Source organism: Polyodon spathula, chromosome 2, assembly GCF_017654505.1.
Source record: "Polyodon spathula isolate WHYD16114869_AA chromosome 2, ASM1765450v1, whole genome shotgun sequence".
In the NCBI taxonomy this organism is placed as follows: domain Eukaryota; kingdom Metazoa; phylum Chordata; class Actinopteri; order Acipenseriformes; family Polyodontidae; genus Polyodon; species Polyodon spathula.
In genome coordinates, this window is record NC_054535.1 from 103,090,228 (window position 1) to 103,378,585 (window position 288,358).

General features: G+C 39.1%; 5 protein-coding genes and 1 pseudogene across 7 annotated transcripts; 3 read left to right on the forward strand and 3 right to left on the reverse strand.

Annotated features, from left to right (window-relative positions):
- Positions 1–27,868: 27,868 nt before the first annotated feature.
- LOC121327374 lies at positions 27,869–172,230 on the reverse strand (annotated as a pseudogene).
- Positions 172,231–191,813: 19,583 nt separating this feature from the next.
- LOC121306067 (lysM and putative peptidoglycan-binding domain-containing protein 3-like) lies at positions 191,814–196,614 on the forward strand. Of its 2 annotated transcripts, none has more exons than XM_041237773.1 (3): positions 191,814–191,900; positions 194,025–194,299; positions 195,479–196,614. In XM_041237773.1, exons 2-3 carry the CDS (start codon positions 194,030–194,032, stop codon positions 196,121–196,123), a joined length of 915 nt encoding a protein of 304 aa, XP_041093707.1. In that variant the 5' UTR covers positions 191,814–191,900; positions 194,025–194,029; the 3' UTR covers positions 196,124–196,614. The 2 variants fall into 2 exon arrangements, with proteins under 2 accessions (XP_041093707.1, XP_041093715.1); XM_041237781.1 differs by having other exon boundaries at positions 191,828–191,900; positions 194,029–194,299.
- Positions 196,615–198,797: 2,183 nt separating this feature from the next.
- On the reverse strand, positions 198,798–202,666 carry LOC121306086 (DNA-directed RNA polymerase III subunit RPC7-like). Of its 2 annotated transcripts, XM_041237792.1 has the most exons (5): positions 202,582–202,666; positions 201,779–201,835; positions 201,281–201,345; positions 200,882–200,992; positions 198,798–200,085 (listed from the first exon to the last, which is right to left on the reverse strand). In XM_041237792.1, the coding sequence occupies exons 2-5, from the start codon at positions 201,807–201,809 to the stop codon at positions 199,810–199,812; spliced, it is 483 nt and encodes a 160-aa protein (XP_041093726.1). In that variant the 5' UTR covers positions 201,810–201,835; positions 202,582–202,666; the 3' UTR covers positions 198,798–199,809. The 2 variants fall into 2 exon arrangements, with proteins under 2 accessions (XP_041093726.1, XP_041093732.1); XM_041237798.1 differs by lacking the exon at positions 202,582–202,666 and having other exon boundaries at positions 201,779–202,368.
- LOC121327377 (DNA-directed RNA polymerase III subunit RPC7-like) lies at positions 201,825–206,978 on the reverse strand. The gene is made up of 5 exons (XM_041271376.1): positions 206,624–206,978; positions 204,904–205,033; positions 204,115–204,152; positions 202,758–202,788; positions 201,825–201,835 (listed from the first exon to the last, which is right to left on the reverse strand). The coding sequence occupies exons 1-5, from the start codon at positions 206,735–206,737 to the stop codon at positions 201,825–201,827; spliced, it is 324 nt and encodes a 107-aa protein (XP_041127310.1). The 5' UTR covers positions 206,738–206,978.
- Positions 206,979–208,758: 1,780 nt separating this feature from the next.
- On the forward strand, positions 208,759–211,899 carry LOC121306102 (metallo-beta-lactamase domain-containing protein 2-like). Its single transcript, XM_041237809.1, has 2 exons — positions 208,759–209,389; positions 210,610–211,899. Exons 1-2 carry the CDS (start codon positions 208,942–208,944, stop codon positions 210,996–210,998), a joined length of 837 nt encoding a protein of 278 aa, XP_041093743.1. The 5' UTR covers positions 208,759–208,941; the 3' UTR covers positions 210,999–211,899.
- Positions 211,900–217,544: 5,645 nt separating this feature from the next.
- Positions 217,545–222,462, forward strand: LOC121306108 (centrin-3). The gene is made up of 5 exons (XM_041237824.1): positions 217,545–217,667; positions 218,599–218,734; positions 219,684–219,798; positions 220,204–220,395; positions 221,826–222,462. The coding sequence occupies exons 1-5, from the start codon at positions 217,651–217,653 to the stop codon at positions 221,867–221,869; spliced, it is 504 nt and encodes a 167-aa protein (XP_041093758.1). The 5' UTR covers positions 217,545–217,650; the 3' UTR covers positions 221,870–222,462.
- Positions 222,463–288,358: the final 65,896 nt, after the last annotated feature.

Genomic DNA, 288,358 nt, shown 5'->3' on the forward strand with positions numbered 1-288,358 from the left:
GTTAAACAGATATCAATCAGGGATTTCTGTGGTTTGGTAAATACATTAACAATCTCTAAGTCTGGAAATCTTATCCGTTAATTTGAACAGTGGCATTTACATTTAATTAAAGAGTAAATAGCTTCAGTTATATTGTATTTATTAATTTAATAATTCAGGTTTTACTATCAAACCCTCGTAAACAGAACAAACACAATCCTCATTAGTGACTGTGGCAGGCTGGCGAGTGGATAGAGGCCCAGAGACAGTCTGAAGTTCAAAAAAATAACTTATTATAAATAACACAAAATAAAAGTGCACAAGGGCAAAATAAAGGGATTTAAACAGAAAAAAAAACAGTACAAAAAACAAACTTACAAAAATAAAGGTTTCCAGGCTGGGCAATGCCTTCACTGAATGTAGAATTCAACAAACCCAAACCCAAACCCAAACCCAAACCCAAACCCAAACCCAAACCTGCTTCCTCAGCTCTCTCCTCCCAAATGGCCTCCTTTTATGTCAGGTGGCTGGGCGCTGATTGACCGTTAATTAACCTAATCAACTAATCAACCCCAGCCACCTGAACATAATAAACCCAGGCAGGTATTATGTTTATATAACAAATACAATGTATGGAAAATACCGGTACAACCCTGTTCAAACCTAAATTAAACAGCTACATGTTTGTTGCTATGCTACCAGGGTGTTTTATAATAAATACAGGAAAAAAGGAGGACCGTAAACTTCAGGACAATGTGAAAATGAGAAACTTCTCAGAACAAGAAATGTGTATACCCTGGCTTAATATTCAAATGCACAATGTTAGACATGTTATATTTCTGAAAATGTTTAGCCAGTAAGGAAGAATCTTTATGTCTTTGTGTCCAAATGAAAGCTCCTGTAATTTAATGGGAATTACTATGGGAACAGAAATCCAGATTCTGTAATGTTATCCCCCTATGCCCCACCCCACCCCACATTAACCTAAGTCTCAGAGTATATATATATATATATATATATATATATATATATATATATATATATATATATATATATATATATATATATATATATATATGTAAAAAAAAAAAATTAAAATAGTTGATTTATGACCCGGGGTAAAGCAAAAGCTTGCAATGGTAAAATTATTCCACTTCCGGCCATGGACGGGAGTTCCTTGGGGCAGCGCTCAATTGGCCAAGCAGGGAGGACTTAGGTCAGCCAGGGTGTCCTCAGCTCACTGCGCACTAGCGAACTCTATAGACTGGCCGGGGGCCTACAGGCCTGCCTTCAAGCGGCCCAGAGCTGCGTGGTCCTCCGACGCTGCAGTTCTGAAGTAGCTGCATGGCAGGCTGCAGAGTGAAAAGACGTGGACGGCTGACGGAACACGTTTCGGAGGACACGTGCGTTCGTCTTCATCTCTCACGAGTCAGCATGGGGTTGCAGAGGTAAGCCAGGCTTACAAATTGGGCATTTCAAATTGGAGAGAAAATGGAGTAAAATACAATTGGAGATTCCAAAAATTAATAATAATAATAATAATAAAACTTAACCTTTTCTGTTTCGGTTCTGCAACCTAAAAAAAGCATTCCCAATTCTTTGTTTCCAAGAAGTGCATTTGTGACACATACAAATTAATTTCATTGGAAACTTTAAAGCTGTATAAAAATAAAACAGTTAAACAACTCTTCCTTATAAAGGATATGATACTGAAAATAGGAACTTTTATATAGTGGAGAGCAAACAGACCAATCACAGGGTTGAAAGAAATGAACAACAGAGAACTGAATCTACCTAGCCCAGAACACAGAAGAGAAATAAGAGACAGCTTAATTGATGTCTTTAAAATCTTACAAAGAATGGACAAAATAAACCCTCGAGAATACTTTAAGCATAACACAAAACCCAGAAACACGACCAAGGTTATTATGTTCCGTTAGTAAATGTGTCATATTTTTGTGGTGTAACTGTACTTTTGGGATGCATTGCTCCTTAAAATTGTTTGCATGTTTCAAAAAATGTAATGATCATCTAAACAGGGCCAGCAAGATATGATATTTTAGAAAGAAGAAAAGAAGGATTGCTTTGTTTGAAAAATATATTCCACACACAATTATAAATCTTGCTTAATTGCTTCACATTTTAGACTGCTAGGTTTTCATAAATCTGAAAAGTAAATGCAGGATTCTTCTTCCCATGTTAATATTTTAGAAACAAATCTTGCAAAGCTCCCAGGTAAGATAACGTTTATTATTTTCATGGAGCAGTATTTTCTAATTCCACCCTGTTGTCTATCTTGCAGCAGTAACAGGATCCTGTCCCCTTTCAATGAGGTAAAAAGATCTAAAACAAGCCTGACTTGTTAACATCCTGGCAACTTTTTACACTTAGAACTTTGAAGTCTGTTTCAAAGCTCTTTTCAAATTGTCCGCTCTAGTGCACTGATAGTGTAAGGATTATTGCCCACATTGTCAAACAGGTAATACAGCAATAAGGATCCATGATGTCATATGGAATAGAAAATCCAGACCACGTTGTTATGTTTTTTTTTTTTTTTTGTTTTTTTAATCGCTCTTCCTTGTGATTTAGAGGGGGGGATCTCAAACCTCAGTGCACTAGAATGGCCATTTTGAAAAGAGCTTTGAAACAGACTTTAAAGTGCTGGTTTAATGAGAATAACTCCAACAGCATGCCAGTAATGTCAGTTATACCCCTGATGTATAGTATATTTTTATGATAGAACATAACATGGGCTCCTGAGTGGCACATACGGTAAAAGCACTCTGCGTGGAGTGCAGGATGTGCCCTATAGCCTGGAGGTCGCCGGTTTGCAGCCAGGCTATTCGACTACCGACCGTGGACGGGAGTTCCTTGGGGGCGGCGCACAATTGGCCAAGTGCTGCCTGGAGTGGGGAGGGCTTAGGTTGGCCAGAGTGCCCCCAGCAAGTGGCCCAGAGCTGCGTGGTCCTCCGACTCTGAGCTCTGCATGGTGGGCTGCAGAGTGAAAAGAAGTGGATGGCTGATGGCACGTGTTTCGGGGGACACGTGTCTTTGTCTCTTCCAAGTCAGCGCAGCGGTGAGCTAGGCATTTCAAACTGGGGAGAAATTTGGGTAAAATACAATTTGCCGATTCCAAATTTTAATAAAAAAGGATAACCTGTTCTCTTTCAGTTCTGCAACCTAAAAAAAAGCATTCCCAGCCTTTGAACCAAATAAAATTAAACTTTGGCCTCAACATAATTGAAAATATTAGCAGACATTAAATCAACACTTGTTTAAAACAACAAATACATGTGTTATTATCAATTTATAATATTTCTGCTTTTAGATCTTTGGAAAATCCCTGGTTTTTTACAAGATGTTGATTTTCCTGAAGGATTCGATTAGAAGATTTTCAAAGTTTTTTTCCTTCCACCCAGTACAAAGCAAAAAGCAAGCATAGCCTAGGTCCGGTAGTACATTTTTATGAAACACTGAGAACTGTGGTTTGTTTATTTGATTGATAGATTTAGAAAGAGCAGAATGTAGGTTGTTTTTCTGGGCATTGGACATTACTCTCCATCAGTTAGCATCTGTGTCAGCTCTAGGCACTTATATCTCCATACACAATTGCTAGAATCCCAAAACTGCAAGGAACAGACTATCTCCATCAACGGATCAGCTGGCAGTTTACCACTGGGGAGGGGTTATGTCACAGATGAGATAAGTGGCTCATTTATAATTTGTGGTGGGCTATGGAAATTCAGCTTTTGCTTTTTGCTTTTTTTTAGAAACCCTTTCAGAAATAATTTTTCAAAGCAGCTCTAACAACAGTCCTAAAAAAAAAAAAAATTGTATCAGAGCTAATTAATACTTGTCTTGTAAGATTTTTTTTTTTTTTTTAAAACTGTGCCACTACCCCACCTCTTGTTCATGCTTTTCTATAGACAGGTGACCTCTGGGTTGAGTAAAGAGGGTTTATATTCCCAGACTGGCTGACATGACTGGGTGGTTAAGAGGATTTTTCTGTCTGGATTTACCCAATGCATTACATTAAACAGTTAACATTTTCCCAATCAAGTCTGTTCACCGCCTATGAAAATGGCGCTCAGCAGCCCAGCCTCAGTCCAATATTAGCTGTAAACACAGACAGTAACCCCATTTCATCTCCAGCTGTATGAAGACACTGAGGTGCTGAAGAGGTCATGATAAGAACACAAATAACAATATCTTTATTTTTATATAGCACCTTTCACAGTGGGCCACCATCACAAAGCGCTTTACAGAGATATGCTGTGAACTGTGCATTATATGCAGAGTCATTTACAATAGGACACTGATTTAACATCTCATCCGCAGGATGGAGCACAAGGAGGTGAAGTGACTTGCTCAGGGTCACACAGTGAGTCAGTCAGTGGCAGAGGTGGGATTTAAACCAGTAACCTTCCGGTTACAAGCACTGGACTTTAACCACTGGACCACACTGCTGATAGTGAGCAACAGCGGGGGAACCACTGTGGGTTTCAGTCCGAGTCCAAGACTGTTACGGTCCAACGTATTTATTTAAAAAATTAGATTTTAGATTTTTTTTTTTTTTTTTTTTTTTTAAGTATTTGTAATACAGACTTCTCTGAGACCCATGCCAAAAAAAATAAATAAATAAAATAAAAAATCAATAGTGTTGAATTATACTAAAAGAAAATAAAATTCAGTGACAAAAGCTGAAAGGACTAGAAGTCTAGAAGTATTGAAAAAAGCTTTGCTTTTAGTTTCTTTTAGTAAATAACATTAAATATAAAACAAAAGCTGAAACTTCCCACCTGTGGGATTATTCAGAGACACTACCAGACAGAGGATTTGATCTGGAAAGTTCTGGGCAGACTATTGTGTTGTTAGGGGCAGTCCTGTCATGCAACCTCTCTGCGAGCAGCGGAGTCTCTGCTCCGGTCTGTCATGTAATCCAGAGGGTGAATCAGCGCTGACTCATGAATTCCCAGGCCATGGGTTTCCCAGAACGGTCAGCTGAGCCAGCCCAGCCAATGGGCTGCGAGTCTGAGGTCACACCCTTAGACTGAGTCTCTCTCCCTTAGCCAGAGCCTCTGTGCGGGATAAACAATAAACACAGATGAGTAATATATTATTATAATCAATTATTTGTAATAAAACAGTGCATCTTTTATATAATGTATTTCAGAATTGCAGTGGAAAGCATTTCCATCAAACAGGTTTTAAAGCAATAAATAAATAAATAAATTAAGACTGAGAATCAAAAAGGTGACACACTGATGAGTTCTTTTGAAGGCTCTTCATATTCACAAGAGATGTACTTTTTAAATGTCCACAGCCCCTTTAAAAGACTCTTTCTAGGAGCAGGACTGTGTGTGCTCTCAGTGGGGATGCAACCCCGGTTCCCTGAAAGAGAAAATGACCATTAACATATAGGAACAGTGTGCCCAAGCCGTCGTGATTCTCGGCAGTAGGACAGACAAGTAATAACGCAACTGCGTAGGCAATACACCTAGGCATATGCGGAGCTGCACCTCAGCATCTATACTCGCAATGACATCCATCCTAAGGTGGGGTATCAGACACTACATTGGCATCCTGAGGTGCCATAGAGTATAGTACAGATGCTCCAAATAATGGAGCAGAGGAATCCAGCACGTTTAATCTGTAAAACCTCATAAAGGTATGCGGTGTAGCCCAACTGGCTGCCACGCAAATATCAGACACTGGCACCCCTCTAAAGAGGGCCCAGGACGTTGCCATACCCCTAGTGGAATGCGTCTTCAACTGCCCTGGCGGTGGAAGGCCTGCAGACTCATAGGCTAATTTAATAACATCCACTATCCAGTAGGAAAGGTGCTGTTTTGACAACGGCTGACCCAACGTCTTAGAACCACGACATATGAACAGTTGTTGTTTGCCTCACGGTCTTTGTGCGGTCAATATAACACCTCAATGCCCGCACAGGGCAGAGCATGCGTAACCATTGTTCCTCTGGAGAGGAAAAGGGAGGAGGATGGAACGCCATCAACTCGACCGGCTGGTTCATGTGGAATGGGGATATAACCTTTGGCAGAAAGGCTGGATTTGTACGCATGGAGACCTTAGAACCGTCTCCTGCGAAGCAAATACATGAAGGGTGCACTGACAGTGCATGTAATTCACTGACGCGTTTTGCTGACACTGCCGACAGCAAAAATGCGTTTTTCATAGACATGAGCTTCATATCCACTGAGTGGAGAGGCTCAAACGGTGCCTTGGTAAGGGCTTCTAGCACCACGTCAAGGCTCGATGACGGTAAGTTGGTCACTCTTGGAAGTCGCAAGCGTCTTGTGCCTTTAAGGAACTGAGATGCCAAAAAATGGCAACCCTGTGATAATCCGTCAATGCGTACATGGCAGGCTGATATGGCGGCTAAATACACTTTAAGTGTAGAGGGAGATTTCCCTTCATCTAACAGTTTCTGCAGAAACTGTAATATTACTGCCATAGGACAAGATATTGGGTCATGGCCCCCAGCCAGACACCAATCTTGGAACAACTGCCATTTGTACGTGTACTGCGACCTGGTAGAGGGCGCTCTGGCGCTCTGAATGGTCGAGATCACTGCTGTTGAAAGCCCTAAGGCTGACAGGCGCTCCCGCTCAGGGGCCAAGCCCATAGCTGCAGAAGCTTTGGGCTCAGGTGCCAAAGACGACCTTCAGCCTGGGACAATAGGTCTGCTCGCAGGGGAAGCTCCCATGGTTGACCATGCAGTAACTGCACCACGCTCGGGAACCATACTCTCCGAGGCCACCGAGGAGCGATCAGAATCACTGTCGCTCGCTCTACCCTGACCTTCTCTAAGGCGGCGGGGAGCATCGGAGTCAGTGGAAAAGCATATAGGAGGACTAGCGGCCAATCGTGAGCCAGTACGTCGACTCCTAGGGGGCTGTCGGGATCCCTCACCGAGAACCATAGGGGGCAGTGCGTGGTCTCTCGCGAAGAGATCTACCTGCGCTCTGCCGAACCATTCCCAGATGCGCTCTACCACCTGAGGGTGGAGACGCCATTCTCCTGCAAGAGGGCCTCCTCTGGATAGGAGGTCCGCTGCGTAATTGACTCTGCCCGGTAGGTGAACCACGCGCAGAGATGTCAAGCACGGCTGTGCCCATAGCAACAGCCATGCTACCATTCAGTGAAGGCGGGGGGATCGCAGGCCGCCCTGGCGGTTGATGTACGCCACAACCGTGGTGTTGTCCGACCACACCAACACGTGCTTGTCTAGAAGCACTGGCAAGAAGTGCCGGAGGGTGAGGTCCACCGCTTTGAGTTCCAGAGCGTTGATGTGGGCTGACCTCCAAGGTCCTGACCACACTCCGTGGGTTCCTGAACCATTCCAGACTGCTCCCCAACCTCGGTTGGAAGCGTCGGTTGTAACCACTTCCCTCCGGAAGATGAGACCCAGGCGAACGCCCTGGCGGATGTTTGCCGGAACTTTCCACCAGCGTAGTGCTTCCCAGCAGGTTCGGGATACCGTCAACCTACGGTGTTTGTCTCTCCGCGGATGTAACGCGAAGGCATTGAACCAGGCCTGTAGAGGTCTCTGGTGTAATAAGCCCAAGGGAAGGGCTTGTGAGGCGGCAGCCATCAGCCCCAACATGTGCTGACACAGCTCCATGCTGATTGTTTCTCTCAACCTGAACAGGGAGACACCGTTCCAGCGAGGCAACTCTTTGTGTCGACTGGGTCACTTCCATGGACAGATGGAGTCCAGATGCAACCCCACGAACCCGGTCTGTTGGCTTGGCACGAGATGGCTCTTCTCTGAATTGACCTTCAGACCCAGCCGCTGAAGATGGTTTGTAACCATCACTGTGTGCTGTGCCAGCTGCTCCTTTGACTACGCGCAGACGAGCCAGTCATCCAGATAGTTCAGCAGTCGGACACCTTGAGCCCGCAAAGGGGCTAAAATGGCGTCCATACATTTTGAAAAGGTTCGAGGAGCTAGAGACAGACCGAATGGGAAGACACAAAACTCGTACACCCTGCTCTGGAATGCGAAACGCAGATACTTCCTGTGACCTGGGCAGATGGGAACGTGAAACTACGCATCTGTCAGGTCCACGGTGGTAAACCAGTCACCGTGTTGGACTGACTGGATGATGTGCCTGTGCGCAAGCATCCTGAATGATAACCGCTGTAGGTATCTGTTCAGTACTCGCAGATCTAAAATAGGGCAGAACCCGCCGTCCTTTTTGGGCGCTAGGAAGTATTTGGAATAGAACCCCAGGTCGATCAGAGCAGGGTCTACTTGTTGAATGGCACGCTTCCTGAGCAGTGCCTGTATCTCTGCATTCAGAGCTGAGGACTGAACCGAGTCCTTTACTGCAGTTACAACCACCCCCCTGAAGGGGGGAGGCTTTAACCGGAACTGAAGGGTGCACCCAGATGTCATTAGCGCACTGTTGCCAGAACTGGAGCTGTGGAATAGTGTAGGGGTGGGCTAATAGCTGCCTGGGTGTCTCAGGGCTGCTTTGGCTGCTCATGCTCACAAGGGGCCTGGCCGGAGCCACGAGGATGTGACCTGCCACCTCCGCTAGGGCGCCATATTACGTGCCATGGTTGTGTAACCCCAAGCTGCACTGATAGACCTGGGGGGGGGGGGGGCTCTTACCACCCCGTGGTCGCACCTGCTGTTGTGGCGGTGCCTTGCGCCAGGGCTGTCCCTGGGGCCGCTTCGGCTGGAACTGTTTGCTTGGCCACATCTTGGCCATTTGCTGCGATGCCTCTCGTGCTTTGACGGAGTGTTGTAGCATCTCCTCTACTGCCGGACCAAACGTGTGTCCGGGAGTGATTGGAGCATCCAGCAAGGGGGCTTTGTCAGGCTCCTGCACTCTCACCTGCGAGAGCCAGAGCTGTCTTCTGGCCACCACCATTGAAGCAATGCTCCTGCCCTGAGCCCGTGTGTTGAGCTGGGCTCCTTACCAGCAGCTGGCTGACCGTGTCTAGCTCGCTTCTGAGGGCCACAAAAGGGCACTCCGGAAGGTCTCTAATTAGTGCCGCCTGGTAGACTGTCAGTAGACTGGCTACGTTAGACAGTCTGACTGCCTCCATGCCCGCAGAATACCCTTTCTTTAGGTGTATCTCTGTGGTCCTGCACTGTTTATTAGGACACGCTGGGTCCTTAGTAAGCCCAGACAGTGTCGGCGTTTTCACCAATGCGGCGAACGCAGCGTCCACCGGTGGGAAGGACGCTAGGCTAGCCTTGCTGGCCCCCTGTATAGTAAAGGCCGAAGCCTTGCGAGACATCGCAGGAGCAGAGGCCGGAGCCCCCCCAAGTAGACTGCACCTCTTTAACAAAGTCCAGGAATGCTGGGAGCATCCTGGACTGACGGGACTGGGCCGAAGACGACTCAGAGATCGCCGTTGAAGCTCTGTCTGGGGCCAATCAATACCCAAGTGGCAGGTTGCTCAACCACAGACCACATAGGGTTGTCAGTGTCCATCGGCTCGGGCTCAGCGTCCTGGTCCGATTGGTGGGAGGCTACCTCAGCCTCTACACTGTCGAAGCGCTAAGCGTCGCAGTGCCGAGCACGTAGCGTCGAGCCAAGGGCCAAGCATGTAGCGTCGAGCATGTGGCGTCGAAGCGTCGAGAGAAGGGCCCAGCACGTGGCGTCGAAGCACCGAGCACATGGCGTCGACCATGTGGCGTTTAAGTGCAGAGCGTATAACGTCGACTTCGATCACCGAGTCCCAAGCGCGGATGCGCTACACCGAGCGCCGAAGCGCTGACACCTCGCAGAGCGAGTACCGAGAGTCGAGATGCTAGCATAAGACGCCTAAGCGTCAGCTGACCTGCAGAGCGGAGACGCTGGTGCTGGTACAGTGTCTTATTTGGTGTTAATACTTACCTAGATGCTAATGGGACTATGTGCTTGGTGGTCATCTTCTTTTTGGTGAAAAGCGTTTTTTTTTTTTGTTTTTTTTTTATCCTGGAACGCTGCAGTGAGTGCTTGGTGTACTGTAGGGCAAGCCATACAGTTACCACATAGTTAACACAGCAGTGGAAGATTCTAGAGGGCTGCAAAGCAGACTCCACACACACACGGTCTAGCCAGGCGAGACCGACTGCAATATGGGCGTGGCAAAGCCAACGACGCGCGCCCTAATATATATATATATAAATCTGAAATAGAAATATATACAACCCAAAAACACACAATATAATAACATTTATAATAATATTATAAATAATAGGAGAAGACAGAGACCACGAGGTTAAACAAAAACGCGATGCCGAAGCAAAGCGTGAAGGATATATATAAAGTAATATATAAAATATATAGCACAATTATATAAACCAATAACTAATAATAAACGTACTGAAATAAACTCGGAGAAGGGGCCAAAACCAGCTTCTCAAGCCTAAGCTTTGTGAGTACAATCAGTACGAGCTCTACTACCTACCGCTACCGATGCTGAAGACAAAAGAGGAAGAGAGTCTCTGCGCGCTGCGTATAGTAAGCTCTCGGGGGGGCGGGCTTACACGACAGCTCGCACAGAGGCCTATCGGCAGCTTCGCTATAAAGCTCAGCCAATCCCTACTGCCTGACGGCAATGTCCCATATGTTAATGGTTGTTTTCAAATTGAAAGGGAACAAAGGGTTTAGCTGCCCAATCTGGGAACAGGATGTCGTGCTATTAACGTTTTTCTGCAGTCAGCAGGTCTCATGCTTGACCTATCTTCTGCCGTTTTCGTGGCCCTGGTAGCTGCCAGCAGTCTGCTTTCATACAAAACCCGTATTTTAAATGTTTTGCCTTGTCTATGAACTGTGTTGGGGAGGCTGACTCGTTTGGTCCCCATCCTTCCACGTGTTTCTTTAAAAAAACATCACCCAAAGTAAGGGGATTCACTGAAGTTTCAGTTTTTTTTCCAGCTGCAAAAGTTGGCATGTGCAAATATGTCATACTACAGCAGCTTTAAGCTATGTAGCTGTACGAATACCATCCCCATACTTAGACATTAATTACATCCATTCATTACAGCATTGGTACAAAAATAAAACCCTCGATAACAGGTGCTGTTAGTAAAAATCCTGCTGCTGTAGCGAAGCAGACTATAAACCTCAGTAAACATCAAACAGATTAAGAAACACTTCCCTTGCTTTTACCATAGGGTCTATGTGGCAGGGCAAACTGGGCTGTGACTGTTGGCAGGGGCAGATGTAACCCTATCCCTGCCAACCTTACATTCCCACACACATTATTTACAGCAGCAGGGCTTCTGTCCTGTCACAGTCTGTTTTAATGATGTACAGCATACAGTGGTGAGTCTATATTTTACTCTATACTGACCCCCTTATTAACGTCTCCAAATGCAATGTAATAAAACATGGTTTTGGGTACCTGCATTAGGATTCACTACCGGTGTGGGAGGAATTACTAGTTGGGGGAATGGTTTAGATTACCTACTGTGCTGACCTGCCTGTCTGGTCTAAACAAACTAAGCTGATTCTTATGTTAATTAAGAATGTCTGTCTGAAAGCTAAAATACAATGTTCGTATTATAAAAGGTTAAGAAGTGTGACCCCTGGTGGATACGAGGTGTCATGACCCCCGTGAAATGATTAAAACAACGATTTCAAATGTAGTTTGACAAAAGAGTGACGATTTAACTGATTAAATTGGGTTTAGAATAATCTTAATAACTCATGTTATTGACGCAAGTTTAATAGTTGTTTTTATGTATGTTTTCAGCCAATGAAAGAACTGATTTCGGTTAGGGATTAGCTTTCTGTATGACCCGGAACTGATTGGATAAAGCGATATATTTAAAGCAAGACAAGGATGAACTCATTCCGCTGGACTCTTTCTCTTCTGTTTCTGAAGCGTCTCGCAGTGAATTGACCACAGAGCTGCCGCTTGAATGGGGCTCCATAAGAACATAAGAACATAAGAAAGTTTACAAACGAGAGGAGGCCATTCGGCCCATCTTGCTCGTTTGGTTGTTAGTAGCTTATTGATCCCAAAATCTCATCAAGCAGCTTCTTGAAGGATCCCAGGGTGTCAGCTTCAACAACATTACTGGGGAGTTGATTCCAGACCCTCACAATTCTCTGTGTAAAAAAGTGTCTCCTATTTTCTGTTCTGAATGCCCCTTTTTCTAAACTCCATTTGTGACCCCTGGTCCTTGTTTCTTTTTTCAGGCTGAAAAAGTCCCTTGGGTCGACACTGTCAATACCTTTTAGAATTTTGAATGCTTGAATTAGGTCGCCACGTAGTCTTCTTTGTTCAAGACTGAACAGATTCAATTCTTTTAGCCTGTCTGCATATGACATGCCTTTTAAGCCCGGAATAATTCTGGTCGCTCTTCTTTGCACTCTTTCTAGAGCAGCAATATCTTTTTTATAGCGAGGTGACCAGAACTGAACACAATATTCAAGATGAGGTCTTACAAGTGCATTGTACAGTTTTAACATTACTTCCCTTGATTTAAATTCAACACTTTTCACAATGTATCCGAGCATCTTGTTAGCCTTTTTTATAGCTTCCCCACATTGTCTAGATGAAGACATTTCTGAGTCAACAAAAACTCCTAGGTCTTTTTCATAGATTCCTTCTCCAATTTCAATATCTCCCATATGATATTTATAATGTACATTTTTATTTCCTGCGTGCAGTACCTTACACTTTTCTCTATTAAATGTCATTTGCCATGTGTCTGCCCAGTTCTGAATCTTGTCTAGATCATTTTGAATGACCTTTGCTGCTGCAACAGTGTTTGCCACTCCTCCTACTTTTGTGTCGTCTGCAAATTTAACAAGTTTGCTTACTATACCAGAATCTAAATCATTAATGTAGATTAGGAATAGCAGAGGACCTAATACTGATCCCTGTGGTACACCGCTGGTTACCACACTCCATTCTGAGGTTTTTCCTCTAATCAGTACTTTCTGTTTTCTACATGTTAACCACTCCCTAATCCATGTACATGTGTTTCCTTGAATCCCAACTGCGTTCAGTTTGAGAATTAATCTTTTGTGCGGGACTTTGTCAAAAGCTTTCTGGAAATCTAAATAAACCATGTCATATGCTTTGCAATTATCCATTATCGATGTTGCATCCTCAAAAAAATCAAGCAAGTTAGTTAGGCACGATCTCCCTTTCCTAAAACCATGTTGACTGTCTCCCAGTACTCTGTTACCATATAGGTAATTTTCCATTTTGGCTCTTATTATAGTTTCCATAAGTTTGCATATAATAGAAGTCAGGCTTACTGGTCTGTAGTTACCTGGTTCAGTTTTGTTTCCCTTTTTGTGGATCGGTATTACGTTTGCAATTTTCCAGTCTGTCGGTACCACCCCTGTGTCAAGAGACTGCTGCATGATCTTGGTTAGCGGTTTGTAAATTACTTCTTTCATTTCTTTGAGTACTACTGGGAGGATCTCATCCGGCCCAGGGGATTTGTTTATTTTAAGAGCTCCTAGTCCCTTTAACACTTCTGCCTCAGTTATGCTAAAGTTATTTAAAACTGGATAGGAACTGGATGACATGTGGGGCATGTTGTCAGTATCCTCCTTTGTAAAAACTTGTGAAAAGTAATCATTTAACATATTTCGAAACACTGCAATGCCGACATCCTACCAAGATGTTGCCTCCACATCCAACTGCAACTTTTCATGTTTCGAAGAACTGCATTCCAACTTTGTTTTTCAATAACGACCACATCTCCAGAATCAGTATTACGTTTCAGAGACTTATTAATATTCTAGTAAAATACTGTGTTCGGATAAGAAATATGTAGATGCGAACCAGAAATAAATTTAAAAAAACCTCTGATGCAGTCTTCATTCAAAAACAGACTATGCCTAACCCGGTTACTGTACATAATAATTCTGGTACCATGATTTCTAACTTTATATTCATCGTTTTGTTAGCTTTAACTTCATGTGAGTTTTTTTTTTTTTTTTTTTTTTTTACCTGTTATGAACTCAATTTCATTAAATACTAACTAAAACTTTAGGAGTTTATATATATATACCTCAAATATATATATATATATATATATATATATATATATATATATATATATATATACTATCTCAAGTCTCTTGATACTGTCTCAAGTCTCTTGATCTTGAAACTGGAAAACCATATTTTTATAACTTAGCCTCATATTGCTTTTTTATTTTGCTCATGGTTCTTTTTGATATATTTGAGAAATTGGAATTGTAAATATAATTTTATAAGAAATATTGAATTTGTGACAGAATAAAACCCTAGTTTTCTGTTTAAATATGAATCACATAATATAGGTGTCACCCTGTATATTTAGAAATGAATGTTAAATATAAATTTATGTATTACCAACATAATGGGTGTTTGCCTAGGATATTGAGGTATGAATTTTAACTTTTATATCTTAAATATGCACTACACCAGTAAGATCGCTAATATAGACCTGGTATTGGCTTGCCAGCTTTACATATTTATTTTCAGACGTGCACCAAATGCTTCATTTGCATTTGAGATTGAGAAACAAATATATTTGTTTTTATAGAGCCAGCTCTGGTGTTTTATTTAAACATCAAGATTTTAGTTTTTTGTTTAGCAAATGAGCATGTTATTTATTTCAAATCAAAGGTGTATGATCTAATTACTTTTGAGGTTTAATAATACCTAATAACTATGTGAGGCAGAGGAAAGAAACCTTCAAAACAGGGCAGTGACACACTGCTGTTACTGTTGTCTAGCCAGAATCCTCCCGGAAACTATCAGCTGTCTAAATAAATAATCTTTACCTGGAAAAATAAAATAAATTAAATAACACAAAGGGCGGGCAACTAACCTTGGTAATTTGGCGCGCGGAAAGCAGTCTGAGTGAGTGCTCGCTGTCCTTCCAGTTTAATGAGGCACATTGATAACTTGCACGGGAAGCAGAGAGAAGCTGGGAAGTCTGCTCCCTCATGTGGCATTTTCCAATTTCCACTTGTTTCCAATATTTAACTGGTTAGAGTGTGAGTCCTTTGCCTGCAACTTTTAAAAGCAATTTGCTCCCATTAACTCTGGTGTTCAAGCTGAAGAAGAATCCCTGGAAATGAAGTCTGCTATAGTTAAACTTACAGTGCAGTAATGCTTTCGCAGCATACTTACCACTTTAATAAAATTGTACCGCTACCATTTTTGCACTATCCTTCTTACACAGTTATAATTTGCAAATACGCATACGCAAATATTGAAGCCTAAAATGTGTGCCCACTTTCTCATTTATTTGAATCCCCCTACTAACCATATAGTTGTAGTGTAGAAAATGAGCCTGCTGCTCCACCTAACTACAATACTACCCTTCTAACACAGAGACTGCAGACCCTACCGCCCTGCTCTGTGGTGGAAGCTTTCTGTTTGCCTGTGCACCTTGGATTACCATTTAGATCCTCTGGTAGATATCTGATATCTGAGAGAACCTATGGAGAATGTATGCTTACGTTGTAGTATCAGCGACCGTGCAAACTTGAACATGGACAACATGTAACATATCTAACCCACAAACCAAACACCTTTTAAGCACCAGCTGGGCACGAAACTGTTCATAGTCAGCAACACCTGCTGAAAACTTAACACTTTACAGAAACCTCTGTGAATTGAAATTCTTAGGGTGGACTCTACTGTTGGGTCCAGAAAGATTCATGTTACCCATTAGAACACATAGCTGTAACAAGCAGAGATGTCAAAGAAAGGGCACCGGGAGAACGGCTGGGTGTAGTCTAGTTCCCATGGTTATAAAATAAGTATGGACAATACTTCAGTATTGGTAACTCCTGTTCATGTAAGGTAGGTAAGAACAGAACTTGCTTATTAATTAAGGTGAATGAAACTTTCAGAGGGACTGTGATATTAATAAAAGATTATTTCCCTCTGCGTTTCTTGGTTATGGTGTAATTACAGACCTGGAAGACCGATATTAGTGCAGTACATTGATGTATGACCGAGCAGGAATTCTGCCTTACGTGACAGGCGAAGGGAGCTATAAATAGTACATGAAGGTAATACGAGGACGACTCCTGCTTTCTAATTCAATCTCATGCTGTAGTTATCAAACGGTTTTATCTGGAAAACACCACATTTCCACATGACTTTTTGACCTATATTCCCAAGTGCTGTTTATGTGTATCTATAGACCCCCATTTGAAGATCAATCTTGTAAAAGTCTTCAGGTTAAGAAACACTAACTCTTCAGAGTTGAGATACAGAACACTTTAAAATGCTAGTACACTGGTTACTTTGTGTAGTTAGCATACTTGTATTTTGAAGTGAATCTGACAGGTTTAACTCTCAGTAACTGAACCCTTGCATCATTTTTGCTAGTTGGTATTAGCAGAAATCAAAAATTAATTTATGATTTTGAACTTAACTTTTACAGATACGTACTAACAAGGATTCACGTGTTGAATTTATATGAATGCAAACATGTTGAAATGTGTATCTGGGATAACACAAGAAAACTTCAAAACTATTTACTTTTGTATTGAACAAAGACTGTCCATTTCAACATACATCCAGTCATCTAAATAGTAGTAGATACTGTAGACTGGACAACAAATCTTTGCAGATACCAATTGAAAAAAACCCAGATATCACTGCTTTGAAGAATAAACACCTGCATCTTGCAATTTAATGTATACAGCAGCATGTGTATTTAAAGCTGCAGTCAATAGCTGATGGCTATATATGGGTTATATAGATGACTCAATAGTTCAGGTGTGAAATGGACAGGTCAGGAATGCTGTTCTCTGTAATTTTCCAATGTCTAAGCTAACCAGCTTCTTTTGAAATATGTGATGCCTTTGTTACTTTGTGCTGAACTGATTGCAAAGCCAAAGAGACGATCAGAGCTTCAGCGCTGATGAGCTTAAAGCAATCCATTGCTGAGTGTAATTTGGTTGGAAATCCACATTTGGGTCAAGTTCTATTTCTTATCTCGTCCTTGGTCCTAGTGTTTTATTTGCCACCTTATCTCTGACTCAAAAATGAGTCTCTTTATCGCTGGCCTTTCAATGGCAGGACCATAAATGACGTATTTCTCACCCTGCTTGATAAAAAATAGATTTTAAAATACTTAAATCAAATATGAAGCGAGATTCAAGATCAGTTAGCCTCAAAAGCTCATGCTTTAAAGAAATGCCATCGGTGAGGATCAGTTCAAACACCTCCCTCTTTTTCACAACTTCTCTTTGGGATAACAACTCCTCATTTTTCTTGTAGATCATTTGAATCAGCAATGTGAAAACAAGCACTCTGGCTCCTAAGTTCTGCTGTACAGAAATCCTCAATATCGTTGTGTGAAAATAAAGTCCAACAGCAAAATGAAAGTTTTTTTTATTATAACATTAAGAATAATTTCTGCACATAAAAACCCCCTCTGATGGTTTCTATAGACAGGTATTTGCTATGGCTCATAAATTTGTTATGTAGAGCTTCTGAGGTATTTATCTTGTGATTTCAATGTAAAGGTTTGAAATGTTGAGATCTGGAGAATTTATCTTGTGAATTTGAATTTTATTTTTTTGTCCTTAGTGAGGCACCGTAGATTAGGAGCAGAAAAGGTGAAACCATTAAGATAAACAGCTATTTTCACCTTTCAATGATATGTCTTTTATCTTAACTTAACCTGGGTTCTCAACAAACATAGTGCATGCACACGTCTTCACTACTCTGAACCAAATCCAAGATTTCAGATTTTAAATATAGAAGTATGTAGCTATAACAGCAGAATATGCACAAGTTTGAACCAAACCAGTTTGCCCCTTTGTGCCCAGGCAAGCTGTACACTCCACATCTTTGCACTTATTGTTCTGCTAACTCAACAAGGGCATGCATTCAACTGTTTTGCATAGCTGTGAAAATTGAATTTCTCTAATGAGTATGTTTTTTGCTGCTGTGTGGTTTGTTCTTATGGTTGCTGATTGGCATGTACAGTAAGTGTGGGCATGTGTAGGTGAAGTGGAGTACTACCTACACAAAATCAATATTTACTACAATAAGACTATGGTTAGGGTTAAGACTGTAGGGTAGGTCATGTAAATTCTCCACAAACATGAGTATGTTTTGGATTTGTTTGTTTAACCCTTTGCAGTCCATTTATTCAGCACTTGTCAGACTCGTCAGGTCCAATTTATCTTAGTAAAACAGGTTTAAAACATCACAACAGGGCAGTGTAAACCAGAATGTAACACTGCAGATCCTCACACAAAGGCAAACATAACCTTGGACTGGTACAGCTACATGCAAATCGTGGTTTGTGGAACATGATCTGGAAACTAAAGAATTATTTACTACAGTAAAAACTTAGAGGGAATGGTCAACTCCAGTGGTGTGCCTAGCGATGATGTTAAGAGTGAAGTTAATGGGTAAAGGTTGTCACTAATGTTAGGGTTACAGCTTCAGTTAGGTTTGGACTCAAGGTTGTAGCAGATTGCATTCTAACAATTAACTGGACTGGGGTCAGTTTGCTCTTTATGTCATGTTGGCTAATTCCAACAGATAAACTGAGCATTCATCCCTTCCCAGTCTATGCACAAATAATGAATTGCCCAACCAAAACACCAAAGCTCACAAAACCATACAAGGGGAAATCTTAACTTGGCATTGTCCCATGACTCCCTTCAGAACAAAGTTCCCTTTTGTATATTTTTTAATTCCTCACACGCTTTCTTGGTTATTATCAAAAACAAAACAAACCTTGTTTTGACTCAAAAATAATTATTGCAATAACCAGCCAAGAAGAAAAAAAACTAAACAAAATAAAACCAAAAAAAAAACCTAAATATCTTTGGTACTTATCACTCCAGAAGACGTCAATCCCAGAAGCACATTTTAGGGTGGACAAGTCTCCTTTGTTTTGAGCCAAGCGCCAGTCTGGAAAATCTATATTCCAGGTACTTTAGAGCCGATTAATTTAAAATCAATCCAAGGTCATATCCCATGACCTCACCTCGCCCATCCAGAGGTAAGCTGTATCTATGACAGCAGTGAGTATCTATAATTGCTCTCTATTACAGATACATGCATGAGAAAGATTGAGTAAGGTCTGCTAAGATACAAAAATCAATTTCCAATCCAGCTTCAGGGGTCTTTTTGACCACATTCAATTCTAAACTCTTCCACTTTTTCAAATTCACCTTGTAATGCACAGCAAAAGCCATTTATTAATTTATTATAGATCTAAATTAAGCAAATTGCAGAAACCTTGTCAGTGCAGGAAAAAAAAAAAAAAAAGTCTTTGCAATGTTGTACACTTTGCATTATAAAGGTCACGTCTGCAATTTAAATTGTTGTTTTTCTTCATAAAGTGGCTTTAAAATTGTGATTTATTTATTTATTTTATTTTTTGGGGATCTGAAAGAGTCATATTTTCATAAATGATTGATGTGTTTAAACAAAGGGTCCTAGTGCATTTGAAAGGCATGCTTTTCTCTAAATCCCTTCAGCTAAATCCACAGGGCCTCGTAATTCAGTGATTCTCTATTAGCCACTTTGAAGACATTTTAATTCCCAGGGACCTTCATGCAAATGAAAGCTGAAACTCTGAAGCTGAAACTCTGAAGCTGAAATGCACAATGTCTGCGTTCTGTTATTGGATTGTTTTTAAAGCATTAGTTTGAGCACTTGATTGGCTTTAGGCCTGGCCAATCTGAATCATGACCTCAAATCATCGAGCAAGTCATTTTGAGCAAGACAGCTGTATATATTCTGGAAATAGTATTTATTCCATGGGAAGTAACTGCTTATTCCAAAACATTCCAGTTCCAAATGTCTCAACTGTAAATGTCTTTTAGGACTGTCACATTTATTTTGTATTTGTGTAGAACACACCTTGAATAATAATGTCCTGATAATATCTGATACAACAATTACCTCAAATATAGCTCCGTGGTTTGACATCACCTCTGGTTCGTTGATTTTTGTTAAAGCTGATAGACACCATAAGCCACATCTATTATCATATTAATGATCTAATACTACCAATCAATTACTCCAAACAAATCTTATTTATTTCCCTTCAAAATCGGGCTACATGCATGTATGGATAAATAAGGTTCTATACAGGAATTGAAAGTTTAATTGCATACTAAGTGCTTGTGAATATAGAGATCCTCAATCCATAAACCAAGTCTCTTTCACATCTGGCTCATTTATCTAAAGGAAAGATAAACAGTACAATAGCTCTGCATACTGTACTGGCTCAATGGGATTATATGTTCTGTACACTGATGTTAACACTTAAGTGTTGCTTAAATGATACAATTCAACATAAGAACATAAGAACATAAGAAAGTTTACAAACGAGAGGAGGCCATTCGGCCCATCTTGCTCGTTTGGTTGTTAGTAGCTTATTGATCCCAAAATCTCATCAAGCAGCTTCTTGAAGGATCCCAGGGTGTCAGCTTCAACAACATTACTGGGGAGTTGATTCCAGACCCTCACAATTCTCTGTGTTAAAAAGTGTCTCCTATTTTCTGTTCTGAATGCCCCTTTTTCTAAACTCCATTTGTGACCCCTGGTCCTTGTTTCTTTTTTCAGGCTGAAAAAGTCCCTTGGGTCGACACTGTCAATACCTTTTAGAATTTTGAATGCTTGAATTAGGTCGCCACGTAGTCTTCTTTGTTCAAGACTGAACAGATTCAATTCTTTTAGCCTGTCTGCATATGACATGCCTTTTAAGCCCGGAATAATTCTGGTCGCTCTTCTTTGCACTCTTTCTAGAGCAGCAATATCTTTTTTATAGCGAGATGACCAGAACTGAACACAATATTCAAGATACTAGTGCATTGTACAGTTTTAACATTACTTCCCTTGATTTAAATTCAACACTTTTCACAATGTATCCGAGCATCTTGTTAGCCTTTTTTATAGCTTCCCCACATTGCCTAGATGAAGACATTTCTGAGTCAACAAAAACTCCTAGGTCTTTTTCATAGATTCCTTCTCCAATTTCAATATCTCCCATATGATATTTATAATGTACATTTTTATTTCCTGCGTGCAGTACCTTACACTTTTCTCTATTAAATGTCATTTGCCATGTGTCTGCCCAGTTCTGAATCTTGTCTAGATCATTTTGAATGACCTTTGCTGCTGCAACAGTGTTTGCCACTCCTCCTACTTTTGTGTCGTCTGCAAATTTAACAAGTTTGCTTACTATACCAGAATCTAAATCATTAATGTAGATTAGGAATAGCAGAGGACCTAATACTGATCCCTGTGGTACACCGCTGGTTACCACACTCCATTCTGAGGTTTTTCCTCTAATCAGTACTTTCTGTTTTCTACATGTTAACCACTCCCTAATCCATGTACATGTGTTTCCTTGAATCCCAACTGCGTTCAGTTTGAGAATTAATCTTTTGTGCGGGACTTTGTCAAAAGCTTTCTGGAAATCTAAATAAACCATGTCATATGCTTTGCAATTATCCATTATCGATGTTGCATCCTCAAAAAAATCAAGCAAGTTAGTTAGGCACGATCTCCCTTTCCTAAAACCATGTTGACTGTCTCCCAGTACCCTGTTACCATATAGGTAATTTTCCATTTTGGATCTTATTATAGTTTCCATAAGTTTGCATATAATAGAAGTCAGGCTTACTGGTCTGTAGTTACCTGGTTCAGTTTTGTTTCCCTTTTTGTGGATCGGTATTACGTTTGCAACTATGAGTGATTGCTGCAGTATACTATCATTCAAACCCATCTTCTGAAGTTTGAAAAAAATTGTCAATAAGTTGTCGATTTCTGCCTCAAAAATGGAGGATTACCATGTTCGTCTTAATAATAACAAGCGTTGATATTTATTTGAGAGCGTTCCTAAGCATTTGAAAGGGCAGCATTCATGGTGTTCCATCACTGGCAGTCTTGTTTTTTTATTTAACTTGCTCGTCATTTTGCCTCAGACGCTTCACAGGCTTGTGATACATGTTTTCCAAAGCAGTCTCCTCAGTGGTTGTTTTCTAGAGCTGGGTTTTGCGTTCCTTTAGGACCTAATTAAAGATAAAGACACATGCTGCAGAAGTTCTCTTGCAGAATTGCATAAGGGCCTGAGTATAATAAAAGACTAAGCAACACTGTTGTGCTCTGGATTGGCTACTCAGCCAGTGTGGGAACCCTATAGGCCTGTGTACTTCATAACAGAGATAGTTGGGAAGCCTGGAATGTTTCTTATGTTTCCATTAACGCTCCACAGAGCTACATGCTACAATTAAAAAAGCAACTAGTTGCTGCCACCAATGCCCAACATATTGTTGCTACTTCTTTTCTATTTTTTTTTTTTTACATAATCACGATTGTTTTGAGAGTTATTCACATGTCTGGGTCATTCATGTACTGTGGCAACATTCCCTGGCTTATGTCCAAGCCCCCAGTATCTGTAACAGCAGATTGGTGGGTGGAGGTCATGTTTCTGGTTTTGATAGACTTGCAAATCCCAATGATGATAAAGCAGCTGTAATCAGCTGCAGGGTTAATAAAAAAGCCAGCTGATATTTATGGACCAGAAGGTGCCTTCACAATTTTTTGTAGTACATCCAAGGTAAAGGTACTCTGTTTGTACTGTAGCCATGGAAAAAAAAAAAAAAAACATTTGAAGTGATTTACTCTTTAAATGAAAGTCACCCTACACAAACTGCAGCTAATGTGCTGTACAGAAACACTAAAGAGGGGCTCCAAAGACAGGATTGTAGTGTGCTGGGCGTCTTCTTAGGGTGCTTAAAATTAACATGTCACAAAGGTTACTCAGTCGTAAAGCATGCCATGAAATCTCTCACCCAGTGTAACTGGATTCAGTCTATTCTGAGACCAATCAAAGAGAAAGCATGATATTTGTGTAGGGGGAGTAAAGTTTTCACACCAGCGTTTCCATTTGCTAACAGGCTGGGCAAATTAGATGATGGTCAGTTGTTAGTTCATTATATATTCCAATGACGCCTGCTATATTCAGACTTCCGAGCCTGGGTTAGGTTACACAGCTGCTCAAGATAGCTAGGGTAGTTTGCGCATTCCAAACATGGCATTTGAGTTATGAGTCTTCTGAATTAGATACGTCTGACCCCTGGCTCAAGGCTGCATGTGTGCAAAAGGTTATGAAACTGGGTCAGCCCAGTGTTTTGTATCAAATGGGATTAGGGGGATGGTGTTGTTTGTTTAAAATACCGTGAAGAATCATTTTCATTGTGATAATATCTGATAATCAGTGAGGCATATGTATTAATTATGTTTTATGTCTAGGGTTAATTGGTCTACCACAGATACACGTATTCAAAGCACACATATAGTTCTTATACAACCAGGACCGAAGCGTCTTAAATAACAGTGAACATATATTGTTTACTTAAAAACACAATGCTATACCAGACTATCTTAAAATTAAAAATAGTTTATTCAGAAGTTACAAAAAACTACTATTTAAGATATGAGCAAGACACCAGAATCTATATCCAGTATCACTTACACATCTTTTGACAAAAATTTAATCACAAGCATTTAAACAACGTTATTTTCCTAGCTAATGCACTGAGACTTCAATACATTGATAGTTACCTTCCTTTCTAATGTGGATGACTATGCAAGAGTTTCTTTTTGAAGAAAGAATTAGCAATCCTGCGACGATATGTTCTGTGACCCCGCCTTTATAATGTTGAAGAAATTTGATTTGAAGAAAAGTGTTTGGTGTCCTTTCTGTTGTGTTGTCCTGCCTTTTAACGAGATGTCTCCAGCAGTACTGTCTTTAAGTTTTCAGTGGTAACAAAAACAGCTTTTTCAAGATGCAGAGTTCAAAGCAGCTGTCATTTAAAAGGTTAGTTGTCTCTTAGCCGCATGAGTCCTATGTTGGAGCTGGAGCGAGACCTTACCATTTACCTACACTGTTACCTCAGGTCTACTGCCACACATACAAACCATTAACTACAAGATAAAGAATCATTGTGCCTTGTTGCTCTGTGAAAGTGTTTTTCTCCTGGTTTTGACAAAAAGTTTTTAAACAAGTTCACAAGAAGAGTTCCAGATGGTTCAAGATAGCTTCATAGTTGCCTTGACAACAGGAAAACAAAAATGGTGAGCTTCCACTAGTGTCCTGTTGGGAGTTTGAGACTGGAACTGGCCTCTCCCCATGTCTGTCTCAAAGTATAAACACAGACCTGCAATATAGCATTTCTTATATTCCTTTGTCTTGTTTGTTAAGAAAGGATTTTTGTTTAACTCCAAATGCATTATGCACCATTTTTCCATTACATATCCGCTGGCTTGGTTCATAGCATGCAAACACAGTCCGATCCTACCCACAGCACACTGCTGACTGGGAATGTTCCAGTAAAGCCCATTTTACCAGCAGGTAGTTAGCCCATTGCTGTTATTTCTGGTGCACTCGGCATACAGCATATTTTTGTTGTTGTTGTTGTTATTTTTGGTAACAAGAGGGGATTTAAAACACATTTCATTGTGGTTTCACAGCTAGTTTTTTTTTTAAAGTCACTGTGATGACTGAAACAGGAAAGGGTACAAAAAAGAGGAACACATTCATTAAGATACCATGATTAGGGCTATATTTTTTCACAGTAAAAAAAATAACTTATTTCACAACATTTTGCGGTCTTAAAATAGGCATTTCAAGATGTTTCACTACTAAACATAACATTTATTACAGCAGAATAAAAAGGCATTGTCACAGTCAAAATGTATAATTTTCTCTAGCATTATTGTACAACAAATGTTCCTAAATATTTAAATACTTCCCTAAAAAACAGTAAATGCTGAATAACTTTTTTTTTAAATAAATAAACTAATAGAGAAAAATGCTTGTTTTTATTGCATTTCATTGTCTTTAACAGGAAAAGTAACACTTTCCCTTACCCTTTGAATTAATTTGGAGTGCTTGTTCTTCATAATTGCTACAGGCTGTACACATCTAGGCCTTAAGGTTCTATACACAAATGTTTCAGTATTGTTTTTTTCAGAATTCAGATTTTAATACAAATTCTGTAGGGTTTTAAATGCCAAGTTCAATTGTAACTGGTTGCTGGTAGATGATTCATTATGTTAGGAATTATTAGGAAATATAGTAAAGTAGGCTTATTATGAGGCATTGAGACAGATTGATCAAAGTCTTTATGATGTACAGCAAAACCCCTTAGCAATGGAGGTTGTTTGCAGTCTGAAATGTCCGTAATCCTGAAAGTCTGTTTTTAATTGTTTTAATACATGTGTGCACCTGCTATCTACAGCTATGACCAAAAGTTTTGCATCACCTAGAATTTTAGGATTGAGACATAATTAACATCATATATCAAAGAAATTACAAAATTATATCTCAAAAGTTTACCAGAAAACATAATGGTAGTACATTATTCATGGTAGATTTTAAAATGGCACATTTTTACATTTTTTAAACTGTACTGTAAACGTGAAATGCCATTGAAATTGTAACTGTTGTAAAAAGATACAGCAGCTTGTTCTGCCATTCAGCCTCTTTTGACTTGAGAAAAAAAAACTGTCCTTTGTTCAAAACTAGATTGTCCCTGGTAAAATTGCTGTACTTGCTTTGAAATCTGCCTCACCTTTGTCTGGATACATGTGTTGGTACTGTAATTTTACATGTATGACCAGCATGTCACTAGTCACAGGAGTGCCAATCTGGTTGCATTGCACACATGTTTGAGTGATTGAATATTTTCAGCTGAAAACAGGGTGCCAGGTAGACCGGTCAGTTCAAAAGTTTGGTGTTCGTAACTCTGAGGTTTTACTGTATTCCAAGAAAAATACAACTTCTAATGTTACAAATCTAGTAGAAGATAACTTTAGCACACTTTTTGAGTTAAATTAACCTCATGCATTGCTTGTTACTCGAATGCAGCTTATTATAAAGAAAGTATATGAAAAAAGGTAATCTGTCTGTCATCCCTCTTTACTGCAAGAAGGTTTATCAAACCACAGTCATGCCAGAATGAAAAGTGCTTATCCCATTTCAGTGCAATTTCATGTGTGATGGCACCTGTGGTGTGAAATTCTTCAGAATACTGCAACGGGATGTTTAAGAGCAAGCTACAATTCTTGTCATTTAATATTTTTCTGAGCGTGCCTGAGACTTCTAACTGCTAGCACATGGCATTTGATGCTACTTGCTCTTTAATGTCCAGCTTTAGGACAACATGTCCAACAGTACAGTGAGACAAGACGTCCAACAGCACAGTGAGTTTTTATTCTATCTGCCTTCTCATAAAGCTGTGCTTTGGGTTCAGCAGGTTGTAATACAAGGGAATGAAAATCAAACGTGTGTGCTCCCCAGGCATATAAAGGAAGGCCTGCAAAGTGCACTTCTCCCTGGGAAGGTGCACATTAACACCCACCCCAGGTTTGATTATGAAAATTCCCTCATGTCCTGCACTTCTGACCAGCAATATAATGTACGTTTTGGCAAGACTGAAGTGGCTGTGAGTTAAATCCATTCTTATTGCTCTGCTTGATTTCTCCGGCATACCACTGCTGGTAAATCAGACTATTGGGTCAACTGCTGTTTTTATAAATCTGACCTCAGAATGTTTTAATATAGTTGCATTTCACAGACAAATACATGTCACACAGCATGCCTTTTAAGTTAGCAATTTTAGGAGCGTTTGTTGTATGTTTTTGTCCATAAAAGGCATACATATTTTCATTGACGGTTTTGTGCAGTTTTACACAAGGAAATTAGGTTAGTGGCTGGCCTGCAATTGAAGAAAAAAAAAAAAACACTCTGGTTTTTGCACCAGGGTGAAGACCCCAACTATAGCAAGATCTTTAACATACACAGAGTGGAGAGGACTTAGGATAATGCTGAGGAAATTAATTTCAACTGTTTTCTCTTAGCCTTCTGACTTGGATTCAGTGGTGACTTATGTTTGAGTAAATACGCGATGTAAAACACAATGTATTCTAACATTTTCCAAGACAAGTAGTCAACTGTAATGTATGACTTGGTTTATATCTCTCTACCACTGTCCCCGGTTTCTCTCTTGTGTACCTCAGTGCTCCATTTTGGTCTTTCAGTCATGTCATACTTTCCCATTCAGTGGTTCTCCATGCTGCTTAGATTTACTTTGCTTTCAAGCAGTCTTGCTGACATCAAGTTCTGGATGTTTCACAACTGCTTGCAACAAAATTCCAGCAAGGCAGGGGTCAGGCTCTTGTGCTCACACTGGCTGTGGGATGCTCCTCTTTCTGACATCCCCTTCAGTCAGCTATTAGAAGGCTTGGCATTCTCTTTAAACTTGATCTGTAATTCCACAGTGTTCCTTTATCAATTTTGATATCTCACCATACTTGATCCTGGAAGCATTATATGATCTCCCGGTGGAGTTTAAGGGGCTTGTGCAGTCATGCCATTGAACCTTGCTATCTTTGTCACTAGGTGTCTGTCTACACTTCAGACTGTACTGAGATCAGCCTGCTGACCTCAAAGTTCAATGTGATTAACTGAGGGGTAGGGCTTTCAAGTTTTATGTCCCTCTTCAATGTTCTGTCAATATATATATATATATATATATATATATATATATATATATATATATATATATATATATATATATAGTCTGACTCACAACTGATATTTAGATATAGAATGAGAAGCTTAACCTAGTCACAGCCACACTTAGAATCACATTACATGCATTATACACAGTGCACAAGACATTTACTGCATTATGTAGCACACACTTTTGTGGGATTGGGCTGCAAAATATGAAATCGCCTTACAGCAAGCCAGTTTCAGTCATGATAGGAACAGCATATATGCCAGACCTGGTGGTCAGGTGATTCTGAGATATCCAAGCCTGTTTCAGGAGGAACAGATTCAGAGAGGGTCCCCCCCCCCGAATAATCTCCGAGAAGACCTTGAGGACTCGTAGCAAGTTTTATTTACAACGTTACATGAACTGATCAGTGTTATTCACCTATTTATTCTACATAATATTTACATCCAGTTAGGGTAAGTCTTTTTTTTGTCTTTAAGCAGTACGTTTTAATTAAGCCCTCTTGTACCAATCTTTCATGGTATCAAACACCTACTGAATTTTTTTAACAGCATTCTATCCAATTACATAATTTGTTTTAGTGCAAAAGCAGTACAAGTACCATATAAAAATAAAGATTTTTTTTTCATTTAAAAGTAAAGAGTTAGAGATGAGTGTCTGTGATGGGAATTCTTCTCAGCTCTACAATCTGTGAGTTTGCAATGCTGCCTCCATCCTGACTAGCGTGACCCGACTCATTGTCGTTCATGTTAAGACTGGAACCTAGAAGACACAGAAAAAACTGACCATGAGACCATTGACTATACACAGTCATAATAAATCACCTCAGCCTCTCCACAATCGAAATACTCCATTCACAAACACTCCATGTAATAAAGCATGTGGGTTTAAAACGGTCTGTTCAATAGACTGAACAAATATTGCTCTTTGGATAATTGGCATGGGGATCTTTGAGAATCGAAGTGTTTGGTGCATTTAATGAAGAGTCCTATTGTAATGATAAATAATGCTATTCAACACAGCAGGCTAGTTAACCCGTCCTGATTTTGGGTATTTCCATAGAAAACCCTGAAACTATTTAATTAGTTACAGCAGGGCTGAGATTTTGCTGAGTTGCTTAGTGCTGAAATAGTTCAACAATGGTGGCAATTATAGACACTGCCATTTAGATCAAACAAATAAAATATCCAGTGGCTGATGAAAAACATTTTGAGAAGCAAATATTTAAGGGAGAAGAGAGCAGAGCAATCCCAACAGCAGACTTATTTGGAGACTTTTTATCATGCTGTGGACCATTTCTCATATGGACGAAACATTATGAACTGAAGAACTTCCTCACATACATACATCCAATGGTGAAGTATGGACGTTTTCCTTTGATTGCCTGAGGAGCTATTTGGAGCACTGTCCAATCGTGATACATTTATGAGACGTGTTTTTTCTACTGCACATGCTACAGTTGTTCAAGTTTGTGTAGGAATGACCATGCAATAATAAACAAGATGCTGTGTCGCTGTCAGCAATAAAGCTTGGTAATGTTCTTAGAAGGGCACAGCACTAGAAAAGCACCCTGATGAAAGAATACTATACTATTCTTTTAAAAAGCCCACACTGTCAAGGACATATATTAAGCAAGACTGTAACAAGATGAAACTGAAGATAAACTCAAGCAGGTCTGAGTGGAGCTGGTGGGGTCAATGGGTTCTGTTTGTGACAGGCATCACAATAGCATGCATGATGAAAATGTAAATATATATATATATATATATATATATATATATATATATATATATATATATATATATATATATATATATATATATATACAGTGGCTCTCAAAAGTATTCACCCCCCTTGGACTTTTCCACATTTTATTGTGTTACAACATGGAATCAAAATTGATCTAATTAGGAGTTTTTGCCACTGATCAACACAAAAAAGTCCAGAATGTCAAAGTGAAAAATGAAATCTACAAATTGTTCTAAATTAATTACAAATAGAAAATAGAAAATAATTGATTGCATAAGTATTCACCCCCTTTGCTATGACACATCTAAATAAGCTCTGGTGCAACCAATTATCTTTAGAAGTTACATAATTAGTTGAATGGAGTCACCTGTGTGCAGTTAAGGTGTTTCACATGATTTCAGGTTAAACACACCTGTCTCTAGGAGTTCCCACATTTGGGTAGTACATTTCCTAACAAAAACTACATCATGAAGATCAAGGAACATTCAAAGCAAATCCGGAATAAGGTTCTTCAAAAGCACCAATCAGAGCACAGTAAAGTCCATTATTAAGAAATGGAGAGGATATGGCACAATTGTGAATCTGTCTAGAAGAGGCTGACCTCAAAAACTGAGTATCCAGGCGAGAAGGGCACTAGTCAGGGAGGCCACCAAGAGGCCTATGGCAACTGTAAAGGAGTTACAGTCTTCCACGGCTCAGCTGGGAGAGACTGTGCACACGGCAACAATAGCCTGGGTGCTTCACAAAACTAGCCTTTATGGGAGAGTGGCAAAAAGAAAGCCATTGTTGAAAAACTTCACATCAAATCTTGGCTAGAGTTTGCCAGAAGGTATGTGGGAGACTCCGAGACCAAATGGAAGAAGATTCTATGGTCTGATGAGACCAAAATATAGCTTTTTGGCCTCAACGCTAAGAGCTATGTTTGGCGCAAATCTAACTTGACGGAGCTTGAGCAATTTTGCAAGGAAGAATGGGCAAAAATTGTAGTGTCTAGATGTGCAAAGCTGGTAGAGACTTATCCAAATAGACTCATGGCTGTAATTGCTGTCAAAGGTGCTGCTACCAAATATTGACTCAAGGGGGTGAATACTTATGCAATCAATTATTTTCTGTTTTGTATTTGTAATTAATTTAGAACAATTTGTAGATTTTATTTTTAACTTTGACAATATGGACTTTTTTGTGTTGATCAGTGGCAAAAACTCCTAATTAAATCCATTTTGATTCCATGTTGTAACACAATAAAATATGGAAAAGTCCAAGGGGGGGTGAATACTTTTGAGAGCCACTGTATTCAAAACCATCAACATAACCTCTGTCACACAATGTAAATAAACATTTGTTAAATAAAAAAATAAAAACCTAGGAGCTTAATTCAATTATCTTTTTAATTAGAGGGAAACATTCCAGAAAATTATAACTGTAAGCAATCAAAAGAGTACATGTGGAGAAATATACATTTAGATTCAATTAACACCTCATGAAACCAAATCGCATTGATCAACTGGTGCTTGAGGGCAAGTATTGGAAACTTACAGATCAACTTTCTGAGTGAACGGTAAAATAATTCAATTCAGAGTTACAATATGAAGAAGCCTGGTTAAAATCATGCTATTAGACACAGTACAACAGTGTTCCAGCAGAGCTGGGTAACTGACTCTAAGCTTGCTCTCTCTGAGGTTACTGGCCGTAACATTCCTTGAAAGAGAAAGTATAGCCTGTCATTACCATATATTAACTTTTTACCTCTCTGGGTCTTAATTTCCACTGTAAACTTAGAGACATGTCAACATATTCCAGTGAGCGAGAAATATCTTTGAGAGAGTCCCTTACATTACTGGCTAGATAGGGGAGTGCAGCTGCAAGCAGGTCCTTCCTTAGAGGTGTGTAAAGTTAAATTGCCCTTTTCTTTCTATATGAAACCCCCTCGGCTTTAAGGTAAATTATCTAGCAGGTACTGACACTGACGGCACATTCATAACTGCTCAACAGAAGGTTAGGAAAAAATTTCCCCTTGGTAGATTGGTTAAAACAGGCATCGCTGTAGAACTGTTTGTTTTAAAAGGGCTTGGTGCAGAATTAAGAGTTGCATTTGCCAGATTGAGAGTTCAGGTAGGAAGCAGTAAGGTTGGGGAGCTTCTGTGGGTTGTGGACTCATTGTTTATCCTGTTTATTACACTGTGCTGACTATAAGGTCTAGAAGACAGGATCTATCCTACACAGGCTTTCTATAAAATGAAATGATATTGGAAAAGAGGAAACAACTTACTATATTGTCTTTGAAAATATATTTTAAAATAACGCCATGTACTGTGGATGTTGTTAGACATCTGTATTTGGGGTTATAGACATGCTCTCCCCTCCTTGATACAAACTGTACTATTTACATCACTTAAGGTCTTGGTTAGCTTTATAGCTTTAAAAAATAATTTATGATATCTAATTTGAATCTCCTTTCTTCTTTGTTCACATGTTGTAAATAAAAAATACAGGGGTTTGAACACAAAATAAATAGAAACACTTGACAGCTGTAGCACACACCTCCCTGTTCGAAGTTAAATTATTTATAACCATATTGGCCATTCAGGAGAAAAGGGATCACTGCGGATTTCAACCCCCATCTTACCTGAAGAAACCAGAGGCCTACATTAGTGAGGCCTGGTCATACAGTACCACACCAGAACAGTTAAAGACTGAATCAGTGCTGTCCTGCCAGCCCACGGTGACCCTATAAGCAATGGTGTTATGACAGCTGTTTCTAAGCGTTTGCCCAAACACTGCATACAGAATACAATGCGATGATTCACTTACCAGTCTTTAAGGCAAATATTAGATCATCAAACTCTTGGGACTCCTCCTCTGCCACCTGCAAGCTGTTAGGAAACCCTCCCTGTGTGGTGTAGGCTTTCCCGTTCTGAGGACTCTGCTTGAAGACACTGCTGGCCTGGCTGGTGGGCCTCAATGACGTTCTCTCCCAGTCTGGAGGCATCTACACAACAACACTCATTATTGAGGAGGAACATGAACATTAAGACCGGCCATTCATAATGACTTGCTTTCAAATAAAACTATACATCTGTTTAAATGTGGGAAAAACAAACAAACATTGCAGTAGATGCATCTTGTTTACCCTTTACACCTGCCCTCTTGTAGTTTCTATATTGCCAACAGACTTTGTTTGGGTATAACAGTACAATCAAACCTACAGGACAGTGCAATACATGGACATGCAGTACATAAGCAGTGGAAACTTTATTCACAGCATACAAATTATAACCAATTTAATACAAACATGTAATTATTAAGTTAGCAAAAAACTACAGTAAGGTATTTAGATTTCACATAATTTGAGTTTCTGGGAGCTGCCTGTATCGTATCGAGAATGCCTGCAAGGTAACGTGATATTGCTTGTTTGAAAAATGGGCAGAGCAAAGTGAAGTGGGGGTGGGAGGTCACTCGGCTTTCCAGGAAAGTTTCCTGCCTGACTTGGTATTTGCTTTACTTTCATTGATATTGTGTGGGAGGGACCTGTCTGCCAGTGTTTGCTATACATTCATTTAGAGGTTAAATGCCAGCTTCAAATATTTACCAAAACACTGCCGTTAATAAAGACACTCACACTGTACACTATGATTTTCATAATTTTGCAGTTTTCAGCTTTGCTTAGCAGTCCTCTCTGCTATATACTTCTCTTATTTAAGAGATGCCCTACACACCATGTATATATTTCTATAATGCTATTCAAAAGTACTACAGCTTGATAATCTCTGAGGAATATGGGACCAATAATAATAAGTATTGCACTTGTAGCATTTCTTTGGTTTACAGCTTGAAAATACTAAGGCTTAACAACTAATTAACAACTACATTAGACACAGCACTGGAGGTACATACTGCTTCGACGAAAGCAGGGATCAGAATCAATCACAAATTAGATACCACTCAAGCGCCATTATTTTCAATTGACCTCATATTATTCAGTCTCACGGATTTGCATGAAAGACGTGCCTTGCTTAGAAGACAGACGCCACACAGCTAGAAAACTAATCCAGTTCACATACTCCTGGAGAGTATCATCTTAATCAAACTCAGATTCTCATCTCAACCAGCCACATGACAAAATAAATAAATAAAAATAAACCACAACAAATTTCGGTTGTCCTGTTTTGTGTAATCATTAACTTCAGTAGTATTGTTTCCTCAAGCCCTTGTCTACTAGATTTTCCACACAAACATCCCCTCATTGCTAAAGAACACACATTCTGTGTTGCTTAACCAACCAAAGCCAGAAATCACGAACAAGCAGGCCATCAGGATGTCATAACTCTTTGGTAAAGAATCCCTTGAATGAGTTTCATCACAATGGGATGCTCAGTTTTCCAGACATATCCAAGAGCGACGTAATGTGCTTTATTCTGGGTTTAAAAGGCATGTCATATGCAGACAGGCTAAAAGAATTGAATCTATTCAGTCTTGAACAAAGAAGACTACGCTGCAACCTAACTCAAGCATTCAAAATTCTAAAAGGTATTGACAATGTCAACCCAAGGGACTTTTTCGACCTGAAAAAAGAAACAAGGATCAGGGGTCACAAATGGAGATTAGACAAAGGGGCATTCAGAACATAAAATAGAAGGCACTTTTTTACACACAGAATAGTGAGGGTCTGGAACTAACTCCCCAGTAATGTTGTTGAAGCTGACCGTGGGATCCTTCAAGAAGCTGCTTGATGAGATTTTGGGATCAAAAAGTTATTAACAATCAAACCCTCCTCTCGTTTGTAAAATTTCTTATGTTCTTATGTTCTTGTGTCCTCCGGGCACATGTCCTAAGTCGTGCCAAATAAATAAACGCTTTTGTTTCTAATTCTCTTTAGTGCATTGCAATCTCCTTCTCCATGACTGTTTCCGCCAAGTAAAAAAGGAAGTTTGTTTTTGCTTTGACAGCTTACACACTGCAATCTGCACTTTCCTGGACAGAAATGATAGATACTGCTATGCAGCCCCCACTCTTCTAGAACAAGCCTTATTGTTTTGTCACAGAACCAATCTGGCATTGAGATTACCCTGCAGGGCTCCGTTGATCAAATCAAAATCCCCTTTGCAATACCGAACAGCCATAATAGCATCAAGAGCCTACCGCTGTAATAGAGGCCTTTCTCATTTCATTCTCACAGGAACATTTCCCTGGCAGTCAGGGCTCTTTGATGGGAGAGAGAAATTTGGTTCAATTGTTGTCGGATCAGTGATTGGTACAAAATGTTTAGTTAGGTAAAATCAGGCACAGCTCTTTGTAACACGTCCACTTTCGAAGTTGAAAAGTTTTTTGGCACCAATAGGCTCCTGATCTGAAAGTGTGAGTTGTAAACCCTAAAATGTGCTTTCATGAATAAAACAGGATTATTGGACTTCAGTGGAATGGGGTCGTGCCAATGCAAACATGCAATCATTCTGCTGTCAGGCCTGGTTTTATACTTTCCCCTGCTGCGGAAAATATGAATCTCAGATCTTGGGGTGGAAGAAATTATAGCGAAATGCCTTTTTAATGTACACTGTATGGGCTTCTAGAAAGAGAAGCGTAATCTCGCTTCCATGACGTTTAATACAAAGTACGTTGTTATCATGCCACAACGACAGCTCATAAAGGCAGTTCTGTTCTAAATGCCTACACACATATACACTGTCTTTGGGTTCGCTAGGAGAATCCTTGTTGTTTTCTCATTGTAAATGCAATTAAGTTAAGTCTCTATTTGTTTTGTTTTTTTACCTGCACAATTATATACAATTTACCTTTAGTGAAATGTGCTTTATTACTACATTATCACTATATTGATTCTCCAGATTATGCCAATTACATTATTATTAGGCCATCATTAAGCAAGTTATAAACAGTAGTGATAACATTGTGGGGTCTCTTCTGATCAAATTTACTGTGAGGTTGTAAATACAGTATTCCTGGGGTCTCTGGACCCCAAAACAGACCCTGAGTACTAACCCATTGGCTGACAATACAGAATCAAAGAATGCTACCTACCTAGAATGCACTCTTATATTCCAATTGTGAGGGGACCGGTTATGAAATCCATGCTTTTTTTTTTCAGAACCAGCATTACACAACACCATTAAAACAAACAAAAGTAGTAATGAAGCAAAAACAAAAAGATTATTTGAGGGTGCACAAACCTTTGCAGCATTGTAAAATAGCAGTCATAGAAAGATTTCAGGGTGGACCAGATCATTATTAAAAACATCTCAAACACTTTTCTAAGTAACGGTTTACTCAGATAGATTCTTCCCTGCATAAAATTCAACATATTTATGTCTGTTTAAGGCCAAATTATTTACAAACTTTATTTTTCATCTAGCAAGTGAGTGGTCGATAAAGCAGCATGATTTACCAGTAGTGTCGGTGCAGCAGTCAAAAAGGATCCTCTACTTACATGTTTTGTGGTCAAAATTAGACAAAATTTAATTTAAATCACATAATAATTATCTTTAACTATAAAAATACTAAACAAAATGAAAAAAAGCCCATCTTAAAGTAAAGTTACCTCCTCCATGGCAGTTATAAGGTTCTGGGTGGACTTGCTGATCTCTCCCCCCACGGAAGGACTTCCACTCCCCTGAAATGCTGATCCTGGGCTCGGGGGTCCACTCATCTCCACACTGTAGCTGGCTTTGACCGGCCAACAGAGCTGACTGTGCAGTATAAAGTACACCATGAAGACATAGACCCCCTGAAATCAAACACACACAACAGGCTTCATGAAGGACTGTAGAAAAAGAAGAGGCTTTCATTTCTGTTTGAGGCAAATTTCATTGCTTGTTGTACATGTAGAATGGCAGGAAATCTAAAGATCAGAGAGAAGCATGTTTCAGTTTTAATTATTTTCCAAATCGTCAAACTTATCGCTGATGTGCACATAAAACCCAGATTCGAATTGGATTAAACAGCTAAGCTGGGCTTTAGGTAACAGATCTACTGCTGAGTCAAATAAATGGACTTCACTGTGCCTGTAGCCAACTCTTTTCCTTATTCCTTTCCTTGAAATGGTAATTCCATTCATCTGAACTGTTGTGCACTTCCAATCACGAGAAAGGGGGTCTCAAAGGTGCTGTTCTGAAAGAAACATGTGTTGTATCAAACACGTAGTTTGATTTTAAACAGAGTTTTCAGCTTGCATGCTTTACTCACAGGAAATCTGTTACATTCAGTCAGTTTACCTCAGCTACAACCACTTTAAGCATCTGAGAGCCTGAAATAACAGAAATTCTACTTCATCAGCCGCTGAAAAAAGGCATAAGCCTCATAAGGAACAAAAGAGAATGCCAGAGAACAACTGAATATTAAACAGGTAAGAAACTGAACCTCCAGTGCATTGAACCATTGCTCTGGTCTTTTGCATTTAGGATGCCATTACCTGCTCAGTCTGAAGAGGTGAAGTACATAATCTTGTGTGGCATGGGACTGTTTGTACTGTAATTAGTCAAATGTAGCAATCCAGAACATGGTGCATACAATATATTGTGACTGTATGCTCTGTCACTGTGACATGTTGATGATGAATGATAGTTGTGTTATCTAGGCTGAACACCATCAGATGGTTGGTCACATCAGGTTTTGTAGTTAACCAACATGGATTCAGGGTACAGTACAGAGGATGATTGATTGGAAAAAATAAACATTGTTCAGATTCCTACAACATCAAGTATAACATAAAACAGACAAGGGTTGGACCGGCCAGAATGAAATAATCAGATATGCGTCACACGTGTTTAACCGTCACTGAAGTCAACATTTCATAGGGTTGGATATGTGAGTGCAGACTGTATACAGCAAATTACAGCACCGCCCTCTTGTGGAAGAATTGAAAACTTACAATCCTGAAAATATAGAAAAAAAAATAGTATCTTCTTGATATAGGGTCATAATTACCAAGGTATTTGTCCAAAATTCAACTTGTTTTTGTGAAAAAAGGAACTGGTAATGTTACATCATTAGTCATACAAAACTAAGCCGTGCTTTTGATTATTGTAGCCCTAAAAGTTGTTTGTTACTTTCAGAAATGAGGTTCAAATTGCATTTTGGTATTAATTAATTGATAAATGTGGCCCCTAGGACCCTATTCACAAAGAGTCGTAAGTTATTTAAATAATGTTTGTATGAATATAATAAAGGTTGATGCTCATGTTGTTAAAGAAACCAGCAACAGCCACAGTTTCAGGAACATCAGTATTTAAACTAAACACAATTACAGTGGGAGGTTTTGTGAATATCAGTATTTAAACTAAACACAATTACAGTGGGAGGTTTCTCCCACTGTAAGGCTGATATCATTCACTGTTATAATTACAGTAAACAGCAACACAAGTCTTTTTATCTTTTATTAATTGATTAGGTACTGTAGGACCTGGTCATCGGCTTCATTGCTGGAACAGAAATCTGGACTGGAGGAGATACATTTTCTTCCCCTGCTTCAGGGCATGCAAAATAAAACAGAGCCTTGTTCAAGGATATACACCCAGCTAAAAGTTCATTGTGTGTGTGCCCAGTAAACAGATTAACTTCAAGTGTAAAAAAGTATCAACTAATGATTAACTGGTTTAGCTTTGCAAATGTTGCCAATTAGCTTCTCTTTTGAAGTGATTTTTTTCTGTCAACACAAAACACACTGGGCCAGATCTTTGAAAGGTTTGCGCACCGCGCAGAGGGGTATGCGCGTCGCAAATGGCCATTGTGTCGAAATTGTGCCAAGTTGCCATATTCGAAATGTCCTTTTGCACGTCACAATCCATTCTGCGCTGTGCAGAAATAAAATGTATGCATCATGCAATATGGGGGGAGTAGCCGACAATACGTGTGATCCTGGTATATTCGAAGGTATGCGCCAAGCACAAAACCAGGTTTGTGACATGCAGAATAAGGATTGTAAAAGGATTGCGTTAACTCCGCGCACACTACCATTCCAGCACTGACTACAAACAGGCAACAATGGGAAACGTGGGTAGCGTGCAGCGTGTCCAACGACATGTGGATATGAATGATGCAAGACACACTCAGCAACAGCAACCCCGACATAGGCGAAGATATGCTGAAAGGATGCACTGGCCTCGGCACACACACGAGGAGCTCAGCAATGAACAAATCGTGTCCAGGTATCATCTCGACTCATCTATGCCACATGCTGCATGATGACCTGGCCAGAACAAACCTGCGCAGTCATGCCTTGTCTGAGCAATTGGTAGTGTCTGTCTTTATGTGTATCTAGCCCTACTAGCCCTTCTAGACTATGCAATATCTTCCTATTTTTATTTTTGGTTGATCAACAGTCAATACCAGGATATATATATATATATTCTCCTTGTAGTCAAATTGAGATTGAAACCTCTTTTACAAGTGAGACATAGCCAAGCAGGCAGCAGCAAGTCAATTGGACAACAAGAAGAAGTACACAATACACAAAAGTATGTAACTCGACTACTTAAAACAAATACAACTCTCAGTCACGAAATCATGAAGTTTACTCTTAAATTGCAATAAAGACATCTGGGTCTGCAACTTTAGTTTGGACTGGAACTCATTGCATGACCATGGGGCATAATAAGCAAAGGATCCTCTACCAGCCTCAGTACGCACATTTGGGATTTTAAAATGCAAAAAAGAATGAGATCTGAAGCTACAGTTACTATGGGAAGCTATAAGGTTTTCGATTAAATAAGTATATTCATATACTTTATATTGAATAGCCTTATATACCAGAATATACCAGAATATACCAGTGCTTCAAGCTGCAAAAGCCAAAGAAGTCCAGCCTACCAAATTATATAATATACAATGATGAGTATTAAATCTTGTATTTGTATTGTACCTCAACACTGCATGATATAGCGAGTCCAGTTTACCTAAAGTTGATGGTGATGCAAACCTATATACTGCATCACTATAGTCAATTTGCAGCAAAAACATACAAGCAATAAGCCTCTTTTTTTGTTTCCATAACATATAAACATGTGCATATCATAGTGACATTTATAGCGTATTCCCATGTCCAACAGACGAGTGTGGAAACATGCACTCACCTCTGTCCAGCACACTGCCTTCCTTCTGTTTCTTTAATGCGGTCCTATTAGTATACGGTAATGTATCTTTAATTAGAAACATGAGATGCAAATGTATTCTAGGTGGACATTCAATATGCACATAATGCAATCAAATTTGAATTGGGCGAAAGCCCTAATTAGTCTGAATATACCAATATCTGCGCGATAATTGCAATGCGCTAGTTCCAATAACTGTGCACCGCTGGCTCAAATAGTGTCAGAGTAACAGTCCACTCTGGAGTTGGGTGCAATAGTACAAATGTACAATAGTGCAGTATCTTTGCTGGGTGTTGTCACACATCTGTAAATTAATTGTATAACTACATCATACACCCAACTTGTGGCCTGTTGCTTTATTAATCTATTCCATAGATTGCTGCGTATTAAGGGTGTAGGGGTGAGCAGCTGCACTTCGGAGAGCCAATCACAGTCAGGGCACTCTTGCTGTGAAAGGCATGCTTATGTTTTCCTAAAGCCAGACGGGTGATATGATCAACCAATCAAAGACCTGCATTTTCTCTGCAGCAGTCCATTCATAAGTTAGCTGAGGTGGGACAAACAGTTCTGTTAACTGTAATTTCTGGCCGTTTATGCAGCTGTCCAGTCTGCTGAATGTCGATGTTGCTAATTGTACAGAGACTGTTCATTTATAGAGAAATCATAGTAGGCTACAATTAACATTTTAGGGGCGTATTTAGAATTAATTATTATTCTTACAGAAAAAAAAAAAAATGTTATAACGAAAAAAATCCATTCTGGCGACACTCAAAACCTTACAAACTGGGCTTAATCATAATGTTCAAATGAGTGAGTAGAATGAATAACATAACGCATTTCTATGTATTGTGTATATAAAAATGCTTGATTGATGTTTACTTTGCAGTTGAATAAACTCTTTACATTTACAAATCAAAGAGTGCTCTACCACAGAAGACTTTGTCATGGCATGATATATATATATGCATAACACTGGCCTGTATGGGAGGGTGGCAAGAAAGAAGCCGTTACTCAAAAAGTACCATCTGAAAGCATGTCTGGAGTTTGCCAGAAAGCATGAGAGTGACCCAGCTGCGATGTGGGACAAGGTTTTGTGGTCAGATGAAACCAAGATAGAGCTTTTTGGCCAAAACTCAAAGCGCTATTTGTGGCGCAAACCTAACACTGCCCATGCCTCAAGACACACCATCCCTACAGTGAAGTATGGTGGTGGCAGCATCATGCTGTGGGGATGCTTCTCATCAGCAGGGACTGGGCATCTTGTTACAATTGAAGGAGGAATGGATGGAACAAAATACAGGAAAATACTGCAAGACAATCTGCTGCAGTCCGCTAAAAAACTGAAGCTTGGGAGGAAATTCACCTTTCAGCAGGACAATGATCCCAAGCACAAGGCCAAAGCAACATTGGAGTGGCTCAAGAACAAAAAGGTTGATGTCCTACAGTGGCCAAGTCAAAGTCCTGATTTCAATCCCATTGAGAATCTGTGGCACTATTTGAAAATTGTGGTCCACAAGAGCCGTCCAACCAACCTGAACAACCTGGAGCAAATCTGCCAAGAAGAATGGGCCAAAATCACTCGGACACTGTGTGCAATGCTTGTAAATACTTACCCCAAAAGACTTAAAGCTGTTATTGCAGCAAAAGGTGGCTCTACCGAGTATTAATGTGTGGGGGTTGAATACTTATGCAAGCAAGATATTTCAGTTTTTTATTTTTCTTAAAAATATTTCCCAACATAAAACCAATGTCACCTTACAATAACTGATTTTGAGTTTTAGTGTTTTAAAATAAAATATCGAACAGAACGAAATTTCAATGTACCATTTGTAATTCTGTAATATGAGAGAATTAGTCAGGGGTCTGAATACTTTTGCAAGGCACTGTATTAAAAAAAAAGAACAGACAGTATCCAAAGCCTTTTTTAAATTTTACTTCAAAAACATACAGCTATGTCGGATCAGGTGGCCTTTAAAGAAACCTATATAGTGTTTCCTCGTGATACAATACTGCCCGTATTCAATAAACAGTGGTGTTATCAGTACATTAATTTGAAAACTCGGTGCCTAGCTGTGGAGCCAATTGTGTATTTGAATGGTCCGTATGTAAGTGTGCACGATGTATTGTGTGGTCTTGTCTGCTGTCATATCGGTACATACTGTGGTGACACCAATGATAGCATCTTGTCAGGGTAATGCCATTACTAAAGGTAACTGTCCCTCATTCTGCATTCTTGCTTGGCTGTTGTGTGCAGTTGCTATATTGGTAGTGAATGCTCAGACAGTTTTGCGAGGCATAAACAGATTTGCGAATTGCTCAAGAAACTGCTATATTCCAATGTCTCGCAACTGCTTTGTGCAGTTTTGGAATATCTCTCATTTTGTGCCAAAGCACTATTTTTTTGCGAGGCACAAATTTAGCTAGGGGATTGGACGAGAAGATTGGGCCCAATTTCTCTTTTTGTTTCCTCTAAAATGTTATTATACCAACAAAAGGAAATCCCCCTTTTCATTTCAGCTTTACTTTCTGCCCTATAAAAGAGTTGTAATATGTAATTTGTACACCTCATACTGCTGTACAGACCAGCAGGAGGGTGGCTATTTGTCTCATGTATGTAGCCAGTCACAACAGCTCAAGTTACAGATGTGGAATTAAACAAACTGGACTGTTAAACAAGTCTGTACTGCAACTATGGAAAATGTAGTAACAAGACACTGATGCTTACAGTCTAGGGTAATATTAAACATAACTGTATGACATGTAAGGTATAAATTGTTCCCTGTGAAGTCCTGGCCATAAAATTCTTCTACTGGTGTATAAGTCATTGCATGATCTGACCCCAACCTATCTGTCCCATCTGATATTCCCTCATTCTCCAAAGTGCACCTTGCGATCATCTACCGGGGGAATGCTACAGATCCCTCGAGCTCAAAACATTCGGCTCGAGAGGGTTCTGAATGTCACAAGTAACGTTGAATCAGCTAGGCTGGTCAGTAAAACATTGAATTCTTTTGTATGAAGAATCTCAGTAGCTAAGGCTCATGGTTCATCAACTGATTCAGATTCAGTTGTATTGTGTCTGCCAACTGATGATGATAAACAAACTACAAGTTAGGTGCCTGCTGATATGAAAAACAGTGAGTTTTGGCCCCCTACTGTATTCTGGATGAATGGCATCCCTTCTAAAATGACCTTGTGTGAGAAGAAAGAAATGTACAGTAACAATGTGTACAGATCCAGAACAATTATACATGGTGCAGAAGTAACCCTGACACATAAAGTAAAACATAATCCTCTTGTTAATTGTGCATGTAATATGTGCCAAAGCAAGTCATCAGTGACTGGGCTCAGACTTTGTCCGGCCTGCAGTCATTTGGCTAAACACTGTAGAATCTTGTTTGAATGCAATGATTCTGTCAGAGTTTCCTTCTCTCATTTAAATGTAAACAAAAAGATATTAAGAGGATTGAATACATGAGTTGTGAAAGGGTCACTTAGTAAAATGGGCACATCTGAGAAAATTAGAATGTGAGGAAGGTGTCCCTACTAAGCATGTACAAGTGTCTTGTAGGTACAAAGTCAAGGCCATGGCAACTCACACCTGTGATGCGAGGCGATGGATTCGAGAGCCTACTGTCGTGTTTGCTGAACCAACCCAAGCTGAACCCGAAACTGAAGTGGAGTCTTGCTGGGAGCGAGCTGAAACCCCGGACATGGATTGGAGGATTTAAAATGAAATGTATCAATGCAATAATATGTGTTATAATCCTTTGTATTGTTTGTATAATCTTTAGTTTGGAAAATTATGTAAGTGTGTAATCAAAAGTAACGCTTAATGCTGTTTTAGTCAGTAATTGTGAAACTTATGTATTTTCTTTATATAAAATCATGCAGTAGAAACTGATATAGTTTGATACAAGTGGCCAGTTTTTAGGCAGTTCCTTATCAAGATGGGCTTGATTCCCAGAATTGAATCCTAAGTCTCTACAGCACCCTTTTTAGCTTAAGAAAATGTTGTTAAATGTTGAAATAAGGTTTAATATGCTTGCTTTTTACTATAAACTATTTGTGCGTGTAAGACCATATGCTTAACACTGCCTGTTATAATAATATACATGAAATTGTTTCTCATCAAGATAAGTTTACATTTAAAATAGTTAGTAATCGTGTGCCATAGGGAATAAACTGTTTGGTTTGACCGAGTTAAAAGATGATGCAACATGAAGAGATGTTATTTGAAATATAAAATAAGAAGCTTAAACAAATAATAAAAAAGTAATTTTAAAAGTAGAGGATAGGTTTTGAAGAAGGTAAAACTTTATATCTTGCTGTGAACCTGTCTTAAAAGTCATGCCTGAAAGGGAAGGGATAGTTGGCACGAAGAGTGGAGTTCTCTTATCAATCACCGTCAAGGTTAGAGTGTCTTCTCACCATAGAAGAATTGGAAAAAACCTTGATTATCGCTGGAAATTGGAAAGCTAAGTGCACAGCTAGCAAACCGGTTTTAGCTGGTTTTTGTGCAGCTAACAAAAATAGGAGGTCGTCCGCAGTTCAGCTGAGTTCATGCTGTTAAGAAACTCATAGGACAGAGACATTACAATCTTACACTTAAATAAAAAACAAATAGATTATCCATGAAGAGAAACTCTATATTAGAAAAACATAAGATGGAAGTTCCCTATAATATCTGTTAAGCACACGCCTGTAAAGAGAGAAGGAAAACTAATTTGAAGAATAGAATGGCATGAGGGAATATATACTTAGATATTAATACATATAATCAATATAATCATAACTAATAGTGTTGTATATATTTTAAACAACACCCATATATTCAAAATAATATTATTCTCTTTGTCTGCACATATGAAATAAAGGAACAGCAAGGGTCCTGTGGGGACAATAAGAGTCCAGTGAACTATGTTTCACCTAGCTTTTTAGATAGAGGAGGGGTCGAGAGATGAGCTGGTGAGATCATGATCGGATGTGTGGACCAGGTGTTACATTTTAATTAATTGTTGGCACAAGGCTGTAAATTTTTAGGCTGTTGTGTGCCAAAGAGATAAGATTGGATTTGATAAAGATTCTCCATGTATTCCTATGGAGACAAATCCTATAAAACCTCACACCTTTCGTAAAGGGGTACCACAATCAAGACAGCTTGGCAGAGTGACGTGGTCCATCATTTGCAGATCTCCACAAGACAATCCTGATTCCTTTGTTCACGCTACTTTTCCTTATAATAGGAGGTAAGCATATTATCTACAATATTATATCTCACATGTATTGGTTGTATTGCTATAAGGTATTGAAACTATGTTTTAGTTTTTGAGAGACTGTTATATTGAATGAACTGAAATATAGAAGTGGGTGCTTTCTTTTTTAGACCGTCTGTATAGCTGGCCCGGTGGCTGCACAAATACGTCTATGAGGTCATTGGCGTGTGTATAGCTGGCCCGGTGGCTGCACAAATACGTCTAAGTGTATGAGGTCATTGGCGTGTGTATAGCTGGCCCGGTGGCTACACTGATACACGGAGATGTATCATGCCAATTGAAGTATTAATGCTGAACTTGCAACTAACTTAGAAACGTTAATTGTTGTTGCATGTTTATGGATTTTGGTGGTATTCACGAACTACCTTTCCAATATTAAAGCATTTTAATAAAGCGAAGGAGCATTGCTCTGATTCGTAAAACTTCAAATGAACGAGTCTTGAGTGTTTTTCTTGATTAAATAGGGGTTATATGGACATACATACAAGCTCGTCCAGTGCTCGAACATAAACCACTAGGAGTTTATAACATCTCTGTCCTCCTAACGTCTCCCCTGAGTTAAGAGTGTGTGCAGAGTGAACAGAAAATAAATAAGACCGAATAAAAAGAGTACGTGAAAATCTGCAAACGCAGCAGACGTGACAGGCTGTTATGCCCCAAAAGCCTGGAATGCCCTCTCAGACGAAATCCGACATGCAACTTTTGGTCGGCTACTGAAATCCCATCTGTTCAGAGCTGCCTTTAACTGTTAGAACTGTCCCATGTTCTTTTTATGTGAAGTGCTCTGTGATGTGAACAGACGAAGGGCACTATACAAATGCTAGATAGATAGGTCACTCTATTGCACTTATGTGCCATGCTGGTCTAGGGAATGAAGAAAGGATCTGCTGCTGAGCTAGTTTCAATCACACTACTCCCACTCCCTACAACAGCGCAATGCTTTCATTCTGCAATATTCTGTTACTATGCAAACATTGTTTTAGCCATTCATTTATTTTGCAGCAGTAAAATCCCAGCCAAGCCATGTAAACATTAGGGTTTAAGCCCACACTTTTTTACCCTAGGCCCCCCTGTTCAGCTGCATTAGGCACTATGGCCCACTATTAGCATGCCATAAGAAAATTGACAGGTGAAAAGCATTTCTTAAGCCTGTAACACTGTAAATAAACTTCATCTAAGCTTTCTATTTTGAATCTTATTTTTGTCTTCATTTGTATTTTATCGTTGTTTTTATTTATTCTTATTTGGGAACCTTTGCTCTAAACCATGCAGCTTTACTGCTAAACTGGTAATTATAGCCATAATATATGTACAGCCTTGGATGCCCTTTTCATTACAACTGAATTAGACGCTACAGACGTCTAACAGTCAGTGCATGTACAGTACCTCCACCAGCAAAGCTCATAACATCGGTCCTTTCTGAAACCACACAGATAGAAGGAACATTAAACAATAATATTACTGCTGGAGATTTAATGCAGTAGACACAATTATTTATTTTTTGTTTGTTTTAATTCCAAAGCTTGAAACAATGTCCTTCAGCTTATGTTTACTACTACTGTCCACATGTAAATAACCACCGTGCTGCTGCTTTACTATTCTCAATTGGCCAGAATCGAAAAAAAACAAAGAAAAGCAAGGTCCAACAAACCTTTGGACCTAGTTGCAATTCAACTTCTATACTGTTCTCTAAGTGTATCTTTCCCCTAAAACAGCTGTACAACAAACAAAAAAGACCATCTGTATGCAGCGCTCCATGTGTGACACTATGTTTATCAATGTTTACATAAATGTACGGTACATGTTAACAGCACCATTAAAACTATGTACTACCATTATCAGGAAGCGTTTAGTTTCCCTGAAATGGCACTGTATCATCTGCACACACTCGTTTTCAATCACAGAGCCCAGAACAGGAAGCACAGTACAGCAATGCCTGACCTTTGGTTTTACAGCAATGTAACAACTAACTTTCTATGGGAAACACAGAGGCAATGCTTCATTTCAAGTATTCACCTATGTGTCCCGGTAATCATCTGGTAATTAGTTTTACAAAAATTAAGGCTGAGACTGAAAAATATACTGGCTGGGTTTAGTCAAGGTAAAACAGAATGCTATTCTGAGGTTCGTTCACTTACTTGGTGTTATGTGATGCACTGCCTGTCCAGATTCTTTTCACTGTTGGTGAGATGAGATGAGGTAAAAGCACTATAAGCACTGTGTTTTTGGATGGTACGGTAGTGTTTTTCATATAGGAATGGATTTACTCTTGCCAAGTTTATTCCAGTAGTTTGTAGGGGGAAGGATTACTGCCAAATAGAAGTCAAAATGAGAATGAAAAGCAGTGGGACCAGTTACTCAAAATTCAAACTGCTGCTTCAAGACCATTTGGTAAAGATGAGTTTTACTAAAGGTCTTTGATCCACAAGAATACGATGCTGGTAAGTTCACTGCACCTTCCAGGTTGAATGCAGTGGTTGTGCTGATGGACACTTTGGTAGCACTTTAGATTACAGAGGCATTATCGTGTAATTACATAGTAATAACACACTAACTACCAATGCCTGATGCTCTTACATGGTAATTACCAATTGAATAGGTGAGTATTATGCGTTACCATGTAATTAAATCCAAAAACAAGATTATATTTAATGTAGTTACAAAGTAGTTATCCTGTAAAGAGACAAGAACCAATGTAGTTACCCAGTTATTACAGTAATTACATTACTATCCACGTGCTACCAAAACTTATTATACCATAGAATATTGCACCATAGTACAGCACAGTATAAACGAAAGGATGCAGAAAGCAATGTTATCATTTTGTTTTTTATAATACAGGATGTGGAAAATCAATTTGCATCAGTAACCTGTTTGTGTTTTTTATTGTTCTCACAGTTTACTGGAAGAAACAAAAACAAAACAAAAGCAGATGTTAATTGTCTGTTACGATAAATAACACTAGACAGTTTGATTATTTCCACATTTGTCACGCAAAATTCAAGATGATAAAATGCAGATGTTGACAGGAAGATTTTGCAGCACTTAGTAAAAAGGTGCGAGCGAATCCTGGTAAATAAGAATTGAGGAACAGATATTACACACCATACAGGCATCTACAGTACAGATAAGATGCACAACATGTAATAATATATGTAAATCCTGCCCTGGTTTTCTATGAACAAAACAATACTGTTCTCTTTAATACTATTCAACTGATTTATGAGTGATGCCAAATCCTTTATGTCCATGAGCAAATGGACCAACCTAATGCTCCTCCTTAGAATGCTAGTCAGGAGCCATAGTTACAAGACTTGTGTTTCGCCTTATAACGAGAATGAATGTAATAGTGGAATGGCATTATGGGGAAATGGGAGCGTAACCATGCCACCTTACAACTGGTTCTGGGGAGGGGGAGGGGGTTACTATCATTTGTAATGCTTTTAAACATAATGTATAAAACACACATTTTTGCCTTCTGATTTAATTGTTTTTGTATTTCTCATTTTTAATCAATTCAATTTAGCTCTACAGTGCCACAGAATGCCACTTAAGATGGGTTTATCTCTGGTCAAGACTTACTGATACTCAAAGGCGGCAGAAGAATGCCGAGTGAATAAGCTGTCTGTTAGGATAATTGCATACTTCATTATCCTGTGACAGACAGCTTTCTCACTCTCTGCAATAGTGAAAATACAAACAAATGCTTTGTCCACTCCTCTACAAAGACTATAGAACTCTTATTTATCTGTTAGTGTGTCTGCATCTCTTGTTTATTACCGCTTAATAACACACCCAGTTGGGTCTTGTTTGCTTATGGGCTTAACTAATGCCACTGACATCTACATCAAAACAGGACCTGAATAGACAGCTGTGGCCATAACTCTTCTGTGTGGACAAATAGCTTACATACTAGGCCAAAGGTGTTTATGTGGCTCTAATTGATAATACAAAATATCCTCTAGAAAGGCAATTGCCTGGAACACAATGAACATTATGTTCTAATATGTTTATGTCTGTCTTGGGGTGTCTGTATAAAAATGGTCCTGTCTTATGGACTCATTTCTGGATTAGTTTAAGCCTGGCCTGTTTCTGAAATGTCTCTGCAGTATGTATTGGCCTTGTAGCTTATTGGGGGGGGATAGCCATTTCCTAACTGGATGATGTAAACAGCTAATTTATTGGGTTATTACGAGAAGCCTGTTATTTATATTTACTGTCTGTTATTAGAATAGTTAAGCAAAGGAACTATATGGAAACCATTGGTTTGTTGTTTTACACTTTACCTTCATTCTTGCAAAGGTAAACAAGAGCAAAATGCATGCTGTTAAGGCTATAGTAAGGCTTTCATTGAATGCATACCCCCCGAATAGCTGCTACAGTGCATGTAAAGTCACCTTGCAAAGACTGAAACTACTACCTGACAATGACAGCCCCCGGCTGATTGAGAATGTTTTTCAGGTAAGTTGGAGTATAACAGCTGTCTAGACAAAGCATCCATTACAAGATAACCTTTCAAGAAAAGGCAAGTCTAGTTTAATAGGATTTTCTTACAACTGGAACCCAGGGTGACTGTTTCCATCAACAGCACCATAACCAAACCATTATGTTACAAAAAAAAAAAAAGTTCTAGAACAGGCCATGCAAAGTGTTTGTGCTTCTGAGGCTCTTCAGTTCATGGATAAACATCAGTAAAAAGTCAGCATCTACATTATACACATATATGCATCTCTATGTATATCAGGTCTGTCGTATCAGGCTCTAGTCACAAAACTTTCGTTTTGATAAACAAAATATTTATGAAACTGTTCTAGGTGGTTGTTCAACAACAGCAGTTTCAAGAATATGATTTATCCTAATCATTTTGATAACAACGAGACTTTGGTTTCCTCCAATTACCCTTGGCACTCTCCCTGAAAACATTCCTCCTGTTCTTTTAGTATAGTGCTGCAGAGTTCCTTTTATCATTGCTACTGCTATCTAGTTGTGTCTAAAAGGCTGTCAAGTGGGAGACATTCTGTTTTTGTCAGTCTATTCTCAGACTCTTTTTCTGGCATGCTGTAACCAAGGATTAGTTGATGATACATAATGCGTTTTTTTCATGTGGGTAGATATGGGGGGGGGGGGGGGGGGGGGGGGGAATACACAGGTCTAGTCAGGTTTGTACAGACACACAGTTCATTTTACAGACACATAACTCTTGAGTGTGGTGTGTCTCTTACAATCACAGTAAAACCTATCAAATTACAGGGTGGCTGTGGAGAGATAGCAGTGGTCCATTTAAAAACAGGAAGCTCAATCAAAGTTGTAGACATTGTTTTTGTTCACAGACACGTTTTCTAGTTTCTTTTGCATGTGTGTGCCTTTAGCTCGTCCCCCTGTCTTGTCTTTTTACAGTGGCTGGGTCTACCTCCTCCGCTTGCTCTTGAATGCCTGCTGCCCTGGCTGTGATACCCCAACGGCTCAAGCTGCATCACACTCTGTTATTACCTCGTCCTTCGTCCCTCCCACTGGGGCGCACTGCTGTTCCCCTGGCACTCATTTCCACCTGTATACATCACAGCTTGAAGAGCACAAGACTTGCTTTGACTCTAATTTTGGTTTCACTTCACTTGTGGCTTCTCGTAATGCCTGTCTGAGGACACTTTGTCTCTTATCATGCCACAGCCTATATGAGAAGGATCCAGCCCAGCAAAAGCTTTTCCTCAAAATAGGAAGCATATGTAATCAGTAGTCTTGCCTGTCATACCTATTAATTGTTGACATTATCAAATAAGGAGATTACAATCAACACACTTTGATATTGTGTATCTTAAATGTGTAATTTGAGCACCAAACACCTCAGAGGTAAAATTACTTATTGTTAGATTCCAAATGTACCAACATTTCCTTCAGTACACACTAATTACCAGGATCCCTCTGTTTTGAATTCTGTTCTGAAAAACCACTGACAGGCATACATAGCCTTGGAGATCTCTCTCCTTCGCTTCAGCTTCTCCCCTCTTGAGTATGACCAAGTTTCCATGGAAACAGGGTTAGGGTCAAAGTACCGACATGTGTAACTCGTATAATTGAACAGGGAGAAAAGGAGGAATATAATACAGCTGTGGCCAAAAGTTTAGCATCACCTAGAATTTTAGGATTGAAAGAATTCTTTTTTATCTAGCCAACCTAGAGTGATGATTTTTGGTTGCCCATTGCCAGTATGTGAATAACATATGCTTAATTAGCAGCGATATAGTTGTGTATTTGAGGCCTCAGCTCATTAACCCTTTGCTGCCCAGTGTCCAATATATTTGAGATTGAGAAACTTGTTATTAAATACTATTGCAACATACCCAGGGCAGTAAATGGTTAATACCACATTGTATCACTTAGTGGTGTTAACTTTCATAGTTAAGCAACTATGTAAAATGGGTTAGAACAGCACCCCTATGGACATTTTTATAGTGCCATTGTGTTCCCCATGGCATGTTCTGTGTCAGGACCAATACTCAGCAATCGACCCCAGCAAGCATGTGTGGATATACCCCAAGTGACTAAGCCAACCCTCCTTTAAATGTTTCACTTGCTTTTCTCCATTTCACCACACCTCCAGCTTGAAGCATAAAGGGTCGTACACACTGGACATGGTGCAGCGCGGGCAGCAAGCAGATTTTTTTTCAGCCCTCGAAAGAGACTGGCTGTTTGTTTAAGGTAATCACACAAAACTTTTTGCAACTTGTAAAAAAAAAGAAAAAAACACACACACCCTAAAGCTAATGAAAAAAAGAAAACTAAAGGAAGACAAAAGTTTTTGTGTTAATCATTTATTAAGAGAATCAAAGGAAGAAAAATATGTGTCAATATTTTGTTTGTTAATAATCTTCGTTGTTTACTGCCTAAGCATGTATTAGTTGCTGTGATTATTTTATTGTTGTTGTGGGGGGGGGGGGGGGTTGTTTTTGCCCCGCAGGGTGACCTGCTGCCTGTCACTGTCAGTGTTGGCCAGTCTCCACTATCCTAGTCATGCTGATCAAGCATCGCAGCAGTGGAAGACAAGAAAGAAAATAAAAAGCACTACTGTTTTTCCAAGAATCGGTCTGGACAATCTTTTTTTGTTTGTTTTTGTGAATGCACGTAAAGCAACTGCTATATTTGGAAAATCTATTGGATGGGCGGTACAGATCATCATCCCATGCAGAGATGGAAGCGACCACTTTTTTTTTTTAATAAGTGCTATTGGTTTATTGTACGGTTGGTACATCATTTTACATGCCTCCTCTCATTTGTAAACGTTCTTATGTTCTTTCTAACACTTAGCTAACTATAATGTGAAAAAAATGAATAAAAAAAAATCGCCCGCTCTGCCCACTCAGTGTGAATGACCCTTAATGGATTTACACTGTAAGTGTCCTCAGTTCAACCTGAGAAACATTTAAGGGCCCTCAAAATGCTGTTTCACAAGACCACAGATACAGTAGATGTTGTCTGGAAGTAATGTTAAATAAGAAAAAAAGCACTTACCAACATGCTGTTGAAGATGACATACATTATCAGCATCCAGAGGAGTCTGTAAGCCATATGTAGGCCTTCCCAGAGCCACACCAGAGAAATCAGGGCAAAGAGATACATCACTAGCGGGACCTCTGAAAAACAAAAACACGCAGGCCACATTTCAACTCATCTGTTATGAAGAAGGTTATCAGCAAACGCTGTCCCCCTGTCACAATGAATTAAAAAATATTGCTAATGGCCACAGAAAACACATTCTTGTTAGGCTTTGATGTGAGTACAATTGAATGGTTAGCAAGGACAGCTTTTAAACTGATTCATCCATCTATGGCTGACTCAGCCAAGACACAAGTTTAAAATGCTGTGGTTTTCTTGGGACGGCTTTGCTAATCCTCTTGATTTATATAGAAAAAGTACTACATACACGTTGTGCCTCATATACGAGATGCCTCGTATACAGGGTGGGCAGTATAATTGGGTTCAGTATTCTTCTACACGATATATTAAGGCATTTTTGATAGCATTAAAAAGGGATAAACACTGGTCCACCATCTGAGTTATACCCAGAGCATGTCTTATATTAAAAAGATGACAGTCCTCTTCATGCAAATACCACAGACAACCAGACAGTGCTCCTTGCTGCCAAATTACTCCTGAATTAATACACTATTCCAAAATCAAAGCACCCCTGAGCCATAGTGAAATACATTAACCAACTGCACCACCTTCCCCACTATACTGTACACTAGCCATCAACATGCACTGGGACTCAATACGGATAAAGTCCTGAAATCAGGTGTCAGTAAACCACAGAGCCATAGGAGCACTGAACGGTGCTTAATAACGCAGGGATATGCGCTGGTGTAATCAGGGAAAGACCATGGTCCCATCACACCAATAGTTACTGTACTTATATTTCTTACTGTATGACAATGGCAATTACTTTGTGAGTTTATTTTTAATCAGATTGTTCACTGAGAACAGCGCCACTCACTTTAACTTTATTCCAACTCCGGGCTTTGTTCCAACCGGGATCTTAGCCTATATAGAGTGAGTTAACTCATTTACAACCTGGTTGAAACAAACTCCTGGACAGTTCAATAAATAATCAGGGACCTAGTTGGAACAAGGCCATGGATTGGAATAGCCACATGTGTGAAAAACCCTGACACAGCTACCAACATCATAACATCATACGGTCACTTTAGGATACCTTTAGGATAGGAATTGTAAGCCTTCCAAATGAAATATCTGCATTCAACCTATGTGCATAATGGAAAACTGCTCTGTTGATCATTTTCCACTTTTTTTTCCATTTAGAGAAGAGCGAATGACTTATTTTTTCCAGACTTCTTAAAATCCTTATTCAATGCAAGCAACTGTTTTATTGCTCCTGGGTAGGCAGCGAAAATACATTTATGAATTCATTAGGATACTGTAATCAGGTTCCATAACTTGGCAACTGCCATTTCCAGTAGCTTTAGGCATTCTGCATGTGCTTAAACTGGAATCAATCCCAGTGACTGAAAAAAAAGTTTTTGGCATACATCACTGAGAGAGGAAGCACTGTTAACCCATTTCTTGGGGATATTAGTTTCTGCAATACCCTTTTTTTAATCTCTATTGGGCCTGTGTTCAGTGCCCAGGTTTATCTGAAAATGTTTTAAACAATGCAGATAAAAAAAATCAACCTAGTTCAAATGCTCCTGTCTGCAACCTCGTCCTTTCTCGCTTTTCTCCTTGTGGGCAAACAATATGAAAACTCTGCCAATTAATTATGTATGACCATTGTTACTTTATCCACAGATGCTGCAAAAGAAAGAGTATGATTTTGTTGTGAGACAGGTTGAGTGATGAGCAAAAACAAATTACGCTGGGCGCAGTTAATCAACGACACAGGACACAAGCAACTTGCAACAGTATAAGATACACAAGAGACAGCAAAAGCACTTGGTGAGACTGTTTTGTATAAGTCAATAAGTAATCAGGGATCTAGTTGGAACAAGGCCATGGATTGGGTGGAATGTAAAATCTCACCTCAAGCCTAAACCACCCAATAAGATAAAAGACATCTGTATGCAATAAGCTTTTGAAGGACTCTACAGCACATGAGCTAGTCATAGGCTGCTGAGGTCTGTCTCTAAGTCAGTAAGTTGACTTGCTCCCAGGTGTACCGAAAATGTCAGCAACCAAAAATCTTTTCACCTGGTCCTCATTCAACTAAAAAGGTTTGACCCAAAACAAAGTTTTGTATCCTTTTAAAATGATTACAGTACATTAGCCAAAGATGTTTGTGTATCTTTTTTTTTAATCTACTTCTGCTTTTGGGTTGTTATAAATAACAAAAATGACACTGAGGGGAGGACATGCACTGTGACATAATACGTTCATTTTTCCAAATAAATATAAGAGAACTGCAGGCAATTCTGCCACCTAGATTACAGTCATGTTAGATCTCAGAGGAGTTGGGTCTAGTCAGTACTGGGAGAACAAAGAACAACGACTCAAAAAGGTGAAACCATAGTCACAGACTGAACCAGTAGACTATTCAGCCTATCAATGCATGTCCAGTTTCTAAGAGCTAACTGTTCCCAGTACCATAACCAAGCGGATATTGAAGGATCCCGATGAACCAGCAGCAACAACATGGTATGGCATCCCATTCTATACACCAATAGTTCTCTGTCCTGAAATTGACTCCGCTCAACCTCTGCATGTCATCTCTGTTCCTGGTCCATATTTTCTAGGCTAATTAGGTCTGTGACTTCTAGGATTAGTCTAGTTGGTCTTCATGGAAGTCACTCAAAACAAGACAAGCATTCAGTCATCCGACCCACCTCTGCTCGCGTGGTTTCTAGTGGCTGATTGTTCCCAGAACTCTGTCTATTCAGCTCATAAAGGGTTCCTATAAAATTAGCAGCAACTCATTGGCAAGAACAGTGATACTCACTGGTGTCTCATTCCAGAAACGTGTTCCAACCAGGCTCTCATTTATTCAGTTGGACAGTCCTGAGTCATGCTCCAGTCTGGTCTTTAATTGCTTAATTGAACCTATCAGTTGCGAACAACATCAGGAATTGGAATGGACTGAAATAGCCACGCGTGTATGCCACCAGTTCAAAAGAACCTATGAAAAGAACACACTCGGGGAAAGCAAATGATGAACCAATTCATCGCCAAAGAAAGAAAGCTGAATTCCCACAAGAAATAAAAGAATCAATACATGATAAACAGCATGTCTGCTAGACAGTTCAAGAATCTGCGTGGTAGAAACTTCACTGGCACTGAGCAGTCAGACAGTTTCTGGCCAGTGTTTGATTTTCTGAAGAAACACAGGCAATAAAAGCAAAAAAGGAATTAATCAGGCACTTTTCCAACCTTGCAAATAAGCTTCTCTGGCATCGTTTACCAGCACTACATGGCAACTAGCACTGACTCGTGAGGGACAATAAGGTATTCTTGTACACCATTGTGTTTCTGTATTTAAAACTGACAATTACCAACATGCATTAATCTAAATGCTTTTTCCTACAGCAAGCATCAGTGCCATGTGCCAGTCCCACACTGGAGCCAAAAGAAACAGTTACAGAAAGAATGGCTGAACTGTACCAGTGTTGCTATGCCAACAAGAGACAATTCTGAGTTTTCTGAAGGACATTTTAGGTTCATAGTTTCACAGCTACAAGGGCATTGGTACCTACAAAAAGGACTTTTTTGGTACAATTGCCGAACGACTGGATGGGTCTGCCCCCTCAGAAACAGTGGCAACTACTAAACCATCTACAAAACCTTAGTGGTCTTTTTGTAAACCACCTCACTTAAGAATCAGGCTAGAATCTTTTCCAAGGCAAAAACAGTGGTTGAAAAACAAGGCAGCATTCCTGAGAAAATTCTCACACCACAGTTAACTGCTAGACCAGAGTTAGTGCCAAACAGGTCAAGAAAAATAAAACTGAATAAAACTGGATGCGAGTCAGTTTATTCCAGACAGGCTCAGTGATTGGGTGTCAGTTCTGACTCCTCACTCTGTTTTTCCATAAGCTTAAGCAGATTCCACACTGTGGTTCGAGCCAGGGTCCAGAAGCAGCACAAAAACAGGAGAGACTCATTCAGTCCAATAAAATGCATGTGGGTCAGAGGGGTTTCAAACAAAACAGGCCAGTAACAAGGTCACTGTGTTGCTATGTTGTTTGAGTACAGTACACTCTGTTTATAAGAGTCACTGATATAAGAATCAACTGCATAGAGTGATCAAAACCACTGGGACAAAATCATTCCTATACTAAGCATGCAAAAATAATCTGCTTGTAAGAATCAAGCAATCCGCTTATGGCAATAGTTTCAGGGCATACATGTAATATGATACTGTATTAAGTGCAATGAATAGCCAATAAAGCTGTTTTTGAATTTGAAGTTGATCACACCTCGCATGATTAGGCATGTATGCAGCATGGATCGTGCAATGATACAGGAAACACTGGACAAGTTTGTAATCAAACAGTGACTGCACCACTGCATTGTGCAGGTATGACTTTTGTATTCTCTTTTAATGAAACTCTGTTTAAATAAAGTGAATACACATTCACTGAATACATACTGAATACTGATATACACGGCACGGTGAGGGGGGGTAGGGTCACGGTGAGGAGCGGGGGATTGCAGAGCTTTGTATTTCCACTTAGTGAAAAACTGTGAGATTTGCATCGCAACTGAAAATAAGTAAGCCACAGATACTTAAATGCAGTGGTAGGCCTCACAGTAAAATACTGTACTGTAATGTCATTTGAATTTAAAGGCCATTACATGTAACACCACACAAGTTAAACTAGGCACTCTCACGAGACGATCGCTTCAAGTATACTGTAGTAAAACAGGACTCAGCAGCCTTGAGTAAACATAATCGTGATTGTATAACAAGCTGTTTACACACAAGGACTTGTTTTGATGTATTGTCCTCAGTGACTGAGCACCATTGACATTTGTATACTGTATTTAAACTGCTGATGTGCGTAGGTGCTTTTGCCAATTGTAATCATATCAGTTCGCTTTTAAGAATTAACCGCTTATAAGGATCAAATCATCTGGGGTGGATGTGATTTTTATAAATGAAGTGCACTGTATCACATTCTCAGGTTTGTGTGTGGATACAGTAGGCTGATGTTTGTATCAATTAACAAAATAAAATGTTTTTGCCCAAGTGAACAATTCAATTACACCATAATCTGTTAGGAACCCAATTAGAAATACAACACACTGGCTTGGGGCTCAGAGTGAAGGAATAAAATGGCCAAACCTTACCCCTAGCCCTCACTTTAACCTTAAACTCAAGCCAGGGGGGGTCCCATTTTTGTGACATATTTCTTAATTTTAATGCACTTGTATCAATGTGCAAAATGGAAAATATTGATTAAATAAGAAATAAATACAGAAGGACATTTTCCAGTAGTGATTTATTTAATATAAAATGCTTCGTTAACAATTCAAACACACAGTGCATGAACACTGCAATAAGAATTGTCACCTGAGAATGGGGAGACAGTGAAGCTCATATCTCTCGCTTTTCATTGTTGGAGTACAAACATGCCAATAAAAAAAGCTAATGGGGTATGACAAAGTATCCTGTTAAATACTCATGGCCAGATTTAGTTGCTGAATAAACAGAAAACAATTAAGCCACTCAAAAAAGGGACCTATGTCCTGTTAAAAGGCAGTTAGAAAAAGGTTTTTCCAGACACTGAGTGACACGTTGGTCCTTTGTAGCTGAGCCACAACCTCATTTATGAAACACAAACAGAAGGATTCTGAGAAATACAGTATGTGCCTGCAGTTTCTAAATAAAGCCCCTATAAAGGTGGAAATCATTGCGAATGCTCGTGAGTGTGCAGCGGTGCTCTAATTGCCAGCACAGTCTGTATTCTTTTCAGTTTGCTCCAGCTGCTGTAAAGCACTCTGGCAAGGATGTCATTATTTCCACCGGCAGAGCAGTGGGTGACTGAGCAAAAGCCACTTGTGAGGTTTGATCTCTAAATGCTTCCTTCACAAAACACAGTGCAGCTGCAGCGTGTGGGTTTCGGTGGCCGGTTTGCACACATGAAAAGTTAAAAACATACTGATGGCCTGTCTTGTGAACCTGTCTTCGATCGTTTAAACTGCAATTCTCAAAGTTACCCTAAAATAACGACATGTCTGTTGTATTACGGATCTGCACAGTGTGGTTGCTGGTGTGCAAACCTGATGTAATCCTGGCTAATTCATCCCTGCCAGGACTGTAAATTAAAAAGGAAAGCTCAGGGAGTAGTTCATCATGGCCTACTTCCACAGTACGTACATGAAGTAAACTTAAATCTGAAATAGTAACAGACAATCTTATATTCCCATGTAATACTCTCTGACACTCACAAACGAGTGGTAAAGAATAGTGTTGTTTTATTACAATTGGGGAAGCGTTCTCAAGATGTACTGTAAGTAAACATACACTATAAGGGCAACAGTTACAGTAAACCTTAATTATTATTTTTTATGATTACTTTAGAACCAAAAGCAGCTGTACAGGTGTTCTTGAATGACACTGTTTATTCAAGACACAAAGGCAAAACACATCCTAGTATGCCAACTACATGGAGGTCACATAAACCTGTGGGGTCACTGGTCACCTAAAATGGAAAATATACAATAGGCATACAGTTAAGTAACTCCTGTGTTTACCACCAAACTGAACCTGAACTGCTGGGTCAAAGGTGATGAAAGACAAAGCATCTGAAACACAATATCTGTATATATCAAACACCCTATAAACACAAAAAAAACATCCTGTTGCAATATACCTAGAGCAGTAAATAAAGTAAATAAATAAGTCAGTAAACTAACCTTTTTGGTGCTCCAGGCCGGGCAGTGGCATGGTAATCACTAAGGGTGTGCAGAGATGCCCTTAGTAGATTATGTGCATGTCAGCTGTGGTGGTCGTGCAGCATTGTGAGTTACAGGTTAATTAGAAGAGATTCTGCCCTTCATTAAATGCACTCAAATCGCTTTATATAATAAACTGGAATATGCCTTGGCTTTAACCCATAATAAAGAGTACTACCAGCAGGCACTGTGATTCCTGTCTGTTTGAGTAATTCTCAGGATGTGTAATCTACTTTTCTACTGCACTGTCGTTATAAACTCTGGCTGAAGCTTGCCTTTTTGAAGTATTCACTTATAAAGCACAACGTGATAGACGTGTTTATTATGCTGCTAGGTGGGCAGTGTTTTCAGTATTTTAAATTCTCATGAAATATTAGCAGTCGAGATCCCATTTCTTTTGCTGAAGCAGCACATAACAGTACATTGTCTGCAACAAGGTAATTTGCAAGCCCCCTCACGGCTTGTCTGTAGATATGCTGAGCAACTATCATCGGGATGTGTGAAGACTTTTATTATGAACACAAGTTTGCTGATGGACCAGTAATCAAATACTACACAGGAGAATGTTCCAAAACATGTGCACAACTGAAACTTAATTAAAGTTCATGTCAAGGTCACTATTATATTTTTTAGGTAGAGTCTGCAATGCTGTGAATCGCTTTCATGCTGTTACCGTGTCCCTGTAACTTAAGTTGGACTGTAAGCAAGCCTGACCTATTGAGGTATGTGGGCACTACAGTGCAGATTCAGTAACTTACTTATCTCCTCTTCTACATGTTTTAAGATTAGCAAACTTGTTTACCGTGTTATTGGTGTGGAACAATGGGTTGATATTTATTCAGCTGGGGAGCTGCATACTCAGCAATTACCCTCATCATCCTTTGCTTGATTCTCAGTGATCACCTGTGGTTGGAACATTAATCACTTAGCATGCTAGTTTTGATAAATTCTTTAGTCTGAAAAAATTGTATAATGACAATAATCATGTATTCTGACAGTCAGGTAAAGCAAAAAAAGATCCACTCCACTCCTGCTGAGCTGTTTTGTTCTCTTTCTCTGTAGACAAACGGTTTGTCTATAAACAGATACTGAGGGCGCTGGGTGTTCAGCCAAATTACTTGAATTGTGGGAAAAGATACTGGCTATATTTTAAAAAGAGGACAGAAAACCATAAAAAGATTGTGCAAGAGAGAAAGAACTGCTAAATAGGGAGAAAGACACAAACACAGGAAGAAAAACAAGATTGACGATAATCTTTTCTGGACTAAATATCTTTTACTACTTTTTAAAATGAACCTCTCTGAAAGTACTTTTCTTGTATCAAGTGTCATTTCACAACGTTTCATAATGGACACATTATATGAACACTATTTTTCTTTTCATTCTTAATGCAATACAAAGTTAGATACATGTTTTTCAAAATTATATCATAGTAGAAATGTTTTTTTGTTTTTTATCTGATCAAAGAACAATATTTATTTTATACATGATTCAGTGTTTTCTTGCCAACACCTTTTGAGGTCACCAGGTAGCAAACATCCTGTAATATAACCTAGGAGCCCACCTACAGAGAGCTGCCCACGGAGTTTCATAACCAACTTTGCAGTCTTTGTTCTTGCAGTATAATTAATACAGAAACCTTGCCTTTTCAAAATAAATATATTCAGTATATCAAATACTGTAATGCAATTGACTGCATTTTTTTCACCTAAAAATGTCTGCAATAAGAGTTATCCTCAGCAAATATCATATCCATGAGGTTAGGTTGGTGGATAACATGGATTCTTATAAAAATAATCAGTCTCTTCTTCTATGAAGTGAATCCATGCCCATTAGAAGTAGCTTGTTGGTTACAGACCTGGAGCCCTATCTTATACCACTGAGCCCCTGGATGCCAGGATTTTGTAAGTTAAATCCATTAACATGTAGCCTCCTTCATGCAGTGGTAGCCGGGCGCTGAGAATTTAAATATAAGTGCTCTTTTAAAACGGCAACGAAAAGGCAAAACCTCTAGAGTTCTTTTGAGGTTAACATCAAAGTGAAAAGTACCTTATCGAAAGAACATCTTGTCACATAAACAAAACAGCTCATTACCTTTCAGTCCCAAATGAGATAAGAACAAAATGGAACCACCTACCTATCTGCTTCCTCTCATAAACCTCAACTCGGTTATTACACAGTTGAGTCAGGAACTTAAATTATACAGTACTGGGTGAGCAATATCCTTCTCTGTGTTCAGGTTTTGGATAAGAGTGATCCAAAATTGAACCCAAGCTCAAAATAGGGACCATTTAACATTTTAATATCAACATAATACAAAAAATGTGGGTGTATGAGCCTTTAAAACGATGTTTTGTTTTTTTTTCATCTCAGCCTGGAGTTCTCTGGATCAACATGCTAACCTGTTTGAGACCGTGCGACAACACAATTCACTGCAGATAAACTAGGATACCAGTCCAATCCAGTGATCACCCCCTAAACTTCAACACACATTCTCCTAAGCTAAAACTTCTGCTGCTGTTTTGCTTGACAAATTTAGAATGTCTCAGCCGGTTGTTTAATATACAGACTTGCAATTTGTAAGTAAAACTAAACAATGGTGGTGAAAGGTAATCTGTTTTAGTGGCATAATATTCAAACATGTTATTTCCATGAATCTTGACCCATCAGTAATAACTGTGAGCTACATTATTTCATACAAAAATACCTTTGATCTGATGTGATGATTTAGGGACATTTCTTGTAAGAATATGTCATGACTCACCTTCTACTGTATCAACCCTGTCCTCAATTCCAAAATACATTAAGAGCTACTGTACTGCACTCAATGTTTGTTTAAGGGCTTTGCAAATTGGATCCACTCCGCCATGCGTTTTTAACATGCATACCTGTGATGCGTCAATTAATTTAATGAGCATGTACATTCCCTACCGCACCCTGCATGCTTGAGTCTGTAATTGTACACACAATGGTGATGCGTCAATTTTGGAATCAAAACAAGTTTGATTTTATTCTTTTTAACATGCGTTAAGAATGATACTGACCAATGATAACCACTTGGGAAGACATGTGGGTTCTTGCAGTTCCTTGAATAAAATGAAAAAATGCATTGTGTGTGTCGCCAGCTAAAAATTACTTCATGATAAATCCAACAAAGATTACCAAGACTTATTAAAAAACACTTATTGTCCACCAACAAACAAAATGGAAGTTATATACAATTACATGCGTGTGAGTGCTGGACGTATTCACTGCCATGGACACAGGGAACTCTTGCCACGGACATGCGTGTCTGTGTATGGACAAGTTGCCGACCCCTGGCCTTAACAGACAGAAAAGAATTTCTGGCTCCATACACAGAGAGTAGAAGGCCATTACGGTAAAGTATTTTCGGTAGCTCATTGCTAGCTTCCCAACTTTTAGATATATTTATTACAGGAGCGAGTGTTTCAAATAAAATATTGGTCATATAGTTTTTGAAGCTATGACAACTGTATGCTATTGTGTAATATCATATGTTTTTTTTTTTTTTATTATATATTGCTTAACATTACTGTAGGTCTAGAAGAAACGTTTAGCAAACGTTTTAACTTCGATCTTTGGTGCACTACAAAATAAATTGGTTTATGATCAGCGTATGCTGATCGTTACGTTTATACTACATTTAACAATGTTTTTGTGTAAGACTTAACAACAGAATTGTATTTATTTTGTATTAAAATACTGAAACTAGGTATATTTACTACAAAGCCTCCACAGCACATCAGCATTCTGAAGTACCATATTAACACATCTAGTGAGCAATGAACTGACTCGTGACTTTTTCGAATGACGGATGACACATGACGGAACCAACCCAGTAGGCAACAGCCTTTAATCATGTAGCAGGATATCTACCCCATTCCCATCCAGCCTTTAGACTTTCTGCACTGCCATCCTACAAATAGAACCTCCACCAGTGCCAAGGGTCAGGCTGTGCTGCTCCCTCTGCGCTGCCTACTGTCAGCCACACCAAGACATGAAAACACAGCGAGGTCCACACATTGTGTCAAACACAGGCCTAAAAGCTTTGCCACAGCACATTTTCTGTCAGTCTAGGGATCACAATCTTGACAACCTGCTATATTACTACTCAAAGGAACACTGAGAGCAAGTCAGGGTGTTGTTGGCTTAACTTTACAATTTTATAAGGAAGGGAGAACCAAAAAAAAAAAAAACACCTTGTATATAATGGGAGAATTTAAAATCATTGCTGTATTATTTAGATAGGACTTGAAACTGGCAAAATAGGACCCTCTGATGGAAAGAGGCTAAAAGCTTGTGCTGGGAGTGTCTGCTTCTCAAACATACTGCAAGACTACAAAAGGAGGGCTGTGTGTCCCTGAGTGGCTCACATATCTCACTTACATGCTGCTGCCTCAACATCATAATTGTCTAGCTCTGTGTTTCCCGTCCCAAGGTCGTTTACTGATATCCACCCTTTTATTTGTCTGCCGCCACCATAAATAAAGTGACTAAGAAGTTGCTGAAAACATGTTTACGCAGCAACCGTATGGATTCTGCATGTGCAGGAAATCTATAGATTACTTAAACAGGATCAGATAGCAGCTTTCTATTTTTAGCAGCTCAAGCAAACATAAAGTGTTCATCTGGACTTGCCTTATCTTCCCATTTGGGCTCACCTTTGTTATATTACTTGTTCTTATCACTGCTTTTGAAAGTAATAATTAAAATGGCTTTCTGCAAACTATTTAATGCATGTAATTTAAAGGGGGATTTTATCATCGTATCTTTTACTATTTCTCCTAATTGTTTTTGTATATTACTGATTTTTGTTATTTTTGTAATCTCTAAAGAGTTATGAGCTGATTTATCGTGAAAGGCTCTATATAAGAAATAAAGATTGATTGATCATTAGCGCTGACAGCAGATAGACACTTTAGTGATTAGCTTTGTTAAGCAAAAAAAAAAAAAAAGATAGATAAAGCTGCATCTTTGCTACACATGCTAGGCTGTCTGTCTGCATTTTGCCTTGATAGACATAACAACTCGATTGCTTTTTTTATACCATGGACTTTACTTGTCGGATCTAGAGAAATGATATTTTTTCAAATCAGCAAAGATTTTCCTACCTGCCATGATCCGATGTTGGGCATGTGTAAAATATGGATATCAAAATAGCACGCTCACAGTTTAGTGGCTTTTGTACCATACAGAAGGGAACAGTTAATACACTGTCTGGCCACTTCATTAGGACCTGTCTACTCGATTGAATCTCCTTAAATACTCAGAAAGTTCGAACGAATGCTGTAATTTATTTAGTATCGTTACCCAGCAATGCTGTGCCTGTACTCTCATGGCGGGGGCTGTTTCCAAGATGATTATGCACACATTCAACGTGCCCCAGTTGCTTGTGAATGGTTTGAGGAGCATCAGAGATTTCAGGCATCTTCCATTACTACCACAATTCCCGGATCTCGATCCCATTGAGTAGGATTGGGATGACTTGAACGACGCATTACACACTTTAGTGATTCACAGTATCCTAGTGGGGGGTGAATCTTCAAGGATATTTCACAATGTATTTTACTATGTTACACTTTTGCAGCTGTATTTTTTGTGTTTTGTTTTTCAAGGGCAGACATGCAATTTACAACAAATGTTGCAAAAACTGAATTAAACACACTTGAAGCATCAGTGAGAGACTGTAGACTGTAGAATGTATCATTTTTATGAGTACAGTAACTAACTTTATAAACATTATGCTATGGTACTTTCAGGAACTTGACCAGCCTTCAGTTCAAAATATGAAAAACATCTATAAGTTTGTAAAACCATTGCAATGGATAATTATGTAAAAATTGACAATCCTTTATAAACCTGGGTGTGCAAATGAGGTAATTCCCCATGGCTTTTTGCTTATACCCATACAAGACATAACTCATATTTACAGTAAACAAAACATTACATGTAACTTTGCAGGAGGTTTTACTAGTTCTGTGAAAATGACTGTACAGTACATGAACATTTGAAATGTAATATGAGATAAAGAAACACATTGCCTTTCATTATGTATATTAACATTCTGGGTACAACAGAACACATTGCTGATGTAGATCCCCCAAGGTGCAGTGGATGGAACATCCTTTACTTAGCATAAAGAAATTAGAAAAAGGACATGTACATTAAATTCAATTCTGGAGCTCTACCACCCAATAGCTTGACCCCCTTTTCAATGACCCCATAATAGCCTGTTTATTCAAGGATGAAACCTTTTGACAATAATATTTACTATAGATTTATAAGGTTTATACTCTGTTTAGGGTATTATTCTTACACAGGTCACTGTAAAATAATCAGATAAGCCTGTGTTTCTGTATTTTAAAAGCACCTCTATCAAACCCAACATATCTAAACTTTTCAACTTCTCACCAAAATTAAAACAGGGCCCCAGATTAGGGGTGGGGAGTGTTACAACCTTTATGTTTTTATAACAAGAAGTCTTGTCATTGACACATTACGAGGAACGGTAAACTCTTGCCAGAGCTGCTTTTTTAAATACTGGAGGATAATAATCTCAACTTGCACTCAAGGACTGCATACATTGGTTGTTGTGAGATTACCTATCTGGTAGATGATGCAGAAGTCTCCTTCCATACCTGTGCCGTTGGTCCTTCCTCTGAAGACATCGTCATAGGCTTTCCATTGGGGGCTCACCTGGTAGGCGTGAATGAACACCACAAAGACGCCCACGAGACAGGTCAGGGGGATGAGCGCAGCACTGGACAGGGCAGCATACACATTGGGAATGAAACACCTGTGACAGAAACACAGTACACATTACTGACTTATGTTTTTTTCTTTTTTTTTTTAACACTTTCGCGGATACAAGGACATTAACTTTGTTAGTAGTTAGTTGACCAATACCCTATTCACACTGCAATGGTTTGATGGAGTCATCACTGTAGTACAGTAGCCTCTGCCTACAGGAACACCTCATAAGAGACCACTTTGCCTAAGTGAACACCCTTGTGGTGAAACAGATTTTTCCCATTGTAAACGCTCCGGCTAAAGGAAGAGGAACTTTGCTTAGAAGAACACCTTCTTGGCACCTATAGCCATTCGTTCACAACGGATACAGTATTGTAACTTGATAACTCATCATCATCAAACTTAAACTAAAATGGTTTATTCAATCTTTTCAAATGTGACTTTGAGTGAATGCTTGACTATTCTCAATACACTTCTGTCTCCTGTTTACTACATACAAACCCATTTGCAGCTGTAGGTATTGTAATACACTGGGAGGGAGCAACAGTAAGTTGTGAAAAGGAGTTTAAAACGGCTTTGGCCAACCTCAGAACAAGTTTCCACAGGGCCTGCGTGGTTGCTCAATTCATAGGCTTTTCCTCGGTTTTTAAACACCCTGGCTGAGGGAAAGCTACATGCTTTTTATCTGAGGAATTCATTTTCATCAACAGGATGTTCCTGTTTTGTTCCCACTGTACAATTAAGAAAGTAATCTACGCAGTTTTGACTATGGGAACCTTGTGTATAACTGCGTCAATATTTGGGGAATGCGTGAGAGACAATCCAAATAACATATACTGATTTATTTTCACAGGACAATTCCCACCACAGTGGTTTTAATAACTTGCTTGAAGAGAAAACAAAAGAAGAACAGTGTGTACTGGATTGCCATCTCGGCCCATTAAACTGAATGGAAAGCCAAGGACTGGATGCACACCACAAACCACTGCATTCACCCTCGCTTAATCAAGGCTCGTCCTTGAGTGTAAACACAAGTGCATGTCCATCTAGGCTCAGGGAGGGAGTTTCAACGTCAGGCTTTTACGATTAATGTAAGTAGAGGTGCAGCACCATAATAACAGATCGTAGATCAAATTTCCATTCTTTATTATTTAAAAGAACAAAGTTAAAAACAGAGCAACGTCATGCTTTTTACCATGACCATGTGCTGTCCCCCAGAATCCGGAGGGACTTTACAGAATCACGCTTCTCGCGAGCCAACGAAAGGATGGATACAGGGCTGCTGTGAGCACAATGAATGAAACTTATTAGACTTATTAGTGGGTGGGTGGATGTCACTAGTTGATACAGTGACATTGATATATAGTGGCTGTTAGGGACCTCAGCTCTCAGTGTAGTTTTTAGTGTTCAGTTCTCTGTGGATTAGGTTTTTTTATGTTTTATGTTTAACACCCCCACCAACACAAAGCTTGCTTTCCTCCTTGTTATCATGTTATTCTACAGTATATATATATATATATAGAGAGAGAGAGAGAGAGAGAGAGAGAGAGAGAGAGAGAGAGAGAGAGAGAGTAATAGCCTGACACACAGGTTTTTATCTGTGTTACAAAAGTAAATATGTGTTTTGTTGCTAGGCCTTGATTTCCTTGCTGTTCACTGATTGGTCATTAAATATTATGTTTGTGATAATGGTGTAAATGATGCTGCTACAGCATTGTCTTCTCACAAGACTGAAGATTTCATAACCTTTTTCTTTATATTTAACACATAATAGATATATATATGAAATATGTACAGTAAGCATACATATTAACCTGGTTAAGGTTAAATATTTTATCAAATACATGTTTGTCTACTCAACTGGGTTTGTTATAAGTTTTGTCTCACAAAACCCAGATGAAATCATATGTAATTATTAACAAAGCCCAAACAACTGTCTCTGATACGACAGTATATTTCCATTCATTTTGTTCCATTAATTGCACATCTGGGAAATTTAGGAGCTCTATATTGTCTCCTGCAAGATGGTGTGCGCATCTACATCTGGTTTGTATAGTGAGGGCCTGTGCTAGCATGAAGTTTCACTACAGGCTGCAACTACAAGAGTGTAAGGAAAAAGAAAAAAAAAACAAACAACTCATATGCAAAGGAACAAAAACAGCCACTGGCTCCATTTCAAAAGCTACAGCAGGAATAAACGGTCTGTGGTTTAAGCTGCCAAAAACAGAGAAGTTAATGTGAGAGAAGTAGGAGCTGACACGCCACAGGCTCCCGGACGTGAAATCGCTGTGCTGAGCTATTTACTCTCTCTGGTACTGTTTGATCTGTGGGCACCCATATACAGAACCTGAGACCACCATCCCAGCATTGGAATACAACTGAGAGATGAGAGCAAGAAAAGAGTGGAGCTGCACTTTGAAGCATTCTCTTTAGAGCCTTGCTTTCTTGTTTTCTAAATGATTAGTATTTAGGAATAAGATAATTGACTTCATGTAATACATGATCGTTAATTTACTTTGCTTTTACTCATTTGGCCTGAGGGTGGTTTAGTGAAAATAAGGAGAGAGGGAACAAAAATGACCAAGAAGGCATTAGTAGTAAAAAATACATTGAAGAGTGATGGTTCTGTATGGTGGACCAAAAACAAGAAGAAGAAGAAAACAAAAAACCTGACCAAAGACATAATTAATAAAGGGCAAAACCATGCTGAGGGGTCGTGTTCGATTTGAATGCAATATAGTGTAGTAAATATCGATGTTTAGTAAACTAAAATTGTTAACTTAAAAAAAAAAAAAAATGTAGTCATGAATACTGAATAATGAAACTGAATATTTGTTTTTTACAAGCATCACTTTCTAGTACTGCCCCAGAAAGCATTACAAAATCTAAAAAAGAATAAAAAAGAAACCTGACCCATTGGAGGTACTTCACAACCACTGGCCCCCTCACAACCACTGGCCTCTTCACAACCACTGGCCTAACGGTAAAATAATCAAACATTTTCTCTCATTTGCACATGCGGTCCTCTAGATAGAGGTGTGACTTATGTACAGTCATCTACTGTTGATCAGTTTCTGTTACAGTAACCATAACATATATACAGTTTTGAAGGTCAATATTTTGCCTGCACAGTCAATTCTACAGCCGTCCCATCTCAGACTCACCTATTATATTAGCACAATAACATGTTACTACTTTATACATTTTTCTTAGAAGCCTACAGTGAGCTGTTGCATTATATAAACTTGGAAAGTGCCAGCTTATCTTAACATCCTACAGCTGTTTAAACAGCATATAACTGCCATTTAGCACATACGTACCCCAGAACAGTCCCTTACTTTTTTTTTTTTTTAAAATGAACATTACCTTTCATGAAAAAAAAATACTAGAATGGATGACTGAGTTAAAAAAAAAATAGAAGAGGGTGTGTGTGTGTGTGTGTGTGTGTGTGTGTGTGTGTGTGTGTGTGTGTGTGTGTGTGTGTGTGTGTGTGTGTGTGTGTGTGTGTGGGGGGGGGGGGGGGGTATGGGGGGGATGTTAGGGGGTTCCTTCCCTACTGCACAAATAGCTCTGAAACAAGCCGGACCTTATTGGCTCCTTGGTCTATTTTTAGCCTGCTGGTATGAAACACTCAGTTCCTGAATTGTACAATCTTCAAAGGAACACAGTAGGCAAACTTTTTAAATAACTGACTTAAACAAATAAATCCAAGGCATTGAACCACTCAAGAAAAATGTGGCATTTTCACTTTGTCTTTGTGTTCCTACAGTCCAGTCAGTGTAAACAGTCCTAGAGAGCCACACAATTGACTTCATATCCAGAAACTAGAGAAAAATCAACAAAACAGCCCATTTGAGATCCTGTTACCTAAATAACCCTAAAGTGATGTACTTGTACAGTGCGTACAGGTTTTGGCACTGTGCCCTGGACTGCTGTAGCCCTGTGCATTCATGTAAAATGGATAAAGAATGTGTGCACTACATCTACCTGAAATGGACAGATGTTACAAGCTGAATCTTGTATGGCCCACAAAAACTTCCAATATATACTTGCTACAACACATTATTTACAGTAATCTTCAAAGTGCCCTTGTGTATGTATTGAAATAGGGAAAACATGCAATATCAACACAACAGATGCAAAGCTCTGATACTGTATAAAATGCATAGTGGCAAGGGAGATTTGGATAATATTTGAGATTCAGCAATTGATTTTTGCAAAATCGTGTAGATAGTGGGGCAGTCCTCTGACTGATTGACTGCCATTGCTCTAGAAACGAAGCTCATTAAAATCCCAGGGTCTGAGATGCAGATTTCCCATTACCAATAGCACATGGTATGGAAAGAACAATGGTAGGTTTGGATGAAGCTTTGCTGGGCCTTTCTGGATTTTCCAAAATGGTTGGTTCACAATATGACATTATAAAAAAAGTTAACACAAGATCACAAAAGAGATACACCATTGTCCTCTTATTCTAACCATAGGTCTACTGGCAACGATGGATCCGAAAGGGCACTTACACATCTCCATATACAAGGCCATAGATTTCAGGCATGTGCCAGTGGTAGGCGCCCCGGAGGATGATGACGAGCAGGGCAATGACGAAGGCAGGCAGGCCCCAGCTCAGGGCGAAGAAGAGCAGATAGCGCCTCTCTGTGTGCTCATCGTTCATCACCAGCACGTGCCAGAAGTTCATAGCCTGAAAAGAGAGGAGCACACAGGCCGAGTCAAGCAAAGCAACTCAGTAGATCATGGAATCTGTAGGATATTATGTACAAACCTTCAAGAAACAGAAAACAAATGAGAAATAATGAACTAGGACAATATTCCCAAAACATCAACGTGCCTTTAAATGTATTAATATACAGGTCTTACTAGGATTTCCAGTGAGTCCCCCCCCCCCCCATTGTATTGCATTACATAATGTACAGTATGTTTAAATCAGAGTTTGCAATGAAGACTCCAAGCTCCAATTTAACTGCAGGAAGATGGGCTCAAGTTGGCTTGTACTGGAGTAACTCAAGTTCACAGCAGGTTTATCCAGTCTAAGCCAGGTAGAATGCCATCTGCCCTGGGAAAGGGCCACTCTACAAATTAGGCAGAATACTGACATGCAGCACTGTTAAGTCAAGTCACTTCTATTATTAATCAGCCAGATTCCATAGTATTTGAGCCTCACTTCAAAAAGTAGAGCCATCTGCAATAGGTATTTTGCACTAAAAAGGCCAAAACTGCAAACACATATTTCTAGTCAATTTAATGAAACAATACACAGCTTTGTATTCATGTGACAGCCAAACATGAAATATTTACTTCAGAAGTTGTTTCACGTTTAATGGAACTACTGTACCACAGGGTATATTTGCAGAAAATATTTTTCCTTATATGCAATAAATCCTTTGTAGGCCCACTTATTTAGTATGTTGGTGTTTTTTAAAGATGTCTCTCTCTTGCTATAGTTTTAGTAGAATTCTTCATTGAGATATCTGGTTAATTGTAAGATATGTTTTCTTAATATCTGTTTGAAATGTTCTTTACAATATCATTAAATTCATCCATTTAGACGATGGCCCTGTTTTCACTGCTAATATCTGCAGACTGTCAAGTACAGCACCGGTACTGCTCTGAAGTGCAACTCAGTGTACAGTTACACAGCTACATTCATGCCAAAGCATCTCAGGACACTTTGCACACAGCACTGTCCAGATCTCCTGCCTTGTCAAAATCTAACTGCAGCGGCTTAGACAAAAAACAAAACACACCCACCATACCATTGTTAATAGAATATATGACCATTATGTCATCTATAAAGGCACACAGAGAGACGTTTCAGTGGTTGCCATGTCAGTGGTGTCATTTCCTCAGGAAACAGCAACAATTCATCATGAATACAAGACCCTAAAATGTGTCTGTCTTGCCTGATACTGGTTTGCTTGAACACTTGTATAGAATTCTATTTGCATAACAAATAATCAGCCGTGCACAGAGTACCGATGACAGGCGTTTCCATGCATGTGTCCAGCCTAATCACAAAGGATCGTATTCAAACATGTATGGAGTTGACAACAGGAACATGATGTTACAGTGCCTCAGGTTCCGTGTACAAAACCTGCCTGGTTTCTTGCGGGCATAGCTATTCATATGAACCAGCGTGACTTACTTTAAACTGTCCATGAACTAATAGAAGCATTAAAATGGCAAACAATGGTGCTTAATTACAAGAGCTTGTGGGAGATTCCTAATGGAGTGTGTCTTAATTAAAAGCAATAGCCAAACAGAAGACTACTATTTGCTGAGCCATTGTCGATAGCCCATATAATGACTCATATCAACAACGGCTCATTACACTTAAACATTCACAAAATAGTTCAATCGACCACAGCACTAAACATTTCTTAATGCACCTGAAGGCCCTACAAGGTCCTCCTCGGCTCATGTAGAAGTTTTTAACTTCTAACATGTTTCTATCTTTATTGTCAGAAAGGTGATTGATCCAATCCAGGGCACTGCTCCAGTGCAACAAAACAATCAGCTGTGGCTTATCCCACGGGCAAAGGTTGATAAAAGTCTCTTTGTCCTTTTCAAAGCTGGGTTTATAGTGATTAATTGGTTTCATTCATGGTTTTGGATTTATAATGTCCTGTCTCTTTTATTTCTTTATGTTCATACAGACCTTGATATTCTGGAAAAAATATAATAAAAGAGGCAGGCCATTTTAAATATTGTACATAGCCTGAATTAATCAGGTTGATCAGTATAAACCCAGTTTTGAAAAGGATTAGTAGAAATCAGACTGGGGCAACCACTGGTGTGCATCCACATAGCAACTGCCTCTCTACCCATCACTGATGGTACTGTGAATACTACTGATAGACTAAAATATCTCTCCAGGAGGAGTGAAACTCTAGCCAAGATGAGCTGTGATCAGTTTATTGATCAGTTTATTGAAACAAGAAGACTTTTAATACATTTCAATCATTTGTTTTGTGCCCTTTTTTTGACACATTCAGCTTTTTGCCATTATTATGCTACTACTTTGATCAGAAAGACAACAAGAGATCCAAATCACGATGTACAGCTGTAATGGAAATGTGTTTTCAAGGATGTTTTAAGAGGTAGCAGAATCACTAAGCCAGAAGGGCACAAGTGACCCTTGAAGCCACCTTCATCAGAAAAGCAGTTTGAAAAATCTGCAGAGTAGCACATATCATGGCACTGATTTGAGTCAGTGACATGAAAATATTATACACGAGTGTATCAGAGTGTACTTCTGCCAGGGTGCAGATGGGTATTACTTAAAGCAGCACTGACTCAATAGCATCTTTCACACAGACAATCTCCACTCAAGATTATTCATTTTTATTAGAGTGATATATGATCTGCAGTGACCTAAAACACTGTTGTGTAATAATATCCAATAGACATTATCAGGAGTTCATTCCCATTGACTCCCATTATATTCTGGTTGGGACATTTCAATGGACATTTCTTGACCACTCTCTCCCCTTCTTTCAACACATCTCTTCCCTCACTACTTATTCCACACAAATAGTCCAAACATGTAGTTTCCAGATTGGACTACCGTAACTCTCGTTGGTGGTGTCCCTGCTTCGGCTGTCCATCCCCTTCATTCAAAATTCTGCAGCTCGTGTTGTTTTCACTCAACCTCGCTGATCTCATGCTACCCCTCTGTTTCATACACGCCACTGGCTACCTATCTCTGCTCACTTTGAATTCAAGACCCTTGTTCCACCCCTTCTCTTCCTTAGTTCCTCTGTGGTGGAAACAGCTACCGGAGAACTTCAGGACTGCTCTATCACTGTCTTCCACTGCCACCTCAAGACCCTTCTGTTTACGCTGCACTTCTAGACCTCTTGTTCTTCCCCTTCTACTATGCATTGGACTTCCCTGACCTATGCACCACGTTACTGCATCCTCAGTTAATACAAGATCGTTGCACTATTGCACTACTATTATGTCATTGTAGATATACAGTAAGTTGTAATCTTAACTTGCTGCATCCTAGCTTATATTGTATTTAAGCAGTATTATATGCACTTACTGTACTGTATTATATATTAAGCTTGCAATGTAACCTTGTACTACCCTCTAACACAGTAAGTCATCTTGGATAAAGGTGTCTGCCAAATAAATCATCATCATAATAATAATAATAATAATAATAATAATAATAATAATAATAATAATAATATAAACAGGAGTGATACAGTAGCTCAGTCCTCAGTTCAAATCACAAGGCAGGTCCCTTTGTTACAACGCCTGCTATAGCAACCTGAAAACAACGTTCTAGTTTTCGAAGTGAAGGAAATGATTCACACTTTATTTTAGGTTTGAAGTATCTCATTTGTGACAGACTTTCCAAAAGAGGTCCCTTTTATCCCAGGCATGTCTGAAAACAGGATATTCGCATCGGGCCTGAATCTTCGGTTGAATGGAACTGGAGTTTTTCAAGGCACCTTTTTTTTATCTCTAAACACAGCAACAACAAATTGGCCTTTTCTTACCAGCTTAACGGTTACCTGATTCATTTATCATCATTTTGTTTTACATTTCTATTTAACAGTTTGCTTTCAACACTATAGGCCAATATTTTCAAAGGTTTTATTATTAGCAAGTGTATGCAAAAATGAAATAAAAACTAGCTCCAAATACATTCTAGCACTTTCGACGACCAAATTAGCAAAACTTTGATGACTCACATGGGCCTACATAGATACCCAAATGAAAAACAACTGCAGCCCAAGCGTAGCCAAGATTAGCAATAAGGTAAAGGTTTCCCCTCGTTTGATTCTTTTTCATGTTCTTATGAACTGGCTGAAAAGGCAGCTTTGTTTACTAGAAACCACAAACAGAGCTACAATATATGTCCTTCCTGGACTGGAGTTCTTTTCAGATAATTAAAATAAAAACTTTGGTTTTTCAAGACCTTGAATAATAAACCTAGGCGTTTTATCTCGTTTTGTAAAATGAACATACATTCTAGCTATGCAAGACAAACGGTAAAATCCATAATATACAGAACTACATAATCAGCAGCCATTAAGTCACTGAAAATTTATAAAGCTAAATAAAGGAGGTAACGTTTCAGCTTGGAATCTTTTTTGTAAGCACTGACATTAGTTCCAAAGTTACCTTCAATCCCGCCCCCCCCTACACTCACTAGAAAGTGTAAACTCATAGTACCTCAGCTCCGCTGCTAGACCATCTGTGATACATTTAAAAAAACGACTGACTTCAAAAGAGGGTATCTGGTACAGTGAGAACGAGAAGAAGGATACCTAAAGAAAAGGGAGTAAGGTCAACATTAGATTATGTCATTGGACAAGGCCTTGTAGATGATGCCAAGACATTGCAATGATGTGGCATCTGCAAGAAGTCACACTGAGGACATCAAGGGAGCCTTCATGGGCAAGGAAGGAGCACCATCACTCTTCATGATATCATTAAACTAGGTCCTGGTAGGGAGGTCACATATAATAATACTGTGGATGAGACGTGTGCTCACAACAGCCATGACCAGCTAAATGAGATGGGATGGGATCATGAAAATAACCGGTTTAGTACAAACAGGGCAAGATCCTCCAGATATAGATACAGCAGAAGCATCCAAGAACCAGAGTGATAAAATGTCGTTCTTTATTTTGTATTTATTTTCTGAATACAAACTACACACTAAAATACTGTAAACTATTTCTGCTTAACAAAGTCATTGATAAGACTTCTAGCCAAACATTTGTTTAAAGAGTGAGTAGTATCAATTGTAAATCGCTTTTTTATATTTACATATTATATAGTTTGCATTTCTGAAGCTATTTTAGTACTTTTCCATATATTACAATGATCTTATTATAGTATTTTTTCCATATTGTACCACCAATAAAGATATGGATGAACTGCCATCAAACATTGTACAGGCGTCATTGTGATGGGAAAACACACAGTGTGCAGAATTGTGTAGCAAATCTGCATGGCTCTACAGCAGCCATTTGTTCAAGTTCAGAAAGTTATTGTTCAAGTTAATTTGACATTTCTTCCCAGATCTCCACTTACCTGAATAAGCATCCAGCTGAACTGGCTGAGGTGAAGATAGTGAGTGAGCAACCCCAAGGCAGAACAGCTTTCTTCTGAGAGCTGCTGGCTGCTGTACACAGACACCAAAAAGGAGATCTGCAACAAGAAGATATGAATGTCAGCTCAAAGAAAAGTATGCAAACAGTTTTTTATATGCACAACTAAACATAACACTAAAATCTAGAACATTAAAAGTGGAACGTCACACTCCATCTCAGAATGTATCCACTCAGGCGTCCTCGTACATCTGATGCTTTGATATTGTTTTGTATGGTGTGTATATCACCCTGCTTCAGCAGATGCTTTAATCAGTCTTGGTTATACTATTGCACCCTTGTTTGTTTCCACAGTTCATATGAACACAACTGTATATCATTGCCTCTGTATCAAAACCAATGCCTTAGACCCATGCTGTTTACCTTTATAAAATCAGGATTTGACACCCTTTAATGGTAGCATCCTGGGTAGTTCTTACAAACACCCACACCTGCACCTTATCTGTTGTAAAGCACACCACATATGGTGCTAATGCCAAGGAAAGCAGACCTGAGTTTATAAGGGAGCAACTGGCATTTAGCGGTAATTCAAAGGGACCAAAACAATTAAAAATGTTCCATGGCAGCTATTAATAGTGCATGAGCTGTAGTTCTCCAAGCAGACCAATTCATTACCTTCTGGGACATCTGTACTCACATGCAGGCTTGCCCAACAAACAGGCACATTAGCACTATATTGCAGAGCAGTGGCAGGGATCAGGCGAGTACAAACCCCTCGAACAACAAAAGATGCAGCAGGGGCACTGCTACTCACAGCAGACTAATTGAACAGCAACATCGAGTCTAAAGAATTGGCCAGCCGTGCCTTTGAAGTTTACTTTTAAATCCCAACATGGGCGTCTCTCAATGGGATCCAGACCCTCACGACCAAAGCAGCTCTAATTACACGTGAACAGTGCAGTCTGACCCTTTGAAAATGTGCACTTGTTGCTGCTTTTGTAGTTTTCTATCATCTCCCAGCTCACTTTTCTCCTGGAGATTTCAAATGCACAGCTGTTTAATAAAGCATGACTGAAAGGCAGCACAAAATCCCATTGGGGATTGTTAAGATTAATTATCAACTAACAACGCGTTCATTTGCAACTGCACATAAAATACCTAATACGCATCCTTGCCTGTACTCGCTGCTATTTGAATGTGCTGCAGTCACACAGCTTTGTTTTGCCATTGAGCAACATGTTATGTCAATCAATGATTTAAATAGTACTTCACAGGAGTCAGTATCACGAAAAGTAGGTCACCTTGACCTACAACCACAGTATGTAGAACAGCTTTACTTCAAATATTCCTCCAATAAAGGTGACACTAGATCTTAACCAATACAGGAGGCACAAAACAAGCAGGACACCGTGGCTTTCTGTAGAAAGTGATTCTCATATGATGATGTGATGATTTTACAACGATAAGAACTTCTCTAGAGCAATTCTCAAGATGTGAATGAGTCTTCTTAGCAAACATTTCTCAAAATACAAGAAAATATTTAGATTCAGTTAAAATGTGTTTGCCCACTGACAATGGGAATGAGAATGTAGAGATGGGAGCCCAGCTAACAATATTTAAGTTTTTGTAGGTATCAGGCTTTTAAACTGTCACCCACACCTGTGAGCAAAAACTGACTCACTGAGAGCAGAAACTGACCCAAGACTGTCACAGCTACTGGAAGATCTGTGTAAGGCATGTGTGGAGAAGCTCATTGAATTGAAGGTCAGACTGGCCTGCTCAAAGTTCCAAACCTCCCTTATCAGGCAAAAGCATCAGAAGTATGAACCAGCAGGTATTCTTCCTCTGCTGGTGGAGGTGGGAGTGACAAACAGTCCTCAAACGGCGGTGGAGGCGGATCAGCAGGTATTCTTCTTCTGCTTGTGGGTACCTTGGCTGTGGACGTTCAACCTTCCCCCTCTTGGGTTGTGGACACACCGACTTTGCCCTTTTGGGCTGTGGACGCACCAACTCCCCCCTCTTGGGTTGTGCATGCTCCGACTCCCCCCTCTTGGGCTGTGGACACAGACCCCCCTCTAATGGGCTGTGGACGTTCGGGCTCCTCCCACTCAGACGCAGGACGTTCAGTCTCCTCCCATTCAGGCGAAGGATGTTCGGGCTCCTCCCACTCAGACGCAGGACGTTCGGGCTCCTCCCTCTTGGGCTGTGGACGCACCGACTTCTCCCACTCCAGGTCCGTGTCCCCTCTCTGCCTCCTTCTCCTCACCTTCCTCTCTCTCGGCCTGTGGAGGTGATGGCGTCTGCTGTTCCAGCAGCCAAAACCATCCGGACGCACAGGACACCGTCCCCATTGAGTAGGCTTTCCAGAAGCCCTCCCGGTCATGCCCAAACTCCATGCACATAACGCACGGGGGGGCCCTTCAGCCCTCCACTGCTCCTGCTCGTCCTCCCAGTAAGGGGGTCCCAGTCGGGTGGGGTCCCATGACCACAACCACTTGCTCTGCTGTTCTGCTTCTTCCAGCTCCTCTTTCCTCCCATCTTTCCTCCTCTTTCTCCCATCTTTTCTCCTCATCCTCACTCCAAAAAGTTATATACAGAAAAAAAAAAGAAAAAACTGCAGTACCCTTATCCAGCCTGCGTCCAGGAGGTGCTGGTGATCCCACACTGGACACCACGTGTGACAGGAAATGGCAGAGCAGTGACATCAGGCCAGATACTGGAAGAACTACAGACAGGTACTGCAGGGCAAGTAATTTAATTAAAGACAAAAAAATTAATAAAATATTTGAACAAAAATAAACGCTCCCAGAACACAAATAAAAGGTCAAACAAAGTCTCGAACACAAATATACCAATACACACACAGGTCAGGCTGGGCAGATTGCTGTCACTAATCCTGTATTATTTTATATTTCTCTCCTCTCTCGCTCACTCGTTCTCGTTCCGCCTCTGAACACCCCACCCGGAGTGCAGAGAACTGCAGGTTTTTATACAGGTGACCATCTCCTGATTAGCAACAAATTAATCACTTAATTAACTCATGAGATGGCCACCTTCTGCACAAGTTTGTTTTATTAATTATTCCTGGCAGAGGACAAGTTGCTACCTTGCCTCTGCCAAAACACACTCAAACAAACAACAAAACAACGTGGCGTTAGCAGGGATCCAAAGTAGCTTGTAACTACTCCATCCATTTAAAGCATTTAATAAACCAAAAAGAGCACTACTACACTCCTCTACATTAAAACTTCAAATTAAATGAGTCTGTGTGTTTTTCTTGAATATTAAAAAGTAATCTCGATACGTTGCAAGCCCAGTGCACGAATAAAACCACTACAGGAGTTTAAAACATCTCTGTTCTCCTTGAACATCTCCCCTGAGTTTAAGAGTATGTGCGAAAAATCTGACAGGACCATGAACATGTTTCTCACCATGGTGTGCATTTACAGCATGCAAGTTTCAGGCTATCGTGTGCTTATGAGAAAACTTAATTATCCTGATTATAATGTTAACACATTTCTGAACTTCAAAGAACAATGACATGTTTTTGAACACACACACACGGAATCACAAAAAAAACATCTGCAATAACACTCAGCCCCCCCCCCAATTTTAAAGATCACTGTATTTCTTATACACCTCCACTTTGAGCCTCACAGTCCTCATCAGAACAACACATCACACCCCCAGTCCTTTATGTATTGCATAGATAAGTAGGAACAGAAGCCAACCTCTGTCTGTTTTATAGTTACACAGCCAAGATTACATTATACTAAACTTTCCATAACTCTGCACAGAGTAGAACTACCATACATTACTTTGCTGCATAATGTGGTTCTCATGAGTTGTACAGCCAACACTCCTGATTAAAACTCAATGCACTGTGTGTGTGAGTCATTTGCTGTACACAAAAAGGTTAAAGTCAGGTCAAATCATTGGTTGGCAGTACAGGTCCTTGTAATGAAATACCCTTACAATACAAACACCTCCTACAATTAACTTTAACTACAGGCATGTTCATATTATTGAAAATGTTCTATATAAAGTATATTTACTGTTCCCTTAGCTTTTTTGCAATGTTATATGTAAACAAGTTATAAAATGTAGCAGCACATTTCCACAAATTGTCATTGAAACATGTTAATGACAATTTGTTGAGAATTTTATCAAATTTGCTGTGGGGTTGAACAATTTATTGAACTATAACCCCACACAAATACCACCCTGTATTCTAGAAGCAAGCACATTTTCTGGACTGATAGCATACTGAGTAATACAAACAGACTCATTGTTCTGCAGAGACATTAGGAACGCAGGCTGTCAATACAGAAATAAAGAACTAATTTAAATGGCATTCCAAAACATCCTTTAACAATAAAACCACCTAGTATACTTGACTATCCCAGCTTCTTCTTTATGTATGTATAATTTTCCAATTTAGCCTGACCACATTAACATATAGGTTTTTGCTCAGAGAACAAAACACATCAAAACGTTAGGTTATTATCATAACCCTGGTTCCCTGAAATAGAAACGTAACCATTATCGCATGGGTATTTACCCTGTGGCACAGTCACTCCCCATCTCCGAGGGCACAAAAGTACTGCACTAACAGATCTCAGTGTCACTTTTCCTTCAAGCCTGCTGCAATAATGGCCGCAGCAACCTTGAAGTTAACGGTTACATTTCTATTTTCATATTGCTGAATGACTGGAATGCTACAAGGCTGCCGAACGCACTGGCTGAAAAGGTGTGCTTGAGGATCACCTCAAAGACCCGGCACTGCTTGTTGACCTTGGTACCGGTACGGTGCGGGCCCACCGGATCAGTCACCGCGGGTGGCAATGTACAGGGAAGCCCACCTGTATAAGCCACTTTCAGTACCACACACGAGACTGAGGGAATCCTGCTTTTCAGAATAGTAATAACAGCCTTCGTAATGGTAATGCTAAAGATGTCACCAAAATGGTAGCAAGATAACGTGGAAGAGATTGCAAGCAATCACAACAGAAGCATGTATCTTACAGTAATTTAAACAATTACCAAAATAATATACAACGTCTCATCTTTTTAGCCAAAGCCAAAACGAGAAATAAATAACTCCAGTCGGAGCTATTGCAGCCTGGGAGGGAGAGCACAAAGTCAGCCGACTTATGTTGCTGTATGCCTGGGAAGGAGCGACTCTAGCCACTGGCTTCACGTGGGTCACAAGGCCGCTGTGGGACATAACAATCAACAGGCTGTAGTGCAGAAAATACCTGTAATTAGTGAAAACTATACTGAGCATCAAAAGAAACGTTTCACTTATATTGGAGAATCAAAAGAAATTTATCACTTCTATTTGGATAAAATTCACTTGATGTGATCGAAAAATGACAAACTCTGTTTGAGAGCAGGTGCAGTGACTTTATATTGTGCTGACTAACAATTTACATCATGAAGATGATGTAAAATGATCTGTCAATCTTGGGCAGGTGTTGTGACTCTTGATTTCCCAGTTCGTGGCCTGTCATTGAGAGTGTATCTGGTTATACCATACCAGGTTTGAAATTGCTGACTGTGAGCACCTAAGATGGTGAGCCACAGTATGCTGCCCTAGCCCAGCCAACATGTCGATTACATGAAGACGCTGCTCTCTTAACAGACATGACATATTGGTTTTTTTCTGTGATTTTCTTTATTGCTTTTATTCAAGCTTGCAACTCAACAGCTGAAACCACTCCATATCCACTGTTTCACTAATTAGGTGATTAAGTGCATGTGTTTCAGTCATACTCACTCAAGCGTGTTACGGTCAAGGATAAATGGTTGAGTGATTAAAAAGAAACTAAAAACATTTTGTCAATGTCCATCATTTATATATTTTTCAAAAATAAATGTGTTTCAATAGTGATGTTTATTTTTCTCTATATATTTCAGCGATTATATTAACATCACATATAATTTGTGTAAAAACACAATAAATGTGGAATATATAGCAGATACAAGTAACAAATAGTTATCTGAACAAGGCTCTCCTGTCGGATCAGTCTTGAAAGAAAAATGGCGAGATCTGTGAGCACAGTTTTTAGTCTGTGACATATTGTATACGCCTTCTGAGCTCCACAAATCAGATGGCTGGTATTTATACCATGGGCGTGGAGTTATTGTGAGTATTTCGGCTGACACCACTATTTTTGGGGGTGCTCGTTTTAATATGTCAAAGCAATGTAAATGTCAGTGTCAGAAGCTGGATATTTAAACATGTTCTGGGTTCTTTTAAATCAAATTGGTGACCAGTTATAAACCAATGAACAAGAATACCAATTTGAAACACTTGTTGTTTGGAGACTGTGCCTCAGTAATCAGAATGAAGGGTTGGATAACATAATCTATTGGCCTTACTTGAACTATAGTTGTTTCCATCAAAATGCCCACTGAGCAGATCTGTTTTCTGCATTTTTTTTATAATGTAGTGGATATTTTATTCAAACAGCATGTACTGTTTGATATAATTTTAGTATCACCCATGTAGCTTCTTAACATGCCCTGTATTGTTTAAATGCACCACATTAACCAATGACAATCAAGAATGTGAGTAAAAGCTTCATCATTTTTTCCCTTCAATGCAGTGTTTCATAATGAATAGACTGCAGCAAGTTCAAAGCTCTCAAGGCTATTATTGGTGACTGATACCAACCACTTTACATGAAACTGTACACCATATTTATTAATCTGCCCTGTTCCAGTCTGCTCCCTGCAGTGTCAGTCTAACTGGTCGTCCCTTTCACTCACTAACACCCTTCAAAACGTCCACTCCTTAAATCAGGTTCAGAGTAGAATGGCCATTATCTTTAAGTACACAAGGCAACATTTGTTTGGTTTATAACATATAGTACGATCAACAGGGGTCATAACCTGTAGAAAATTGCAATTGTCTTTCGGCTCGGTACACCTAACTGTTACTGCGATCTATCTAGCTCAAGACACTCAGGATAAGTTCATTTTCTCCATTGGTTTTAGTATGTTATGCAATTCTCTTTTGTTGGAAAAAGGCACGTAGCAATTGCCCAGGTGCTTGTTTTGTAACGCTTATAACGTTTTTAAGGATGCACAGAATAAAACAGCCACAGCTCCCTGCTATTCTTCCTGCACATTGTCTGAGTCACATTACACCTGTGAGAGCCTTGGAACATGTTCTGCAGCTGACTCACACAAAAAAAGCTGAGTGAATATTAATTACCATGTTCTTAAAGACTCACTGTATCAACCAGATGATTCATCAAGTAAGGTTAGGCATAGACACAATAGTCTCATAATGAACAGACACATGATGTTAATGTAACAGTCATTTTGACAGTCAATACACTTCCAGGGAGTCACATGTATGAGCCTGCACAACCACAGTGTGTTATACAAAAAACAATGTTAGTCTTCTGTCTTAACAAGCTCAGAGCCTCAATACAAACTCCTGGGGAGTCACATATAAAAAGTGTGTGCAAGTTCAATCCTATACTTGCCAACATTTGGAAACTGTTCAGTGGGACACCCGAGGAGGGTCATACGCAGAAAAACACATAAATATGCAAACACTCATTAACCCTCCCCCCAGAATAAAGGTATATGTGTAACTCCAGTCACTGTTAAACAAACACTTTCTTTTTTTCTTGCTTTGATAGATGCCATTTTCTTTATGCAATGCCATGACTTTGTATAATACATATCTCAGAACCTCCAACACCACACTTCCTGTGATCAATGAATGCTGTAGGAAAAGGAAGGGTGTAACTCCAGTCTTTCACGTTCCACTCCCACATTTTACTTAAAGTCATAAATCTCTTTTATTATTTAAAATGAAAGACTTCATCAGAGCATTATTGGATTGAATAAAACAATACCTTTTTCATTTTAGTCTTAGTAATACGATTTTTTCAACGCTCACCAACTACTGCTGGGCAATGTCGTCATTCCCTGGCCAATGTTCTTATTTAGGTCTTTATAACAACGTTGACTGACATAATTGGGCAATGACGTCAATGCTCGGTCAATGCTGTCATTGGCCGCTGCTCTTGGGCACTGGCAACAATCCCGGGCCATTGACATCATTGGCCGATTTCGAGAGCGAAAGCCCTAGACTAGCTATGAAGAATTTCTAAGGATTTTCTTCTTCTGCATCAGGGCGTGGACAATTTGTTAAGATATTGGGACAGTCCTGGCCATATAGGGACTGCTGGCATGTATGCAATCCTGCATCCTTGACAACACCTGCTGCAACCTGTTGGCAAGCTCTGCTCATTTTACAGTGCTAGCTATGCATTATAAAACAAGATACCGTATGTAAACAACAGAATGCTCACATGAACAGAAACTGCACGAGGGTCACATAGCTCTCTTGATTGTAATTATTGCTGCTGAAAGAGTACAGCTGACAGGCTGCCTTGACTGCAAACACAATTCCATTTATTACATAACGCTCTTCGTGGGAGTCAAGGTTTCTGTGCTCCAGAGAGATATATGCTCCAAAAAAGCAGAGTCTAACAGGAGTTAAAGTATATGACAGACAGGATATAGCTCATATGAAAAACACCCACATTTACACTGTAGTTACAATGCAGCAAATTGCTGGAAAGTGCAGTTTAAATTTACTGAATGTCACTGAAGCCAGTGACTGAACTAAAAATTATACATTGGTTACCATTTCTAACGCAAACATGTATCAGTACATACTGTTCATCTTCACTAAACTAGCTTTCTAAAATAATAATTAAGACACTCTCATCCAATAAATGCTAATGTTGCATGCTGCGCAATAGCATATACAGTAAATGTTCAGCTGCTGTTTTTTTTTTTTTTTAAGAGTAAGTAGCTTCAGTTGTATGTGTTTTGTTTGCAATCATTTTGCTGGCCCCATGTACCCATGTATATATAGAGAGAGACAGTATTTGTACAGTGTAGTTTTGTTGTTTGGCTTACAACCTGAGAACTAGTCTATCCAGATAAATATCGAAACTGGACACCGTTTTTTGGTGTTAGAAAAACTGCAATTCCCTTGAGCCTCTTCAAGTCATGAAAGTGCTATAGCAGACAGTGCAGTTAAGCTTTTAAAACAACTGGATTCAGATATTATGTCATTTTGTGAAAGGTACTATTGTTTGTGAAAATGAGATATCTGAAACTAGTTTAGACCCGTCTGATAAAGCTTGCCAGAGACTGCAGGTAAATGTTCCAGACACTATAAATTGTGTTCTTACGTGACACATTTTTACTGCTCCCCTCTACAACCCTAATGCTGTGTCAGTGGTTAAAATAATTATCTAAGCAGGAACAATAGAGAACGATGTATCCCATTTATATGCACAATCGAATACGCTCAGAAACATTGATTCATCTGAACCCAATCCACTTTGGCATGTGTATGACGTGGACACATTTGTTTTCTTACTAAAAATAATCAATTACAAAATGCTTGATTGCTTGTTCTTGTAAAAGTTGATGAGTACTGGCTGTGTGTGTTTGCTTGTGGTGTTACACTCATACTTGGAAAGCTTCCCTATTCAGCTACATCTTAACTCTCCTGGCACATCAGAGTGTAGAAGCAAAGGACACAAGCTTTCTCATTGGACCAACAGAGAGGAACTCATCCAATCACGGCGCTCATTTATCCCCATATGGAGTCCAAACGTTCACTACTGGCATTTATTGCAGATATCTGAACTGAATTTAAAAGACATTAGGCTAGTACTGCTAATATTCTTCTAAATGGACAGAACTTTCTGAGACAGGCTCACACCAACAAGATTTCATGATCAATAAACACAAATGAATTTTAGCCTAAAGGGCACTTTACAACACACACACACACACACACACACACACACACACACACACACACACACACACACACACAAAACCTGGAATTAACCCTGAATAAAAGTGTTTCTTGGGCTGGGAAGCAGACCACTGTAAGGTCACAATCCAAACTTGTTTTTGTATGTGGGTGTGGGCTCCTAGGAACTGTAAGCAATACCAGGAATAACAATTACCATTTGATACACGTATCAGACTAGCTCGTAATTGCTGGCCTGCTTTCCCCTGTGGTTATTTTTGTGAAAAAATGAGCCAGTCTCCGATCGAAATGCTTATCTATCCCCCGCACTCCCCCTCCTCTTTTCCTTTGCTAACTTCTACCGGTCTGAACTAGATAGCTCCAGCCTCAGCAGCATCATCGCTTCCTCAGCTGCTTTTGTTCAGAAAGCCCAGCACATGCATATGCACTAGTCACACAAATTCAATTAAACCTGTAAGAATCTCACTACCCTGAGCCTAGGCTATTGAAACACACTTTGAAATTCAATGCGTCATAATTCCAGGTGAAATAAATAAATACCTGTCTGTCTGTCTGTCTATCTATCTATCTATATATGTGTGTGTGTGTGTGTGTGTGTGTGTGTGTTTGTGTGTGTGTGTGTGTGTGTGTGTGTGTGTGTGTGTGTGTGTGTGTGTGTGTGTGTGTGTGTGTGTGTGTGTGTGTGTGTGTGTGTGTGTGTGTGTGTGGGTGTGTGTGTGTGTCTGTTTGTGTGTGTGTGTGTGTGTGTGTGTGTGTGTGTGTGTGTGTGTGTGTGTGTGTGTGTGTGTGTGTGTGTGTGTGTGTGTGTGTGTGTGTGTGTGTGTGTGTGTGTGTGTGTGTGTGTGTGTGTGTGTGTGTGTGTGTGTGTGTGTGTGTGTGTGTGTGTGTGTGTGTCTGTTTGTGTTTGTTTAATTCCTCTCTGTTTTCAATTCAGCTTTAGGTTGTTTTCAAGCATAAACAACAGCTACTGTCTACACACTGCCAGTAGTCCAAGACTAATATGGGATTCTCTAACATAATGTGAAGCAGGCCGTCTACATGGGGTTGAACAAGCTTCTAACTATAAATGTAACACAGGCCTGTGAAACTGAAAACCGTGTTCTCTTTACCAGGAAAACATGAAATGCACAAATCCTCATATCTACATGCTAGTATTGTACATGCCTCACAGGGTTTGTATACATGCAGTCAAATCTACAGTGCCTATGTGTTATATGTATTCCCTGTGTTCCAGAGTCTCAATCTTCCACAGAAGATTGTCAGGAGTTTGCAGTTGGACACCAACAAGCCCCACACCCCCACAAACTCCTGAATCGATTGTAATTTATAAGCAAATCCAGCTTTACACAGTCTCAGTGAGGATCACAAAAACCCTCCTCACAGATGGAGGTAGCTGAAGGACAGTATTGTTGCCCAACTGGTCTAGCTCCATGAAGGTCATTCATTTCAAAGAGAAGGCAGTATGGGGTATATTTCAATGACGAGAGATAGAAATACAGCCCTCCTTTAACTCTAATAAACCTGACTGGTAGTATTACAGGGTTCCAGGGTTCTAACAAGTCATTATTTAAACAATACCTCAAAAATGATCATTTAATCATTTAAAACACATTACTGCCTGCCTTCTGTTTCTTATTCTAAGGTGTCTCTCTAGCATGTTATAAGCACAGTGCATTTAAACTGTAATAAACACATCGATACAGTAGATAATCAAATATGAGTCATCTGTAGATACTTTTCTGTTTCATGGTCCTGTACAGTATGCATTGCCACCCTATATTTACATATGCAAGGTAACATAGAACTGCATCAGAAATATACACCAACAAAGCTGGAATCTGCAGCCTGGATACAATATTCACAAATTTCTCTCCCATTTGTAGCTGCTGTCATAATTTACTATTTTGCTGTGGGTATTCATGTACAGTACTCCCTCTTCGACAGTTCACAAATTTGTCAAATAGTCATGTACTGTACCTAACCACTTAAGGGCCCTTCACCAATTCACTGCTTTCAATGTTTCATTTTTTTTAAAAGTCTAAGTCAGCTAGCGAAATAAACAGGGAGCATTGTACTGTATAAGCATAAATTGGTACCTGTCAGTCCTATCTGTCGTGTGCTAGTCTTAACTGCTTGATGTGAAAAGATCTTTGCAGTGGGGTGAGTAATTGTGTTTATGTGATGCACTGCTAAATCTAATACATGAAACAGGTTCCTCTTTTGCAGGGATGTGCTGCTTTTCCTTCCAGCCAGGACAGGGGAGATAAGATCATTGGGAGGTTTGTTTCTTGTTTGAGTGACGCACACACAAAGCAGACAGCTTTGACACGATCTGATCCTAACAAGCACTCCTGTGAAAGCACTCAAAATCCACAAACCAACCACTCTAGCCATGCCTTATTTCCTTACCTTTAAAAAGGTACTGACAGTAGACAGGCTTTTGTGGAAGAATCTTGAGGAGGCCTTCAACCAATAGTGGATTGTAAAAGGCTAAAGATGATGATTATATATATATATATATATATATATATATATATATATATATATATATATATATAAACTGTAAACATTAGATGACTATAACAGAGGTGACAAAAACTGTTTGCCACTGAAAGTACTGCACAATGACAGCTGTTTCTTTTTTTTTTTTTTTTAAAGTTGGTCTCCAACTGCATTTTGCAGCAGTTTTAGTAAGAGGTATCTTTATGAATTGCTTGTGAACATTGCAAAAAAAAAAATCCTGAAGGATGGAGGTCTGGGGCAAATAGACAATATGGAGTGCTATGGAGCTGTAGTTATGTACACTGCAAAAGTGTATTATAACCAGTATAAATACAAAATAAAATCAAAACATAACCTCGGGAACACGGTTACCAGTTGAGGAGTCATTAATTCAGAATGTACATGAGGTCAGGTCTGGTACTGTGGGAAGGTACTGGGTATGTCAAGTGCGTAAAGGTAGTTACAACATCATGGGAGACAATTATAGTCAGCAGGGAAAATAAATTCACTTCAGCTTTTAATTGAAGAGGATTTAACACTGACACTGCATTTTCCATTTTCAGGAAAAATGCTTAATAAATCTGGCCCAGGGTAGTTTATTACATATCACCTTTAGGAAATGAGAAACAATAATGGATAAGGCATTGACAATACAGATCTGAGGTTTGATCAAGTGATGCAAAATGCTTCAAAAACAACAGGACTGATATTTCTGTAAATTAATTCTTACTGCTTTTGCAACAAGACTCAAAAGCATTGCTTTAACCATTTGCTTCAACAACACTTTCCATTACTATGCACACCTATTTCATGAATGGCTTTGAAAAATGCTGAATATCGCAATCTTTACTGAGTAACAGAAAGCCACAAGGAGGTTTGGGTAGATATTGATTAGCAGCTCAGACCCCTGCAATTCATTATAAAGCCCTGCGTGTGTGAAAGTGAGAGTCTATATGTGTGCAGAGAGTGACTCCTACTGGTTTGAAACAGATCCATCACACACGTGAATAATGCACCTTGGCCATTCCCATAGAGGTTAGCTGTCTTTACTGTGGCAATACAAGAACAGGGTGATTCCTAGATAACTGATGAGTTCTTGTTTTACTAAATGTTTCAGCACTTTGGACTTTTCTTCCTAAAAGTCAGTGTGGGAGGGAGAAGACAAACAAGAAAAACAGACCCACAGCACTTTGGATCGTACATCTTGTCAGCATTACAGAATGTGTGAAGTTTTGCATCTCAGGTATTATAACGCACATTTGTTCACTAATGTAACAGTCTTGGTATTTTGGAGCCTAATTTTAATGTAAAAGTTCTTATTTCAAAATAAAACAATACAATACTGTAGGTTTATCCTAAAAGACTCTCTATTGATCAGTAACCATTCAACGCCAGTCTGGATAAAGAGAGTGTAAAGAGCACAGAAACACACAGGTTTGAACTGAAGGCAACCCCCCCCCGGCCGAAGCCCGACACCTTGTCTGCGGGAACCTGTCTCTATCGGGTGTGATCATGTTTTTAACACCTATGCCAAATCCGCTCTACATAGGGGAAATAGCGCCTTGAAAACCAGTATCTTCCACCTGAGTTCAAAGGGACTCTGAACTTCAAAGTAACCAGATCCTATCCTGTTTCCCCAGACAGACAGGGCCTTTGGCAGTGTGTGAGTTTACAGGGGGAGAGATAAATAAGGATTTATTCCTTCTTACTATAACAAGAGAATTGTAAAATGGTCACAATTAATACAATATTTAAAATCTCACACCCCTAAAAAGTCATGCTCTAAAGCAATGTACATACAGTATGTGATGGGGGAATGATTTGTACTTTTTCTGTATTGTACAATTTGAGCATCTATATCGTGATGTTTTGTTAGATGTGGTTAATCTTGCGGTTGAAGTTTTGAACTTGCAGTATGTTTGAGGCTGACAGTATTGTACAATTTACATTTGCCGTGCCACAGCTGTTGTACATATGTGGCTAACCAGTGTGTGTGCAGAGCTAGTTAGCTGTAATATTGTTTGCATACGTTCCCTTGTGGGTGTGAAAGGGTCTTTATATTTCGCATATTTAACTTGCGTTCGGAGCCCAATTTAAACGCAGGACTCCAGAGGTGAAAGTCAAGAGATGCTATGAAAATACTGCACTGTGCCACCGCCAGCCCTTTGTAGATGTGTGTGTCTGTTTGAGAGCTGTGTGAAAGGTCCTCGCCCCTGCGTTCAACTCCACATCCTATTCCAGCTCACAGTCGTTCATGTTGGCAGGATCATCCGCATATATGACACAAACAACACAAGGAAGTACTGCGTGATAAAACTATGCTGTTTGTCTTTTTAAAAAAAAAAACACAAATAAACAGCAGTTATTAATAACCACACGAAAGATTTCCTTTTTTGGAGTTTCTGGGATCACAGATCTTTTCCCAGAAGTGTGGACGTTACTTTCCGTTTTAGAATTGTGGTCAAGGAAATGCAGATTCTCTTGCAGCATTTGTTTTCAATTTTAGTTCAGACTTCCTCTGTGATATGTCAAACTTGAGGATGGGTGGGTTCTTGACTTGTTATTCTCTTTATTTAGAAATGTGTTTCATGCAGGCAGGGGCTTTTGTTTATACCACAGGAGCCCATGGTTACAGAAACAAAACAATGGCTTCACATGTACAATTTTCAAACGGGGGGGTGGGGGTGGGGGGTCAAGGAGAGTTGGATGAAATATGAATGGAAAATTTGATATGTTCTAAAAAGTTGAATAAACAACCCATTATGTTATGTTTAAAAGCCCCAACAACCTTTTTTTACGCTTGTTTTGTAATTTGTTTTTGTCTTTACACTGGTGAACTGCTTAGTGAACCTTTCCCATTGTCTGTACAGCCCTTCTTTTGTCTCTTGGTCCAGGTACCACTCTTTGAATGCAGACACAGCTAGTTCTCAACACTCATCAGCAAGTCTTTTCAGAGAGGGATTCTGTGATTGAATCCCAGCCCTGAATGGAAACCAAAGTCATCCCAAGTGAGCTGGTGAATTCACCTGATCACTGTCCTCTCTAAAACTAATCCGATACATGGATTCATAATATTCGCACTGGGTGACTCACGTCAGCTTTCGAGGAGGTGCACGCATATTCTACATGGCAATATAACAAGTGCACCAGCTCTACTAAAATACCATCATAAAGACACTGCACAGCAGTAAGGCTAGTGGTTGCCATCTTATGGGGGAAGCAAACGCATGGGAAACCCCAGTGATAAGAATTGTTTAAATCAGAGTTGGAGAATCTAGTGACTGATAATTGCTGGCTCTGGTTAATAATGAATGCTAGAAGGTGCCGGTTAGAGAGGACTAGATTGGTTGACCATAATGAAATGAAGATGCTTGTGACAATGAATGTATGTACTGTATACTATGCTTTTTGGATTTACTTTAAGCCAATTCCTTACAAGGCTGTGTTAACCCGAGATGACATGTACATGCTCTCATGGATTCAGTTGCTGTGTTGACCCAAGATGACATGTACATGCTTTCATGGTTTCAGTTGCTGTGTTAACCCGAGATGACAAGTACATGCTCTCATGGTTTCAGTTTTTGTGTTGACTCGAGATGACATGTACATGCTCTCATGGTTTCAGTTGCTGTGTTGACTCGAGATGACATGTACATGCTCTCATGGTTTCAGTTGCTGTGTTGACTCGAGATGACATGTACATGCTCTCATGGTTTCAGTTGCTGTGTTAACCCGAGATGACACGTACTTGCTCTCATGGTTTCAGTTGCTGTGTTGGCAGCAGCATTGCTGGCTCTGTTAAGTTTCTTCCCTGGGGTTGGTTCTTTAATTTCCTCCTCTGCTGTGCTACATCAAAGCCCAAAACAGTATCTGTATCTCAATCTCCACTCTAAAAAAAGAGCACAAAAACTGGGTCAAATCCCTGGTCATAATAGTAAACATTAAAAAAAATGCATTTGACTAGTGAACCAGAACAACTTATACTTGAAGGGAAGAATCAAGAGAATGTAAACGCAACGCTTTTGTATCATACTTTCTATTAGCTAAAAAAGTATTTTTTTCTTGTCACTCAAACATGTTTACATATGCACTGGACATACAAAATGGATAATATTTAAGTATATCACCTTGTTCTATTTTGTTTCTGAGAACCCTTTGCTGTGAGACCCAGCACATGCAGCACAGTCTAGGAAAGTGTCTCTGTCAAGACTGGGAACCCTTTGCTGTGAGACCCAGCACGTGCAGCACAGTCTACGAAAGTGTCTCTGTCAAGACTGGGAACCCTTTGCTGTGAGACCCAGCACGTGCATCACAGTCTAGGAAAGTGTCTCTGTCAAGACTGGGAACCCTTTGCTGTGAGACCCAGCAAGTGCATCACAGTCTAGGAAAGTGTCTCTGTCAAGACTGGGAACCCTTTGCTGTGAGACCCAGCACGTGCATTACAGTCTAGGAAAGTGTCTCTGTCAAGACTGGGAACCCTTTGCTGTGAGACTCAGCATGTGCAGCACTGTCTAGGAAAGTGTGTCTGGGTAACTGGGAACCCTTTGCTGTGCGACCCAGCATGTGCAGCACTGTCTAGGAAAGTGTCTCTGGGTAACCGGGAACCCTTTGCTGTGAGACCCAGCACATGCAGCAGAGTCTAGGAAAGTGCAGAGGGGTGCCAAAGTTCTTAAAGTTGACAGCACCACTTGTTCACTGCTACCAAACAACAAAACATTAACTAAAACCCAAATATATTCTCCAACTCTGACAATCAGACTGCCATTTACCAAATAAATAAGGCTTGGGAAAGTTTTGCCACTTGATCACAGTTAGTGAAAAATAAATTAATTTTTTTACAATAACTAATTTCTTTCACACATATTTATGGGTCCTGTATATTGCTTACACTGAAAAGGAGCTTTAACTCATTTGTTGAAGTACAGACACTTTCAGGCAGCAAGCTTACACAAGTTAATTACAGCAGCAGATAACAGTATAGAAGTAGCAGATGATGAGAAAACTGAAGCATCTCAAGGTAATAGACAAATGTATTACTCATTCTGATTACTGGTATATTTCTGTTTATTTTAAAAATTCTGAGTGGTAACACTAAGACGAAACTAAGTCAAGTAGACAAAAGTTTCAGCTAGTACAACCATCAATGTGTTAATTTGTACACTGAGGGAGGAAATAGACAAAACTTGTGTCTAGAGATGAACCTTTCTTAAGTCATACCTTATTTGAATAGATCTTACCCTACTTAATGCCAGTGAAACTCTACAGTAGTTCAGCTTTTCAAATAAAGAGGTTACTAAATAAAGATGTTATTACAAGTGCAATAACTCCATCAATCTTGGTTGCCTTACTCTAATGTTTGCAATGTAGAATTCACATGTATTCTGGAAATAAACACATTATAGCAACCATGGATTTTCCTTTTTTTTCTTCTAAAATAATACATCTGCCACCAACTTATGCCCAAGAAATTGAATGGAATTGAATGTAGGTTGGGCATAATATAGGAAATTGTTTAAAAACACTTCGAAGTACATATTTATTAGTTTATTAGTCCTGCTTGACCTGCATAAGCATTTAATCAAGTGAATGAAAGCAGTTACCAAGCCTTTAATAGCTAAACTTTTCAGCTTCTAGCTTTTCAGAAGATACGAAAACATAAAATATGAGAACTGGAAAGCAGTTCATCTTCAAAGACTTCAAAGGCCTTTCCACACCAAATTTCATCCCAGATGGAAGAGCTATATATGTGTGAATGCAGGCTTCACAAGGGACAACAATTAGTGGTTTAGCCTTGTCCTGATCGAAAGGGTTGTGTGGTTCATCTTGGTTCAATCCGGATACTGCGGTCTTAAGAACCATTCAGTCTGCATTAAGGTTTATAACCAGCCCGGATTCTGCTCATCTTTGTGATTTATATAGATTGGCTAATCTGACTATCTTTGTGTAGATTGAAACACTGGTACATAACTGTTTATAAAGCTATCCTTGGCAAAACCCCATATTATCTTAATAAATTGTTACTTTCCTCTAGTAGTACTTATAATCTTAGATCTCAGACTATTCTAAGTTTTAGAGTTCCTAGGGTTCATACGGAATTTGGAAAAAAGACATTCAGTTTTCTAGCTCCATGGTCTTGGAGTAAACTCCAGGAAGAACTGAAACTTACTGTCTTGATCCCTTTACAGGGGTTTAAACAACAAACTGGCATCTCTGCAGCCGAGACATGTTGCTGTTTTGGCCGGTGCGCCTAAACTGTTTCTTGTCATTTTTGATGAACTTGCTTGTATTGAAGCTCAACAAGACTTTACTGGTTAAATAATGGTTAAATATACACAAAGAAGGTCTGATAGGAGACCATTGACCGGTGAACAGATAAGGTATGCTTGGGTATGATTACACTGGCTCCTCTCCTTGCACAGTGTCACAGAAGCCAGAACCATACAGTTTTACCCTGAGTTTGTAAATAAACCTGAGTGCAATAGCAGCTGACCAAAGTTCTTTCCACGAAACCCAGGCTGTTTGTAAACTTGGTCAATTAAACACATTGGGCTCGCAAATGTTAGCCTTTGTTTAGCAATGCTGCACATTAACATCTTTCAAACTACTAGATAACAATCAAATCAGTTTAGCAACTTGGTTAACTTGATAAGCTGACTGGTGAAAAATAAGTAATAATAATGTTTTATAAGAGATTAAAAAATTGTGACTGCTCTAGATCGATACTGATTTTGGAACAGGATGAGACTGAGTTTTACAAACAGTTTCGTGGTGCATATGGAAACACTGCATTAAACCATTGTATTAGGAGAGCAGAGTTGGTCATTAAGATGGGAAAGATGTTGGGATCAATAGACTGCACACATGTGCCACTAATCCCTCCAGCTCATTCTGAGCATCTGTATAGGACCATTAACTATTTTGTGCATCTAGGCTACAAAGTAGGCCATGTTAAAAAATAAATAAATAAATAAATAATAATAATAAAAACACTCTTCAAACAATCTTCAATTAAAATAATCTTTTATTCGTATGGTACACCAATGTGTACAATGCAGCAGCATGATTTATTTTGTGTTACCGGTAGGCTAAAGTAGAAAGAAAGTGCTCTAGGTATTCATTTGATTTTACTACTGTACTGTATACTGTATAGGCGTACCGTACAGATTAATACTTTTACACAATGTAATGTGCACCTTACCATTAGTGTTATTTCAGCGCAATGATTTACATTTTAAATGCATTGAGCACTATAAATGTGTGTGTGTGCAATTTTATTGTATTGCTTTTAAACCCGACACCTCCTCATGTCAGAGAAACATGTCTGGTTTAGTGAGGTGCTACTTTATGATTATGAAAAGCTTTTTAGGGGTGAAGGTGGAGGTCCCACTATAGAATCTGATGGGATTAAAATGCCTTAAATTTTTAATATATATAACACTATTAAAGTAGATACAATGAAGACATGACATTTACATTTATCAAAAACAATGTTATTTTGATTCTTGCACCCTTGCATGTATAGAAGGGCACTCTCTGCTGCAGCAAACCACAGCTCAACTGCCGCTATTTGTTTGAACAATGTCGCATGACTCTCGCAATGTATAATGCTAGAGATCTCGCTAAGACGCAACAAATATTTAAATTAGTATATTGCGACTCTCTACATTTTTTTCTGTAGTACAAACGACAAAATATTTCTTTTGCTAAGTAAAAAACGAAAATGTAAATTGCGGTATGTCTGCACTGCGACTGGCCCATCTTAGTATATCTACCCCCTAATATCAACACTGCCCCTAGTGAATGTATGCAATACTGTACTTCTATATTTTTTACTGATGATGTTCTTACTTCCTCATGGGACAGTGTTGCAGGAGAACAGGTTAATGGTTATACTCTTATAAAATTATACTTCGGGTGCATTAAACTTCTGAGTTTTAAAATGTCCTCAGAAGGACTGAAATAGAACGTGATACAATGTGCTTTAAAAAAATAACTAAAATAAAGTTGGTATTTAAATCAGTACTGGCCACATCTAACACGGATTGGCTCCTGAGATCTGATAGCATACCAAATGTTGTAGCTGTAGGAGTTTATTTTTTTGGAGAAGGTTGTAAAGTAGTTTCAAAGTCAGAGTCATAAAACGCTGTCTTATTTTAATAGAGATATTACAATCATAAATGTCAATCTTGGTTAACAAAAAGTCATTATATAAATTCAAGCCTACGCTTTTCGGGAATTTTTGGTTTCTGGAAACTTTGATCTATTTGGAATCTTTCAGCTAACATGCTAAAGATAAACAAACCTTCCATGTGGTAAATGAATGCGCCATGTCATCACCGCTGGCACACTCGAGGATACTGTTACTTTGAACTTTGGAACGGCTGGCTTCCAATGTTTGAGCAGCTATTGGAATGGCTCCAAGCTCCACACCAGCTTTTGCTCTGTGTGTTTGGGTTCTTGGGTTCACCCTGTACTCTGAACCTGAAGACCTTGACCACTCGCCTGGGAGCAGAGCGTGTGCTCTCTCTCACACACACGCACACGCGCACACACACACACACACACACACACACACACACACACACACACACACACACACACACACACACACACACTTCTCGCAGAGGGGTTCTAAACATTCTATCCTGATGATGCATGACCCTATTTCCACAAGAAAGACATGGCTCCCTGTTGAGAAACAGTTACCGTTTACAGTGGCACTACAGCAAGCTATTTTCTTAAGGAAGTCATCTGAGACAGATGGGTTAACGCAAATGAATTCATAAGGAATTGTGATGTGTTTAAGACTCATTGACACAGAATAGTACAACAGAGAGCCACCATCTGGTTTACAATAGGGGTCCTGTGTTTACCCTGGAAGGAAGGTCATTTACTGTAACCTGGCCTAACATCAGAGTGAGAGTTAATGGCAAAGATGCACACAATCATGAACCCAGCTGTTGCAGAAGCTGAAGATCAAGACACATTTACTACTTCAAATTAGGAAAAAGTGCATTTAGACATTCTGGATCAAGTGGTATCAAGAAGAAACCAACGAGATGGTGTCCAGACAGTGCTGTTGGATAGGAGATCATCAAGATCGTCACAAATCCTCCATATGGTGGGTGTTATACCTTTCAGTGTTCAAGTCAATACAACAAATGGTCCCAGAAATACAGCAACACCCATTATGAAGTATCAATGACAGATTTCTTGTTAGATGGCTTTTTGGCTCCAGGGTTGCTTAGTGTCCTTTAAGCAACTGGTTACTTCCTGGACCTCTGCAGGTACAGTCTTCATTTTACGATAAACATTCCACCTGCGTCGGTCTATGGTAGTTACTAGGGGTGGGAATTTCGAATAATAAGATATTCAAAAATACCAAGAATAAAATTAGCAGCAACCACACATAGGGACACATAGATAAATACATTTACACACGAATAAATATCTAAGGCATCTGATGTATTCAAAGTAAAACATGATTTAAACTAGAAGTAAGAAATAAGAATAAACAGCAGAGGGGTTTTAACTATAAAACACAGAACTTTATAAAAAGAAACTTTAAAACTTTCAACTGCATTTAACACCCTGTGACAACTCATAAAAAACACACAACACAACAGCTTACTAACAAAGCACAACAAAATGTTTGCTCAGTAAAATATATGCTATAATACAGTATATAAATAAAAACGAGACGTACTGTACCCATACTTGCTGATTCCATAATATTAGTTTTTTAAAGTCTGATTTTGGGGTCAAGCCGATATCAGCAGACCAACAGTAGAACTCAAAGGCATAACATTGTCAGAGTAGTCTGCAATCAAAATCCAAATTAAAGTTTACTTTCAACAAAAAAAAAAAAAAGTCTCACTACGCGCAGTAAAACTAACAGATGGAATGCTTGTTTGTTTTTTGTGACATTCTGTGTTTTCTTCCTAAGTAGCAGATGGGTTCTTGCAATTTAGATGACTGAGCATTTAACTTGTTTTTTTCACAATACGAAATACTTGTGCTGCAGACATACATTGCACGATGGTTTCGGTTAACATTTTTCAAAATATTGTACTTCCACGCGCTGATTTATTTATTTTTTGTTAAGATGCCATTTTCATTGCTCATGTACTCCTTTAGCCAATATTAGTGCTAGATAACGAAGGGCGCTTTCCTGGTATAAAACAAACTGAAGCAGAAAGTGCAGTGGCAAGCATTTGCTAGTTGATCTTTGGTCTACTAACAAAGAGTTCTTCCTCTTTATCTTTGTGGCTTTGTCTCACCTTACCGAAGTCATGTGTTACAGCTCAGAGGAAAGGTAGCAAGATAAAGGACATGCTGGCTAACTCCTATAGCCAATCCACAGGCACCCCAAAGAGAAATCACTATAACATCTTGCCTTCAGAAAGGACAACAAAGCGGCCAAGGTCAAAGCCATAGCCCTGATGTGCGGAAATACAGAACCCAATTCATTAATACTGAGAGAGATGAAATACTAGCCTCCCACCAGAACATCTTTCTCAGGCAAGCTGTGTAATCCAGAAGATAGCCTGGAAACAAAAGAGAGAATTTATATTAAAAACGCACGCAAAAAACACACACACACACACACACACGGATTGCAATCATCCATAGCATATAGTAAATATCTTATTGATGTCATGTTTGTAATACTTAACACTTTAAAACCAATACTACTGTCCAAAGGATACTTTCCAGAAATCACAGGTTGAAAAGAGCAACTAAAAAACATGTCTCTGATAGACATGTTTTTTTTCTCTCAGCTTTAGAAAGTAACTCAACCTAAACCATTCCCTCTAAATACTATTTTCTAAGGGAATGTACATCTGAAGAGAGCTTGCTTAGCTTTAAGTTCTAACTAGATTAATCATTGTTCAAACACAACTTAGTTTCACCCCCAACTTGCTTGGCATCAACTTTCTTAACAATGGTGCTGTTAAAGAGTGGTGCTTAAACTTTGCTGGGGTTACAATTCTACATAAAACTATTACCTATTTGAATATTTGCGATTTCTTCACCTGTTTTGTTTAGGGTTTCTTTTATGTGTGTTCATGAGTGCCGTTGACCAGAGCTGTAAATGATATACTGTATTCTGGTCAAAGATTATATTTTGGTTTAAGGGCTTTGATTAAACAAACTGACTAAACAAATGTTACTAGAGGTGAAAGCATCCTTCCTTCTCTTCAAACACCTATAAATCACCCAGAACACCCGAGCACCCCAACACAACAAGCAGCTAAATGCAATAAATACAATGAACACTTTTCAATTTCACTCACAAAAGTAAGAATGAATTAATTACTTGCAGTCAACAACATCAATATATTGTATTAATCTAGTTTGTTTGAAGTAAAATAACGTATTTATGCCCAAGTGTGAATTATTTGCCATCCATCTTAGGTACATAATTGGTTTATGTAATTAAGACTAAGATACTGTGCTGCTTTCCTGTACTGCATAAATGCACACTTTGATTTGTTAAATCCCCAGTGAAAAGTGATAAAATAAACACACTTACAAGCATACTATCAGCATGCACAAAATGAAACTATCAGCAGGACAGACTCCTCTCATCCCACCCCAGTGTCTCTCAGAGTAAAATATCTCCTTTTCTCTTAAAAATGTAAGACGCTTTTCTTTCCTCTTTTCTTTCCAGTTTAAAAAGCCTGATTTGGAGGAAAGTGCAGGTGCAGATTGCCCATGTTTTCTTTTCTAACAGTAATTGTTAAGTTTTGTGCAAGTATTCCTTTGATTTTCTTTTCTTTCATATCCAAATATGGAGTTTTTCTTATTTTGAATAACTGATTGTCTCAATAAGCCTCTGAGACAAGAGTGCACACAGCCTCTTGTAAAAATATTTATTATTTGCTCGGGTTGTTCTCACGCACTTGTATAATGACTAGCACCACCTTTTATCCTTTTCACAACCTTGGCAGACATAGAAAATCAACCCAAAGAAATTACTCCCTCGTGGCTGTATAATATATAGTGACCCACAGAGAAAATATATAACCAAAAACAAAGAGAGTTGGAGACAGTTCTTTGCTAGACCAGCTTCAAAGATGAGCTTTGTTCATTGTCTCCCTGCTCTCTGCTGACACACTTTGGGTATTAGCAGCTCCCTAGAGAACCTGCACATCATCTAAGAGGTAACTTGGCAGCAGTGTGAAGGCTTGCAGAGGAAATAAATCAAACACCCCAGACAGAACATGAGCCAGGGTTTCACCCTCTTCCTAGTTTCTCACACAGCTCTTAGATTTCTAGTTCCTCTGCTGGAGTGTTTTGTGACTCAGAAATAATAATATTATGAGTTTGCAAGACATTTTATTTGCTGGTAATGTCTTAGGGTTTTCCAAATAACCTTGGCAAAACTAGGAAGTACAAGTGTGAGCTCTCTCTCTTGCTACCTTTGTGTGTGTAAATCTCAATCACACATGTAATATTGCTGTACTTATTTAACACACTTGTGCAGTAGACCAGCAGAGCACTCAAAAGGGTGGAAATGATACTGTACCACAACCTTGACTTACAATGGAATCTTTCACAGCCAAAGCTGTCCCCAAAGCGCGTTACAAAAGAAATACCCAAAAAGAAGACAATTCAATAAAAACATGGTACAAAAAATGAAGCCAGCTTAAGAAAAATCCCTTTAAAACACCCACTGAACCAGAGCCCAAGAGAGAGTGGGGAAGGCCTGTAAAATACTGTGAGAAACAAACCACTTGAATTAACATTAACCAGTGTCTACTTGACCCTTTTTTACTTTGGTAAAGTTGTGGATGACAGTCTAGACCTGATGCCAGGTAACAAATTAATTTGACTGTTCATCCCTTCTCATAACAGCTTAACACAAGAGCAGCCTCATGTTTGCTCTAAATTACAATTGCCAGTTGCTATTGTCTAAAATAGCATGGTGGAAATTACTTCACACCTGAGAGTCTGATCAACTAAAAGGTTGCTGATATTGTACACCAAATACAGTTAATCTTCTGATATATTACGTTAGGGTACTATTTACAATGACAATAAGCCTCTTGAAAATGATCAGTTACCATGAGATAACAGGTGTTTGCCAGTACGTCAACCGCTTCCAGGTAATCAATCTATTGCACTGGGACTTCATAGCACAACATGGAGTGTGGCTGCAGTGTGCTCCTGGTGACAAAGCCTTATCTGCTTTGACTACCCATCCTTTACTTGTCTAAGAAATGTCTGTGGAGAACCTGTGCTCCACTTCCAGAAAGAAGAAAGAGTAGCAATTGATACAAGTCAAGTAGATACGACCTAACACCAATGGAACAATCCAGCAGGTAATCTGAGTTGTAATTATCATGGGCTGAAGGTGAGCTCACAATGGATCATCAGTCACTAATCATGCAGCCTCAAGAGTTCAAAGAGCAGACAGAGGGCACTAATTAGCTAAAGGTGAAAGGGCATGTTTTTTTTTTCTGAAAATATTAGAATTATTTAATATAAAACGGCAAGGAATTACACAGAACTATCATTTCCTGCTACTCGCTGCTAGTTTTATGCCATTTAAAAGATTTTTTTTTATTCCTGTCCCTTCCACTCTGCTACATATGGCCAACAGAAAAAAAGGAGAACACTGCATCAGGGAGAAAGATCTAGTAGCAAGGGGTAGCATCACAATTAAAAGAGTTAAATGATGGTTTGAAATATGATATTATTGCACCTCGTCTATCAGCAACACAAAATATTGTGTGATGCTGTTCACCAGTAAACTGCTGGAAGGCAACTTGCAGTACTATGCTCTGCTATTTGCCTGTATAAACCGTCTAAAAATACAGCATTCGAGCAAGTAGATGACCTATGACCTACATATATACTGTATGTGACATACATACAGGCGAGCATGTACCTCCATATATCCCCATATTCTGATACTCTGAATATCTTTCTTCTAAAGAATGTCCTAACCAAGTTTTAGTCAAATTGAATAAAACTGAAGTGTGCCTTCAACCAGTGTATCATGGTCGCGGGGATGTTTGCTAAATGAAAAAGAGATATTGGGAGGACTTTGAGAGCTCCTTTGTGTTCTCTCCATAGTGGAGATTGCTAGTACAATAGATTACCAAAAGGTGTTGCTACTAGAAGGCATGAAACAGTTCAATAGGATGAAACAGGTTAAGTTTGTGCCTCTTGTTTACAGTGCAGCCCTGGTGGTGTGACAACTGTGCAATATAAATATGCAACCCATGCTGTAGGTGCATTAAAAAAATAATAAAAATAAAAATCATCATAAAACCTCAGCCAGTGTTTGTTCAGGCACTGTATCTAACATTGATTCTGTAAATTCTAACCAGCGTAAATTGATCTATTTTAAACTAGGTTATACTCAAAAAGGCAGAGCGTACACCAACTCTCAGTATATTGTTGTATACTGCTTCAAAGAAAAGAAACTGTTTACTGGTAACACAGGCTGACCCAGCACAGAGGACACATCCGGGACGATTGAGGGCATCCAACAGCCCTTTGCATTTTTTAAAGCACAACACTAGATACATCACACTTACTGGATGACTGATTAGCTTTTCTTACACAACGGCACTGATTCTTGGAAACCCAAGACAATGTGTATTTGGGTGTGTCACACAATACATTTTTGTGATCACTTTACATACCCAAATCTCACTGTAGTATGAGAATAGAAGCTCCAAAGGGAGTCACACTTTTATTGTGGGCCAAGATTGTCTTTGTAATACAATACGGAAGATTATTAGTCAACAGGACTCCAATGTGATTGCTTGATGCAACTCTGTCAAGAATCACGTATACACATGTGGCAGGTTGGAAACCCTGTGTGTAAATAATGTATGTCTTGTTGTCTAAGTTTGGCAGGGGTGTAGAGAGTATGGAGAGGATCAGTGAAGACAGCTGCCCAGTCTGACCGTAAGGAATAACATTGGTTTAAACCCGGTATCCTGTATTTATGTGTTTATTTAAATGAAATGTGTGCATTTCCACTTTAATTGCAGCTCTCCATCTCCGAGTCTCATTCTTGCTATGACACACTTCTGAAAAAACAACTGGAACGCTTCCTCCCGACTTAATGCAAACTTGTGAATGCTCCGTGCAACACGCTGCACTTATATTACATGTGGAAACAAGGTATGTTTTGTGGCATGCCATCGGGTGGGGAAGCTGGGTGCTGAAGTTTCATCACAATTGGGTAAGTACTTTTTAAGATGTTTCGTATAAAGTTCATTTAAAAGTGTGGCAGCCTCTCCCCTACATCACCCTCAAAAAAGTACAGCACTCAGGATGCATCCTCTGCTAAGCTAACAATGTTGGAGTAATCAAATGTGATAAAAATATAATATTTTGTTATAAAAAATAATTATGGCTTGAACTATTCAGTGCTAACCCAAAATAAATCCCTCACGTCAAGTATTGTCACTACAGGGAGATTAATGCAGCTGATCTGATACCCATAGGAACTGTAAATTATCACATTAAGTTGTAAGTGTGAAAATGGGGGTTTTAGTCAACAGAGGTTTATCTGGTGTGTGGAAGATCTATTTTAAAAGGAATAACTTTTTCTTCAAAAGGCTTTCATGAATCCATAAAGCCAGGACGACAATGAAATAGCAGTCACTTATTTGAAGCGTCCCAATAGAGTTGGTATATATTCATAGAAAAATTACTAATTTCTTGAAATAGATGGAAATGGAGAGAGTTGCAGATCGACAGAAGGAAACATACTGACTAAGACAGATAAACTGATGGACAAACAGACAGAACGAAAGATAGCTAGATTTCTAGGTAGAGAGGGAAGACATGCAATATTGCTAAAAATGGAGTACATTGAGTACACTTAAATTAAGTTCTGTTAAAAGTGGAAAACCATTCACTTGTATTTATTGCAGTGACTTTTTGATTGCACCCAGTAAATGTGCTTTATTACCACTTGCATGACAAACATTAACATGGCAGACACGCATATCCAGGTAGGACCCTCGCCACAGTAATTTTCCACTGCATACAATCTTTAGTTGCCTCGCTGTCACCACTACCTCTGCTTGAACTATACATTTTACCGTACTTCAACAAGCCTGAAAAAAGTAGCAGATAAAGTAACTAAAATGAGTTTGACAATTAGCTCCTGGCAACAAATAAGAAAAAACTGTTCTTTATGACAGTTACATACCATAGGTGTAAGGACTTAACAGGTGCAGTGAAAACTGCACATTTTCAAAGGAAATATACTTATGGGCTTGGCATTAAGCTACTAGACAAGTAGACAAACATATTTGCAAATGCCTTCATAAGGACTTATAGGGATACATGCAAAATGCATGCAGTTTCACACTTAATGTATGAAGCATTATTTTGTAAACCAATAATAAACAATACAGTTAAATTAATGACAGCTATTGGCAATGGGAGCACTTCCTCTTTAAAGGGTCTACCTCATACTTCACCTTTTATCCCATTGGCTGCACTGAGATACTGACGTCAGATGCTGTCACAAGTGACGAGCAGAAGTGAAATACACACCTATCAGAATTAACTGGGAACTATCTGCTTTATAGACGCTTATCTTGTTGCTATTTGGCTGCATTTCTTTATTTTTTTTGTACTTGTGTAGAGTAAATGGTAGGCTATACACCATACATACGGCATATCAATGTTACTTAAGCTAAAAAATATGTCTCTTGTTATTTAGAGGTAAAGCATCCCAATTATACTGCAAAGACCATTGGTTGTCTTTGTTACTATAGAAGGTACAGTGCAGTCAATCCACAACTAAAAGGATTTTGTGTTAAACTTGATCAATGTTTAATAAGGAGAGAAAAAAAAGTAATGTTAATATTGGAGTTATGAACTACAGGAGTAAGAAATAGATCCTAAAAACAATAGGGGGAGAATAGTTAATGATTACACTATGGTTTACCAGATTTACTTGGAAGTTAAGCATGATTCTGACAGCTATGTTAAGGCAATGGGTGTACTTTAGTGTCTATGTTTTAAAAAGTCAACAGGATGTGACTACTGAAACAAGAATAATGCAAAGTGAATCTAAACAAGAACACAAATACATAACTCAGTGATTCAGTTTAATTACATGAACAACACTATTTTTCCAATTGCTAAGCATTGCTGTTTCTGATGCACAGGCTTTCACAGTTGCTGTACTAAAATAAAATTAAAAAAAAAACACTGTATCTGACTAATGCCAGTGGAATTGAGATATCAATAGTACACAAAATAACTCAACAGACAAGGCTGGAAGTTGGTGGAAACATGGTTTTTCTTCTCTCTTTGGCACATCATTACCAGCAGCAGGCATAGGAATGCAGATGACTTTTACTGACAGACAACTGAGAATACGGTTTAAATCTGAATTCTGAAAGCAGACTGGAGTGAACAAAGCCTTAAGTAATAGTAACTCAGACAGTACATGAACCATATACACGGTTAAACAAACACATATAAATTACAGATTACAGATCAAGGATAACATTTTGTTTTGTTATTGAATGTGATGGATATATTGCAAGAGTTTTCTATTCCAACTAAGAGGCTATGGCTGCACAAAGACAGACACAATGGAATTAGCCATTGATATAATTGTACCACAGTATGATATTTTCACATATAAACCTATACCCAATGATGTTCTATTTCAGTATCCATGTATTTCCATATTAGGCTCACGGTGCGGTATTTCAGTGTAATTCAGTGGGAACGTTTCTGTAAGGGCAGGCACAGTAAACTGTTCTTATTTTCATTAACATCCAGTTCTATAACTTCTCCACCAGAAACAAAAAAAGGGAAACATATCTCAATATAGATTGCATTAGGAGGAGTGCTTCATTTAACTGAAACCTTTAGGTGTTATTCAGGGAACAGGTGCAGGGGATCCTCCCTAGTTAATCACGCCAATCTAGCAATTAAGATAATCTATCAATTAACCTCCTTATTAAGCCCTGGGTCAAACACTCATTCTGTGTCTTTTTTGCATTTTTCACCTTCCTCCCCTCCTCCTCCAAATGCAGTGCCGCCTGTGCAACGGTCTCCCTCTGGGGGCAAGCAAAGTCACTTCCCAACCTTAGGCCCAGCCGAGCTTTCCTCAACCTTCAAGAGGAAGGTTCTCTGAGAGCCAGAGGGGACCCCCGGCCAAATCGTAACAATCATTCCAGGTTCCCCCTGGGGGCAGCATACATGTTCTTCAGCCTTGGAGCCCCGATTGGTCAGTCTCACCTCTGAGAGGGGTCCTCCCTCTGAGAGGGCGGCTCTCCCTGAGCCAAGGGGAAACCCGCTATTCTTTACTAACAAACTTGCTTTCATCTAAGCCTGTTTTCCTCTCTGGTTCTTTGCAAGTTCATTTTCTTCTCTTTCAGAATTCCTGTCGCCCTGCGTGCCTTTGTCTCAGAGGTCTGGCCGTGACGATCTCCTGAAGCGCAGGCGTTCCCTGTTAGTTGGAGCGACTTCTTCTAGTCTTCTCAAATGTATCCTCTATCCTTCTCTTCATTCCCCCATGGGGGAAGGAACGTTTGATCTGTCATTAGCTGTTGTCTAAACTGCTATTTCAGGTTTTTCATTCCATCTTGTTCGTATGATTCTGTATGACACACGCATCCACAATGTTTAGAATTTAGTATTTGCATTGTAATATGCCTGTATTTAATGTACTTGCTTTTTTTACTGTTTGTATTTAATGTACTATGCCCTGTATTTCACTGTATTTAATGTATTATGCATTGTTCCTCTTGTAAAGCACTCTGTGATGGTGGTCCACTATGAAAGGCACTATATAAAATAAAGATTGAAAGATTGATTGATTGATTCCCAGCCTTGGAGGCTGATCGATTTGGTCCCACCTCCATGAGGATGGCTCTCCGTGAGCCAAGAGGAAAGCATGTCATCTTCCTAAAGTCAAAAGCACATTGTTTCTATTTCAAGTCCCAGGGCTTATTCCTCGCAGCCCTTGCTCCTGTTCCGTGAATTTAGAAATGTTCCTGTATTTTAACAAATGCATGGGAGCCTTGTGTGAAGTATTTTTCTGCACAGATTTATATACTTGCATAACACTCACCATGCCATTAGCAGTGGCAATATGGCGTATATTTGAATTATATAAGGCAAGCCCATGCGTGACACTCCTGGGAGTGTGAGAAAAAAAAAAAAAAAAAATCTATATATTTGCAAATAAATGGCACACATTTAAAGTCAGCTGCATTCCTTCAATGGTAGGTCCAGCAGGGAAAACAGAAACGTTTAAAGGAGCTAATCTGTCAATAATGCATAACTATAAAATATTAAATCATAAGATATTTAGAAATGCTCAAATGAATGACTACGGCTCTTTGGCGAGCGTGTTGATAGTAACTTTAGTGCGGTGCATGGTATTAGAATGTTTAGAACTGACTTGTAATATCCTGTCAGTTGAGTCCACAAAACTGTACCTGTGTCCTGTGCACCTTCACACTTGCACTTCACACACACACTAAATGAAGCCACACACTTGTTTCAGAGACCTCAGCACAATGTAATAAGGTTGTCTTGTGTTTTTCCCTGTAGCACTCAGTGAAAAAGTGCAAAAAACCGATCCCATTAAAAATCCATGGCGTTACTTCTGCTGAGCTTTCAACAATAAAATTTGACCAGCCATAACAACACATCATTATATATTACTTGCTGTTTATTTCTTTGTTAAAAAATTGTTTTGTTGTCAGGGTGGACCCTGGTCTCTTTAGATTGACCAACAAACGTTTTCAGTCAACATTTCTTTTTTTTTTTTTTTAAATCTGCTTCACATCTCACTCTTTACAAAATAATTTATTGCCATCTGGTGGGCCTTGGAAATATTTGTGTTGACCAAATCTTCTCCACTTCTACTCAAAGTGGACTCTGCAGCACATGTGAAAAAGACAAACAAGGTACTGAGGCACACTGGTAATAGGACAGAATAAAACCTATGGTGAAATGAAGACAGATCTCACTCATTGCGTGAAAGAGGACACTTGGTTTGACCTAATAGAACCAGTATGTCTGTGACATGGCTCTCCCCACCTCCATTCTGATACAGTCAATAACTTGTGCCAAAGAATATACAAGTTTCATAACTGGAAAAGTGGTTTTCTAAAACTTTTTTGCCTATACAGTATGTATGGCTGCCTCTGCTATATCGCTGTTGCCAGGGAAACAATTAACAGAATGAATAAAGCAGTGAAGGTTCAAAGTCTTAAATAATAGCCTCTAAAAATACAAAAATTAAGTAGGTTCAGATAACTAGTGGAGGGTTTTAAGCAAGGGTCCTAATCTAGAAATCAGATAACTGTAAGCAAATAGGGAACCTGGACAGAAATGTTTGACATGAAGAGGGAATGCGATACCAGGGGACACAGAGAAGGAACAGGAGGAGAGTGGGGAATCAAAAGGTGTAAGCTTGCTGGCTCTTATTAGCACAATGACAAATCCAGACAGCAGCTGATGTTTCCTAACCTAATGGACACTTTTAACCATTTCTCTCCCTTCACAATGCATACATCCAGAATGTTGACCGGTCTTCAGAGCAAGCTGGGCAATGAGGAACAAAGCATTTGCATTGTATTATCCTGAATATGGTTTGATATGTGGCTTTTCAAACACAGCTGAAGCAACAGCAAAGCCTCAGCATGCAATCTGTAAAGTCACTCACCTGAGTCCCCAGGCAGGCCACCATCATGTGCATGAGGAGTTTGGCAGCAAACATTGAGAATCTCGAGCAAAACAGATGGGACAAAATATACATATATATATATGTATATTTCACTGCTCACTTACGAGGACTAGAGTAGTGTAGTATAAGAGTGATTTGATTTCAGGAACGGGAGTGCTTGTGTAACAAAGAATTAGAGAAAAAAAGCTAGACAGCTTGAGAAGAAAATAGCTGGACAAGACGTACGACGTAAAACACTGTGAATTCTCACGTCTCACCGGGTCAGGCCACATCTGCAGCGACTATTGAGAATTAGAAACAGAAAAAATAAGGATGAAGCTCTCAGTCCAGGTCGTTAGCCAGGTGGCGTCTCTTAGCTGCTGGTCGAACAAGGAGAATGAGAAGACAAACACAAAAGACCCTCTCGATCACAGACATAAAAGACAAAGGGATAGATCCATCACTACTCAGTGCAGCATCCTCAAGCAGCTTGGCGGCATGGAGAGTTAGGATAAAGTATCTCGGGTCCGTGTTGGAGAGAGGAAAATAGAGAAACCCCCAACCCCCACCCCCTTGGCGGGGCCCGGCTTGGCAGGTGGGGACTTGGCCAACCAGAAGGGCCAGAAAGGTGCTCGGACCTGATAAGAAACTATGGAGATGGGATAGCAAGGTTGCGGCCTTGGTGAGGCTAACGCATGAGAAGCTCTGCGAGGGAGTGCCCTCTAGAGCATCCACCGAATTACACCTAAGGGTTAACAGGTTTACAGGTCCTTTTTTTAGTTAACTAATTGTTAATATCATTCTGTTAAAAAATATCAGTTTTACTAAAAAATATATATATAACTGAGAAGAGTGGTCCCTCAAACCACACTTTCTTGTTTATCATTTTCTTGTCAAGCTTGTTGCCCCTAGATCTCCTTTAATGATTCTCGACTCTGAACTCAATGAAATGGGTTTCCTTTTCTTTAAAGGTGTTTTAAATGCAACAGTACTTTCTTTAAAAAGGTTTATCAGTATATTAAATAAACACTAATAAGCCAGCAGTTATCACTCACTTAATAAACTTTCAGGATTTCCCATTATAACCTCAATACTCTACTGCCATAAAATGCATTTCAGTTCACAAATATTGTTCTTTAATGAGAATCCAAGACTGCATTTTTTTCATTTGCAGCACTGAAAGGCCATGTTGTATATACCATACCTCTCTGGGCTTTAAAATGCTTACCTCTGTTTTACCATGCTTTCACTGTACTTCATGACACTTTGCTGTGCTTTTAGACCAGGACACTTTTACAAGGCATACTCTGGGGTTGTTTCTACAGTCTCCAGTGTGTTTCAATGCTTTGAGTTCTGTAATACACACCCGAAATGCAGGTGAACCCTGCAGTGTGGAAGGCCTCATTGTAGGAGGAGAGGTTGTCCGTCTGGGCGTAGGCCGTGTAGATGGACAGGTGTGAGCAAGCACACTCCACGAAATTAGCAGTGTCATCGACCACCTGGCAAAACTGACTGTCCGACACAGAGAGGCTTAGGTGGAACAGTGTTGCCTTCAACTCTAGGAAAAGAGGATTAGTTCAGGATCCACCATCTGCTAAACATGGGTCGGTTTCACATGCTTACAAGCTTTGCTGGTGCATATTGCTTTTAATTTATAAGGCATTGCTGTTGGCCTTTGGCATTCCTACCTCCCCTAATCTACTTGCTCCCTCCTCACTGTCCATGCTTACACCTTGCAATCTCAGAATGCTGCTCCTCCTGTAGGTTCCAGCTGAAGATAGGCGTTCAGCCAAACATACAAGTCAAACACGACAGTGTAGTATTCACTGGAACAGGCTTCTGTTCTTATTAATCATTACTATCAACGCATCACTCAGTACCTGCTAGATAATTGACTGTGGCTACAGTTAAATGTCCAGAGCTGAAGGGGAGGGCTCTAAACGAAAGGCAAGATCAATAATCTAAAGAGACTATAATGTGTTTATGAACAAGGTTTTGTAAACATGCCAAACAGTACACAGGCTTGAAATTGTATTTAACTTTTCTTCAATTACTTACTACACAAAAAAAGACAAGGTCAATCTTGTAAAGGTAATGGCAGATGCAGAGAATACTAATGCTGTTATAAACTGAAAACAGACATTATTTGAAATGTGTTTTTAGTATTATGGACTCAGGTTCTTCAGGCTGCTTGAAATTTACACGTGGGGTACTGCGCGCTCTACTTAGAACCCAATTGGCTGAGACAACCCGAGATGTTTATTCAGTTTAGTCATAGAAAATGCAACGTTTCCTCAATTCCCCTTTGAAAAATAGAAGAATGCAAAGCTCAAAAACTAGTATACAGCAGCAACTTCTATGGGTACAGATGTCCTAACCTCCTGTAGGGGATTTTATTCAGAAATTAAAATTTTAAGTGTTTATGATTATCAGGCTTGAAAACGAGCCACGTAGCAAACTGACTTTTTATTCTTTTATCTCCTAAACCTTGTCAGATCGACAGCAAACTGGATTTATTTTTTATGATAACTATCAATATAAACACCCCATTTACTGTACTGTATTTCTGACCATAGTAGAAGATTGCTATGCTTGCATTGTTTCCCACAGACAGTGAAATGTAAATACAGACCACAGGTTTTGCTGGCACGCCAACTAGCTGGGATCATGAAGGTTCTAAAGTGCCTCACAGTATGCTTATAGTGCCCTTTGAAATAAAGTCATAACCTTTTGAAATAAAAAAACACAACATATTGAAGACCTACATGATTCCCTTACAAGAGTACCACAATATAGTCACATGGTTTTTTTTGCAGTTTTCCATCCTTTTCCCATGGTAATAATATGCATTTACCATGTTTTTAAATGTGCTTTTTCATACCTTTGAGGTTTGCAATGCTTACCTCTGTTCTTTCACTACTCTTTATTATACTTTGCTATGCTTTGACTATGAGCCACTTTTATAAGGCTGCTATTACACACACCCAGTTTGCTTCATTACATAACAGCTTTAACCAAACTTACATCATATTCTGTCTCATTTACAACAGGAATTTTGATCGATTGAAATATCAATATAAAAATCCCTAGCTAACAACCATGTACAGCAGCAGTGGCACATGCTACTAAATCGTATAGATTCCAATAAAGCTACAGTCTTCTCTATTACTTTTCTCTTACATACTGTCCTCAATCTGGTGTTGATTAATGGTTATTTAGAGGCGGACAAACATTTAAAAAATCCTACATAACAATACCAATCACATACATTGGTTTCCTACAAAGATTTATACAAACTAAAGCAGCTTTCAAACTGTAGCACAACATTATTTCAGAATTATACAGGAGTCTGAGGCTTGCGTCTTTATTGTTCTTTTATTGTGCCTTGGTATCCTCACTCACAATGGGATGCTAATGGTCTGATAATAATTACAAGTGCCTCCTTTATCCAATTTGCAACCTTTAAATCCATTATGAGTACTATTTAAAGAAAGAGCTGAAAGGGCACCAGTGGTACATAGCATCATGAGCAGCACATTGTGTTCCAGCAAGCAGAGGAGTTTCACTTGGCTCAGCCTTGTAATTGTGTTTCAGAGATATAATAAATATAAACACACGGTAGACTCAAGCAGCAGCAGTGCACACGTCATTGTTTAAAAAAAAAAAAAAAAAAAAGAAATGAAAGGTGATGAAAAGAACTAGTAAAGATTACTTATCATTTTTCACACACACACACACACACACACACACACACACACACACACACACGTCTGCACATTATCTCCTTAAAACTGTTTCTGATTCATGTTGTCAGTCCAGAAAATCAATAGGCTAATGGTAAATTAAAATGAAAAACTTAAAGGTTTGCTAAACGTATAACCAAAAATATTTTATCTACAGCTTACATTAATTTTATTTATGTCTTTATATATATATATATATATATATATATATATATATATATATATATATATATATATACATATATATATATATATATATACACACACACACACACACACACACACACACACACACACACATATATGATATGATATTGATACACTGTAGACCACTTTAATTGCGTTCTCAGTTAAACAGACATTTACACAACAGGTTTAAAAATGTAATCTATATAAGGGCAACTCTGGTCATGGAGGACCATTCTGCACCAGATTTAACAGGTACAGTATAATGAAATAAGTATCTGCTTTAAAGAGAGAACACCTGGTTAGAACAAAGATCTGGACTGGAGTTGCCCACCCCTGGTCCAATCCATCCACTCCTCTGGTCTGGAGTCCTCCAGATTTTAAAAGTAGCATTAACAAATGAACTGACCTGGAAGTTGGTTCAATCGGTTCTTTTAAATAATTGAGGGCACCAAGAGCAGGAGAGCTGTGCATCTTGAGGGCTGTTATTGCGCACCCCTAAGTTACACCCTGAATACACTAGTCATGATTCAGTGACTACCTTTCAGAGGCCTGGTTCCAGAGAAGGCACAGAGATTGGCGTGGCTTGATCCGGCGTTCTGCAGCACAGATATGGTAGGTAACCTCGATATTGTCTGCAAGAGGGCGGGAGCCATGGCCCTCTAAGCTGACAGAAAAAATCTAAAATAATAAAAGGGAAGGCAAAGAGAACTTCAGAATTAGCAGAACATTTAGCAGTGAAACTAACTCTCCCATACAGGGGATAATGCTAGGCACTTGTTTTTCTATGACTTCTTGTTACATTGCTGCCCCCTGCTGTCCAATTCAGAACTACACTGCTATCAAAGGGGGATGGCACACATCTGTAGGGCCTTATTGGACATTTTAGAATAAATACAGTCGTCTGTCGCATAACCGCCCGTCACGTACCCGTCCTAACTGTTTATCCGCTATGGTCAATCTCTTAAGCAACGTTAGTTTATTATTGAACAGAAAAGATTAGTTCAGAGATTGTAGCTCACACAAAAGTTTCCGTACACTCTGTTGTATGCGCTGCCATTGCTGGTAGCGTCACATGAGCTGTTCAGTGTGTTAATATGTAAATAAATCCTGTTCGCCTGCGGGATGTATCAACTGTCACTCAGCAGCGAATGCACGCACTCACACGCACTCTGTCACAAGCATTAATACCCTGTACTTTTCTAAAGAACAGCTCCCTAATAAAAGCTGAATCTGAGAACAATAATACAGCTGTGTATAATGGTATTTAAAACAGGATTCATACATCCGACTTTTCACATATCAGTCCTTACTCTGGTCCCACTGCAGTCGCATATGCAGTGGATTGCTATAGTCGTGTTTAATTTCTTTATATGTTTATAAATTAGATAAACTACATACAGCATTACTAAACTCCTTCATCAATCCTTCATCAAGCTTTTGCTGCAGCAGGATGATTCTTCAGACCACAATTTTGATAAAGTCAGCCCACGTGATCTTTGAATCCGATTATGAAATGACTTTGATCCCGTACTTGCTGTCAATACACCTTTCCTCACAGGAATATTATCCAGGGGTCAGTGTGTGTGATCATGCTGTTTACAGCTCCATGTAGGTATTGCTGCGCTTGCCTTGTTGTTGAGAGCAGTTGGCTTACTGCTGGTAAGGAACCACTGCTGGCTGCTGTACTCAGTGAACTGGACCTTCTCACAGGCGGCTACGGAGACGTCACCAGGGCCCAGTGACGGGACCTCCAGCAGAGCCTCCGGGACCCGCAACGAATCCCCGTTCTTCCCGTCAAACTTGTGCCCGTTGATCTGCTGTGGATACCAGTGGTAGGCTTTGATGGAGATGTACGGGCAGCTGTCTAAGATGGTCTTGCCCCTGTTTTTATAATATAATATCACTGTCATTTAATACAGCAAGAGTTAGGACAAAAATCTGCTTAATATAAAACAGCATTCTGGCTTATTTGGGATGTTTTGCTTTTGTTATATATACTTTTTCATACACAATTTGAGACCACGTTAATAAGAACTGCCTTATAAAAAGAACAAAAAAATAACACCAGTGCAGGGATCATGACAGTAGGAAGGTTTATCTATTTGACTCAAGACCAAAATCAATGCTGTGCTGCTCTGTCTGTGGAAATACAGATTCATATAATAAATTAAACTGTTAATTTTTTATTTATTTTTTTTTTTTTTTTAAATGCAGATTCAGGCTAAATCAGTAATGGACATACAGTATTGATGTGTGTATTCATTTGTTCCTCCCATATGCTTTAGTTTTTACAATTTGACCTCAATCAAAGTGGCTTATATATGTTTCGACTTTCAGATTGATCATTGGATCAGCCATTCCTAACCATCCTTCTCAAAGCATGCTATTGATGAACAGAGCACAAACCACAGGAGCTGATCAGTGTTCCTTCACATGTTTATCTTGTATCTGGATATTTTGACTGCACCGTTAAAACTGCCTCTGTTTATGCAGCTGACAGAAACAAGCTGTTGCTTCCCCCATGTGTGTTCGGTTTTGCAGTTCTCTGCATGTTCATTCTCTGTTCTGTAAACATTCCTCTCGCTTGTCTTCCTATGACGCAGACTGCCCAGCGTCACTGGGGATTTTGTTCCAGATTTATCAGCAACATTTGATAAACCTGATTCAGCAAAGACCAGCAGCCACTATCTTACATTGCAGCTCTAATGGCTGCTGCTGAAAAATCTACCTGAGCGAAGCACAAGCCTGTTCTACAGCTGACCTTAATGTGCTGGGCACAGCGCTCACAGTGTTGGGATGCGTCAGCTAAAGCAGGAAAGAACAACTAATTAATTTTCTTCAGGTGGGTGTCAGCGGATCGGCAGGTGGCAGGCTGGAACAGAGGGGCTCAAGTTTGAATACCATCTGGTCACAAAAACTGCATATATAACCTGGCAGATGTGGTTTATTGCACTGCTCCACTTAAATAGGACTTGATATCCTTTCTGACTTGTAGTTTTACTTGCTGTCATTAACTACGTCTAGGGCTAGCTAAGCTTGATTTATAAATGCTTAGGTAACATTGCTTAGTAACAAACTGCTTTTTGATTGTACACACAATATAAGAACATAAGAACATAAGAAAGTTTACAAACGAGAGGAGGCCATTCGGCCCATCTTGCTCGTTTGGTTGTTAGTAGCTTATTGATCCCAAAATCTCATCAAGCAGCTTCTTGAAGGATCCCAGGGTGTCAGCTTCAACAACATTACTGGGGAGTTGATTCCAGACCCTCACAATTCTCTGTGTAAAAAAGTGCCTCCTATTTTCTGTTCTGAATGCCCCTTTTTCTAAACTCCATTTGTGACCCCTGGTCCTTGTTTCTTTTTTCAGGCTGAAAAAGTCCCTTGGGTCGACACTGTCAATACCTTTTAGAATTTTGAATGCTTGAATTAGGTCGCCACGTAGTCTTCTTTGTTCAAGACTGAACAGATTCAATTCTTTTAGCCTGTCTGCATATGACATGCCTTTTAAGCCCGGAATAATTCTGGTCGCTCTTCTCTGCACTCTTTCTAGAGCAGCAATATCTTTTTTATAGCGAGGTGACCAGAACTGCACACAATATTCAAGATGAGGTCTTACTAGTGCATTGTACAGTTTTAACATTACTTCTCTTGATTTAAATTCAACACTTTTCACAATGTATCCGAGCATCTTGTTAGCCTTTTTTATAGCTTCCCCACATTGTCTAGATGAAGACATTTCTGAGTCAACAAAAACTCCTAGGTCTTTTTCATAGATTCCTTCTCCAATTTCAATATCTCCCATATGATATTTATAATGTACATTTTTATTTCCTGCGTGCAGTACCTTACACTTTTCTCTATTAAATGTCATTTGCCATGTGTCTGCCCAGTTCTGAATCTTGTCTAGATCATTTTGAATGACCTTTGCTGCTGCAACAGTGTTTGCCACTCCTCCTACTTTTGTGTCGTCTGCAAATTTAACAAGTTTGCTTACTATACCAGAATCTAAATCATTAATGTAGATTAGGAATAGCAGAGGACCTAATACTGATCCCTGTGGTACACCGCTGGTTACCACACTTCATTCTGAGGTTTTTCCTCTAATCAGTACTTTCTGTTTTCTGCATGTTAACCACTCCCTAATCCAGCCAAGTGTGTTTTATTGAAGTAGGACTCAGTCAAGCAGACACATGTTTCAGTTATTGTGTTATTCACTGCTTTTAAAGCAGGACATCAAGACTAGAACAAAAAATGAAGAAGAAACACATTAGCTAAGACAGCCGGGATACTGCATTCCAAACACACACCACCTGCTCTTTAACCCCTTCAGAGCAGGATGGGACTGACTGGTCACAATGCTGTGCTGATCATGTCAGCAACAAACAGCTTGAGTTCTAAAATGACAGTACATCGTGCAAGGTGAGTGCACGCTAAAACACAGGTGCAAAGAATAATAATCTGTACCTTTCAGCCTGCGAGCCGCACTCTGCATCAGTTAGCAGAGAAAAGGAGAACCTCTCTGCGATTTCCGAGAGCTGACTCAAGCCCCATGTGTCCTTGCGGCTGGGATTAGCCATCACACATAGGATATCGTATGTCAGGCTCCTGCTGGTGTCCCCCAGAGGGGACTGCGCACCATCCGCATTCACCTTTGAAAAAAGTGGTACATTCCTGGTTAACATACAGACTCACTGACAGATCTACCACCAGATGCTGACACTTTCAATAGCTGTAGAATGTCTAGACCCAATGTTATTACAATTGAATATGTGCTTTTAATAGAACTTTTACAGAAGGTCCTTCACAAGGTTTGTGACAGTTGCCTGAGGATAATAATACTTTGTAAAACACATGGCATTAAGAATGTAAAAAGCAGACATACTTTTGCAAATTGCATGTACAGATCCGAGGAGATAAATTGGTTTAAAATGTTAAAGCATTCTTCAAGATTGAGAAAAGCAGACACTAAGACATTTAGAATAACTGACAAGTCTGACCTTTTTCATCCACAGCTGCCTTTAGATACCTGTAATGTGTCCTATTAAATGCTCCAACACTTAGCACACTCTGATTTCCTTCAGCACTAAATAGTTTTAGCTAGGATAGTTTTATGTTTCTTTCTTTTTTTTAAATTCTACTCATATTAGTTAGTACTGAGCTACTCTGTTGTGTGTGTGTGTGTGTGTGTGTGTGTGTGTGTGTGTGTGTATTTATAACAGAAAGTGATGTCACTTTTGTATTTATATAACACATTATAAATCACTTATGAAAACTCAAGCAATCATCATTAACAGTCTGGCAGGAGCTCAGGTTATCTTATCATGTGTACAGATGTGATGCCTTCCTGTGCAAAGAACAAACTTCTAAAAGAATCATTCCTCTTGGTTCTTGCAGTAATATACATGATTGGTCAGAGCAGTTTCTTACTGGTTCTGTGCAATTTAGATGGTTTTAGTTCTCTTTATACACTCAGCCATCACCTTGAAGAATGTGAAAAGGAATGTCCTTACCAAATTTAATTAAAATTGAACAAGTGGTCTCAAGATGCGGCTAAATCTCAGTCACAGATAATATTGTTTCATTAAGGGAAGTAAAAATAGAGTAAAGAAATAGATTGCCAGGATAATGTTATTTTAGATTGTGATTACTGCTGTTCTAAATAGAGTATCATATGAATAAGCCACAGACACAGAATAGATGCAATTTTAGTTTTCTAGTCAAATGATTGAGGTGGAATTTTTTTTTTTTTTTTGGAGGAATTTGGCTCGAGAACAGAGGTTGGGAGGTTGAAAATTAGAACTGAATTATGTGTATCACCTAAAAAAGATTCCCCTGCTAACTAACCCATGTATGTTTAAAATGGGGGTGTGCACAAACCTAATCCCCAAAACATACTGAACTTAAGTATTTTTGAAATTTTCCTTAACATCCTTTCGATGATCAAAATAGGTATATCACTTCATCTGGAGTTTGCCAGACGATATGATGCCAGAATGTCCACACTTGTGATATGCAAGTGGTCCTACATTAATCATGTGTATGCACTGAGAGCAGACAGTGAGAACAGACACTGAGAGCAGACACAGAGCAGACAGTGAGGGAAAAGGAGGAAAAATCTAACTGAATGCTACTCATTCTTGTGGGATCTTGATAAAAAGTGACTGAAAACCAAGATAAGTAACCAAGGTCTGCAAATTTGTGATGATTGTGCTCGGACCATGGTCAATAACTCTGGCAGCTGCAGACCTTGCGAGACCCTTACCTTCTCTAATACGTTAATCACAGCACTCAGCTGCTCCCCTGTCACCTCTATCATGATCTTGCTGAGCAGGCTCTGCAGGACTCTGTTCAATATGCTTTCATCCAGGGGCTGGTATAGCTGCTCCACCACAGCCCACACAGCCTGAGTCTCTGGGTCTGACACGATGGTGACGTTGGCAACACTGAACTCTGGGTCGACTCTGGTGCCCCCTGTGGGGTTAAACAGGACCACCTGGAACCTCTTGGGAAGGGGATTGGACGAGGTCTGGTCAGGGGTCAGGGTAATGTCCATAAACACATTTCTTTGCCCAGCTTCAAAAGTAAGCATCCCCTCAGATTTCCCAAAATCCATCCCTGCAACAGCTGGCCAGATTGTAGTGTGTCCCACTGTCTCAGCTTTCTTGAGCTCCTGTGTAGAGTAAAGGGGGAAATAATGTGATATAAACAACACATTTCTTTCAGTAACAAACACTGTTTTTATACCTTCATGCATTCCATAAATCATTGCATGCAAATGATTTATTTTTAGTAGCCAGTACACAACCCTTATCTTCATAGAAGAATACCTTTGTTTTATGTGTGACTGCAGATGATTTGATGTAATTTTCATACTAAACGTTGTTTCTGGGTTAGATGATTATTTGATGTGAGGATTACAGATGCCATAATACATTGAAACTAGTTGTATAAAATCAAACTGCTACATTAAGTAAACATGCACAAAATGTAGAAGAACCGCTCTGCACAATGTTTTTATTTTTTATTTATTGCACTTGCTAACCATGTCACAGCAGCTACAGGCAGATTGCCATGGAAACAACTGTTCACTCACATTGACAGCTACAGGGCTCATCATTTACATACACTGCTGTGCAAAAGTCTTAGACATGCTGCTTTTTACTACTCTGATGAGCATCAATTTACTCAAAGCCTCCACTAGTGTTTTCTACTATTATAACAACCTTGACTTGCATAGAAAAGGAAAAACATTGAGTGAAACAGCTTGGATCACTTGATTTTCAAGGTGTGGTATCTAAAGCATAATCAACAAGTGCAGAGAAACATCTGTAATCGACAAATCCAGGACAGGAAGACCCCTAACAAGGATGACCAATGTTTGAAGATAATATTTGAAGATAACTGAGAAGTTCTTATTCTATTGTTACAGAACTAGGTTAGGACATTCTTTAGATGTTATTGAAAGTATCAGAATCTGGGGGTCATTTTGTTGAATGTAATTCAAGGGGTTTGACACATGACCTGTCAATCTGGACATGGCAGCATAGCAACATTCAACACATTAAATAAACCAGGCTTTAGCCTGACCAATACAGCAAATGATTTTACATAACAGTTGACCAACGCTTGTAACTCTGCTACAATTTATATTTAATTTTTAAAGCGAATCCCAGTTTCTCTGGAACAGAATTAGGGCTGTGGCCGAAGGATCGAAGGTTCGTTCGCTAGCCTGGGATTCGAAGATTGTTTTAAACCTTCGAAGGTTCGTCACATGGGTTCATACACTGCATGTTTTTTTTTTTTCTTACTATTAACAGAAACTTTTTGACAATGTGTGAATACTATAAATCACACATTACATGTCACTCACATGCAAAATTTGATCTTTTGATTTGTATAATGCATATTACGTAAACAAAAGTTTTTAATAAAATCCGCTACCACATCGTTATACATTACATACAACTGGAGCAGGGTATAGTATCCAAAGCAGTGGGCAGGTACCTCTAGTGGCTGTATTGCTTCAGTAAAATATGTACTTAATATCTAGTGTACAAGACAGGGTGAGAGAAGTGCTATGGTAGAATATGTTTGAAACATACAAAATATACGCTAACACAAATAATTTTAATTTCGAAAACTGAGCAACATTCGCCCCTCCCCCCTCCAGCTTGTGTTATCCAGAGGCAGACCTTTAATTTCTTCATTTTCCATCTCTACAGCAAAGTGTTTTACAGTGTAAACTGTATTTAAAGAAATATCTTGAAACCCCTCTGCTGTTTGGGATTTTTTTGTTAAATGCCCAGACAACCAAAAATAAAGGTTGAATGCAAACTGTGCAAGCGACTTGTATCATGGAGGCATAACCAATCTCTGGGGTCACTTGACAAGCGTAAGTTCATATTATTAGTATTATTAATATTTTTAGTAGTAGTACAATACTACTGATAACCTGCTTGGAACGGTGACTGTTAAATAAAGCTTTGTCCGCTGCAGTTGATGCTGCTGCAATGCAGGCTTACTGTATGTATCGCAAACATCTTCAATTACGTGTAAATAAACAAAGTGTATTTTTACTTGTATTTATAGTCTAAAAACAGGATTACTGTTGTATATAAAGTATTTTTAAACTACATGTGAATGTTTTATTCCATTTATATGGATTACCTGTAAAATAATAGGATTTTCAATCAAATGTAAACAAGTAGCCATGGTGATATCACCAATAAATTATGTAAATGAGTACCATTGAAGGTTCGAACCTTCCTTCGCTAATGTGTTCCGAACCTTCGAAGGTTAACATGTACCCTTCGTTGCAGCCCTAAACAGAACATACATTTTAATTAGCGGTGCCCTGTGCTTTACAGTTTTGGTGACAAATCTCAAACTCATGTTATCTTGAACTATTCTGAATACCCCCAGAGTAGCAGTGGAAAAGGTTACCGTAGCACCCAGACCCGGTGGAACTAGCTGGAAAAGCACATCTCATTGTGACTGATGAAAGGCACCAGAGTGATCAGCTTGTTTTACTTGTTTACGGTATAATGATCCAACATTGCCAGCAGCCCACAACGCAAGAGAGGGTGCCAAACTGCTCTGAATTAGCCAAACTACCCGCCAGCAGATTCGTCAAGCCAGTCGCTTGTGTCTGTTTGTGAGCCAAATTCAGTTTGTTAGTGCAGCCGCCAGCACACACTAACAAGTACACAGATAGCCAAAGAGCTCAGATATCACAGGCACCACTGAAAACAAAGCAGGCTGAGCCCCTATGACCGTAATGATTTCAAAGTCAAAAGACGTCATTCCTAATGAGTGTCAGCAGGTGGAAACTCAGGCTAGGTCACTGGTTCAAATCGTGCTCTAATTTGGACATGCTCCATGTACACTACCAGCAGCTGAGCTTCATGTGCATGGGTGGTGTTCTGTGGGAAGGCAGGGCTGATTTGAACTCAAGCACACAACAAAACATCTGGACTTGTTTAGAGTTTGTTTCAGGGTTCACTGATGCTAATTAGTAAACTTTAACTATTTGGTGGATAGCTATTCAAAGCACCCAAAATACTCTAAGAAATCACTCACTTAAGAGGAATGTGTTTCTTTTTAGTAGTCGATTATAGAAAATAATAATAATAATAATAATAATAATAATAATAATAATAATAATAATAATAAATAATAATAATAATAATAATAATAACAACAACAAAGTACTGTCTGTGTAGCTGGGAAGTCCAGGTGCATACTTTGAGGTGCGGCCACTAGAAACAGCTGAGAAGGTAGTCTTTGATATCCTATTGCACTGCAGTGCCAGCAAATCCTGTCTCTGGCGCTACAAAGCTGAATCTGTAAAAGCAGAAATGTGGTTGATTGACTGACCTGCATGCTGTAGCTGACGGAGAGGATGGAGCTAGTGCTGAACTCTCTGACCACCTGCAGGCTGAGGAGGGTGGATTTCTGATGGACCACAGGGAGTCAGGAGCCCACAGTGAAGAGGAGCAGCCCCTGTGGGCTATTGCTCTCCACAACTGTGATGTTGGCAAACCTGCTGCTTTCGTTGATCATGGCTCCGGCACCCACCTGGTAGAGCTCAACCAAAAACCAGGACCCAAACTCTGGCACCTACCCACAGTGAAAAGAAGAAAGCAGGAAACACTTGAATGCGATGCTGTGGAACGGACTGTGATTTTGGTGCTGTCGATTTTGCTGCATGCCGTATCAACGGATTACAATTTGTTTTTCTTCATTTCTAATTGTGTTCCAGTGCATGGTCACCTACTGAACAACCCCAACCTCATTCCAGTACTGTAAGGTACAAAGTATTCATGGGGGATAGACTAGGTTATTGCTAATATGTTTTTAACTCTTAACATTTCTTGCAGTTTTGGTAGGCAAGCTCTACCCATGGAGAGATGTGAAAAGGCTGACGTGTTCAGTGCTCAGGAGCTTCCTGAAGAACACCTATCAGCACAGACTTCAGCCACAACCTGCTTTCCCTTCTCTGCTTTCTAGCTCCTTTATTTCTCCAATACCCTGGTCCAATCACCAGGCTCCAGAGTACTTTACTGTACATTTATACTGAGCAGTTTAAAGGAATGCAGAAGAATCCTCTGCCTCTGTAAAGCGCTTTGTGATGGTGGTCCACTATGAAAGGCGCTACAAAAAGATACTATTATTATTACATATCATCATCTGCCCTGTCTTAATCACTGATTTCTTACGTGTTTCAATCCTGCTGTACTGTATGTGTTTTCTGTTGTTCTCTACTGTTGCTTTACCTTATATCACATGTATCTTATGAGGCGGCACTTGACATTGCAAGAGTGGAGGTGGGATTGCTGGGACACTTGACACAAGCATTAAAATAACCTCCCAGAACAAGTTAATCAGCGTAACACCACAAATTGTTTTGGATTGTGACTTTTTTTCAATATGTCTGCATTTTTTTTTTTTTTTTTAAAGATCGCTTACAAACAAAGGTCAATGGGGAATGTAAAATCAAATCATAATAATCTGTTATATATTTGAAACATGGTAAACGCTGCCAAGAAAATAAGAGCAAGTGTAAGATTTTTTAAAAGACGAGCTTAGGAAAAAGTATGGCAAGTGGTTGATATTGCTGTCAGTTATTACCATAGACAAAATGGTCCTTCTTTTAGTTTCACCCACCTTGTCAGATCTGAGTTCCAGGCTAAAAAAGCACAACGTCTCCCCCTTGTGGCAGGTGGTTGTTCCTGTGATGGACAGCAGTTCACCGGTCAGGTTCACTCTGTTGTTTTGGAGTAAAACACTGGTTTTATTGAATGTAACCCTCCAGGACACTGCTACATCTTCAAAGACCCTACAAGTTAAAAAAAGAAATAAGGAAGTGAAGCCCCTTTCTATAAAACTGACTTTTAGCTAGAAATAACGTATTATGTTAGCACTACTAAAGTACCAGTAATGAAAGATACACCTGAAAGCACTGAATCACCTATTCTGAAGAAAACTGTGTGATCCGGGGTCATACTTATAGATAATTAACCGCTGTGAATCCATTTATATGAAAAACAAACTGGAAACATTACAGAACAGGCAAGAAGCAACTATGGTGTTTATAGGAATTCTAAATTAACCTCCTGCGTTATTTTTGAAAGCCTTTTAACATCAATGTTAATGTTTAGAAAAAAAATTTAATTATGTAAATGCTTTGTGAATATGCTCCCCGGTGTCTTGTCGAGTTTAACTGTTAGCACATTGTTTTTATGGATCCCTACCAACAGGCAGATATCTGATTCCCATACCTAGTCTCTTGTCTCTGAACAGTGAGCACCACCTTCATGTTTTCTGAATCTTCATCCAGCACCAACCCAGCCAGAGACTCCACACTAAATCCCACAATCCCATTCTGAAAATCACTTCCTGAAATGTAAATAAAACTCAGTTCATTTACACTGGACATTACCGCATGTTATATATTTTGCAACTTGACAGCCACGGTTCCTGAAATGGACAACAGCTAATTAGAAATGTTCAATAAACTGCAATTCGGCCAGCAAAAACAAGATAAACTGTCACCTAAGATGATAATCTTTGTGAAGGACATGAATCCGTTCTCATCTTTCCCTTCCACAATCTGTGCCCCTCCCTGCGGGCTGCTGAGGTAGACGAAGAACACTTCCTGTCCCTCTGGATCCTCATCATCCAGGATTCCAATGGACACATCAGCCTCCCTCTCTCCATCCAGCAGTGTAATCATCATCGTCTGCTCCTCAAAGTCCTCTCCCTCCCTGGCCCAGGTATGGTTCAGATCTGTCCGGTTGCCCTCAAAGGGTGTTTCTTGCAGTCCAGAAGTTAAACTCTTCCCCCCAAAGGTTTTAACCGTTGCCCTTATGACCCCAATGAACCCCACAGTCCTCTGCACCCAAAGCATCACTCCTCACAGTGTGCTGTTGTTTGTATCTTCCACAGCATGCACCAATGTAGGTACAATACTGAGCAAGCCATTGATGATGTCATTGGCCAAAATTGTTACTGACGCCACACTGGATTCTGGGATCAGCCGTGGCTTCAGATACGGGGAAGCTGGCCGGCCACTCAAAACTTCCACGTTGGTTAAGCTTATGTAGAAAGTTTCATCAGGCTCCATAATGTTATCGTTCAGTACAGAGAGCCTGATAAAGGCTTCCGTTTGACGCAACTCAAAAATTAGCTCTCCGTTCTGGATGGCCTCAAAGTCTTCTACAGGTTTGGCACTTCCTGTTGACGTCCGGTAGGTCAGACTGGTCCAGTTGCTACGGAAACCAAACAGTCTCTGAACGTACAAGGTGATTGTCTGGACGCCTTTCTCAATCACGAGCTGTCTGGAGTTTGGCGCAAACTGGAAGATTCCCAGAGGCTCGATTTCTGCTGTAGTAAAGCCAGACCTGGAGGAAAAGAGAAACAGAAATTAGTTATAATGTTACCTCCATTAAGCACTAATTGATTGTTTAATTACCCTAGTGCCCTATTTGGAGCCTCATGCCTCACACACACACATGCACATTTTCAGTTATATTTCACAGCTTTCATGAAGAATCTACATTTCTTCCCCTTGCTTTTTAATAATATCTTTTCCCCAATGATTATATTATATTACTGTGTGCATGCGTGCTTTCAGTGTATTCAATGCATCGACTGTTATCTATGATCACCTATGCGATATTCGATTGCAAAGTTGGTTGCTGATTGCATCTCTATGAGTAACCTCTGTAAACGTGATGTGTGTGTCCTGCCTAAGTATCTTCCAGCGCATATGTTCCAGTGCTGTGTGACACAGGTACCTGAGCCGAGCCCCACCGGAGGAGCTGGAGTGCACTGCCCTTAGATGCACAGCAACTATAGCAGGTTAAAAACAACAATTACACCCAGAAGCCAAAAAATACAAAAATAAATAAAGACACTGACAAAGGCTGACGACATTTATCTAAGAAAGCACCACGCCAGAAAAACAATCTCTCTCTCTCCCGTTCGCTCGCTCTCTCTCTCGCTCGCTCTCTCTAATTGAAACCTTACAAGCTGTCCATACTGTTATCCTTAGTAACCTTCACAAATAAAACATTAACAAAAACCTCTTAACACAAGCTGTTAGTAATATTTGAAATCCTTCCACACCTCACCATTAGCAACAAAAGTTAAATTGCTAAACACAATTAAAAGAATAAAGCACGTTTGGCTTAGACACATTACTGCCCCTCTGTTTTGGGTGTCATTGCTTTAATCTTACTCACTGGATGTAGGTGTGATGTGGCCAAGGTGGAGGCCCACAGGTTCCTGCCCAGGTGTGTATCCCCTACTCCACAAAGACGTTTCCATACAAGCCTACCCTGGAAATGACAGCAGCACAGCTACTGGCTGTGGAGTCAGAGATTTGAAGAGCCACTGATTCAAACCCAACCTAAACAGCACAATCCAAAACAAGAGCGTTACACAGAGATGGGTTCCATTTCTATGTGTCTCTAAGCTTCACTGAATTGGATTTAGAGAGAAGCACATCACATTACAGCAGCCCAGACTCAATGGGGGTGCCCAACCCGCCATACCAGGATACGGAGCTGTGGGTCTGTGTGGTACAATCCCATTTCTGCAGGATCCAAAAGCATCGGAGGCCTCTCAGTAACTGCAGCTCTCCTTTTACTCAACCCTTCTCTTATTTTAGATCAGATATTACATTGTTCTCCATTAGAAGAGCTCATCATCAGACAGAACCCAAACACCGGTATTGTTCCTCTTTTGAATCTTTGCTAAACGTCCCTGTGTTTTGTGATTTCTTAAAGAAAGGCACTTCTTTGTGATCTTATCTTGTTCTACCATCTAGTGGTCAGTAGCTGCACCTGCAGGGGAAACAAGGGCTTTACCTCACAGTTCGCTTCCTCTTCAGGAACAGACACCACTGCGGTCTTTGCTTCCATCTGAATACGAGGGGGGTTGCTGAAGCTCCCACCCACTAGACTTACGTTGGAAAGCTGAATGGTGAAGTTAAACCCAGTTGCAAAGAAAACCTGCAAGAAAACGTGGCAACATATTAATGCCGTTCTGTAAAAGGTGTGCCATATGTAGAGTAATAAAGCTAGCATACAAATCAAAACATATATGTGCCAGGGAATTTACAAGGCAATACAGAATTAGAGATGATTATATATATATAAGGTCAACTAGCTTTAGTTGTATACCAAGGTAAATGCATTGGGAATGAAAAGTAATGCGAAAATATTTATTTTAATATAATATTCATATTTAATATACATTGTATGGCACAACTTTGCAAAATAAGCATCTATAACTTATTCATATTCAATACATATTGTTTGACAAAACCTAGCAAAAATACACAACTCTTCAGCCAATGAAATCTTTATGGAAATAAAATAAACTTGGCACTTCACATTTCAAACACAATGACACCTACCTGATTACTTACTGGCACTACACTAGTCCCAAAGCTGGAACCGTCTTTTAGTAAGACGTTTCCCAGAACAGTGTCCATAAAAAAGCCCTGGCCTTGGCCGTCGACTTTGATTTTATACTCCACGCTCACGTTTCCAAAGGCCCAGGCATGGCGGGTGATGTTCAGGAGAATGTGGCGGCTCAGCTCTGGCCCCACGTTCACAGACTGCCTGTTTGAATATACTGCAAAGAGGCTGTGAGGGTCGTCGTTGGCCTTCACAGTAAACCTGGTGGAGCTCTTGTTAACGTCCAGCTCGGTGCCCCCTTCCACAGAGCTCAGCAGGAGGGTGCACTCCTCGTTCAACTCTGGAACATCGTCAGGTAAGAGATGGATGGTTATCTCCACCAATCTCTGCGTATCAGGAATAGTGACCGAGCCACACATTGAGCCAAAGTCTCCTGTTATGTCAGAATCACTGTGCAGCTCCCAAAACACCTGCAGAATGAAGAGTACACAAGGTCAATGCTGCCTACCAGGGTGGAGCTGGAGAAACTGCAAGTTCACTAAATGAATACAATAGCATTCAGTACAGGTGCAGCAATTTGTGTTCATTTCCTGTACACAATATCCACCATATCATGGTATACATTATAACATTCATTCTAGTGTACTCACTTGGAAACATATTTTAGCCTCACTCAGCAAATCTGATTTGTAGATTTACCGTAATGTTCCCCATTGTTCCTTGCACCCTTGTGACCAGGAATGTGATACTCAGCATCCCCTCTGCAGAACTCGACTCCATGTAGGTCACCTGTCTCAGGGACTGCTGGGTGAACTGGACTATTCCATTGGGATCACCAAACTTCTGGATCTAAAATAACAGACAGAGAATCAGAAAGGCGGTATGTACAGCAAGAGCATTCACCACTGCCTCACAATAACAACACGAGTCTGCTATTGGTGCTCACTCTGCATTTATTTTAATTTAGGCTGTGACAATTCATGTCAATTAATGACACTGAGTGTACAAAGAGATAACAATCTGCCGAGAGGATACAAGACGAGACGGAGTTAAAGTCAACCTACTGTATGGAATCAAACCAATACGTACAGTATGTGTTCTTTACACTACAGTTTTTAGACAGAAGTGGATGGTTACATTAATCTGTTTTTACTCTCAGGAAGGTAAGAAGCTAGACCTTCTGGTTTCACTGACCCTGCTTAGCACTGACTGTGGGCTACAGCTACCTTACTGGAGACCAAATTAGGTGTGCCAAGATTAATCGGTATACAGAAACTAGAAGTGTAAATGTTTACAATGCCTTTTGTCTTTAAATACAATTGTAGCATTTCTTACTACTAAGGTGACATTGCCTGCCCTCAGGTCCATGTCCACTTCCCCCGAAAGTAGGCTCAGCTTGATAATGAAAGTCTCCTGCACTTCCACGTCTCCATAAGGGAAGATCTTCAGGTCGAAGGTTCGGATTCCTCCCTCCCCATCTCTGAAATGGAATGATCCATTCACAGGTTCACCAATGTCTGTGTTTACTGATGGCAAAACCTCTTTTGAATTGGGACCTAGAATGTTCCATTTTATCTGAGGAAGGTAATCAAGTTAAAGGTTAATTGGCAAATGAAATCTCCACTACCCTGACTTTAATCTCACCATTATAGTCATCACTTAGCCTCCTGACCTTTTAGGCTGTTTGAAATGTATCTAGCTTTTTAAAGAGCGCTTCAAGATTCGAAACCCCTGTTAGCTTTTAGAGGAAGGCTACCTGTTGACTAATGACCAGGCTAAACCTAGCAATTAACAGCTAAGAAATAACAACTTACTTAATACAATATTATTTATTTTGTCAGAGCATACTGAAAGACTTTTCACAGGTGAATGTGAGCATCGCCTTACCTCCGCAGCCCCTGCTAATCCTCCTGTCCTGTCCAGGGCTAGCATTATGATTGGAGTGATGTTGGGGTTTGGAATGACCAACAGGCTTTCATTCAGGAATCGGATTAGTCCGTTAGGTGAGTCGCTTTTAGCAATGGTCACTCTGGTCACTAAGTGGGTTCCTAGAACTGCTCTCCCTGTGGCGGCTGTGAGCTGGATCTCCAAGTGCTCCTCATATTCCCTGCCGTGAGATGGGAGAAATATTTTAATCTTCAATGGCACCACCCCTGGAACAGCAATTTAGTCAAACGTGTGTGTTAAGGTGAGTGCGCCACCCCCTGCAGGCAATGGCGAGTGATTCAGTCCCTCTTACCTCTCCATGTCATCAATAATGGAAATGTTGATGAAGCTCTGGTTCTGCCCATGGTAAAAGGTGACTGAGCTGTTCGGAAGGCTGTAGTCGACCCCACTGGGGAGTGCAGTAACACTGCTGGAGATGAAGATTGCCATCACCAGTCCGAACGTGCCCTGCCTTCTCAACACTGGGATCACCAGAGTCCCTGCATCCTCCTCCACTGAAACGCATTAGAACAAGCCAGACAATCAAAACACTTGCTGGGTTAACAGATTTTATTTCATACAGTGCCCCTTACAAACTGAGATCAGCGCTTGAAGCAATTGGACATCTGCTTATACCTGATTTACAGAGGTGATCCTAAATCTTGCTGCATAACAAGGCTTAACATACAATCCAGTCTTGACAAAAATAATAATGCATTTCTAAGGTTGTCAAACAATCTATATAAGTATCAAATTATCCATTAAACTTATGTCAGCTAACATAGAGTGCCAAGTTTTCACTCCAACTCCTTCAATTAAGGTGACACTTAGAAGAAACTCAGTTAAGTAGATAAACGCTTCTGACTGAGTTTCTTGTAAGTTTCACCTCAAGCTTCTGAATAAGTGTTTTGAAGCGGTGGATGTTACTCTGTGGGCTGCAGTGAAAATTCAGTGAAAATGAGCAAAACCAAAAAGCAGAGTGTCATAAGACTGGAATAAAAAAAAAAAAAACATTCTATGTGAACGTTTTGCACATAGACTAACTGATAAAAAAGTGTGTTTGGACGTGTTACACACAGGTGTTGCTGTAAAACAATGTCTGTAACATCATTGTGTGGCTCAAGCTGGACCTCAAAACATGCAGACAGTTTACCATGCAGCGTGAGGTACTGGGGGTCGAATTCGATGACCCCCTCTGCGTTGTCATTCTTCTCAATGACAATCCTGATGGAGGATATAGTGCCCACTGCTGGAGGCTGGATTAGCTGGAGCCCATTATCCCTCACAGTGAAATCCAAGCCACTGGCAACAAAGTTACAAAACTGTTACAAACATGCAGGGGGATTTACAAGTTGATGAACTAACCACATCTACTGATCACCAATCATAGAATAAATGTGGTCAAACAGCTTTGTTTGCCACAGAGCTTGAGTGATTCGCCTACCTCCCATTGAGAAGCTCCACTCTGGTGATATTAATGAAGAACTCCTCGGGGCCCTCAGGAAGCTCATCATTGAGGATTTCAACTGAGATCGGTCTGCTGGCTTCCCCTGGCCCGAATACCAGCTGTCCGGTCACAGGGGCGAAGTCAGAGCCTCCTACCGCAGAGCTACTGAGGGTCTGGTACCAGAGCTGTACGCAGGCAAAGCTGCCCCCTCCACGCACAACCGTAACCTTTACCTAGGAGGGGAAACAAATCACTGCTTACAAGATCGTGCTGTGCCCCTCCATGCACAAATGTAACCTTTACCTAGGAGGGGAAACAGATCACTGCTTACAAGATCATATTGGCCATTTCTTTGATTGTTATAAAGTCACTTGCGAAAAAAATGTTCCCCGCAAAAGGTACAAAATGATTTGGGTCGAAGTTTCATGTGTTCTCCAGCAGGACTCACACCCAGGGTTCCAGAGGATAACAGGTATGACTGTATTATTTTTTTTTTTACACCCTCTGAATCTACATTTTTTTAAATGTTTATTATCCCTTGATATGGATTCTTAATTATCATTTATTTAACATAAAATGAGCAGGAGGAATCACTGCATTGTGGCCTGTAAAAAAGCACCAGGAGGAACCCAAATGATATGCAGCAGGATTCTAACTTGGAGGCATTCAATCATAATCCCACGAATGACAGCTTTGCACCACTGGCTCCTCAGCCAAGCACATACACCAGATGTCTGAACCTGTGGATCCTCTATGGCATCAACACATCATCAGCATTGGTTCTCATGCCGTAGAACTATTCTTTCAATGACTCCCAGATCTCAGAGCCTGTCCCCCACCTATCTGTCCTCCTCAGAGGCCTGCAGGAATTACTGAGAGAATGAAAAGCGCCCGAAGGGGAAGTCACTGGCTGCCATGGTGATATTGGCGTACCACATGGACTGCTCAAGCTCCGCCCCCTTGCTCACTCCTGTCAGGGTTAGCTGGTAGAGCTGCCTCTCCTCAGGGATGTTGTCATCCAGGGCCTGAAACACAGTCGGCGACCAAGGTGTCATGATCAATTCACAGACAATTATGTAGTTCAGTCATTCATCCACTGCAAAAGGAAACCTCTGGCCACCTAGTATGAACAATAGGTGACAATATGGTTTCATCTGATAATTTTCTCTGTGTATCATTCTCTCTGCATCATGTGGTTTCCTACCTTTAGTTGAATTGTGGCTGCTGACTGCCGGTCCCTCATTATCAGCATTCCAGACGTCTCCTCAAATTCGGTGGCAATTAGAGGAGTTATATTCCAGTAAACTGATTTCACCAAACATCCCTGGACCACTGACTAGGCTGGACTAAAAAACAAACACATTATCTGTACTTCAAATTATAATAGCCCTTACAAACATTTACTGTAGTTTATAATAAAAGCATTGCGAAGTCCAGTAAAGCATAATGAAATCATGTTGAAACAGTGACAATCATTGGAAATCACATACAGTAGTAGAAGCATGTGTAATGGGGGAGGTTGGCATGAACCAGCGAACACCCACACTGTAAAAGACAGTCTTAACCACTATCCAAAAGAGCCAGGATCTTACAGGTTTTAACCATCTCTCACCATCAGGGGTCAGAATTTGTAATGGCAGTGCATCACACATCACTGCCTGTAACATTTTCTGTGCTACACTTTTATAAGAGAAAAAGACAGTACCTTATCAAGGCAGTCCCATTACAATTTCCCATCGGTTCTTCAGTCAGAACACTCTGGGATGATGTGGCAACGCCCACTCTGCCCAGTGCTCCCTGGTCACCCAAAATCACAATTGTGGCTGTGCCTGAAAGACAGGTTTCCCCTCACATTAGAAAGGCATTTCAGCAGTTTATTAAAACTATTGATAATTGAATGGATTATTTTATCACTAACCGTCGATAGGGTTGATTGCTGCATCATTTGTGGCTGAGAGGAGCTGGATGATGAACCTTTCATCGCCCTCCAGAACAGCATCCCGATAGGCCTGCAGAACTATGGTCTTCTTAGACTCCGTCTAGTGGGATTAACAAAGTCTTAGGATAACAGTCTACTAAAGCAGTAAAGGTTAGTGAAATGAGAACGCATAGTCAAGTGTGACAAAATTAAGGGCTAGTTACTTAACCCATTATAGTTATGCTATACAGTAGTTGTTAGATGTAGTTAAATATGCTAAAATGTGAATTTATGAATGCCTGTGCTGTTGAGAAAAAGTCACCAGAAATGTATATTTGTAAAATAAAAAAATAAAAAAATAGTGCACAGCTCTTGTATATGTAGTTCTTTTTTTATACTTGGTATTTGTATGAAATATGAAGTTATCTTAACTTATGTATATCACTTTATATATCACTTTGTAGCCAGAGTGTAGTCATGCAACTTTCTGGTTAGAATCTGGAAACCAGAAAGTCACACGACTCAAACTGAAATGTTCTTCAAGCATCTATTCAGTAATCATATCTGTGTGCAAAAAGGCAAGCAGTGCCCTTTCAAAGTACCGTCGGGCTCCTGGGTGGTTACATAGAGGCAGTCCGAGTGCTAGCCAGTCACCCCATAGGGAGAGTCATTGGGCAGGATGGTGATCTTAGCCCTGTTCCTGAGGGGGTCAATGACAGCCCCCCGGGTGGGATCCTGAATTCCAACGGTGGTGACTTCAGTCAGGGTGACAATAACGGTCTCCGCAAGCTCGGGAATGCTGTCTGCTAACACTGTTAGTGAGAGCGCAGCGATGGCTTGACTCTCAGCAAAGGAGACCTGAGAACAAAACAAAGTGAGACTCCCTAACAAAACCATGAAGATGTTTTCACAATAAGACCTAGAGGAGGCAGGGCTGAAGCATCAGACTGTCACATGATTTGAATAGAATGAGGAAGTCTGTTCAGTTCAGGATTCTCAGTAGAAGCTTAAAGCCAGTCATATTTAAAGAAAATGATAACCACAGTATTGGACAAACATAACCCAGGAGAAATGCTTCACCACAAACCCTTACCACTCCGAAGGTGGGGAATACATCACTCAGACTCCCGTTGGCTTCCCAGTGTACAGTGATTCGTCCAAAGGTTCCTCGCAAGCGTTCAATACTCAGGGTGAGCAGGTTATCTTGCTCCAGCTCTTCAGCTTGTATACTCAGAGAACTCTGGAACAGATGTGTTCAGTTAAACAGAAAGGTAAGAGAACAAATAAAACAAGACACACTCTAAACATGCCCCATCCTCTCCTTACCTGTGCAAAGGCCACTATTCCATGGGCATCATCGTTGGATGGAATGACCAGAGTCACATAACCATTGAAGCTAATCTCCGCTCCCCCATTGGGGTTCTTCAGTTGGACTCTGAATGACTCCTCCTCTTCCGGGATGTTGTCATCAATCACATTGACCACTATCTCCAGCTCTCCGTCTCCTGGTTTGAACCTCAGTTCACCTGAACTAACAGCGGAAACATGACATGAATAGCATTCAAAAGAACAGAGACACCTAGAGAATTGAGAACCTAGTGCTACAGAAATCACAACATGTAATATCCAATACAAAAAATATATGACTAATATTAAAGAACTGGTTTCTTATAAAAACAGAATGTGGCTAAATAACAGTTTATATACTCTATCGTCCGGTTTCACAGACTCTGATTAGCAATGATCTTGGACTATACCTAAAGTAACACTGGACAGTCCAAGACTAGTGATAATTGAGGTCTGTGAAACCCGCCATAGGTTTACTTCTTTTTAGATTTTAAATTATATGAAGGTTTTTTAAACTTACATGATTTTTGCTACATATTCTATCATACGAAACTTTGTTTCCTGTAAAAATGCCTGTTTAGCCTGCAAGAGCTCAATTTTTAGAGAACACTGAAGAGCTGAGATGGCGAGACCTTGAAACACACTTTAAAGAACGACATCATTTTCAAGCAGACCAAAATATAACCTGAACAAAAACACATCTTAAGTGTCTTGATACACAAAAACATTTGTTATGTTTCTAACAACATTCATTATCTTCACCTGGAGAGACCAAACTTTTGCCTTGTTGCTGTATCAAATTAACGCTCCAATGTTACCTCGGTATGAAATCGGATTGGTTTGAGACAGATGTCAGCTCATAGATTCTGGAGCCCGAGCCCCCAGCTGCAGCAATGAGGTGCGGGGCTCTGACAGGGAACAACTGCTAGGCTGGGGGTACCTCCAGGACCAAGGAGAAGCGATTCAACTCCGACCTCCACGAATACAAACCAGAAGTGTTTTTACCAGCAAGCAGGAGATGGACTAAAAAGGAGCACAGTTAACGCAGCTAAAACGTGGAATTAAGTAAGAAACAAAGAAGCTTTTGAAGTTAAGCGTTCTTTGACTCAATAATACAACAGTGAATGGGGTTGGGACATGCAGTGAGGTAACATAGTAACACAAGAATATAGTTAAAAGGAAAACAAAAAGGAAATAAATCAGCATTCTCTAATTTTAAACTGGGATAGGGAGCTTATTAATTCTAGGTTCCAGGTACACTGGCAGAGCACTGTGTAGTTTAGTTAGTGGTGCTCCTACAGTGAGCTACGTCTACAGTGCAGACACACAGACAGCTGAAACCTGCAGTCGTGTACGTCTAGCCCCAGAAAATAAAAACTGTCTGCTGAGGAGTATTGTAGTGCTGAGTTTTACTTACTGATGCCAGGGAGAGGCGTGAAGGCCTGGGCTGTGTTCAGTCTACCATGGGAGATGGACTGGAAATGCTGGAAGAAAGACTGCCCTGCTCTCCAGACAAACACCTTGCATGTAGAATTGTATTCTGTAGTGAAAACAGTATTAAGACTGTGAAGTTCAGCCTGCAAGTTATGCATTAATACTATTGTATGTCAGCCAATGAATGTATGCATGTACTGTATATATGTATGTGTGTATATATGTGTGTATAAATATATGCATTGTAACTGGGTACAGCAGTTGTAAAGCTTAGCAAATCAATGTGAAATAAAAGCCACCAACACGTTTACCTTCAGTAACAAGCAGCAGGTAGACCTCAGCTCCCTGGTGGTAATGCCTGGACCTGTTTAGCTGGCGTGTTGAGAGGCAGGGCCTTAGGGTTCCTGAACTGCTCCCCAGCCCACTGGTATAGCACACAGCTCTGACTGGGGCACAGCACAGACACAGCCAGGTACCAGCTGTTTCCCTGGAGGAATACAGCCAGCCCAGAGGCTCCTGGGATGCTGAGGTCTTGGTGGAATATAAACATGTTCCCGTTCCATCTGAAAACCTGGGAAGATGTTTTAATGAAAGAACTGCATTATTGCAATAATAAATGTAGTCATATTTCAAACAGACTTTTTTTCCTATCTGTAATTCTGAGCTTTTTCTACAGTGAACTACACTGTATATACTGATTTCTGCAATGGTGACAGCTTCAACTCACACAGATAGTACATGCACTTGAATGAGCACGCTGTTCTGACCAGTCCTGTTATGGAAAAGGGTCAATTTCTAGCCAATAACAATGCTTATAGTCGCCCAACCTTAAAACAGATTACAATTCTGTCTGTGCTGTAAAAGACTTCTGTTTATGCATTTTGCGCTTCTTGTTTATGAGAAAGCAGTGCTGTGATAATCTCCCCCTGGGGAGTTTCTGTGCAGCAAACTAGGCCGTCACTCGAGAGCCAGCCGTGCACATACACGCACGTGTTTCACAGGTAAATATTGTTTTACTGCTTATGTTTTCAGAGAATGATCTTAATTATGTTCAATTGCTGCTCTGGTCCTTGAGACTGGAAAGCACTTTTTTTTTTCACCCTTCCCTGCCTGATGGAGCAGAATGAGGCATGCAGACGTGTCTGACTGATTACTGTAATTCATAGGCCTTAATTAACTGCACAAACCATTAGCTACAATTAGACTGCTACAGAACACTCTGGCATGTGCCTGCATGAGGAGCCCATTCAAGAGGGTGGGGGGGAATCAAAGGGGAAGTCATATTTTGGAGAGCGGTACAGGAAGCACACAGTAGTACTGCAGGCCAAATCCTTTTTACAGTATTGTACTGTACATGTCAAAATAAAAAAATATATAATTACTGTGAATTGCATGGATCCAAATTGCTTTTAATTTACTTGAATTTATAATGATTTTGTTGTTATTAACATCTAGCTTATATTTAACATTTGTATTAATTACCTTCAATTAATTTTACATTTTTCTGGATGTCTAGTACTTGTTTGGAATTATTTTATTGCTGTATTGTTATTTTATTGAGTATAGTTTACTTAGGCCTCTCTTTGTATTAGTGCATGCACTATTGACATATACCCATGCTGGCCCTGTGGGAAGAAGGTGAGTAAACTGAACTAAACCAAAAGAATATTATTTATTGTCGCCATGCCAAATCTGCTGTTGACTGGAAAGATCCTGAAGAGGCCGAGCGGAGCCTGGTTCTGTAGCACCGTGATCAGGGTCTGCCGGACGGAGCCCAACCTGGCTCCCCCGGTCAGCTCTGACAGGGTGACCACGAAGGTCTCGTTTATCTCTGGCTCCTCATCCAGCACAGCTGAGATATGCAGGGTCTGAGGAGAGGGGGAGTGCACTTAGACAAGAGCGGGTACACAAGAACCCCCGATTGGTAAGCAGCACTTAAAGTTACAATATTTAAGAAAAACAAGCTAGTTTATTAAAGAGCTGCTGACTAAAAGGAATTGATGACATAACTTTAAAAGCGGTTTATGGACAATTGTACAGTATGTTGTTAGAGATTAGTCTGACTAACACAGAGAAGTGTGCCCCTTAGTGCTTTTAAGCCAATTTACCTCATTTAGCCTTAAGATACTTTTGCTGATGTTGTCTGAAAAGCAGGCAAATAAATTTTAAAGTTTATTATTTTTGGTGGTCTATTTTTCAGCCTTACCAGCAAAAAACTAACACTGCCAGGAGATCCGAATATTGAATGCCAACACAGGCATGCTTGCATGACCTTGGCCACAGTCTTGACCCCCTGGCGCCTCAGTGCTCATATCCTCTGCAATAGTTGCACTACAGCCGGTACCACGTTAAAGTTTGCTGTTTCCCACAGATCTTCCCAAAAGATCCTGTACCTTGAACCTGACTCCGTCCTCCAGGAAAACAAATCCTTGTGAAGGCTGGAATTCCTGCGATGCGTCCGAGCCGTTGAGGCTGGTGATCAGATACTGCACAGTGACCGCCCCGAAGGTGCCCTGAGGAGGGTCCCGCATGAGAAACAGCATCGCCATGCTCTCCGACAGGCCGAGGGAGGTGGGCTCCTTCAGGAAGAAGTGCTCGCTGTTGTAGAAGGAGATCACTCCGTGTCCATCGTCATTAGTAAGGATGGTCACTGTAGCTGGAATAGCAGGGCAAGGAGCAGGGTCAAGGAACAGAGACTATCTGAACAATACAGACCTGGATCCACCAAGCGTTCTGATTAACAAGGCAGTTTGAAAGACAGACTGAAATTCTACCTCACCCATTGAGAGGGTAGTGCTACCAGGGCAGAATTGAAACATACTCACCATGGCAGTGTGGGAAAGGAGTTACAACATGAACTATATACATCAGGGTCATTACGAGATATACTGCAGCTTAAGATTGTATGGTTACGTTGGTAACTAGTTTAAAAAGAGGTTGTATGACATACTAGGGGAAAAACGTACTAGGGAAAAAAACAGTAAGCCAGACCCTGGAAATTAAATGGCTTCCCATTTAGATACCCTTTTTTTCAATCTCTTCCGCTACCAGCCTATCCCACATTTGCCACTTATTTACTCTGAGCTAGGCAGAATTGTGCACAAAGCTTGTCAAACCGAACACTGCTCCCCAGGATTCAAGTTTTGCCACTAACCTTTACTGTGGAATGACCTGCCTAAGCAGAAACATTTTGTACACATCTATTACTTTAGTCTAAAAGTACAAGTGTCGAAGTAACAAACCTGTAGTGTTGTTTCCAAGTTCCAGCCCGAAAGAAGGATTGGCCAGAATGAGCTGGAATTTCTCATCCCCTTCTGGTATGTCAGAGATCAAGACCTCGATGAACTGATGCCTCTCCCCATCGGCAAAGTGAAGAATCTGTAAGATACAGTGCATGACAGGTTATTGCAATCACTCCATTGGCTCCCAATCACCGCTCACATCCAGTTCAAGACTCTTGCCCAGACCAGACTGCCCCCAGCTACATCCAGACCCTCATCTCTCCCTACACCCCCGCCCATCCTATTTGCTCTGACTGCTCTAAAAGAGCTGCTGTACCTCCTCTATGCTCTAGCCTGTGATAAGCTGCTCTGTTGTCAGCCTAAGGTGTGCTGCTACTGAACAAGTGGACATTGTCCAAAAAAACATTGCCCAGCTTATGGAACAAGATGGATTGCTTAACGTCTGCGAGTGCTATTCAATGACAGACAAACTGCTTACTGTTGAAGTTGCACTGTAATTGAGCCCCAGCTGAGCTTCAAGGTTTTGAGTGTAGAAGAACAGAGACACATTGCCATAGGTCCCTCCATTCCTGTAGGCCACCAGCATCAAGCTGCCAATGGAGTCATTCACTTCATATCTACAGAAAAAAAAAACAGTTTTATTGTTTTCAGAACCCTTTAACTAATACATACTAAATTACACAAGGCACAGTGTTCTTGTTTTAAATAAAATATTAAAAACATATTATACTAAAACCACAAAAGAGCTGTGTTGTGACACATATTGTCATATTTGTAAAACCATGTATATCTCAATGGACCGAAACCAGAATAAACAATAATCATCTCTACTGAGATACAACATGAATAGCAACCCCAAAAGAGGAATGTGGCCTGGCTAAGCAAAAAAGACTTTCCTTATTTAACAAGCCAGTCATCTCTGGTGTATACTGCCTAGAATAATATGTACAATACAAAGTGGTTCTTTATTCTCTTTAGAACTGTGCATTAGTTCTTTGCACAGGATGACATCTGAACACAGGGTGAGATGTTCTGTAATTTGAACATGCTGTATCCATAAGAGTGATTGGGTATCTTCTTGTACATGGTTTGTAATGCTTATACAGTGATATTACAGACATAGTATTGAAGAACACATGTGCATTCTTCAGGCCGATCTGCTGCTTACAAAACTCTCATGAAGTTGGTAGACACTTTATGCTTTGCCATGCAATGATTCCTCAGACTCCCATCACTGGCATTAATAGTGATCTGTGCCACCAGACCTTGAATATCTATGAATGCACAATACATTTTTTATTTATACATTTTTTTATAATACATTGAGAAATACATTTAATGATGTGCACAGAGCAGTCAAGTCCCAGGCTATGGTAGTGTGAACTTCCTCTGGCTGCCCTAGGTACCTTAACACAGCTCTGGTGGGACCATCATCTTCTAGAGCAGGGCACTCCACTCCAGGTTTAACAGGTCAAACTATAAAAATTACTACTTCAGGGTCTAATTGGTTCAATTAAACAATTAAGAACATGGTTGGAACAAAGATAGGAGAGGAAGGATCAACTTTGGACACCTGTTAGTTAATTTAACAGACTAAAGGACAGCAAACTAATTGAGGACTGGAACAAGAGAGAAAAGAGGAAACAGATGGCAGTCCGCAGACCTGGTGACTTTCAGTATCCTTGTAAATGACAAAAGGACAGCAATGGAAACTAGAAGCTGCTTCTCAGTAGGTCTATCCAACGTGAATACCTCTATTAAAAAAGCAGCAAGCTTTGTCTATGGGATCTAAACCTAAATGGTGATCCACTCCAATCCCTCCACAACCACTTGATGAGTTGGATTTTAATGTTAGACTGATAAGGATCTTGCAAAAAGCCGCAATGTGCCCATGGCTTTACCTTTAAGTCTGTAATGAACCAGGTCTATCGGTTCCACAGGCAGATCAAGAGACAGTGACAGAACAGGAGGCGAAGAGAAAGATCACCAAGGCAAGAAAAGAGAAGAGTTGTCAGTGAAACGTTTCTACATTTACAGTTTACACACGTTCCATTAAAGTGGTTGTATGTAACAAAACAATATAAAATAAGTATTAAAGACTAACTTGTTGTGCTCCATTGACTATACAGGTCTCAGCATTTGCACATTCGCAGTTTGTTTTTTTGTTTTAGAACATGATATCTGGTACTACGCTAGGATAAAGCACTCAGTTTGCAAAACATAGGTGCATAAGTAGTGTTTCTTATTGGTAATTTTTTAAAGCTGTCTTTAACCAACCAGCTGCTTCCGCTGTGGACTGACATGCTTTGTAGCCAGCAGCATGCTAAAAGACACTGCTGAGGTGAAAAGACTGTACATTTCCTGAATATAAGGCTTGCAAATGTGAGTACTTTTCTACTTATCAGATATCATCTTAAAATGAAAATACACATCTGCAATAGCATGTGCTTATTTCAAAACTGCATTTTTGAGTCCTTTCTAGTGAATGGCAGTGCAAGATGTATGGGTTTTTTATGTAAGCTACAATCACTTTAATGCGGTCAGTTAAGTCTCAGAGCAACATGGAAATGACACACACTGGTAATCATGTATTGCAGAGGCTGGTCTGACTTAGCGGATTGATTGATCTATAATCAACTACAATTATAAATTGTGAGCCATTCTGTTGCAATAAATAAAGAGAAACCTAACAAGTTGTGCACAGAAGTAATTTGGTGCCAGGCTGTAACTCAATGAGCTGTGCTTACCAAGCTTGTGAAAGGGAGAGGCGGGGTTGCGTGTGATGAGTACAGCAGAGGTGATATTTACAAGGAAGAACTCCTGCAACTCAGGAAGATCATCCTGCAAAGAAGAACAAAAGTTCAAAGTCTTATACATATACATTGTGAGTACTATTAAAATGCACCCACATTCCAGTTGTTGGTCATCTCATTTTCAAACTTACTCAACTTGCAATGCATTACCTCTTACATTCAAAGTTCTATAGTTGCAATAATTTAGCAACATTTTTGACTACTAAATATCATACTGTACTCCTGTTTAATACTCAAGGTTTTATAATTTGTATATATTTGTATATTGTTCAAACCATGTAATATTTAGCTAAATAGGCAATGTACAATGTTGACCAATTATTTCTTGTATTGCTTTGTGAAGCTGACTTCTAAGTGGACGCTGGTGGACTGAAGTATTAACCAGCACACACACATACAAACATTTTTGTAAAATTGACAGTTTAACAGATTATACCCAAATGCAAGCAGAAGGGTCTACACTATAAGAGGCTATAGGAGTCTGTGATAAGTATTTGCAGAAGATTCATGAAAAGAATTATGTTTTTGAATGAAGACTCTAAAAACTGTTTTTACACTTTTATAAAAGGTTATTACTGGGCTCTCTCTTATGCAGGGTTATCATTTAACTTCCATTTTGCCCCCTATGATTTTAAAGACCTTGCAAAGTGTTATTTATATCCTTCTGCATCTGCAAGCAGTTGAAGGGTTATCGCATTAGAACTCAAATTATGAAGAAATTGTACACTGAATATGCTACAGAGGGTGGCAATGAATTGTACGTGATACATCAATGGGCATTACTGAGTTACTACAATAAAGAGCCGTTTGAGTTACCTCTAGAATGGTAATGTTGATTGCAGCCGAGATTTGTCCCTCCTGCAGAACCAGAAAGCCAGCCGCAGGGATGAAGTCCTGGCCGGGCTCAGCAAGGGAGCCCACGGTCTGGTTCTGGGTCTGAAGAGACCCAAGTACCGTCTCATAGCTGATGTTTATGGATCCTATAAGAATTATGTCATATAAAAACATATTTCAACAACAAACACTGAGAACCCTGTCTGCATGTCATTCTGATGCTTGTCACATTAAAGGGGCGTAGGTTTTATATTCACAATCCCATGCTGAAAATAGGTCATGCTTTATTTTAAGGGTCACTCTTTTTTTGGTTTAGTGTTTAAGTTTATTAACTGTTAACCTTCAGTTAAACTGTTAAACTTGCATATTAACATTATATTAAAAACAATCATGGCTAGTGCTATTTTATAACCTACTTGTTCTGCAAACATCAGATCCCTACTTCCGGATTATCAAATCCAAGTCAATCTTGTTGTTGGAACTGGTTTAAAAGACACTTTTACAGATTCTCTAGTAAGGTTTAGGAAATGTGATCAGGTTTTTAGTTTTTTTTGTTTTTTTTTTTAACCCCTTTTTATCAGTTTATAAATCAGATAATTTATAATAACTAAGACAAAATGAGTGAGTTGGTTGTTAAGGTCAGCTCTAGGTGTTTCTTGAGCTAAACAGAGCTTATTTGATACACCCCATGCTGCTTAAGGTGCTATAGTAGAAGGAGGATGACTGTTTAAATCAGAAACTGGCCAAAGAGGTTCAAGTCAGGGGAAAAAGTGAAACATTCCCTGAAAAGATATTGGTATTGAAATGCAATAGTCAGTACAGGTCTGCTAATTCAGTTAAATTTTGTGTGTTTGACATCAAAAATATGTTTGCTATGTCAGTAAAAATAACATCACTGTCACAAAATCTAATCATACTTATTTGGTGGAAGGAAATTATCTTTCCTACAAAACCACAGCCCGCAAACTCTGCTTGGGGGCTTAATCAAAGTACAGTAAACATCTTCAAAATCAGCAATGAAACGAGGCAAACCAACCGAGAGATCCAAACTCCCTGTGGATGAAGAGCTGGATGCTTTCGTTTCCCTCCCTTGTGGAGACCATCTTGGACGAGGGAGCAAAGCTCAAAACAGCGTAAGGTTCGTCGCTGGCTTCCACTGTCAGGACTGCTTCAAAACCCTGCCTGTCAAGAGCAGCTGCCCCCGTGGGATGAACCCCTAGCAACAAGACACACAAGCAGCAATGTTTTCATATATTTACAGTATTTACTGATTGACTATGCAGACAGACTAACAGAGCAGGTACATTCTGCATAACTAACTATGATTCTATTTCTTAACTAAATAATCTAGACACCGCAGTTAAAATCAACATACAGGTACAGTGCTCCATCTTTACCAGGCTATAGTCAAGGTCCACAGTAACAAGAACATGCATTTCGTGTTCTGCCTAAAAATGAGAAAGAAAGTGCCAGTGGAATGACACTATGGGACAAATGGGAGCCACAACCGTAATGCTTTATAACCTGTTCCGCAGTATAAAGGGGGAGTAGTGTATTGGCATAGTTCTCCAAAATCCAATGAGATTAAGAATAACACTTAAGAATACATGCCCCTTTATCTAATGTGTTGACCTAACTGTGTTGTGTTGCTTAAGGTGTGTTATGCAATTGGCCACTGGTGTTTGTTTCCATAAGAAACTAAATCTGTGTTTATAATGTGAATCAGTGTACAGTCTCTGGTACTTTAAACAGTCTGGTTATTCTATGAACACCAGCCTGCAATGCAAAGGGTTTGAGAAGCACTACTATGTTGAGACACAACATTTCTGAAGTTGTTTTCAGCAGGTCTCAGGGGAATCCCTGTGACCAATAAAGTGTCAGTTTTGGGTGCTCTCTGGACAGCAGGATCGTCTGCTGTTATACCAACTTGAGAGAGCAGCCAAGAACTGGCATTGCATTCAAGGCTTCCCTTTGCTTTTGGGTTTCAATCTTGTGTTGGTATAGGGCCTGCTTTTTTAGTAACTCAAATATTACTAAATTATACCTTCAGTTCTGATGCTTGCCAGAATGACCCTGTACTCCTCCTTCTCTTCAGGGATTCCATCTTCCAGCAACTTCACAGATATGGAAGCATTCAAGGAGCCCTATAAAGGAATATAAAGGAACAATAAGGAATGTTGTTTGTCATCTCTAAGCGATTCTCAAATTAACAAATAATTCCAGAAATTGTCATTAAGTTCCTAATATTTGGAGGGGGCCAGGGGGGCAGGGGGGCAGTTACCTCTGGAAAGAACAGGACTCCTGTGAAATTGGCAAAGTTTTGCTCCACGCAAGGTCCGTGGATACTCCAATCCACAGTGACATTGCCCAGGCCAGGAGCTGATCTTGCTATTAATAACTGTACACTCTCTCCTTCAAAAACAGATTCAGAAACATTTAGGACTGCACGATAACGCCAGTCATGAAGCTATTTGCAATCATGACAATCAAATCAATAAGGCAAGCAATCAGCCCAACGCCAACCAGCCAAACCACAGACACTGGGCTTCATTGCAGTGATTTTCTTTAAATAAGTGGTTTAAATGACAGGGTGTCAAAACAACCCATCCCTTTACAAGCACTTACTGTGGTAAAACTCAAGTACACCACCACAGTGAGGCATGGTAAGACATGATAAAAGTACTCAGTAAATTCAGATCAAAAAACAAAAACCCCAAGTTGAACATTTGGATAACGGTTCATCCTCACATTGTTAGCTTCAGAATGATCAATACCAATTCCCTGTGTTTGGGTAAACAAGACCCAACTTTGATAGGTTGTTATATGATAATGTGATGTCATCATTAGTAGTAACTAACCCCCATTAAAGTAATTGTCGCTAACACAATAATTCCATAAACATTAGCTGTGCAGGTCTCAAATGTGCAGTTTTCAGAAACACATGTTTTAGCACACATGTATTTTCATTTTAAAACATGTATCGCGTACTGTTTTAGTTTAAAGGAAGCGCTCTGTTTCTAAGCCTCATTCTTGGGTTAACCGTTTGCACTTCCTGGATCATTGGACCTCAGCAGTGTTTTCTGGGTTAAATCATGTTAGTCAATAGGAAATAAACCAGTGAAGGGATGTGGGAAAATTTCACTCTCCAGGTGACATAGGTCAGGAAGTACAAGACAGTCTAAAGCATGGCTTGTAAACAGAGATTTCTTCAGCCAAGTGCAGGGCCAGATATCATGCTTTATATTCAAAATACACATTTGCTATAACATATGTTTCTTTCAGAACTGCACATTTGAGATTTACTGTATATAATAAATGGATGTGCATAGAAGAGACATTTTATAGAACTAAAACTAAATATCTGCAACTGAAACAGAGTTTAAAACAAAACATAATATTATATTGTGTCCATCCCCAGTGCTATTACAGCAAAACAGGGATATATCTGTTTTGTATAGCTCTAAAACTACATAATCACCCACACAGCACGCAGAACATCAGTTTCTAACAGAGACTTGCAGATGTGTGTCTTTTCGTTCACATAAAGTCAGAAAAAAACATATGAATCCAAATTAACATGTATTTACACTAAAGTAATACAAAAATGACTAGAAAAGATTTAGAAGTGAGTAGTTTTTCGAGATTTACGATTATACTGTATACTGTCATTTTTGTATTACTCTAGTATAAATACATGTTAATTTGGATTCATATGTTGTTTTTTTCTGACGTTATGTGAACGAAAAGACACACATTTGCCTGTTTTCCCACTGGAAATAGTGATATTTTGAAATATCACTGTCCTGGTCACAAAAGCAAAGTTTGTGGGGAATAATAGCCATTTTCTATACTTCTGAGGCATAAGCAATTAGGAAATAACACTTACTACCCAGGAACACAAATGGTGTTACATAGTGTTATTAGACAGTCAAAAACTGCATATGTTAATGAAGGAACTGCTGATCTTGACAGGCTAATGGGAACCATTAATTTAAGGAGAGCAGCACACACCAGCACAGAATCAGCGTAAACCATGGCAAATACCAGACAGCACCATATTTGTAACAGCCGTTCAATCATTTAAACAAGATACATACATATACAGTGTATGGAATATGGTCACCCAGGGTAATACTTATATTACTGAGTCCAAATATCTGGGGGAATTACAGGGCTGTGTTCTTTAAGAATATCTTCACTCAACGTTGAATACATTACTGGACAATCTTTATTACATTTATCCTAGGATCCCCCTCCCCCAACCTATCCTATAGTAAAAAAATAAAATTCGCCAGTGATATATTTTATATCCAGTCAGTTTGGCTACCCAACCCAGAGGAGCACTAAATAAGCATGGCATCTCTCTCTGTGGGCCCCTAGCCAAGATCGGCAACAAGGTGGAAGCTTGATTCTGTGAGCTCGCACTGAAGTTAAACTTTCAGCTTGCCCAGACCCACTTGCACTTTAACTGTGACAAGAAAGTAATTGTTGGAAGTGTGTGTATGTGTGTGTGTGCGTGTGTGTGTGTGTGTGTGTGTGTGTGTGTGTGTTTGTTTGTGTTGTGTTTTTAATAACTCATATGTAAATATGCCACAGTAGATTACAACAATGAATCGATTAAACATGTCAAGATTTTTTTTCCCCCACAGTACTAATACTAAATATATTTTAGCCCAGAAAGATATACATTTATTTTATCTATATTTTATGGAAAGATATTGGGTGTTTTATAACAAACAGCATTTCTTGATAGTAACCAACACGAGCAGTAAAAAGAATAAATTAAATGTACTGCCTTTCAGTTCTGCCGCCCTGTTTGGAAGCCGGCAGCAATTGGATAGTTTGTCAGCCTGGCAGGCACAAGACTAGGGAGTGTGTGCTGGCAGGCTCAAGGCTAGGGAGAGTGTGTGCTGGCAGGCTCAAGGCTAGGGAGAGTGTGTGCTGGCAGGCTCAAGGCTAGGGAGAGTGTGTGCTGGCAGGCTCAAGGCTAGGGAGAGTGTGTGCTGGCAGGCTCAAGGCTAGGGAGAGTGTGTGCTGGCAGGCTCAAGGCTAGGGAGAGTGTGTGCTGGCAGGCTCAAGGCTAGGGAGAGTGTGTGCTGGCAGGCTCAAGGCTAGGGAGAGTGTGTGCTGGCAGGCTCAAGGCTAGGGAGAGTGTGTGCTGGCAGGCTCAAGGCTAGGGAGTGTGTGCTGGCAGGCACAAGGCTAGGGAGAGTGTGTGCTGGCAGGCTCAAGGCTAGGGAGAGTGTGTGCTGGCAGGCTCAAGGCTAGGAGAGTGTGTGCTGGCAGGCTCAAGGCTAGGGAGAGTGTGTGCTGGCAGGCTCAAGGCTAGGGAGAGTGTGTGCTGGCAGGCACAAGGCTAGGGAGAGTGTGTGCTGGCAGGCACAAGGCTAGGGAGAGTGTGTGCTGGCAGGCTCAAGGCTAGGGAGAGTGTGTGCTGGCAGGCTCAAGGCTAGGGAGAGTGTGTGCTGGCAGGCTCAAGGCTAGGGAGAGTGTGTGCTGGCAGGCTCAAGGCTAGGGAGAGTGTGTGCTGGCAGGCTCAAGGCTAGGGAGAGTGTGCTGGCAGGCTCAAGGCTAGGGAGAGTGTGTGCTGGCAGGCTCAAGGCTAGGGAGTGTGTGCTGGCAGGCACAAGGCTAGGGAGAGTGTGTGCTGGCAGGCTCAAGGCTAGGGAGAGTGTGTGCTGGCAGGCTCAAGGCTAGGGAGAGTGTGTGCTGGCAGGCTCAAGGCTAGGGAGTGTGTGCTGGCAGGCTCAAGGCTAGGGAGAGTGTGTGCTGGCAGGCTCAAGGCTAGGGGAGTGTGTGCTGGCAGGCTCAAGGCTAGGGAGAGTGTGTGCTGGCAGGCTCAAGGCTAGGGAGAGTGTGTGCTGGCAGGCTCAAGGCTAGGGAGAGTGTGTGCTGGCAGGCTCAAGGCTAGGGGAGTGTGTGCTGGCAGGCTCAAGGCTAGGGAGAGTGTGTGCTGGCAGGCTCAAGGCTAGGGAGAGTGTGTGCTGGCAGGCTTAAGGCTAGGGAGTGTGTGCTGGCAGGCTCAAGGCTAGGGAGAGTGTGTGCTGGCAGGCTCAAGGCTAGGGAGAGTGTGCTGGCAGGCTCAAGGCTAGGGAGAGTGTGTGCTGGCAGGCTCAAGGCTAGGGAGAGTGTGTGCTGGCAGGCTCAAGGCTAGGGAGTGTGTGCTGGCAGGCACAAGGCTAGGGAGAGTGTGTGCTGGCAGGCTCAAGGCTAGGGAGAGTGTGTGCTGGCAGGCTCAAGGCTAGGGAGAGTGTGTGCTGGCAGGCTCAAGGCTAGGGAGAGTGTGTGCTGGCAGGCTCAAGGCTAGGGAGAGTGTGTGCTGGCAGGCTCAAGGCTAGGGAGAGTGTGCTGGCAGGCTCAAGGCTAGGGAGAGTGTGTGCTGGCAGGCTCAAGGCTAGGGAGTGTGTGCTGGCAGGCTTAAGGCTAGGTAGAGTGTGTGCTGGCAGGCTTAAGGCTCGTGTGTTATAGTGGGAGTTGGTGAGGAGTATCAAGAGCGGCGTCACCAGGCAGAGAGACCCACCTTCTCGAGTGATCACCGATCTAGAGGAGGTCTAGAAGCCAATGACTCCGGCCGCCTTGTCATTGGCTAGAATGAGGATGGTGACGGTGTCAGAGCTGGGCAGGATACGGCTGCCTCCTTCCGTCTGTGTCAGGCTCACCACGATCATTTCATTGCCTTCGGGCTTGCTGTCATCCACGATGGACAGCTGAATGGTCTTCCGGAGGTCACCTACAGGGAGCGATGAGAAAACGACAAGACTCATATACCCTTACTGACTGAGAGTCAGTTCAAAGAAACGACAAGACTCATATACCCTTACTGACCGAGAGTCAGTTCAAAGATTTCACTTAAGTAGAGGTGGCCACCGTCCCTCGCTCTTACCAGCAGTAATGTCCTTCATTAGCTGTAATAATTTAATATTGGTGGTGGGGGGGTTGTTACTAACACTGGAAAAGTATTTTGTTTGGTCAATTTAAACACTTACCATCTGCAAAAGTGAGTACTTCTCTGGTGAGGATGAAGTAGGTGTTGAGGGTGGCTGTGCCCCCTACCACACTCCACTCCACAGTTACCTGCCCCAGGCTGCCCACTCTCCTCTCTATCACCAGCAGCACTGTGTTCTGGGGCTCCTCCTGCACTTCCAGGTACAGCCCTCCCTTCATGGCGTTGAGGCTGGTGCTGTAGATCAGAAACACCCCAAAGGCAACCCCATTCATCGATATGGTGACGCAGGCCGTGTCAGTCAGGCCTATTGAAGGCTTGTTTTGGGCGGTGGCCGTTATATTGACCACACTGACTCTCAGGAGGTGAACAGTGAACGTCTCGCCCACTTCGGGTAAGCTGTCACTGAGGATGGGGACTGTGAGGTTGGCTGTTTCATCACCTTCCAGCATAATTGCCAAGATACCCGTCACTGACTCATAGTCGCTGCCCGCAATGGCTTGCATGTTGAACAGTTTGGAGATTGTGGTGCTGTTTTTCCTGTAGGTCAGGGTTTCAGAGCTGTTGGTCACCCTGTTGATGAGGGAGGCCATTCAGTCACACCTGGCCACTCCAGAGGTGTTGGAGAATGAGAAGACCTGGCAAGCTCACTCTCTAAGGCAAAAGGTTGCACAGGCAAGTAAAGGTTCTTTTTGGGAGGTGACGTTAACCTGCGTTCGAAAGAGGCCTACAGGAACTGCCAGCACTGGTAGATCATAGTAGGTCAAAACACCCTGCCCCACCTTCAAAGCTTTGTCCACCACGTCAATCTCAGCTGTGCTGTATAGGATCTGTAGAAGTCCAAATCGGCCCCCGCTGGAATTCAATTATAGGCAATAAAAATAAAACACATTTACTTACAGCACTGAGCTCTACAAACCAGACTGACAATGAGCTAGAATGAAACACAGTCCTAATAAACAAAGTTTGTTTTGTTTTTACAAGGCTTTATTTAGGGTTTTTCAGGCTATATAGTGTCATAACTGGCATAACTGGTGTTTTTAAAAACTAGGCGCTGCAGCAGTTTTCAAAATGGCAATGCTTCTTTGTAACTTTCTGGGATTAAAAAACAAATCATAAATAATAAACCTAAACAAAATACCCATGCATGATTTGTAGTAGTTCTGAGAAGAGTAACACTTGAAACAATTGAAATGGTTTTATGAACTGAAACCTAATTTAATCATTCGGAAATGCTGATTTAATTAATTAAAACAAAACATTCCTTAAAATCGTCCTTATTTTTTCATGAATAAGGTCCAGTGTCTCTCCACCAGGGCCCCTCCTCAAACACAGTAAACAACCTGTCATGTGTGAACTTCAGCAGGAGCAAGTCAGTGAGTGTCAAGTTCAAGTTACCTAAGAACCTGTCATCTAACAGCTCACTGAACTCCCCTTGTAACTACACTGGCACTACTGGCTCACCAATGAGATTATTACCAATGGATAGGGTAGGTAACCTCAGTTTTATAACCAGGACAGGCAAACGGCACACACTTAGTAGCTAACCTAGATGCAAAAACCTAGAAAAGTCCTTGTAAATACTCATTGGAATCTCCTGGTAATCACATCTTAAGTAAAACAATACATAAACCAACCACTGATGTGAGATGGTGACTCTAAGAGGGGCAAACACCATGTTTAACTACTGGGCTTGCTCTCCCGAGACCATCATCAGCATTGTGAATGTCTCACTCTACAGTATTACTGTTATTGACCAGGGAAGGTTGCTTTGTGATAGCAGGTGCTCCATGCTGTTCTGAATGAGAGGTGTGGGTCTTTGTAAGATGAGCTGGCATCAAAGCAGTAACAAATAGCATGTCTCCAAAATGCAGTTCCACACCTTCTCATGATAGTGATGTTGGCAATGAAGACCCCCTCCAAAGGTTCGTGGACTCGGTACGCAGTCTGCCTGAAGGATACAGTCCCATAAGGGTTGTCACTGGGAGGGACAATAATATTCGCAAATCTTGCTGCACCAATGCTACCTCCGTTTGAGGCTGTCATCAACTCCACACAAACAATCTGCAAAACCAAAGAGAAGCTAGACATATCACACAGAGCCCTATTCTGAATAGTGCGCAAAGGGAAAGGCTACGTTACTGAGTTATACAGCCATTATAACAGAGCAAGAAACAGCTTAGTTGCAGCATTATATTATTAACTTTAAGGGCCCTATTGAGTACTGTCTTAATAATTAAAATTATTGGTAGCACAATAGGTTACAGGGCATACAGTACATAGATATGTAATAGCATGGGAACTACCAACACTGTTCTTACATGGTCACTATTGGGCAGCATGGTAACTACCAACACTGTTCTTACATGGTCACTATTGGATGGAATAATTGTGTAAATACATGGCCATGTCCTGTTTCATGGTGTTCCCATAGAATTACATGACATAATTGATATAAAGGTAATTTCCATGCATTTACACAGAATCTACTATGTCAGAGCAGTAACTCTGTGTAATTACTGTAATTAGAATATTGATTAGAACAGTGTCGTTACTGGGCCATGCAACCAAAAGTGCTGTGAAATTATTCCATTCTGAAAACATGCCTTTGCAAACGCTTCAATATAGGGCCGGCCCATAATGTTTATTCAGTGGTAATGCTGTGGTTAATCCTAAAGCTTAAGTCACCTTATACTGAAAGAGGTCGGTCAAAATGAATAGTCATTTGTCTTTCTTGTACATATTCTTGGTTACCTAATTAGTCCAATAATACAAAAAAAATACCGTTTTGGATTTCACCTACCAACTAAGCTCTTTACTATCTATTTGTCTGCTCTGAATTCTTGCCCATTGTAACTCAAGCTTTTTTGACAAAATGTGAGTCATAAACCATTTACATAAAAGTAAGATCTCCATATTGCAGGTGTTTACAAACACGCTGGCAAGAAGTAAAGAATCTAAGAATCTAAGCTTACCGAAAGACCCGATGGTGTCGATGGTGATGATGCACTGGGTGAGGCCTCCCAGCACAGCGCCCCCTGTGGTCTAGTTGAGGAGCTTGATGCGGAACCTCTCCTCTACCTCAGGGTTGATGATGTAGACTGGCACGGACTTGCTGGTCTCTCCCTCAAGCAAGACCACATTGGAGGAGGCTACGCTATAGTCGTCCCCTGCACAGAAACAGAGTTAGAAAGTCTGCTCAGAATAAACTCATTTTAATAAAAGAATGTAGTTATATTGAACAGGTTGAATATTATGACGATTCTATCCCTTAGATATCCAGTTAATGGGGTTTATCCGTTACATAAGAGCATTTTCCAAACCAGTGTTGTGTGCTGCACTGCTCTTGCGGATTCTGTCCCGTTGGTGAGATGAGATGAGTTTAAAAGCTCTAAAACCAGAAACGCAGACGACCCCGCTTGACCTGCACAGGGTCGCCGGTTTGCATCAAGCCTCCATCTTGTTACAACAGAATAAAATCAAGTTGGAGTTGTCATGAATAAACTCAATTGGGGTGGCAAACCATCCAGGACAGGTTTTTGATCCACAAGTAAAAAATACCTTAAATGACTTTGAACAACTATAAAAGGTGCACTTTACATCTGCTGTTAATTGAGAGACCTTTAACAAACAGACTCACTTTGCAAATAACCAAAACACACAGCTAAACTCTTACCAACCCTCGCTGTCATTGGCACTGCTCGGAACTTCACAGAGACATATGCAAAAATCCCTCCAATCCTGGTCACATTGACAATCGGACCCACATAGTACTCAGCCACGCTGACAGAGGGAGACGACAGCTGCAGCACCCCGAAAGCATCATCACTCGCTCCAATTATCACCTGGGCAAAAGTTTCATTCATAGGCCTCTGGCGTGGCGAGAGATAAACTAGAAACACAAAAGGAATGATTTGTCATTGCTGTACAGTGTTAAAAATATTGAAGGTGGGTTAAGAATATATTTTAGCATTTGTAAGAAAAAAGATTACTTTTCTTCAATTATTTCTAACAGTGTAAAACTAGACTGGGTAAAAAAAATATATTAACAAATTAAATAAAATCTAATGTAATTTTTACAACTAAATGATTTACCCAAAACCCACTGAGACTAATGATACTTTACAACCAACAGCAGCAATCATAATCAAAATGTAGAAGACAATATCATGACAAAACAAACTTTTACAGAAAGCATACAGAGGGCTGTTTATTGATTGTCATCAGTAGAAGCTGGGCAGTGCTTTTTCAATGGGCAAATACTTACTTGGTCTGTCTTGAACTCCTTGCAGGAGAGTAACATTGATCAGCTGCACAAACACAGACTCTGCTTGTTCAGGTTCAAAATCATCCAAAACACGAAGGGTTATGTTAGCTTCGCTCTGATTGGCTGCGAAAATCACAGAGCCCACTATGGCAAGGTAGGCGCTTCCCTCGTTAGCCCTGGCAATGCCAGAAGGGATGACGGGCGATCCTTCATCGTCCCTTACTGTCCTGTAGCTCAACTGTACTGAGCCCATAAGCCCTTTCAGCCTCTGTATCACCAGTGTCACATTTGTGTTTGCTTCCATCACCTGGATAGAGCAGTTCTTCTAAGAAAAGACAAACAGTCCATAGGGGTCATCAGTAGCAAGCACAGTTAACGAGGCATTGATCAAGGCTCCCAAACGCCCGTGAGAGACATTGCGAATGCAGACTACAAAGGTCTTCTCCAACTCTGGCACCTCATCCGAAGAGACCTGGGCCACTGTCTGCTCTAGTCTGGCTGACCTCGAACGTGACGTTGCCGATTTTATTAATCAGGTCTGCCTCAGGGTCCGAGTCAACCTTCCAGAACAACATCACCCTGGACAAGGCACCTCCACTGCGTGCCATCTGCAGGAATAAAATAACAGAATTTATTGTTAGTGTGGCTAAAAACTTTCTTTCCTTTATCTGATGTACGTCTTTTGACGGATTGATAAGGTTTAATCACTTGCAAACTTAAACATATATGCATATGTGACCACAACATCCCCCTAAACACAGGCACAGTCCTCTGGTGTAGTGCCCTCTGGTGGGCGTGTGACAAAACCTTATAGGCCTATGATCCTGTCTGTAAAATATAAACTCCACCCTTCAAAAGCTATGGCGGCCAAACTTTGAGTGGTTTCTGTTGGAGGTTCATTTAAAAAGTTTCCTGCTGCAATGGCTTGTTGTAGTTTAGTCTGACCTGCAGGACGACAGTGCCGTGACCTCCCTCTGATTCAGTTCCACTGACGACGAGCGAGTCGGTGCTGAACTGAAACACCCCGTGGGCGTCGTCCGAAGCAGCGATAGTCACTATGATGTGAGAAGCCATTCCCAGGCTGGCTGCGGGAGAACTTCACTGGGTTAGTCAGCAGTACATAAAACATTGTATAACAGGCAACCATTTACGCACATAACAGCCTAGCCCTGTTCAGTACTTACCACATCTTAGGCAACGACAGCTCTGTAATACCATGACTGTCCACAAAGTGAATGATGTCAATCTCTTATAGGAGAGTAAGAGTTTGAACACTGTCTAAGAGCATCTAAGAGCATACAGTACAGACAGATAAGAAGATGCTGGGAGGTTCTTACCACGCTGATGAAAAGCTGGGAGGAAGAAGTCGGCGTCCCCATCGCCGCTGGCACTGCCCTCACGCCTAAAGAGTTCAGCAACTTCAGGAACACACACATTGATAAAACCCAAGACAGCACCGACAACAAACAGGAGAGAAGTGAGACACATAGAGCCACACACAGTGCAGTGCACAGGAAGGCAGGACCACTTGGTAAGATGCTGGCATAACAGCACAGACACATACAGGTGTCTGAAGGCAACATGCTTCAACTGGGATACAAGAGGAACACCGAGAAGCATAGACAAAAATTGCAGCAGTAAATACAGTTGTATGTACAGCCGTAAACTCCAATTAGTCCTAAACGAAGAGAGCTATTGGCTTTTTTTGTTAGTTTCTGTATGTGTTAAAGTAAATACCATTCATTTTGCATGTTTTTCCAGTGTAATGTTAGCCTGTGAAACTACCTGGAATATTCTGGGGGGGGGGGGGGGGGGGGGGGGGGGGGGGGGGGGGGGGGGGGGGGTGCATCAAGTGCTCAACTGGGAATTGGATTGCATGGACCCCTTTTCATCATGCCTCTCTCAATCAATATCTATTAGCAGTCCATGAGCTGTACGCAAACCACTTATTTTATTCATATGTATACACATTTTCAATCCCATTACTGTCTACAGGAAATGGCCTGAATGGCTGGCTGCTAATGTATTGTTCTGCAGCACACTCACAGAAGGAGCAGTGTTTTCATTGTCTGCGTTCACTCTTACCTCGCCAGGCAGGGTTGTAAAGCTCCACTTTGAAGAACTTGTCTAGCTCAGGGACAGAGTCGTCAGTGATGTTCATGTGGATGTATTGAAATTGCTCTCCATGCTGGAACTCGAGGGTGCTATCTGTTTCCTGACAATCAAAACAGCACAATTCCTACCTGAACTCTTAGTCACACATTGCTTCTTTCTTTTAACTCTCTGTTCTTTGTAACTGTTGGAACCCTTTACCTTTGCAATTTCCGATATTTCGATATCTAGCCCATATGGCAACATTTAAACTGGTCACTTCAAACTGGGTAGAAAAGGGATTGTGGGAAGTGTAGTTACCTCATAGTCATATGGGCTCATTGCAGTCAGTGGTACTGTTCTGTATCTCACCAGCACCCTTCCCAGAAGGCCCTGGGCATGAACCACCAGCAGCCTGATCTCCCCGACCTCCTCCACGGTGATACTGGCAGCTGCCAGGGCCGGTCTGATCATCTCAGCAGCTGGGTCTGGAGGGGGGTCCTTGGAGAACTGCAGCAATCCTGGGGGAGAACTACACATAAACTCAGGGAATACCAGACGAAAAAGATCCCTTAGCAAACGCCCCCCAAATGCACTTTGCAAAGTAAAATTCAAAACTTCTGCATTATGCAAAGCCTGTTGTATTGTGACCTAGTGATTTACCATTGGGGTGGTAGCTTGCTTTGATGTTAATGTTAGTGGCTGAGTCGCTGGTGGGGGTGGAGCCTCGTTTCCCATCCCCGGACACCACTGCCACCAGAGTGACCCGGAAGTGCTCTGCAAACTCAGTGATGTCATCATTGAGGATATGGAGGTTCAGAACCTGGGAAAGGAGAGGATAGCACATTGATGGGAAGAGATGTGTGTCAACACCGCCTGGCAGGAATAAAGGGCTTTATATTTTCAGTTCAATCTTTGCCACTTTTCTTTTTTTATCATTTTCTGGGAGTCAAACTATGTTTGTTAAAAAAAAAAAAAAAACTTTCCCAGTTATTATTCATGTAATTATCATGGGTAATACTTGGGAACGTACAGAAAAAAAGCTTGCTTGCTTCTCTTCACTGTGAATGCTGCCTGGGTGACTGTAAAGCTAATGAAGATTATAGCTATGTATCTATTGAATGTAAAGTCATGACTGTCTTTGTATAAATCGGGGGGGGGGGGGGGGGGGGGGGTTGTTTAATTTATTAATTAGTAATGAATAAACGTTATGGTATTCTGAGAATTCCGACTGTTTGTTTAATAAAAGAATGACAAAAGTGCATTTGGGGGGAGTTGCCAGTTGATTTTACACATCTTTAATACACAGTTCATACTGAACGTAAATATGTTTACGAGCCACGGTATCTGGTGCTGGCACCAAGAAATAAAAAAGAAAAATACACACAAAAACAAACACACACACACACACACACACATATATATATATATATATATATATATATATATATATATATATATATATATATATATATATATATATATATATCATTTTTTTTTTGATAATGTACACATTTTTAAATGAGCCACTAACATTTACATTTTTCAGATCTTCCTGTGATCATGTACCAACACAACACTAGATGGCTATCCATCATCAGGATTTATTTCTTAATCTTTAAGTTGCTGTTGCTTTAACTTGATGTTGCTGCTGCTGTTGTCTGACAGGGTTCCTCACTCATCCATGATTGATGAGGGAAAGTGTTTCCTGCTCACCTCTGACCGTTGCCAGGGGAGGAATGTGATAGTGCCGCTGGAGTTAGCGAAGTCTGGAGCTGTGGGTGAGCCACTGCTGGAATCAGTCTGAGTCACGGTGTAATTTACATAGACATAGCCCAAGGCTCCTCTGGTCCGCTCCACTACACAGGAGGTCACTGAGCCTTCCTTCGACGCCTGGAGATAAGAAGAGGTGGGGTAGTGTCTTTAGTAACATATTGCTCCTGCTCCTGAAGAGACTGCTGTATCCAATCAACAAGGCAACTCTCCCCACTGGCATACCCACGCAGCATAGTTCATTAGCAAGTAGCTTCAAATCCTATTTTCTTTGGTTTTATTCTGTTTGTTTGTATGATGTTTGCAATCATTCAGAGTGGTTCTTATTGCAATGCCGGTTTTAGATAAGACTGTTGAGGTGCTTTAGTTCAGGAGCCGCTCTTCAGTTTTAGTTGCCTGCCATGGACACATAACCACTGTATAAACCAAAGGCTCTTACACAAGCAGTTATAGAGTGTGGAACCTCATCTCCCCAGTAGGGGTCAGGAACAGCAGTGTAATACACAACACTTCCATTTACATGCATGCACTTTCTTATTTTGCATGCCAAGATACTGCGTGTGTACATGGGCAAATAACTACAGTATACCCAAACTCTGACTTGAAAGGAATTAGAGATGAAACATTACATTGTTCATCCCTTTGCATGGAAGATTCACTTTCTAAGGGAATTCGCTGCACGGGCTTGCCATCTGTTGTGCTCAGAGACTAGTAATCATCTCATCCCACAGACAACTGCACCTCCACTGCACCCATGCATGAAGCTAAATTAAATATATATGGAGACCTAGATACAGTAATTTAGCACTCACATTACATCTATCCAGATCCCAAAAGACTGCATTCAAATACTTCTGCACATAACGTGTAGAAGTTACCATTCCGTTAATTAGTTAAAGGAGTGCTAATCAATGCTTTGAATTCAGTTCTTACTTTTGTTTTAGCTTTGTTGACATTATTACTGTGATGTTTTGTGCTGGCTCTTAACTTTTTTTGCATATTAATTCAGGATATGCAAATATTTCAAATACAGTGCTATATAATAGTATAGATAAACTGCTACATCCTGATGCCTTTGCTGTTGGTCACATGGTCTGATTGCCGCTAGACCACTGCAGTGAGTTTGAACTACAGCGCATGAAGTAACTAGGTGCCAGGAAGGAGCAGCAACTTTTAATCTTTGTCTTTAACAAATCGGAATATTCCATATCCAATTATCACACAAGCAAGTAAGATGGAAAGCCTGCACATGCTAATAAGAGGTAAGAAAATTGATTTTCAAACATTGTAGCGACTGTGGCTATTAAATATAGCAGCCATTATTTATATATACATTGCACCACCTTCGGGTAATTGGTCTGCTTTTGCAAAACTACACATTTTAAATTAACTCTACACATTTTAAATTGTTTGAATACTGCTGGCTTGTAAAGGGAAGACTTTACAAGCATTTAAATGATGCATTATCCTTGCACTGAATAGCATACTACCACTAAATCTAGCTTACTAATTATTTAAATCATTAAACAAAGCAATGGCTTTTCCCTAGGGTATATTGAAGAGAAAATGGGAGTAAAGTGCCAATTAGAGCCGACGCAAAGCTGATTCCAACAGAAGTGAATAGGGAATAAATATTTATATCACCAGCAAGTTTAGTGTCCCTTTTCAAAAACACCATGCACAAGTGCCCGGCAGCATTCAATCGCTGACAATACCCTCAGCCAGGTCAGCTGTGACTTGGCTTTTCCAGAAATAGATCTAAGGAGAATTACCCCCTGTATTGCACTATTGTGGCAGACACACTAATTGATCCTGCCAAGCTGAATCCACATGTCACCTCCATGTGGAACTGACAGGACGCACATTCCTGCTCCCATGATGCATGGGGGGGCTGTGTGGAAATGGCACACGCCAGAACCTCAGTGTCTTGGGGTCAACTGCTATTTATGTGACTCAATGGTCTGTTAACAATGAAGTACGAGCTGTAAAATACCACTAAACTGTGACATTTACAGTAGCCAAGATACACCCAAAAACAAATAGGTAAGTGCAGGCTGTGATGATCGTCTGTTTGAGAATTACTACCAGATCTAGGAGTTTCTTTAGCTCACCAACAGAAGTTCTTCCTTAATGATCTTCCCTGTTCTTCCCTCATTTGGGGAAACTAACTGTCTTTGTTTGAAATTAGACATTGAAGATCAGTCCCTAAATGCACTGATTTATTGAGGGTACTAATACTTACACCTCAGAAAAACCTTAAATCTTTTTTAAAACACACTAAATGGCATAATGGACCACACGGTACCTATCAAGGTCTTAATATGCCAAAATGCAATTTGCACAATTTTTTTAAAAACAGAAACAATCATGGACCCTATGCAAAAAACCTTCCAAGTCGTCTGTTACTAGTTTTATAACATCAACAGTTTTAGTTTCCTTTTACAAAAACATTTAAAAAACAACTGAAATTGCATTTTGTAAAAAAAACCTTGAATAAGTCTGTTCCATTACGCTAGTCCCCATGAGGCCAGTGTGTATTATGAAGGAGTGAAGAGCTAAATTCTGTTTTTTGTCAGAGGTTCCTCTATTATAATAATAATCGGCTCAACTACCCCTTTAAAAAGTGCAGGTAAACGTCATTAAAGGTGCAGTAAAGAGAGGCCTTCAGTCACGCCAGGGAGTCCGGACCACAGTCAGGAATACAGCGCAGTGGCGTAGTGGGTTAATGCACAAGATCTCTGGCCTAGGATTGAATCTGTTATATTACAAGTTTTTGTAGACATATCTACATAGTCCACAACACAAACCCACTAAATGTATATGGGTACATAGATCCTCGTGCCAAGGAGCCGTTGTTCTTGGCTTGTCATTTTCTTTTCAATTGAGGTTAACATGATGAATACAAAACATTTTGTGGTGTTACCTACAGTATTTTTGTGTGTGTGTGTGTATATATATATATATATATATATATATATATATATATATATATATATATATATATATATATATATACATACACACACACACACATACATATATATATATATATATGTGTGTGTGTGTGTGTGTGTGTGTGTGTGTGTGTGTGTGTGTGTGTGTGTGTGTGTGTGTATATATATTATATATATATATATATATATATATATATATATATATATATATATATATATATATATATATATATATATATATATATATATATATATATATAATTTTTTATACCAAATATTGCCATATCAGAAAAGCTCACATATTTTCATTAGACTGGCCCTGACTTGATTATTCCATATCAAACACACCTAAGTTACTGGTGTCCTCTCAACAACAGCAGCTCACAGTTTATCTAACTGGAAAATAACCCACATCCTTCAATGTCTTGCACACCAGCCCCTATCAGCAGGGCTCCTGTACAGTCACCGCCAGCATTTCCTTGTCCATAAACATTTAACAAAAGGAAGCCTTCTGTTAAATTTAACCACAGCCCCAGAACGATCTTTTAAACTAAAAGACAATAAAACTTTACTGCACTCTATAAACCGCTATTCCCAAATGTCGGGAAAAACACATTGACTGTTACTTGCTGGTACACAATCTTGTAGATTTGGCAATTAAATTCAAACAAACATTTAAAAACCGGAGTTCTGGGCATAGCACAGCACATAATAAAGGTTCTGGGATGAATTTACTCAAAATTGTCATTAGCATATTATTTTCTCTAAGGAAAAAACACAAATTACAAAATGTGCTAATTATGATTTGGAGTAAACAGCTTTCATAATCTAGCCCAGTGTCTTAATAACAATGCATTTCAAGTTCTATAAAAATAATGCATACAAAAAAGCGACATGCAACTTTTAGACTTTAAAGTGAAATTTCAGTAAGGGCCTTTCCAAATATACCACATAGAACAGCGATAGTATGTCCCCATTTGTATCACTGCAAAAGTAAGGGAAACTTAAACTTCCCACAGAAACTGTTAATTAATTGAAAACTTACCATCAGCAATAGCTTCTCCTTTGAGTCTCCTGGTTCCCCCAGCAATGGGGCTGCCATCCATGTAGAACTCAATGATCCCATCACCCAAGGTGATGATGACATGCAGCCAGACATTGTCTTCCAGAAACCTCACTGCTGCTGCCCTGGCAACCTGAGTGGCATTGGATCCCACAGGGGTGTAATAGAGCAGTAACACTGCATGGGATTCATTGGTTTGAATCTTCGCCCCGTAATGCAGGGTGCCGTTTTCATTTGCCTTGGCGATGATGAAGCCATTGGTGTTCGCGCTGGCCATCAGCCAGGCTGAGAAGGTGAAACTGACAAGACTTTGGTTCACAACCAGCTGATCCTCGGGGCTAACGGTCCCAAAGGCGCCCGCAGATCCACTGAAGAACAGAGCGTCTGTGCCAGAGTGGTGACATCTCAGGTGTGGTCTGAGCTCCACCAGACTGGGGAAGGACCCCTGAAGAATCAGATCTCTCAAGGGAGGCAGTCCCAAGTGGAAGGCATCAGACAGTATTTCCCATCCGACGCGAACCACACCGAATGTGCCCTGATTTCTGAGGATTGTGAAGGATGTGATGTCAGACATGTCGTCTTCCGAGAGAATGTCTTCAGCCACTTCCCAATCTAGACTCTCAGGGTCTACCACAAACACCCTGAAAGGATCATTGTTAAAGGGATTGAGGACCGTGACATTCTGGTTAGCTTCAGCCAGCCTGCCTCCTGGTCCTGGGTATCCGCCTGTGTAGAAACACGATGGAAAAGAAACATCATACATCAAGAGTGGCGCTCTTACTAACAAAGGTATCTGGATCCATCACAGGCATCACTGCTCAGACCACAGCCCCGACTGGGAAAATGTGATTGTTCACTGGTGATGTAAAAGACGGATTCAACATTTTCTCAAGCTCTTAGGACCAAGATTATTTGAAAGACTGCATTGGTCACTTCACCTTTAGTTGACTATGTACCTGATATATTGGTCAGCATTAGACGATAGACCTCGTTGAATTCTGGGATTTTATCTGAAAGACCGTGGAGGGTGATTTGCTTAGATCGTTCTCCATTCTCGAATTGTAGAATTCTTGTCCAGTATCCAACACGGATCCATTACCAAACAGCTGCCAGAAGACGGCAACTGTGCCAAACATCCCTCTATCCCTCACCACCCTGAAAGACACATGAGAAATAAAATGCATTTGTTTCTCGGCAGATATAATACAAGGACTTGTGGTACCAGAATTAAAGACAGGCACACTTTGTAAAACACATTTTTGTAGTTTAGTACTGAAGTTAATGCCAAATGATTGAAATACTTTTAAACTCTGCAGTTTATCTATTACCATTAAAAAGTTTGTGCTTTTTTAATATATGCGCAAAGAAAGCAAATTGAATCCTATTAGCTCCATTTACCTGATGTTCAACAGTGCTACTCTACATGGAACACACTGAGGAAAAATATACTTTAAAAAGTAAAGAAAAACACAAGCATGGCAGAAACATAACTTGAGAAGAGCTTGCCAAATTGGAAACAGCAGTAGGCACATTATTGTACAGCAGAGTCAGTTACCCTAATGTGGAGCTCTGCTTGTATACAGTACCTTGTAAAACAAGCACTACAGGGGCATTCTGCAAATATCTTACATGAAGTTACTGGAGCTCCCCTCCTCCACAGCCTTGCCTACAGGCTCTAGTGAAAAGATTCCACTGGCGTCGTCATTGGCTTCAATTACTACTGTAGCTGTGTCAGCCCCATAGACCACTGAGTCACCTGGAACAATACAGAATTACCTCTCAACAACAGAGCACTCTCAACTGCTTTGCTTTTTCTAAACCCATTACCCACTGTCTGGAAGCCTTGTTTCATTACATTTCAGCATTACAGGATCATAGTTTAACAACATGTTGCCCTAGCAATAGTACTACAAACAATATTTTGTTGTAGTATTTCCACTTTCCACTTATTAAACTCCCTTATAAATTGCATTGAAAATGCCTCTTCATTTAGGTTATAGGTCCCTGTTAAAATTAAATTATAGCAACAATGTAAGTTAACTGTAAAGAGAAAACAAAATTTAATTACAGGAAGTGTAGTTATAGTATCATGTCTTTTATTTAATTGCTACATTAAATAAGTCATACCTTACTATTTATTACAGCACAGTGGAAAATAGGGTCTGCTGAGTCTGTTTCCCCAGCTTTACCATGCTTATACTAACAGTGTACCATTCACCTAGGTGCTTTACCATGCTTATACTAGCAATGTACCATTCACCTCTGTGCTTTACCATGCTTATACTAGCAGTGTACCATTCACCTCTGTGCTGTCCTCCTCATGCTTTCAGAATGTTTTACTACAAATTGCCATGTGTTTTTACAATGGTATACTGAAGTTTTAGTGTAGGCAGGATGGAGCATTCTACATAGTTTGAATGATTAGCAATGATAACAAGTTACAACACAATAGGGTCTATTTCAATTATCTAAACCACAAAATCAAGTTGATAAATTTAAACATCAGACGCTGTTTCGATCATTTAAATAGACCCAAGTGACATGCTTGTGAACAAATAATATTAAACCTGTGGCATTGAAAAGAAGGATATAAAAGGGCTCTTCAGTTTCGGGAATGTCAGTGTCTATGATGGTGACTGAGATGTTCTTCATTAGCTCCCGGATCTCAAACACCAGGACGTTGCCGCCCTCGGCAGGAAGGAAGTCTTCATCTGAGGTGCCTCCGCGGGCCGTCTGATACATCACCGTAGCGACAGAGTCACTCGACTCATTCTGCAGGACTGTGAAGTTGGCAACATCTTCTTCTTGAATTCTTATGGCAACAGGGTCTGGAGGAAAGATTTAGATTCAGAATGCTGCTTTGGAATTCAATTTATTTGTGGTATTTTTTAAACATAACACTGGGTCTAAGTTATTCATATCTGAATAGACCAAAGTGACATGCTGGTAAATAATATATTTAAAAAATATGAACACAAACTTCTTTAAATAGGGAAAACTCATTTAAGGGAAAAAAAAGCAGAAATACTTACGTAATACCAATATTAAAAAGGTGTAGTCGTCCCAAAACAAATGTTGTTCTTTCATGTTTTGTTTTTGGCTTATCTATCTATCTATCTATCTATCTATCTATCTATCTATCTATCTATCTATCTATCTATCTATATTCAGTAAACAAATTAAGTAACGAGCTCTCTTGTACCAATTCACCATTCATTTTCTACAAGCATTTTGTTTTTCAATTATGTCTGTAATTATGAATGATCTAAAGCAGACACCCTACACCCACAGCAGCTAGGGCTGGTATTATATTGGAATTGTACCTGCAAAGTAAATGGGATCATCATTTTTTCTGATATGTAGATTTGCATTCAGAGCATTTCCCAGTCTTGCTCCTCCAGTCACATTTAAAAGGGTGATTGTAAATCCCTCCATGTTTTCAGGCACCTGGAAGGAATGGAATAGAGATATTATCCTTGTACATAGCAACTGTAGCCACTTGGTATCCTAGGACAAACATTTTTAGGGTGCCTTATATGAAGCCAAATCAAATGACAGTCATAATATCCTAGACTTAGTCTGGTATACACTCTATGCTCCCTGTAGTTATAGCTTAAAAATCAAATAGACAGCAGTGTTTTTGTGAACAAAACAACAAAGCAACCACATGACAACTCTAAGGTTGTAGATCTACATGTAATACACTTTCTGTGTAAACAAACGTTTAACCTTTAAAAATCAAATTGAAAAACCTAGACTTGAGTTGGTATTTATATTCATACTTAAGAATTCATTTTACATTTTGTATCACATCTCATGTTCAATTACAATAGTTAACCCTCTGCTCCTGTGTGGCACAGATGCTCAATGTTACCTCATCAGGAAGGGCTGTCAGTGTGATGTTTTTTGAGAACTCATCCTGGCTGAACACCACTAGGGTCTAGTTGCTGGTGAAGCCGATCTCTCCGTTGGCGATGTCTGGAGTGATGATCAGGGATATGTTCAGGACACCCCATAGTCTGGGGCTTACTGGCGGGATGGGTGGCGTGATACTCACCAGTTCCACACTGTCCAGCTAGAACACAGAAGAGGAAACGGGGGGCGGGTCACAACAACCAAAACTAACATCCCACACGTCGAGCTCGGCTGTCACTCGATTTTCCATTTGCTGGTTATGGCTTAACTCATTACTACTATTGTTGTTATTTTGCATTACGCAGCCTTTTGTGAAGGAACTACATTGGTCACACCTAAGGACGAGACAGGAATATTTCAATTGGATTTTTCCATTTTAAACAGGTCAAACTCCACTGAAAGTTAAAGAGTAAATAGCTTCAAATTCCCATCATGCTGAGCAGTTGTAATTACACTCACTCAGACACTGTGCTAAGGTGCTTTCATCTGAGTTCAGGAGCGGCTCTTTTGTTCTGACTTGCCTGCCATAGATGTGACCTAGGCTGGATCACCCAAAGTGTCTCTATAGTTAGATCTAGAGCCACTGTGCCAAATGTAGTGACTTGCCACTGTGGAAACAAGTTTCCTCTAGTTTCGCTCTCAACACACTGCTGTGTGCTAGATGGTGCTGGTGCTTGCTTATAGAAAGACCCTAGATGGCTGATCTAGCTTACATTACAAAAAAAAAAGACTCCGGAAAACACCTTACAAATTTAAGGTGACATAAAAAAAAGACCATGTATTTTGAAGCTACTTTAATTCACTTGACAGGATAAAATATCAAGCTGAGTTAAACTGTAGTTACCAAGCAGCCTTACTCCACTTGGCTGTCCTTCAGACCAGGCTTATAACAGCAAGTCCATTGGTGGGTGTTTTACATATCTGTTTTCTCAAAGTCCCTGGTTTGTGTTGTTTGTTTGTTTTCACATGGCAGCATTGGAACAGGATGGTATTAATCATCCTCATTGCACCGCTGATTTCCATTAGGGCCCAGTTTATTGTTGTATCCCTTCATCGCAAAAGCAATCTCATGGCTTAAACATGAGTGCAGGGCCAGTTACATCCCAAGAAGTGCTTTCATTTATTGTTTGCTGATTGCTGTTGACTGATAGAAGCTGTTTATTTATCCTCCTCAACAAGGCTGATGGAAGCCTGTCAGCAGCTTACTTCAATACAGTACATGGAGATGCTAATGAGAGCCTGCATTTATTAAACCCATATTTGGCTTTATAAGCACAGTCAGGGGGTCGTGGCAATAGAATAGCCTTTGCCCTGGCAACGATTCATTTAGAATAGGTTACCCGTCAACATAAAAACAACACTGAAATCCCAAGAGAATCAGACTGTTTGTATTTATTCTTAACTTATATACACATACCCTCCAACCAGTGTTGAGACAAATCATTTGCTACCCAGTGAACTCCACTCTGATCCCTTTCTTACAGGATATCCGGGTATTCCGGAATAGATAATTACCACCTCTTCTAATATCTCTAAATGTTTTTAATGAACAAGCCCACTGATGTAATGCTGTTTTTCAATTGGTGCTGGGATAAATTTTTTCAGCTAATTCCAAATTAAAGAATATTCAAATATTAATTTAAACATAACACATTTGAACATGAAAAAGCCATGCTTATCCCATGCACTATTTAACTATGAGAATGAGGCTTGCAAGACCCGGAGCATGGCAGCAACGGGGAGTGGACAGAGTCTCTCACCTGTACTACAAAGTGTGCTCCATTTTGAAGGAAGGCATCGTTTCTTATTGGTAACATCTTCTGGACCCAGGACTGCTCTGCAGGAAAGATGATGCTGTTTTTCCTGGTGGTGTTCAGGACTCCGTCCTTGGCTCTCCCTGGATCGATCGGCCCGGTGGGAATGTAGAGCGCAGTGTAGTTCAGCCTCACATCTCCCATGGTGCCCCCCTGGCGGAGGAAACTGAGGGAGAGGAAGCGACCGGAAGGGTGGCTTTCGATCTTCTGCTCATCTGAAGGGTGGAATCTCACTAACCCATAGACATCGTCGACATCTTGAATATAAAACACCATCTGGGCGGCATAAAAAGGTGATGAGCCATCGTTGGTTAGGCATTCTGTGTGGGCAACAAGATGTCTGTCTAGTGTGAAATTAACATGAGCTCATTCATTTAACACCTCTTTCTTTTTATTTATTTGTCTTTTCAAACTGAACATTTTAAATGTAGCTTTCCATTAACTGGAATCACAGGTGCAGCACACGTCCATGAAATGAATATGGTTTATGAAGCAAGGACCAGGACCATTTGGGAGATCTAAAATTGAAAAGTTTAATTGTGTCAGTTAAATAAACTTGTATTCACTAAATCAGTGATAAAGTTTTACAGTTCAGAATCTGAAGATTTGACTGACACAGTCGGTCAAATCCACTTGGCTTCTCATGAAGCAGTCACAGGTCAAAGTTTTATAGTCTATAACACTGAAAATAAAAGGTGTGTAACCTTTATAAGCTTTTGATTTACAAAAGGGCCGTCCAATTGCAATATGTGTGAATTAGAGTCAGATTTCATTTTAGCTGCATTCATTTTGAATACTGTAGCAATACTTTTCTGCAGCTGGGAAGCCTACCTTGAAGTGAGGTCTTCATCGATTATGAGAGTCTGAGCCAGGAGTGCACTGCTGATTGACAGAACTCCATCGGGTTTATCATTAGGTTTCAATGGTGACCTGAGCAATGCCGAGGCTGAGCAACACTGCATCTCCCTGCAGCGTGTCCTCCAGTAACACCACCTGAAAGGATTCGGCAATCTCTGGAGTGGCATCGTCGATGATCAGAAACTGCAGCTGCACTTCAGAGACTCAAGGGGAGAAAACGACGGTGCGGTTGGGCTGCAGGTCAACAAAGTCTGATGTAAGCAAAGCGCTGGCCGTGCTGTTGCCCGTGACGATCATATAGCTGATGGAGACCTCCTCTGAGTCTGATCCAATCACGCTGTCCTGCTCGTTCTCTCCTCGGGTCACCGGGACAGTGATGACGCCGGCTATTTCGGGCACCACAAACTCGGACTGGGTGAACTTTACTTGGCTGTCGTTCTTGTTGATTCTGATTCGAACACTGCTGTGGTTGAGGTTGATTACAGCCCCGCCTTCAATGCTGGTCAACGCAATGGTAAAGATTTCATCATCTTCTGGAATCTGGAACAAATAATAATCACTAATTAATAATTAATAATTACAAGCTTTTATTCTGACCTTCTGTTTTTACTAAAAATTACCTTTTCCTACAATGTAGCTGTTATATGCATTTGATTTTCCACTAGAAGAAGAGTGGAGTGGCTCTACAGCTCTGACGGCTTGAGCAGAACTACACCACCCATTCGATATATCATGGGTGTTGGGGTTCAATATAAATCCGTAATATATTGAGGACCGGGATATAGCGGGAGACCCATAGAAAAACAAATAGGCTAAAAAATAAATACTGTACAACCACTCCCTCGTTTTATCGGGTGCGTCAGGGTCCAGTATAAATCCTCTACACAACCTGCTTTTTCTCATTTTTCATATAAAACGCAGGACACTCCAGTTAATTTCATGAGTCTTTCTCTCCTTTCTCAACTGCACAAACCTGCTGCATTGAAATAATCCATTCCCAATACAGGTGGCTTGTTGCTAGGGAGCTGACGTCACTGCCTTATGGCTTTTGCTAGTGCATTGCTGCCACACGTGAACACCTCATTGGCTAAAATTAAAACTGCTTCAGCAAGTAGATATTTAATTTGCTTTGTGTTATTGTGCAGTACGTGTGTATGTAATAACAGTACGATATTAATGCTTTGTTTTTAATTGGTTTATATATTTTTGCTTGTGATGAGCAGTATGGAATAACAGTAATTCTAAGTGCAATTGCCTATATATATAGAAGCTAAGGCATGCGCAGTTAGACTGTAAAAATGGGGAGCCAACTCCAGGACCACGATATATCCGAATCCACAGTATAGCGAGGGGCGATATAACAAGGGGTGGGTGTAGATCTCACAAAACAAAAAGGAATGATTTAAAGACACAGTATGTTGAGAAATGAATTGTATTTAGCCTGGAACAAATAAGAATGGGGGTGGGGCTTCTTAAAAGGAGTTGACCAAGGCCAATACTTGAAGTGCAGCACAGTAACCTGGACCATAGGACACAGTTAGAAAGTAAGTGGAGACAGGGTATGGAATGGATTACCTAGCCATGTTGTGCATACTGAATCACTGGGATCTTTTAAGGCCGGTCTTTATAAAGTTTCTAGAACCGAGACAAGTACTGATGAGTGGAAAGGCCTCCCAATAACAATGCAGTCTGTAATCACTGGTAACCCCAGATGCTTTCCTTGGAAAAACAAGTGAACTGCGTGCTACCTGGTCGTACCGTATGAGTAATCTGTACACCACTGTCACTCTTCCAGGGGGCAGGGTGATGTTTCCTTTGGCTGGGCTCAAGTCCTCCTCGGCTGGGTTGGGGTCTCCAGTGATCTGCCAGGAGGGATGAAATTGGATTTAAGGATCAGGAGAGGAGGCTGTTGATTTAAAAGCCAGCATACTTTTTTCACAATTCCTATTAAATCTTATCTTATCATGCTGTGCATAGAACACATGACACAAGTGAAATATAACAACTCGTCTTTATCGTTAAGAGCAGTTCTTGGGTACAACTTTCATTTTTGTGATTTAAAATACATTAGTATGTTGTGTGCAGGGTGTCTTTTATTAAAATCAGAAATCATTTGGTTCAGTTTGAGCAGCACAAAACAAAAAAGAGTCACCCTACACTTACAATGCACTAAGCTAAATATAAAAGCATGTTTGAAGACAGCATCTGTAAACAAATCTTTTTGTAGCTTAATCCATCATGCTTGCTTGATAGGGCTTGGTAAATTGAATCATTTGGTGGTAAACGTCAGTGCACTAAAACCCTGTTGCCATGGACGACATATGGACTACAACAATAAAACCAGGATATTCTAAATTGGTTGTTCTCTGTATGGACGAATCCTTCAAACAGACCCCAACAGGAAATTATGATCCAGAACACAAAACGTGCGATTAAGGGGCAAGATAACTCTGTGATACTTACCTCAAAGTTCACGGTCACGTTGCCATAAGTCCCTTTCTCTCTGATTAGACAGAGAGGCACAAATTGGCTGCTACCCCTGGGTTCATTCACCGTAATTAAGAAAGACTGCAAGAGAGGAGAAACCAAATATCAGCAACCAAGCAGCTCAGCATGGATGTACAGATGTGGATTTGGGGTGTATGGTGTGTGTGTGGGGGGGAGGGAGGGTATTGAAAACCGTTCCTGTGGAAAAACCCGACTTTAATCCCAAAGTTAATCCAATCTGTAAAAGGGTCCCATGATAGTATTACAGTCGCTGGCAACCAAGTACTTGTTCTACACTAAAACCTTTGAGTGGGCTCCTGAAAAGTATTTTACCTGATGAAGCAGAGCGGTAGGAAAGCCCTGCTTAAATGTATTTTATTTATTTTTAGAATGGGGTCTCCCCCTCCGCCCCTGCGTTATTTATGTATTAGGATTTATTTATTGTATTTGTTTGTTTTATGATTTATTGTATTGTATCTGTATGTTTTGTAGCATGGATGGGAAGCCCCATCTACATTAAAAAACTTGTGCAGAAGGTGGCCATCTCCCAAATTAATTTAGTGATTAATTTATTGCTAATCAGGAGATGGTCACCTGCATAAATACTGGCAACACTCTCAGTTCCGGGCGGGGTGTTCAAGAGGCGGAAAGATTGCGGAGAGAGAAGAGAAAATTAAACTATAAACACTTAAAGGATCCGTGAAGGCTACGGCCTGGCTGGACCTTAACAGTTATTATTTGTGTTTGTGATTTGTTTTTGTTTAGCTCTTTTATTTCTGTGCTCGGTGAACACAGTGTTATTTTTGTTTAATCACTTTATTTATTTTTGTTATTTAATAAACAGCGCATGCTGAGTCTTTTGTAAACTGCAGATACCTTTGTGTTGTGCTTCCTTCTTCTGGTCTGAGTCACCACAACGCCGTTTCCTGCCACACCTGCAAACTCAAAGTTTAATTAAAATTCATTCAATATTATTATTATTATTATTATTATTATTATTATTATTATTATTATTAGTATATTATTATTTTAACGAGAAAATGTAATTCCACAAGTTGCCCATGGATAAACAGAAAACAAAGGCTAAGTCTAAGACTAAACCTAAATTAAAATTGCTTTCAATACATTTTTAGCTGATAATGAACAGAACGTGGGGACATAACTGAGCCAGTAAGTGGAACTGTTTATTGCCAGAAATTATATTTACAGTACGCTGCTGTAAGACAACTTAAAAAGTGAACTTACCATGTTGAATGAAATAATCCCGAAGGCATTGTCGTTGGAAAGTATTGTCACTGTGGCAGTATTGGGGGATCCTAATCTCACACCAGGTAAGGCACTCTTAAAAGATAACATCAGGGAATGAAATGCGTGCAGGTGAATTCACCCCGTCGTCAAGGGAACTTTACTGACCTCGTCTCCTCTTGAATCAGTGGCGTTTTAGTTGTGCTCAATGGGCAGCAGTCATCACTGAAAGCTTTTGATGACCCGATGAATGAAACTTAAATGACAAGCTTTAAGGAGGACTACAGGGTCAGCGCCTCACAGCTGATTGGTGTTGAGCTACTATCGAGGGGCAGTGAAGTGTTAACTTTGTCCGATACTGCCGTCCCAAATAAATTACTTGTAGTGCATCAAATTAAATAAGAGTAGAAGACAGGCAGTTTTTTTAAAAGGTGAGAAGGAAGTGTGAAGAAAAAGTGCTTTGAATTTGGAAGCAATTACTGTTTAGCCCTAACCATGCAGTAGTACTGAAAAAAAAACAAAAACTTAATTGGTCAAAAACTGCTCCATGTCTTTCATGACGCCCTAACCATGGAAAGTAAACTGAAGTGATGTTGCTTGGCTACAGTCAAACTGACACTTACCAATTGCAAAAATAAATACACTATATGTCAGGTTGTCCTGCTTGTTACTATTTGAGAACTCGTACTGTGCGAGGACTTTATAGGGAGGTCTTTTTCCAATACGACAGCACAGGATGCACCTTATGCGCCTTATAGCCTGGAGGTTGCCAGTTTGAGTCCAGGCTATTCCACTGCCCATCATGGATGAGAGCTCCCAGACTGCAGACTGAAAAAAAGTGGTTGGCTGATGGAACACATTTCAGAGGACAGTGTGTGTTCATCTTTGCCGCTCTAGAGACAGCATGGGGTGGTAGCAGTGACCTGAGTCTAAAATAATACAACTGGCTATTTCAAAGTGGGAGAAAAATGGGTAAAAATCAATTGGAAACTACAAAATTAAAAAAAAAAAAAAAAAAAAAAAAATGTAATTTGTATTTTTTAAACCACAATGTTGTTGTCATTTACTTGGTGGTGTTTATTTTTTTTCTTGTCTTTGTTATTTTCTTTCTCATATTGGCTGCGCTAAAATTGCTTATTGCTGTCACATAAGACCATTATTATACAGTACATTTTAAAGAGAAAAATGAAAATTGAAAAAAACGGTACTGAAAAAACAGTTCACCAGTCACAAAAGAAACCAAATTAAAGCCCATGTTTTTTCTGCTTCTGACACCTCAGTCTAGTATAGGAAAAAGACATCCCTGAGAAGCCCTTGCTTATCCATTAATCACAGTTTGACAACCTGTTAATGACACCATAGCAATTAGAAACTAGATATAACGCATGTGGTCCCATTGCAAAATGCAGTTCCCTTTCATTTCATTGTACACAGAATTTCATTTTGAAAATCTAATACAGTTTTGAGCCTTGGTATGTCAAAGGTTGCTGCCATTTGATGTCTTCACGTGTGGGAAGCGATGCATATTTCTCTTTAAAAGAGTGCAAGGGAGTTCCTGCAAGGCAAACGTGTCTGTGAAACAGCTTTGTTCCACACACACCCCATTTATTATTGTAGTTTACTCCTCTGTCAGCCTTTCGTTACTGGTGTGGTGTATTCAATGCTCACTAAGTTGTCCTTTAACAACATTGATTCCAGTAGCTGTGGCATAGACGCACTGTGAAATGCTTTAAGGGAGATGAAAGAATCGTACATCAAGAGACCAGAAATGAAAGCAGAACAAGCCCCCGTCCATTCACTGTGTTCTGCAGGCTTTCCATTCACAACTATTAACTTTAACAATGCCTGTATTCTCAGTGATGCTTTATTGTTGGTCTGTTCCACGGTGGCCCTTGTCTAATGTTACAAGCAGCAGACCCTTACTGGGGTCCAGGAGGAGCCCTCATTCGATAGATAGTCCTATACCTACCCAGCAGAATGGGTAGGTGAGCTGCCTTACTGGGGTCCCAGAGGACTTCTAGTAGAATTTAGCTGAGCTTGTATTTCAGGGACAGTTAATCGCCGGTTTCGCAGACTTGTGACTTGAATGAACTTGTTCTCTGATTCTGAGGTCACCCTTGGCCTGCCTGACCTTGTTCGGTCCTCATGAGTGCCAGTGCCTTCAAATCGTTTGATGGTCTTGGCCACAGCAGTTACAGACACTTGCAAAGTTCTTGCAATTTGTCTTAAAGATTGACCTTCATTTCTTAAAGTAATCACAAACTGTCTTTTTTCTTTGCTTAACTGAGTGTATTTTGTCATTTTATCTTACCAGTCATCTTTGTTTTTTTGTTAAACTCAAATGTTCCTTATCCCTAAATACATTTTACTGTGCATAAATGTTAAACATCTAGTCGGAAAGTAATACAGTATAGTAATCCATTGTGGTGTTGGTCAATGGTAATTTGAAGCTTCCCGTAATTCAGAGTAAATGTTCATTTCTGTCTTTTCTATGGATTCTCATAGGATAAACCTCTACAAAAGCAGAGTTGCCTATGATTGGCCATGTTCTAGTGATTCAGCCATATCCCCAAATAAGAATTTACCAAATGTTACAAAAAGTGGATTAAGAGATTCTGACTGTGTGCAGACAGACAGAGAGACAATGGCAAAGCTAAGCCCACCATTAATACTGAACTCACTCATGTGCTGTTGCTAAGCAATGATGCCGGGAAGTTCCTGACTTCATGGTTTTAGCAGGGGTCTTTAGTAAGGGCTTATCTGAATTTCATTCTTCAAAAGTACACACGTGCGCCATATCATATTTGTTTAATCTTCTGGATAAAATGATTATTTGAAAAAAAAAAAAAATCAAATCCTGTTTTGCAGTCATGAGTCAGTCTTTGCACAGATTGAAATTTAATAAATCTACAGTAGTGTCCTCCACTTGACAATGATGGAAAAGCTGTGAACAAGGCCCTACACATACAGAAGTACTAAAAAGTAAGCACTGAAATCCAAGATTAGGGGTGTGCAGAAACTTGTACTCGCATTCGCAATGGCTCTTAAGACATATTTATCGGCAGGTATTCAATAAATCCATTCATTAATGTGTTGATTTGAAAACAAGAAAAGCTGTCCTTCGCTCATGTTTACAACTGAGTACCAATCAGTGTCAACTAACTTCCACACTGAGTGTTTTAAAAGCAGATCTGAATATTATGTTCCTCTTAATTGAGTCCTTTTTTACAGCATGACATGACAGAGAACAAAACGCAAACTCCGACGGTAGGCAATTACAAAGGCGATACTGTATTAACTACAGGATTCTCCTGCACAAAGAGCACCCTGGGCTCTGCTCTGTGAAGGGACAGAAACTATGACAGCTGTCACTTCTAGCAACAGAGAAGAGCCCCAACTCAACTTCTCTCAAAGGCTGCACCTCCCTTTAAGAACAAAACCACACAAGCCTGGCACACCAAGGGGGTACATTCCACAGACGGGACTGCCAGGGTCTTATATAACCACCCCCCAATCCACTATAGTGTGCTAACTAAAATTAAACCACAACTTGCAGAGCCAAAGAAATGTGTTTTATTAGACACATCACTTTCTTCTTTTCTTTTGAGCAACAGAAGCAAAAGGCATCTGCTGAATATGCAGAACATTACAAAAGCCACCCAAATGTTTCACATAACCTTGTCCAATATTGAAACCCTTCACTATTATGCATACATGAGTTTTGGTGTACTCATATATCATGCAGTCCAGCAAGGTAGAGTGGTCTAGCAGATATATGCAGCTGCATTAACTTTTCTGACACACTGAGCAAAGACTGTCATGTGATATTTTTGATGTGGTGTGTGATTATGTTCTTCAACACAGATTTACTAAGGCTTTGCTTCAGTGCAGTAGTTTCTATAGTGTTCATGCTCATGTTAGAAATAAACAACTCTTAAAGATGCCAATGAGCAAACTGCACTGCATTTAACAAACTGGCTCCCGTCTCTCAATTTTGATACCATAGGGAAAAAAACTATTTTGTTTCAATAACAGATACGTTCACACTTATGTGTTGTATGTACTGTATCAGCCTTTAAGGAATGTTTTTATAAATATTCTCAAAGATTAAACAGAAAACTGAGAATGATCTTCTAATCCTCTTTAAAGTTATTTAAAAAAATGTTTCATGGACTCAAAACTCTATTAAATGTAGAGCTCTGGCCTAAGGCTTTGCATCACACTAGATTTACTGAATTGCATCCTGCTTTGTAGTTTTCCATATACTTAATATACAAATTGAAAAATCTGACATTTCAAAATCTAACATGAAATATTGTCTTACTATTATGGCTTCCGGAAGACTTTTGCGATATCATTGTGCAGTTTCTTTGATTACATGATGTCAAGTAAAATATCTAAATTTTGTTCATAGTTTTTTTTTTTTTTTTTTTTTTTTTTTTTAACAAATGATGTCTCAATCCTAAAATTCCCTGTCACTTCAAAACATTTGGCCATAGCTGTACAGTTAGCTCCATGCGCCTAATAAAGACCAGCTAACTGTAAAGACTAATCTCTGTCAATCCCTTTCCAATGAATCTGAAGACCTCCCTCTATAAAAGCCTCTCACTGTAGAGCTCAGACCAAAGGAATTCCACTGTATCTTCAAAGAAAATTACAACTACAACAATGAGGGACAAGGATACAGCACACAATCGACTCTCTTTGGGATTCTCAAAACAGCAAACTTGCAATCATCAAATACTGTATGTGGGGAACCTCACACTCAGTTACTGTCATGTAGTTGTAAGCAGGTATTTTTCAACAGGGCATATATTTTGCTCAAGTAGTTTCCAAAAAGCAGGAGGGTAGTGATACACTGTTCTAGCTCTTTTGTCTTCAGTTAAGAAGCTCACTCCAACTCTAAATGTCTTTAGATTTGTAACCAGTGTGTACCACATGACACTTTATGCCTTGACAGATGTGTCTGAACACATGCTGATGAACTGCATATGATGAGTGCCACTATTCACATTGGATTCCCAGTCCCTTTTACTACCTTTGCTAATGTCTTGTAGCCATTAAAAAATAATGGTGATTTATTTATTTTTTTAACCAGTGATCGGATCATTGTTGTAATAATAACATTATATCCAAGTGTAACAAGTTGGCAATTGAGTGGAGATAGACTTACGACACTATGGGGGGATACTTTTTCACACAGAGAGTGTATAGAATGGGTTACCAAGCCACTTGTTGGTGTTGAGCATTGATAGGACATAAGATATGTTCTTATGCAAATAAAAGATAATGTCATAACTATTAGAGTTGTATTCTAGATGTTATACTAGCTGCCACTGTATGCTGGTTAATATATGACTACGCACATGCCTGTACAATATATTGTTGATCCAGTCACCAGTTATGCACTTGACTGTTTGATCAGCTCAATCCTGGGCTTTTATTCACAATGCCCCCCGATTGTCAACTTTAATGGAGCAGTTTCACAATATTATTATCAATTATTGAAATGTGAACTCACAGCCAGTCTAATGAAGCTGTTAGTGTCTGTACTTAACACAATTTCGACATATAATTGGTCACTGAAGAGTAAATGATGTTATTCTGTCGCTGTTTCCCCATTGTAATGGACACCCTTGGATGAGTACTTCATCTAAGATAAGTTTACTGCAGAATGCTCTTGCAAAAAGCTCAAATAAAAGTGTTGTAAAGCATAGTACTAGAAGCGTGGTAAATCTCAGAACAGTGTGGTAAAGCCTATGGTGACTTTTACAAGGGTCAGAGCACTTTGTTTGGTACTGTTTGGATGTATAATGTTGCATTAATTAGGAATGCAAAACTGAATTTTTCTTGCAGTATAAACTATTTGCACATTGAAACTGAAGTATGTTTATCAAAGAAAACACAGAAAAGGGATCTCTGTGGAAGTAACCAGCAACTTTATACATTTTAAACCAAATATCCTGTAGCAAGAAATTAAATATCTTGAGAAAATACAGACATGGATTTCAGTTGCTTCTCCAATTATGTGGAGGTAACAGAGATCAAACCAGCATCCCTTCAGGATCTCACCAATCACCTCATATTCCTGTTGACAAGATGCTAAGCTAGTCCAGTACAGAGGACCACTGTATCACAGGCTCACCTAAATTCACAATTTCACAGTAGGGAAGAATATTGCTGAAAATTGTTCACAAGTAATCCAGTCATACCCATCATAGGCATGGTAATTCTATAGGATCATGACCTATGGTTATGGCAAGTCTACAATTTTATGTCAACAACATACCATCTTTTGACTCACTGAACAGAAAACAATTCTATTCACTTCCATATTAAACTTAAATAGTACTCCATAAAGCTACCCCATGAAGCTCTGATTGTGTACGTAAATTCTGACAAAACCGATGGATACTGAGCCCACCCATATTTCAAGCCGCCAGAGATAAAAGCATAAAGGCTACTGCATTATTGCACTACACCATATAGCTCTTATTTCTTTATACAATGACCCAGTCTTTTTTTAAGGATTCTCCCAACTTGGAGGCAGGACTCCTGAGCCCTCGCAAGACTGGTAAAGGCATGAGACTTCAACGCACCTACAATACTACCTACTCACACCAGCACAAAAATGCAGCCTGAAATGAAGGTCTCAGGCCAAGCAAGGATGTCTGTCCTGGAGTAACTTTGGAAAACGTATGGTTAACCAGTTTCAGTGTATGTTAAAGTAAAAAAAAACGGGTTGTAAATAATTCAGCCAATTCAGACATACATAGAAGAGAAAGCATATTAGTGTTGCCAGTATAATGAATAAGAAGTTTGTTGTCCACAATCAGTTTTAGCAATCGGCTTCACTTCAAAGACTATTAATCTGCCCCCAGTTTTAAGCACTCTAATTCTTAAAGGCACAGTGCACCGATTTTATTTGTTTTGGGTTTTTTTTTTTTTCTAGGACAGAACAAACCAGTGCCGGAAGACATACTGTTGCTCAGGTATGCTATACAGATCATTTATCCAGCATCACAGAGAACATTTATCCTGTCAGCAGTGAACCTCGACGAGAGAAGAATTAAAGTTTAGCATGGTTACAGTGGTGCAAGGGTTGTATTTAGATCACAATGACAAGGTGCCCATTGCAGTCAATAGGTTTATTATATATAGTCCAAAACAAGATACATATTAAAGAGCAAGCACAGGGTTAGGGTTGGGGTTGGGGTACTTACAGCACATACACCATGAACTTTAATACAGTGCTGCAGTTTTTCCACAAATGAAAATAATCCTCTCAATGGCATCGGATAAGAAAAAGTTATTTGATGCTAGATCTCTCAACACTTGTGCACATTTATTTTTTTCACTTGAATTTATTTCAGTTCAACGTTCTCTTTGACAGCGAACATGCTGTGTGCAAAACAGTCTTCTTCTCCAGCAGTCAAAAGTAGACAAGGAGGAAACCATAATTATCTTGGCATATATACGACTTCGAGTGCTTTGTAGTAAAGGCTTGCTGAATGACGAGGAGCAAATAAGAGGGCCAGCCCTACCCCCAGAGCTTTACAAATGTCACAAATGTTTGATGTTCGATGCTAAATTTGGCTGCCTTTATCAATGTCTGATGTAGATTTATGAAAACACTTGTGTTAGCATGCCATAAAAAGCAAGACTTGCTATTCGTCACTTTTAACCACCTGCATAATCACACAGAATCTCAGTGACAGAACTACAACAGTACAAATGTGGAGCTTTTACACCAAATTATCTAGCAGCGTTAACTGCAGCCCCTACAGCTTTGGGGTCCTGTTTATTGACATATTAATATTAATGTTAACTACAATGCATTGTGGTATAGGAAGAACATGCATGTTTCTCTGATTGTTAAAACAAACTGTGAAAATGTGGTAAACTCTGCACTATAGGTACACTGTAAACAAAAACTCAAGAGGTACCAGCTTCTAAATTCATGGCGAGCAGTTCCTAAATGTTCTGCTAAAATTTGTCAACAAGTGTCTATGTAAAGGGCATCGTTTGGTTTACTGCAGTTAGTTCAGTCCTGGTGGTTGTGGAATGCTTCATTCCTCTTAGAGGCATCTTCTTCTGCAGGACACATGGAACAGGCCCTACCCACTGCTATGGAAGTGATCCTGTAATATTTGTTACAGGAGAGCAGAAGACATAAGACTGTGATGAGGGAATTCAAACAATGTGCATTATAGCAAGGAGCCTTTAGTAATACAGAATAAATATGAAAGAACAGATTCCCCAACATGAGAAAAAAAAAACACATAACTATTTCACATACTGTACATCTCTTCTCCTGCATTAGAACTGCAGTTAGTTTACTCACAAACATTAAAACTGCAAAGCCGCTGTAGTATTGAACCTAGAAGCTTGTATTACTATTAAAAAATACAGGATCTGTGCATGTTGCATGTGGTTTAGAATTCAAATGTAACATGGTAAGAGAAAATCGTTTATCCTATTAAAAGAAAAATATCCCACAAAGTACTTTAACTATTGCAAGACAGATGCTACTTTTGAAACGCAATTAACCGCCCCTTCCCAAGTCCATTCAGTCGGATAGTTTTTTTCCATGACTTTGCATGGAGGGTCAGTGGGGGGGGGGGGGGGGGTGTAACCTTGATGAAGGGCAACCGTGATGTGGGGAGGGGAGGAGAAGGAGTCAAGGCTCTTATGACGTGATCAAAAATGTCATAAAAAATTTAAAAAGTATTTCAGTCAGGAAAACTCGTGCAAAAGAAAAAAATACGTATTAAAGATTAGACAGCAAATACTACGTTATACACATTGTCATTACATCTTTGCCCTTGGTCCATCATTTTGTTTTCTGATAGTGGAAAGGCTGACTGTAGGTAAGCCGTAGGCAGGGGGGCAGGATAGCTTCCCTCCCCTTAGACAAAGCCAAAAAACAGGTGACGCCGAACTCTGATGTACAGCGGGGATGAACGGATGGATATATATAGCCTTTATAGCTGCCCATTGGACATGTTGTTTATCGAATGATAAATGAGACTGACAAACGGTCTTGTAATGAGGGTGCCTAATATGCTTGATGTTTAAGATTTGAATCTAACTTAAAAAGTGAGTTCCCTGCCTGAACCACTGCTTTGCTAAATATATACTTGGAAAGAAACACCAGTGCAAGTGTAATCTCAAATTAAAAAGTGCTTTGGTATGTATGCACAGTATGTAGGCATGACTTGGTCCATCGTTTGCTCTGATCACAGTCTTGTCGTGATGTGGCATAGGCTCCACAAGGTGCTGGAAGGTGTCTCTAGTGATGTTAATCCATCCAGTCATTAATAATTCAATTGTGAGGAGATGGTTGAATCGTTCAAGTTTATCCCAAACACGTCCAATAAACTTTCCCTTCATTTTGACATTGCTGATAAACTCTGCTGCAGCGATCACATGTATGTATGTATGTAAATGTGAGTTATTGTTATTATTTGATTTATTATTATAAAGTGGATCTAAGGAAGAAGACCTGACATACTCTCCATTGAACTACAAAATAAGGAATCACTTACACCCAACATAATAAGGCTGCAATTCCTTTGAGGGTTTTTAGTGACATATAAATCATGAGAGCGTTCATATGTACAGTGGGGTGTGCTCCATTCATTATAATTACTTGTACATGATTTGATTGATTTCTCTATGTTCTACGATTTCTCACATTTGTATAGTATGTATCACTCAAAGTCTATTCACTGTTGTAGTGTAAGTCATTAACTTCTTCTGGGTGTCATGTGCCTGTTGGTTTGCACAGCTGCTCTGAGGCGAAGTTGGTGAAGACGTTTGTGTTTATTAACTGCAGTTCATGCAACAACTGTAACTAATAATAAAAATGCTGTAAATAACTGCAGTTTATACAGACGCAAACGTTTACTATAAAGGGATTCTTTCATTGGTATAAATGCAACCTGGAAATATTTTCTAAGCACGAGACAGAATGAATTTGCCAATTTAAGAAAGCAAAGTGACAAGCGAAAGATTAAGAGGCTACCTCGTCATTCAGGGAGGCAGTGAGCGTACAAACCCATATGCCTGCACTGACACATAAGCACGGAAAAAGCCCTTTCATTCTGTCTGAGGGTCTTTAAGGCTGACAGACATTGATAAGGGGTGACTAATAGAGGGTGGGGAGAAGACTATCTGGGAAGAGAGCTTATTTTCACGATGGACTCTTTCATGCAGTTCTGTAACACTCCTCACTTGAAACACAGTACAGCTGCTCCAAGCTCTTTCCAACTGGCAGCATTACATTATGATTTAATAGGCAAACAAAAGAGCCTGTTTGTCAAGTGATTTATTTTCTGTTATTCCTCAGCTTTACAGCATCATGGTCAAATAGGACTGTCCTCTACTCTGGGGGTCATGAGCCTCAATATGAAAGGGTATATAAGGCTTCACTTGACTCTTGAGCATCTGAACAAAGCTACAGTGTAGTAATTATTAGTACTATATTCATATAAGGAATGAATATGCAATATATAAATGTTTAACTGTCAAAAATAGGCATGTACAATATTCATGTTAGTCATGTTTATACAGTAATAATTTTATTTTGAAGACTTCTAGTCAAAACATTAGTCATATAATGTATTTTGTTTATTTTAGTATTTCAATAATTGTACCCTACTTTTTGTCATATTCAAAATGTACTGGAAGTCGTTTCCATATACAATAGGTGCTGTACACATTGTTGACTTAAAAATATAAATCTAATTTACAAACAGGGCTTTTTGTGATGGGTTTCATAATACTTACACAAATTCTAAATATGTTAAAGTTTAAACATTTAACAGGTTTAGTTGAATCATTATAGCATAAAAGTGTGTGCTACATATGGCATGTTGTTCCGCTTTTTCTTTGTACTGTAATAATACAATGTAATTGTTCATACAGAGGGTGGATGAGTAACCAGCACTTAGCAATCCACACTGGAGTAGCACTCAACACAACAGCCCTGCTGATGTTGAGTCGAACTGTGGCACTGCATTGATAGTACCTCACCTTTCAGGGCATCCAAGCAGAGTGGACAGTAAACTAATCTGGACAGCATTGAACTGGTGAGTCATCAGATGAGGACAGTGACTCATACCATCAGGCAATTACACAAACTTTAAAACTGTAAAACAAAAAATATAAACACATAAGTATAGTAATGGTATTTTAAGTTGTCTACCTCAGTAGGAAGTGAGCAGACAGCTATTATTTCAATAGTGTATTTAGAGGTTAGCTCTCACAGCAGACTAGTTCTTTTTTCTCATAGTTTGGGTGTATCTGAATTGTATTTTAGCAGGGGAGGGGGTCTACATAATTCTATTTTTTCTTTTTTTAATTTTTTGTTAGTATTGATGTGGTGGAGATTTCAAGCATAACACTTTTTTATATTGGGCACTGAACATTTTTATACAAACTTTCAACAGTGCCAATTAGTTATTAACTGGCACTAAGCCTGGACTGTGTAGCTCCTGGATGTAAGATGATGAATGCCATGACCTTGAAGCACAAGCATTCAGAAACCATGGGCACATATTAAAAAAGCATGACATGCATTCACCACAACATAGATAGCTTTCTATAATCAAATGGGCAGAACCGCGTAAAATAGGCACCTCTAAAACCCACTCCCAAATATCAGGAATACGTGTAAAACACTGTGTGCAGTAATACCATGTAGTAAAAGGAATATACAAAACCTTTCACGTTTCAAGAAGAATTCTTTCTCAAGCCTCTAAAAAGTATTCAGCTTTTCATTCACGCTGGAACAAAAGCTTATTAAAAAAGTTGGCTCAGATCATTCCTTGCACGATTATGATTATATATTTTTTTTTTTATTGAATTCAACATTTAACCAAGAAAACGAATATAATACTTTCTTGAGGGGTGGTTGAAAATACACATGAAACAGAGGGACATGTTCATAAAACTAACTCAATTCTCTTTTTTTTTAATCTTTTTTTTTTTAGGTTAGAGGGTGTTGATTTGGATTTGGAGTTCACAAGACTAACACCGCTCTCCTACTAAAGTTTCCTTCACCAGCCTCGTAATTACATTTTCTGATTATTTTATTTGACGTTATTCTTGTTTAACTACACTGCCTTTATTTATCCATCTGCTGCTTATCTTCTAGCACTAATTAACATGATTAAGTGCAGGAGCTGCAGCACAGTACATTAACTTTTTAATAAACCTGTTCACTTTTGGGTGTTTGTTTCTATGAATGCTTGTGAGGCTTCTAACTTCAGAACGCCTTGCTGGACTGATCTGAAAATGTGTACACAGATTCAGAACAGTGGGAGAAGGAAACAGATGTGAAAGGATGAAGTTGTATGCTGGATATAAGAAGTCTCACTTTTTTCATGAGGAAAAAAGACTTACTTAACTTTTTCAACAACAATATCAAAAACTCTAACTTACAAGAAAGTAGACAAACACTTTAAATAGTTGATAAAGACACTAGCCTAAACCTTTGAATAGTATATTAAAAGTCATTCATATTTGAAGAAGTATTATTAATAATTATCTGCAGAATTTTGAATATGATACAATATTACTGAGAAAAAAAATCTTATGAGTAAAATTAAATCTGTAATTGATGCAGACACTAGCTTTAAATTAAAATGTTTCTCTTAACCCAGTTTCTCATTTTTACTTCATAATCTAAAATATGGGTGAAATTTAAGCATGTAAACGTGACCATGAATGGTTGTTTGCCCTAACAAGTAACACACCTGTGGCAGAGAGTTCAAATGCAGAGCAAAAACAATGGCAGGCTAGTCCTTCATTGAACCAGTGCACCTGAACCCCAGCCCCTGAAAAGCACACCCTGCTGCATGAAGCTTACATTCCCACTGAGCTTGGACCTTTCCATTTATTGCCTTTTACTTGGTTACCACCTGTGTGCTAAAGACTTGAATCAGTAGGAAATAAAATGGGATATTCAGATATTATGTTCCAAAGGGACAGAAATATAGTGTCAGATGAATGGTCATTTTCCCCCACTTTTCATATCTCATTATTTAAAATAAAATCCTTTTTTAAAAATGCTATCCAGAACCATATATGCATTTCATACCTTACATCTTTTTGCGTGGATAAAACTTTGTTATATATTATGCTGCAAAACATCCTCGGAACTGAGCTGTCCAACTATTCTGTCTAAAAGAGCCATACCAAAGAGTTCTTACACAACCATACAAAATCACTAAAACATGTTAGTAGTTTTCTGCTCATTAAAGCAGAATCTCTATATGCTGCAAGTTTAAATGTGATAATAATAGCCATTTGCAGCTCAAGAGTTGAACAGTCTTTCCCTGTCACATATTGTGTTTACAACCAAGCACCAAAGACCAGCCTATTCTGCATGTGCAATACATTATCTATAATGTTGTGTTTGGTACAAAGGGTAGTGGTCTAGTTACATAAATGTAATACTCCACAGGATGGCTCTGACATACAAATATATATGTTTGTATGTATGCATATAACATGTGTGCATTTTTTTTTCTTTGTGTAATTACAGTTAAAAATAGTACAAGGCCTTTTACAGCTTAAACCATAATTACATTTTGTGGAATATAAAGGGTGTGACTTTGTTAGGAACCACTAGAAAAAAAAAATGCAGGATTGGCATTTCTGTGTATAAGAACTGATAGGGGACTGAACCTGGACAGACCAGTGAATAAAGCCCACTGTGATTATATCCAGATAATCTTCTTGTGCCTATTTGTTACCACAACATGCATGCACCTTAGATGGGAATTTCTAATTAACTGGTCTAACAAGTGACCTTGCAAAGCATATTAAAATATTTTGTGCACATGTTCCCTGCAGATGGGTGTAATTAAATTAGGCGGGACTTCAAGAGCCTCTATTAGATAAATACTGCATACAGGCTTCCCACTCTGTATCATACATCTGACATCTGTGAAGAAACACTGAAGACGAATATATAGCGAATTATATCGCATTTTCGAAAGCGAACATTGGGTTAAATAGACTCCACTCTGATTATCTATCTATTCTGGTGAACTTGCAATCCCTCTATCACAAAACCCAAGTGCCTAAGCAAAGTCCAAATACAGGGAGATCTTCATGGACTGACTAGAGAGTAGGGATGATAATAGTTTAGGGTTTAAACATTTTCCAGATGTAACTATTGTTAAAGATATGCATGTTAAAGGTATCAGCTCTACTGTTTATACAGTAGGATGTGTACGGTTATTTTTTCAATGTGTATTGTCTTCTCCATATACACATTAATGCTGTTGCGTATCATTAAAAGTACAGGTTACAGGCATGTCCGATTCCCAATATGTGACCCTGTTTAAACATTTAGTAAATCAAAAATAATGTCACATCCCTACCAGAGAGTGCTCTGTTTACAGGGAGATGGGAACTAGAAGGAAGTTTACTATAGTAAGAAAACTAATGTTCAGGGTAAAGTAGGATCCATGAGCTGTTATTATTATTATATTTTTTTTTAAAGGCTTAGACTGTAACTATAACAAATGGCAGACACTACAGTCTAGAAGTTAAAGCCATAAAAACGCAACTGGTAATTAGAAAAATCCTCAGCCGCAGTATAAAATCAAAAAATATTAATAAATAGGTCATTTGGATAGCTTTAAACTGATATATAAAATAGCTAAATGGACAAAAACGTGAATAGGGTGACGCGCGAGACTGTCAGAAGAAACAGAAGCTCTTCAACACTAAAGCACCTTTCAGGAATGACTTCAAGATATTAACTCATTCTCTCCTCAAAGCCCTCTTTATATATCAACACACCCTCCAATAACATGTTAGTCACTGTATGTGTGGGACATTGGGTTATCCTACTACAATAATTATTATAAGAAACATGCATGAATATGAACAGCTATCATAAATTTTTGTTTTGTTTTTGCACAGCATGCTTGTGACTGAGAGTGTGGCCTTATGGCTCACCAACTGCATCTCAACAAACAAATCCCTAATAAACAACTTCCAATAAACACAGGAAACACTAGGAAATCATTTCGGGATCCAAAAAAGTCCTGAAAGAATTAATGGTCTGGATCCAAATTTGCTGATACTGTAATGCATACATGAAAACAAATTTCTATTTTTCAATGTTTTTGTTGTCTTTGAGGATATAAAACTATTCACCCAAACTAAAATATATTATGCAGTAAATGCCTACAGTTAAAGAAAAAAAAAAGGTTACATACAATTTCAGTTATTTTAAACATATCATTTAGTTAACCGATTCATTAGTACTGGATAAAATATAAACAGAATAACAAATTTGAGTTGTCCCTTTGTGTAACAATAACTGCTGGATGCAATGTACAACCTACAAATGTTGCTTGTCAGCTTTTTTTAAGGCAACCACATCAAATTCATCAAATTCTACGTGAATAAAACGCGTCCTTCTAAAATTCCTTAGCGTCATCCTAACCATGTTCTTCAAAATTCAGAGGGTTAAAGCTAACTGCTGCGTAAATGGGAACCAAAATAGTAATATAATCCAATGTAAGACTGGTCAACATTGCCTTTTAAAGCTGGTCCTAGTTCAGGCGCGCCATGTGTGGCGGTTCCTCATGGATTGTTATTTTACTTCAATGCCAGGGGGGAGAAACAGACAAAGCACAATAACCACAGTGAATATCAAAAAAGTAACCATGGCAGCGTTTGCCCACTTGTCAATGGGTACCCATTCATTTAATCATTCCACTGAATCAATATTTGAGCTTTTCAAATATATTAGTCAGGTTGTAAATCTGGGATATTTTTTTGCAAAACGAACACAAAAAAGATTAAATAAATATATATTTACTAGAGCTGTTTTTTTTTATTATTTAACCATGGAGCCTGAGCAGTCCATCATGAATAATATGACCAGCCGCGGGCACACCTGATATATCCAATTTAAAACACATACAGAAAAAAATAATTATTCAAATACACAAAATCAAATTGTATAAGTATATGTTGATCGTTTTTATTATATAACACGTGTTACCGCTATTGGTGAACTTGATGGTACAAAAAATAAATACATGTGTTTTGAACTACACATTAATGTGTGTAAATAAAAAACATAACATAGTTAGAAATAAATTATGTGACATAGAAATTGACAAAAAAAAAGAACATGTATGTTTGTTTTGCTTTTTTTTTGTTTGTTTTGCTTTTTTTTTTCTTTTTTTTTTGTAGGCCCTGTCACATGATTCAAATCTATTTTAAGAATAACCTACCTGACTTTTTTACTCTTCTCAACAACCCAGGACAAATATAAAGTTCTCCAATATCGCAGAAGATATAATCTAAGAATACTTGGTTTATAGAAAAACATCTCCAGTGGTCTGTCAGAGAACTGTTTCCGATGCTATTGTGAGCCAAGCCAAGCGTTGAAACTCTTGATTCCCAAAACGAATTCCTCATGGGATCCTTATTATTAAACCTGTTTGCATTTATACCCAAAAGCCCATCAACCGGTATTCGCTGGAAAAAATAACTGGCAACTGTATTTCTTGTGTCGGTGTCTGGGTTTGGCGCCCCTTTGCTTCTTGCTCAATTCAAGTGATACAATGCTTTATTGAAGAGACGAGCTGCCCTGCAGAGCCTTGATGCTCTCCAAACACAACTATTCAGTTCTATAACCTTTGCATTGACAAGTCATGCTCAGCTCATTCGCCTTTCATTTTCATCGCTTTTAAAAGCGGCTCATCTGTCCAGCCCCGTTCGGTGGCGAGCAAACAGCTCCACCCGGCGAAGACTTTTCTTTACCCATTTATTTGTGAGACGCGAATCGAAATTAGGTTTCTAAAAATTGACTATGGTACACCACAATAAAAAATACACGGCCTATAGAAATATACATATCGTGTTGATTCAAGGCAAAGATATTATAATTCCATTGCCATCTTGATTCAACATGCTCAAACTGTAATCCACCGTGTAGGCATTTCTTCGACTGGTAAACTTAACTGCTGTTTAATTGATTTGGACTTTAAAGCCTTGTATTGCATGAATGTTCCACTTCAGTCTTTCTAGATCTCAACAGATTGGGCTAAGCTTGCACACATTTAATATTTTTATATAAACAGTAATATGTGCATTTTTAGGTATTTTACTTTGGCATTGCAAAGTATCTCAAACATTTGCTGTTCTCTACCTATCATTTGTATGTACAATGTTATGTTATTCATGAAGTACATTAGATTCCAGTGTGGTGGGCACTATAGAGCAAAAAAGCACCTTAACTGGCATATGGATAACTGAATGCCACCTGCTGCACAGGAATTGGACCTACAGTGTGGTGCCAGGATATGTTGCTGTGCTAATATTAATAATGCCTTTAAAGCTTTGCTATTAATTGTGTTAACATAATTCTAATTGATTGCCAGCTCCAGTGCTACTGTTCGACCAGTTCAAAGCAACACATTATTATATGAATAGGGTAGGCAGTCTCATTGTCCTGCATGGTTTTCACAGGCTTTCTTGTGTCAGCATGGAACAGTTATGATATTTAGTGGCTGCATTGGGGACTTAAGCATTGTGCTTGGGGCGAGTCTCCCTCTAGTGGTTCATAGTAGCCAGTGTGTTTTAATTCTAGCCCTTGGTCAGCAGGATCTGGTTCTGATATATAAAGAATGCCTCTTAAATTCCAGTAAATCCTTACAGTTGGCTTCCAAGAAATAACCATTCTGCAGTTATGTACTGGAAGCTGACAGCAGAGTGTATCTCATACTGGGGGCACTGATCCCACAGCAGCATGCACAGCACAGCCAATGAGATACAATGATTCACTCATGCCAAACACATTTTCTAAGTCAGGCGAGGTGCATGATGGCAATAGGATGTAATACCAGTAGTATTTGGCAGCAATACCAGTCCTTAATATGGGACGGATTAAACAAATAACAAGATTAAAGGTATTCCTTTAGTTAGAAGTTATCAGTTGTCCAGCATATTAAAAAGTCTAAATTCTATTTTTTTAACAGATTTGTAACAGTGGGGAATTAAGAGCATTGAAGTCTTGTTTTTGTTTGACAAAATCTTACTTTTTAAATGTCCATAGTTGCCCTATTAGCTTCAGTGCCATGTGTGCTGCTCCTGTAGTCATAGTCTAGCTGAACTTTTGATCAGTTATAAATCTTCACAAAAGACAGCCTTAAGCCCTGTATGGACAAAAGTGCCACTTAGGGTATTGTATCTTCAAACAAGTGTCTCAAAAGAAAAGCTGAACCCGCCAATGACTCTGAAGCAGTGGGAATGGTATTAAAGCTATTCAAGGTTGTTACTTACTAAGTGACTACAGTTTTAATCACTATAACTGTCCCACAGGAGAGGTGCAGGCTGCAGGCAGCATCGTAACCAGAGCTGGCATTCTAACAAGGTCAAACTTAGATTTCAAGTATTTATATGACTGCTTGGTATTTACTATTCAACCTCCAAATCTATGTTACACTGCAAACCAACAGAGAAAATGAAGGAGTCTTGTACTTTGCCAGAATTTTTACATGAGCATCAGCATCCTCATAGATAGTTACAGCCATGTCTCCAGGTTCTCACACGTAAACAAGACTCTTGCAAATGTGTGAGTGTGTGATATCTGTGGAGATGGTATTAAGTTTACAGCTATTAAAAAACTCATTAAACTCCAGGACCACTTCAGTCAAGTGCAAGCTGTTCCAGCTATCTGCCGGATAAGAGGTTTGATGTAGATAATGAGGTATGTTTAAGAAGGTCCTACCTAAATTAAATGAGTCAGAAGGGAGGCACAGTTAAATTAATGATCTTAGACCCCCCCCCCCCCAAACGTTTCCATCACATTATTTAATTATTCTTTCTCCCTAGTAACTGCTGGCACAAACAGACCATCTCCTTTGGAATAAAGGGTGTTTGCATTCAGAAGAGTACATATTCTTACCGTATCCAATGAGAGCAGCATCCGTGAGCGACTGCCTGACACAAAGTAACCTAGGAAACGTGCTACTGAATTGAACTGGGCAAGTGTCAGAATTCCAGACTGCGGAGTGTAAATATAAAAGATATTGTGCAGTTCTACGAGCATGACTAATTTCACAACATCGTGATTTGCAGGAAACATTTTTTTACGTGACTTTCATACTTGCATAATTATTCGTAACCTCCCCCGGTGTTGTGGGGGAGATTACTTTTTTTCTGCTGAATTCCACTCATCGTGTCTCCTGAATGTTTGGTCCAACGTTTCTAGCAGAAGAGATGTAGATATGGAAATATTTCAAGAGGCTGGTATTGATCCCAGTTGTTCTTAGTAAGGAGGAAGCAGTGTGCCAGGGGCTTTAAATGTAATGTTGACACTTAAATAATGATAATGTTAGAATGCAAGAAAATACATTATGCATAACTGTCAACTTAAGACTAACTAGGAGAGGAGATTAAAAAACAAAACAAAACCAGTTATTAGGACTGCTCTTGATTGAAACTAGTATTCGCACAGTGTGATACCAATACAGCTTCCTGTCTTAACGTTCACCTCTCCTGCTCTAGCATCACTGCAAATTCAGCCAAATATATTGGGTGCGTTCACGGAGATCACGGCTAAATCTGCGCAGAATGATCTTCTTGAACGCATCCATTCTCCTTAGTTCCGCAGAGGCCACTGAGGTTGAAGGAAGTTGCGTCAGTACGTTGCTCGGTCTGATTACGTGGTGTAGGCAAAACAGAGTATAGCTGTTTGTCATTATCGCAGGTTGACATTAAAGGCTGATACATTTAAGGTATGTATTTATTTATTTTTTGACTCGTATCATAATATGATAGATACGTCTTAGTTGAGCTAAAATAAATAAGTTAAAGTAACTGGTGAGGTGTTGTCTGTCTGGTTGAGTTGAAAACACCGGGATGCACGTCACTGCTGCACAGGACGATCGTGAAAAGTGGGGTTTGCAACTACTTTTCATGCTCCGTGTTTCAGCAGTGTGACGTGGTAAACGAGTTTTATTTTACATTAGCATACAGTTCGTGCGCAGATTTAGTCTAATACTATTTACTTGTGATAAAATTGCTTATTAATGCGCCATATGCTGGTGATATTACTGGAAAACTTACTCGGCATTGACACGACATCAGCCACATCGATTCTTGGCAAATTCCCTTCCATTTTCTAGGTATTTAAATGCTTTAATCACTGTTCTAACCGGGTTGTCATGAGTTGTGAACCGCTTCTAAAAACAAAGAAAACATCCACGAGTCCACGCGTTTACAGTGGCTCCCGAAAACATTATACGCCTCTTCATCTGTTTCCCCCAATGGTAGCTGCGACTGCTTTCAGTTTTTTGCTGTTAATTTCTTATCACTTTTCCACTAAGGCTTGCTAATAATAATAATAATAATAATAATAATAATAATAATAATAATAATAATAATAATAATAATAATAAATAAATAATTGTGGAAATGGAAAACCATCACCAGGGAAGTTTGGAAAAAATACCACTATTCCAATTCCCAAGTAGTTTAAAAGGCATAGGTTATATTATCTTAATTTCCCTAATAATTCATTTCTTGCCAGTTTAATGTCTTATTGTGTGTGTTTTAAAATGATTATCAGCAGCTGTTTATGCTTTCCTCTGTATCTAGCAAGCTTGCTAACGATTCAGGGGGCAGTGCTTTTGAAATACTGAGTGTGGTGCAGTGGTGCCTGTGCAACACTGATCCCGCCGTGCTGAGAAATTAACAGGGCTGATTTGTTACAAAGTGAAATGCATCTTCACCTGACTTCCACACAAGTGTTGAAGCATATAAAGGAGTATTTTCAGAAGCAGTGTTTGCTGGAATGGAATGATTTTAGCATTTAGCAACGGAGCAATTAATTATTCCTAGCAACTTTAGCAATATTGCTGGTAATATTAACAGCAATTTCACGGATCTTCAGCATGGTGGTGTCCGAGGTTACTGCTGCTTTAGTGATTCATGTCTGCTGTATTTGCAATAGTGTAGTGAAACAGTAAACTAGTACCAAAGGATCGACGCAATAATACAAAAGCCGACGCGTACTGATAAATATATATATATATATATATAATATATATATATATATAGATATATGTGATGGACGACAAATTAACTACCTGCTGTGTTGATTTTTGTGGCAAGTTTAAAATAGGCTGCCCTTGCTTTTTAAAAACCATGTTGGAATAATGATAAAAACTACACCACAGCTGGAATAGTTGCCAGCAATAATGACCCTTCTGTAACTCGCATGGCTTGGTTGGTGGCAACAGCCTTACTCAGTATTTTGTGCTAGGCAGTTTCAATGCTGGCAGTGATCGCTTGCAATTGTGGTTTTGTGTAACACTCATTGTAGGGTATTAACAGTTAGGAAATTAAATATTAGGAATATACATCCAGTATATATTAGATTTAGTTTTATTGTATTAGGCTGCATTCAAACAAAGTGTATAGGTGTACCCAACTACATGGCAGGTGAGCCTGAAGCACAAAGTGATTTGTCCAACATAATACACTCAGTGATTTAAACCCAGGAATGTCCTTGCTTTTACAATGCTTCTTACACTGTTAAGCAGTAGAACAGATTTTAGACTTATTCCATTTAATATTTTTTTGTTTAATGGGGAACAAATGCATTACGTAATAGTTGTGTACTCATAACAATTTTACATGGAGTCTTGTAGTGTCTGACATTCAAGAACAATATATTTGAAACGCTACCAGCAGTAACCTAGGATGAAAACAATACTTCCTCAGCATTGAAGTTTGAGCCATACAAGTTGAGATACTGATCCAATAGCCTCTTTTTTAAAACACAAGGTGTACACAGCTGTGCTACCCTAAGTTGCAATGCTATTAACTTAAAGTTCTCTTTTTCATCCCACACAAAGCAAGAATGACGGGTAAAAGTCAGCAGAGTGGTTACCAGCCAGCCACAGGGGTTCAGTCAGCTAATGGAGGACGTGCCTATGTTTTTGCAAACAACCTAAATTTGGAAAGTGAGTTTTCTGAAGATGATGGGGATTGCTACGAGCTGCGATCAAGAGGAAAAGAAAAAGTTTGCAGAAGCACATCCAGAGACAGATTAAATGACATTGTGTATTTGGTGAGAGACATTAAGGAGGGAGACACCTTAAATGCCATTGCTCTTCAGTATTTCTGCTCGGTAAGCCATATTTATTTTTGGTTTTGATATTTTATTTGTCGACGTGACACTGCACCATTACCTTACTTGCATAAAAAATACTTTATATATTTTCTGTTATGATTGCACCCTGTTGCTTGGCTTTACTTTTTAAACATTAGAGTATACTACATAGGCACTTAATAAATACAAGTTACAGGTAAAAACAAGTTCTGTGTTGTCTTGTTGCAAATGAAAAAGTTATTTTTCTTTCAATATTTAAATAATAATACAATGTGATTATATTTTAAAATATTCTCATTCTGTGAATATTTCATTAAAGAAACAATGCATGAAAAAATGCAGTATAGTATTAGCATGCAAAAAACCATCCACCATGATTAAACACAATAGCATTAAGATTTAAGTACATAATTGCCAAGACCTTTTTGATCATGGGATTGTCTTGCATGTTTGAAGCTTGTCAATAGGCCTCTGGGGTAAATACTGGTATATAAATATGGTTTGTGAAAAGTAACTATTGTTTGAAAATACTGAAGTACGTATCACAGAAAGTAACTATTTGAAAATATTTTTAAATATGGTTGATGGAAAGCAATTATTTGAAAATAGTTAAATGAGTAGTTGAAATACTTTAAACTTTTCATAAATATGTAACTGTTCCATACAACAGCCTAATTATTATCCTATATTCTAAGCAGGTTAAGCATTGTCCTTCTTAACCACTCAGTTGTCTTTTGGAAACTGCTCTATTTCAATTAGATTAAATTTGTTCAATTAACTGAAATATTTGAATATTTTATTTCAGTGGGTAAATATCTGAAAACAATGAAATAATTTTAACCACTGGATTAATGGCCTGTTTTGAAGTTATTGAATATATATATATACAACTGAACCTATATATATATATATATATATATATATATATATATATATATATATATATATATATATATATATATATAAACTTAAATAGTATTTGTTTTCTGCAAAAAAATTAAATATGTTAAAATAATATTTGATGTTTTTGCAATTTAAATATTTGAATATTTAAAAGCAATATTGATTTATTCAAGCATATATTTAAATATTTCAAGTATTTGAAATAGTTGGTGTTTACAAATAAAATACCAAATGCAACTATATTTGACCCAGGTCTAGGTTAAATACACAATCCCTGTTGTTTTCACATTACAGGTTGCAGATATCAAGAGGACCAACAACCTTCTTAATGAACAGGACTTTTTTGCCCTGAGGTCTATAAAAATCCCTGTGAAAAAGTTCAGTGTCTTGACAGAGACCCACAGCCCCTCCCTGCTGAAGCTGCTATCACCAGCTGATCGCAGTACACCAGAAACAAATGAATCTGAAGCTGCCTTAGACTCTTCTTCTTCGACGGAGAGCGTGGGAAACTACCTACAGGAGGTGGACAAGGACATTGAGCTGCTTGTGAAGTCCAGTGATTCCTCCAGAGGAAGCTTGAACGAGGTGGTCTCCTTCCTTTCATCACCGCGGCAGCTTGGGGTAGCTGAACGCAGAGTGTCTGTCCGCAAAGATCCTTACTATGGGGCAGATTGGGGTATGAGGTGGTGGATGGCTGTGACAATCATGCTTGTTGTTGGGATTATTACTCCTGTGTTTTACCTTCTTTACTATGAGGTTTTGATGAAAGCGGACATCAGCCATCATTTGACCTCCGAGTCGCTTGGTTCAGTTTCCATGCTCCCCACACAGCACCCGGAACTGTTGAACATAAAATCGGGGGAAGCAGTACCTGGGGAGGTTCATGAACATTTCAACCTGAATAATCCTGTTCCTTCTCTACACAGGGATGACACGTAGTCAGTGCTTGAAAACAATCTCCATAAACAATTCTCTTGGACCAAGTCCAGTAATGGTAGCCTTTATTTCTTTATAAAAGTGCAATCTTAAACATAATGGACAGCAGAAACCATTACTATTAAAAGCAAAAAAAATCTTTCAATGTATAAAATATGTACTTTACATAGAGATATTATTGTGGGCACACCTGTGTTTTACTTTTTTTTTTTTTTTAAACAGCTGTTGGTATATGTACTGTAGTTGAGACTTCTGAAGCTTCCACTATGCTATGCTCATGAATATACCAGTTCTAAACTATTCAGGGCATTAACTTAATAATCAATGAACAGGATACTTCATAACTTAAGTTTACTTCTTGCAATCTGCAACATTAATATTCATTGCTTTGCAGAACCCAACCATATTGTAGTGCAAGCAAACATATATACTGTATCCCTTTGACTTTAAGATGCACTTTTTGAACAATTTTTTGCATCTCAAAAATATCCTGCGTCTTAAATTCGAGTATAGTGATGCATGTATTAAAATCACCAACAAAAGACATGACTGCCCGAGTACACAAACAGCAATGTAACTCACTGCCAAGAAAAGACAAACAAAAACGTCACTGCCCAAATACACAAGCAGCAATGTCGCTTTCTGCCAATAAAAGACGAACGAAAACGTTACTGACGATCTTCAATCATCCATGATATAGAAGCAGCCATTTAAAAAAAAAAAGCGTCATTAACTTAATGAGGAATTAAAAGCATTTCTAACAAACAGTAGAAGCTTTGACAGATGGGAAATGCTGATCAGACACCCATATACCAAGCAATACCACAGTTCATAAATTGGGAGAAAAACAGGTGTGAGTAATGAGAAGTAGCACATAACTGTATACTCTGTGTGATAGCAGACTGCCACCATATGCGTAATTGAGGTTGTAAATGCATATTTATTTGATTTTTTTATCTTTTCCTCAAATTGAGGGTGGGAAATTTGGGCTCTGCCTTAAATTCAAAGGGATGCGGTTTGTATATGTATTAAAATATATTTTTTATGGATAGGAACTTTTGGTAAGTTCTTGAGCACTTGCAGCAATCTACACAAGTTAATGCTCTACCTTAATAAAAGCATTGACTGCTTTTCATAGATGTGAAATAATGTTAACTGCATGATCGTTAATTTTAATACATTTACAAGATGTGTGATGTTGAAATGTTCCACTTAGTTAATATTTTAAAGTTTACATTTTCTGATTGAATTGTATATAGAACTGTTGAAGACCGACTTATCTGGTGGTTACAAGCAGTCATCTGTATAGGTATGTGCCTTCTCCATATGGATAAATGGGCAAGAAAAGCATTGTTAAACAGAAAGAATAAATATATTTTGGATACAGTAGTATATTGATTTGGTTTCAGTCTTTGTTTATATGTTACTCGTTTGTGTAAAGGTTGTCTCTCTGTGTCTCAATTTGGGCAAGATGGCCACAATGCAAAGTTGAGCAGTTCTGGCTGCTCAAACTGTACAAAATAATGTACTGTTATCATAGGAGGCAACTAGCCCACAATATATGTAATTTATTTTAAATCACAAAACAAAGATTGTACTCAAGCATTGCTATTAAACAGAGGGCTGTGTGATATATTAGGAGGAAGTGTGGTCCAGTGACCCTGAGCAAGTCACTTAACCTCCTTGTGCTCCATCCTGTGGATGAGATGTTATCTCAAAGTCCTATTGTAAGTGACTGCATATAATGCACAGTTAACAGCCTACCTCTGTAAAGCACTTTGTGATGGTGGTCCACTATGAAAGATGCTATGTAAAATAAAGCTATCCTATGTTCTATACATGAGAATATTTTAACAAATTATTAACAGTGATTAGCTGATTTTTTCATGGTTTGTCTGGTAGATGTCCATGAAATATTGATATGTGTAATACAGAATGTATTAAACGTAACATGGCAATTACACCACTTAAGATCACTAGTTTTCACTTGTTTGTCCAGTTATGAATCGGATTACATCGTCATTCTCAGTACAGTGACTACTACAAGTGGGGTCCTATTAAGGTCAAGAATAAGAAAAAAACAATTTTCTTTTCAGGCAGTGGAAATGTTTTTCTTACAACTGAAAGGCAAATGACACTATGTAACACAATTTTTGTTCCTGGGTAGTAAGTGTTATTTCCTAATTGCTTATGCCTCAAAAGTATAGAAAATGGCTATTATTCCCCACAAACTTTGCTTTTGTGACCAGGACAGTGATATTTCAAAATATCACTATTTCCAATGGGAAAATGGGCAAATGCGTGTCTTTTCGTTCACATAAAGTCAGAAAAAAACAACATATGAATCCAAATTAACTTGTATTTATTCTAAAGTAATACAAAGATGACTACAAAAGATTTAGAAGTGAGTAGTTTGAGATTTACAATTATACTGGTCACAAAAGCAAAGTTTGTGGGGAATAATAGCCATTTTCTATACTTTTGAGGCATAAGCAATTAGGAAATAACACTTACTACCCAGGAACAAAAAAAATAAATTTTTTGTTACACAGTGTGATCAATGCCAGCTCTCATTGTTCACCCATGTCATAACAGGGACGGTCGCAAAGACCTTTTGAAAGAGAACCAATGCAATCCAAACACATTGTTGATATTAGAAAGGAAAGCAAGATACCACTTAAATCTGTAACATTTTATTTTTGGCAGTTTGCAAACATATAAGAACTCAAATTGTGTTTCCAAATTGATACCACTGGCTTCAGCAGTACTGAAGTTAACAAAAAATGGCATTTATATTAAAATAAAAATCGCATAGTTTATTTCAATCAGAAATAAAGCATTCACAGCCAGACTGCCACATTTATGTCTATGGATTCCATGTGTCGGGTACCAGTCCGCCTCTGGAAGTGCATTAAATAACATACTTACACAGCAGGTACTGCCATAGAATACCACATTGATATTGAGTTTAAGGTGAAAGTCAATTGAGTGACTATGCCACAAAGCACACCATTTTGCAAAGACATTACCTGCAAAGTTCATATACCTGCAGAGTTTTCAGAGATACATAATGCACCCTGTCTATTAAAGATAACCATGCAAAGCAGGGAGTTCCAATGAATACTCACACCTACTTACTTATACAGAGATACACAGATATGCAGATGTTAAACAAGAACTGTTTTTAAATATCTACAATATGCTATTAAATTATTAGAGGTAGAATGTTTGAAAACTGACTTGTGGGCTGAGCTTGCTAGACAACACAAGTTACAGTAATTGTATTAACCTGTTTTACTTCGTGGGCATGGCCTATTTTTTTCATATTTCAAGTACTTTAGGATATGGATTATTTTCCAAAATTAATCTGAAGCTTTACATGATTTTTATAACAGATGCATAATCTGGAGAAATTAACCATCCCTTTCAATCTGCACAAATGTAGTTTTAAATAAACAGGAATATCATGACATGGACATTTTTTCATTGGCAGTTGTCTAAAGGAAGTCATTTTGGACAGGGTCACAATTTGCACTGTGTACAAACATGCAAAACATGCAAAACTCGCTAGTCAGACACACCCAGAAACATACCTCATGGAAATGGAATTCTAGAAAGCAGACTCTTCACTGGTGCTGTGTGGCTGATTGTACGAGTTGCAGTGGGGCTCATTTGTACAGAAATGCTTCTTATTGAATGATACCAGTCATACTCTCGATAGCATTCGAGGATACTGAACACAAAATATTATGTCCAAGTGTCCCAAAACCGCACAGGATGTTTTTTATGTTGATATTTATCATCATAGCATAAAATAACCATTCATTCACTGAGAAGTGCCTGCAGATGTTGTATGCAAACAGATGTAAATGCACAGTACAGTTAGTTGCTTGATCAACGTTGTCATCACTTCCCCCGCCAAAGTCATCCCCATCTTCAAAGTATGAAGCAATGTAGTCATTTTCCTATGCGTAGTAAAAAAAATAATCTGCATCAGTATATTTGTATGTTCTGTTTTGTGCCAGCAGCAAGAGAAATGGCAAAATAGAGTAGGCTTCAACTCCCAGCAGTGTTTACAAAAATCACATTACTTTGGTTTAATATTTATTCACACATCCAGCTCGGGAATCAAAAAACAACACACTTCACAACTTTCACTAGGAAGTGTCTGCCATAAAAATACTCTTAGGAGCATTACATTGTAGACACATTCTCCATTCTGGAATAACAACGCTAGCTCCCTGTTCATTGCTATCAGAGAGGAGTGGAGTTTTTTTTTTTTTTTTTATGGCTGATCAGTTAAAATGGAAATATTTTTCAGTTTTATTACCCTGTTGATTTATGGCCAAAACAATAAGGATTATATTGCTGAGACACACTCAACACAACATACAATAAAGGTTAAGTAACATGTTTATTGTAAACCATACAGTGTGCTCTGTGACCTAAATACAGCTTTTTTATTCCTTTGAACCATTTTTGCCACATGCCCAGGACCCACAACCCCAATAGGTTAAACATTCTTATTCCTGTCTTGTGTTTGCTGATCATCTATATGGTCATCAATGGGAACTTGTCATTATTAGAAATACAATTAAAAGGCGGGAGAGAAAGTAGATGGAAAAAAACAACACAACCTGAAAGCTAACATTACAGGCTTCTTGCAATGTGGTTACTTTATAACACATGAACATTTCCGTTAAAAGTGTATTTGTGTTTTAAACTGCAATACACCTAAATATTGCAAGGGAAGACAATTACCTCCTCAAACTCCTCCTCATCATACTCCTCCTCTGCTGGTTCTTCCTCCTGTTTTCTTCTTCTCTTCTCCTTCACCATTAGACTTCCTTCTTCATCCTTCTTTTCCAGCTCCTAGAACAGGACGGCAGATTTAGACCAGTATATTTGATCTCGATCCTTTAGTGTGATAACCAAGACTTTGTATACACCAATGCACACCTACTTTATTTTGAAAAATCATTACACCCCCAAGATACTGTTGGCTTTGTGCACCCGATTTATAGAACTTGACAAAGGTTGTGGTCAGTTGTCAGTAGGTTTTGATTCGAAAAAATTGATTTTCTGAAGAGCAATTCATGTTTTAACAGATCTGAACAAAAGTAACAATATAAATGCATGCATTTATACCATGGCACTTACCTCCAATTTACTAACAATGTCCACTTTTTCTTTACTTGGTGCAATTTTTGGTTTTGCTTTAACATCTGTAAAGGAGAGATCAAAGTTTTCTTACACTGATGTTCCATGAGGAAAAATAAAGACACTGTATAATAGAACACTGAAATACAGTTCACATTGCCAGTATGTAGGGCTGCCAATAGTGTGTAGTGTGTGTGTGTATATATATATATATATATATATATATATATATATATATATATATATATATATATATATATATATACACACACACACACACACACACACACACACACACACACACACACACACACATTGAATAAAGATACATTTAGTTAAGGGAATTCCAGCAAAATACCATAGTTTTATAATTGGTCACTAGTAGTGTGTCTTAATTAATATAGATATTCTAATATGCTATGTTCACCTCAGGTTTATGTTTTGTGTAAAATTATTAGTATTTTTTTGTTCGTGTTTTTTTTTTTTTTTTTTACTTACTGGATATCTTTTTCTTTTTTCTTTTAGGCATCAGCTCTCTTGGGAGTCATCCCCAGTCTGCAAAACATGAGTGAGAAAATGGTGTGAATGTTTTTTGTTCTTCTTTAATATTATGTGAAGGCACTATCTCAAGGCCTGTTGTCTGTATTGTGATGGTCAGAGGATAAAATGATGTGCCACTGAAACAGTCAACTTTAACACAGAAACGGACACCTATAACTTGACTGCGAGGATAGCACACAGTTGTGTATCAGATATGAAGACAATGTCTCCACCATGCAGAAACCCAACAAGCCCAATGACCTCAATATGAAGTACCTTATAGGACTACCATCTTAACACAGATATTAGGCTGTGAGAGTGTGGAGGCAGCAGATTTGTAAAATTGGTGCCATAAATGGGTTAGTGTTTATTTTGCAATATACACAATAACTTAATCAATAGAAACATAGAATATAGATGTGTACTAACTGTGAAGCCAATATGCCAGTGTTAAGTCTTTATCACCTGAGCGATACCAACATACAGTTAGCACTCACATATCCGACCCTAAAAAATGTTAACTTCAGTGACGGTTAAAAGAGTGTGACGCATATCTGATTATTTCATTTTGGCCCGTTCCAACTCTTGTCCATTTCTCAGGAAACACAAAAAAGATACTATCCACCTATTCCAATTCTAACACACCCTTTTTGTGCGACACGCAATTGTCTATCAAGTACTGTGAACCAATGGAAGGATCGACAAAGACTTGTGTTATTTCCATTATGTTATTTAAACTCAAAACAAGGATTTTCACTCACTGGACTCTCTGGGCTCCCTCTGGATTCGCTCTTTCTTCAGAACATCTCATCGCTCTCAACTCCTCAAACGCTGAAGTTCTTCAACGAAGACGCAATGACGTAATCTTCAAAGCTGTCCTGGAGAAGATCGTCTCCCTCTGGAACGACGAAAGCTTTTGCCTACAGCCTTCACAGAGATACTGCACTGCACTGCAGCACAGCTAACTTCTACAAAGAGGACGACCGTGTTAAGAAGACTTTGTTTTAAACATTGCACCAACAGAATAAGTATCAAACTTATATTGTGTGTTTATAAGTAACTGAACTGAAGCCATGCTATTGAAATCGTCACAATATGTAATGTGCATCTATTCAACTAGATGCTGAACGTTGTACATGCGTACTTAGCCACGTGGAAGCTGGCACATGTATGTGTAGTGCGTGACTCAACCAAACAATGCATCATGAACTATTACGACTGCTTCACTAATGCAGAACTCTAAGACCAGAGGGCACATCAAGGATTAATTATGAACATTTAACAATGCATTACTTTTCCTTGACTGTTTTATTTTGTTTCTTCTTTAAACATATGTTTTTAACTATGAAGCCTAACCTTTACTCTTTTTCCTTTGAGAATATTAATAAATGTAATAATTTGGATTGCTAGGTTTCTTTTTGTCTTACAACAAATAAAATTAAATGTTGTCTGTTCTTTGAGATACTTATACACATGGATATTGAGTCCTAAAATATTACACATTACAGAAATTTAATCTTTTCATCATGAATCTAGGGATAATTAAACCTGAGTCGCTAGTTCTTATTGAGGTATTGTGTTTATTATAGTTAATAATTACATTATGAGCTATAATGGGTATTTTCTTTAATGGTGATTGGCAAGGACACAGTTGTGACATAAACCTTAGATATACAACGTAACTTTCCACGACAATACAATGTCAGATACATAGCTGAAAGGATTGTGGAGCATGGCACTGACACACTGTCCTGGCCATGTGCATGGACGGACTTGCACTTGCAATAATAAAAATAAAAAAATAAATAAATATAACTAAAAAAATGTGGGCTGTGACGGTCAATCAATTAATTTTAACATCAACAAGAAGTTGTTCTTGTATCTAAAAACTGGTAACGGTTGTATTGCGCGTGTAATCTTATAATATATATAAGTTTCAAAGAAACATACATATATATATATATATATATATATATATATATATATATATATATATATATATATATATATAAAAACAGGGGTTTTATTCCTAATACAAGGACAGTAATACGTTTATCTGAGTGTTGACTGTATCTTAGTTGAGGTGTTTCCATAGAACTGAAAATCAATCATTGCCATCTAAAATGTTTTCTAAGGTGTCAGCAAGTGAAATATCAGCAGTGAATGCAAATTCACAAAAACATATAAACTCCCCTCACAGGGATGCTTAATACAGTGTCTAAAGTCCACATCAAATCAGATGTTCAAATCATACAAACAGCTCATCGATGGAGTGAGGGTCAGCTCTGATTTACCTGGTATCCGGGAGCTGGATCTTTGTATCTTGCTACATCTACGGGAAACAAAAAAGAGCACAGCAGAAGATCATTCTGTTTATTCATAATTTACAGATACAGTGGGTAATAACCATGGTCAACATTTACAAATGGAGTGCCTTCTGCAATCTTTGTTAAACATATTGACACATACTTGCTAAATGAAAAACGTTTTCTATGCACTCTGATGTACTGCTGCTTTGCTCTGTTGGTCCTCTCAGGTGCTTAGGCCTGAGTGGTAGCTACTTTTGTGAGATTCTCAAGTTTCAAGGCTTCAGTGCAGTGTGACCGTTACATACTGTAATAGACAAAACAATAATATTTTTAATATTTAATGTGTTGGTTTACCTGTAGTATTTATGAATTCAATAGCCAGATAGCAGTGCAATAAGTATACTAGTCGATGTTGTGTGAATGCCTCCAGCCTGGGATGATTGCAAATTATTTAGTAGTTGCTAAATGATTTAATTTTTTTGTAATGCGAGAATGAACCCTGGTGTGGAGGAGAGCTTCATTTCAACTCCCAATACAAGTACAGTCTCTTGTAGAAAACTGCCAATCCAATACAATTTATTTGACCGACTGTAGCTTGTGATATGTAAAACTATGAAACTATTTCTTGCATTTTGTGGAACACACCTCTTCAAGATAGATAAACAGCACCCACCAATGAAAACCACATTTAGCTTTTAATTGCATGGCAAAACTAACAGCCTAAAATATAATGATGCATCTTACAGATAGTCTTCAGATGCAATTTACACTCACCTTTCTTCACACTCGGAAAATCCAGATGGTAAGGTAACGATTGCATAGTTTCTTTTAACTCATGTTTTAAGGCCAGCATATAATCTTCATCCTCTCCTGTTCTCAAGGGCAATGGTTTGTAATCTGTTGGCTGCAACAAAAACTGACTTTAATTTGTGGTTTGCATTCAGTAGAAATACAGGTTAATAAAGGTTTATTTTGGATCTCAAATGGCTAGTGTTAAGAGTGATACAAGGGGTCCCAAGTGGCTCATCCAGATAAAGTGCTGCCGCTGCGAGTGCAAGATGAGTCACACAGCTCAGATGGCACCAGTTCGAGTCCAGGCTGTGTAAAAAGGCCGAGCTTTGCTGGGAACCCCAAAGGGGGGCGTCACATTGGCTCTGATGCTCCCGGGGTGGGGAATGGGAAACTGGCAGGGATTGCTTCTCCTCATCGCAACAGCGAACTGTACTGGCCACACACTGAGCATATTCAGAGTGGACAAAAAGCAGGGCTGATCTCTGTTCTCCAGAATCGGTAGCCTGCCCACCTCTGCTCTGGATTGCTCGGTGTAAAAGCGATTCTGGCTTTAGGCTTGTAAGATCGGAGGATACTCACATGCCCTCAGAACATCTGTGCTATGTTGGGAATCGCTGCAGTGAGGAGAAAAAAAAAAACACAATTGGACATTCCGAATTGGGGGGAAATAAATAAAAATAATTGGTCACTCCTAAATTAAAAAAAAAAAAAAAAAAAAGTGATACAATTCATGTTTTTACCTTTTTTTATTAGCAGCTTGGAATATATGTTCTTTGCTTGTTTTTTTTTCTATTACATCAACATTAAAATACATATTTTGCTTCCTTATATCACATTACAACCTATGCTGTAGAAGGATGTAGTGGCCGTCTCATTTAAGCTTGATTGCTCCTTCAAAAATGTTTGTGACTGGTTTTCATTAACCTAAAACTAAGAACTGTAACTTAACAAAGCAAAACCAGTATCATATACTGAGCATCAAAAGAAACGTATCCCTTATATTTGGATAAAATTCACTAGATGTGATTGAAAAATGACAAACTCTGTTTTAGAGCAGGTGCAGTGACTTTTTATTGTGCTAATTAACAATCGACATCACGAAGATGCTGCAAAACGATCTGTCGATCTTGGGCAGGTGTTGTGACTTGGTCTCCCCATTTGTGGCCTGTCATTGACAGTGTGTGTCTGGTTATACCGTCTTGCCAGGTTTGAAATTGCAGGCTGTGAGCACCCAAGGCAGCGAGACACAGTACACTGCCCTAGTCCAGCCTCCAACATGCCGACTGCACAAAGGTGCTGCTCTCTTTACAGACATAGCATATTGGTGTTTTTATGTGATTTTCTTTGCTTTTATTCAAGCTTGCAATTCAACAGTTGAAATCACTCCATATCCAGTGTCCAATCAACTGTCTCACTAATTAGATGATTAAGTGCATGTGCTTCAGTCACAGTCACTCAAGCGTGTCATGGTCAAGAATGAATGATCGCGTGATTAAAAAGAAACCAAAAACATTTTGGCAATGTCCATCTATATTTAAGTCATAAGTTTCTTTTGAGGCTCTGTACACAATATTTACCAACTTGAACTCTAATCTACTTTATGGAAATGCATAGAGCAGATCCTTTGAGCCTATGGCTATCAAGAGGGTGACCTGGAAAGGAATGAGCAACAGTCCTCACAAGGTAATAGTTCAGTACTCACAGGGTATACCTGCCGTGGCTGATACACAACATCCAGTAGAGCTTCACCCCTGCCCAGGCCAAGAGCCTCGATGTTAAAGGTAAATGAGGCACGACCCCGGCCTCTTCCAGCCATCACAGCTCGGTAACAAACCCCTCGCTTGTACTGTTGGTCATTTTATTGGCAGGTTATAATGGCAAGGACTTTTTGTTGCAATGATCATCAAAATGGGCAATTCTTTACAACTTTCATCACACTTTCATCATTCACATTGGGCATGAGTTACACAGGCATCCTTCTCAAATCACATGTGGGTGAAATATAATATCACCCATAATTATTAAACATGCAATAGTTCTGAAACTTCAATTCAATGACAAGTTTCCAACTAGTGAAATGTGACTATATATATATATATATATATATATATATATATATATATATATATATATATGTGTGTGTGTGTGTGCGTGTATATATATATATATATATATATATATATATATATATATATATATATATATATATATATACACACACACACACACACAAAAAATACCACATACTATATAAATGAGTAACATGTAATATAACTCAGTAGGACTTCACCACCACCACCACCACCCTTTTTGAAATGGTAAAAGTATTTGGGGTTATTCAGACCCTATACAAAATATACAACTATAAAACTATAAAATATACACTATACAAAAGTGGAGCTACTTCTCTCCAAACTGTTGTTTCCACTAAAACTTATAAGCCTATGTGCATCTTTTGACAAGCCCCATCTGTGTGAACAGGAGTACACAGGCTGCAATAGTGCACAAGATTCATGTTGCACTTAAGCCTTAGAGGTAACATGTTATGTGGGAAGAGCACTTTATATAGTCCGACAAATCATCACAACCCGTCACTGTTGAGTCGAACGCTTGATTTCATGACGGCTGCCTCAGGACATCACAGCGGACACTGAATCTGCCAATAGGGTGCAACAGTCCCACCCCAGTCAACTGTTAAGCAGAGGACGGTAAACCGCTCACTAACCCAAACACTTTAGTTCTGTACTTCGGTTACAGCAAACATTTCTTTAGAGTGACCATACAAAAATAATTAATTGACAAATAGCACAGATCATCCTCTACTAGAGGCATGTATATTTTATCTTGTACCCCATTGACTGTTACAGCTCAGATACGTGTTCACTAAAACACATTAGACAAATACTGTTGACGCTGACAGTACGTTACAGCACACCCAAGTCCAAATTCGATATTATATGACACCACAAAATATCAGTACTTACAGTACCGGCTTGGGGAATCTGAGAATGTGTTATTCAAGGCTCTTAGGATACAATGAGAGTGAATAAGTATTTTCTAATATTCTGGAAAAGATACATCAGGAACGGTTGCAGTACATTTCTGAATAACACTGCAGAGCTTAAATCAGGCGTCAACGTTTTGAGCTTCATTTTTTCAATAAACAAACAAACCAAACGCAAGTACATTAACTTTAACCTGCAATAATTATAATTTAAATAAATCTCACATCAAAGAGACTTGTCCTAACCTGGTTTAACTGCACTGCTACTGTATTCGAGTATATTTGTAACCACGCTGCCTCCGCTTGCTCGCTAGCTGGAGATTCCACAGCGCACGCGCAGTAGCAAAGGGCGTGATATTCCATTCACCGGCTGTTTCCCTGATGACGTCAGTATGAAACCAAACTGTACTCAACAGTTAATAACCATATTCAGAAAGTACGATGACGCATTCATTATCCATGTGTTATTACATTGAAGTGAATAGATAGGCCTTTAATCAAATTGCAACTCAAAAATGGATTCTGGAATTTCAAGTCAATAGAAGTTGTATTGGTTTTAAGATGAACCTTGTCAGCCTTGTCATCATTTTTTTTCCTCTGAATCTAACTAATCTGTATCTACAGTTCAAAGCAATATCTGATCCTCTTTCCCTGCATTGTTTACTGCCAGTGTGACGTGTGGTGCCCTTTTCATACGATAAGTGAAAATGTTCGGTGTTAGTTTAGGAACCTTTGCCTTTAAGTGGGCGTGGTTGAAACCTTGACAACGAAGCTAGTGACAGGTAATTAGCCAATCAGGTTCCCTTTCCCAGCAATGCCCATTTGGCCTTGTTTTTAATGTAAACAGCTTCTTCTAGTGACTGTGTGGGAGTGTTGTGCACTACTCTTAATCTTAACTGGGATTCGTTTAATTTTCACTCCATTGCTGTTCATTGCGCCTCTGTGACTATCCCTGCGTCCCGAGCCTTTATATTTTGGCGTGCTCTTCTCTTTTCACGTGTGTAGCTGGGGTTGGGATGTCTGCAGCTGAATGGTACGCACATAAATCCCTCGGAGATGGGGTGTTCTGGATCCAGGAGAGGTTTTATGAGTCTGGGAACCGAGCCAACATCTGGCTCGTCCGCGGGTCGCACCAGGACGTGGTGATCGACACTGGGTTGGGTCTGAGGAGTCTACCGGAGTACCTGCAAGCAAAGGGGCTGCTTGGGGACGCGTCAGAGTCCGGCCGCAAGAACCCGCTGTTGGCCATCGGCACCCATGTCCATTTTGACCACTCGGGCGGCTTGCATCAGTTTCGGCAAGTGGCGGTGCACGAGGCGGAGGCAGATGCTTTGGCAAACGGGGATAACTTCGAGACGGTGACTTGGCTGTATGACAGCGAGATTGTGAGGGCTCCGACCCCCGGGTGGAGGGCCAGCCAGTACCGAGTACAAGCGGTAAAACCAACGCATATACTGCAGGAAGGTTAATATTTTATATTCATTTTTGAGCGTCGTAATAATAATTTAAAACACCTATATTATAAAAAAATGTGTGTGTGTGTGTGTGGCTATGCATAATATAAAATAACCGGTTTGGCATTCAACAGGTAACGTAGTGAAAAATAGCTTATAAGATCTATTACATTGCCCAGTCTCCGGGGCACTGTCTGAACCATGCTTTGCCAATCAGAGCTTTACGCATATTAACACTTGGTTAATTTTAACACAGTAAATAGTACACCACACTGCACCAATAGGCTTGTTTAAATACTGAAACTTTTTGTTATATCATTGATGAACTTGTTCTAGATTGGCAGGTTGGGAGCTGGCTTTGCACCATAAGCAGGTTTACAGTACACGTCTCAGTCCTGTGCTCCTCCGCCCGGGGAACTGTACAGTTAGTAAAAAAAGGTATTTGGTCATGTGTAATGAGGTATTAAAAAAAAAAAAAAATGTCCAAGTGGGCAATCACTATCTACAAAAAAATGAATTAAGTTGAATATTTATTTGTGTCTGGCATTCGTTGACTAAATCCTTTTTTGACTAACTGAATATTTATGTATGTTGTAATTCTTCGTTGTTGCTGATTCTTTAAATGGTTTACTAGTCCCAACAGTTAGCTCAGGTATATCTGACTCAGACTGTATTGTTTACATTCTAGAAATTGTCTTTTAATTGTTTCCTGGGAAAATTGCTGTGTACAGCAGCATGACTGGTATGTTAGACTCAAAACGACACATCCTAGGAGTAGACTGTATGATGTCACTATGAAAGAAACAGAGTAGTCATGACGTTATGGATTCAGAACTTGAACTCACACTTTACTTTGTACAACACAAGAATGAATTAACTTCAAACTTGGGTACTAATTTACAAATATGGTCAGACCTGCATGCAAATTTTTTAGTATTTACTAAACTTGTATTTTAGTATTTGCTCCGCTGGCTATGTAGTCATACCATCATCTATTTATATATAGTATCATATATATTATATATATTATATATATATAAAGCATATCTAGCATATCTACATATACATGTCAGTATTAATGTACAGTTCAATATCATTTTAAATTGGCTTTGCAGTACAATGGCAACACTTAATTTATCTGTTGAAGGTGAGTATTGTATGCTTGTGGTTGAGTAGGCTGCCTCTTAAAGGACATTTAAAAAGCGTTTCCTTTGTATCTTCCTTATTTAGGTGATGTAATAAACCTTGGAGATAAACAGTTGACTGTAATGCACATGCCTGGCCACTCCAGAGGAAGCATCTGCCTTCATGACAAAGAGCACAAGATGCTTTTCAGTGGGGATGTTGCCTACGATGGGTCAATGATCGACTGGCTCCCATACAGCAGGATCAGTGACTATGTCAACACCTGCGAACGCCTGCTTGAACTTGTTGATGGAGGTCATGTGGAAAGGGTGCTGCCGGGCCATTTTAACACATTTGGGGCGGAAAGGCTGTTCAGAATAGCCTCCAATTACATTTCGAATGCTGGCGCTTGCCATAGTTTTTCCTCATGTGCGTTGAAGTCTGTTGCAAATCTAGCTCTCCGTGCGTCAAATTCCAGAAGAAGCGCAACTTGATGCCAAGGTTTAGCAAAAAGGGATACTGGTTATGTTATGTTGTGTTATGTCCAACTTGTCAACTTTTGAAACTTCAGTAGGCTAAATATTGCTCAGTATTGTAAAGTCATAAGTTACCTGCACCAAATTACAAAGCGTGCATAAAAAGATTACATACAAATCTTGTGGGTGTTTTTTTTTTTTTTTAATTATACAATAAAAAAAACAAAAAGGTTTGAGTCATGCATGGTGCCAGCAGGCATCATGAGAGCTTCCCCTCAGTGCTCTGTGAGCACACTTCAATTCTCACCTGGACACCCTTTGACGTTAACCAGACACTGACAAATTGTGTGGTGGCTTTGTGAACCCAGGCCACCAGGGATGAAAATCACGAAAGGCTAGTGAACCAGCATGGTTTTCAAATGAGGCAAATAGGAGCTGGTTGCAGAAAGACCTTGCAATCTTGATTCAGTATACGAGGTCACTGCAGGTGCATTTTCAAAAGATACTCAGAAACTGTTGAAGTTTTAATTAATCTTACACACCTTAATCAGTTTGCAATCCTATTTGCTTGGCACCATCTCAAAGTTTCACAAAGTAATATTTGAGAGGAAATCATCAGTTGGAACCAATTCACAGTTTAGGGACAGTATTTAATTCCCTTACTAACATTGATGCCGTTTCTCAAGTTTGGAATACAGTGCTTGAATTTTACTTAAAAATCTGTTAAAGACAATTAAAGAGGCAGGGCTGGGGCTGACCTAACTTTTCCCAGAAGTAACCTATAAAACAGACACAATGGGGGATATACTGTATTTTCAACTTGGAGACTTTGAATGATATTCTTTTTTGTTATAGTTTTGTATAGGTGGTTTATTTTGAAAATACAATAATAGGCTATGTTTGAGCTGAAATATCTCTCTCTCTCTCTCTCTCTCTCTCTCTCTCTCTCTCTCTCTCTCTCTCTCTCTCTCTCTCTGTATAAAAGCCTTCATTGAATTACTAATAAAGAAGATACAGTCTATGAATCAAACCATTTTAACCTGTCTGAATCTAAAACATGCTTATGATTGACTTTGGTTTGGTTTGCCAAATTATGACGCAAATGGTAAGAAGCAGTTTCCATAAGCAAATACTCTGTCATCTTCATTAATACAGTGCTTTTATTACCAAGCAACCCCTTAAAAAAAGAGAGGCTTTATGATGGTGAAATGATGATAAATGATGAACACTTTTAGTAAACCAGACTACCAGTATATGTATTCTGCGTCATGAATCTTTGAACATCGCTGGTATTTCAAGCAGTGACAGGAGAAGCTATATTTAGGAAGTTGTTAAGCCAAATTAAAGGATGATTAAGCAAACATTTGCATGCACTACTTAAATATTAAGAAAGTGACAAAATGCATGTCAGCTTTGTATGCATTTATGAATATATTTAGTACTGTATATTGATATATTTTTATGTTGCAAGCTTATTTTTGTGTTTTTGAAGATTGTAACAAAATGAGAGGTTACAGACTATTATTTTCTTTGTTAATAAATTGTTAAATGTTCTAATGTTACGGGAGAAAAAAATCAATTTTTATGGATTGCTGAAGTATTTCATTATTTTGCAGCTTGGTATAAGTAAGTGTTAATAGTTTGTGTTAACCTCTTAACTAAATAGAATGTATATGGAATTGGAGTACAATAATTGTACATTGTATGGATATGCATGTTATAGCTTCTGTACAATTCTCAAGTGTCTTACCTACTGTATTAAGCATTGCTTTGTCATATGCCTGTGGTAGGTGCAGTCCATCGATTCAATGAAAAGGGACACTTCAATTTGATGACAGAAACTGATGTCTATCTCTTTTAACCAAAAAAACAAAACACAACTGACAATAGAATTGTTAAAACTTCTCGGTCAGAAATATTGTGAAAAGAACAGCAAGTGGCTTTTGATTTGCAGTCAAACATTTTATGGAAAATGGAAGATTTTCTTAAAACCCCTTCGATTTACTTTGAAGTTTTAATTGTTTATGATTTAACAGCTCAAAGGCAGTACCTCTAAGCTCTAAACTGTAATGCTGACAGCTTGTGCGCATACAGTATTACCTGATAAACAGCACTTTGTTATAAAATAATTGCACTTTAAATAAAAGCTGTCATTCAAAGTAAAATGTGTGTTTCCAAGCTTAGAGTGAACAATGAGAAGGGATATTGTTCTGACTTTTATTATTGCTGTCTGATATGTTAATTTTATAATTTCTGACTTTCTTTGTAATGTTACCAACTGTAAAAGAAGACATGTTGTAGTTTTAGCAGCATGTCTGGCATTGTTAAACAAAATAGTGTTGCTTTGTTTCACCTGTAATAAAAGCAGTTGACAAAAAGATGCCTGTTGTATTTACCACCTTGAATATAACCACACACACAAAGCAGAACAATCATTTGCCCTCAGAAAGTGTTCTTGTATAGAGTTAGTTTATTTTCATGTCAGCCTGGTAAATGTCTCATGAACTCATTAGAGAAACAGTGTGGTTATATTGTATTTCATTTCAATTAAAAGCTTATTTAATTGTATTTTTTTAAATATATAGTATTATAAAAAGAAAGCACAGTATCATCTCCCTCATGAATTTCCATTGGAACCAGCATATACAGTATTGTATTTAACAGTCTGTAAACAGGCTATGCTTAAATACATTTGGCCAAGTTAAATTGGCAATCAGTTTACCAATTTAACCGGACCACATTTTGCACCCATTCAAACACACCTTTGAACATGTTTAGCTGGATTGCCCAAGTGGAGGGGAAGTGCTCTGTAACTATATAATATACACTTTTTGTGTTAATTGAAAATTTTGGTTGTTCTGTTTAATCCTGAATACACCAAGGGGGTGCTGCTTCTATAGTGGCAGTGGAAGTTGGAAAATTCAAGGGGCTGACCCTGATTTTGTTTAGCAAGCACTTTAGTATGTTTACCCTCTGATAGCACCCCAGGTTTACACTTCATTCACAGTGCAGCTCTTCCAAAAGCTGAACTCTCACAAACTATGCCTGAAAATGGATGGATAGAGGACGCCCAAGTTTTATTCAGCAGAATTTGAGTCTCTGTTCTGGACCTCATGCTATTGACTTACTTAATCAATATACATTTTGCAAGACCCCTTGTATAACTGCATTTGCTATCTGATATATTGTGGCACATAGTATTCTATTCTACAGCTATTCAGCACATTTTAAATTCTTTATTGTTTAACTAGGATGAGGACTTGGAAAATAAACAGCAGTCACAATCACACTCACACATAACAGTGTCCGTTTGTTAATACATTACACTATACTACAACCTTAGTTAAGACCTAAAACTACAATTACCATACAGTAGAGTTTTAGCAGGCTCCCTGTTTAAAACTGGTCGATGCTGGCCATTGCTAACTATCAAGAAAGCAAACTGCACCCAGTATAAGAGACTTGACATTGGTAGCCATCATGTCTATTGATTTTATGAAACTGTTAACCTACCCTACCATAAAATACAATTAGGCTACAAAGCATTTTTCACTAATGAACACACAGATGACCAAAGCAGCCGTCAAGGATAAGTCTCAGATAAAAAGCAGATTTTAAATCTCAAGCTGACTGTTTGTGGCAAGTCTTAGTACAGTATAAAATTCCACAAAAGACATGTGAACCCTATCCCCTGTTAATAAAGCTGCTCATTTATCAGTTCCCATTACATTGTGCTACAGTAGTGTCCCTTTTTTTCCTGAGCCATAATATGAAAAGGATGACCTAACTATAGAGTATCCAGTTGGCTTCAAACACAATCAGAATCACAAACTGATTTTTCATTTACTTTGGTTGTTACTGGGTTACCCATAGTTCTAGATTCAATTTTTTTTTTCTTTTCAACTATCAATCAGATGCAGAAAGTCCGGGCTACAACACGGAAACCTGTCACAGCAAAATGCTGGAAGTAATATGGTTTTAAAGGTGTTAGGAAGCACATGCAGACTGCCATATGCTTACACTGCTTCATCCTACATTATGCAGAGATAATAAGATTATGCAAAATGTAATGATAATGGGATTGGACAACTGCAATCCGCATGCACAAAAACAGTTCATCGATATAACTAAAAGTTTAGATAAATATAATGTATAAAGCATCAGATCATTATTAACAGAACGAAATACATTGGGTACATGCTGCCTGGTCACTTTGTTAGGACAATGTACCTTATATTGCATTGGGCTGCTGTTTAGTCTGGTCACAGTCTTGGCACGATGTGGCTCATCAAGGTGCTGAAATATGTCTCAAGGGATGTTAATCTATTCAGTTAAAAATATTTCATACAATCCGCACAGCGTTCATGCTCATCCCAAGCATGCTCAAGTGGAATGAGAGCGGGGCATTGTGATGTCTAAAGTCTCTGTGGTGGCTGAGCCACACTGTGTTCTTCTATAATGTTTGTTTGTCTTTTTCACTGTGCTCTGGGCTACTCATTGCACTAGAGACTTCTTTAGATTTATCAAACAAACTTTAAGAATTGCTAAAGAGCATGATTCATATTTGAAAAGTGCATAGTCTTCACAACTAAAGACCTTGTGTAGCTCTTCAATGACACACATTCAAATGTAACCATGATTTTAAGAGAGAATTTTAATGTTTCTTTAAAAGAATAAGTTCAACATAATATACAGTACAGGTTCTTCTTTAAATTCCTCTATTAGAGCATTAAACTTATAACTTATATAAGATTACTTATATAAGCACCAATGTAACCTGTAACCTTTAAACAGTTCCAGATGGATGCCCCCAGGGCTGTTATGATGCCATAGCTTTAGTTTTCCACACGAGGCACTAGTGGCAGCTCTGGTCTTAAGGGAAGGATCCCACTGGGTGAAATAATGCTGGCAGCATAGATTCCTGAATTCAAATTCATAGATTCCTGAATTTCAAATACCGGCATATTGTAAACTGAAGTATAAAATACAAGCACCAAAAGATCTTAAACAGAGGACAAGGAGGGCCGGTAATAATATTGCTGATGCTGACGGTAAATTTAAGCTTTAAAACCTTGGCTGGCAATCCTTTAAAGTTTAACATAAGGCTTCAGACAGACAAATGATTGATGAAACATGATCCGTACATCTTAATGCTGTGAGGCTGCACTGATGTCTTTCCTTACAAAGCACTTTACATTATCAAGTAGATGCAGAGTGAGTGAAGCCAGTATATACTATCTTGGGAATTAATCCTTGCCTAGCCACTTCCACTAGTGTGTGTGACCCCGGGGGCAAATTATTTTCTTTCTCAGTGCCTCACTCTCAATCTTGTATGGCCTGATGTTAAATGAGTAGAGACCTGATAACCCAGTTGTTAAATATCAATCTTACCTCTGTCTCACTATAATAACAACTTAAGTTTATTATTGTTATGCTGTTGATGTTTTGTTACTATACTAATTATCTGACCAAGTGAAGTCCATTTATATTACCAGCACACTTGATTTCCTCTCCCCACTTCATACTGCTTGTAACACAGGACTAAGCGGCGGGGTTCCGAAAAATATAATACTACAACCTCTTTAATAATGTACCTGCAATTTTTCTTTTCATTAACATTCTAACATTTTTTTTGCACTTTTCAAAGCTCTTTTCAAAATAGCCGCTCTAGTGCACTGCTAGTGTGAGGATGATTGACCACACTGTCAAACAGGTAACACAGCTGTAACGATCCATGGTGTTATACAGAACATTAAAGCCAGGGCATTTGTTGTTATGTTGTTGTTTTTTTAAATCGCTCTTCCTGCACTAGTGCAGCCATTTTGAAAAGAGCTTTGAAACACATAGTAGTTCAAAATGCTGTCAGGGTGCATTATTTAAACAGTTGTAGCATCACGTGAGAACGTATAACGCTATATTATCGGAACCCTGCTACTTTTTCATTTGCTGTAGGTTACCTAAATTACATTGTAAATAAAGTAGCAAACAAAAACATGGGAACATATTTTTGAGGCAATGCAACACACTAGAGATGTTATTTTATTGTAGGTGATGTGTACACTGCGGGGAAGTTTTTACTCTAAATCTTTATTTGTATAATAATAATAATAATAATAATAATAATAATAATAATAATAATAATAATAATAACAAACCTACAAATTAAATTAAGGTGACGAAGTAGTTTTAATATTTATTTAGAAGAAAAAAAATATTAGACTAATTGTTACACCAATTTTGACTAAAACGGTTTGTGAATGTTCTCTAATGTGTTCAAAAGGCAGCATATTTTTCCACAGAATTACTGTATAGATATATAATTTATTTATTTTATTGGCGACTATTACAGCATTGCACAGCTTCTGCAGTACCATGTCTGTGTTTCCTACTGCCCACACAATGACCCACCACCAGCCCCCTCTACCGCCATCGACCGCAATGGCTGTTGGGTAAAAACCGTTACCCGTCCACTTCAGTCCAAACTTATTGACAGCAAATTCTTCCAATCATAGTTATAGTTTAGCTGAAACCACCCATAGAAGTGTCGCTGTAACCAATCAAACACCATCCCTGGGAGGATCTTGTTTGAGATACTAAATCGGCAAAGTAGTCTAGTGTGCGGTTGGTGTTTTGGTTTGCTTCGGTTTAGCGTACAGCAGCAACTACAACAATGAGTTTATCATTACGGTTGGTGTATTGTTTTTAGAAAATATACAAGTATATGTACGTACCAGTACGCTAGATAGATACACTGTTGATGTGTCGTCTTTTGTAATTATTGTGTTCTGTTTATGGTTACACATCTGGCGGGTTTGATTACAGCATGTTATTAATAAATGCAGTTTATATCAATTTAAACACGTTTCTAATGCATGGTAATTTGTAACCCTCAATTTGATTGTAACACGAAATGTAATGTGCAACTGATATAATCGCACTAGGTTACATGCAAAACGAAAACCTTTAACAGCAGTATAAAGAAAGCGTTAATCCGATTACATGTTGTTAATAATAACAAATATTTGTCTTCAACCCGGACGTTGAATGCATAAATAAATAAATAAATATGGTAAACTAGATTTATGGAACACCAGCAAACATTTTGCTGGTTAGGAGTCAATTGTTCAAGATGTCAAGTAACCACGATATGCAGGCACCACTATTAATCACACCATTTACTAAATAAGTCGTGATAGGACTTTTTGCTTCAATATACATTGTCTTATAAATAACCAGCATAAATTAGTTGCATCCAAAAGCCTTTTCATTGAATGTTAGTAATTAATAAATACTTATTTTTGATTTATAACGGGTACAGAGTCAAGTATATTGTGGTAAGCGGACCAAATGACTGATTACTCCAGTGCATACGATTAACATGAAACTTTTGGTAGTTTCAAAACCATTATATAATATTGTATCTATGTTGTTTGCTTTTACAATGTAGATTGATAGTTACTGTATATATTGTAGAAATAAAGCAATAAGTGCAGGGACTGGTTCTTTTACATTAAAATTTCCGACACCCGGACAACTTCATCCAAAAAGGGTTACATTAAAAAGCTTGATGTTTCAAGTCTGTTGTGATTTGTAACCATTTCATACTTTTTTTTTTCAGGACTGAGCTTGCAGTGGATAAAACCAAAAGAAAAAAAAGAAGGGAGCTAACAGATGAACAGAAGCAAGAAATAAAAGAGGCCTTTGAATTGTTTGATACTGATAAAGATAAAGAAATAGACTATCATGAACTAAAGGTAGGGTTTACAATACTGGAGTTTTAAGACAAACACAAAAACACCAATTCATGGTACAGTCTATTTTAGCTGGAATTTTGCAGTCGCTCAACCCTGCCTTCAGTGCAGCCAGAATCCAGTTTTTAATAGTGCAAGGTTAACCCACTGACATGGTAAGAACTGGGACACGCAAATGTGGTACACTTTCAGTTTAAAGAAAACATTACAGATATTTTTTAAAGCAGCATCATCAGCAATGGGAATGTGGTATTGGGAAATTGTAAGTGGTATTAAAAAGGCCAAAAGAAAAAATCCAATAATTTGGAGGTGAAAGACAGCAGAGCAGTAAGAACAGATGTATCGTACAGAAAGCTGAAGATCGTTTTGATAAAGCACTGCATAAGCAGCATGCCTGTCATGGAGAAGGCACGAGGAACATTTTAGTCTTAAACAAAGCAATGTTTTTCCAAGCCAAATGGGTCTGAATGACTGCAAGCTCCAAGAATGCATTTTGTTTAAAATAAAATAAAAACAAGATCTACATTAACCCAGATGTCTCTGGGTGTTTAAATCTGTGTTTTTTCTAGAGTAACAGTTTGACTAGTAAGTTAAATGTAGCATTTTCCCATAACAGCATAGGTGTTTCATTACTGTGATGCATTATTTGCAAGATTAAGGCTGTAAATAGCAGGTGTACACGTTTATTAAAACCATTGAAAACTCAATTTCAGAGTTAGACATTTCAGCATTACGAACAGCCTCCATTCCCAAGCTGTTCATAACTCTGAGATACTACTCTATGCAGAATTTTAAAGCATTTCTGTGACATCATCCTTTGTAATTCCAGTTGGCTTGTATGTACAGAAACTGACAACAAATTCACAGTAGCCAGTTCACACAAACAAACAATTTGAATGAGTTATAAGCAGTCTGTATTTTGGTGAGTTTGACCATTGCTTTAATTTGATAGGTTGCAATGAGAGCTTTAGGCTTTGATGTAAAGAAAGCTGATGTGTTGAAGATCCTAAAAGATTACGATCGTGAAGGAACTGGAAAAATTGCATTTGATGATTTCAATGAAGTGGGTGAGTATTATCACTGAAATAAAATATTCACATCATGCATGCAGGGTTCATAATGGTGGGGGAAGGAAACAGGCACAGTTTCAGATTTTTATACTAAAATGTTTATCCAAAACACCCCAAATAAAATACCTGCTGACTATGAATTCATCTACAGTGTAAGTATTATGAATTGTGAGTGCACACTGGTGTGATTTGCAGTGCTAGGCAAATACCGTTCTCCATTGGTACTTTGAAACTTTGATAGAGAATTATGTTTTAATATTTAAAATAAAATTCAGTGACTTTAAAGTGTACCTGTCTGGAAGTGTTTAGGTGGATCGTCAGAATAAGTGGAATGTGTGGAGTTTTATATTTTTAGTTCAAAAGTGCAGGCTGAAAAGTGAAGGTTTAAACTTGCTTTTTCAGTGACTGACTGGATGTTGGATCGAGACCCACAAGAAGAGATGATAAAGGCATTTAAACTGTTCGATGATGACGACTCTGGAAAGATAAGTCTAAGAAACCTTAGACGGGTTGCTAGAGAGCTAGGCGAAAATATGACAGATGAGGAACTCCGTGCTATGATTGATGAATTTGATAACGATGGAGATGGAGAAAGTAAGTCAACAACAGTAATCAGTCTGAAACATGACAGTCAACCCTTAATATATCAAAACGTGTGAAAATAAGCAGAATTGACTTCACAGGTTCAACAACAACCTGGCAAAAAAACTGTTGACATAACAAATATGTTTGCTTTGCTGTGCTGTGGAACCTGAAATATAGTATTACATTACACAAATAACAATAGTGTTTGAGGAAAAAAAAAAAAAAAAAAAAAAAAAAAAATAAATATATATATATATATATATATATATATATATATATATATATATATTTTTTTTTTTGAAACTTTAAAACCTATATATAAATATATACTGAGAGAATCTGCAGCTTGGATTATATGTCAAACTAGTACACATATGCAAAGAATTATTTTTAAACTATTCACAAGAGGGAGCCAGAGCATCACTTTGTTTAATTGAACAGCCTTAATTAACACCTCTGGAAATCCTATTTCGGCTGTTAAGGGTGTATTTGAACAAAGTAAGATGCAATTTTATGAATCACTTTTACAATAACTGTCTAGTAATTGTATATACCGTACTCCTTTGAACGTAAGATGCACTTTAAACATTTTTTTCTCAATAGCCTGCGTCTTAAATTCAAATATAGTAGTAAGACGTTACTACCCGAGTACACAAGCAGCAACGTGACTGACTCCCGTGAAAAGACGAACAATGACGTCACTGCTTGAATACACAAGCAGCAATGTGACTGACTCGTGAAAAGACTAACCAAAACATTTACTGCCTGATCTCCAATCATCCATGACATGCAGGCAGCCATTTTCAGAGAAGTGTCATTCGCTTCCTGAGGAATTGTTAATAGGGTGGCTGTAGGGGTGACATCAGGCCAGGAAATGAATGCAACAACACAGGCAATTTCAGGGCGAAAATTTTTATTAAACAAATAGTTTTAACAAAACAAATCGGCACATTGGCCAGAACAAACAAACAGAACCCTAAATTAAAAAAATATCGTGCTGGTGTACACCACTGAGGCCGATAGGGCGCCTGTGGTTCCTGCAGTGGAGCCTCCAGATCTGTGTTGTCCTCCGGCACTATAGGTCTGGCGGCCTCGCTGTGGATCCGCAGCGTGTAAAATGATGGATTGGCAGGAGCACGTTTTGGAGGACGCGTGCTCCAGCCGCCGTTCCCCGAGTCACCGGGGGGCATTCCAGATTGGGGAGAAAACATGAGTAAAAAAAACCCATTGCTGATGACTAAATAAAAAAAGAGAGAGAGAAGCAGCACATAACAGTAATGCTCTGTGTGATAGCAGATGGCCGCAATTATATTTATAAGCAAAATTGCATCTCCTTTATCTTGATCATTTCACCGAATGCAGGTTTGTCAATATAGTAAATAACAGGAACACACAAAAAAAAATAATAACAAAGTTTTTTACTCTCCCCCCCTCCCCAGTAAACCAGGAGGAGTTCTTTTCCATCATGACTGGAGACACTTAAAGGCATTGCACTGAAATAAATCTTCTGTTTAACTGGAGGTGTTTATCTGGTCCTGCTGTTGCTTTTTTGTATACACTACCCACATGGATTGAAAGGTTAATACTGACCAAGCTTTGTGTGATGTGAACCAACAACTACTTCTCTGACAGTGTTTTGTAAAAATGTTTAAAAGCGTGCACCGGTTTTTAAACTCAAACCGTTGTCTTTTTTTCAAGACAAAGCCAGAAATTAAGGAAATTATTATTTTATAGAAGTTCAAATTACAGAGATATTGATTTCATAAATGAAAATATTTAATAAATCAAACTGTAAAATTTGCAATAATCTTGACTGTGTGTGTGTAGGGTATGCTTGTACACCATTTCCACAAATTATTTGCTTATAGGTCATTGTTGGCCTCATATGGATATATGGAATATGAATACGTTGTTGCATTGTACTTTTATTTATGTATATTAAAGTAGTGTGCGTTTGGGGGTTTGAAATAATTTTTTACAGTCCATTACAAGAATTTCATATTTTTTTGCTAGCGGTTTGATTATTTATGTATAGTACAAAAGTGTTACGCAATAAAATTGTAATATTCCCTTGCATTCAGTTCTTATGCCTTAATTTCATTTTTTAGCAGTTGTCAAAATGTTGACACTAAAATCAGCAACAGCATATTAGCAAATAGGATTATTATGATAGGGAGTTAAGGCAGGTAGAATAGTTGAGAATTTTGCTAACTACTTCAAAAATCAAGCTTGAAACCTTATTTTAAACTTCCTATCTCCAGCAGACAATATAATGCAGATTTTTCTTTATTTTTCTGCCACCCCTGTATTTAGGAACAGGAGACTAATCAAGGTGAATAAATTGTGAGACTAAAAGAAAAGCAGGTGCTTCAGGCAGCCTACACAAAAAGAACGGATGTTCAGTGGTTGCTAAAGGAACATTTGTTACAGGTGCACTGAATTTCAGTAGCACATTTCAATACCAATCTAAAAATAAACTAGTCAAACTATCAAGTTTTCTTATTCATAATTGTATAGTCAGTGTAAGAGTTGTAGGATGTTAATACAGAACATACTTAAGGAATGTGTCATTGCTGTTGAAGGTACAGCCGGATACATCAGATTAGTATGTATAATATGCAACTTATTTTTTATATCCTAAAGCTGGATTTAGTTTAGGCTGACTCACAACAGTTTTGTTTCAACCACCCTAATCAACAGCACTGAATCCTTTTAGAAAACTCATACCCACACAGTTGGAGGTTTGCCAATTAACATATAGAATACGTTATTCTACCTTGTTTGATTCCTCAAATGTCTTGATAGTTATTCTATTACAATGCTTTAATTGAACACCCCTAATAATTACAATGAGACAGAAAATACATCTCTATTCCTCTCTAATAAAGTTTAAAACAAACAAACAAACAGAGATTGATGATTAAAACACATTTATCAAGTTGAACAGAAATGAGAGAATTTTATGTACATTCACAGAAGACAGGATGGAGGGTAGTGAAATTTGAGGTCAATCTCCTAGTTCATAAATGATAGAACATATTTAATCTGGTTAACCTGGATAAAGCCCAGTCAATGTGGGTAGTGCAGCCCTTCATATGAGGGCATTAGTATTGCATCCCTATTGAATTCTTAGAGGAACACGAGAAACATTAGAACATGCCAACATACAATTAATTCCCTACTTGATCCACTAGAGGTAGATGTTACTCATCCATTCTTTACTACTTTTGTATGTATAATTTTTATTCTGCAAATAAGTGAATAATTTAAGATTGAATTGTAAACAGTAATCTAGAGTAGTGTTACAGCTCTCTCTCTCTCTCTCTCTCTCTCTCTCTCTCTCTCTCTATATATATATATATATATATATATATATACACACACAGTAATTGTGAATGACACTATACTGTCTATCCCACAAGAACAGAACATTTAAACACAGCTTTGTCACCAGAAAACAGATTTTAATCAAATACCATTAACAGTGCAAGCCTAAATATGAAATGTTGTGTAATTTCATCCATATTGTGAATCAATGGAATCCTTTTTTGGAGTCACTGTTATGTAGTAGATTAATTGGATTAAATCTTTGATTTAAAGCAGGACACGTTACCTTGTGCTGTGCCTGGATTTTGTCAGCAGGTGCTGACACATGATGCAATGTTATCTCTGCATGGATAACAAGGTAATTTAATCTTCCAGATACACTGAAATCTTCCTCGCAAAAGATACTGAATGAAATAAATCATTTTCACTTAACTGCCTTTGTTATTTCCCCTCCTATTGTCTGCAATTCATTATATATTCTATTGCTACACTGTAAATCACTCATTTCTGAAATTAAACCTTTTGTTGCAGCCTTGCAGGCGTAATGTTTAAACATGAATCCAACAGCTGCTCCACTCCATTGTGAGGCAGACAAAATTACAGGTACATTTATAAGTGAAAAATCTAATTATAAATGAACCATTTAGAAATAAGCCAGCTTTATCTCTATCTGAGAACAGAAACACAACGTTATACGAAACATGGTCGTGCGCAAGCCCTGTACCCCTTTTCAGTGTCCTTAACCCTTTTCTATTACTAATGAGAACATTGCCTCTGATCTGTGTGCAAGTGAATCTTTGTTGTGTCAAAATAATTACAGATTAGAAAGTAGCATTGTCTTTATATAATGAACTGTTTTATTTTTTCTAATCAACTGATAAGGGTTGCAGTTACCTTTTCAGCATGTCAACCAAAACTATAATTCATACCATTAATTCAAAGTAATCTACAGTACCTGTATACTGAATGCTGTTTAATTACTACACTTACCTTAATATATGGAATGTCCTTATATGATGTATATACAGTACTTCAGCTTGACGTGAAAGGTCTGACTACCAAATAAGTTCACACATTTATAGCTGCATTCATAAATTACAGAACTGTTCTTTAGAGTACTAGAAAAGTAGCAGAAAAGTTAGTGTAGGCAGGGAGAGTATGGCAAAGCAGCGAGGCTAGAGTGAGCTAGTGAGAGCTACATGTTGACAGTAAACAATGCAGTGCTGTCCTTCATTTCAGGTTTAATACAGTAGGTATGAGGGTTAATTGATGAAAGGACAAGGACCAGTAACATGGGAAATATTTACTATGGAAGTTTTTAATAGGCTATATTTATAGAAATGAACTTGTCTACTGCAGCATGTCATTGGTATTGATATATGCTGGTGACACTGCTTTTAGTGCAGCTAAGCTTCCTTTATTTGAGCTGAAATAAAGTAAATATTGCTCCATGTCTGCTTTAATTGCTGCACAATCATTTAATTTCCAGCTTGAAAGGTAATTGAAATGGACTCTTTGTCTTCTCAATAAAGTTTAAGCCATGTTAGCCAATAATCCCTTTTAAAAGTTTCCCACAGTAAAGCATAGCAAAGTGTAATAAAGAATCGTGAAAGCCAGGTAAAGCATTGTAAAGCATAGCGAGGTATGGTAAAGCATATAAAAAACCTTGCAAACCATGGTAAATACATAATATAACCATGGGAAAACTGCAAAAAGTCACTGTGCAAAAAATTACTTTGATAAATGTTTATAAGGGATAGTCTGGACTCTGAAACAGTTAGCTATTTAGTGTTATAATTGCTAATGAATTAAAAGTGGCTGAGTAATGAGGTGGCTAGGTCTTCTTAATAATTGTGACTGTCAAAAGAGGACCTTTGAATACTTCTCTCCCTCCATGTCCTCTCTTTTCTACTTGTGAATTCACTCAAACAGCTCTTTTCTTGTCCAAACTGCTGTTTCCTCAGTTGTGATTTATGGGAAATAAACTCCTCGTAATTCCAGAGAGGCCATGTGCATTGCAGTAATTGATGTCAATACACATCATTAATGTTTCAGAAAACCAGAGTGGCTTGCAGCAATGGCATGGAGCCGCCTGCAAAACACAGCCCCCTGAATGATACCCTCAGAGGTACTTGGGGAGAACACGTTTGGGTTTTGATCTTAGCATGACCAGTGACCATGTGGAGTTAACATTGAATAATGCAAACAAACTCAACGTAACAATATAAATGATAGCCTTGTGTCAGCTTGTCATACAGAATCTATGCAAGAAAAGTAACAGGACTTGACACCATTAGACGGCATTGGCAGCTAACCTTTCAGGCACATCAGGAGAGACCAAGGCTGGCTGGAAGGTTTTTAGCTGAGATTTGTCACTCATCTGCTTGGTACACAGAACTCTGAGTACTCCCTGCTTCAATCCAATTCTGCGTTTCACCTGCAAAACCAATACAAAGTGGGGCTAACCCAGTAAATGCTTCTCTGCTGTTGGAACACCTTTATTATTATTCAATATTATTGATTTATTATTATTACACAAGGGATGAGATTCCAGAGACAGGGCTGTAGTGCAAGTGGCCTGTATGTCAAACTTACACTGCTGAGAGCACAACATACTGTAAATCAATTTTAAAATATTGAACTTTAGTTCGACACTAACACCTCGTGTTATTCTTAAATAGCACTTAACCAATTCTCATTGCCGTTTCTTATTCTATACTATTCTGCACATGCTGTTGATGTATGTCACGGCCATCGGCTTTCTCGTCATACTGATTTGGAATTTACAGCAGTGGGGGTGGATGTGTTACTATATATATATATTTATATATTAATTGAAATATATATATTTATGAATTGGCTTCTTTCTACTATGGTCTGCACTTGTAAAATTTGTAATTCTAAAAACTGATGCATTTTTATTCATTGATAAATTATAAGTTTCTGGGAAGAGAAAAACACCTGTTTATATTACAAACAATAATGGAACCAAACAATAAATACTGTAGAACTTTCAATTAGTTTCTTTCTCATTTTGTAACATTATAATAACTTTCAGCACATACACTAATGTTTTTTCAACAGTCTTTTTTTTTTAAACAGTTATAACTGTGCTAGGACTGTATCATCCACAGGCCACAACAAAACCTTAGTCTTCAGAGTGTGTGTCAACAAGCAGGTTATTAAGAAAATGTGTTTATCCATTATCAAGGCATTCTGTTATACCGATTGAAGCCTGAACCATGCTGTTTTGTCTTATTAATAAGAGGCAGAGAGACGGATATTTCTTTGTAATCATTTCTTGTATGGTAACTAGTAGCTTTTTTCTTTTTTTTTGTGGCATTGGACATTTTTTAACAAACCCAATATCCTTTCACCTCATGATACGAAACGACAGAAATTTGACTACAGCCAGGTGTCTACAGGTCACACCAACAATGAAACAACAACTTAAAAAAAGCTTCCTTTTATGTAAATATATGTGAAAGGATCTGAAGAAATTATCCATTGTGTCATTTTGCATTAGGAAGCGAGAAGTGGCTCAAAGTAGGGCTCAGGCATTTGCCAAGTCCCATTCCCACGGGATACATTTTCTTTTTTAAAGGCATCACAGCCTTGGGAATAAAGTAGGGCATTTGATGTATTTCCACATGGATAACAGTACTGTGTGACATCTCAGCAAACTTTACACTATCTGCCAATTGACAGCACATATCTGCCTGGTGGAAGAGGAAGCTGACAAGTGCAGGAGGAATGGGGCGAGGTTAAAGGGTAAAATATCAGTCAGTCAGTGCTAGATTATCTCTACTGAGGCCGACAAAACACAAGCATGCTTGTGGTTCACATGGTTTCTGTTCAACTGCCCTTCTCTTAACAGCCCCGTGTTTCTAGTGCTTTGATTTTTGTTAATGGTTTGTGACAACTGTCTAGTGATTAATTAAGTGCTAGCAAGAGAAGTCAGATGTAGAGCGCTGGAGACTTGAATGTTCAGCCACTATCACACATGATCTTCCAAAACCAAATGCCCCATTAACCCTGCCTGGAGGAACTACTCTCTAGGGGGACAAATCGTTTGTTTTGTTTGGAAAATCAAGTGATGTAATATGGTCAAAATTGCTTAAAACAACTAATGCAGGCAGGTAATTTAACCTAAAGGGGTTAAAGCTAATACAATAATTACATGTACCGTACTTGCCTTGCACTTGTGGTTACTGTATTGCAACTGGTGCACCAAACATAGTTCCTTCTAGTTAATTTGTTACTCTTATTTGCTTAGCTCAAGCTGAGCAGATAGACTGAATGCAGGACAGGTCATTTCACCTCAGCAAGGTCTTTGTGGTCAACGCATTTCAGTCATTATCCAACACTACTGGTTGGTTAATGACAGTAAATGAGGCTTTGAAGGGGGGAAGAGAATTTCGCTATCCAGGTTAAATTACCTAGCAACTGCAAGGATAATAATTAGGCTATGGCATTATGACCCTTTGAAGGTCTTCAGAGTTTTATTTATTTATTTATGTTTGAAGTCTAAGGCATTTACGCTCTCTTCAACAAAACAACAACACATTTTTAAAAACTGGATTTTTTTTTTTTTGCACTTAAAATTTCCTTCCTGTAGCTTATTTCATTAAAATGACATTTAATGAAAGACTGATCTGAGACATGCTGGCATGCTGGCTTCAATGCAGAGCATATGTTAGAATTGCCCTACCTAGTGTGACAGCCATTACAGGATGCCTTTTGCCTTTTGAAACTCAGCATGATGAGTGCCTTTGCTAGGGGATAGGGAACAGTAGCAGTCGTGAACTTTACAGGGACTGCCTTAAATTAGAATTGCATTTTCAAAACCCAGTTTTCATACAGGACATAAAGCAGCTTTAAATATGAGGAAATTATTGCCAGAAGCCTTGATTAAAGGTTTGGAAATGACTCATAAGAGCTTAACAATTTCATCAAATGGCACTTATTTTTTTCTCTTTAGACATGATTAATCTTAGACGCAGTGTGAAATTGACATCAAAAAATGTTCCCTGCACAGTTTCTGAGTGTACTGTACTCTGTCAACATTTAAATCAGAACATTCACTTTTCAAGCTTTTACAGGCAAAGGACACTGCACATCAAAAATGAATTTCCCATTCGAAGCCAGACTGCTGGACAATTAAATGAAAGGATTATAGTTTTTCTCTCTCTCTGATTTGCATTAAATTTGCCTTTAGGGATGACACCACCACTTCTAGTTTTATTTCTTGTAATTTAGCTCATTATATTATGAGGGTCTACAGATTATTTAATTCCAGATGTTTGTGGGATGTTTAGTGGTTGCCCTTATAAATGAATGTTTACTGCAGTACACCAGTGAAAAATACAGCAAAGAAAAGTTAAAACATGTTGTGAGGGATTGTGACATGTGGCTTTAGCGTCCACATGAAAAGAACTGAATAATACCAATTCCCAATATACTGTACTTTTTTCCAAATTTGTATACATAATTGTATGTATATTTATGAATATCTACCAATCTGTATATACACACCCTAAAACAGTAAGTAGTATTGTAGAGTAGTGATCCTTTACTAATTGGTTTCTGTTCCTTTGTAGATGTGACTGGTATGTATCCAAAGTAACGTGGGTTAGCAAGTGGGCTTCATAATAGAAATGCCTTACTCTGTAACATGCACGCTAAAGAATGGAACTAAGTGCTTGACTACTAAAATCAATGTGCTCTGTACTGGTACCCACAATTTGTGTCTGGACTCTCTCTACTGCCTTCTGGCCTGGATTAACATCAAACCAGCCTGCCCGTCATTACTAGATGTTGCTAGAGGTAAATACGCAGCCCAGTGTTTAAGTACAGAAGCAACTGAAAATATTTTTCATTTGTAGTTAAACATTTTGTTGAATTGTAACTACACAACATGTGTAATTACAACGTTATCCCTGTGTAATTAGAGTGGAACCTTACAAAGTTACTTTGTCCAAAATACTACAGTGCATTTTTGAAAGGTTTATACAAGCTAGCATTATTATTATTTTTTAAAGATACTGTCTAAACAGTTTCCCGACTGTTCCCAGGCTGTAACACCAGCACTGATTTATTATGATGTTTACCAGTCAGATTTCTTGCACTTTCGACACACATGCTAACTCTTTGACAGCATCTGGTCCTGTACACAGAAACAGGAGAAATAATAAAGAGCAATCAGCGGATCATTACTACTGTGATTACATGGCAGGAAAACAAAAGCCATGACCTCGTGGAAAAGGCAGTAGCTGACAGCAACTGATAATAGCATTGTTAAGACAGATAATAGAAAACTTCCCACTTCCAAATACATTTTGAGAAAGTGGCAAGTCACTGCAATGGACGGGGCTAATAAATAACAATAATTTATAGCCAGGCTCCCACCAACCACCCATCCAGCCCCTGTCTTATTTACTATCATATCATAATGGGATATCTCTTTTTACAGCACGGAGGGCAGTTCAGCTACACAACTGGCTGATAATGTTTAAGAGTTATTTTGTTTTGTTTTGTGCATTTACTTCACCATTCTTAGTATGTTTAATATACCTGTGTTATTAAAAAAGCACACAGGTTATAGCATTTTCAAGTACAGCGCTGTTGATCAAGCAAGTGAAATGCTTTCCTCCTGGTAGTAGCTAATCAATACCTGTACTGTATCTGATGTCGCCTGATTTCATTTAAAGCCCTGGAACAATAGCACAGGATGGGATTTTGTACCAGGAAGCAGCAGCTACTGTTACCTCTACTGGGTTATCTTTGAAATATAAAGTGTATAAAATACAAGCAAGGAACCAAAACACAGTACCTTCAACGGAGGGAAAATGGGAGCTGTAATAATACTGTGTGTGCTGAGTCTGCTTTTTATTTGAAAAACCTTGCTTGTGCTCTTTAAAAGCTAGTATAGATGCCATCTAGAATCAATAAGATGCTGAAACTGACAGGCTTGGTTGGCAGACCTACTGTGGTCCTTTTTATTCAAACAAACCAGACTGCAAGGGACTCCTAACAGTCTGGGTTGTTTGAAAAGGAAACATCTAAGGTTTGTTTCAAATTGCCCACAGCCAACCTCCCAACAACAGCAGTTTGAAGAACTGTAGCAGTTCTTGCACAAACAAAGAGGTTCAACAAGACAGCAAGTCTTCTTTTAAATGACCCTTTCATTTTCGGACGCTATATCGTACACAGTATATTGAGGTTGAAAATAGCCTGTTACACCTGTTGGTACATTTTGATGGGAAAAGACATTTAAGAGTTCATAATTGAACAGCATTTTTACTACCCAAGCTTTAAAGATATTATTGTACTGTAAAAAAACATCTCAGTAAACCTTATCAAGCAATATTTGCTAAGTGTGTTGGATAGTGGTGTCTTGAGAGTGGGTGCTTGACAAGTCAGAGCATTTATCCCAGACTGCAACTGCAACCAAAAAATGAATTGCCAGCTTAAGAAATGGCAGACATCTCAAAACAAAACAAAACAAAAAAGAAACATAAGCCATATCCGACTGGAGACTGACACGGGAACATCTGAAAACAAGCAGCTCCTAATAGCCCAAACACTGAACTTACCAGAACTGTTGGATGGGCTTTCACTTCCTGTTTATTATGGGTGTCAGCTGCAAGCACTACGAACACACCAAGTTTATACATTTGGGTGTTTGTTTATTTCTGTGGAAGTTTGTGAGGCTTAAACACATGAAAGCCTTGTTGAAAACGGTTGTATACAGTTTCATATAGAATGAGCTTGGACCAAATTAGTGTAATCTAATACTGTACATACCTACTAATAAATTATTATTATCATGTTGAACAAACTTATGACAAGCACTATATACACCTACTGAACAAACACCAAACAGGAATGTCATAAGGTTTACTTTGGTAGACATTTAAGCTTGCAGACTGCTTAAAATGATCAATGCCAAGCTCAGACTTCCAACCTCAAGTAAAGCCAATTACATAAACCCAATAGAAGCCTGGAAATCAAGGAGAATGCAAAAACATTATAGAAGCCCCCATGAGTTGAGAAGCAGACAGTTTATGTAAAAACTCAGATTTAACGTTCCTTCAAATGCTTTCCGTTTTATTGCATTTGAGCTTTCTTGATGAAAAGCTAAATGTGTTGGGAATGGAAAAATCAAATAATTATACCCACTTTGGGTAAGCTGGACAAGTATTAGGAAAAATCACCAATGATGGACTACCTACATGGGCTATAACCCAGTTCAATGCAAACCGTGTGTGGGGATATTACTCTTAATGTACCCCCTGAACCTGAACCAGATCTGAACCAACCGTTCTCTCACACATTCTTACACAGAGGAAACACACTTACAACTCCTGGATATCCAAGAAGTAGATTTGAGTCCAATAAAGATTTCTTGCTGCTTGTCTTTTTACAGAATACAAACAGAAATTTACCACATGCACCTATGAAATATAGTACTGCTACAAAGTTGTTTATAGAATAATCTATTTTTACATATATATATATATATATATATATATATATATATATATATATATATATATATATATATATATATATATATATATATATATAGTGCCTTGCAAAAGTATTCAGACCCCTGACCAATTCTCTCATATTACTGAATTACAAATGGTACATTGAAATTTCTTTTTGTTTAATATTTTATTTTTAAACACTGAAACTCAGAATCAATTATTGTAAGGTGACATTGGTTTTATGTTGGGAAATATTTTAAAAAAAAATAAAAAAAACTGAAATATCTTGCTTGCATAAGTATTCAACCCCTGTGCTGTGGAAGCTCCCAGTTTGCACCGATGAAAGAAATTGTCCTAATGAGGACACAATTACCTTACCATTGGCCTCCACCTGTGAACCATTAAAGTTGCTGTCACATTTTCTGGATAAAAACCCCACTGTTGAAGGATCATTGGTAAGGCTGTGAATCTGAAGGAAAATGAAGAGCAAAGAGCGTTCTACAGAAGTTAGAGATAAAGTAATACAAATGCATAGATTAGGGAAAGGGTACAAAATAATATCCAAGTGTTTGGATATCCCAGTGAGCACAGTTGGCTCAATAATCAGGAAGTGGAAGCTGCAACACACCACCCAGGCACTGCCAAGAAAAGGCCGTCCCTCAAAACTCAGCGCTCAAACAAGAAGGAGACTTGTGAGAGAAGCCACAGAGAGGCCAACAATCACTTTGAAGGAGCTACAGAGTTCAGTGGCTGGGAGTGGAGTAATGGTGCACCAGTCAACCATATCAAGAGCTCTGCATAACACTGGCCTGTATGGGAGGGTGGCAAGAAAGAAGCCGTTACTCAAAAAGTACCATCTGAAAGCACGTCTATAGTTTGCCAGAAAGCATGAGAGTGACCCAGCTGCAATGTGGGAAAAGGTTTTGTGGTCAGATGAGACCAAGATAGAGCTTTTTGGCCAAAACTCAAAGGGCTATGTGTGGCGCAAACCTAACACTGCTCATGCCTCAAGACACACCATCCCTACAGTGAAGTATGGTGGTGGCAGCATCATGCTGTGGGGATGCTTCTCATCAGCAGGGACTGGGCATCTTGTTACAATTGAAGGAAGAATGGATGGAACAAAATACAGGAAAATACTGCAAGAGAATCTGCTTCAGTCTGCTAAAAAACTGAAGCTTGGGAGGAAATTCACCTTTCAGCAGGACAATGATCCCAAGCACAAGGCCAAAACAACATTGGAGTGGCTCAAGAACAAAAAGGTGAATGTCCTACAGTGGCCCAGTCAAAGTCTTGATCTCAATCCCATTGAGAATCTGTGGCACTATTTGAAAATTGCGGTCCACAAGCGTTGTCCAACCAACCTGAACAACCTGGAGCAAATCTGCCAAGAAGAATGGACCAAAATCACTCCGACACTGTGTGCAAAGCTGGTACATACTTACCCCAAAAGATTTAAAGCTGTTACTGATGCTAAAGGTGGTACTTATGCAAGCAAGATAATTCAGTTTTTTATTTTTCTTAAAAATATTTCCCAACATAAAACCAATGTCACCTTACAATAACTGATTTTGAGTTTAAGTGTTTTAAAAAAAAATATCGAGCAGAGCGAAATTTCAATGTACCATTTGTAATTCAGTAATATGAGAGAATTGGTCAGGGGTCTGAATACTTTTGCAAGGCACTGTATATACACATACAGCAGGCGCCACGAAAGTGTTTGAAAGTCTTGGTATAATCACTGGGTGCTTCATCTTGGGAACTTTGCATCAAAGATCTCCTTCAGTGGCAATGCATCACAAAAGAAATGTAGAATGCATCTCCTGGTTAAAAAAACAAGTCCACAACTCGTATGGTTCACTTAAAAAACAATAATTTATTACATAAAAACACTAAATCTCTAACGTGTCTCTACTGATCCTGGTCTGCCTCAGAGTGTAAAAGAGAACAAAGAAAAGAGTAATAAATCAGCAGAATACATGTTCCTTAAGAGCTGTAGGGATAAAACTCCAAAAATGCTAATTCAAAAGTATTCATACCCTTTGATGCTTTGATAGTATTGTCTACAAGGTGCTAGAAATTTCAATATGATAATGCAGAACCTAATTCTAGAAAAGTCTAGAAAATGCTGGATTGTAGGTGAACATTTTAGAGAGTATGAAAGGGTTAGGCTTAGGATGATTTCTGTCATTACCAATAAGTCAATATGGGGGAAAAAGTAAAGAGCTATCTGAAAATGATTTATTGTCATAAAACTGGTGGATACAAGTCGATTTCCAACCATCTGAGTATCCCAATTTCAAGTATGGTTTCTATTATTAAGAAGTACAAGACTCATGGTAATGTCACAACTCTCCCTTCGTCTGGAAGAATTGTGAGGAAGGTTAATAGCAAATCGAGATTGACTGCCAAAGCTATTCGAAGTGAATTGGCTACAAGTGGGACTAGGGTTTCCATTTCAACCATAGGTTGAGTATTGCATGCTGAAGATCTCAATGGTCACAGGCCAAGGAAAAAGCCACTCTTAGGAAAACATAACAAGGACAATCGGTTAAAGTTTGCAAAATAGCATTTGAATGATGAATATGAGTTCTGGTCAAAGGTTTTGTGGCGTGATGAAACAAAAATCAAACTATTTGATTGTGCTAATAGTTGTTAAGAAAGTCTGGTGAGGCGTACAAAGAAAAGAACACCATACTGTACAGTAGCACCCATCTTAGAGTTACTGCCTCTCTTGCTAATGAGACTTTCCATTCCCAAGCAAGAGCATGCTCCTCCAAACAAAATCTGTTCTATATTAACAGGTATACATACAGTGTTGAGGTAACAACCCATCTCAACAGATTAATACCCAAGGGAGTGCCAAATATATATTATTCATTTAGATAATAATAATAATAATAATAATAATAATAATAATAATAATAATAATAATAATAATAATAATAATAATAAAGCACTACTTTTCATGTGTTATGTTTAATTAAGGGAGGCCTTGTTGGCAGCAGTCTAGTTACAAAGTAAACATGCATCAATCATCAAACCAATTACCATGGATCAATTCAAACTTATTGGTCCCTATCTGAAGCAAAAGCCCATTTTCTGTGACTAACACATAAGAACATAAGAACATCTATGATAGTGGCACCTCGTGGCTCACCTAGCAGAGACGATACCTCATGGAGTGATCAGGAGCTTGCTGCTTCAAATCCCGGTAGCGCTGAGTTTACAACCTTGACTGCGGACCCAAAGGGAGCGTTTTAGCCTTCATGCTCACATGGACTAGGGAGGAATATTGTCTAGGGTGGGTTCACCAAACTGCTCCACTGCTGTTGGTCAGGGTGAACTCTCTCCTCGAAGGTTAAACAAATCAGCAGCATCTCTTGGTTCAGTTCCCATAGAGTAAAAGAGACTAGGTTGACTAGACAGCAGGAATAGAGGTTTCCTGTTGACCTCCAGTCCTTCTGAGTCAATACGTGGGCTGCAGCAGTGATGTGATATTCAAATTGAGGTCAGAGGTAAATTATTTAAATAAAAACTTTTAAAATATATTCTAAACAAAACTATGTTACTTGTTAGCTTAATACCAATTCTTTTTTTTCATGAAAAATATTGTTGCTATTGCATTTGAATATTTCAACAACCTTGAAATTGTTTGTATGAATTTCCCAATCAAGAGGCATTCTAAAAATATATTATACAACCCCTTTACCCTTGAATACATAACATACAATAGTGCCCTGTACTCCAACTACCAGAGGTTGAGGACTGAATAGTGCATTTCCCATGACAACAGGGCAGAAGAGCACTGCACACAGCTTAACAAGGGGCTGTTCGGATAGTTGAGCTTTTCCTGTATATACAATTCTTATACATGTTCAGAAGTAATATTCCTTTACAATTAAAGCCCTAAATATGTACTGTATGCTTTATTACTGTGTATAAATTGCAACACCTGCGTTGGCCATTAGAGGGCACCCCAAGCCTTTCCCAGGCTCTTTGACAGACACTGTGTTGCAGGGCACATTACAAAAAACACCCCTCCTGGCCTAAAATATAAAGTAAAGGAAAGACACTTGCATTGTAGCCAGGATAACTCATTTGGCCATTGTGTTTGATAGTACAGCCTAATCAGAGAAGAAGAACTCATATAAATACAATCACCTTACATGCATGACTCATTTGTTTATGGCCTCACACCACAAGTGTTCATTCCTGTGGCAGCACACATTTCTACCCGAACACGAGCACTTTACCCTTTGCTAATTAACAAGTCTCTGAATAGCAGGGCACATTTGTGATTTGAATTTATGCTAATGCTCAGGAAAAGTTTTCCTGGTGGGTCACTGCAGCTGCTCCAACCATACAATTCTCACACGTTTTCTTTCTTTCTCTTTCTTGCTTGCTTCCTTACTCCTTGTCTTATCACAGCTTCGTCTTCCACTGGACTGTGTGACCTGTCACTGGAGAGACCCTTGTGGTGCCCCACACTGATAGGGCAGCTCACTATCTGAAACTGTACATTACAGGCTGGTTCCTGGCACACACAGAGTTGAGAGAGAGAGAGAGAGAGGATCAGGGTTCTGAAAAGCGTTGTCTTGAATTGCAGGCAGCCATGGGCCAGGTCAGCGGGAGTTCATTCTGAATTGAGTGACACTTATAAAGCATGCAGCCATGTTCAATTGATAAGCGGTTTGGTAGTTTGTCCTGGTCCTTTATCAGAGTTTAGTGTAGTAAATGAATAGCGAAAGCCTGGTAAATGCCATTTAAATGTAGTAAAGCATTTTAAAAAACTGGGGGCTGTCTTGCTGTATAATGTATGGGGCACACCTATGGCTGTAATGTGGACTGAAAGGTTAAAAGGCTGTGTGGCCCAGTAGTTAAAGAAAAGTGCTTGTACTGAAGAGGTCCCTGGTTCAAATCCTAGCTCAGCCACTAACTCACTGTGTGACCTTGAACAAGTTACTGAACCTCCTTGTGTTCTGTCTTTTGGGTGAGACGTTGTTGTAAGAAACTCTGTGGCTGATACATAGTTCACACATCCTAGTCTCTCTAAATCACCATGGACAAATGTTTCTGCTAAATATACAAATAATACTTAAAAGTGAAAGAGCAGGTACCTGACATACTGCTGAGATGAATTCCTGCTGCAGAAATCTTTTTATGTTTCTACAGTATATATGTTTTTTTAATTGAGCAAGGTAAAAGGAAGAGTTGGTATGAGCCTGACCCCTGTGGTGTAAACGTGGTGGTGCAGGGAAGTCTGTATATCAGGTCTGGCTTTTTTATACAGTGTATCATGGCTGCAGTGCACAAGGTCCCGAGTTTGTGCCCAGTCTGTCTATCATTGGGTTACTTTATTCAATCATTCTCCATGCTTCTGCCTAAACACTTCAACACTGCATTCATAAAAAATAACTGCATTCTCGACAACAGAACCTACAACGGTGTGATCAAAAACACAGTCTGGTGTTTCTTACTCCATATATATTATGGTATTCCAATAATAGCTGTTTCATAAGCTTGTCTGTAATGGGAAATTTACCAAGATGCATAGCAATCCAACAAGTTTTAAAATCAATTATTCAAGGAAGACAAAGGTGTTATTGAGGTAAATCAAAGAATAGAAAAAGAGGGCGATTAGAACTTATTAACTGTTTACAAGATGTAAACCTCCATCCACCAGTGAGTATTGAATGAATGTGGAATGCATGTAAGTATTCCACCACAAATTAATATGTGTTTAAAAGTGAGCTCATATGATATAAACAACTGAATCTTAAGAACCAAAAACGACCTCAGGACACATTCTAGTAGCTGTAACACAAGATCACTTGGGTCTGCTCATGTCTGTGATAAATGTTCTTGCAATAACTATAAGCCCTCTTTTTTATTGTTGTGCGGTTATACTTGCTAGTGCAAATGAAGGTTTGTATAATGCTATATGCTCTCACCCTCCAAATAAGCATACAAGCCACTGATACTGAATGTAATGCAGTGAGCTAACTTGTCAGTGTCATGATAAACACTGCCCTCCAATCTGGTCTCAAGACCCTCTACTTGGTGGACCAGACATCAGCACTTTGCTCTGTCTGTAATTTTCAAACACGTTGCTGGGAGAAACTCTCCCATGTAATATTGTGTGTTTCCTTTTCCAGCTTGTACTCGGCTTCAAGTGGGAGTTAAACAGCTCAAATCACTCTGACAGGTCAGGCGACGACAGCAGGCTCTGTTTCTTTTACAAAGTGTGGTGCGGGAAACTGGAAAATTACGGTGGCACCCCTCGTACTCAATCATTGTTCTACTTGCTTTGTACTGCTGAAAGTACCACAGTAATTTACAAATGACAGCATTAATGATATGGTGGATGAAATTAAAATAAATAAATAAAAAAATTACAGAAGAAGAAGTTGGGCTCAGACTATTAACCCGTACTGTAAACAACTACCTGTCAGACGACAGCTCAGGATCTACAGGGGTTCAGGCATCATAGGAATAATGGGTGAAAAGCAAAGAGAAAGGATTTCAGATCATTCTGATGTGTGGTGCAAAAAGTCAACGAACTCTGACTGCCCGATTTAACAGAGAACATCCTAATCAGTATAATATATGTTATTGCCTATGATGCGTAACTTATGGGGTATCCTGTATATAATTGGAGGCTTGGCTAACCAATCGCATTGAGACAAAATGTTCTGAAAGTGTTTCTTCTCCCCACCTTCTCTGTGAATCTCTTCCAAGGGGTCGATGGCCCTCCATCAAGTGTCTGCAACCAATCCATCATGCCCTACGTGTGACCACACTTGTGCTTTGCAATGGTGGTTTTACTCATACGTCATTACAGGAACACCTAGGAGTTTTGATGTAGTTCCTGCATTGAATGAGTGAGACACCCACTCTCTTGCCCCTTGTGAAGTCTCCCATGATTGTTATGGAATAGATGCACACCGCTCTCTCATAGCTTATATAGGTCTGGTGGATCACATGACGCTTTGTTCGACTGCATACATTTGCTTACATATCAGACTAGGATTCTCGAATTCAGCTGGTATAGTACACAGTATTCATTTTTGGTTGTAGCCTTTCTTGTCAAAAATATTTAGGGTTATTTGAATCAAATAACAAACTATTACTGTCACACATTTTTCCCACAATGTTGTTTGATTGGGATGTATTTCACTCACTCAATGAGGAGATAATGTCTGCTCCTAATGTTGTTTCCCTGTCATGTTGCAAGTCTTATTATGTTTTAAGGCGTGTTTAACAAAGAATGGTGTCAAATATCTGAATATACAAATTGCTTCACTGTGATAAACTACTGGAAGCAACTGATATCTATTTTTTGGATGTTTAATGAATCTAAAATCTAAACAATGCCAAATCTAAATCATTCATAATAATTGCACTACAGTTTGTACATTTAATTATTAGGACACAGGGGTAATGTGCTGTTTTATGAATTAGACACGGTGTATGTGCTTTGTTTCAGTTCAAAGACAGTACACCTTGGTGTTGTTGCTAAAGTTCCATAACCTGCGTGGTGTCACCTCATCATGAGCTCACCTGGAAACCTCAGGTACCTTTTATATAAGCTCCCCGTGCCTCTGAAGCAAAGCCCTGGTGCTCGTGTTTGCTGTGTGTGTGTGTTTGTTTCTTTTGGTCTGTGCTGTAACAGTCCTTCAAGCATGTTTCACATGAGAACATTCCTCAGTGAAGAATGTCTCTCATATTTTCCAGCAGAGCTGCCTTCACATTCAGTTCCCAAGGCATCCTCAGGGGCAATCTCTAGAGCCAACATGGTGGCCTGTCTGCTTCCAGTTGGATTTTGTGAAATGGTGTGTGTAAGTGTTTATATCTGTGTGTGTGTTGGTGGTTGTAGTTGGATCTCAGTTGCTGGATCTGAAAGGTTAGCTTAGGTAACACTGGCACTAGCATATGCACTGCACCAAATGTATTTTATAAATCATATGGAAATCATTTCCTAATCATAACAGGAGATCATCCTGAGGGGGTCCTTATTCTAAAATATAATCACACATTCTTTATAGAGGTTCAACTTGGGAAGCTGGTAGAAACTTCAAAACACATATATGCAGGTAAGTGCATAAAACTCCAGTTGAGTGGATTTTAAAGTAAAATATGAAACAATATAGAACTATAGCAATAGTCTTTACTTTTTACCTATGAAATATAAACCCCAGGGACACTATTTTAAAGTCCCTAGGGAGGTAAACATAATGTAAACAACTATCAAGAAATGACTGAAAGCTTGCTAGTTATTTTACACTGTTAGAATGGTTTTATTTCTCTGTGTGCCTTTGCCTTTATTTCAAAACAGGACTTCAATTGAGTGTGTTTAAATATAACTAACCAGGGGCATTTGTCAGTAAAATCATATTATATATACATTTATAATGGGACCCTATGGACACGTTCTAGTATGAAGTAGGTCTGTATGTTACTGTCTAACAATCTACTGGAACCTTTTCTGTGCAGTGGCCGGATTTTATAAGTGGGACTGTTACCAAAGTTACTATGGGATGCCTGATCAAAATGTACCCGAGTCCACAGCGGTGACTGTCAAAATGATCTGGGCTTAGAGGTTAAGCTGGCTAATTCACTCACTTCTCATGCCTTTCCCCTCTGGAGACCTGGATAATATCAAGTCACAAATGAAATGATCTGTGCCCCTGAGGACATTAGTTCACATGTTAAAACCAACACACAATTTCCCATGCAATCCCAAATCGGTGAGGCAGGTCAGAATTGAGGTGTGCTTTCATGGTGCCTCCCTACTGCCAGGGCCATTGTTCCTCACCTTTCATGACCATGGAAATTTATAGCTTTTTAAAAAGGAAATGAAAAACAAAACTTGATAACCAGTGAAAATGAGAATGCTGAGAATATCTGATAGAAACAACAAGCATAAACAAGCTTGTATTGTCTTCACTGTGACTTCTGGAGGCAGGTATTCTTTAGATTTAAAGCATCGTTCTGTTATTGCATTCAAGCAAGCCGGCTCAGGCAGCACAGCACTGCTTTAATACTTTACACAGAAAATATGACACTTATTGGTCTTTTCCTCCCTATGTAATCTTACTAAGCCTCCCTCAGCTTCCTCTTGCCGGCTGCTCTGCGAGATGGTTTCAGGATTTTATTGCAGCTGTGAGGTGCAGATATTAATCTTTGTGAAGAGGCTGTCATTAATCTTTATATGTGGGTGCTGCAATAAAGCAATCACTTCTCTGGGAATGTGGATTTAGTCTTTTGTTGTGATACAGACATATACAGTGGAATAAAAAAAGGTGCAGTTCATTCACAGGATCAGGTTTCTACGATTACTACTGAACAATCTATGAGTTTCCTGCAAACAAATATGTATGAATAAAAAACATAGAAATAGTATATAAATGTAATTTCATTCAGTGTTCCCTCAGGTACCCATCGTGTTGGAGTGCACAGAACATATTGTATCCTAGACTCCAGCGTACATTTTAACTACCGTAGGCATTTCTCTTGGATACTTCTACATAGAAGGACTGATCCCATTATATTTAGTCAGTTCTTTACCCCTAAGTGCGTCAAATCATGTGGCTAGTTGACGGACTACTACATGTCTAAAGGCTGGTTTCTCACAACATATTTTTGCCCTAATGTTAGGCAGCCACATATCATGCTAGTTAGAGACTGCGAACGTAGCTGCATGTGTTATTCCTGCAGCTATACTTGTGTAGAGTACATTTCTTAACAATATACCTCCTATTAAAAGTTAATCTAGATACATTTGTATTTTTTTAAAGTTGACTGTGCTTTAAAAATACTTCACTTCCACCATGATGCTAAAATTTAAAAAAAAAATAGTTCACTAGTGCACCGCAGTAGACCTTTTTAAGGGTTAAGCTGAGCCCACCAGTTCCAGAACCGCTCAGATGTTTATGTGTTCTCAGCTTTCTCAATTGTCTGGCTTTCATTTTTTGAAACTCTTTGTGACATTGGCAATCATTCTAAGGTGTTCTTCTTGCACGTACCCACATACTGTGAAACAGAGCTGTGCAATGTAGGAAAGAGCAAGATCACTTTGGATATATACACCTGTCAACTAGATAGAAGTGCAGCTCACTAATAGAGACACCTTTTCTGTTCCACCCTATGGCTGGCAAAGCACCTTGAGTAATTGCATTAAGAATCACTGAAACAATTTAAACTGATAAGGGGACAGATTTGAAGCTGCTTTCTCTTTAAGTTAGTGAACATCAAGAGACACTATATCAAGACACATAATGGAATGGGTTTGTCTCACAGCTCACTGCTACCTCCCCGTGATTATTTTTTAATAAAAGTGCTAATTCAAATTTCACCAAATGTGCTTAAATCATGACATTTCCATGATATAACTCAAGGAGCTGTTGTTTAACCAGTCTGTGTGTTGATGCTGGTATGGTGGGGAACAAATACACCTTATTAATTAATTTGGACTCATCAGGCTTCAGACTTAAGTGGATACAGGGAGGAAACAGGAGACCATAATATTATTGTCAGCCCCTGCGTGCAGGTAATGTAGCAACACATTTTGGAATATGTTTAGATAGCGTAAACTTTGTGCTTGCTAGTGTCTGAGTACATTTGATTTTCCCTGGAATGTAATAATATTTCTTTGGAAAGGCTGACTTGTGTTAACTAATGATGCTGATTTATGAGATTTTCCCTCCAAGACAAGGCCACAAATTGAGATATGTGATGATCTGCTTTAAAAGTAGTGCCATCGCCAGTCATGACAGCACACTGCTGGAGTGTACTAATATTGATATATTCATACTGAAAGTGCTTTATCATGATGAAACGGTACACAAAAGGCATAGGCAACAATGGTTGAAGTACATGTAATCACAGCAAAATGTGCTAAACTGATAGACCAATGATTTGGTTAAATAGTCAAAAGTGTAGCGTACAAATCAAAGGTGGTTACGATAAGGTTGTGTAGTCCACTGGCCTTTGAATACTCTGTTCAGATCTGGTCATCTCAATACAGAAAGCACATTGTGACCTTGGAGAGAGTCCCACAAACAGCAACCAGGCTAACACCAGGGCTTCATGGAATGAGTTTTAAAAATAGGCTTAACCACTTAAATATATTTAGACTTGAACAAAGAAGGGGGGCTTGACTCTTTAAAATCTTTAAAGTAGTTGACAAAATTAACCCTAGCCAATATTCTAAGCATAGCTCAAAAACCAGGTCTAGAGGACAGAGTTGGGAATTAGGTGGAGTCAGATTTAGGACAGTGGATAGGAGACACGTCTTTACGCACAGAGTGGTGAGGGAATGGAAAGCGTTATCAAGCCACCTTAATGCTGAATCATTGGGTTCCTTTAAGACCAGATGAGCATGAGTCCGTAAAATTGCTTATGTTCTTAGATATCCAGAATTCTACCCCCAAAAATATGCCTATAGATAATTTGTCTATAATACAAGCAGGAAAAAAGCATTATAAACTACAAAAAATAACCTGAAAGTTCACCATGGTAAAATGTGTATATATGTATAAAATTCAGCTCACCCTTTCTTTGAAACCAGATAGAAAGATAATGTGTTAAAGAAAGAAATCAGTGGTTTCCTCTACGACAGGATTTAAAAATTTTGGTACTTTTTTTTGTCAAACAACAGCTTGTGTGGTTGGGGAGGGAGGAGAGTTCAAAAGTAAACTACAGCTATTAACATAGATAGACAAATATTTCTGAACTTTCCCAAAAAGTGGTGACCTCCAGATGAGCAAACTTGTACTCTTTGGAAGTGTCATTAAACATAGGGCTTTACCAAGTTCAGCAGGGTTAGTCCTCCCTCTGAGCTTACGAGCTGACTAAATGAACCAGATCATCACCAGGAAAAGACTGTGACAATGATGTAATGCACACATTATGGGTTCTGGAATCAGACTCCCCCTCTACACTGCTGCAGATCCGAAATTCATTCTGAGGGCACTGAAGCAGATGGTCAAGCCAGTAACCCAATTTACCTTGAATCAGGGCAAGGGGACAGTATTGTGCAGCAGCCTGTGGGAAGTTTGCTGTGGAGAATGGTCGGTTAGCGGCTCAGTTGGTAGCGTGAATCTTGCCTCGAGACCTGTGAGGTCGTAGGTTTAAATTTGGTCTGTCAGTGAGCTGGACATCCTCCATCAACCACTTCAGGCAAGCACAACTTGCCTTGGTCAAAATGTGTCTCTGGAGTGCAGTTGAATTTTAAGAGTTGAACAGGATTCCGCTCTTCAGTGCTACTGTTATGAGCTGCCTGTTTACCAGCTTGTCTGCTATTCAGGGTTTAAGCTAATTGCTCAATAAATATAGACTTGCAGCGTAAGACTTCTAATTTCATATGAAACACCAGGAAGAGAGTTTTGCCAAAAGGTTTGTCCCCTTAAATTATTATTATTATTATTATTATTATTATTATTATATGATCAGTATGTAAAGCAGCTTGGGATGCCTCTGTTGTTTCTGTGGAAGAACCCTTTTTTTGTTGCAATAAATGAAAAAAGAAAGCGTTATTATGTAAGTGTTTAAGACTGCTTATACAGTAGCCCCTTTCTCTAGCTGCAAACTGTAGCCAACGTTATCTGAGTGCCCCTTGTATTAATTATGTGAATGTGCACTGTAGGCCCTCTATTGCTTGATTTAGCATGCAGACAATTGCCCAAGGGCAGGTATTGTGGTGATGCATTATGACAACTTGAGACTCAGATCCCCATAACTTTGTCTCAGACCCCAAACAGCATTGTTTCCAACACTGACAGTCTCAATCAGGAGATGTCGGGAAAAAAAAAAAGCAGCTTTATTGTGGTTCAAAATGCAGCCATTCTTCACAGAACCTGCTGGAGAAAGGGAGGGCTGCAAGTTCATTATCTTGTGGAACACAGAGACGTGATTGTAATTGCCTGTATTTAAGATTTCATTGTGTTATATTATTCTGTATTTGTATATTAAGTAAGTGTTAAATGGGTTAATACATTCTATTTAAAGAAGTAAAGCACAGTAGGCCTCACATCTAAACAATTAAGTAAACTCCATTGTCAGCCTGCTGTTAAATTCGCCCCGATTCAGTAAACTGTTAATTACAAGCTACAATCAGGCATGGTTATACTGTGGTTGTACTCTTACAAAAACAAACTTATGTTTAGTGGAAATAATTAAAGGTTTTTCCTGCATAAAACTATTTATAGTTAAAGCGTGTATCATAATTGAACCGCTGCAGTGTTGTACAGTGCAACTGCTCCTTTTCATTATGATATAGCTTTTTATCTGATCTGATTTTATCTGATCTGCAGGAGTTTTATTCCATAGCACTCAACTGCATATTTCAAGCCAGAAACAATCAATCAGATACCAAAGAATCACTCTGGAAAAAAAGAATGAACTCTACAAAGTCAAGCATTGCAGTAAATGTCTGCTCATTTAAGGGCCATGGAAATAAAATACAATGTAATACATGTTCCATGTTACATTGTCATGGATGACTAGAGTGGTGCGTGTGGCTGGTGACGTCAGACCAGGAAATGAAACACAAACACAGGATGGTATGGGACTAAACGGCGCTGCTGCGCTCGTCTTTAATAAGTAAACAAAATATATATTTAAACAAAACAAAAGACTTTACATGAAACAGAAATGGCACAAGGGCCAAAACAAACACAAACAATAATGACAGTTCACAAAAAACGAGTACCTTTCTTTGCTGGCTTGGCAGCATTTGCTCTCCTCACAACTCTACTGTGAGCCCAGAGTGGGTCTTTTATACTGTGGGTGGAGCCTTAATTACCCATTAAGCAATGACCTTATTAAGAGGCTCCAGCCACATTCCCACGAGCTACTGGCATGGGAATTTAACCCCATCCACTCCAGCTACACTTTACGAGACCGGCTTTTACATTAAACATTAATATCGAACGGCTTTCGTCTGTCTGCACACACATATACAAAAATATATAATAATAATAATAATAATAATAATAATAATAATAATAATAATAATAATAATAATCGTATATTAATGATAAAAGGATCGGGCACCTTGCCACGTACATATACAATATATTTAACATATGTACTGTAAATGTGTTTTATTTCAGTGTGAAAGAGATTTCTTTTGATGTAACGCTGCACTGGGTACCCAAACCACGTACCAACGTGTCTGTACCAGCAAACAGGAAATCCATTAAAAAAATATCTCCCTGATACATACTTTGTAGTAATGGGATTAGCAATTCAAATGGTTAAAGTAACGTAATGAGATGATTGTTTAATGGCTCATTACGTGGCTTACTATGGAGGCTATATCGACATCGTCTGGCAAGAGGACTACATTACTGTAAATGACACCAGGGGGTTACCAGGACTGGACACTTTGTTGAGCCAAGCACATACACCTTCATTCACTTTAGGAGCGCTGTAGCTGGATAAAACTATTTGGCTTGTTTAGTCCATCCAGTGTGACAACAATACAATTCATTTGTCCAGGCTGCTGAAGTGACTGTAGGACTGGGCTTTCCAGCCTTTCTGCTCTAGTTTCTAAATCACAGGCTTACAGTGGCACCGCTGTGCAGCTGACCAGCTGAACTGTCTTGCATGTTTGATGGTAATCCAATGGGTTCTATGCTGACTCTATGGCTCATCTGACTGTGTGCTAGCAAATCTGCTAACCAGACTTCATGTATTGTATGTCCATTTGTTAACACTGCATTACATCCACCACTATCAAGAATACAAATTGAAGTCAATATATTTAAACCTAGGCTTGTTTCAGAATTAACAGTTTTTGTTGTTGTTGTGGGGGTGCAAAGCCCCACAAAATACTTTTGTACCCCACAGGAAACTTGGAAAGGTCACCCCACAAAAATAAAAGAAAGGTTTTAGAAAATATTAGCACCCTGCTCAAAGGTGAACAGCTCCCTGAAACACTGATGCATTTGCTGATCATTCATAATGTAAGCAATACACAGAGATGCTTCCTAATTCCTACACCAATCAGATTTGGCTTTCCACCGATACATCCCTCATTCATACTTGTGTTGGTTGTGTATATGACTTATTATTCCATGTCATGACAGTCTCACCGGTTTAGAAAGCAAAATATAACAAGACCCATAACCTTGAGACCCATAACAAAACATGCTTTAACCAGAAGGTTTGCTTTCAGTTAGCACTTTCAAACTATTTCTGTATGAAAACACTGTTATAAAAAAACAGCCTCCCTGGGCACGCACCCCCCCCCCCCCCCCCCCCACTCACAAATCCAATCCGGACCTCCCACCTGCTCAAATAGTTGCCTAGCAACTCGTCTTCTGTTCCACCTTCTAGCTTCACCCATTTGCACAAGAACCAGCAACAGGGCCCTCCCTGTCACGCAGCCAAACTACAATAAAAAAAAGAGGCAAGTATTTCTAGCAAGCTTGTGTGTTCTGCAAGCACACTATTGACTAGTACGGTAACTTACAATGTATAAATAAATGAATGAATAAGTAAAATACAGGTAAAATACAGGGCCAGTTTGAACTGTTTCTCATCTGGTAAAAAGGCACACATTTAAAAAGAAAAAAGCAGATTACAATGGCAGTAATTAAACAGTGGCACTTATGAGACTCTTCTATAATAAATCACAGGAGCCAATTGTATCTGTCCTGTTGCCTGCTGAAGTGTATCAACAGGCTGAAGCCTCATGTAAGTGGTCATTGACCACATGCTAAATAGTGAATAGTGGTAAGCATCCAACAGTCTCAAAGAAGCTCCTTGTTAGGCTCTTGAAAGGGATAAATTCAACATTATGCTGAGAATACCACCTTTGCGGTGGGTACAGTGCAGTTTGCTCAAGAGAAAAAATAAATGGAGTATTCCTTAAATTCTCGCAAGATGAAATGCATAATAAGATTTGCATGGCACAACCAGAACTAGATAAGCTCAGGTGCTGAGATGGGAAAATCAGAGAGTCTGTTTGTGGAGGTTGACAGCTGGTCGCCATGGCCTTAACACAAACCTCCCTGCTGCAGTCCGTCTGGAGAGACAGAACTGCCTCGGCTAGGAGTGAGGTCCTATGGCGGGAGTGAGGCTGTGTCTAATTCAATCATTGCAACAAGCACATTTATTAAGATAACAACAGGTAACATCCCCTTAGGACTTCAGACGGGACATGGACAGATTTAAACAGCACCACTTCACACGAATCAACCCTACAACAGAAACAAGAAGTCAGCATTGCTCAAGCCAAAGAGAGGAGTGTTGACTGAAATTATGGAACATAATGGGGGCAGGTTCAAATTCACATCAGTTTGCTTAGTCCTCTTCAGAATATCAGAGGACATAAAGAAATGTTGTGAATATGTGTTTAGGCTATGTTTTATAAATAATAATATATATAATGTGTGTATATTTTAATTTAACTTACTTTTCATCACAAACTTGATCATTCTAGGTCAATCTGAACTTCAATTGCACTGCAATTACGAATGCAACAATGTCAGCACAAGGCTAGCTATTATGACTAGATCTATTGATAAAATCGGTAATAACACATTTATATTTAGACAGACTAATAGTATCACAGTGATGAACCAATACACACCAGCACTCAATTGAAGTCCATTCTTTTACCGTATGAGGGCCAAAATGTGTGTAATGTGCATTTCTTCAAGTTATTGTGCTGGTCATATAATTGTGTCCCAAACGTTTCTGCCACCGGCTGATTCCATTTAGTTACAAATCAGTATGCAAATTCAGCTTTTGGATCAAGAGTGCAGGTGATCAAGAAAATTACTTCCTCGTAGAGTAGTTAATATGGTATTGTTATGATCAAATAGAAATTAAGTAAGAGAGCCTGAAAGTCTACAATTACGTTGTGAGTCTGTAGGTTCAATGTCATCATTATGGGACCACATTACAGTTAAATTCCCTTGTGTCTAACCCAGTAGCGGATTGGTGGATTTCAGTGCGCTTCAGAGGTAAGCATTGCTTGGGCATCCTACGACTGGCCAATGGTCAGGCAGGCATAAAGCAGGAGTCTCATAAGAAAATGTGTTCAAGCCATGGTGCGCAATTTTATTTAGTTCTGTTCTCTTTAAAACAAATCTCACGAGAAGCAGGTTTTCAAACAAAACTTTTATTAGCAGAGCTACTGTAAAACAGAACACTGGAAACGGTCCTTTTCACATAAGCTCCTACCTGCACTGACCTGCTCACTCTCAGGACAGGGGCTTTTTAAATTGTGGCAGTTAAAATGGCGATAAACAACAGGAGGTGAAGAAATCTGAACTCTTCTTTGAAGTGTTTTTATTTTTGTAGATGTGTCACAATTCCTGTTATCAGGGGAAACTGACAGTTGGAAGTGGGTAATTTAGTAAATAAACATCTTGTATTTGTAGTTCTGACTCTGCCATGTTAGGAGTTTCACTTGAATATAAAATTAAAAAAAAGATACATGATAATAGCAACACAGATCCTTTGTTACCCAGAGAAGCACTTCAGACAGGTTTAACTAAAACAAAGTTGCACAAAATGACAATAAAATAACCACAGCCAACACACATTTACCACCTGGGGAACCTGGGCCTTCTGTGGCAGGTCTGGTCCACAACTGAGCAACAATGCACAGGATACCCACCGGCTTCTCCAGGGAAATGTATCAGCTGTCAATCACCCTCCGTCTAGCAGGGGGCTTTGCCACTCCAGCACTTGCACCCAGGCTAGGGTACAAAAACAGGCAAACTATTAAAACAATTAAACAATTAAAATTGCTAGCCCAGTACAGTAAAGCCAGTTTAAACAGTACATCAGAAGCTAAAATAATCAACCTTTAAGAATGGCTCGCGCTTGGGGTTAATGCACTGACAGTAAAAAAAAACAAAACAACAAAAAAAACACTAAAAAAGACAAAGAAAGACAGTTGAGACACAGGAGGAAGGGGGTGTCTCAAAAACAGTGACAACAAGAGAATTTCACACATGATTCATCATAAAATACGCCAACACATTAAAACACAATCAAACAGGGTTATAAAATGGAGGATTCCAGACAGGTAAATCAGATAACATGCATTTACTTAAAAATTACTATACTTATGTTATGCCTGTACAAACATGAAAAGAAATTATAGGAAGGTTGATATTTTAATGATTTTTAATACTGGCATTATTTCAATCTGCCACAGTTTAAATCAGCTGAATAGACCTGCATAAAACCTGCTCTCTTTTACCCATTGTTTTTGGTAAATCAAGTGATAATGAGTTTTAAATCAGTCTACTTCAAATTACAACAAATGCATAGGAAATGTTTAATTAGCATGGCCTTTAAGACAAGTTTTCCTTTGGCCTCTAAAAAGCAGTTCACAAAATAACCATAGGATCAGGGTAAAATGAGCATTTTAGCTGACCTCAAGTCTGTACTAAATTGGATGGAGAACATTCCACTCATTTAAAGCCCTGTTGTTAATGTCCAGGAGGGCTGCGGTTTGACAGAACAGCTTTTTGTTCTGCAGACATCGGCAGTGCTATATGACTCGAGCTTGAAGCAAATCAGAAAGGTCAGTCCCTTTAAAAAAACGACTCCATTCTCTGCTCATGAACCAGGACGCTGCTGTTAACCTGCTGGGTATCTGTGTTCCCCACCCGCTCTGCAGTCCTCCTTGTAGCCTCGAGCGAAGCAGTGCCACAAGCGTCCAATGAATCCCTGAAACAGACAGGCAGCAATTGTTCATCGAAAGAGAGAGCAAGCACTTCCGACCTCACTGGGAAAGCTGTCCTTTTTACTTCCTAAACTTTAAAAAAACAACAGATCTATAGCACAACAGTATGGAAATTTGCAGCATTTATTCATTTATTTAGTTATTTTTAATGGATGTTTGTATTTTTTACAGCTTAACTCTAACAGCCTCACAGCTGAACTAACTAGTTGAATCTCTGAATCATCTCTGAACCAAGTCTAGCACGAGTGGATCAAATAAAAAATGACCACATTCAAATTCATTCCAATTACAACATTATAAATAAAAATGTATCATGCAAATGAGCCCATGCATAAAGGACATTGGCAACAAGGAACATAAACTGTACTCTGGAATTGGTTTCCTCACACTTATTAGGGGGGGAGTTGTTTTACTCTTTTGTTTCCAAAAAAGGTAAAAGAAAAAAAAAAAAAACACTGCCGAAGAGATTCGCTCACCTTACACCGGACGCCAAACAAGCAAGTAAATAAAGCACATGAAAATATCACAGGTCTAATTATCTGTTAATATAAAGTTTTTAAATCACAGTTGTCTGAATTGACACTTTGAAATCCCTTATCTGACACATACAGTACAGCGTTCCAGGTGACAAGTACCAGTATTGAGATTGTTTGTCATAATAAAGTCATCCAGGTTTTATTGGCCATTCCACTCTCCTCTGATGTCGTTTTTCACATGTTGGGTATGAGAGGAACAAAACCTGTAATATAGGAAATATGTTGCAAGAATATCTTTTAACAGCTTCCAGCTACTCATTTCCATCAGCAACCCAATTCCCTCTCCATTACGGATTCTCTGTATCCACATGCCTTTGCAATAACCAGTCCTTTGGAAGAAATAAGGACATCAGAGGGATTACTTGAAGCAGTTGGAGAGCACTTCAATGTGTCCTCAAAAAAAGTAGCTGTGTAATCCAACACAGATAGGAGACAGATGGATAGGGATCCTAACCGGCACAAAGGAAACGCCCTTGCATAGGACACTAGCATTTGCCCCAGGTACCTGGTTTGAATTGTGTTCTTGAAGTTTGAGTGGACTTCAATGCTTTGTTTAACAGCTCAAACAGTCCATCCACAGCTAGGAGCCAAAACTATTAGAATGACAGCGACACTCACAAACCCACAGGTACCCCCTTTCTGATCAGCACTCTGCAATGCCTGAGGGGGGTGTCTTTGTTCATCAGATGAACACCATCACTAGAGGAACAATCAGGGCTCATTTCCTGAAGCTGTCTTCAACTGTGTTCCTGTTGCAGTAGGGATATCAACACTGCTTTATTTTATTCTCTTCATGTCTTAGCATATTGTCAGCAATCCTAACATGGTTTTACTCATCTACATCTACGACCTACATTTAATGAGCTATATGTTCCAATTCTGCGAGTCTGATCCTCTTATACAGTGGTTATGGCCATACTATAAGGAATCTTATTCAGGCCTATTCATTGCTGGATATCCTGCTCATAGATTACTGCTGACCAATGACCAAGGTATTAGAGGGGTAGAATGTAACAGGCAGTTGTGTGCTATAGTGCTATTGCGGGAGTGAGATGTTTTACAAAAACATTTTTAAAAGCAAACCTATGTAATAAGTAGTATTGTAAGATGCACTGCCATGACCTTGTCAGTGAGGTGAGATTAAAAACTATAACTACACATGCTGTGGAACCTGGCGGCTCCTTTGAAAAGTGGTTCAAATTCTAGCTCTCTTTGTGTAGTCACTGGTTCGCTCCCGGCCGGCACACTTACAAGACATATCGATACCAGTAGGAAGTATAATACTGTATCAGACTGAAAAGTTTAAGGTTTTGTAATGAATAAAGGAGTGCTTGGGCTATCCTCATATGCTTCTGTGCTGCAGAGGAGAAATAGGGCTTGAGTTGTAAAAGGCAGCTCCGAGGTTCTGACCTTTTGCTGGTGTTGAGTGGTTAGTTCAAAATGTCAACTTTGAATGGAATCAAACCACGTGAGGACTGAACTCTTGCTATAGTATTATATAATTGAAGCCCTCCGGGAAGGGCTTCTGGAACTGTTTTACATTCTAGGCTTTGAAGCATTGCTCTTAAAACAACAGTGAGTTGTTTCCTCTCCTGTAACAGGGGCTTGAGATCAAGTGGGGTAAAGCTACAAGAAACACATTTCCAACTGACTAAAGGAAAGCGCTATAACATTGTTTGTATTATTTTATTGCAGGCAAATGGTTATGAGTGGAATTGGGATATAAACATGTGGAGCAGTTAATTTTATACTATCCAGCTTGAAAGATACCTATTGATCGGCTGATGTTTTTTGTTTATTTGTTTTTAATTACAGGGAAACTCACACAGGTGTTGAGGGTGAGACTAATAATCAGACACTGAAAACCAGTTAATGCCACTCCTGTTAATGTCACACTCCGCATATATCACCACATTGAAATGTCCCAGCCACCATATAATGAGAGTCAATCTCAAGATGCTCCTTTTATTAGAACTATTTTTACAATTGGTGCTGAAAGCTCTGATCAGCTGAAAACATTATCCCTGACAAAGCGTGTCAAAAAACACCTCCGATCAACAGTAAAGCAAGGAAAGCACACCTCCAATCAACAGTAAAGCAAGGAAAGCACACCTCCGATCAACAGTAAAGCAAGGAAAGCACACCTCCGATCAACAGTAAAGCAAGGAAAGCACACCTCCGATCAACAGTAAAGCAAGGAAAGCACACCTCCGATCAACAGTAAAGCAAGGAAAGCACACCTCCGATCAACAGTAAAGCAAGGAAAGCACACCTCCGATCAACAGTAAAGCAAGGAAAGCACACCTCCGATCAACAGTAAAGCAAGGAAAGCACACTGCTGTCGCTGTATCGGCGATTGAGAAACCAGTAAGCCGTGTTAACATTGTAAAAACAGATGTAAGAAATCAATTGTCTATAGACATTCTGAATGGAATTCTGACTATCAAGACTGCTGTTAAAAACAACACCCATTCAAACCAACGATCCAGTTTGCAAATGTATCCATGTATGACCATAAGAAGTAAATAAGACCAAAAGAAATGGAAGTACACACAACTAGCCAATTTTATAATGTATTTTATAACTTCTATTTTTTTTCAACAATGTCAGTAAAAAAAAATACAGTCAGTAAAGTAAAGGCCACTGTAAATCTGTATGTCAGTAAAAACAAAATGACAAGGTTGGCAACCCTGATATATATATATATATATATATATATATATATATATATATATATATATATATATATATATATATATATATATATATACACATACATAATATAATTGTGGACTATAGGGGACCTAGTTAGTGGAGAAAAGTTTGAGCACCCTCCTATATAGAAACATCATGTTTGTTTTAAATTGGACAGCAATGAACATGCAGTGCTCTTGTCCATATTCGAATTACTGAATTTTTATTCAGTAAATTGCGAAAGGTGATTATCAAGCTCTGCTATGGGAATTGACATAGGCTTCAGGTTTTTCCAAATTTATTTTGAAATGTATTTATCATCGCATTCAAATAAACTGTTTCTGTCAGATTCGGCCAGCCGTTCAGTTCAGAGCAGTGTGTGAAACTTTCATCATAATTAATAACGAGAATTTGGCATTAATTGACCGTTTCTGACCAAAACCATGTATAATAACTTAAAAATGAAAATTTTGCAAATTGGTGGAGCGTGAGTTAAGCTAATTTGTAAACTTGGTTGCTTTTCTGGATGGAGAATCTGTCCATAACCAATACGTCATCAGCAAGTGCATAAAAGGTCTGTGTACTATTCATTCTTGTCGCTTCTTTTTGTTTCGGCTGCTCAGTCAAGCGCTAGGAAGCCGAAACGGGAGGTTCCCCCTAAAAAATAAAAAATAAATAATATGTGAGTAGGGGGCTTTTCCTGCTGATCAGCTGCTGATTTTCATTAAATTCAATATTTGGGGGTTAGGTGGCAGCCACTGTGGAGAGTGTTAAATATTTTCATTATTCATTCATGGTTTGGAGGCCTCGTCATTTCGTGGAGAGGTGGCTACAGCCACTTCTTATCTGCGGCACTGGGATGTATGTGTCTGTTTATATTTTTCCAGCCGGCCTCGCGCAGGTAGCCGTCGGGCACCCATGGACGAGGCCTCCGGCCAAATATATATTTCGCTCGGGCCCTGAGTGCCCTTCACAGTCATAAATCATCACTGCCATTCACTTAAGCGTATTCTCTGTGCTGAATTGTTTACTATCACCCCATTCACACTTACTGAGTTGGCCTTGGGTTCTCTGGGCTGCCTCAAAATTTCAGTTCACAGTTGAGGTTTTAGGGGGCCTGAGTGGGTTCACATATGTGGCTGAAAAGGAAGCCTAAATTGTGGCGAAGTGCTTGTCAGGAATGTAAACAGTGATGTAAACACCGCATTCCCTGAGTCAACATAAGAGATTGAGCTAGGAAATTTGCAGACGTAAATATGGCAATCTTATATTTTACACCACCTTTGGTACTGTACTTATTGCATAAGATACGATAAAGGCGTGTGTTGACAGTGCAGTCGGTTACTGTGGAAAGAAGCGATCGTGTTGGATCATGCGTAAATGCAGCAAACAAGGATGTGTACATTACATTAATCACAATACAGATTATTATATTAATGGTGACTGAGTATGCAATGTCGTATGCATTATTTATCAATATTGAGATTTACAATCTTAGCTACAATCTGAAATATATATATATACATATACACACACACACACACACAGAGCGCGAGAGAGGGCACGTTTTATCGTTTTAATGAAAGCTGTACGATGAAGAAATACTTACCATTCATGACTGACCCAGCATCATCATCGTCAAAAGTGTCGATGTATTCAATGCATTCCCCATTGCTATTTAACGGGCTGGTGATCGCCGTAGGTTCCATAAAATCCAAGATCCGTGGTGGGTTTATTTCTGACCTGCTGATCAGTATTTCCGAGAGTTCTCGGACAAACTTGCAGGTTTTCACCAGAGAAAACACGAACATAAAGGTGATAGCTGCTTCTGCATCCAGCGCTCAAAGACCACGGACATTTGCAGAGCTTTTTGAGATGTTATAGTAATAAAATAATGACTTGGATCGCATTATTGAGGAGTTTGGTGATAAAACGAGTGATCGGGAGAGTATCTACGTCAATAAAGAGGTATGTGAAAAATACAGCGAACAAGGGGTGGGGCTTGACTGGAGATGCAGGACTGTCCTTTTGCGATTCAATACATTTTAAACCTGTTTTATTCTGGAAAAAAAATGTTTTAAAACAGTGCGTGTGAAAATAAATTGGACCTGACGTGCCTGACAAGTGCTGAATAAATGGACCGCTAAGGGTTCATTTCTGCATTGTCCCAGGTGCTACCCCTTAAAACCGACATTGTTTTGTACTACGCTCGACCTAGTAGGGGAGTGGTTTGAGCCACGTCACCGCACTGCTGCGTTAAGTCCGGCCCAGGGCCTGCGTTGGGTTCACACAGGCAGATAGGCCGGCCCTGAGGCGGCATTGGTACTTTAGGCCACATCAAAAAGCTGGTGTAAATTTCACCCGGCCCAGGGCCGCCTTTTAATTTTTTGAGCGTTCACACATGAGATAAGGTGGTTCTGGGCCGGTCTAAACCGCAAGTGTGAATGGGGTGTTGGTTGCTTTTCTGGATGGAGAATCCGCCCATAACCAATAGGTCATCAGCAAGCGCATAAAAGCTGTGTACTGTTCATTCTTGTCGCTTCTTTTTGTTTCGGCCTCCATCCTCCCCAGCCACCACCTCACAGCGTACCTCGTCCCGGGGGGAGGTGGCTCATAGCCACTTCCTATCTGCAGCACTGGGATGCTTGTATCTGTTCATGTATTTCCAGCCGGCCTCGCACAGGTAGCCGTTGGGCACCCGCGGACAAGACTTCCGGCCAAATATATATTTTACGGGTCCTGAGCGCCCTTCACAGTCATAAATCACAATCGCTATCATCATCATTCATTCACTGCCATTCACTTAAGCAGATTCTCCCTACTGAAATATACATATCTGTATATTTGTTGTTATTCATATAAGAAGATAGAGGCCCAGAATTGTATGTTTGCCTAGGGCCCTGTGATGGGTTAATCTGGTCCCGCTTCTACATGTAAATAAGTTTCTGGTACAAATTTTTTTAGCATTCCTTTTTCAAAACAGTTTTGCTCTACAAACTTCACCCTTTGGTAAATTAAGTAAAGATTGGCAAGTTTAAGTTATAGTAGTTGTTTGAACGTTTGTTTTAGTTTTGTTTACTCTGTTCAGAGAAGGAAAATACCTTTGGGAAATAAAGCAGAAAAATAAGACAGTAGAGGGGGAATAGTAAAATAAAATTGCTGTATATTAACAACATACAGTACAGTATTTTTTACAGCATTAAAAATGAAAAACCTTTGCATAGTTTGAACCACCTTAAAACAAACAAAACAAAAAAAACATAGTAGTTGATGATGCAAAAAGCCCTTGTGGGAAATCAGAAGTATGCTTTGATGTGAAAATATTGCTATGATTGTGCTCAAACTTTTTAAAAATAAGTTTCAAGGATGTATTGAAAAACAGAAACAGAACAAGGTGTTATTTAATTTTGTATACCCCATATATTCTTTAAACATCCAACCTTATATTGCGAAGGCAATGATTGTATCTCAAATAAAAGATTTTCTAAAATACACCATGTAACAATCTATCAGCCCCCATATTTCTGCAGTGCTTTAAACTGTGCACATGGGCACTGGATGTACAGTTTACAGGCATGTGTATGTGTCAGGAAGGGCTCTGAGAGCTTGCAAAGTATTCTCAAATAAGTAAAAGTGCTCAAAACTAGCAAGAAACAACTTATAACCACCCTGAGTTATTTATTTCCAGTTATATTACATTAGCAGTTTTTGTCTTCTGACCTTGTGTAATGGAAAATAACAGATGTTTTTCATGCAGTTATGTTCCTATGACTTTCCTTTTTGTTTTAACACATTTCTTTAACTTGGTGACCTGTGAAGCCTTTGTATACCACACTGCAAGTTTGACAGTTTGGTTCCTTGTGAACATCAACGTTTCTAAGTACACTAAATCTAGACATGGCTATTTTTGGTAAGCAGGAGGGAAAATAGCAGTGAGCGTAGGAGCAAGACTGGAAGACTGCCAAGCTTGTGATGTAAAGCTTTCCAACCAAGTGCCACTGCTGATGCAGTATAGGGTTGTGTGAGTCAGAGCCCTGCTCCTGAAATGTAACACCTCTCTCATTGAGTGAGAGCTATGTCACATGTTAACCCTCACTCCTCTGGGGTGCAGGAGGAACTGCTTCAATTCGTTTTAGGAGGACATGCTTCATGTTTGTCAAATGACACACTCATATATGTTTTACTGCACCCTTACCTACTCAGGATTGTTGCAGTCATTCGCAGTGGTTTTTACTTAAACAAACTGTTTTTATACTGCCTGTGCTAATTTGCTTTTACCTTAGTTCAGAAGCTGCTTTTTGCAGTTCATTTGTGACACTTGCTTGGTTAGCCAAATTGTCTTTATACGAGTAAAATCTATCTAGTGAACTCCTACTCTCTATTGCCAGCAATACACAAGGGGATTTGATTCTATACTATAAAGACAAGTTCCTTTGATAACTTGTAAATACACAGGTACCAGAATGCAGCATCTTACCTATAGCATTGTATTATAAATATGTGTATATCCTAAATTAACATACATGGGAAGGATTCCCAGTGGCTCAAATAGCAGAGGCACTACAGCATTGGAGGGCAGGGTCAGTCATCAGGAGACAATAAGCTTGCTAGAGGGAATAGAGATTGACTGTTGATTGTGAGTAAATGCAAGAGCTCTTGGTATGTCAGCACTCTAGTAAAGGAAGAATCCGAAGCAGGACCAGATGCCTCGTGTTTCATCATCACCCTTCTTTGATCTGGTTTGGAGATCTAAGAGCTGCCCGAAATCCAGATGAATGAAGCCCTTTTCCTGGCATCTGGACAATTACAGAATTGGATTCCGTAAATGTAAGGGTACTAAACCTCAAACTGCTGCATGATGATAAGTGGAGATGTGCTAATGTTTCAGAAAGAACCCACAGATTACACTGGAGAAGACTCAGTGCATCGCTAAAAGGCCTTTTGGCATTGCATTCATTTTTGGGTGACCAAACATAACTAAGCCCAGGATTCTGGGTAGCTTTGACATATTAACAGATGGTAGGATTATTTACATTGTTTTGCTTTAGTTAAATCAAACAATCAGTGAATAAAAAAATGGTTTCAAAAGTTGGTCTTTATACCCTTTAATTAGAATTCTGAAGCGCTCCTTGGTAATTATGAAATTGCATACTTCATATTTAAAAAGCAAAAGATTTAGAAAGTATCAACTTTAAAAGGGGGTGGTTACTTAAAACGGACTGTTTTTGACTGATATTGTTTCATGCCCATTTCTGCAAGTTGTAATTGTTTTTCACAACACACTAGACTGGCCACTCCTGTCTGGTAAACACCTTGCCTAGCTTTGGTTAACTGATTGTAGGTTGATGACCATCAAGCAGATGTGCTGAAGATATAGATAATACACTTTGCACATTCATGCCGTATTACAGTTATTAAACAAATCAGGACAGCCAAATAACCAATGTTGGTTATTTAAGGCCATCCTTGTGAGTGAAATGCCCACCACATTCGTGGAGTATTCGGTTTGTACATCAGGTACAATGCAGGGGCCGAAGGCATGTTATTAGCTTTCCTGAGATCAAGCTCCTGTCACTGTAAATATTTCTATTTTATTTTGGTACTTATGAATCGCAAGAGACAATGACACTGGATTCACTCCAAGAAGCTGTACAAAAGCAGGACTTTGCAAGTCAGAAGTTCCTATAGGAACACTAGTTGTTAAAGTTGATCTTTTTTTTAAAATCCAATTTGCTGTGAGGTCATCTACATAACTCAAAGTTAACAGAGAAAAAATGAAAATAATAAAAACCTGATTCCGTCTCTGAGACATGACTCTCATGGACAGCTGAAAGTTTGAAATACATTTTGTTTTTTTTGAAAGATAAATATTTTTCTTAGCATGTTTAATATTGTCTTCCAGTGACTTTCAAAATATGCCTAGGATTTTCTGAAACCTAACAGATAAAGAAAATGTTAAGGTTACCGAATACAATACATTCTTCTTCTTCTTCTTCTTCTTCTTCTTCTTCTTCTTCTTCTTCTTGATTAATACTTAACCCAAGAATGCTGGTGCATCACATCCTATGTCCAAGATGTGTCTGCATTCCACTGAGAACAAAAGCAAGTTCATTTTGGAGACAGGCGAGACATTTTGTTTGATCAGGCTGCATCAGAGTTGTATGGTCTGCCTTGATGCAAGCTTAATACATAATTAAATAAATCCTTGAGACTCTAATATAATCTGCTAAATTACAAAAGGGATTTGGCAAGCAATTTACCCTGAACAGTGTTGTATACGGCTAATGCAAAAAAACCAAACAAACATGGTTTTGGTGTTAGTGTTTGAGCCTTTGAACTGTGTAGATTTGGGTTATCATGTTTCATTGGGCTCGACCTAGGAGTCTAATAAGGGATGGTCTTGTTAATTGTATAAATTCAATTCCTGTGCAGCAGGCATGAGGACACCCCCTGAGCCTCAACCCGCAGACTCGGACTGGCGTCAAGTACATTGTGTCTATAATTACTGTGTATTTACATAGCAGTTACTTAGTAAATACACATGGACTTACACATAACTACAAGGTTATTATGCATATTAACTATGTGCTTAATGTAAATCTTGATCTTCAGAGAGGTAATCAAGAAATTAATTACTGTAGGTTTGATGACAAATCCACAGTTTTCTTTGAGAAATTCAGTATTGCTTAAAATGATTATAAACATGTTCGGATGATAAATGCATCCCTAGGAATGTCTTATAATCAATGCCCTGTATCCTGAACACAGATTTGTCTTAATAAAACACACTCACTATGCATATGGAATATGAACACACAAATGCAATGGCATACATTATATCTTGACTGTTTGTCTGCATGTACAATTTAAATAGATGAGTAATTGCACATCAATTAAGTAATTTTATACATCACTCAAAATAAAGCATTCCCAACATTTTTAATGGTGGTGTTTTTTTTTCTCTCTCTCTCTGATATGTTACTATCGAAACAGAAGAAAAACATGTTACTGAAAAAAAAAACCCACCACTTGTAACACAGCAGAGGCATTATTGCTGATTGGCTGATTATTTTAGAAGTTCACCTTAAAATGATAATAGCAGGAAGTGTCATAATTGCTGAGAAGTGGTTTGAAAGACATTCCAGGTTAATCTTGCAAAGCACGAGTGAGTGTAGGACCTGTCTTGCACCTGGAAAACTACACAGAGTTAAACTCAGCTAATAATTCTGAAATCAGTTTTTCTTCATATTTCCTTTGTATCCTGATTTCCCCAATATACTATTACAAAGGCAGCAATATATCTGACAGCGGGAAGATAATCTTGCACTTGACTTCCAATATCGAGTCATTTTAACTGGCACACTCAACCATGAATAATTCATGTGCATTCAAGCTCTGCTTCATTCCAAAAGGAAGTGCTTTCTCTGAGCACCATCAGAGGATACGAGCAGCTAATTCATTATTTAAGAGGCTGAAGTACTAGCTAGCGGTTTGGGCTGCTTAATGCCTTTGATTTCCTTTACACACTTTGACCTTTTTTGGTTACATCAAAGTTAACTTTTTAAAAAATAACAGGCTGCATTCGAAGTGCATGGACTCTTCATGTTGTTCAGGAGGCATCTTTTGAAAAGCATTATTTAAAAATTACAAGTCATCAGTGTTGCATTTGCTTTAGTGCTGCTTCCCTCCACATTGCTGAACAGTAAGAGACCATCGATTGGACTGATAAAAAAAAAGTTAAAGCTTCCTCACTTTTGTTGTTTGCATTTCATAAACCGTGCTTTTCCATAGTAGGGCTTTAACATCTTCTACTGTTAATTATGATGGAATCTAAATGTTTTTAAGGATGACCTTCATTTAAACTGCAAAGACAAAGCAACCTATACCCCACTTATTGGAGCAATTTACAACAATTGTGAACTGGGATTTAATTTACCTATGTCCATGGTTATTCACGGATCACCCTAAAAATACGTGGCTGATGAAATGCATGTGGTTCCACCGGTGCTGTAAAATGCTCCAAAAAATCCAGGGAGGGCCTATCCCAAAGGGCTATAAGTAATCAGCCTGCCTTTGGGATATTAGCAAAGAAACCTCCAAAATCTGACCCAATTAATATGTTATTTTGCACATGCACACATGTAAATCCAAATCCATGTTTGCAATGAAGCGTCAGTAAACTTGCCAAATTTGCTACACAAAAACTGTTGTTTTTTGTTGTGCCACGGTGTAGGCCCATGATATTTACAGAAGTTCCCGTAAACTACCATCAGAAATAAAAAGTACAACCCTTCATGATGTAACCCCACCTCCTCCCCTTTCTGCCCGCCACAGTGGCTTAGACTACAGCTTTGTCTCTCTGTGCTAAACCATTAAACTCCAAAAAGCTTGGCCTGAAACTGTAGTTATAAGGCACAAATTCTTTTCAACGGCGAGCAACTTTCATGAGAGGAGCAGATAAAGATGATGGATGTTGTGGGTTTTGACAATGTCTAACGATACGTTTTATGGGAACCCAGCTGTTTCTGTGTGATTGGGAGCACCCAGTGCCACGCTCTCTTCATCCCGAGAGTGTTTCCAGTCTCTTTAATGTGTCTGGCTCTTTTCCTAGGGACTTGGTATTTAAAGTGCTTAAATAACAATAAAAAAGAAGAATTGGTCCATTAATTAATGTGAAGCACTACAATTAAAGAGATATATTATACAATATTGTTTACTAATCTTCATCTTTTAATTTATTTGTTGGATAATATGGTCTTTTACATTTTCTCTTTTAAACAGAGATCATGTTTTGAAATAATATTGTTTTTTAATTATATACAGACCTGATGGAGTGGGCATGGACGTCCAGTTATATTTTATAATTATATTTTATAATATAATTTCCAGTTATTTTATACTTATTTTTCCCACCTGCGTCTACGGTACTATCCTTTTTATAGACTATGATGGCAGGCAGTTGCAGTTCTTTTTTCAAGGATAAAACTTTGGAAACATATTGTACAGCAGAGGGGAACACTTCAATTACCAATAAACATATGAAAGGGATTATTTTTTAAATCTGAAATACAAACACACCGCTTTTATTTTCTTTCTCTTTCTCTCTCTCTCAAATATATATATTTATATTCTATTATATAACTTAAAAACACAAAAACAAGCCTTTTACATTTCAACTCCGCAGCTGGGCTCCAGACTGAGACCAACATTTCCAAACAGCATGACTTGGCAGCACTTATTTGAACAGTGTGTAATGGAACATTAGGGTTGCCTTAGTGATCAGCTATTACAGGAAACAGGTAGAAGCTGAATAGCAGCCATACAGTACATACAGCTCACAAGGCTCTGCTGATCAATCTGTCACTAGCGATGTCTGTGCAAGATACTCATTTTTGTTGTTCCGTATCAGTCATTCAGCTGTACACATGGCTGGATTAGGTACACATGCTGAAACTACGTATTGTAATGTTAATAGCCATATTACACATACAATGTTATAGCAGCAGGACTGTGCTTCCTTGCATCAATCAGCCACTTAATGATATTCTTCTCATCAACAGTTTCCCACTCTTCAATGAAAATCATAATGGACTAAATAGCAATTGGAATAGAAAGCGAGTATAGCTGAAATTCTTCAAATCTTGTATATAAACAATAAAGCTGTTTATAGTAGAATTATAGGAATGTCAGCATCTGTGTATGGGTTATATCAACACTGTATACACAAATCTCTTCCTGGTCCATTCACTTCTACTCTTATGCCTCTTTTCCACTGTACTACCGAAAATTCATGTGGTGGTTAGGAGAGGCTGGGTTGTTTTCCCACTGCAGAGCCGAGAAGTGTGTTTTGTATGTGTGGTACAGCTGTGTTTTGTATGTGTGGTACAGTTGTGTTTTGTATGTATGGTACAGCTATGTTTTGTATGTGTGGTACAGCTGTGTTTTGTATGTCTGGTACAGCTGTTTTTTGTATGTGTGGTACAGCTGTGTTTTGTATGTGTGGTACAGCTGTGTTTTGTATATGTGGTACAGTTGTGTTTTGTATGTATGGTACAGTTGTGTTTTGTATGTATGGTACAGCTATGTTTTGTATGTGTGGTACAGCTGTGTTTTGTATGTCTGGTACAGCTGTTTTTTGTATCTGTGGTACAGCTGTTTTTTGTATGTGTGGTACAGCTGTGTTTTGTATGTGTGGTACAGTTGTGTTTTGTATGTATGGTACAGTTGTGTTTTGTATGTGTGGTACAGCTATGTTTTGTATGTGTGGTACAGCTGTGTTTTGTATGTGTGATACAGCTGTGTTTTGCTTTAATATATTGTTATAAAGAAGTTTAGAATTGTTTTAGTTTCTGCATTTTGTTTTCTTTATATTAATATAATAAGGTCAAGAATGAGAAATTTGGTCAAATTTTGTGTTTTTGAGTGTATGAGTTAAATATGTCTGTACCCGCAGTTTATGTCAATTTGCTTCAAATCGTCATAAATTCGGGCATAAACTAGATCTTTCTGAACACTTCAATCTGCCCAAAGAGAAACTAGAGCCTATACTTCCTCAGCGTCCTAAGGCTGTACTTTTCTCTCGCTGTCCAGCACGTTTGTTGTTCGTCTTTGCGGAGTGTACTGACTGATGCAACATAATGACGATCACCCTTAACCCCTCCCCTGGCTCGGCTCGGCTCTCAGCCGGATTCAGATGTGCTGGGAGTCTGGAGTTTCATGTACCGTACCGTATGGAGTGCCATTTGTGCCAAAACTATCCAGCCATTAGTTTGTCAATTTGTCTGTCAGTTTGTGAGTTGGTCAATTTGTCCAGCAATTTGTCCATACATTTTTCAATTCAAACAGTAATTCATAAACATATTTGTTAATTCATCTAATAATTCATTCATTCATTTATCAATTCATTAATACGAAAGGCTGTATGGATCTGCAAACTTCCCAACAACCAGACAAACTGTCAATCTCCCACGATGATGAAAACACTGTAACCTTTCTAGCCAGTGGGAATCCAGCCTCACTTAAAACTGCTTCAGCCAATAATATTTAGAAGGGCGTTTCAAAACATATTGTATATAACAAGATACTCAACTCCGCTGATTTTCAATGGAGACTTCTGTCTCACTGACTTCCGTCTCAAACTTTGATATGGAAATTACCCCACTGATCTTAGACTGTTTTATGTTTTGGTTATGGCTGTTTTTTGTTAATTAGCTTTTATTTGTGAATTACCTGTTTACAGCCAAGGAGCCTCTATTGATGCTGGTATATACTGACAGATTTGCTTGAATAATTTTCATTAAGTGGTGTGGAAAAATTCAACAACAAGATACTTGTACTGTCTTCAAGGACAGTCTTCCTTGTTTAATTAATTTCAGATTAAATAAACAAATATATGACAAGCTTGTTTGTCTCTTAAACATTGACCTACACTGGCTGTCAACTATCCTTGAATTAGTTCTTTCTCTTTAAAAGTGAGGATCATTAGATCAATAGCTTAGAAATAGCAAGTGTATGAAAACTAAATGACCCCAGGGTTATTGAAAGCTTTACAATAGCATTTCAAAACATCACAGAATCTCAACAAACATGTTTACGCCCCTTCTGCATTATAAACAGAAGTGTTTGGAAATGCCAGAGCCAACCAGCGGAGTTCAATGGAGCTCAGCAGTGCTGTAAATTCTAATAATGACCAGCACTGGCTTATCCAGGTCAGAACTGGTAACTTGTGCTGGTTTCATGCTGTATAATTAACTGTCTCTGTTAGGTGACATAGGATGTTCATATAAAGTTTTGAATTTGGCTTACAAGGGATACCCAAAAATTGAATTATTTCACCTTTAATATCTGTTGCCACATTTTTGTTTTCATGTGTATTGAATGTAGGCCAGTTGTGCAATTTTGCAGATTTGTAGGTACTGTTTCATATATATATATATATATATATATATATATATATATATATATATATATATATATATATATATATATATATATAGAGAGAGAGAGAGAGAGAGAGAGAGAGAGAGAGAGAGAGAGAGAGAGAGTACAATTTTTAAACAACTTAAGTAAGCTCTTATAGAGGGGCTTGTGCCCTCCTGGCGACGGAGGTGGGAGCTGCGTGTAGTCTCCTAGCGATGGAGGAGGGATCAACGTGTAGTCTCCTGGCGACAGAGGTGGGAGCGGCGTGTAATCTACCCTTATTACAGGGGACTGGTGCGGCTCTCTCTCACTTGCAGGGGACTGGTGCGGCTCTCCCTCTCTTGCAGGGGGCGAAACCAGCAGGCATTCTTCCTCTGCTGGTGGAGGTGGAAACAGCAGGCATTCTTCCTCTGCTGTTGGGGGTGGGAAAAGCTGTCCATTGGGCTTTAGATTCCCGCGGTCCCCCCGTCTGGGCGCTGGACGCTCACGGTCCCCCAGTCTGGGCACTGGACGCTCACGGTCCCCCTGTCTGGGTGCTGGACGCACAGGCTCCTCCCACTTGGGCATTAATTCCCCATCTGCGTATTGCATGGGGCACAGGGCCAACGTGTGCCCATATACCCCACAGCCGGAGCACAACTCCTCCGCGAGGTACTGGAAAAAGACCTTCAAGCCATCTTTCCCAACATCCTCTTGCTGTTGTAGCTTTCCTCTCCCCCTTTGCTTCCTGCTCCTTCTCCCCACCTTCCTCTCTTGTGCTGGTTCCTCCTCCTCCTGTTCTTGGAAGGGGCAGACAACCACTGTGTGCCCGTACACTCCGCAGGCGAAGCACCAACCTTGGTCCTCCAGACTGCTGAGGAGCTCCTCTAGCTCAGTGCAACAGTCTCTCAAGCCTTCCATTTTTTTCCCCAAAAAACTGTTTCCTGCTCTGGTCTGCATCTAGGAGGCACTGGTAATCCCACAATGATACCACGTGTCACAAAGACAGCTGTAGTAGGTGATGTCAGACCAGAACCAGGAACCAGAATTATTCCGGGTTTAAAAGGCATGTCATATGCAGACAGGCTAAAAGAATTGAATCTATTCAGTCTTTAACAAAGAAGACGACACGACGACATAATGCAAGCATTCAAAATTCTAAAAGATATTGACAATGTCGACCCAAGGGACTTTTTTAACCTGAAAAAAGAAACAAGGACCAGGGGTCACAAATGGAGATTAGACAAAGGGGCATTCAGAACAGAAAATAGGAGGCACTTTTTTACTCAGAGAATCGTGAGGGTCTGGAATCAACTCCCCAGTAATGTTATTGAAGCTGACACCCTGGGATCCTTCAAGAAGCTGCTTGATGAGATTCTGGGATCAATAAGCTACTAACAACCAAACGAGCAAGATGAGCCGAATGGCCTCCTCTCATTTGTACTTTCTTATGTTCTTAACATGTTTTACTGTACTTGTAAATAATTTGACTGTGTTACACGCTCTGTAGCACTCTGTTTCAAAGGGATGCAAGATGGGCCGAATGGCCTCCTATTTGTTTATAAACTTTCTTATATTCTTAACCAACACAAAATAAACAGAGAGGTGGAGTTTGGTGAAGCTGAACGATTGTTTGCGCTCAGCATTTAATAATGAAACAGACAGAAAATAAAAGGTTGTAAGACAAACAAAACACAGGACACGACACTTTAGCCAAAATAAAGAGACAAACAAAACAGACTACACAGAGAAACACAGTAAGAAGTTCTTACTTTAACTATTACTATGATTATTACCTCTGTCTCCAATCCCATTCTCCACTCACCGAACATACAACCCAGAGTGAGTGAAAGCATGCTGCTTTTATGCAGCTGTACCGAGACTCTATTGCTAATCAATCATTCAATTGGAGTCTTGGTACAACTGCACGTGAATTAATAAAAGTGCAATTCCCCATGCTCACATATTATTATATTTTACCTGCACGTGAAGTGCTGTGCAATCCTTGTGCCTAAATACAAATATACATTTTAAACACTTGTGTTACACAGACACATTTATATCCTGTGTACCAATGACTATACACCAACATTAACACACTGCACGCAACATACAATACAGTAATACACAGGGGCGGGGCAACATTGCCACAGGCTTACATCTTGATTAGTATCAAATGAAAACGCATTTAAAAAGATAATATTAATAATAAGGAATGAGTTGTAAATTGATATTACAGCTTTTTCCCCTGAACACATTTCTGTTGTAAATCACGTCTATGCTCAGGCACCTTATTATATTTTGTGCTGCAGTAAAAATCACAAGTAATCATTTCTTCTTCAGTCAAGAGTATTTGCCTCTGTTATTAAATATAAAGGTCAGGTAGACCAGAAACAATTTCCTTGCAATTCCTATTTAAGCAATTTGGTGAGGGACCTTGATAACTCTACATGGGTGCTGCTAAGTGCATCAGTTTGCTTGACATTACCATTATGTCTTTATTTCTCAAATGTATGGCTGTGATTGCACTTAAAAAAATACCATTGGAGTTCAGCTTTGTGCTGTGAGAATTCAGCTGCTGTTTCTGGGTCTACTTATGGAATTGCATGTGACGATTGACTAGACATTAACATGTTCTTAACCAGGTAGCATGTCCAGTTATTGCCTGGCTAACGAAGGAGCTTACTGTTAAAAACAGACAAACAAACAAACACAACAACAACAACACATAATAAATGAATACATTAACCGTGTCAGTGCTCTAGCAATTGCTCTGGCATACTTGGTGGAATCATCCTTTAAGTTGTGAGCCTACAGTATGCAAATCCAGCTCTGGAGAACAAACGCATGACTATGATTAATGTAACTGCTTTTAAGACACAGCATGTTGAATTATTATAGTACTGGTGCAGCAGCTGAGGTTGGCCTGTTTAGTATGTGTTTGTATCCCCTGAGACTCTTTTGTAATGAAAAAAATCTTGGAGCAAACACTGTTTTTTTAGCAGACAGGGCCTTGAAGCAGCAGTTAAAGTTGAGAACCTATACACTAATGAAATCTATGCCAAACGAATCTGCAGTGCAGTCGATGTTTACTTACAAGCTCATTACAAATGCCATATTGAATGACCCTGACTGCTTCTGGATCAAGCATGTGATCCTGGGGGTCTGAGGGTAAGAACATTTAAGTTACCTAATACCTCAAACTATCAATTGTAGCTCCATTGATCTGAACAACAAACAATTATTCAGATTCATTGGCTAATGAGTTGTTGAGTCTTGGAACGTCTGTGACCCCAAAGTGATTTCAGCTGTGCTTCTCTAGAATATCAAAAGACGGCTGTAGTGAGGACGTCAGACCAGAAGAAACACACAGTACTGCGAGATGAAATGATAAATGGATGCGCTGCTGCGCGGCTTATTATTATTAAAATAAAACAGGACAAAAAAAAACAGGACACGGCACTGGCAGCCAAAATAAACAGACAAACAAAACGGACTAACACTAAACAAACACGGTGAGCTGATATTTTACTTATTATTACTGTTATTATTATTATTACCTCCATCTCCAATCCTGTTCTCCACTCACTGAACACACAACCCCGAGTGAGTGAAAACATGCTGCTTTTATGCAGCTGTACCGAGACTCGATTACTAATCAATCATTCAATTGGAGTCTCGGTATAACTGCATGTGAATTAATAAAGTGCAGTTCCCCGTGCTCACATATTATTACTTTTTACTTGCACGTGAAGTGCTATGCAATCCTAAATACAAATATACATTTTAAACACTTGTGCTACAAAAACCCGTTTATATCCCGTGTACCAATGACTATACACCAACATTAAAACACATCATACAACACAAAATACACACAGGGGTGGGCACTTTGCCACAAGGACTGTTTGTATTACCGGTAAATAAAAGCCCTCAGAGCGCTTTCTTTTGAGAAGACGTCCATTACAGAGCTTCCATTCCTACCAATGCAGATAAACCTGTTTACAGTGCCTTACAGTATACCCTATGTTACCTTAATAACTCCTAATAGCTGCAGACTGTACTGCAGGTAGTGGAGGTGTGATACCAAGTTGTTTAATTAATAACCTGATTAGTTACAACTGTAATTTCAGGCTCAGATGCTTGGCTTTGCCTTCAAAATGCAGACATTATTTAATAGGGTTAGGGTTAGGGTTAGGGTTAGGGTTAGGGTTAGGGTTAGGGTTAGGGTACTCTTATTATTGTTCTGTTGGTTAAACAATGTTAAACAATTAATGAAATGCTACGTGTGAGTCATAATGGAAGAGCAACCTCTATAATACAGATTTACATGTGTGTTCATCAAGAAAGAGATCCAATTATCTTTCCATAATTATTGTAGAATTCTAAACTACACTCTTGTTCTGAAACATTCTTTATGAAACCATTTTCCTGGTATGATATTTTAAGAAAATACAAAATAAATAAATAAATAAATAAATAGTGCACCTGTAGAGATTGATATGGTATTAGAATATTTTAAATGTGTAATATGTAGATTTCTCCCATTCCCATTACAGGGCTTCTAGTGTGTTAATCTTGGTGCTTAAAGTAAATGCAGATAATAAAAATGACCTCTTCTATTAGCTACCTAGGCCTTTGTGCTGTTTTCACAGAAGAAACATGTGTTATAGCAAGTATGCTTAAAGACAGTTCTCATTCCTTATTCACAGGATATCTGATACACTTCCACTTCCTGGCCCATTTCAGCTCAGTAGTGTTTTCTGGGTCAAACCATTCTACTGGCTGGAATCATGTCAGTCAATAGAAGAAGCAGCTGGTTGGTTAATGACAGGGAAGCAGCCATTGCAGGAGTGGGGACAATTCCACCTTCCAGGTGAAATGACCAACCAAGTGCAACACTAACTAAAAGCATGCCTAGCAAAAACAAGATTTCTTTAAACAAGTGTAGCACAAGATATCATGTTATAAAATAAAAATTCATGTTTGTTCAAAACTGGACATTTGAGACCTGTATAATGAAGCTTTATGGAATGATTCTGTTAGCTGGAGTCCATCGCTGTGTGCAGGTTGTCTTCTGATCTTCAAGGGTACAAATCCCTTTGGTCTTTAGTGTTCTTCAGGATGGGCTTGCAGAAGGTCAAAGTCTTTAACAGTAGAGTAGATACTCTGCATTATTCAGCAAAGGAGCACAAACCAAACCCCTCAGGAGAAAGCGTTCCTCATTGGAACTGTACCTGTATGCAGGAGCCGTCTGTTTGGAAACCTAAATCCCACAGGCATCTGGTAAACATAAGTTTACTGCATTTCTACCGTGACTGGTATAAAATGCCCTGAAAACTTTGCTTATTTAAATCTGTTTATATGATGCATTACCATGCTGTATGCAGGTTGTATCCCTAGAGCAATATTTCAAGCCACAGATTCATTTGCAGTTCCATTCTTGAAGGACTGAAAAAAGTTGGACTCTTACTACAGTACTTTTTTTAAAAGTTTTTTTTTTTTTATAATTTTAGAGTGCCGATTATTTTACTACCATGCTTCTCCACAATATATCCTATTATGTTGCCTTACTACAGTAACTCCCCAGTAAGCTCAGGAGGAACTGAAGGTCAGTGGGAGTCAAATTATCTCTCTATACCTCATTTCTACATGCAGGAGCTTGACAGAGGATGTTGGTGAAGTGATGGAGCAATAAGTAGGTTAGATCTTTTACGTTTTTGAAGTGATGACATGTGAATGATATGGAATGAACAGGTGGAGAGAATACCGAAGTGGGGCAGTACATTTATCATCACACAAAAAACTTGAATTTAAAACAATCTGCATGTAACTTTTGTTTCTCTGCAATGATGATCGATAATAAAAAAGTTTTCCTTTGATTAGGAGCTGAGTTACCATCTCGCATTTCATGAAATTAGTGTAAAGTGATGAAGTGATGCATCTGATTATTTTCTGCATTTTGTTTTGTTGCTGTCACAGTACAAGAAAGTTGCCTTCTACTTCTCAAGCTATCATGTCGACACACTTGAAACGTATCAAGTGTGGGGAGGTAGTTGACCTGTGCGTCTTCATTTTGTTTCTGCAGTGTTATGTGAGTCAGTGATCAGAGGCTCAAATAAACATTAGTTTTTATAATTATTTGATCTGATTTTGAACCAGCGCTCTGTCTATGAGTAACTGCTGGCAGCTAAATATACATACAAAAAATATGTGTACCGCCTCACCACCATCCACGATAAGGCTACTGTAGCAGTTCCTGTTCGAGTTCAGGACACACATGCAAACAAGTCTAAGTGTGTCCTGGACTACAATAAATACATGGGAGGCGTGGATAGGTCAGACCAGATGCTGGAGCTGTACAGTGCTGCAAGGAAGACCATGGCATGGTATAAGAAGCTTGCCATGTACATGGTCGGGATTTCTTTGCACAGTGTAGTGTACCTAAGCACAGCACCAGAGAATCATCTCACCTTTCTGGATTTTTAGACATCTGTGGCTTCTACACAAGTGTTTTCTACACAAGAAATATCAGAGACTGAAAGATCAGAAACAGTACCAAGGCTTAGCGAACGGCATTTCATTAAAGGTGTTGTGCATGTTTCTGCAAGGGCTTATGGAGAAGTACATGGTACTACTGTCCACGCTGTCCCTCTCAGCCAGGCCTCTGTTTGAAGGAGTGTTTTGAAAGGTACCACACAGTAAATGAGTACTGGAAGGACTAAATGAACCCCAGAACAAACCACCATGACACATGCTATGCCGAACCTGAAGTAATGTAACCAAATATAGTAAAAATCACTTGTTTTTATGTCATTTGACAACATTATCTCAGGTTAACAAACCATTGAAGGGAGATGTTGTGTTACCCATTTCTAAAATTATTATTTTGTTTCGATTAAAAAAAAAAATGTATACTTGTGATAAGGTATATCATTCTTTGGCAGCATATTGGGCACATGAAAATAGGATGGGCAAAATACACCGTGGGCTGCACAATTTGAAGTGGAAAAGTCAAAGTGGCCTGGTGTTAGTCCAAAGCATGTAAATCCCCCAAAACCAAAGAACAAATGAACACAGAGACATAGGCAAATCCAGCAGTTTAAAAGTTCCTAAAATCTTACATCACACATTAGTATTTTAAGGACTAAATGTGATGTAGGTAAAATACATTTTATGAAAAAGTAGCATTTTCTTTATGATAATAGCTGTATTTTGTGGTCACATGACCACAAATCCACAAAAACTTGGCACCAATGAAAACTTCAGAGTGTGACAAAATATATAGTTTGCCTAGGGTATCTGAAAGGGTACATATGGTAAATTTGGTGCAGAATAGCTGACTCCCAAAATCACAAAATTCTTGTAGCACAGAGCGTCGCAAGGGCCTCAGCAGAGAAGGGGTTAAATGTAGCAGTGATACAGGGCGGTAGCACTTTCTTTGTTTTCCCTGGCATCTGTTCCAGGTGTGGATAAACAAGAAACATATCACTTTAAAACAGAACACAATGTAATGTGCTCTGACAATTTGAATCACTCGTGCCCTTGAGGAGTGAGTCTAGTGAATAACTGCATGACACAAACCCATTTCCAGTTACACAGACACCGAAGAACTGGATTAAACACAGTATTTAGCTAGCAAAGATGCGACAGGTGAAAGCCTGGCTGTGTGAAAGGATATAATCCCACATGCCAGGCTGTCAGACTAGGGGACCTGACAGCTCTCCCTGGGTGACTGCTGTTCCGATCATTCCCATTCAGCCCTGCTGGAGTGAAATGGCAGGGTGCTGAACCACCCTCTTCACTTCTTCCTGACAACCTTGCCATTCCTCTCTTTGCGAGGCATGTGATCCGCCTGCTCTAAAACTATGAAAAACGTCTGTAATGCACAATACAAGAAGAATATAGGAGCACTGTAACTTGTTGTTGTTGTTGTTTTATATAATTTGAAACATCAGAGCAAAACAACACGACTGATCCTCATGTGATGTTTTTGTTCTCTGAGTGGTCTCTTTTCCAAGAAAACAAAAGGGCAGTCTGGCCTTCGAAACTCTTGAGTAAAGCGTGCTTCTCATGTTTTATATTTTTCTGAACAAGGTCAGGCAAACTATCACCTTCATAAATTGCGAAATGTACACACTCAAGTGTCTGAGCTAATTCATAAGCTGCCAGGGTTCGTGCTGCCTCAACCCCAGGAGGATCAGAGTATGATTTGTTACCACACTGATACTCTAAAATGAACAAACTGTATCTTTATCAGGAACTAAGGAAACTACACTTAAAGACAATTTGTTTTTGTTTCACATTCTGTAATATGGAGATTTAAGGGAAACATTTACTGAGTAGAGGATACACCCCCATTAAAATATGTGCACATTTACATTGCTGGCGTAATAAAATAACTACATAAACTATTTCAGCAGTATTGTAGCTTTTCCTTTTATCAAACAACACATGACTAGTATTGGATATGCAGTATACAATTCTAAATGTTTTTGTACAGTGTTCCCCAATTATTCAGTATGCGTTCTATACTTGTAAGGGTGTGCACAAAAGCTGAGACCTGAACACTTAACCTTACATATGTACGTTATGAAAGGTCCCTTAAGTGTGTGATCTGGTTTTTAGTCTGAGAGACACACAATGCTAAATATGTACAGAGTGCATATGGAGTAATACATAATACAAAATGGCATTTCAGATATTGGGTGGCCAGGCTTGAACCAAGCAGCGTGAATGACTACATTACATGTAAAGTATTATATGTTGAATAAATATTGAAAGTGCAGCTGATGAATGTATGCATGAATTATATTAGGTTTGTTTTGTATCGCTGAGTATGCTTAATTAAAATGCGCTAGCATTCTGAACGATAAGCACGATGAGTGATGCAACACATTGTTACATCCACTCATCCACTATTTAAAACATTTTTCATAAAGACAGGTAGCACAGCACATCTTTCATGTTTTGTTGTTTACAATTTCAAAGGTTGCCTTGATGGAACAGCAATTCAAGGACAAAATTGCTGAGCTAAATGGAGCTTTTTTAATATGGCAGGGAGTATTCGATGTACGTTTTCTGTTTTACTTCTTTCTTTGGTATTGAAATGCAGATAAAAAATACATCAATACCTTAAACATTTAATACAAATATTTAGGAAACAAAACTGTATTTTATTACTTTATGGATTTGTTGGCATTTGTCCGTATTTTCAAACTATTCTGAGAGTTACCATTGTCGGTGGAGATGCAGTGCAATTAGAGACACATACAGTGGTACCATTAGGGGCTGCTGGCCTCTGCCTTTTAAAATACACGTTGTTTTTCTAGTACGCAAACACTTCCCCTCATGCTGAAATGACATTTCACACTGCCTCTTGTAATATGTTGAGAACATGCAAAATTAAAAGAGTGCGCGACGAGACACAACCTTAGCAGCATAAGTGTGTATAATGAGCACTGTTATAAAATGCCATTCCACTGCTTAAGGATGTAAAGCTATTCTGCTGAACTTGATGTGGCATATTAGGTTGTACAATCACAATTCCGTGCATGTTATGCTCAATTAACACGGTGTACCCATAGTAGTTGATTCCTACTTGAAAAAGCCAGTTACACAATGGTTAAGACAAGTCCCATCCTTGCTGTGGATATTCATATAGCATTTTTCCATTAACAAATAACCGGAGTAAATGTAAATTGTTAATGATCAGTTAACATACATATAAACAAAGCTGGATAAATTTGGGGACATCATGTATGCATATGGAAGCGAGAGGTTTGGAATTGAAAAAAGAAAGTACAAACTACTCCTGGAAAGTCTAGACAGCAGCAGGAGATTGAATGCTTAGTTAGAGAAAGGAGGCAGTTGAAGAAGCAATGGAGAAAAGCAGAACAAAGTCAGAAGGAGGGACTCAATCTGTTTCAAAGTGTCATAAAAGATAAGCTTGCAACATTGCGCAGAGCTGAGCGCCTACGGAAACGCTACAAAAAGAAAGAGCGTACGAGAGCTAACTTTTATCAAGATCCATTCAAATTTGTAAAGAAGATATTCACCAATGAGAAAAATGGCACACTAAAATCATCTAAGTTTGAGCTGGAGATATATTTGGAGGAAACACATACAGATTCAAAAAGGCAGGAGCCTATGTCAATTCCTTCAGATATTCCACCTATGAATCCACCTGAATACCAAATGGAGGACTGTGCACCTAAGTGGAAAGAAGTAGAGCAAGCTGTGAAAAAAGCAAGGGCATCATCATCTCCAGGTCCTAATGGAGTTGCATACAGAGTGTACAAGAGTGCTTCTGGAGTTCTACAAATCCTGTGGAAATTGATGAAAGTGGCATGGGAAAAACAGGTTGTACCAAGAGAATGGTGCCAAGCAGGTGGAATCTTTATACCAAAAGAAAAGGATTCTACAAGTATTGATCAGTTTTGTCGTATTTCCCTATTAAACGTAGAAAGCAAGATTTGCTTCAGCATTATTGCTCAGAGATTGTCAACCTACCTATTAAAGAACTGCTTCATTGACACTTCAGTACAAAAAGCAAGCATTCCAGGTTTCCCAGGATGCTTAGAACACATCAGCGTAATCTGGCAACAAATTCAATCAGCAAAAAAGAGAGGAAGGAGCTCCATGTGACATTCCTGGATGGGGCTAATGCATATGGTTCAATGCCACATGAACTTCTTTGAGAAGCATTTGATTTTTTCAGCGTACCGATGACAATAACAAATTTAGTGAAAGCTTACTTTGGAGATTTGCAATTTCATTTTTCAACTTCAGAATTCAGCACTACATGGCAATGCCTAGAAGTTGGAATAATGGCAGGATGAATAATTTCTCCACCGGCTTTTACCATGGCAATGGAAGTAATTATAAAGGCATCAAAATGGATAGTGGGAGGAGAGCGCTTGGCTTCTGGAATGCGACTACCACCAATTCGAACATACATGGATGACATGACAACAATGACTACAACAATAGACTGCACTAATTGGTTATTGGGCAAATTAACTAATAACATTGATTGGGCAAGAATGCAATTCAAGCCCACTAAATCAAGGAGCATCTCTATAATTAAAGGTAAAGTAGTAGATAAAAGGTTCAACACTAATGGTGAGGCAATACCAACAGTGTCCGAGAAACCAGTGAAAAGTCTAGGGAGATGGTACGATGGGGATCTAAAGAACACAGTTTGTGTGAGAGAAGTTAGACAACAAGCAGTGGAAGGGTTGAAGAGCATAGACAGCAGCGTTTTACCAGGCAAACTGAAACTCTGGTGCTTTCAGTTTGGTCTACTGCTAAGACTGCTATGGCCACTGACTGTGTATGAGGTTTCCTTGACAACAGTTGAGAAGCTGGATGCTTTAATCAGTTCATACGTCAGGAAATGGTTGGGAGTTCCACACTGCCTCAGCAGAGTGAGACTTTATGGTAAAGGAATACTGCAGCTACCAATCTCTGCTCTAGCCGAGGAGTTTAAGTGCACCAAAGTCTGACTGGAAATGACATTGGTAGATTCACGCGACAGATGCGTAAGGGAGGCAGCACCTGTGTTGAACACTGGAAGAAAATGTACGGCAAAGAAAGCTGTGGAAGATGCTAAGGCTGCCCTTCGAATTGGAGATATTATGGGGCAAGTTCAGCATGGAAAAGGAGGTTTTGGTCTCAGTTCAGCTCCTACATGGCATAAGGAAACCCCAGCTCAATGGAGGAAGCTGGTAGTCAATGAGGTGCAAAAGCAGGAGGAAATAATCAGGTGTGTAAAAGCCATTTCCCAGGCCAAGCAGGGAGCATGGATGAGATGGGAAAGTGTAGAACAACGCAAGATCGGCTGGCAAGACCTATGGACAGTGGAACAGAGCAGGATCAGTTTCCTCATCAGATCAGCATATGATGTTCTCCCATCACCACAGAACCTAAACCTCTGGGTGGGTGAGGATCCCTCATGTCCTTTGTGTTCATTACCTGCAACATTAAGGCACATTTTGACAGGATGTAAGGTGGGTCTTAGCCAAGGACGGTTTACTTGGCGCCATGACCAGGTGCTGTGATGTTTGGCCTTAGCATTGGAAGACAAGCGTAACCTGAACAATAAGTTGCCACCAGTTCCATCAAAGCATTACACACAAAAGACAATATTCCTCCGTCCAGGAGAGCAACCACCAAGAAAAGGTGTTAAAATCAAGCCTCACACAGGACAACTGGAAGCTGCTAGAGACTGGAAGATGCTGGCAGATGTTGGCCAACGGCTTATTTTTCCACTTGAGGTTGCCACCACTAACCTTCGACCAGACATTGTCTTGTGGTCTGGATCAGCACGCCTTGTTCATCAAGTAGAGTTAACAGTGCCATGAGAGGATGCTGTGGATGAGGTGTATGAGAGGAAGAAACTTCAGTATGCTCAACTAGCTGCTGAAGCGGAACAGCGAGGATGGAGAGTCAGTGTTTACCCAGTGGAAGTGGGTTGTCTAGGATTTGTGGCACACTCTACAACCTGGTTGCTCAGAGACGCCAGGTTCAGTGGCCAAGAATTGCGACGCATAGTGAAGAACTTATCTGAAGCAACAGAAAGGAGCAGCAACTGACTGTGCTTGAGACGGAAAGATTCTGGATGGGGATCTCAAGCACAATAGAAAGAAAGCAATGCTGATATACAGGTAGTAAGCTGGGCTGAGCTGAGTGGGGGGATGGAGGGGGATGATGCTGGGACACCAGAATCACTGTTGAGCCCTCTTGAGGTGTCGTGGGCTAGTCAATGAAACACAGAGGATGGAAGGTGCCTACTTGAAGACCCCAGAGATGTATCCTACTTAGCTCAATCTAGACGGTTGTGTGTGCTGATGCGCTGGGGAGACAAAATGAGCTGATCCCTGGAGCTAGCATTACACTTCAGCAAACAACACCAGACAGAAGGATATCTACATCATCAGATGGAAAACAACACAAATGGATGGAGATGCTGGTAGATGGATCACATTAGTTTAATGCAAAGCTAGTCTTAGTTGGTGCTTATCTTGGCAAGAGCCAAGTTCAAATCAGCATGAAGTTCAACATCTACTCTCATGGAGTGGAAATCATAATCAGCATGTAAAAAAAAATCAAAATCAAAATCAAAAGACAACCTTTTAACTATCATACATTGAGAGGAGGTTATGTCGCATAGCTCTAAGGGGCTATGTAATAATTTTCCTAGTTATTAAATGCTAATTAATACAGCATAGTGCTCTGTACAGCCCATTTGTGTTATTTTAATGTAGTATTTAAAGCATTTATTATAGTAATTCATAGTAATTGGTTAGTGCATGGGAACTGTGGGTAATGATACTGTAGACATCGTCTTTATGCAAAAAAGAACACAATAACAATGCTGCTTTGTATCTTTTTCTTATAACAAAAAACAAACAAAAAGAAAACTGTGCTTATCATGTCACTACAATCCCTCGAAGGAATTTCAGCCTTATTGTCTGCATTTGTGTCAGTACATTATTCAATTGCCTATATTGTTATGAGGAAAGAGATTCGGAGCCCAAGTAAGTGGTGTTGCTTAGATACACGTTTTCTTAAAAACAAATACAAAAAATCTAACTTTCTACAGATGCAGTCCAGCAGGCTAGGGCAGTTCTACCCTGAATCATGCAGCTTGGGCACCATGTATGTGAACAGTGTTTGTACTGGGATAGTGTACTGAACCGATTTCAAGCATATGATCAACTGGGTATTGATTATCCATAGGGCTCTGGTGTTTGATTGATCATCCATAATGCTCTGTTGGCAGTTTTAGCTGGCCTAATATCAACTAACAGTTAACAAAAAATACATGTGCATATTAACATGTTTATTAGCCATGTATTCACAGTTAATAAACAAAGAAATTGTCACTTAAAATAAACTTGACCCAGCACACATACAGTACTCCAATACTCCAAAACACTACTGCTGTTTTTAAATTTAAAACCTTTGGTTGGTTGATTTCTATGTTTATATCAATACAAGATAAAATAACCAGAACCAGCCTCAATATTAAATGGTGTATTTACAATCTTTGCAGTTTCTATTTTCTTTGTCTCATTCTTTTCTCAAACAGATATTTAAGTTATTTTTATTATATTAAAGATATTTTGTTCTTGACACCTTTCAGTGTTTTGAAGGCATGTGAGGAGCTGATAGCACTGGTGACAGAAGTACTGTTTATCCACAGACACGGTATGGATATTCTTAGTCCCATTTCATTCTTGGCAACAAATGTGCCACTTTGTGTGGAAACACTGCAGTGTAACGATTTAACTTAAGTTCTATCTTTGGTTATTTCCCCATCATTTTAAAAACACCACTTGTATGCACATTGTGGCGTGCTGGTGGCCCTATTTTAGGCACCTGAAAAGCTTTATTTAGCAAAAGAGTCACCCAGCTCTCCAAAGGAATTCCCCCATGACCCCCAGACTGAAAAACTTCCAAATGCTTAGAGCATGCACAAATCGATTCATGCACCTCCAATGACACAAGATGCAATGGCTTTTTTTATCTTTTATTCATGTATGTATTTAAAATATTTAACCTGGATAAAACCCAGTGAGATCTAATTTACAAGGGTGTCCAGGGAGATTTCAAAAGGCTGTACTTCAATGCATGTTTATGTTAACACCGTAGACTCACGTTACAGTTTTACAGTCGGTATCAGCTCACAACTGTATCCCACATTTCTGCCTCCCCTCCTCAGTTTTTCAGACGGCTCCATTGCATGCTCCTCTGGTTCCATCTCTGCATGTTTCTCAGAGAACACTTACATACCTCCCTTCCTGTCCACTTAGCACAAGCTGTGGAGTGAGCTGTTTGTATAACCCAGTTAGGTTGGATTTTACTCATGCCCTGCACAGATCTCATAAGTTGTAATTGGCTGAAAACTGGCACTGGTTGTTAATTTCACTTGTCTAGCAGATTTGGTCTTGCAACCCCAAATAAGTCAGCATCCATTTCTCAAGGGAGCGAGCTTGAAATATTCCAGTGTTTATTTTTATACACATTCTCACAGTACTGCTGCGTTTCTCCTACTTACTCAGATGTTTTCCCTTTCATTGCAGGGTGTATGGGGTCGTTCTCAGAGGTAGCGCTTTCAAGAATGGCATTTTCCCACGTAATAGTTCACCAAGAAGTTAAAAGTTCATGGAAACCCCTCCTCCCGCACAACCATTGAGAAAGACGTGGGTAACTAACCCTGTGACACAATCAAGATATCAAGATATGTAGCATAACCTCATGTGCAATACATGTGACTCCCACCATATCACTGCATGGTGCTTACAGATATATATATATATATATATATATATATATATATATATATATATATATATATATATATATACACAACAAAATGATGTCACCCAGATATGTAACAAAATGATGTCACCCAGTAAAAAAAAAAAAAAAAATAGAATACATAATCCTCCTTATAACATGTATAACTTGTGCAAATTGTACAGTTTTTTAAGCAAGCTGTCTATTTTTTGCTAATACAGTATATACACAACTATATATGTTGCTAAAAAGGATTAAAAAAAAAAAAAAAAACACTCAGGGATTACAGAAATATGCTTGCAGTGAATGGATTATTATTATTTGTTTTTTTTTTCAAAACATTGCCTGGTAAAATAGAGAATTGTTACAGTTCTAAGTGGGTAATGTACAAAAAATCTGTAAGTGAAAGAAGAGATAACCCCAAACAGTCAAAATCTTGAGTTTTTATGCCTGTCCTGAAAAATGTATATCTTTACCCATGCAATATCATCATGTAAACTGTTTGTCTTACATAAATGTATATATTTATTTTTAACTAGGCCTTTTCTGCCTAGATTCCAGTAATTAAGTGTTTTTTTTATTTCAAATTGCTCATTGAAACAGGAGAAACAGCATCAGGTATACATACGTTTAGACTGGTGCCTTCTTCAGCGTGCACGTTGATGTTGGTTGCTGTTGTTCAGTGTACACTGATGCAGGCACTAGCCAAACATTTGTTCACATGACTTAGTTTCTTAGGTCTTTTTTTTATCAGGATTTTGATTGAGCGTTTTGGAGTTATGTGTGAAACAACATCAGCCCCAGCTGCTGATATGGATAAGTGATTTCCTGTGATGCTATGAAAAGTAAAACAGTTGAATAAGTTTGTAGAACAACAGATTTCAAACTTCTGGCACTGCAGTTGCTGCATTTTCCTTCCAATTCATGATAGTGACTCAGGTTGACATCGAAGGATAACCCATTGACACTGTAATTCACTCAGATTACTCTGCACTAGACACATTCTTCCAAGGCATGTCACTAAAATAGTTTGCTTGACTCTGCTCAGTTGATGACGACGCTTGAAAAAATGGCATTAAAGGTTTATTGTACACATACTTCAATATCATCAGAGTCACGGCTATCTTACTGTACTGCAACTTAAAGAAATGTAAACAAAACTAAAACAAATAATAGGTATTTGTGACACTGCTGTATGAATGTGAAAACACATAGAGAGTTGCTTATTGGTGAGCTCATCTCAAATGCCTCCTGCCCATCCGCTCACCACCTACCTCTGCCTTAGTCACACAGATCTGAACCAGACACGCTCTGATTCAGCCTGAGAGAGCACAGTATGTGTGAGTGGCTAAGTGTGTAGGTGGGGCACCTGTGGTTCTTCTATTAAATTAAGATGAAAAAGAAAGACGCAGTCCTGCTTCCTCAAGGGTGCAGGATAGAAAATAACCCGAACTATAAAGTGTGGAACCTGCCGTGCACATCCCTGAATCAATCAAAGACGAGGAGAAGCTGTGTAACTCGCACCAGATGCCACATGTTCCCTGTGTAATGGGCACTGACTGATTAGAAGATTATTTATAGGTAGACATTACAATACAATGTTAGTACTGTATTATAATCAGTATGCAGTAGCTTGCTTGGAAGACGATGGGATAGTCTCAAAGGTATTTACTCCAAATTGTCATCTAAAAGCTAACATTTTTATTTTTACTCGAAGGAAAACACGTCAACTTACAATTCAAAAATACTGAATCTGCCTCTTTTTGTTTGAAAGGCCTGCTGTTAAAAAAAAAAAAAAAAAAAAACTGATAAGAAAAACGAAATGACACTAAAAGAGCACATTACAATATGCCAAACAGCCATTTAATCTCATTAATGAAAATCTACTGCCTAAACTGGCAACTTGGATCAGGGATAATCCAAAATGTTTATTTACAGGATATCTAGAGGACCCCACTAGAAATGACATGATGTATTGCAATTAATACCAACATGCTTAAAATCCAAGTGCATACTGTATCTACTTTCATCTATCACAGGGTAACATAACACATTTGATTCCCCAGTGCGACTCAATATCCACAGAATCACTGAAATATAGTAATTCCTCTGATACCAGCACCACTAGTCTTGATTGGTTAGAACGATTCACTTTATGGTGCAATATTTGCTCTGGAAATAGCTTGTAATTACTGTAAGAGATGCATATGTGATTTGGGGCAATAAATTGGATAGACTAGATGAGTAAAAAACGAGGCACAAGTATACAGTAGCGCTGACAAAAGCATGTCACCTAATTAAGTAAGGGATAAATGACAATAAGGGCTAAATCGGTCAAAATAATAAACATTTTTGAGTGCACGAGGAACTGTAGATTATTTTCTTACCATATCGTTGTTTATGCCACTTAAAACATTTCTTCCTGTTTGATACTTGTTCGATAATAAGATTCAAGTGATTGTTAATTTGGTAATTGGATTTGGTTTTCACTCTTTTGTTACGGTTAGTTCAAACAGTTATTTCTATTGGAGGATTGTAACACGCTTGCAAGATTTAAAATGAGCGGAGGGTTGTTCTTGCTCACATGATTTCAAGCTATATTACAGTTTGATAGTATTTACCCTCATGGAATTTAAAACAGAATTGCAAATTGTGGTGAAATGTAAAACAATGCCCAAACCCAGAATATGCCAGTGACCATAAGGACTTTGTTGTGGAAGACAGCATAGGGGAAAAAAGGTATTGAAGTGTGAAAGTACTGTCAAGTTAATATTGTGACAAGAAAAAAAAACAGCTACGAATCTTGGAAAGTAACTGAAAACAATAATTTCATACAGTATAGAAAAAGCAAGTCCCTTCAAAAACCCTTTTCCCTTTTTTGTTGAATTGTCCATCAGCGATGATTCGTAGCACGAACTGTGGATATATTAATCAACAATATATCCGCCCCATACTCCCCTTGTCTTCAAAGCCACTCACCAACTTTTAGTAAGATTCGTACAATTAATCAATCAAAAGATCAAAGGGGGATGTCACACAAATGTTTAAAAATAACTATAACCTATCTATTACTAAAATGAAGATAGTAATGGAAGCTACATCAAACAGGTAGACTGAGACAAGACTTAAGAGTAGTTTGGGAGACTCAGGGAAGAGCATTCCAGTGTTGGGGCATAACAGCTTGGGGTCTTTAAAGAGGTATTCCAGGGAACAACACATTTGTATCTGTAATAAACACATGTTGTAAAACAGTAAAGTGCCAGTTAAGAGTATGTGTAGATATACTGTACATGCCTATGTGTTTGGGTTTCCCTTCTCTTTCCTCAGTACAATCCTACTGTAGGATGATACATCTGTTTGCTCAAGTGGCTCCTGTTATTTGCTCCATTAACCACTTCTTAGCGTTTTATATTTAAAACTGCACATGTTTTGGTATGGGTTGTGTTAGTAGCATGAATGAAAATATTCTGAAACAGACAGTACAAGATGTGTGTTTCTAACACCATCCTTTAAATAATGTTCTAATCGAGCCGTGTCCCTTGCATTTGGAGCATCCTACTGAAGCTGATGCCTGACGAGGGCATTTTAACTGGTACACTTCTCTTCCATTCTCTTTTCAGGAAATGCACTGTCTCTCAAAAATGATACCCTTTTAATCTGTAGCTTGTAACCCCAGCATGCTGCTTGATCCCATTTCCAAGACTCATATTACATTAAGAATAAACACAAGACTCATTACCACCTGCACAGCATAGCAAAGACCTACACTTACACATAGCAGGTAAAAGCATAACGCTGCAGCTTGTGCATGCCTTGTATTAACAAGAACAGTACTCTAATGCCAGATGAACTAGCTTACTATCCTCCTCCCTAGCATACTTGCAGTTATTTCTCACTACAGCAGCATGTCTTGCTTGACTGATCAAATTACTGTGGATAATTATCGCCGCCCAGTTGACCTTCATCATTGAAGATCTCGATTGTGACATCATCTCACAGAACTTTTTAACTTTCATACCAGTTGAGATCTGTTGAAAGTGTTCCTGGCAAGGTTTTTTGACTAAAATTGAAAAAAAAAATAGGCATACCAGGAGGCTGAGATTAGACCTCTTCATCCAGTATGTTTTGTTTTATGTGATATCATTTAAGTATACAACTTTTCAAACTATTGCCATCTGAAAATGACTCAAATTATGGTGCACTACAATATAATTTAGTAAACATTATAAAAAAGAAATGCAGCTGCTATAAAGGAAAAAAAACAAAGCTCTTTGCAAAAAACAGAACAAAACACAGCCCTTTGTGAAGCAAATACAGTTTTTTTTTTCTTACAGTTTTGCTTTTTTTAAAGTTGGGTAACTAGATAGTTGATAACTTAAACCTTTTCAGTACCTTCACATTAACATATGATGCAATGCATGTTACACTTGTCTTAAGTAGCACCTGTCCGCTCAACAGGACTTTGGGTATTATTATTATTATTTATTTATTATTATTATTATTATTATTATTATTTATATTATAAGATTGTGTATCAGGAAATGTGGGCGGCTAAAGTAGCCTATTTATCTACCAATGTTTTGCAATGCACTTGAACTGTTGACTGCGTATATTTTTTGAGATAATTAACCTTAATGACCTGGAAAAGCGACCTTAAGAAGACTTATATATCTATATCTATCATATCTATCTATATATATATATATATATATATATATATATATATATATATAGGAGGATCATTTGAACTGTAGGAAGTTCATCTGTAACCAGCTGATACAAAGTCATTAGTCTAGAACACATGCAAAAGTAGGTCACCATCAACTAGCGTCTGATACCTGCAAAAAGTTAATCAGTGGTGCTCACTAAAAGCTAAAAAATATGAGCATAGTCTCTTCATCTATATCCTCCTCTCCAGGGATTTTATTCCCACAGAGGGTAACTAATTAATCAGTCAGATTTGCAGGTATACATCCTCAATAACATTCAGTACAAAGAATTACTGTATCAGCGACAGCAGATCTAATCTTATATAGTCGACATCTAAGGTCTTAAAAGCATTGTTCTTTTTGTGAGCCTTACAATGAAAATGTCATTTGCTTCTTCAGTTCGGAATGAAGAGTATTGCTTTAGCTCAGGGTTTAAAATATGACTGCAAATGAGGCAGCAGTGTAATAAAGTTGAGTCAGTTTGGAATTTTACTACACTCTCTTTAAAAGATTTCTTGAAAAAAAAAAAAAAAGTTAATATTTTATTTATTTAAGTGATAAATGCATGGATTGACCCTATAGACAAAATTGAATTAAAAGGTTATCTTTATATCTAAAATATTAGTCCACACTGACTTTACTAAACATTAGACAATTTAACTACATATTTCCTGTGAAATATTTAAAAAAAAGCAAAAAAAAAAAAAGCAATGAGTATAGCAGTTATTAAATAAACACTCCTCTCCCCCTCACTCTCCCCTTTGCTCCTACCTCGGTCTCAGTCCCAGCACTGTTTGTTTTGCTTGTGCCATCATGGCGCTCTGGGACCAGGGCTGAGTGACAGGCCATAGCTACATCTTTCCATTGAGGGCTGCTGTGATTAATGTCCTGGGCTAATGTGGGACACTGCAGAGGAAGTGCTATCAATTCAGTGCTGTATGTGCTCCGCGAAAAGGAGTGGTGTGTGTGTGTGTGTGTGTGTGTGTGTGTGTTAAAGGATTACAGCTGTCACAGCTCTGGGAAAGGTTTCAGGGATTGTTAGCACTGGTCATTCCCATGAACTTCAGGTTTGCAGTGGGGCACTTTGAAGTGATGCTGCAGCTTTTTACATATTAGTGCACTGGCAGATAAAGACACATTGCCCATTATTTATCAATAGGTTTACCTGCGTATTGAAAAATGTCAAGCCTTTAAAGACTTTTTAGAATTTATGTACGGACGTATGTGCCTCTGTGTGTGGAAGAACAACTGAGGAAATGAAAGCATACATTAAAGACATACAAACAAGGGTATGTTAAGAAGACATTAAAGAGTAAGCAGAGTTCCGACAGACATAGCATTCCACATCCCCACGTGTTGCTACAACTGTTTCAATAACGTACCTGTAATTTATTGTTAACATCCTGACAACTTTTTACACTTACAACTTTAAACTCTGTATCAAAGCTCCTTTCAAAATGGCCGCTCTAGTGCACTGGGGTTTGAGATCTATCCTCTAAATCACAGCAGGAAGAGCGATAAAAAACAAAAGAAAACATAGCAAGTGCTCTGGCTTTTCAGTTTTGTAACATGGATCATTATTCCTGTGTCACATGTTTGACAATGTGGGCAATAATCCTTACACTGCCAGTGCACTAGAGCGGCCATTTTGAAGTTTAGAGTTATAAGTGTAAAAAGTTGTCAGGATGTTAACAATAAAAATTAAAATTACAGGTACGTCATTGAAACAGTTGTAGCAACACATGGGGGCGTGTAGCACTAGATTTTTCGCAACCCCAGTACTTAGTCTTTGTGGCAAAGTGAGTAAGTGAGTGCAGGTGAAGGCAATGCAGCAGTGTGGAAGGAACAGAGAGACAACGATATACAGACGCATTGGTGTTTATTGAATTAACAATGTCCAGCAGCAAACAACTGTAAATAATAAATGTTGTAAAATGATACAGCGACGTGTATCACTTTATTTATAATCCCCGGGTTTGACCCGCAACCAAAAGTCCCGTTCTTTTACACCGACACGTAACACAATAACACAGACACAGGCCCTACAGTAAGTGAATTAGTGCTCGTGGTGCAAAGACAGTTCTCTGTGAAAAGGGAAGTGCTGGTGTCCGGGTTTGATGCTGGCCTGCGGCTATAGGTCCAGATTGTGCTAGTAATCTTTAGAAAACAAACAAACAAAACACAACACATAGGCATAATCACCTTTTACACAGCGCCCTCATGGGTCGGGAGGGAGATCTAACACCAAGAATCATTCGATCTCTGTCACACTCTTTAAGAAGGATTTGTTAA

What these genes read in the sequence shown, in the direction of transcription:
- LOC121327377 (XM_041271376.1), bottom strand. Translation starts at nt 206,737, where the DNA reads ATGGCTGGAAGAGGCCGGGGTCGTGCCTCATTTACCTTTAACATCGAG. An exon ending in AGCCACGGCAGGTATACCCT is followed by an intron (nt 205,034 to 206,623) that starts GTGAGTACTGAA and finishes TTTTTGTTGCAG; the next exon opens with CCAACAGATTACAAACCATT. An exon ending in ATCCAGCTCCCGGATACCAG is followed by an intron (nt 202,789 to 204,114) that starts GTAAATCAGAGC and finishes TCCTCTTTGTAG; the next exon opens with AAGTTAGCTGTGCTGCAGTG.
- LOC121306086 (XM_041237792.1), bottom strand. Translation starts at nt 201,809, where the DNA reads ATGCCTAAAAGAAAAAAGAAAAAGATATCCA. An exon ending in AAAAAAGAAAAAGATATCCA is followed by an intron (nt 201,346 to 201,778) that starts GTAAGTAAAAAA and finishes TCTCCTTTACAG; the next exon opens with ATGTTAAAGCAAAACCAAAA. An exon ending in ATGAGGAGGAGTTTGAGGAG is followed by an intron (nt 200,086 to 200,881) that starts GTAATTGTCTTC and finishes TACTACGCATAG; the next exon opens with GAAAATGACTACATTGCTTC.
- LOC121306067 (XM_041237773.1), top strand. Translation starts at nt 194,030, where the DNA reads ATGACGGGTAAAAGTCAGCAGAGTGGTTACCAGCCAGCCACAGGGGTT. An exon ending in CTCTTCAGTATTTCTGCTCG is followed by an intron (nt 194,300 to 195,478) that starts GTAAGCCATATT and finishes TTCACATTACAG; the next exon opens with GTTGCAGATATCAAGAGGAC.
- LOC121306108 (XM_041237824.1), top strand. An exon ending in TGATGATTTCAATGAAGTGG is followed by an intron (nt 219,799 to 220,203) that starts GTGAGTATTATC and finishes TTGCTTTTTCAG; the next exon opens with TGACTGACTGGATGTTGGAT. An exon ending in TAACGATGGAGATGGAGAAA is followed by an intron (nt 220,396 to 221,825) that starts GTAAGTCAACAA and finishes CCCCCTCCCCAG; the next exon opens with TAAACCAGGAGGAGTTCTTT.
- LOC121306102 (XM_041237809.1), top strand. Translation starts at nt 208,942, where the DNA reads ATGTCTGCAGCTGAATGGTACGCACATAAATCCCTCGGAGATGGGGTG. An exon ending in AACGCATATACTGCAGGAAG is followed by an intron (nt 209,390 to 210,609) that starts GTTAATATTTTA and finishes TTCCTTATTTAG; the next exon opens with GTGATGTAATAAACCTTGGA.